At 37.8% G+C, this 227,935-nt stretch overlaps 1 protein-coding gene across 4 annotated transcripts; it reads right to left on the reverse strand.

Moving 5' to 3' along the window:
- Nucleotides 1-5,357: 5,357 nt before the first annotated feature.
- CSRNP3 (cysteine and serine rich nuclear protein 3) lies at nt 5,358-181,034 on the reverse strand. 4 transcript variants are annotated; one of them, XM_036884391.2, is made up of 8 exons: nt 180,840-181,034; nt 163,458-163,628; nt 140,656-140,744; nt 126,582-126,723; nt 71,333-71,503; nt 23,498-23,757; nt 11,993-12,289; nt 5,358-9,974 (listed from the first exon to the last, which is right to left on the reverse strand). In XM_036884391.2, the coding sequence occupies exons 5-8, from the start codon at nt 71,478-71,480 to the stop codon at nt 8,904-8,906; spliced, it is 1,776 nt and encodes a 591-aa protein (XP_036740286.2). In that variant the 5' UTR covers nt 71,481-71,503; nt 126,582-126,723; nt 140,656-140,744; nt 163,458-163,628; nt 180,840-181,034; the 3' UTR covers nt 5,358-8,903. The 4 variants fall into 4 exon arrangements, with proteins under 4 accessions (XP_036740286.2, XP_036740285.2, XP_036740287.2 ...); XM_036884390.2 differs by lacking the exon at nt 126,582-126,723; XM_036884392.2 differs by lacking the exons at nt 126,582-126,723; nt 140,656-140,744; nt 163,458-163,628; nt 180,840-181,034 and adding an exon at nt 87,680-87,976.
- Nucleotides 181,035-227,935: the final 46,901 nt, after the last annotated feature.

Here is a 227,935-nt window from a genome sequence, read left to right on the forward strand (position 1 = left end):
ATCTAGAAACTGTGTGACATACAACATGACATGTTGGTGTAAAGTGATTGTGTGTGTCAACTGTAGTTTGATTTTCTTCCCTTTCAGTCTTTCTAAGTGATTAGATTGAATATAGGCTTAATAAAATATCTATTGAAACTGTTGAAATTGAGTAAAAAGTAAGAACAGAAATCAAAAGATAAAACCAATCACAATGTGAAAAAAATGTTACAGTGAGTGGAGCTCACTGAGTTTTTAAATTACTTTTTTTTTTTGTCAGTAAAACAAATAAACACTCACAAACAACTTCCCTTGTGTAAAGGCCATTCCCATAGTCTGAATGGCCCAACACAGACTGAAAGATAACACCCAAGTCCTTTGGATTATTTGATCTACCATTACATTCAGCTCACTGGATTTAATCAGAATTTGTAAAATGTACCAAATTTCTATGGCAGCTGGAAAGTGGAGACACAGTTGGTGTCTAAGACTATGACCAGAGTAAAGATACTGCAAAAGGTGACATTTGTCTATGCAACCAATTATACATATATATTTTAAATGGGCAAAATGCATTTTTGACTAATGTCAAATGACCTTTTCCTATCAAATTGATATACCCTGTGACATTGAGGGATACACATTGAAATAACAAAGTGCCATTTTCTGCATTAACAGGCATTAACCAGTACATATGCATTAATAGTTCTATCTTAAGAGGCTATTACACCAGAAATGCAATGAACTAAAATAGAAGCAGGTCCACTTTACTAAGACACAATAAAGGCAGAGGTTCTTAGGAACAGAGTTGTCATCTACACATGTTAAATTTTTTAAAACTATTTCTGTACTGTAAATGTCTAGCATTTATTTTACATCAAACACTTTTGAAACATGTTTCACAAACTACGCCTCAGACTTATTTCCATAGACGTGTCGAGAGTCAATTAAAACATGGGCCAAATTATTCAACATTCTTTACATAAACGTTCTATAGATTTTTTTTTTTTTAAAGCAAAAAGGGTTATTTCCCCTTGTGTGATTTGTGGGGGGGCAACCACACCGATGTGGCTGTCATTTCACAAGAGCATCCGACCTGGGGAGGTAAGCAGCTGTACCTAGACTGAAGGAACCCTATGGAGAAAGGAAACCTGATCTCAGGAGTGCTCCTCCTCTTCGGGTTCGTTCTGACTCTGAGTTGGAAGCAACTCTGAGCAGACAGAAGATGCTCTGAAAGCCGCCTGGGGGGTGGGGGCGGGGAACGCGCCTGGGTCACGTGATACAGTCAGGAAGGGACCGTTTCCCACCCGGCTCCTCCCTTCAATTCAGGCCTTGTCAGGATGGCACATTTTAAATCGTTCCGCTGATCCCTGAGAAGGCAAGCAGCCATTGTTTGAATGACATGGGGACACAGGCTGGGATCCTATGCCGCATCCGACTCTCTGCAGCTCGTCACATCTTCCCCTAAAACAGTGGGAGAGTTGGGATTTCCCTTTGTCATTTTAGGGGAAAGAAGGAGCGATGAGAAGGTGCTTATTGAGACGCAAGAAGGTGAAATACTCACTTTTTATAATTGTCACTTCTCAGAAAATTGAATCGTTTAAAAGTCGGGTCACTTTGATCCTGGTTGATTTTTGTCACTGGGGATCTGAAACAGTCACTTTTCTTGACATCACAGCAATAGTAAAAACAAAGAACAATTACAGCCATATCTGTGCTGAACATTATCTCAAAACCTATCACTTCACTTCCAGAAACCTGATTTCTTAGGAGACCCATGCAATCATCACGTGTCATAGTCACCACAGGCAAGGCAACCCCGGCTTCCTCTGGCCTCCCACTTCCACGGCCCGGAGCGCCACAGCTGCCGCCAGGTGCCTAGCCCGTCAAGGCCGGCCGCGAGACTTCCCTATCGTGAGGAACACCTAGGAGCACTGCATCGTGCTGCCAAGGAAACTGCTTTCCCTAGCGATGCTAAGGATGGATGGGTGTCTGTCCCGTCGGGCATGACCGAGTCACAGTCCTCCCTGGAGGTAAACGGAGCGGCCAGATGCCCCCTGGAAACCTCTTCTAGCCTCAGGACCGTAAAATTTAAAGGACGCAGAATTTCAAACTTTCCACTATCCACACACAGTTGGCCATTGTGAGTATCCTTGAAAAGATTAAACTCTTCTAAGATACCCATTTGGCACGACTAGTGCCTAATGAATTAAGATGCAGACATTAACCCTTCCTTGGCAGTGGACCCTATTTGATTATGGTACATAGAACATAATATTGTCACCTACTAAAATGTTAAGACTATCAAGTGTAGATATTGTTTGGATATCATTAAATCATTCAAGGATAGACACTAAATTAAAAAGAAAAGAATGTCAGGCAATTTATTTCCTAGGTTGAGATATTTAGGCTTTCCCTCTTTAGGAGAATTCAGATTTGGGTTTTATTTCATTTCTTCCTTCACGTTTATGCTTAAATAAAATTTCAAAATGGTATATAGATCTTTGAATTTGTTTTAAAGGCGGGTGGTTTTCCTGTGGCTAAGGAGGAAAGCTTGGTGGACAACATAAAAAAGGAGGAACAAAACAAAACTGGGTAAATTATGCTATAAAGTTAGAAATTTGAATCTCATTTTTGATAGGTTCTTTTGTAGAGATAACAGCACAACCCTATTAGGAGGCCATACTACGGACCGGGGACTTCTGGTTTTACCGAGCACGGCAGTAAGACTTGATAAAGATCTCAGGGGGTAAAGCTCCCAAATAATTTTTAAAGAGACATTTTCTAAAACAATTTCTTTCCACCCATTAATAACTAATAACTGTTAAGATAGTTCCAAATCAGATAAAAACATTGGGAGAAGGCCAAAAGCAAAAGAAAGGAGTACCTAACAAAGAGGCTACTCCAAAATTATAACTCGATCAGGTCACATAATTAACTTAGATAAAGGCAAGGATAATTTCTACCATAAATTTGTCTTCCTCTAAATCCTAGTCAATATACATTATTTTTAAAATATTTAAATGGCCTCACACACTAAAATGAGTTACTGAACTGACTTGACTATCACCAGCGTAATGAGGAATACAAAGTGAATGACATCATTAGCATGTTTCATGCAAAGATGGTCCAAACTACATTCTATCATATTCTTATGAAACTTAATTTCTGCCAGAAATTTTTATGAGATGAAATAAAATGACACACTAGAGTTGGCTTTTCTTGAATTATAAGCAAACGTAAAGTAGTAAATAAAAGTCATTTACCCTGTCTAGTGATATACTTATCACAAGTGAAAGAAAACAGTCAATGTAACTTAAATTTTGAAACTATTTCATTTTCCGTGACTATGACAAGTCCCTGTAGTCACTAATATTCCAGGCTATATGTTAAGTAGATTGAAAATATTGCATATAAACAATGAACTAGTTTAGGCTTTGAATCTTGTCGTATATACACCTTCCTGCTTCCCATCGTTTTGTCTGAATCACCATTGTCAGGATACAGAACCCAAAGCATTACATTTACTATCCAGACAACACAAAGTTGGACTAACCCCAGGACTACTCGCCGGGTAAACCGCAGGTCATATCAACCTTTTGAGTTTGAATTTCTGGTAAGAAAGAAAATAAAAGCCCAGACACCTGCATTATTTCATTATTTCATGTAAACTATCAGGGTAGTTGAAGTAAAACTTACAAAAGTGACTTTGATAGGGTCACACTGAATATGCAGATTTGGCAGGTAAAATATTAAAGAGCTCTTTTATATCCATATTCATTGCTTTTGAAAATAGTCTGTCATTTTAATATAAAATGGGTTTTAATCTTAAAAATAGTTTCTTTAGCATGTTGTAGCTCTGTGTTATTTTTCAAAGCATCAGATGATTTTTAGAGAGTAAGATGTATTGATGTGGGTGATGGGCAGCAGATTTGGGCACCAACTGGTCGGTGAGAGTGTCCACATTGCATCTGCCCTTCTAGGTTTTGGGCTGCCATTGGTGCATTTAGTTTTTCTAAGTATAATAAAATTCTGGTTTTCCAGCTCTCCTGAAACTCTATGGTTCTGAGGAGACACCCACTAAATAGGCTTATATTCCATCCTCACCCCACCCCAACACTTGCATAATTTTACTGAGTTTTCAGATTGCTGATATTCAGTTAAATTAAGTCAATTACATTCTTTAATGCTACAGAAAACATCTGATCAGCAGTGCTATTTGTGCAAAGCTGTGGCTTAGGCATTTAAGTTACTTGAGCATAAGTTAGAGCAGCTCAGAAAGGATAATGCAATCAGTAGTTGCACATTTGTGTTAGAACTGAGAGTGATGAGGCTTTAAACTTTTGGTGTTGGCTGTGGTAAGGATACATAGATCCAGTTTCAAATAGTCAAATCGTGCCTTTGAAAGCACTAAGGAACTTCCCGTGTAAGGTTGGCATTTTGTAAACTGGACACAATAATGACACTCCTCTAAATTTTCTGTAAGAGTGTAAGGAGCAGACACCATTGTAAAGAGAAAGATTAAGTCGTGTTTGGAGTAATGGAAGGCTTCCTGGTGCCTTTGAAAAGGCAGTCTCCTGGTGACTTCTGAGAATGTCATTTTTTCACCTGCTAATGTGATGTTTTTAACCTCAGTTAAGCGAGGGGGCAGAATGACCTCTCTGTTTTCTATGGGCTGCAAGGAAATGCCTTTGGCACTTGGAACTAGGGTTTTGCTATTTTTGACCGGCTGTTTATAAATAGAAGTAAAAGTGATTGCGCTCCACATTGTTGTCTCAAAGGTTTCCTGAAACGTTTCCTGGGTTATGCATGAGTCAACCAGCCTTTGAAACTGTCTGTTAGGAGTTTGCTGGTGTAAATTTAGTAGCAGTTATATGGGTCTAACCAGCTGAAGAAACAATTAGCTGAAATCTCTTCTCCATTTGATTCAGTTCTTCTAGCTGAGTCCAGATTTAATTCATAAATTTCAGATATGGGGTGAGGGAAGAGGAGCATTTAGTGAGTTCCATTAACTTTGGAAAAAACACCCTTTTAATTGCAGTTTGCATATAATTAGACAAGAATTGATACCTTTTTTCTAATATCAATTTTATAAGATCATAAATTAAAAGGATTATAATGAATTGTTTCATGCCACACTTCAACATCATCATAATCCCGTAGAATTTGTAGTGTTTTTCTCCCTTCTTTTTACCACTTAAGACAGTTCCTCTAGCATAGTAGGTGTTCAACAAATAGTTGTTGAAAAAATTGATACTTCATAAATGCCAAAATATCAAGGCCAAAGGGTTGAAAACTTGTACAGCAATATCGAGAGTTTGATTAAAGAACCAGTGATATATCAACTTATAGGAACAAATCATGATATGTTTTCCTGTTTAATGATAACCAAACCAGAATTTTGCTTAGGAGTCATCTGAGTATAAAATTTTACAGAATATAAGTACTTATCATCTCTTAGATTCTTGATTAATTTCTGGCCAGTGTTTCTGTAACTCATAATTTTTTGGAGAGAAGGGGTATTGGGGGCCCTAAGTTTGTGAAGATTTTATCACTCTAATAAACATTATTTTCACATTTTATATGTGGCTGGTATACTGCGAAAAATATAGTTGCATCACAAAGAAAGGATTCGTTTTCAAAAAGTAACTATATTGTTAACTATATTGTTAAAAAAAAGATATGAGACAAATGGATTTTACTGATGTCTTCATAATCACTGATCAGGAGATGGGGGAAAAACTCAAGTAAATCTTGTGCATTGACTTCTTTCTCTCAGAGGAAACCTGGAATGATAAAAGGACTGCAAACTGCTCCAGCCACTTGACTTGGAAATCAATTTGAACTGGATTAGAACTGGGAATTAAGCCCAATAAAAGGTATAGGGCTGGTGGTAAAATAACAGGGACCCAAGCAGAGCAGCTTTGCCATTGACAGTGAGTGACTAAAAAGCTGTGTGTCATACAAGACTATAATTTTGTTAGATATACTATGGGGGCAATACAACAGCTGTGGGTCAGGTTATTGTGTCTTGGAATAAGGATCTTAAGTATCCCAACCAGATGCATCTAGTTTGATCCCCATTTTAAAAACCTTATAAAAACTGTAGTGCTTTCCTGGCATGTGGGCAGCTTTTGTGGACTAGAGGGCTATTTATGGGGGAAAAGAAAAAAAAAGGTCAGATAGAACACTGTGCTCTCTCAGTCTTTCTGGAAAAGGAAGTAAAAATGAAATGATCCTGCCATTTGTATTATCTGTAACTTCGACCCAATATTTTTCAAACTACAGCTTTAAAAAAAAGTATCCTCTTTCCTAGATCACATTTTTAGATTGTTAAGGCCCAACTAGCTTCCAGGGAGAAACATTCAGTACTCATTTTTGGCCATTGCCTAAAATTTGTCACTCTCCAGTGTGTGATATACATCAATTTTGTGTGTGTGTGTGTTTAGGGGCTGGGTTCTGTATAGGAAAATTTGGACTGAAAGCTGCCACGGATGGAAGGTTAATCCATCTGTGTAGCAGTGACTTCCAACCCCTACTGGACGGATGGGGTGGAAAGCTCTGGGGATTTTTTTGGTCTATTTTCTAGTATAAGCATCCTTTTGGACATCCTTTTGAAACTGCAAAACAGAGACCCAGCCAAACCAAAAAAAGTAGGCATCAACCTTCTTGTGAATGTAAAGCTGAATTAAATGAAATATCTATCCTTTTAGAACTTTGACTGACATTCCACCCTCCAACTCTGCCACAGCCGGAGTCCTCTCTCCCTTACTCTGCCGCACTCCGCATTCCGGTCCGGCAAACACGGGACTATGATTCCTTCACATGCTTGAACGAAGGAACAATAGCCTCTGCTCATTTTCTCTCTGGGCCAGTGCTCTTTAGATTGTATTGGTAAGGGGAAAAATTTGGAGATCAAATACTAAAAACTGTAACTTTGTAGATAACATGGGCTATACTAACAACATTTGAGCAACACCCCAATCTGATTAGCCCAAAGGGCTTATCATTCAAAAGGAACATTCCCATCCTCATTACTGCTCCCTCCAGAAGGACAATCGCAAAGCTCCTTTAATGTTAACATTCATAGTTATGAATTCGGTCCAGCGGTGGGGTAGAGACAGAGCAGGAACCAACTGCACAGTGAAACAGCTGCCAAGTAAACATGTTTTTCCCCAAATCAAGTTTTAGTAGAAACTCTTCCATTGGAGGACTTTCTCTAGATCAAGCATTTTTAAGTTCAATTAAATAGAAGAGTTTTTTAAGGAATAGAGATCTACACTATATTCATATCCATATCTCTAAATATCCAAGTCTAAAAGACATAAAAATAAAGTAGTGAATACAGTCACTGAATAGCAAAGGCATGTCAACATTTCAAAGAGGCAGAAAATGTGAAATGATATAACAATAGAAAGTCAAAAATATGAAACAGAGTTAGCATAGTCATATTGCATTGGAAAAAGGAAAAAAAGGCAGAGCACACTATCTAGTTACCTAATTTACAGGAAAATGGGATCGTAGAAGTCCTCCGAGCGCAGATAATCTAAAGGTGGGGAGTGCATGTTTTATTTCTATCTGTCCCCTTTAACAAGAGAACATGAGGTAATTAGAAAGTATTCAATGCATTCTGGACTGTTCTGCTAATTGTCCCAGGCAAGAGAAATCAAAATGCTTCTTGTGAGTAAGGCCTAGCTGAGTGTTTGGGAAGAGGCCCCCCCCTTAATCAGCTAGTCACTAAGTAGAAATCTCATCATACACTCATTTTGCAGAGATAGATTGATCACGCTGTAGAAAGGCTGGTTGCTGAGGATGTGTCTCTTCCACGTTTCCTCAGCCTCCTCTGCTTTAACTGAGTTAGGCCTTCAGAGTGGCAAAGGAGAATAGGTCATTTTTTTCTTCATAAAGTATCGTTGGATGACCCCTCTACATTAATTATATGAACCTTCTAATAGTTATAGTCTTAAAAAAATTTCTTTAAAATTTTTCATTTCAAAGAGTTCTCAGTCCCCAACCCTCACAAGGTACCATGAAGGGGCACTAAAGTGCATCTCGATGTAGGGGAGTAGAGTTTAAAGGTGCTGTCCCAGCTAAGAACCAAGATGATGCTGTTTAAAAATGAAAGGCTATTCCTTCCACCTCCATCTCTGGAGTCAACTGAGGGAGGGCAGTGAAATAGACCCTCACCAGAGGATTGTCCTAACTCTTAACTTTAGAGAAAACTGTGTAAGGACCTGCACATATAGACTCATTTATTTGTCCAAAATAGCAAAAATAGGCCTATTTCACCCTTAAGAAAGTATTTGCAAATCTGATCAGTCATGATCATAAAAACGCGAATGGATTCCAGATGCAATCCATGTGGGCATGCTCGGCGGTACTAACTATGCATCTTCAGCTTAAACGAACATGCTGCTGTTCATTTTCATCAAAACATGACTTCTAACTACCATAAATAAAATACACATGGAAAGGTTAAATCTTTTGCTTACAATAATTACTTTTACATTAAAAAGTCACCATCATCTTCAATTATTTATCGAAAATTAGGATTCTATTCTTATTATTTCCCAGTCTTAGTCAACAATCTTGCACAGGCCCGATAATCCAAAACTTGGAGCTCTGATCTACACAGCTTGGCAGGTTTCACACAGCTTGACAGGTAGGCAACTGTGAGATATGCTTTTTTAAAATTAGCATTTTTCTATCAAAACAGTCGGAAATCTTTTAAAATCCTCAGACACTGTATTTGTGCAATGCCACAGTCACGTAGCTAGAAAGGATAAAACAAAATACAGTCTGGAAGATTCACCACAGCCCAAATTCTCTTGGTCCTCAGTTTCTAACAACCATGAGCCCAGGAAATCCAATTAAATACAGTGCTTTAAATAGGAGAAGAGGTGGTCCGGAAATAACTTAAGCTACTAAACAGGGACACTCTCAACCACCGGTGATTTGATGCACTCTTCGTGCAGTCTGCTCTTTTCTGCAAGGCTCAAAGAATTTTCAGCAGGATGCTCTGAAATGCAACTGTCACCATTCAATGTAGAGACAAAGCCTTCCTGGGAGGGGCCTTTCAAATAGGAGTGAAATTCCACTTGAGGATGGTTGGACCTATGTTCCGGATACAAGCTACCGCAGGGCACACCGCTGTCACTCTCCGAAGAGGAGCAGCAGACAATGACAGAGGGGTTGGCAGCTGGGTAGTGGGCGGGGCCGTAGGCCTCCTCTGCTTGGCGGGCATAGTCAACAAATTGCTCCGGGGTCATGGTGTAAGGCACCAGCGAGAGGGCACCGTTTTTGACAGTATCTCTTTCGGAATAGGTCTCAGAGATCTGGTTAGGAGTTCCGGGAATGTGGCTATCTATTTGGTAATACAGAGTTGAAGAGTTGGCATAAAAAGAAGCATTTTTTGCATGGCCTTCGTGAACAGCGGTGCCATCGGAATAGCAAAGGACGGAGGGAAGAGGAACAACTTCCGCGTGGGTTCCCAGACCTTCCACGAAGCTGCCCCCTTTCTCATCGTCGTCGTCGTCGTCCTCCTCCTCCTCGTCCTCCTCCTCTTCCTCCTCCTCCTCTTCCTCCTCGTCTGACTCACTGGGTGCCAAGCTCTGAGTGCTGGAGTCAGTGACTCCACTGCAGAAGCTGCTCCCATCCTCCTCGTCCTCGTCCCCGTCCTCCCCGCGGCAATCGAATTCCTCAGCGGACTGCAGGTGCAGCACTGCGGCCTGGGGTTCCGTTTCAATCTCAAAATTGTCTGCAATCGAATATTCTACGGAGTGGGCGACAGGGCCCATGGAGCTACTGTGGGCGCCTATCTCCCCGTGGCAGCCATTCAGCGTGGGTATTTGCTGCTCTCGGTTTTTCTCCAGTTCCAGTTTCATTATTGTGTGCAAAAAATGAGTCCGGACACGGATAGGATTAAATTCGATCCTACCTGCTGTGTTGCTACATCGTTCTTTAGTGCAGCCACAGGGGAAGGACATCCGATCCACCTTGGAAGGAAGAACACAGATTAGCCCCGTGGAGCTCTGACAAACCAAATACGAATCCAGCACCTTCTGGGAACACCTGTGAATCTGTGACGACTTTATCCCACTTACGCCACAATAAATGGCAATCAAACTGAAAATGGAAACGAAAAGGGGAAGTGGAGGCTTAAAACAGAAGAGTTAACTCAATTTTAAATCCTGTTTTCAAAATAAGAATGAATTCTGGTTACAAGTGTTTTTTTTTTTTTTTTTTTTAGTTCATTAGCCCCTCCCATGATTTCTTTACTTCTTTCTCAATTTTTCCTTTTCCCCCTCCTCTCCATCCTATAATTTTGCTCCCATTTTGTTTCAATGCTTCTCTCCTTTCCCCAAGCTCCCTTTACTTCTGCTTCATGCTGCTCATCTACCCAGTTTTAAACAAACTTACTGCCCTCATCCTTACCTGCTAGTTTCCATCTAAATGATAGGATGTTCCCCATGCTAGCCATGTCCATCCCTCCCCACTCTTTTTTTGTTTTTGCTTATGATAAAATGAAGTTCTCTGCCTGAAGTATCCAGATTGACACTACTTGGTATCATGCAGGCTAAAAGTTCACTCTCATTGTTTTTCTTCTCATTCTTTTGGATTCTTGGTGCATGGTGCATGTCTGTGTCCTACAGGGCTGTGATGGGTGTGCATATTCATGACTGTGACTGGTGGACTCATGTACTGAAGTCCTGCCTCACCCCATCCCCTCCCCACTCCATCAGACTACCAGGTTCTTGAGGAATAGGGATGTTCATTTAATCAATATCACTGAATGATTCGAGTGATCGGATTTTATAGATGAAGTAATTGGGTTCAGCAAATGTCAGTGGACTGAGCTGTTCCCTTAAGAGGTAACTGGAATTCTGGGCAATTCAAGGATATAGTTGCTAAGTGTCTCATATTCCATCAGTCAACCTGTATGCAGACCAGAGCACAGGCACCAGGAAGAACTGCCCTGCTTGCCACCTTATTCACACACAGGGAATTTCCTGTGCAATAGAGGGGAATGCAGACTCAGCACAGTCATCTTGGTTCCAATAAAAAGTAGCAGCATGTCGGTGCCAGAATCTATAGCTGCTTTCTTATGAATCCATTTTCTGTTAATCTGCTTCAAGCAACTGCTTGGCTGATGAGAACTTTCCTCTCCCTTTGCCTGCCTGGTGGCTGTCCTTGGTGAAAAAGCCAAGTTTCTTCAAAATGAGGACACCTAACTAAGCATGGAGCACCCGTGAGATTATAGACAGATGGGGACCTGAGAATCAGCTAACCCAGGGTTTGGCAACTTGTTTTTGTAAAGAGCCAGAAAGTACATATTTTAGTCTTTGTGGGCCATACCATGTCTATGGCGACCACTCAGGCCTGCTGTGGAAGCATGAAAGCAGGCATGGGAAATGCCAAAAAAGACAAAAAAAAAATGGCTGCGCTTCAATAAAATCTTTTCTACAAAAGCCTATGAGTTAGTTTGTCAATCCTGATCTAGTCCAGCCCCTTCATTTTCCACGAGGAAACCGAGCCCCCCAAATTTCCCTGATGTGCTGCTTTTGCATAGCTGGGGAAAAGCAGAGCCCAGAGCAGAACTTGGTTTTCTTAAGTCCCAGTCTGCTAATTTCCCCACTAGTCCATTCCACCTCTGACCAATCATCATCTCATATCCCACAGGTGGATCAGAAAAGACACACTCAAGTGTTAGGGATGTCCTGATCTCCCTGAAGGCTTGTAAAAAGCCCAAATAAGCACATATAACAAATGAATCCAGGGGGAAATAACTGATGGACTCAGCTGCAGGTTGGGTCCTGCCTTTCACATCATATCTTACATGTCTAAGCACATTTTGTTCAACCACTCATGTCCTTCAGTTAGTATTTCTCTCTTCCTGAACCATGGGTTTTGCCTTGCCCCAAAGTGGGAAACTTCATTATAGGTGACACACCTGCCTCTTTAAGGGGTGGTGCGCAAATCTTGTCCTTGGTTTCCCTTAATTCCAAATCCTTACCTGACACTTAATGCCCGCGAGGCTGCAGGTACACGTTTCTGGATCACAGAACACTCGGCAGTCACAGCCACAGTCCTCCCTCGACAGGCGGATGGCTCGAAGCTCGTGCTTCTCCTCCACGTCGATCTTCTTCACGCCAGAGGCCCGCAGCAGCGCTCTCCGTTTTTTTGTTGGCAGCGGTTGTAGAAAGAAGTACTCGTCTACCTCGGTGTTGTCCAAGTCAATGTCATCGTCAGAAATGTCATCCACGGTAAGGGTGCTAGCCTCTTCAGATTCCACGGTGCCATTCTTCGTCATCTAGAAAAACAAAATGGCAAGTAAGAGACTTAGCGTGGGCAGGGCCTAGCATCCCTACTTTTACATGTAGTAAGAATGCAATGATTATACAACATTATGTACCCATAATCAATGAGTTGAGGGTCAAATGATTTCTTTTTGTTTTTCGCTTTAGAGAATCACAGGAAGGAAAATGAAGGCATCAAACGACAGGCTGTGGACTGGTACCAGAAGACTGTTCGTCGGAACTTAACCTGCTAACGTCAGGAGCGAGAGCTGGTAGGGTTCTCGGCCCTTGGGGTGTGGAGAAGACCAAAGGTTACAGACGCCCATCAGCGAAAGCTATCCTTAGATGCAGTTCACGATGATTAGCTATGATGTTGGAATGAGTGTGTCCTTGTTTGGAGGTGACAGCATCTTAGTGGAAGCCCTGGCCCCCTAACTCAGCAAACATGTTGCCCTTGAAATAACGACCCTGTCTTTTCGGATCAGCAAAGCCACGGACTAAGAAATCAAGTCATGCTGCTCTGAGCTACTGGGAATTCAAGCACGGTTACCCTTCGAAACATTCCAAGAGGAGGGCTTGATATGAAGTCATCAGTCAAGTCAGCATGCGAGCAGTAAGACAAGCAGCAGAGGGCAGTGCCGCGGGCGCTCGCCAGCCAGCCAGCAGCTGAACAATAAACTCGGCCTCAGAGGGCACGACGGGAACCGGTACCAAAGCAATACCTTCTGCATCATAGCCGTGTGGACAGCTGTGTCTCCTCAGCCTGTAACTATTCTGTTTCTATTTATATTTCTTTCTAAATTAATCTTATCCATCAGTAAACCCTGAGCCGGTATTTCCCTCCTTCCTGTTACACCACCTCATATTCAGTTTCCTTCATAAAAACAATTTCAGAAAGATATGTGTTCTCTGGATACAAGCGAGAAATGCATCCTGAGAAGCAGCACACACATGCAGAAACTCCGTAAGGGATTACCTGAGGAAGTGCTAAGTATATCCGAGGAAGGGTTAAATACAAAAGCTATTTTGATTCTCTAATTTTTAAATTTGTTACTACATAAATACAAATTAGTTGTAATTATCAGGCTTCGTGATCTTAACAGTTCAGTCATTACACAGTTAAAACACTGTGGTGACATCATACATCATTCTTTCATTCTCATAGGAAGAATTTGAACGCTTCAATAAGAATATTTATTATTGACCAAGTATCCCAAACCAGACAATGCTGAATAGGCAGCTGACCCCTGAACGTCACGGGTTGGAACTGCACAGGTTTACTTTCAAGCAGATTTGTTTCGATAAACATATTGGAAACATTTTTGGAGGTTTGTGACAATTTGAAAAAGCATCTTTTCTCTAGCTTATACTTTCCCGTAAGAATATGGTATATAATACGTATATAAAGTGCCCCTGACTCCCAAGTTGTTCAAGGATCAACTGTACTGAAAATCAAGCAGAAGACTGGCCTTTGTTCTCAGGTGGGGAAAACAACCTGAGTAGTACAGTACAGTAGTACAGTAGTAATTGTACATTATAGTAATTACTACAATACAGTAGTAATTGTATATTACATTATCAAGGGTTGCTGAAATTTATTTTCAAAAGCTAATACATTATGTTTTTTTAAAGTATTTCAGAGCTTAAATCTGTATTCTTGCAAAGATGGACATTCTCCTCTATTGGATTTTGTTTCGCAGAGGGGTCTGCAACATATTGCCTTTCCTTCCTTGTCCCTTCTTTATACCTGCGTTGGTTAAGCTGTTTTCATGGTTCTGTGATGTCCACTACTGGGATGTGACTGTTATTGTTGCTTCTGTCATCAATTTTTATTTGCTAAAAGAAGCATTCTTCTATCTGTAAAAATCTGATTTTCTAAGAAATTCAAGTGTGTAATTGCCTAACATACACTCAATCCTCTGTTGCACTAACAGCCAGGAAGAGTTTCCTTTCCCATTTTGTTCCTTCTGTGGCATTTAGATGTGTTTTTCATTAATTCTTGGTCTCCATGAACCTCATCAAGCCTTTAACCCCACAGCACACATAGAACATGCAGGATTTGGTTAGCATGACTCATTTCAATGTTTCTTTCCTACTTATTTTCCATGTTCTATATATTTATGCTCTCCTGTATAACTGGCAATGCCACAAAAACACCAAAAAATCCTCTATTTTATTTCAACAGGGCTTGATTAAAAAAAAAAAACAGTTGTTATCCTATCAATGAAAAATTTTAGGGCAAAGTGAATAACCAATTGGCATCTAAAAGTTTTTTAAAAACTGTATCTCAAAAAGACTACAGATGATGCTTATTCCAAATATAAATGCTTTCATTGGCCCACAAATTACCCAGATGACTGGACTCGTATAAGATCCCTTCCTGTCTCAGTCTATAAGCAGAGAGGAAAAAGTAAGTAAACAGCAGACCTTCAGAGAGTAGCTCCTCTGTTCTCCTGCCGTAGTCACCTTGGAGGTGATGAGTAATGACTTAACCCATTACTTATTTTATTTGATTTAATGATCTTTATCTTATTTAATTTTCATCCTGTATATGTGTACATTTGTTTACATTGTATTGGAAGGATTCAAGGTCAAGGACTGTGGGATGTGTGTGTGTATATTTGCTTGTTTTGTTCCAATGATGATACTTAAGATAGGAATTAGTTGTTGAGCCACTGTGTACACTTGTTCAGACTCATTCTACATAGTAAAGGACTATAATTTGTTTGTAAGGAGATAAAATTCAAACATCTTAATTTTGTTCAATCTTTTTTTTTTTTTTTTTTAGCATTCATGTAGTGGATGAGTTCCACCGTTAATTCCAAGGAGATGAAATGTGGGGTGAATTAAGTGCCTGAAAAAAACTAATTACATGCAGAATGAATATGGAAAGGTAAATACTGAAAAGGTGAACTGACTAAAATGTTAAAAACAAAGCAAGAATCCACAAAAATAAAAACATTTCCTTTCTGCAGTTGAAAGATGTTCTTAGTAATAAAATCTCCTAGTTATTACCAAGTTATTAATACATGTAAGAATGATGGTGGAAATAAGAATGTGGAAAATCAATTCCACAAACACTGATTACTGCCTTTTGTAATGATGACAATGATGTTGAGAACAACCCAAGCTCCCATATATTGAAACTAGTCACTGAGCTCCATATTTCATATTATCTCACCTAATTTGTACAGTAAATTAGGAACTATTTTATGAACTATTTTTTTTTATAGTTAAGAAAATTGGAGCCTTTAGAAGATAATTTGCTGAAATCTAGCTGCACAGTTAAGTAGTGATTGTACTGAGAATCAAATTCAGATCTGTTTGAGGTTTATTTGACCTCAACGTTCAAGTCAGGCTCACAGTCCAGTTTAGAGTAAAAATTCTTCAAGCAATAGTAGAAAACTAAATAGAAGGAACAACAACAAACAGGGATGGAGTTGCAGGCACACTTCCAGGAGCTGATCTCAGCGTTGTGGGGCACGAGGCAAAACAGCAGTAGAAACGTCCTTAATAATCGCTCATTCAGAGACAGAAAAACACAGAGAACAAGAACGCAGAGAAGAAGAAAACAGGAAGCAAGCTGATGCATTTCCTTTGGGGACCAATTCTGTGGGCATGGTGAGGTGGCCTTTCTAAAGGAGATGCAGCGCAAGTAGCTGGTCCAAGTGACAGCTACTGCTGAACTAATGTATTCCTCTTGATTTTTTCATCCAACTCATTTACCCTGGCTTGCATTTAATCAGCACCGTACGCTGCCTAATTTTGTAACAATACATTAGTTTTGGTGATTGGTTTCATGCATATCTCTCCCATAATAATGTAAACACACCGAGAATCTGTCTTGCTTGCCGCTGTATCCCCAGCACTTTGTTAATTAGCCCCATAGTAAGTGACTAATAAATATTTCTTGTATGCTGGATGAATGAATATTCTACACCACACTACACTGCCAACCACTAGACTAGGCATCAGGATGTACAGATGCATGACAGTTCTGCCATCTAAGGAGCTTCCAGTCTGCTGCGGAGATGACCATGCAATAAATATGATGCAGTGTGGCAAGTGCAAGAAAATGTACATACGAGTTATAGAAGTTGCTGGGAGGAGGAAGTAAGAAATAAAATGGGAGGGTAGCTACAAAGATTCAAAGCAGAATTATTTACTTCCTTTTCTGATTCCATAGTCTCTCCCAAGGAGAAAAACCTTCAAACCAGAAATCGGAGAACAGCTTTGCTAGGAAGGATTTCATGTAAAAAAGAGGTAGAAAGACAGTGAAAAAGCACTCAGCTGTTTCATGTAAGAATCCCCAGGTCCAGACAGCTTCTGCTTTTGAGCAGTGAAAAAGCTATGACTGGTCCGTCTACTGTCTGTGAAGAACTATGGGGAAAGGAATGAAAAGATGATCAAAATGGGAGTGAACTGTCAAGAAAAGAAGCTAATTCTAGTTAAAATTCTAGGGAGGGTTATTTAAACAGTTGGTTTCAGTACCTGTGAAGAAAGAAAGCAGGGAGTACTAGACTACTGTTTGGACTCCCCAAAGAGAGAAAGTCCGTTTGTCAAACTAAACTCCATGCAGAAGCTCAAGATATAAAATAGATAAAAGTGGGAATGAGGTGCACAGAGCCCTGACCCCATGGAACACATCTGGAAAACCATTAATCTAGGTCTTATGGGGCTTTAGGAAGGATGGAATGTGAGCCGCTGGGTACGAGTCCTGCCGGATATGTGAATTTTGAGTTATTGAACAGTGAAAACATCTCTAAGGGCAGTGATGCTCAGCTCCTTTGCAGCATCAGCGCAGCTGGGAGGGGGGAGGGGCACATACACCCCGATCAGCACCCGTGGCCTCTCTGGCAGTGAGTCTCCATGGAGGCCACGGTAAGATGGGGAGGGCAAAGCTCCCTCTTTTCTTTTGATTTATCACTACTTGGAGAAGATGTCCTGAATGTACCCTTCTCTTGTTAAGTTATGTTTTTTAAGTCATATCTTGGATGAAAATGAAAAGAAAGACTTATCACATCTGCTGATGATAAGGATTAGGTTTATTCAAATAAAAAAACCCACTTTATCGACCAACTCTGTGCCATGTCCAACACTAACAAGGATTCCTACCCTGGAGATGGTAAAAAGTGGTGATTTATATGACGATATAGGGCTGACTTATCTGCATTTGGCTTTTTGCTTGTTCTTTGTTATTGTTGTATTTTTTACTTACTACCAGCCTAACATGAACAAGCAAATTAATTAAGGTCCAAAAAGCTACCAGGCCTTTAGTGTATATATACCCATTGGTACCCACATCTTGGGAGAGGGCAATGTAACCTATTCCTGTCTACTTTATAGATCCCATCTGGAGTACAATGTCCAGATCAAATACCATATTTTGAGGGGAACATTAATAAACAGCATTATGTCCAAAGGAAGGTAACCACAGCAATAAGTGCCTGAAAACCACATCCTAGGAAGGTTAGTGAAAAGGACTAGGGGTGTTTAATCTTAAAGAACAGAAACACACACAGCCCATATAATCTACTGTCAACCATTTGCATGTCCACCTACACTGCTTTCAAACACTTGGTGTTTGGAGAAGAGGGATATGATTTATTCTGTGTACCCACAGGGCAAAATTAAGGTCAAAAAGTAGAATCAGATATTAGCAGATCAGTCAATGAAAAGAAGAGCTTTCTAACAGTTAAAGCTGTGTAAATTGAATAGGCTGTCTCAAAAAGCAGTGTGCTCTGGGTTTCCAGAGGTGCTCAGTAAGTGGCTGTGCAATTTGTATATCCAAATACATAGAGGATATGTATTTGATAGAAGGAGTTCCTGGGTCTGTGGTATGAGTTGGATAGAGGACCTAGACACTAAGGTCTGTGGCAAACTAAAGGAAAGCATTCACATCATTTTGATATTCAGTCAAATGTTACAGTGTAATTCTTTGGCTCATTAGCTGTTAATTGCAGGTGACAAATTAGAATCAATTTAATTTGGCCTCAAAGAACCAGGAATATTTGATTATTCTGTCAGCCTGTAAGAATTTCAACAACCTGAATTTACAGCGAGTACTTGGCTTATATATCTCTACAAAACTCACCAGAAGGGATGATAATACCAACATATAAGGCACGTAAACTTTTCACACATTCCTTTGTCCACCCTTCTGGTTTAGGCCAACAACCCAGGAAAGGCTAATTAGCTGAATGAACCTAACAGTGTGTCAGTAAATATTTAACAATTGGTTTCTGGAAAAAAAAAAAAAGAGGTCATAATTTGTTGTGTTTTTCAAGTCCCACGGTGAAAATACTCTCATCATGTCCTACTTCAAACTACTGTTGGGTGGGAGATATGCACAATGCACTTCAGCGTGCAACTTTTGCGAGCTGGCTTTAGCACACCACTGCATGTACCCCATTAAAAAAAAATCAGGACAGTCAGGTCAGCTGACATGTCTTAACTAGAAGATGATAGTTTATTGCTCTGAAAGAATGTAAAAGTTTGATGACAAGTCTTTGGTTACAAATTAAAATACCAGCAATGTTTTGAAAGAACATATTCTTAAATATATTGCACTTGCCCAGGTCTGAAGCCCCGACCGGCAGACTCCATTACTTTGGTCAGGTGTATTTTCTCTGAACTCATCAAAATAGGGTGTGCAGTGGACCTGGGAGGTATTTGGCAGGTATCAAGGTTCTGCATTTGGTGATGGAGCAAACCTCCATTTAGGGATGCTCTCTGGAAGCACTAAGAATGCTCTTGAGTAATCTCTACAGAGTCCCATAGAGAAGTTCTGGAGTTTAAACGACCATGACCAGCAGACTCTGACCCATCTAATAAAGAGCTGGAGTATAAGGAAGTAGTTTAATACATTCAAAAATTTGGAAACTATAGGTTTGAGGTAATAGCCTGTGTCAACCATCTCTCACAAACACCTAATCCCTTCTATCTCCTAGAACATTTAGGATCTTTACCTGGAGGTTTGTCAAGTCACGAGACTCTTGAAGGAATACAAGGGACACAGCCAGAGGAGAAGGTGCAGAATTATAATGCTACCTGGGTAAGTCACTAAATGAATGAAGCCCAGTCATAAATGTAAGATTTGGGGTGAAGAAGATTTAGATAGAGATTTTCAAAGATTGATCCTTAAAGGAAAAGCTATCATCTGGCGACTCTTCTTGTGGCAGGAGAGCAAACAGCGAACGAAGCATTGCTATGGAACACGTGATGAGAACACAGAAAATATACAACCTTGGAAAGCGATTGGAAATGGTAACAGAGTGGAGGTGGACCTTTGCTCTCAGAAAAGAGAGGAAGAGCAACCAAGGTTGAAAACACATTGAGAAAGAGCGGCCAGTCACAGTTGTGACATCTAAATTAAATTTCCTAGGTCAAGGTAGTAGGATCACTAAGAGATAAAGAGCTGGCCCACAGGCAACTGAATGCCACGGCTCTTGGAAACATCCACATGGCTGCCTAATGTATCTTACAGATACATGTGAAATGGGAATAAAGGCGAATGTAATTGTTCAGCAATGTGGTGCAGATGATGAAATCTAAGCACTTAATTTGGAAAAGAGTAGTGTTAGGATGACTGCGCCGATTACTGTGAGGAGTATGACATGTCTGAATGGGCTTGACAGAGAAAACGGGCTGTGCTCTGTAATTTAGAAATCCAAAGCTAGTTATTTTTTCTAGGAACATGCACTTTATTCAATCAGCTTTCACTATTAATTCCTTTCAGACACCAACACCACCAACGAAAAAGACACACTTGAACCCCCCGAATAGAGCCGGATCTGTCTACAAATCTAATTGCACATCTTATTTCTCAATATTGCTAACTCATGATTTTATTAAGAGGTGAATTACTAAATAAGAAGCAATTTTACAATGAAAAACTAAATTTCAATTCTTCTTTCATTTCCAAAATATTTACTATAAGGAAACATCAAGAAGTGTGTATGTGTCTGTGTTTTGTTATAATTGTTCACTCTGAAGGCCTCATTGGAGGGGGGCCGCTGTGTGAATGGGGTCTCTGGAACCCAGAAAGACACTCTGGAAAGAGAAACTTCTTACTGTTCTGGGGCTGTTGTTTCTCTAATAAGTAGGAGGGAAACTACCCTGTTCCAACTCGGATAAGTTTTCTGTTGTGGTTTCTCTGGTCTCCACAGCAAGGGCTTTGGAAAACGTTTATAAGGAGGGCTCTTGAAAGTGTTTGGCTTGTCAAGATGATACCTTTTCTCTCCTTACTCATTGCACAGTTCACTACTTCCAGGGGGCTACCTCTCAGCAAAACCCAAATGGCATCATTTGTCTTCCATAAACCTTGCTCGCCTCTTTGGACCTTTCTCTGTGCCTGTGACCCGGTCAAAATAGTGAAATCAATTTAGCTACATATATTTTGTTAGTCAGAGGTATTTTTTTCTCAAAACAATTATTATATTAAAAGTGAAATTTCAAGTATCAGGGAAATTTTTGTATAGCTTATGTTTTTGATAGCTAATTTTAGGTTTTAGATAGCTAAACCTTACACAAGCTTAGTCAATGACATTTTAAAAATCATAAAAGTTAATATCCTGGGAGAATTACAATTAAAATATATACATTCTCCTCCATGAATTATTTTCAGAAATTTTTTTAGCAAGCTGTTCCGCATTGCTGTGATCTTTTATTAGTTCCACATGACACGTTTCTGAGTTTCAGAATAGTTTCAGTACAGTGAGGCTAAGATCAGATCACCTTTGAATCCCATTATTTCTTTGCTTGGAATTGACTTGGAAGAGGTGATGAAATCCAAAAGGGGAAGCCTCAGGCATCAATGACAAACCAAGGTGCCAGTCCCTGGGACGGCTGCCTCTCCAACTTCCCACATTAAGCACAATTTTAAAAAATGAATCAATAAGATGCTCTTTTTGATTCTTATTTTCTTCTTCAAGAAGAAAGGTTGTTTTTTAAATAAAGTATGGAAAAGCTGAATATACATTGTAGAATAAGAATATACCACTGCCTGATACGGAGGAAGATTCCCAGAGGTGTGTGGTTCCCCCTAACATTCCTTACATGTACAATGTGCCTCAAAGTTCGCCACAGTCAATCTTTTGGTTCTCTGATAGAATTATAGTCTCCCAGCTTTTAAAAGCCACTGCACACAGTACCAAATCCCAGAAAGACAGGTACAGAGACTGTCTTTCCCAGTGTCTAGAGGAGATAATACATTTATTTTAGAATAGGAAGTAACAAGACAATACACCCAGTTTCTTATTCAGTAAGCCAGCTATTTAACATCTTTGTGCTTTTTTTTCTTCAGTTGTACACCTGAATTTACTTATCCCACCAGGCCTTTGTTAGGATTAAAGTGAATAATGTTTGTAAAATGCCTGGTAAATAAAACTCACTTAATGAATGGCAGCCATCGTTATTGTTCTGCCAATATTCGAGTTTGGAGAATGATTTCACTCTTGGGTAGGAGGTAGGGTTGGTTTGCAGTGGGCTGGAAAGGCAGAGGGTGGATTTCAGAAGCAAATCTGAGAATTATTAGAATAAGCTACATGCATAGCAATCATGGAAAACAATAATAGTGGCTTGTTACCAAAAATCCTAAGGGACTTTCAATGAAATCTGTCAAAAATACCACCAAGGGAATTATGAATGTACTCTAAGCTAGGTTGCTTAGCTTAATTTAAGCAACTGCCTTCTTGAACAACTGCAAAAAAGGCACGTGTATAAATTGCAGAATACACAAAAACAAAGTGTTTTGAAACATGTGTCATACCTCTGGTGATTGACTTTATGTTGGAAAATAAAGGTACAGGTAACCTGTCTATGGTTCTTTGCTTCAGCTTTTTAATGAGTGACCGTTTATATTAAGTACCTTATACTTCCTAAGGAAGATTTCTTTTTCATTAGATAATGATGGGGAGAGCATTTCCTATATATTGATGGGTTGATGGGGTAATACAATTATAAAGAAAGTTCCTGGTCAACCAAGAAGTTTTCTCAGCTATGTTTCTCTCCATTTTATCTCTAATGTGGCCCAATAACAGGTATGTCCACCTGGACACCTCCTTGACATCTTTTAATAACTCAAAGCCTCTCAAAATCAGTACACCTAAAATGATCTCATGATCTACTTTCAGACCAAACCTGCTCCTTTTCCTCCATTTCTTGTCACATCCCTGTCATAGAGAAAGGTACTGTCAAATACAACATACTCAGTTTTATAAGCCAGAAATTTAGGAGTCATTCTTGACGGCCCTCATCTTTTCTTTCCAAATTCAACCCATCATCAAGGACTGTTGATTTTATATCCTAAATTTCTCCCTCTGTCCATCTGTATGACTCTTACGATTAATCTAATCTAACCTACCATCATCTCTCTGTTGGACTATTGTCAATAACCTCAACTATTCTGAATTCACACGCCTCCCCAACACAGCCATCCCTACCCCAAAACTATTCTCACATGATATCATGAACCAGACCATATTATCCCACCATCCTAATGCCATACTTAAACCTCTTGGATGACTCCTGATGACCTTTGGATTTAGAGAGAGAGAGAAAATGCCCCAACATCATCTGCAAAGCCCTGCCTTCCATGTCACTCTACCCTTCCTGTCTCTGCTCCGGCCATCCTAGCCTTTGTGCACTCACTACGCTTGCTCCGGCCACAAGGCAGCTCCAGCTCTTCCTGTTGCCTGAACCACCCTGACCAACCCTTGTCCCCTGGTTATCTATTCAGATTTCAGCTCCGTCATCACTCACACAAGGAAACCTTCCTTGACCCCTGGACCACATCAATTCCCTGTGATACACCTTCATGGTTATGCGCCTGTTATACTCTCCTCCATAACACATAATGAACTGGTGATTGGATTTTGTCTATATGATTAATATTTTTCTTTCCTATTAATATATAATTTTTCCAGAGAGAAGTGACCACACTTATTTTTGATACCGTTAGTCCCAGCCCAAGCACAGGGTTCACAACCTCGCAATACTCGGTAACATTTACAGAGTGAATAAATAAATGATGTTTGGTAAGTTTCCCACACTGTGGGAAGAAATGAGAGTGTTTTGGCATTAAAACAACAAACAGAAAGTCCCAGCATGCTATGTGAAATGCCCAGTCTGATCTGTCAATATAAATATGAAAATGGTTAACCCAACCAAATCGAAGTAAGGGTACGGGGTTTTACAAAAAGTGAGTTTCTACTGTCTTTTACCTTTAGTTTTAGAGAATTCAGCTTCTCCTCCCTGAGGTGCTCTCTCAGCATCTCCCGGTGGAGCCTCTCCTGCTCCCTCGCGAATTCGCCCAGGGTGTACTGGCGCACGCTGCTGTGGCGGCTGGACATGCCCAGCGTGCTGCCCCCCTGACTGGGCACGCTCGTGAAACCTTGCCTCCGGGCGAAGTAGTACACGGTGACGCGACTGAAATGCACACTCTTCGTCCGCCGCCGCTTCTCTCTTTTGAGGATGGAGGAGGCTGCGGGAGAGAGGGACGAGTCAGTGACCGCCGAGGACAGCAGTTTTCAGCGGCGGTGAAGAGTGACAAGACATGCCGCTTGATGATCTGAGTCGACCCTGCTAGGCTGGGAGACACGGAACACGTTCTATCCAAAATGTCCTATCCCCGAGCTGGCACATATTTTTTATGTCCTTTCTTAAACTTCCTTCTAGCTATGGTGGGGCAGATTTTTAAGTCTCTCTGGATTTTTTAAAGTAGCGAATGCAAACTCCCAGGAAAGTTGCCAGCAGTCTAAGAATCGGTGGCAGAACTGACTTTCTCATTTTGCTTAACCTCTGAAGTTGGGTTTTAGGATTATCACATGAGCTTCATCGCGCTATAATCAGAAAAGACACAGACTACAAACCCTCACACTTTGGACTTTTGATAAGGAAGGTACCCAGCATGGAAAAACTGCCGATTTATAAGTTTTAGAAAATTCAAAAAAAAATAAAGCCATAAAAATTTACCAAAAAGGCTCTCGGGCACTACCTAGATATTCTTACAACCTAAATCCAACAAAGCTCTCACGTGGTAAGAAGCCCACTAAATAGCATTACAGACTGTGAGACTTTAATCCAAGTACGTGTTAAGATGACTGAAAATGTCATGAGATGCGTCAGAACTGTTATTATCAGTTATAGGGACCTCAAGAGGCACAGATCATCATGGAAGGTTGATATCTACATGGTGGTGGAGAGAAAGAGAGCCACCCATTGTAACCATGACCTTTTGGAGTTGGAAGACAGGCTAGACATCATCTAACCCAGTCCTTTTTATTTTATATTGAAGTGACCCAGGCTTGCAGAATTTGAGTGATTTCCTTCAACGTGGATAGTGGCAAAGCTAAATTTAAATCTAAAAGCTCCCAATCTGGTGCCATATTATATGACACTTCTCCATTAGGGAAGAGAAGGTACACTGAATCGAGGAGAAAGATACAGAATCATGCTGTTAGGGACTGAATTGTGCCCCCTGCTCCACCTCCCACGTATGCGGCAGTCCTGACCCTCAACCACCCAGAATGTAACCTTATTAGGGAACAGGGTCTTTACAGAGATGATGGAATTAAGGTGACATCATTAGGATGGGTCCTAGTCCAATGACAGGTACCCAATAAAAGGGGAAAATCTGGGCACAGACGTGCATAGAAGGATAATGTGAAGAGACGCAGGAGACGCCCGTGTGAAGACAGATATGGAAACTGACTTTGAAAATATGCAGCAGCCACAGGCCCAGGCAAGTCTGGGGCTACCCAAAGCTGGAAATACAAGTAAGGCTCCTTCCCCTACAGATCACAGAGAGAGCACGGCTCCCTTTGATGTCAATCTGCTAGCCTCTGGAACCGTGAGACCAGAAATTTCTGTTCCAAGCTGCTGAGGTGGTGGCACTTTGTCACAGTAGCCCTGGGAGACTAATATGTACACTCAAGTACAAGAACAGATGGAAGGAAACGATGCACAGAAGAAATCCTTGGATAGCAGAAAGTAATAGAACCTAACATTTCCAGAGTGCTTGCTAAGTCCTGTGACATGCAAAGAACTTTACACGAATCACTTCATTTTATGCTGACAGCTCCTTTGGTTGATATTACCCATACCTCCGTTTTAAGGAAACCAAGTCACCAAAGGTTAAGTAACATGGCCAAGGTCACGTAACCGGTGGTGAGGCTGGGATTCATCAGGCTTCCCATCACCACGTGACTGTGGGAGCTGAAGCCATTCTATGGGAGTCAGACAAGGCCGAGGAATTTGATATTTGGTGTCATCCTACTTCTGGTGTATGTCAGGGGCTGCTGCCTTCGAAGGTGATTTTAATTTGGAAGGCAGCACAAGCAATGAAGGGAAAGTGACTACAGTATCCCTTTGGATTTATGTAAGTATCTTCTTCCAGTGGGGTTCAAGTTCCTTTGCCTCATTTCCCCCACCACCAAAAAACTTCAAGACAAATGCAGAGGCCATGCTATGGTTATTTCCATCTCATGGGTTTATTTAGCCCATAAATATAAACCAAGCCTACTATGTGACAGGTAATTTATAGATGATTGGATACATCGCTGAAACGACCAGTTGGTGGTCCCTGCCTGCCTGGAACTTCCATTTCCGGGGGTGAGAAACTCAGTCAGAATGAGCGGACTCAGAAATCACAGAGTGAGAGAAATATGACATTTGGGCGAGAATCTAGCTTTTCCAGTTCTCCCTCCTCCCTGCTGTCTCGCCTCCCCAGAGGAGACCGCCGGAAAGCCAGTGCTTTCAAACGCATCCCTACCTTGCCCACTTACTAATGCAGAGTTCGCTGCCACATACTTGCGCTCCTGGCGGCAGAAACAATTTCCAACTTTGATTTATAAGCTCTGATCTGCTTCATAACTGTATGTTTAAGTCACCTCAAAACAGAGAAGAATTTGTAAAAGATCACTGTAGAAAGCAGAGTCCAACAATCTGCCAGGTAGCCTGCTACCCTGGCGACCTCCTCCGTCACCACCCTACGACGGGCTAGAGGCTTTGGTTTTTGGGTGATAACCTTCGACCTTTCTCACTCTTGGTATCATAAAATGACATCCTCACGACATTATCTCTCCAAGCCACACATGTGCAGATAAGAAAAACAAATTTTAACGTACACATTTAAAATTCTTATAAACACTGCCGATGATTGTATTACTTTTTTTTTAGACGAATCATGGTACTCTAGACAAATTTCCTTCTTAAAATTTTGTTTAACTCTTGTATCCGTATCTTTAGATTACAAGAATTCTTCAACCTTCTAAATGAATTTATTGTACCACTGTTTCCTAAAAAGCCAGATTACCCTTTCCTTAAGAGGCACAGTTTAGAGATGATTTTCTGAGGCTTCGAGAGCAAGGGCGCTTCACCTGGACTCTTGCATTGCTAACATTGTCAAAATGCACTGCAGCTGTTGGCTGCTTCTTGTCCACTAGGATTTATAACTCAAACCTGTACTTATTCTTGTTCTAGTATTTGCATATTATAAGCAGCACTGTAAAAACAACGATTGAAAAGCTTATGGAATATATTTAAAAGGAAGGCTTTGAAATACTGTAAGATCAGCCTTATGAGGGATATTTTAAGTATGGCTCTCCTGAACTTAGAAGCCACCCATTTCTCCCTTTTGATGATTGAATTGGAGCACTAGAATGTGCCTTTATGGGCTACCTACTGCCTCCTGGCCCTGATTTGACTAACATCACAAAATGAAGTCATAAAAAAAGAGTGTGCTCTTCAAGCTGGGGAAAAACAGACTAAATTCACGCAGCACCACTGCCGCAGGGAGTCCGAAACCTCCATGACACGTCCACCTAGTGATTTGTGCCCTCTGCAGAGTGATTGAACTTGTGTGTCTCTAGGGTGGTCAGTGTTCACTTTCTACTGGGAGGTCAAGAGCAAGAAAAAAGAGGGAGCCGAAGTGTCTTTCCTTACTGCTTTAACAAGAACCAGTCTGTTTCCACACAAGACACTAATTTTTCAGTGTCTTTTAGCTTCTTCTCTATTATCCCATTTACAGTTACCACCCTGGAGCAGAAGTGTCTGAGTGCAACCTTAATATTGCAACATTTGTTTATATATACTGCCCAGGACACAGCTCATGGAAACGCCATTCTGGGTAGCGCACCAGGATACCTTGGTGTTACTGTAAAATAATCACTACTATAGAGATAATACTGATCTCTATAAATCAAAGGGATAAATAGTGCAGAATAACTGCTATTAGTCATCTGCAGAAGCTATTCTTCCTAAAAAAATGCTTTAGAAATGAATGGAGAAGAGAATAGGGAAATTGACTAATTCACAATGCTGGAGTAAGAATGCAAGCAGATAAAATAAAATGATCTATGGCATAAATTATATAGGTCATGAGCAGAGCCAAAACTTAGAATTGGACAGTGTGTTTCTAGGGCTGTCCAGGTGAGCCAGGGCTCTGATAACACAGATATTCTGAATATTCTGACATATAGAAGAGATGATTATATCAAAGTATCAGAGTTGACTGACATCAGGCACTAAGAAAATTCAGCTGACTTTGTTCCATTTCCACACTTATAAATCAACCTGTTCATACAGATTAGAATATACCTTCAAGTGACCATCTAGTTCACTCATCTCTTACTGCAAATAATCAAATTTATTTCAGATTTACACTTCAGCCATTGTGAAGGTGGTTAGTATGCATCAGTCCTTCTGAGATTGCCTTCTCTGTGTGAACAGAGACCATCATGTATCTGGGTCTGTAAAATTTGAGACTAGATTCCAGACCACTGATTCCACCATAGTGGAGCCACTCTGGAGCTAATGCTGGAGGAAGAAACTGGTCACCCTCTCAAGGCACACGTTCTTCTTAGAGTCAGCAACTATCAGCAAAACCTTGGTGTAGCTGGACAGGCAGAAAGGAGTAAAAAGGCCTATATATTTTGGCAACAAATTTGGCATGTGGAGGTTGAACATTCATCGGCCAGTCTGATGTAAAACAAGGGGTGTAGTGTAGAAAATACTCATTTTACCATTTGGGTCTAAAGTCACTAGAACACTTCTCTCTCCTATCCACTATGCTCAAAAAGAAAATACCAGATGATTTTTAAGTCTGTATTTTGAGTTTATTTTTCCTTATTTGGTGGAAACTTAGTAGAGGAAGCAAAGTGAGATTGCTGACATTAACTCGTTATCATGGTAAATCCTGGGAAATAAAAAGTCATGTTTTTAAAACATATAGACCAAATTAATCAGGGACTCTCAAAGTGTGCATGCTGCCTCTTATCTTCTGAACAACAAATCTAGATCAAATCAGTTATAAAGTCAGAAAGTTGAGCTTACAAACAGAAAATCCAATTTCATTAGAAAATATTTCATATAGAATTAGCCTAATAGCTTAGATATTTAATCCATTTCCAATGGTTAAAGTTATTAAGATTTTTTCAAAAAACCCTTAATCTTTACTTGACTTCTGCAAATTTCCTGTGATCATATTTTCACCTCTTCTCCAGCTTGACATGAATGCCAAGGTTGGCCCTTCCTGATTAGGGTGTCGCCCACGTGGTCTCAAATCTTAACCACAAGTTAAAGGGTGGATGGGTTAGCAGACAAGAAATACATGAGTAGTTCCCTTGAAAATGAAGCCTAATTTGCTATCAAAAGCAGTCCTTTCTTGTTCTAATTGTCGCCTTTTATTCCTTTAAATTACATCATCAACTTCCTGAATATACTTGCTTCAGTCATGTCTTTTTAAAATTTTGCTCAAGGAAGGTATTTATGACAGTAGTAAATCATTCAGGTTGGAGAAACTCCGAAAGAATGATAGCAAGGAAATACCTTGGGGCATGGGTGAAGGAGAGGCAACATGAAAGTGAGGACTAATGAGAATATTTCTTCCAACCATGAATAAAATTCAAATTACCTTATGTATGAACGGCTATTACCTATGGCCAAATCAATGTTACATTATTTTATACCCAGTGTCTTATTTTATTCTCAATTATGAAGGGTATAAAACACACACAACCACAAACAAAAGAAAGAGAGTGCCCCAAACAATAGGCATAGACTATCCTGGGGTGTACCCAATATTCTGGAATTAAATGGCCTTGCATTTCCAAAAAAGGTCATTAGAATGGAGAGAGAGACAGTAAATGTAAGAAAATGTTGGAATCCACCCAAAAGACAGCAAAGGGGCCTTTTCTCTTCTTTTACTGCTGCCCTTATTACCATGAGAGTAGCATTCAAAGACAAAAATCGAGGGAAAGTAGGTCCCACTTACAGTTAGGCTCGTGATGCCAAGTCCAGGTTTGTATTTGGTTCCCTAGAGTGGGACTGATAGCCCTACACGCTTTCAAAACTGTAGCGCATCTCTCTCCCCAGTCCCGAAATGCTCCTCTTCCCCATCTCAAAACAACTGACTGACTTACGTACTAGTAAAGCAGCAAATAGACTGGACCATATAAAATATGATAAACATACATAAAAACCAGTCATCATTCTGATTTCAGTTCTTCTGTAGAGGAGGAATAGTTTTATAATTCATTGACAATATTAGAGAGTTTAACCATTTAGCCATAAGTACTTTCATTCTAGTATTAAGATGAAAATACCCACAGTTGGTTGCCATCAAGACTAATAAAATTTTCCATGCACTGCAGCTTCTGAGTGAAATAATTCACGATGAGACTCTTTTGTTTAAGTCACTAGTTTATAAAAATAAAACTAAACAAATAAAGCCCTCTCATATAAGACTGTGAAATAACAAGCATTCTATCAAGATATGTACAAACACTGCGTATGTATTTAAACAAACAAAATGTTAGCAAGAATATAAATAATATAAAAAGATGACCCTTGAGGCTGGATGACTAAAGCTTTGTTTTGGATCATGAACATGCACGGCACGTCGTCATGCATTCAGTCTGCCGGCTACGTCCGCACAAGCAGAGAGATGTGCACGGAGGGAGCAGCTCTCTTCTGAGTGTCTCCACATAGCTCCAGCCCAGGCTGCCCAGCACTCTGCAAGCTGGATTTGACATTCTAAGGGCGTCTTAATAGCATGATCATCTATTTGCAATTCTCAGCTTGAAAAGAAAAAAGGTTTACCACCCAGAATTTTGAAGTGAATTCAGAGAGCTGAATATAAAAATTAAGTGTCAACTCTGAGCCTTTCGGCTCTGATGTCATGAATAATTAAAATGATTAACTCACAAAGACTGATCATTTTTCAAAACTAGCTATTTTTCAATCACGCATTTCTATTTATTGTAGATGCCCCTACACTTACCCCCTAATTCTTGTGAGTAATCTTAAGGGAAAAAAAAGAGGAGGGAGTCATTTCTTCTCATATACTTGTAAGGACTCCAGGAATACAATACTGTATTTAAGGTTATGAAATTGAAATTGAATATCTGAAAGAGCAAAAATTAAAAAAGGAAATCATGTTCTCTTTTTCATATAATCTCAGTATACTATCGACCTAGCCCCAGCCCTCCTGCCCCTGATGTTAGATCGACGTTCCACTGCAAATGCGGTATGACTGCAGAATCCCCCCGCCATCAGCACAAAAAGCGATTCATTTTGGGGATGGAGAATTGTTAGACAAATTTAGATTGAACTATAGACTAAAATCGTACCAGTGAGGGATCTACTGATTTTCATTCTAATTTTCCTTTTTCATCAATTCATCCATCCAGTTTAGTAGAAGGCATCATGAATTTGGCGCTCCAATTCTACAGCTGACATGCTGTCTTCCTGCTGTTTCAATTTGGTCTTTACACGATGTATCACTTAAATAAAATGTATACATTAAAATCCTTGCCCAAGATCCTTGAAACGCAATGTCCTCGTAAGGTGTTTGGCTAAATCTAGGCCCTGCCTTCTGCTCAGTTCTGCCCAAAGCAGCCTGGAAGTTGGGGATTTTGTTTTTTCCATTTCCGCATAGCCATCTGACATTACTGCTAAGAACCATTTTAGAGTTTCAATGGTTATGAGCCCTTCTCTTCTTTCACACTATGTACATTTCTTTAGAGAACATTAAAATTTTAGATAACATTAAAATTTTCCAAGGAATCTTCAAGATTTCTACAGAGTCAATATTAACATTTACATATGGACCCTATATTATTGAGGTATTTATTTGTCTTCTCATTTTTAAAGGTGCTTCTTTACTGTAAACATATTGTACTGCTAATGAGAGGAAATATTATCGTGTCCTGATACCTGGAAAATGGTGCACTGATAAATATACACCCCAGTATAGTCTATACTATGCCTATTGTTTGGGACACTCTCTTTTGTTTGTGGTTATGTGTGTTTTATACCCTTCATAATTGAGAATAAAATAAGATACTGGGTATAAAATAATGTAACATTGATTTGGCCATAGGTAATAGTTTTTCATACCTAAGGCAATTTGAATTTTATTCATGGTTGGAAAGAAATCAATTTTAAACAAACCTGAATCCTAGTACTTGTTAAGATCCATTAAACAGATTACATTAATGAGCATCTACCTGCATTTCTCAGTTCCTCTCCTAATATTCTCAGAATTATGCATATCTACCTCAAAGGAATATTATCAAGAATAATTACCTTTGTAAAAGACTTAAAGAATCACAGATGGAAAGCATGACATATGCAGAGTACTATTGGTGGTGCTGTTGAACCAAATGAAAAGTGTGTTCCTTTATCAGTGAGAAAATAAATACCACCTACTTCCCAGCTTGTTTCCTTAATAGTTCATATGTGCAATTAAACACTCAAACTTCATGCTTAAAAACACATTTCACTGCTAGTAGAGTAACAGCTATTTCCAAAATACATAAACCTATACTCTCATTGTATTCAACTCTCAATATGATACCATCTGAAGACCATCCAGTCTCTTACTTGGAAAAAGGTAGTCGTTACTAAACATAAATAATCACAATCCTGGCTGCAGTCCAAGGTGTAAGCCCTTTCCTCTGCTGTCTCAGCAATTCTCCTGATGTCAAAGACACATTAAAATAAATGGGAACCATATGGCTACACAGCAGAATACCCGTGCTCTTGCAATTGAGAGGGCAATGCAATTCATTACCACCATCGGAGAAATATTTGGGGGGTATGGAATATCTCAATGCAAAACAAAACTGCATGAGGCAAGGCCATTTGATTAAAATTACATGCACACAATGACAGAAGGAGACATTCCCTCTTCTTTGACTCTAACTTCTTTTGCTGCTTTCTACACTTCCTCAATACCACTGTGAGCCGCTCCTGTTAGGATTATATGGCACTCGCCACCTACTCAATGACTTTCCCACACAGTACGTCATCTGGTCCAACAATACAGCCCCATCAAGACTAATATATCATGATAATCCATGTTGGAAAATCACGTAGCAACAAGAAGGAGCAAAACAAACCCAAATCCCCAAAAACAAGAGCAGCAAAACTCTTTTATGAACACTCTTTTTAAGTTCATTCTGGAGAGCAACACCAGGTCAAAGATTTCACACTTGAACTTTGAACTTTGCCAGGAAGGATAAAACCCAGAAGCATCATTTTATTTTTCATCCTTTAGCCTAAAAAGCTTTTACTGTACTTATTCCAATAAAAATACAAGTCACTGAAGAATATAAAAGGGAGAAATTCATCAGTGCTGTGTTATTGGCTCCATATGTCAAAAACTCTACATTAAAAATCAAGGTCAAGGGCTGCAGAGCTGGGATGAAGTCAGAGGGTGGAAGACAGCTGGGGGAAGGGCAGCTGGGACACTGAGGTACCTTCTGTTTCCTGGCCATCAGTGAGTGGTTTGGGAGGGTTATCAACATCACAAACAACAAGGAAGAAACTTTTAACTGTTCTTCTCTAAACATACACATTTTTTGGTTGAGCATATGCTTCAAGATTTAATAATCCCCTCATTGTCTATTTCAACACTTTGCAAAACTACAAGTAAAGCAATTGCTTAAACCCAATGTCTGACATAGAAATATCACCCAAAATCTACTAGAAAAGTAAAATTGAGACAACTCAAAGGTCAACTCCAGGAAGCTTTTCCTGGAAGCCCTAGGCTGAGGAGGTCTCTTCCTATTTGTTTCTAGATCGCTCCTGCCCTGGTACTGATGATCTGATGGCGTGTCTCTCCTCCACTGCTCCGTGAGCTGCACCTTACTCCCTGTGGGAGTACTCCCTTACTCCGTGGGGGCTGCACCTCACTCCCTGGGGACCCCTCAGCGCAGTGCACACTGCTGGGCACCTGGGACTCATTTGATGTTTTGTTTAACTACATTAGATGAGTGAATTACTGATGTCTGGGCTAAATGAGTATTTTCATTTCCTAAATATATTTTCCTTAATTTATATGGTACAGTGACACTTGACAGCTTTTCCCTGAAGCCCCGTGGCCCATAGACCTTCCTTCCTCACTTATTTCTAGTCACTTGATTTTCCTGGGGGTATTTGGCAATGAAAAACATTATGTATTTCTTTAAATTGAAGTAAAATTATGTATTAAAAGTCACATTGCCCTCATGACTTGAGGGCACACATAACTTTTGCATTAGAAACAATTTGAAATATACCATATTTTCCTTATCAGAGGATCCGACATAACCAACCTACCTTGGTACCATAGGAAACCTCTAAACAAACCAACAATAATGAGCTTGTAAACCCAACTCTAAAAACCAACTAGCTAGCAGAGAGAAGAGTTCCCTGAATATTATAAGATGATTTTGAAAGAGAAAAACCTGCTGATCAAATATCCCCAATCGGTACTGACCTCCAGCAGAAACGTGACTGAAATTCCTGCCTTTAGCAGTTCATGAGTGACAGATCTACAAAGCAATCCTCTCTCAGTGTTTAAACTGCCATCTTAGAGCAGTGACTGTCCTATAAAAATAAAATCATATTGCTCAAGATTTATTAATTTCCTATGAAACTACAACATACAAGCCTGTTCTAAAACAGACCGCATTTCTCTTTTTGGTGGTAATAATGATGAGACATAGGTAAAGGGCCTAGTTGATGACATTCTGAGACAAAGAGCAGACAGAAGCAAGAAGGATTTTAGATTTTTATTGCCCTCTAAAAGCAAGAAAGAATTAAAACAATGTGGGCTAGAATATAAGCTGAATGAGGGCAGAGATTTGTCTTGTCGTCAACGACTTTACCGTAAAGCTAAAAAGCTATCCTGTGACTGTTTCATGGATGGGGGGCAAAAGACATGAGATTTGTGGGTCAGAAACAAACTACTTTATTATTCACAGTACGGCAAGCAGCCTGAGTACCACGTTTCTGTTGTCACTCCTTATCCCCCAAACTCAGGAGCAACAAGAAAAAGCCACAGAGATGCTAATGCGCAGTAAGTTTGCATTGTACCACGAGCATCTGAGCTTCCGCCCACTGGTTTTCAGCAAGCAGAGGGCAAGTCTGTCGTGTATCCCAGCAGGGGACACAACCTCATCCCCTGAGATCGCTTACTACAAACACAACACTGAGAAAAGGCACAGATAAGAGGGGTCAGGGCAGGGCAGGGCATTCTTGGCAACCTCAGAAAGACATGTGGGAATGCAGAAACCCATGAAAGAATGTCTCCCAGTAGAACTGTTCTGTATTTTCTTCATTCTTATGTCCCAAGCACTGGGAATAGTATCTGCATACAGTACATATTCAAAAACATAGTTGTTTAATGAGCGGGTGGGAATTACTGATAAGTTTCTACTCTTATTAAACACCATTAACTCTTGCAAAACGAAAATTTCAGAAGTATGTGTTATCATAACTGTCTATCACTTAGTATATGACAGCAATACTCAAAACACATGAAGAAACAATCCTTCCCTGCAAAGAGTCTGTGAACTAAAGAGTTTGCTAAGGAATAGGAATGCTTAATGAAGTCTTTTTATCCCTGTGAAGTATAGCATTTTTCCTCTAGGTCTCTTCATAGCTCTTCATTCACAGATATTTCCCTCTGCAAAGGAGGGAATCAGTCTAAAGATCCCTGGAATGATTTTAGCAGCTCTCGAATACCCAGGAGTGGTATCAGTTTCACCTTTGCTACCACATCTACTGGGCACCTTGGGGAATATCTGCATATTCACAGGTAGCTTCTGGCTGCATACAAACAGTCCCAAAGGATCTAAGTTTGCCCTTTTCTATGCTACTCTTGTGATATATGGGTTATTTGTTATAAGAAATATTGTTTCCAAAGCCAAAGGCTGTATAAGGGAGAAGGGGAAGGTATAAAGAAGTTTCTTTTCCTTCTACATTTTAGAAGTTTATATTCCTTGGGATGGAAGAGAAACAAATGAGCAGAATAATGAGTATACTGAGTTATATAAAAGCAGGATTCAACCTCTTCTATCTTTAAAGAGCATCGCTTAATGATTTCTACATTTCTTTTCTCATCTGGAGCAAACTCAAATTCTGAACCTTAGCTCTCCCAGCATTCTGCATTAACCAGTTCCTCTGACCTCCCTCTCAGGGCCATATGGTTCTCCATGTCTCTAAGTCCAAGTGTTAAGTGACTTACATGAGCAAAATATTCATCTGTGACCCCTGTCAGAGACCAGTTCACTCATCCAAAGGGCTCTTGGACTTTAGGGTCAGAAAAAGGGAAAAAAGTGAGAAGCAGAATCAGTTTAAGGTAGATCCTTCCTTGGCCCCCCAAACTTTTGGCCTTTGATGGATCAGTAGGGATAACACACAACGTTTTTTGAATATGTGTACAATCTTGGGAGAGTTAAGGGACTGCTATTATTCCCAGATGATAAATAGATAGAATTACTTTCCTTCAACAGAAGAAGTCACCCCTTTTTCTTTAGTAAGACTCTAGAATTGAGAAAGACTGGAAGAAGCCATAGGTAAACTTTAGCAAAGAATTCTTTGGGGAAGGGAGATACAAGCCAAGGGGTACCCCAGGGCAGCTTAGGGGCATTGGGGAAAAATAAGGCAAGACTTGTTAAACATTGTTGTGGGGTAGTTTAAAATTGCACGAAATCTATTACTGCAGCAACAGAATTCCACGATTTATACATAAAATAAGGATATTGGTATGCATACCAATTTTAATGACGGAAGTGTGTGACCACTAAAGTTTGGAAAGCTGCTAATGCACAAGAGGTGAAACTATGTAAGAGACAAACTTGGATAATTATTGGATAATTTTGAAGTGTTGCTTCTATTAGTGAAGTTACATTTCTATGTTTACCAGGTGCCACAGACCTTTCTTAGTCCTTTGTTGGTATTCACCCACTGAATCCTCACATCAATCTGATCATGGTTTGAATAGGTAGAACTGTACCAATTTTATGAATTAAAGTAAGGTCCAGAGAGGTGAAGTAATTTACGAAAAGCTCCCAGCTGGTAGCAGAGCAGCCTGATTTGAATGCAGACGGTGTCAGTCCGTAGCTCAAGCTACTAATCTTGACAATATATAGTCTTCCCTTCTTAGTGCAGGAATAACGTCATATGCTTTCTTTTCCCTTCTTACACCCCATGGACACCTGCTCCTAGGACCCAGACAAAATCTAGAATTATGGCAACGATAATCCAGCTGCATTATTAGGAAAGCAGAAAAAGAGAAAGCAAGTCTCCTGTGTCTTAGAAGCAGCAGAGGTACTAAACTAAACCATTGGAAGTCTTTGCTGTTTTAGTACCAAACCGCTTGTGGTTAGGAGCTACACATCCTAACGACACAGCCGTTGGAGTCGGACATGCCAGTAGGTTCACTGACACCTTGGGTCAGTTTCTTGACCCCGGATTCCTTATCTGGAATCTCTCAGGGCTGCCATGAAGAAGTAGAGGGAATAAATGTGAGCTCTGGAGCCAAAGCATGTAGTTAAAATCCTGGGTCCGCCATCTACTTGCTGTGTGACCTTGGACAAATCACTTACTCTCTCTCTGCCTCATGTATATAAAATGATTTAATAATACCTACTGGATAGTGTTGCTACAGGGATTAAATAAATTAATATTTATAAATTAAACAAACAATACTTGGAATATAGCAAGTGCTATATAAGTGTTAAATAAAAATCAAGATTCAATAAATCATTCATATCATCTGAGTTCACATAAATCATTATGTAAAGCAGAGAATATCTGAAATAGATACAAACGTGTTAACTGTTTATGGACAGGGACTGGACCCATAAGACAAGGGCTTCACAATGAAACTGCTTTATTCTGTATTTTAAGTGTACAATATCCTGGACTTTAAATACTTTTCTTTGTTTTTGCATTCATTTTTTTGGTACATTTTGGGCATCAAGTATTTGACATATATATCTGGCAGATGACTTACATATACATATATATATATGGAATTATGCAAAGTTTTAATAACAGAATAGACTAAATGTACCCTTAAGGGGCATTTAGTCTAAGGAGGATATTTTAATCTTGATTTTTGTAGAAGAGAAAACGGAGGCTCAGAGTGGTTCTCAGCCGAGGTCGCAGGCGGTGACTGAGACCCAGATGCCACTCGGCCCGGCTTCCGGGTGGAGAATCAGCTCTGCCATTCTCCGTTTTGCTCTTTCCTTGCTGTGGGTGTGTGCCAACCCCTGTCTATACTTCTGAATTATAAGATTTAAGGGACACTTTTCTTTTTCCTTGACCCCTTTAAAAAATAAATTGATTTGTATTTATCCATCCATTCAGTCATGTCTTCACTCGCCTTTAGATCACTAAGATAGGAGGATAGAGTCAATTCTCATTACTTATGGATCCGTATTTGTGAATTTGCCTACTCACTACAACTTATTTGTAACCCCAGAATCAATACTCATGGCACTTTCATGGTCATTCATCAGCTGGCCCAGGGAAAGATTTGAGCTGCTTCCTGTTCCCAGCTGAGGCTGAACAAGGTGCCTGCCTGCCTTCTGGCGTTAGGACTCCTGGTGTAAATAAGCATCCTTTATGTGATATGTTTACAGTCATATTATTTGAGCTCTGGGGCTTTTTGTTGATTATTTTGCTGTTTAGAATGGTCCCAAAGCATAGTGCTGAAGCTCTGTCTCAAGTTCCTGCGTGCAGGAAGGCTGCGCTGTGTCTTACTGAGAAATACATGTATTAGATAAGCTTTGTGTGGGCATGAGTCACAGTGCCATTGGCCGTGAGTTTAATGTTAATCACTCAACAAAATATATTAAATAAGGTGTCTTTCAACAGAAACACACTAAACAAGGTATGTATTGATTGGTGGATGAAAAAGTTATGAACAGAGGTTCCCAGAAACCTAACTCTATATTTCTCCTCAGAGCAGTGGCTCAATATTTGCTAATTTAGTGTCACTGTAACTTCATAGAATATAACCACCATAAATAAAGAAAATCTCTGTTCATAGGCCATTTTTCTAAAAACTGATGGGTAAGCAAAGTTAATTAATTAAGAAGTGACAAAAAATGATATTCAAATGTTTAAAATATGTAAAAAGTGTTCAACCTCACCAATAGTCAAAGAAATATGAAAGCAATAACAAATGACAATTTTCTCCCATCTAATTATCAAATAGTACAAAATTATAATAATCTTAAATTGTGCAATAGTACAAAGACATGAGTAGTTTTATATACTACTGATGGACATACACATTTTTATAATACTTTCAGAAAACAATTTCTCAATGTATTCCAAGAACCTTAGAAAATCTTCATCTTTTTTGAGTAAAAATTATTCTGAATCAAGGAATCGACCTCAAGGATATAATAAGAAATTTAGGAAATTAAAGGCATGATTAAGTCATGAATAATAATGACAAATTGAAAACCATATAAATGTTCGACACTGTAGAAATGGTTGAATAAAATGAGGCTCCCTATATATGAAAGGATATTTTTGTAGCCAATAAAAATTCATAAGATTCTGCTAATGTTCTAGCAATTCTAGAAAATGCCTGGTATGATGTTCAGTGAAAAAAAAAAAGGCTGATTAAAAAAATGCTTAACAATATATAGCAACTATATAATAACACACAAAAGAAATAATAGGATGATACACCATAATGCTAATAAAATTGGTTGTCTCAGAGTGATGGGATTATATATTTTTTTACATCTGTTTTTTTGCACTATTTTGAATTCTCTAGCTTTCATACAATGAATATCACAAAAAGCAGAATACCGACAGATTTGTAAATTCTCCATTTTGTACTTTAAGAAACACTCATACCTTTCTGAACATAAACAATAAAATTTATCAAAACACTCATGAAGTGGCATTACTATGAGTCATCTTATACCCTAGCACTTACGATCATATGCTTCACATTGTCAAAATTCCATTAAACATAAGCACGAATACTACACAGAATTCCATAAAGTATGTTTAAGAGTATAAACCACCCCCCCATGGTTATGAATGTGTCATTCCTTGCCTGTCCTATCACGACCCCCTATAAGTACTAGTTCTGAGCCAATGAGAATGAGCCTAGAAATATATTAACACTCTGTCTCCACGTACAGTAGTATTTCTGCCAAATCTCCATATAAAGACCCATATAGTTCAAAGCAGCCTATCCTTGGTTCTGAACTCACATTCCATTTCCCTGTTAGAACTGAAGCTTTCCTAGCAAAAGCTCTCGTCTCAATTAGTCCTTCCCTCCTACTCAGGACTTGGTCTTGTTCCTGTCCAAGCTATTAATTATGGATGCATTCATAGTAACTCACTGAATAAACATATATTAAGCACCTATAATCCAGGAGATTTCTAAGTGGCTTCTGCATAAATTGCCAATCGGCTTACGTAAGAATTTATCACTGGCCACAGCTGGTAAGAAAAAGGAAGTACATTGATCCAGTGGAAGAGATTGTTTCTCTTAATGTTAGTGAGAATACAACTAGAACAGTGTCAGGTGTTCACATAGATTCTGGAAACTGGGTTACCACAAAGAACGGGTTTGTTTACCCGTGGGTCCACTACTCCCCATGCTGTGTTTAGATATGTGAGTCTGGGGGCAGAAGCAGGAGGGAGCTCAAGGGCTTTGCACAATGGAAGGAAGTGACTTGCAGCTCGCAGGGGGCAATTCCAGAGGGGAAGAGAGAATAAATATGGCGGGAGAAAGAGCAGAGCCAGGGAGATGGAGGAAGATTGCATGCTTCGTTATGCAATGATTACCCATGACCCTTGAATGGATTTTCAATTCTACAGAGTCATATAATATTGGTCTGTGATCCTGGTGAGCTGCACTGGACCATGTCCACAATAATTAGATGCCTACCACCATCTGATGCAAAATCTAGACCAGTGTACCCTGGAAGATGACTGGTTAGCCAGAGACAGGTAAGATTCCTCAAGGGAGGAACAACCTAAGACAGGCACAGTCGCAGGGGGGCCATCAGGTGAGAAATTGGGGATCAACAGAGGTGAGGCTTAGAACCTCACCCCCCCTGTTTTGAGAGAAATCTTCTGCATCCGTGGATGTTTTGTTGCCCTTGTCTAGCTTGGATTAATACTTAGTCTATAGGCACACACCTGATCATCTTCATTTGCCCTCTTACAGCACTAAACTATGTTTTCTACCTTTATCTTGCATCTACCTACCACTTCAGCATTCTATTAAAAAATAATAACAATAATAATAATAATAATAAGGGAGAAATGTGGGATTCACACACACAAAAAAAATCTAGACCAGTGTAGACTAGTCCTACCATTAGGTAAGACACTGTGTGGAGACAAGATAATATTGTTTCATATATAAATAAGATCAAGGATTCAAAATAGGTACTTGTCTTGAGTATATGAACATTCTGCCATGCCATGTTCCTACCTGCACCCAAATTACTCACTTGCCCTCTTTCTTTCTGCCAATTTCTGTTTTAAGCAGCTGATTATGCTAGGGAGGTAAGTCTCAGGTGTGCCTCTGAGGATGAGGGGAAGGCTTTGGAATTTAAAGTTTCCACTTAAAATTATTTCTTGTTCTGGGAGGAAAATAGAGGCAGGCTCTTGTCAACCAAGATGAATCAAATTGTTCCGTGTTGTGTCGGAGTGCATTTTTGATAGATAAAGAGAGATCAAGAGTTTCTCCGGTTCCACCTACTCTTCTCCACTATGATCACAATAAGCTTTTCAAACAGAAAGAACAACCTCACAGGCACCCCAGGGCCTTGCCGGGTCTGCCTACCGCTTTGGCAGCTCTCCCACGCATCAGATACGCTACCACGGGGCTTCTCGGTGTGAACGGTTATTCACAGGGGGAGAGCGACCAACTCCCTCTGCTGAGAGCACCAAGACAGGAGTTCAGACAGCTCCTCCCAGCTCAGCTCAAGGGCTGCGATGGCACTGATGGAGAACACACCAGACAGGATCAGAAGCCCTCGGGGCAGGCCAAGGTAAACACAGCGTTCCTTCCTAGACAAGATTCCTCTTCAGGCACACCTCGGAGATATTGCAAGCTTGTTCCAGACCCACATAGTAACACAAATATTGCAGAAAAGCAAGTCAAATGAAAGTTTAGGTTTCCCAGTGCATATGAAAGTGATATTTACACTATACTGTAGTCTATTAAGTGTGCAATAGCATTATGTCTAAAAAGTAATGTACATAACCTTAATTAAAAAATACTTTATTGCTAAGAAATGCTAGCCATCGTCTGAGATTTTGGCAAGTTGTAATCGTTTTGCTGGTGGAGGGTCTTGCCTTGATGGTGATGTCTGCTGGCCAGTTAGGGTGGTGGTCACTGAAGGTTGGGGTGGCTGCAGCAATTTCTTAAAAATGACAATGAAGCATGTGCATCAATTGATTCTTCCTTTCACAAACGATTTCTCTGTAGCATGTTATGCTGTTTGATGGCATTTTACCCACAGTCAAACTGTTTTCATAATTGGAGTTAATCCTCTCAACTCAGATCGTAAACTGCTTTATCAACTAAGTGTATGTAATATTTCAAATCCTTTGCCTTCATTCCAGCAATTTTCACAGCATCCTCACCAGGAGTAGATTCCATCTCAAGACACCACTTTCTTTGCTCATCCATAAGAAGCAACTCTTTATTCATTAAAGTTTTATCATGAGATTGCAGCAATTCAGTCTTATCTCCAGGAACCACTTCAAATTCTAGTTCTCTTGCTATTTCTACCCCACCTGCAATTATTTCCTCCACTGAACATCAAAATCAACTTCTTCCAAACTTCTTTTAGTAGTGATATTTTGACCCCTTTCCATGAATCATGATTCTTAGTAGCATCTAGAATGGTGAATCCCTTCCAGAAGGTTTTCAATTGACTTTGCCCAGATCCAATACAGGAATCACTATCTGTGGCGGTAATAGCCTTACAAAATATATTTTTTAGTCATAAGACTTGAAAGTCAAAATTCCTCCTTGATCCATGGGCTGCAAAATGGATGATGTGTTAGCAAGCAGGAAGTCATTAGTCTCCTTGTCCATCTCCATCAGAGCTCTTGGGTGATCGGGTGCATTGTCAATGAGCAGGAATATTTTGAGAGGCATCTTCTGTTCCGTGCAGTAGGTCTCAATGGTGGGCTTCAAATATATTCAGTAAACCATGCTGTAAATAGATGAGGTGTCATCAGGCTTTGTTATTCCACTGATAGAGCACAGGCTGAGTAGATTTAACATACTTCTTAAGGCCCTAGGATATTTTAGTATGGTGAATGAGCTCTGGCTTCAACTTAGAGCACCAGCTGCATTAGCATCTAGCAAGAGAGTCAGTCTGTACTTTGAAGCTCTGATGTCAGGCATTGACTTCTTCTTTTTGCTATAAAAATCTTAGATGGCACTTCTTCCAATATAAGGCTGTTTTGTCTACAATGAGAATCTGTTGTTTAGTGTAGCCGCCTTCATGAATGATCTGACCTAGACCTTCTGCATAACTTGCTGCAGCTTCTCCATCAGCACTTGCTGCTTCCCCTGCACTTTGATGTTATGGAGACGGCCTCTTTCCTTAAACTTCATGAACCAACCTCTGCTAGCTTCGCCCTCTTCGTCTGCAGCGTCCTCACCTCTCTCAGCCTTCACAGAATTGAAGAGAGTTAGGGCCTTGCTCTGGATTAGGGTTTGGCTTAAGGGAGTGTGGTAGCTGGTTCGGTCTTCTATCCAGACCACTCACACCTTCTCCACATCGGCAAGAAGGCTGTGTCACTTTGTCATCATTCACGTGCTCACCGGAGTAGCACTTTACGTTTGCCATCATATATGGGTGCAGTTTGTGGCGTCCCAGAACAATTACAGCAATAAAGACCACCGATCACAGACATCCTTAACAAACATGGTGATGATGAAAACGTCCGAAATACTGCAAGAATTACCAAAATGTGACAGAGACATGAGCTGGGCAAATGTTGAAAAAAATGGCACCAGTAGACTTGCTCGACACGGGCTTGCCACAAATCGTTAATGTGTAAAAAAGCACAATTATCTGTGAAGTGCAATAAAGTGAGGCACAATAAAGTGAGGTCGGCCTGTGTAGAAAAGAACACAGAAGCACATAAAATAGCAAGGCAGCCATACTGGTGCCAGTGACTTTCCTCCACAGGTTCCTAGTGTACTTTGCACCCACTAGGGAGCACTGACTGCACTTAACAGGCAGGTCTCGTCACACTGTAGTGAGCAAGGAGTGTGCTTCACTCCTCTTTATATTCACAGTGCTGGCACAAAGCCTAGTCTCTACTTACATGCCTTTTCCTCTTGGAAGGGCCACCCATCCATCATTCTCCATTTCCTTTCCCTTTATTATTTGTCAGAGTCTCTACCACTGCCCACTGTTATGTATTTGTTCAGTGTTCATCTTAACCAACAGGATATTAGAACAGGGCCTTTGCCATTCTTATTTACCGCCATATCCTCAGTGCCTAGAACACTGCAGAATAGGTGCTCAGTACACATTTTCCAACCAATAAATATTTTCAGAATGAATGGATTGCCTCAATACTGTAGCAGATGTAAGGAGCGCTGTGAAAACTCAATAAAGAAATCAATTTCGTCTAATGAAGGATCAGGAAAGGTTTTGTGGAGCAGGGCTTTGAAAGGATGAGTAGCACTTCAGGAGTTCTGAAAAGTACCCCCTCAATAGTGGTTGGTCACAGAGGAGGTTCTTTTTATAGTTCACTTGCTAGTTAAATGTAAGAGATATTTATTAGGCACCTACTGTGTGCCAGGCACTATTCTCAACACTGAGGATATGAACAAAGAAATAAGACACAAGACCCCACCTTCCCCACGAAATAGGTGAATAGCCTAGCATGGTTTTATGCTGAAATCTTGTGATCAGGAGCCTGGATTTTATCCTGGACTCACAGGGGAGTCTCAGAAAACCTGTGAGCTGTGGGATTGAAGTTATTACATGGAAAACAAAGAAAGGTATTACAATGTTGAAGAAAGCAAGACTAAGGAAGCTGCAATTCTCTGAAGAGATTACTCTTTCTGTAATTAAAAGGTAAGTATTTCTCATGCAGGTTCAGAGAAAGTCCTAGGAAAATAACAAGATCAAAATATTGCTGATGCCAGAATTTGAGGCTTCATGATAGACCATTACATTTTTTTCTTAAAGATAGAGACTCAAAATCTGCTGCTTCGGAAGGCTAATGTTCCCTTATCCTAGGTAGTTATAAGTGATTTAAGTGATAGAAACAGTAAGAGACAGTCCTGGCTGCTCGCCTTTGAACAATATTGTTGTATTATCAGTCTTTTGCAGTAGGGCATCCCGAGAATGGTATTAGCAGGTGACCATTGTGATAAATGCTTTACAGACACTAACCAGGGAAAATGGCACAATCCATGTCTGGTTCACTCAGGTGGTCTTTTTGCTAAGTTTTCAGTGATAGAAGCGCTTGCAGTAAGGATGACCTAAAAAATGTTCAAACGTTCCAGAATATACCAGAAAAGGGACAGAAACTAACATTTTCCCCATCTCCACCACAGTGCGAAGAGTTTTTCAGGTTTATTTCATTAATTCTTGACACAGCCCTACAAATGAGATAAAGCGTTTCTATTTTGTAGATGGGAAAGGGAGCTGGACATGTCATCCACGCTGTTTGAACTTGAGAGTGCAAAGTTCTGACACAAACAGTAGCAAAGGAAAGACGTGGGTACATCGCGGGGTATGCCATGATCACACTTACTGGAAATATCCCATGAAGAAATAGCCATGTGATTTAAGTCTCTTTCATGAATCAAAATGAAGTATTCTGGTGGAGAATTTATTAAAACATTAATGGTTTAGATTTGTTGATTTCTAGATTTAGAATTTAAAAATGTAAATGTTAAGTCTCCAAAGTCCTATTGCTGGGATAGACTGTCAATGAAGAGAGAACATTTGGTTTCTTTTTTTTCACTTTTTTTTTTTCTTAACAGAATGACAGATTTGTGACATTGAGAAGAAAATAAAAAGAACATTTTCACACTAAATTCAAAATTAATACTAAACAGTATTCTAAGCAATCATAAAATGCTTAATGGCTTCCTATTATTATTAGTGCAGAAATAGTCATATTTCATTATCATTTTTAGGCCTAGCCAGGCAGCATGGAAACTGGGAAAATACTAGAGCAGGTCCTGAATCGATGCTTTAAATGCCAATAGTATTTCAGTCCATCCCTTTGAAACAGGCTCATATATATTTTATTGCAAGGATGAACAATCGCTTTCTATAAAAGGCCAGATAGTAAACATTTTGGTTGTACAGGCCATTTGGTCTCTTGGACCTTTGCAACTCTGCCATCGTAGTGCAAAAGCAGCCGGAGGCAACACGCCACGCCATATGTACCAGGGTGATGGTGCTTGTGTTCCCAGGAAACTTTGCTCATGAAAAATGGTGTCAGGGAGTGTGGTCTGCAATGGCTGTAGCTTGCTGAACTCGGATTTGTAAACTAGTTTATTGCTGTAAAACTGTCATGTAAACACAATGATGTATTCCGATCGTCTAATTACTGATTTGTGTAACTTATCTGTTTCCCCTTCTGCCTCTTCTGCTCGACTGAGGTCCCTGGGGTCATGGAGGGCATCTTGCTTTTCCTTCCTATCCCTAAGCCATTAAGGACAGGAGAGCTGGGCAGGTACCAGGCACTCTTGTAAGGGCATGTATATAGCGGGTTACAGAATAGCCCTGGGATAAAGAAAAGACATGTGCCAGTGAAGCTGGATTTCCACAGGAGACTGGCAACTTACAAACTGGGCTTGTTCTCACCAGGGTAAACAGCTCCCACAAGTGAGAATATAAAGAATCCCTCACTGGCACCACTCATCTCTGTTGAGCATACACATGGGGTGCACAGCAAGCTGCTCCTCGGCAGAACCCCATCCCTGAACATACGCTGCCCACAGCCATAGTCAGTTGCCAGAAGTCGCAGCCACCAGCTGAAATTCTGAAAGCGTGTGATGCATGGCATAGTGGCTGTTTACCAGGAGCATGGGATTTATTTTATCATTTACATTTTAGACCCTCTTAGATGCCTCCTTGGAAGTTATCTGGTTCAGAAAATTGCAATACCCAGGCAATTACGATTAAGCTATAATGTTACATAACATTTAGCACAGGTAATAAATCTCTCATTTTGAACATAATGAAAGAGGTAAACGTATAATTGAAAACCCTGGCAGTAATAAGAAAATGCTGAACAAATAATTAGCTTCCCTGGGGCAGTCACATGCCCCTGTATGTCCTTGGTAGGCTGTTAATAAACGTTTGTGGAATGCATGAGCTGGTGGCCTTTGCTCCACCAGCTAGGAAGCGTTGAAGAGCCAACTTTGAACATGATGGACAGAAACCATTTTATGATATGACAAATAAAAAAGAATTTGTGATATTATTCCCACCAGAGAGATTAGCTGTGCACGGTCAAAGTCTCCTAAAATGGTGTTGAAATTCACAGTGAATGAGAAATACATCCAAGTATGGAGCACACACAAAATGTCTCCTTTTCTTTCATCTGCTGTCTGTGAAAAAAAGATGCAGCTCTGGAGCAGTTCTGGCAGGACAGAGAAGCTGTGGTGCCCACAGGATGGGACAAAGGTCAGTGACGCACTCCCTGGGGCATCCAAGACGTGTCTACCACCCACTGCAGTTAGTGCTGTTCAGGGGGTAACAGGAAAATATGGTGGATTCCAAAGTGATTAAGAAGAAGACACCACAAACAGGTAAAGGGTGGGAAAGGCAATAAAGCAGGGCGAATAACCTGGAGGAAAGGAAGTCAGATTTATGCACAGAAGAAATAAAAATCACAATTCTCTCACAATTCTAAATGCTGTCTTCGTAGCAAATGAAAAGACCATTTCAAAATAGATGTGCACGGTTTCAGGAGCAATACCTCAGTCACTAAGAACACTAGAATTTAATTTTTCAGACAGAAAAGGGGCTTTTTAAAATTTCTTCCAAAATCGAAGATCAGGCCCCTTAGGATGATGTACCCTATGTCCTATTTTAGCCTCCATGCAGAAATGGTAAGCTTTTGCATAGTCTGTTGAGAGTCTTTGAAAGAAAGCTTGTTTTAAATCACCAAATTCACCTGACTACAAAAGAAAACACTGCACCCTTTGCTCTAAGCAGTTGTGCACCGAACCACAGGCAATCATCGTGGATCCTTCAGGTCTGAGAGAAGCGGTGGTCTGCGGAATGCAGCTGAAGCAGCAGCCGTGAAGGAGGAGGGAAGCAGGGAGAGGCAGGGGGCGACGTGGAGGCGAACAAAAAGAAAAACTTGTAAAGGGAAGACGAGGGGGTGATGGAACGGGATTCATGCTAGGCCACTGCTTCAGGTTTTCACAAACACAGTGATCTGATGGTTGCAGAGTTTAATGTTTACTAGCTTGATTTCTGAACGGAACACCTCCAGAGAGAACCCCGTCTCCCTCTTGGTAGACTATTTCATGAGCGATCCTGCAGAGAGGAGGTATTACACCCCGCCTCTGATTGTGGCCTCTCTCCTGACTTGATCAGTAACCAAAAGGCCTTGGACCAGTACCGTACCTGAGATGCTTCAGCCACTTCACAGCAGTGGGGGATCGTACGTGCATTCCTCAATTCATAGCATTTTGGAGAAAAATCAAGGGAGCTTCACCTGTGTGAATGAGATGCCTGAACCAGGGAATGAGAAAACAGCTACTCCCAGTGGGATGGACGTGGGCGGGTTCCAGGGCTGGCGAACCCGCTGTTGGTGCGTATTATTTACGGAGGCGGGAGGAGACAACAGCACACGTGGCTGTCCTCTGTCCGTCCCTGGGGCCTGACGCGTGAGGGAGGCAGGAGTGCCTGGAGAACCTGCTGAGGGCCGCGGGAAGCAGAGCACAGACTGACCCTCTTGAGCGGGCCGAGTGTCGGAGACGACCTACAAAGACACCCTCAAGCCTGAGTGTGTATCAGAATCACTGAGGGACGGTACCGAGCTGAAAAATTTTAGCAAATGTCCCTTAGGATAAAAAAGCTCTGATCTGTAGTGTTTGCCAATTTCCATGGTGTATTTCAAGGCACCAGTATAGCATTACTGAACATGGATTAGGAGAAGAGGTGCTGAGAGACCCGTGCCGGGGGCTCCAGGACGCTACCGCCCGGAAGGCTGGTTAGAACACAGGTCGCTGGGCCTCCCCCAGGGTTTCTGGTTCGGCAGGTCCCACCTGATACCAGTGCTTCTCTCCTGGGGACCACACTCGGAGAACCGATGGTCTAGGAGGAGAAACTTGGGACCTCGTAAGTACAGAAAGAACTCGAGACACGGTGGCCTGCTGGTAAGCAAAGAGGACAAGAGAGGTAGAGAAGGGGGTGAAGGGCACAAAATGGTGCATCAGGAACAGAGCAGATCCGAAAGAAGAGGGTGTTTGAAGTTGGGGGTGGAGACATGACTCCCAGAAATGGTTTGTCATGTGAATCGACAACACAAGGATAGGAGCGGCCACCCAGAAGTCAACTGTAAGGCTTATTTATGAAGTGCTACCAGAGTGGGGTTGCTCGAACCATTTTGAGGCAGTTCCACTGAACAGGCTGAGGCTGAAAAACTGCTCCTTATCTTCAAGAACTCAAGAATGGCTCCGAGAGAACCTGTCTGTTCCAGCAGGCACCGAACGGCAGTAGCAACTTTGCCAGGCCATGTGCGGCAAGGCACAGGGGAGGGGAGGGGTCTACGGAAGAAAGTGTCCAAGCGGCCGGTCTCTATGCACTGGCTGTGGACTCGGGGGAAGTTGCACAACCGCCCCGATCACAGTTTTTTTCATCCATGAAAGAACAAGTCACACCCTGACCATGTCTCCAGGAGGATCAAATAAAGGCGTTTGTTCAATCATATTTACTAATAGGCAGGGCAGTATTTGTGAAAAGCAAGGTACAAGGTCACACGGCAAGAAGAAAAACAGTATTACTCACTGGACAGAATTTTCTTTTAGGCAGAAAGTATTTATGATAATAGAGCAGGGCACCGAAATCATGGTTTGCCTGGGGCTCAGTAATCTGTGCAATGTGAAGGGAGGAGAAGGGTCCCAGAGGAGAGAAGCCCAGTGCATTCTTTTAAGAGGTGGAAAAGGCTATTTCCAGCAGACTGTCACAAATCATTTCTCAGTAAATATAGGCTGGCTACTGCCTATCAAGGGCCCAGAATGAAAAGAATTCAGGAAAACTACCTGTGGCTTTATCAGAAAGAGCAGCCAGTACAAAAGGGCTTGCAGGTAAAATGGCAAAGGATTTCCAGTGATGGGGAGACAGACAAAGTAGCCCGGCAGGGACAACAAAGAGATCAAGGGAATGGAAGGAGAATGATTGCACCTACTTAGGAGAGGAGATGGGTGGGTTTGTGTCAACAGTAAACCTCTCTTCCAGCCGGGAGCAGAAGGAAAATATGGAGGGGGTACAGCAAGCCTGCTAAATGGTTCCCACAAGGTCTCGAGGTAGTCAGATACTGGGCAGGAAGAAGACTCACTCATGGAAGATCTGGGGTGACCAGCAAGGGCTAAAGATAGCAGTTAAATAGGAGGTCAAGGAGGTCAAAGGAAGCCACGAAGAAGTAATCTTTCCTAAAGCCGGAAAAAAGCAGAGTCAGAAAAAACAACAACACACACACATATCACCTAAGAAAGAAGGAAGCCTGCACGATGGTGGGAGAAGTAACACTAAGGAAAGGAAACTAGAGAATCTGCTCACTGGGTTCCTGGGGAGACGGGATGTCATTGAGGGATGGAAGACTAGAGGTGGGAGTGGTGATTTTCTCTGGTTTGGGACAAATATAAGTAAATCCTCCTGTTAAAAAGTGTGGGAGCATCAAGAGTTCTCACCTGTGGGAGATGGTCCACACTGCAGTGAAGCCACTTGGCCACTGGGGGCACGGAGGGCAGGGGCAGTTCAAGGCGGCAGAGCGGGAAGGCAGCCACCCAGGCCCTCTGGGCCGAAGTGCTTGGAGGGAGTCAGAGAAACTGCACCTTGTAGCACTGATGCAAAACAGGGCATTTTTAGATGTGCTCAGGTCTCAAATATGTTTTGGACAAGGAAATACTGAGTGTTAGCAATACATAGAAATTTTGAAGGGGAAAGAAGACCTAAAATATACCAGTCCACGTAGACTGTAATGACTAAGGTAATCATTACAAGCTTTTGAGTTAGTTCCTGGTCAGTTCAGCCTTCGGGGCTTTGCATTCTACCTTCTGCCGGGAGTATCTCTGGCCCAGATATGCACGTGGCTTCCTCCCTTAGCTACTTTGCGTCTCTGCTCAAGGTTAACCTTCTTAGAAAAGTCTGGGTTTGGGGAGAAGAAAGCGGGGTGTGTGAGTGTAGACTGGCATGGAGACTGGTAGCTCTTTCTCCAAAATCTTGACTTCTTCTCTAGTAATGTCATTTGAAGCTAGTCACCCAGACTTCATGACCATTAAGTGACTAGATTCTGACCAATAGGCATGAGTTAAAATAGTAGTATAGGCAACTTGCTTTTAAAAGAAGTGTTGTTTTCCACCATTTCTTTCTTACCCCCCTACCCACTGGCAGGAATGTAATACGGTGGCAGGAATCCAAAGAGCCAACCTTAGACACAAGATGGAAGTTGTGGGTTAAGTATGGCAGATCAACAGAACAGAAGCAATCTGGGTCCCTCAAACCAGGGGGCTGCCATATCAGCAGTGGGCGGATTATGATCAGACCCTTACATTTAGAGAGAAATTAGACATGTATTTTGTTTAAGCTACATAATTAGCTTAAGCATAAGCTGTATTCTATAATGTACCTAAGACTAATTTTGTTATTGCAGCCAAACTAATATATAGATACCAAATGAAAAGCTATTTAAATATGTGCTTCTCTTTCATATGTTGTTTTTAAGCACAAATTCTGACTTTTACAAAAATGTACAGGCCAGAACTAACCCATCAAGAGATCTATAAAGCCAAATGAGAATTAGGGAGGTTTAACTGGATAATAACATGGTGGAAAATAAAGATAATAAAAAAGGGAAATGGGCTGCTAGAATTTAAAATACTTACTTGCAAGAAAGAACTTTTTGAATTCAATTCAAGACATACTCTTTTCTGACTACCACAGTAACTTCAGGAATTATTTTTGAATGTGGAAAATATGGCAGAAATACAGGAAGATGACTATTAGGAAGGAAACATTTCAAAATAAAACAGACCAGCACAAAGAGGGAAGTTCTACCTGCCTTTTGAGATTTGTAAGAGAACACGTCAAAATGATCTGAAGAAAATTCTCTAGGTGGTAAAGATGAAGGCTCTGGAGAGCAAAGCAAACATTCCTGTCTGTAGAAACATTTAATAGCACACACAGGTAGAAATATCAAGTGGGAAGCCAAATAATAAGAGTCAAGGAGTACGTGAGGCCAGGCCATAGGGGAAGCAAGATGAGTGTGAGTGTGAGGTGTTTGTGTGTGTGTGTGCGTGTGCGTGTGCACCCAGGAGTGAAGACTAAGCTGTGGTGAGACTGTTTAAAACAGGATGTTTTGTGAGTGGTACAAATAAGAACAGAGAGAACAAATAAGAATGAGATCGTGTACTAAATTCTCTTTAGTATTTTCAATTGAATAAAAACAAAACGGCTCAAACCTCCCCTCATCTGTAAGGCCTTCTTGGTGTACATCCCTTTCAAACGGCAGTGTCTGCCTCTGTGCTGTTTCACACATTTTTCCATATTTCTACCGACTCATTTTTATCCTCTACTGAAAACTGTTTGCATCTTGATTTTCCCATCAGTGGTGAGACTGTTTAAAACAGGATGTTTTGTGAGTGGTACAAATAAGAACAGAGAGAACAAATAAGAATGAGATCGTGTACTAAATTCTCTTTAGTATTTTCAATTGAATAAAAACAAAACGGCTCAAACCTCCCCTCATCTGTAAGGCCTTCTTGGTGTACATCCCTTTCAAACGGCAGTGTCTGCCTCTGTGCTGTTTCACACATTTTTCCATATTTCTACCGACTCATTTTTATCCTCTACTGAAAACTGTTTGCATCTTGATTTTCCCATCAGTAAAACTAGGAATTCCTTAACAGCCAGGCCATGCTTTACTCCTCTGTATGTCCCATTCTTAGCATATCTAACGGAAGAGCATTTGAGTAAATGGTACCTGCTGGGAGGAAAGTAACATGAAAAGCCAGAGTTGGCATCAATGGTATTTTCAAAAAAAAAGGACTGAAGGAGGCTAGTGGAACACGAATAATAATATTTTGGTAGGATGTCTGCTGTAAAAGCAACCAGGAACAGCTGCGGTTGCGCAAGACTCAACATAACACCCAGGACTATAATGATACAAGACTGCTTACCAAGAACAAGTAGTTGTTTAGTCTGGCTTCTGATTTCTAGCTTTAGATGAATCCTAATGTGACCGTGCCCTGGGCTTCTTTTACGATGGGAGAGAAATGAAAATAATGTACAAGTGAAGTTACTGTGCGGGAGACATTTTTCTTCTAAAGTGTACATTTGAATAAAAGTAGACTAGAAAGAGGTGAGTTAAATAATTTACCATTTTATATGTATGGATATATAATATATGTGTATATATTACATAGAGATATGATCGCCTCTCTCTCACACACACGGAAGAGAAGATAAAATTGTGGGATGGTGAGCAAAGCTTGTGGCCATTTAATTCATAGGCAACATTGGCATTTTGGCTGCAGAAAGGAATTCTAATGTAATATCCTCCAGGAAACTCCTCTTATGAAGATATGTGAGCATCCACTGAAAGAGCGGGCACCTTACAAATGCCAAATGTAAGATATCAGCCATGGTATTTATGTCATGCCAATACTAACACTGTAATTCTACCCACTCCGGCCTGACATTACAGATTATAATGTAAATCAGTCTCAGTTTATCAAAGGTATGCTTACAATATTTCACGAATTCTATGGCAATACTTAAATAAAAGCTTTTCTGCTTTATTAACCTTCTAAACAATTCTTAAACAACATAAACATATATAAAGTGTTGATTTGAACAGAGTACTGTACTTGGTAGTGATAGAAACATCTATGAGATACTAACAAGGACCTTATGAACCTCACTGGACCATCCTTATTTCCAAATAAATCATATTTTAGCATCTGGAATGATGGTTTTTCAGTGTTTTCAAGACTGAGGCTCCCTTTTAATATCAATTACCATTTTCCACATTATCTTTTAAATGGGAAATACATGTAAATAAGCCACTTTAGACTTAATAATTATTTTAAGTGAATTCACTTAAACATAACAGCATCTGCATACATTTAAAAAAAAAGAAAATTAAGAATATTTATTTACTTTACAGAGAATGTTTCATTCTTTTCTTTTTCTTTTTTTGATCAGGAGATGATCAGATACCTTAGAAAATTTTTGGAAATTTAGGTAGTCATAAGCTACAGCTGAATCAAATTTATCAAAGACTATAAAAAATTAAAGAGCTTATATGCTTCATCCTAAAATTATAGAAAACCATGTAATAAGTAACTGTAAAGATGCCTTTAATTCTGCTTTTCAAAAATTTTGCAATTAAGTGTTTTTGCTCGCATGATATTTAAAACTCCTAAAAATAAGAGAAGGTTGCATTTCCTTTAGCTGCCCACTTTAGCTGCCCTGCATCTGAGAATTTTTCTTTAATTTCCATGCCTTAAAAAGAGTCTACTCTTCCACCAAAGTAAAAAGTTTAGCCTAATTAATAATAAATGAATGACTGCCCTTGTACGTTTGAAAGAATTCTTTAAACTCTTTTTCCTTGGAATTTCTAAGTCCCTCTGACTTAGGTGGTTGTACAAGCAATTCAGTATCTTTACCAGATTGAGCTAGTAGAGAAAAAACTAAGGTCAAAATGACCTATACTGGATAAATGTCAGTGAATAAAAACTGGGATATAAGGCAAGAATTCTGAGCCTCCAACTCGTCTCTTCTTGATAATGCTTTACATTGTGTGTGAAAACTTCACGATTGACTAAAAAAGACATGTTCTCTCTTGATATTTCTTCCACTTTCTTGATTTTGCCAGCAGCTATGAGGTACAGTGTTGGGGAAATAAATCACACATGGTTCTCAGCAACGTAACTCACCAAGAAGCACTGCTTGCTCCCTAGGCTCGTAATGAAATATTGTGTGGTAGCAAAAAGGGTCAAAATAATTACATAGTTGTGATTTTCAGATTGTGTGGATTTGACTCAAAAGGAATTTAGGTAAGAAAAAAAATAGCTTGTGAATTTTAATTTCCCAAGTCAATAAATGGAAAATTAGAACACAGGAGATTTTCCTATAACCATTCCCTCTCTCATCTAGTCTGTATTCTTCTAGGAACAATTTTAGGTGAAATTACAAATTAGAAGAGAGTTGGCTTTAGTTTTCTTTTTTGTTGCTTTTTTTCTTAATTTTGTTGTAGTTCTTCTATAATTCAGATACACAAAACATAACTGGGGCCCCACATACCTTCCCACAGAAACAATTCATGCCCCCTCGGGTGTGACTGACAGTTTTATAACTCTAAAGCCCTAATATTAACCATCGCCAAAGAAAGAGTGGGAAGGGTTGGGCTAAATGAAAAGGAATGTGCTCCTAACATGTTACAGTACTTTTGAACAATTTCCCAAACTCACACCACATAAATGACAACATTCATAAGGATAATCCAGCACAATCCGGGTATATACTTCATTTTTCAATCTCTAATACTTTATCACATCATTCTTTAAGCCCAACTCAAAATTCAGTTCTCCTAATAAACCCTTTATAATTAACTTCAGGGCACTCCCCATCTCTGTGCAGGCTATTATTTCTAGCACTCAGTAATCCTTCCACATACAATTTGCCCTATGTGGGTTGTAGACAGGGGAAAGAGGTGAATGGATAGCAAAGATTTCCTAGTGCTGGCTACAGAATTATAAGAAATGGTATAATCGGTGGGTCAACTTGTTTAGTTCCTGTTTCATATTCTTCATGCTGCTATTGTTCCTCAATAGCAAGGATGCCTATCTTTGTTAATTTCATAGAGTCCAATTAAATGACAGTACTATTTGGGGATTAGTAAATATTAGCTAATGTTGATGACAATAACAACTATTTTAATAAGATAATACACTTTAGTTTCTAAGAGGCAAAAAAAAAGACATTCATAGTTTTTCAAGCAACTGCTTGAAGACAGCAGAATGACCTGCCACCACTGTGTTGAAAAGTGGTGGGAAAAACGATGGAAAATTTTGTCAGTATTTTTTTTTGCGGTATGACCTATATACAAAGATTGTCAAGTACCACACATTAGGAGCTGTGTTTTTCTGACATTGTGACACGTTTTCACTTGTTTATCCTCTAACCAGTTTCTATATAAAATGTCTATCAAAGAATAGACATTGTAGCTACCTGATCAGAATTTGGGCTAGTCTGTGCCAATGGAAGAGAACGAAGCAGTCTGGGATTGAGCCTGAAATTCACACTCAAATTCTAACTAAGCTAATTGACCACAAATCAGATAAAAGCTCACAGCAAAAGAGGACTAGAAATAGTTGAAAAACATGAGAGAAGATCTGTTTTGAACACTTAAATGAGAAACACCTACCAATTATCATCTGAATTATTTTCCATTTCACTGAAATGAATGACATGTAACTATTTTTTCCCCAAATTCTTAGTTTTAAGCATTCAGGAATTAATATTTATGTAAATTAACAAAATACCATTTTATCAGTTAAGAAACACTCTGATTTTATACCAAGGGCATTCTAAAGAATAAAAGAGCAGAAATATTTAAAAACACAAAAATTTCTGAGTTTAAATATAATCATAGAGCTAACCTGCTGGTATCCTGGTAGACATTTACCTGGATCCCCACAAAAATCCATACATTTATGATAAATTTTCTTATATAAAGAATATGTAGCCCATGATTTACAAATAATTATCTCAGTACTCTTTACTGCAATTTCATTTAATTGATTCTCACCTAATTAATTGTTAATTGATTTTTGCCTAATTTTTGTATCCACTGCAATTGACAGATGAGTATAGTTTGGACATGAATATTGGTTGATGTTTTCATTAAGTAAATCAGAAAAAGGGAAGTAAAACATAAAAAACATGTTGAAATTTCACTTATTCATCAATGACATAATGACTTCCTTACTAGATAGGATAATAATTTTTGACTTCTAGAAAAATATTCATTTGGTTTCTTGGACTATGTGCAATGTAAAAGCTACAGAAATGACATAATTTTAATTTGCATTATTTGTATTTTCTCCATTGCTTTCTTAAATTCACACAATCTGCAAAACAATAAACCAATAGCCTGGATGTATGTGGTGTTTACCAATTTCTGTGGTATCAATATCCTCACCCCTGCTAATTAATATAATTTTATGTTAATATCATTTTTATGGAAATGACCCAAGGTACATAATAAAAATACAAGCAAAGGAGCTCTCTGACATGTATAAAACAAGATTTTTTGAATTTCACTGTTTTGTTGGTTTATAACTGGCATTTTCACTCACCATCTTAAATATCTGGAAAAATGAATGCAGGTCATATAATACTCTTATACATACTCCTTTACACATGCATAGTTCTATTATTCAGGAATTCGAAGTTAATTGATTTTGCTCCTCTCTACAAAATACAATTATGAAAACTGGAGAACTTGATTACCAAAAATAATCACAAAAATAATGTTTAAAAAGTGTGCATATGGCAAATAGCATTTATTTGTTTAGCTATTAATACCATCAATATTCTTACACTAATTAATATTAGTGATTATGTAGAATACTTTGGCAAGCTTCTTGTGCTTTTGTAAATATTACCAAGATAATAGAAAGGTGATTTTTATTAAAAGTGAGATAAAGGCAAGAGCAAATACATTAAATTATGTTTGTACTTTTCAGGTAATACAAATAAAAGCTGTACAATGAAGACTTTATTTAATTAAATCACTTGATAATGATTTCATTTTATACTTGGAAAATCAAATCACACCCACACAGATTTCCAGAAGTGTTAGAATCAGGTCTAGACTAGGAACTGCCTCTTGGAGAACAAAGAGGTTTCATTGCACAGGCTTTTAGAGGCTTCTATAGGAAGGTGTGACAGTTGTAACACTGGAGTGAGGCTGGCCAGGATTTGAATGTGGTTCCACCACTTACTAACAGTAGGACCCTGGAAAAGTCAGGGTCCTACCTTCTCTGAACTTCAGTTTCATCATCTATAAAATTAGGATTAAAGGTGATATCCATTTCCTAGGATTGCTGCAAGAATTAAATGTGTTAATGCAAGTAAAGTGTGGTAGTAAACATTTTTTAAAACCTCATATTTCTTTTATCACTTGAAAAGAAATCTTCCCTATGAGGCTTCAGTAGATTCTTTTAGCTGGAAACTTTGAGAGATGCTAAATGGAACAGCTGCAATGGGTTTTTTGATGCACATCCTTATGTATCACCCCCTTGCTTGTCTGCACTGTGCACCTGAGCCGAGCACAGGCCTCCACCCTGCAGCACTTTTTCTGCTTGCTACCCTTTTACTTTCCTGATCCCATTTTCTGTGTATTCTAAGTATATATATTTCTGCATTATCTTCTCTCTCCTCCTTTACTCCCTCCGTCTCTTTGACTTTCAAGTCTCAAGTTACTACCAATTTCTTCTAGTAAATTGTTCTTGATAAACGTTACAGAAAATATTCCAGAAATAACTGTGCCAATAGTTATTTCTCTGTCCTGGTATTTACACAAAAGTCACACTGTAGTGATGTTCTGATGGTGCCTAGAATTCAGGAGAATAAACCCAAAAGTCTTCAAACATTTGCTGTGAGTATTTCCCATAAATCTTGTCTTGAAGTTCACTCATAAAAGCTCTCACATGTTTCCATTAAGATGTCTACAAAGAGCTCTGCAAAAGGCTGATGTTAATGAGCTAAAAATAGATATTTTTAAAGCCTAATGTGGTCAATCAAAGGGAGGCAGCTGCCAAGACAGCCCTTCTCTGCAGATCAGAAGCACTGGCCGCAGGGAAGTGGGCCTGGCTGGGAGGTGCTAGCGTCACCCCTCAGTCACAGTCACCTCACAGTCGCGTCTTCCCTGCTTCTTTTAATCTGAAAAGAAAATACCACTCAGTAAAAGACCAAGCGGTTCAGCTGCAGAAACATCTCAGAGGACAAATTTCTGACTATTAGCCGTGCCATTTCAATACAAAGGTTTATGAAACCCCCACAGAAAGCTGTTTGCTCGAAAGAGTTAGGAAGGAAATACAGCTTATTCACCTTGAACTCAGCCCATGCAATATTCATCGAGTTTCTCTCATTTAAAATGGAATCTATGCGCCCTTTTATTAATTAGCAGTAAGACTTCACTGTATTTTCTGATTTGTTTACAAACTGTTGGAGGAGATGTTTTCAGAAGTCTGGGAAGTGGTTCTAGAATAAGAAAGATTGATCATGTTATTTGAAGCATAATGGTATAAAAGTACAGGATCCAGGCTCAGACTAATGTAAAGATCAAACGCTAGCCCCACTATTAGCTTTTGATTCTGGACAGCTACTTAAAATCAGATGCTTCATAGGTCATGCTAATGAAATTAAGTAAGAGAACATGCATAAAATTTAAGTGCAGTCTCTAGCATTGAATGCTTAATGAAAGTTTAATAAATGCCAGTTATGACTGCTTTGATTATTTTCCTGACTCCTTATGATTTTTTAGAATGAATGCTGGCAAGAATAGAGAGCACACTCCGGAAATTCTTATTTCCATAGCTGCTGTGACCGAATCTCATTGTGTCCCCTGCGTAATGTTTCAGTACATACAGCAGAAGTAGCAAACAGGTAGGTGGAAAATTGAATGTAGCCTCGAGAAGAATTTTATTGGATTAGACAGGCTTATTAGGATTACTATTACTATTAAATATAAAGCCTTCAGGAAGGCCCATACTCTAGATAATGCCCTCTTGTCATACATCTTGCTGCTTTCTCACAGTTACACGACTTACCTGAATCTGAAGATATTTGATTTTATATTCATAATCTAGAAATTTCCAAGACTTCTCTCCCACTCTACTAAATGCAACTGTCATATGTCTTTCCTCTGCAGACCTACTCATTGTAGGTAGCTTTCCAGAATAACTATTAATAAAATGTGTATTAGCCATTGGAAACATCATCAGCATCATAGATAATACCTTGTGTACATTTACTAAATCTCAAGTCAAATGTAAAGCACTTTGCCTGTATTCTCTCATTTAAGCCAACATCAACATTATAATGCAGGTACTGTTTTTTAATCAGTATTTATAGGTGACAACACCAAACATCAGAGCTATATTACTTGACACTGAGCAGACAAACTTTGATGAGAATCTAGGCAATCTCAGTCTAGACATCACACCTTAGCTGCTAGATAGGCTAGGCAGGCCCCGTACATGTGGATTTAACAGTCATCCCAAAGGGATACTAATGGTGGGAATTTCAGTCATATGGCAGAAGATACGTTAGGTTGGAAAAGCCTCCCAACATACACTACCTAAATGCTTGCACCTTCTGTTGACCAGTAAGGTTGACCTTACTAATATTAAAACACAATTAGCACATAAATAAGATAGATGTGGATATTTAGTTGGTAAACATATCAAATGACTATGAATTTTTTTAAATTCCAGGTGAATCATTCCTTCTAATTCTTCTTTCTTTTGTGGCTTTCTTTAGAGATTTTCAGTTAGCATACCCCTTTGTGGTAATCAGATGTTCTAGAATATTCATTTATACATTTCAGCTAAGGACAGCCTTGGAGATGATTTTTTAAATTCATTAAGTGCATGAATATTCTATTTATTTCTCCAATATTTCACTGTCACTGGACCAGCATATACAACTCCTTATTCTAACCATCACCACTTATTTGTACTCAGTCTTACATTATTAAACTGTCTTTTTTTACAGTTCTAATGTACTATACTTTTAGTGCATTATCTATTTAATCAAGATATCCCCAAACAAAACCAATTAAAAGAATTCACATGATTTTCATTTGTGTGTGTGGAATCTATAAGCTAAAAGCACCAAATGGAATATTCTATTGGATTCATAGATAGGAACACAATGGTACCTAAGCATAAATACTGAAAACACAAAGATGTCCTCAAATTTAACATAAATAACTCAAGCAAAAAGGACTATCAGAGGCATATTGGAGGCAAGAAAGAGTACTTGAATCTTACGCAAATTATAATACCTTGAAAATCAATCTACTCTCACACTTCCCAAATGAAGAAACAGGTTAAATGATTTAACCACCAGTCAGAGCTACTTGTAACAGAACTAAAACTAGATCGAGGCTCTTCTGCCTTTTCAGTTGTGGCTTTTTTAAACCCAGCAAACTGAAGGAATTTGCAGAAGGGTCCCATTCTCACAAATTCAACTGATGCAGTAGGGAAAGAAAAAATCATAGCAAACCTAAATATTTTTCTTGCACAGTAGCTTCCAAACACAAACAAGTACTTCACTGATGATCAACTATAAAAACAGTTTTCTGTTTTACACCATAGGAGGAGAAAAGGTCATGTGGGACTTACTGTATATATAGTGCAACAGGGTACAGTTCATTTCATAAACAAAAGAAGCAATTTCCAATGGTGATTTTTCTAAATGTCACTGTGCAGCCCAGAGCCTATCACCTGTGAAAGATGTGGCTCTCTACATTTTAGGATTCAGGCAATGAATGAGTGCAAAATGATTTCAGGAAAACATTTGATAATGTCACCTAGCTACCACTGTGGACAAGATAAAAGCTCTGGAGAAAAATACATCAAATTTAGTTCTACTTAATGACCAGATTTAGCCTGGAAGTTTCTAACATGTTACAGAGCCGTTCTGCCATTCCCTATTAGGAACACAATGGTAAACAAAACAGATACACATATGTAAAAAAATACTATGTCAGAGTTGCAAATTGTGGCATGTACTAGGAAGGAAAAGAAAAAGGCGGTAGAAAAAGAAAATAATGGGGGTGGTGGGGTGATCCATAGACTTTTATGCTAAGTGAAAGATATTAAAACTTGTTAAAAATTATAAACTATTTTGAATTTCCACACATAAAATGTACTTACTGCCCATATTTAATGGAAGGTAATACTTTGCCATATTTACTTCAGAGATTTACTTTTAGAGATTCCAATCCTCACACTGCTATGTATCATCCCATTGTATGAATATTTTTATTTCCACAAAATACAGTATTGTCTTGTGTGTTTTAATTATGTAAGTGCTGTCATCATAGAGTTTTGCAACCTGTGTATTTCATTCAACAGTATGTACATGTAAACCCAAACCCAACTATTTGGATCAATCTGTTATCCAATTTATCATTATAATCATAAACTACAGCTTATCCAATGCTCTGCCTATAACTGTTCATTTTTCTTTTAACTTTTCACTGCTAGGTGTCCTAGGTGATCTGACGTGCTGGCATTATGAGAGTTCCTATTTTAGCACATGCTTGCCAATATATGACATTGTCAAACTTTCAAATTTTGCCAATCTGATGATATCATATGTGTGTGATGGTGTCTTCCTTCAATTTTAATTTCCCTAAATACTAACAGAATTGAACATCTGTTCATAATTTTATCAGCCTTTTTTGGTGTATTATCTGTTCATATTCAATCACATTGCAATTTTTTAAATTGCACTGGCTCTTCCTTATTTTCGTAGGAGTTCCTTTCATATTTAAGGGCTAATTCCTTATCAGTTGAAGAATTGCAAATATTTTCTTCTAGTCTGTAGCCTGTCCTTTCTCCTACTGGAAGGCATCTTTGGTCATATAAACAAGTTTAATTTAATGTACTTAAATGTATTATATTTCTTGTGCTTTGTGCTTTTTGCATGATATCTGGCATAAAGATATTCTCATATTTTTTCTACAGGTTTTATAGTTTTGTCTTTTTTTTTTTTTTACCTTTAGGTATTTAGTTTGCTGGGATTTTATTTTCATGCATGGGATGAGGTAGGTATCTAATTTTATCTTTTTCAATGTGGCTAACCAGTTGTTAAATGGACATTTATTGGAAAAATCCCTCTTTTCCCAATTCATTTGCAACACCTCCTCTGGAACATACCAAGTTGTCATTTAAACATGGTTCTTTCTAAGCTCTCCATTTGTTCAATATACAATTTGTGAGCTAATTTTATGTGTTTTAACTATTATGGCATTTAAATATTGAGAACTTTTAGGATGGGCAGACCTGCCCCTTTCCTTATTCTTTTTCAAAAATTTACTTTATCATTTCTTTAGCCCTCAACCTTTCAAAGAAATTTTAGGCTAAGTTGGGTTTTCGTATTTTTAAAACATGTAAGATTTTAATTATATAAAAATGTAGCGAGCAGTAGTATATTTTCCTTAACTCTCCTTTCATCTTTCTGCTGGGTTATTTGAGAGTAACTCCAAGATATCTACCACTTTTCCTGTAAAAAAAAAATTGCACACCTATTTCTAAGAGATGAGGACTTTGGACCTGCACGCTGTGGGTGGGGGCGATCAGCGACAGCTACACTAAAGGGCTGATGTATAAGCTGAGACCTGAAATAGAGACTTAGTCATGGGAAGACTGTTCCAGGCAAGATCTTAGGGCAATAAAGACTTGTTATGTTCAAAGAACGGAGTCATAATCAGTGTGACTGGAGTTTGGAGATGGAAGGAAGACAAGAAAGGAGGCGGGAGAAGAGCCAAAGCTCAGTCATACGGGACTGTACAGGAGTTTACAGGCCCCAGTAATGACTATAACGGAAAGCAACACGAGGATTCACGTAGGAAAGTGATGCGGTCCCACACGCTCCTGCACAGAGAAGGGGCTGAGGCTCCAGCGGGAGAGGAGGCAGAGCAGCTGGAAGGCTCCCGCAGCCGGCGGGGAGAGAGAGGAAGGTCATGTGCACTCGGGCGGTGCAACACAAGTGAGATAAGTAGGCAGATTTGACACCTGTTTATATAGCACATGACTGTGGGCAGAAAGCCAGACAAGACAAAACCAGAATTAAAAAAAATCTAAACAGGCTGAAATAAAGAGTCAAATCTAAGGTACCATTTATTAAGGCTAAATGTGTCACTCTGATCTGAATTTAAACCAAATCAAACAGCAAAAGGAGCTGTGCTTCTATAATGTTAGTGATCTGACTTGGTAATGATTTTTTTTCCCTAGCTGATTCGAAGGATGGCGGAGGTGAAGGCCACTTGGGTTATAGTGTGTTATACGGTGACTGCATAAATAGCTGCGCAGCACCCAATTAAACGGTGATGCTTCTGCCTGGGAAAGCTATATATAAGCAGATGAAACCAGAAAGGTACATGTTAGGAATATATAATTAAACCGAGACCCTATTTAAAACACAGTTCACTATTACATGTATTCAGATATACTCACCAATAAGTCAAGATCCCGATATATCTCAGTGATACCCAACAAAATCATAAGTTACAGAGTTAGTTTGTAAATTGGTATTTTTTCCACTTATGTCCATGCCGTTATGACTTTCTACAATAGATGCTTTTTTGCTTTATATGATTTAGTACTCAAAAAAGAACTCTTTACAAAGCTAAGTCTTGTTTATCAAGTATTTAACAGTAATTGAACCTGCACCAGTCTAAGTATTGGGAAGAATACATGCTCAAGCTCTCTATATTTCCAGGACAGATAAGGTGTGAGTGCAAATAACTACAATGCAAAACAGAATATGGTACGTGTTGGAGAAGTGCTGAAGTGCAATTAGCGAGTGAGTTTCTACAGAAACTGCATGATATCCTGTTTACTTTTATATTTCCAGCTCCAGGACTAGTGCAGTGAATGGCAAATAGCAAAGGCTTAGCAAGCATCCATTTATTTATCTATGTATATAAATACTTATTAAGTGCTTATTAGACGCTAGACATACAAAGATCTAGTTCTTGCCTTTGACAAGCTTGCATTCATTCCTACAAAACTCATTTTGAGTGCCCTGCTTGAAGGCAGAAAATAAGGAAATGCAGATAAGGACAGACATGTAGTCAGGGTTCCTGGGGATGAGCAGGCGAGGAGATGTGCTGTATATAAGGTAGAAGGTGGGGTGACTGGAGGAGTCTGATAAACAGTGCTTTGAGATGGAAGACAAAAATCAACTATGGGCACCCAGTAGGATAGTTACGTGTAAATAATGAGCAGCTGAGTTTAAAAGCACACAGTTCTGTCATTTTCTGTAAAACTTCTTTAAAAATTTTCAGATGTTTTGAATATAAAGGGAATATGAAGTGAAGGTTATGGCAGGTAGGGAACGATTAAGAATCCTGTCCTCCAAATTGAAAAGAAAAACAGAGACTGAAATAATGGATAAAATGGTAAAGAGTGGAAAAATATGTAAAGATCAGGGGTGGGTACTATATTGGAGAAAAGGAGGAAAGGTTAAAAAAAGGTTAAAAAAAAAAAGAGTGGGTAGGGGGAGGAAGGACAGAAGGAAAAGGGATGGTGGTCTGAGTTTAGAAGACTGAAGTTTGATATTTCGGTGGGAGAGCAGTTCTACTTCGAAAATTATTCTAGGTGAGGCTGTGGACAAAAGCAGCTAAATGGACTGGAGGGGAAGGACATGAATGGAACAGAAGTAAAGACTCCAGGATAGAGGTGGTCAAGGAAATATGAGACTCATGGCTCAATGAGCCATCACATGGCTGCTGACATCATGGTTTGGTGGGAAATACCAGGATGGAAAGAAGATAGAAAACCATTGCCAAAGTTTTTGAATGATGAATGAAATACCGGGAGATCTGGGAAAAGATGAGGAGAATAAGAGATTTGGTAAAGTTACACAGGTAAATAAATGCTTGATATGAACTTTGCAGCAAGTATAGAACTTCATAGACATTAGGAGGCAGAGGAGAAGACATTTCAGCCTGAAGGATGGTCTAAAGTAAGGTCAGGGGAGGCAGCAATGGTTAACTTTTTTCTCATTCATCATACTCGATCTCTCAGATCTCTCACATGACATGATCTAAAAATAATACCATTATACCAGACAATGGGTTTTACAATACATCCAAGTATTTTCTAAGTGGACTACTAACTCATACCTATCTTTCTCCACTAGTAATGATCCAACCACTTAACTCCCATCTCTGCAATGAACTGAACTAAATATGTAGTGAGTCAACTGGTCCACATCTGGTGCTCAGATAGGGACATGACCTAGAATAGTAGATCTGCAACTGGTTCCAAGTTTGACCTCACAAGGCCATGCTAACTGGTGTTCTTTTCCAACATTAGGGGTGCAGAGAGTCTGGGGATCCCAATTTAATAGTAGCTTTTCAGAGGTGTCAGACCTGTGCCGTTTATCTTTTCCTACTTGGTCTCAGCTCTGAACATACTATTTTGATACTTGTTCTTAGAATCATATTATCACTGAGTAGAGAGGAATTTTTGAGGGTTGTGGGGTCTGATCTCCTGTTCAGTTGAAGACTTCCCCTAGAAGGTCTGTGTTCAGTTTCTGCCTGAGAACTCCTCTACTGTTCGAAATATCTTTGAGTCAGAAGTAGACTGCTGCATTAGTCTTTGCTAAAGTGAGTTCTCAAACTGATACCAGAATGTCAGGTAGATATGACCTGTCACTCTCTCTCCAGGTTGTATTCAGTACTCGTAGTCTTCCGACATGTCTGCAAGCACCCCCATAGAGCCTGTACCACAAGATATACTGTATTTAAAACTGAATCTAAATCTTCAGTGCATTTTAACTGCTTGGTAAAGAGAATAAGTATGTTTCAGGCATACTTCCAGTACAACGTTTCATGTCAAAATCTATTTTCTATTGATTCTTTATCTCTAATTTGGAAATGTGCAGTCAGTGAGAGGGAAATCTTTGGAGAAAGACTCTGGCTTGGGTGAACATCATAACATATTTATTCCCTGTGTATTCAGAAAGAAAAAGAGAGGGAAATAAGAAAGAAAGGAATGAAGGAGAGAGAGAAACAGATTACAGTCTCAGCTCTTGGGTAAATTATGAATACATAGCTGAATGTTAATTTTTACTTTTATAAAATGGGTACAATAATGGCTCCTAATCACACAATGATTTTTGGATTTCAAATGAACTCAAGAATGTGAAAGTGTTTTGAAAATTAGAAAGCCTTATCTTTATATAAGACATCCTCTACCTTTCATGTGTAATTTAGAATATCTATCTTTTTACCTCATGATACTTTTTCACTTTCTAAATATTGCACATTTATTTGCAGAAACATTCTGTTTCAGGAAAAATAATGTGTGCCTTTCAGGAGGAAGATGTTTCTTCACACGGCTTCTCATTGCTCGTGTGAAGTGCCAAGAACCTTGAGAGGGCAGAAGAAAATAATGCCTTTCTAGCTTCTCTGTAGCTCTCCTTTTGACAGCGCTCAAGTGCAGGCTGATTGGCTATACGGCCACAGGGACTTAATGAAGCAGAGTTCCGCAGCAACACAGAACCCAGCTGCTTGTATCTCAAGGGAAGTACAAGACATGACCTTGGTGGATCGCTGGTTAAGTACACGAGTTGCCTAGCAAAATTCCGAAGCCCAAGGAAAATGCATAATGCTTTCACTGATTAATATTTTCAAGCTTTTATTATTATAATGTGATGTGCTCCAAATTGAGTATCTTTACAGAAAGCTTAGGATAGCATGGAATTTTCTACTTCCATAGCTTCTAACACGTACCAGTCGTTACCAATTTCTTTATTTATATGGTAACAAAAATGTTATGTTACACAGTAGTGTGCATATAAAGCACTGTGTATATGGGATAGTTTTCATTTGAAAGATGAGATCATGATGAGATTTAAATAATCATATTTTTTAAAAACTCAGTGTGAACCTAAATTTGGCTTCCTAAAGCTACCCAAATTTGATAGTCATTTAAAAATCCTTCTTTACTCTCAGGTAATGATTTTTATTTTTGAAAATAGAAAAAGCTATTAAGGAACTAGGGCTCATCAATAAGAACACCTCCAAAAGTTTATGCTCATCAGTTCACACGCAGCTAAGACTACTGCAAATAAGTGCATATTTTCATCTAGATGAGAAAATAAATAACACATTTTATAAAAATTTATGCTTCGATTTTTGGACTAGAAAATCATCTGAAATGCATTTCGAGAAACAAGAAACCTTTTGAACTACTCCTCTCACGTTGATTAACATGTTCAGATCTTTGATACAATAAATATTTCAGGCAGAGTTTTCATCTTTTGATAGTTTGGTTTTTGTTTTTTCTGTCCTTTTGGTTTTTACTCTCACTTTCCTCCCTCTCCATAATACGAACGTGGTGAACTAAGCAAACTGCTACATGACAAGGGCACTTTTCTTTACATCATTCATTCAACTATCTTTGAAGAAATCTCTGCCAGGTTTTGTTTAATACAAAGTTAAATCAGCAATTTAGCAAACCAACCATTGCCAACTACCACTGACAATAAATGATAAGTGGATGCATTTCAGTAAGTCCTTGGATATCATCAAACATGTCAGTGTTTTGCAATGGGAAAGACAATTTCTGTTGGACGTAACTCATAGAAGTCTTCGCTCGTTAGCTGACGTACTGCTTAATTTAGCTGATCGTGCCACTTCAATCGGCTGTTTATATACATAAACACAATCTGGACTATAGTCATCATTTTAGTTTAAGTTTAAAACTTACTTGTTGTGGGATATATAATATATTAACAAAATACAAATGAATAAATATGAAAATTCGCTATCACTCTAATACCTCAACTAATCAAATAGTTTTCAGTGTTTAGGGCACCTTACCATTCTTTGCCCTCCTACATACATAGACTTTCCCTGATAACATAAGTAAAATGTTATGTTCTTCTTTTCTTAACATTATTTCTTAAACAGTTTACATATTGCAATCAAGTCTTCATAACTACCATGAAAATAAACAGATTGTGTAAGTTACTGTAACTTAATAGATCATTTCCCCACTCTCAGACATGTTACTTTCCTTTCCTTCAACTCCAACCCCCATTTTTTGGTACTACCATTAACCACCATCATTTTCATTTTTGCAGTTTCCCCTGGTTTTGATATTTCCCCCTTCAGATAAAGTATCTGAAGTACAGACTTACAGATATGAGTATTACTATAGCTCTTGTATTTCCAAAGCGCTTCTTAAATTTCACTGCCATCAATAGCAATGTATGTATCTATGGTTTACACTGTGACCTTCACCAGAACTTAGGTATTGGTATTTTTTATTGGTGAAAGGAAAACTAATTTCATGAGATGAAATTGCTGTGACTTCATACTAATGGGATCTCATTAGTATTTTTTAAATCTATATTGTTATTATTATTGTTGTTAAATACTTTAAAATATCTGCTAATCATATTTTCTACTACATGGATTGTCTCTGGGGTGATGTGTCTCTGTTTATCTAAAACAGTTGTATGTGTTTTTAATACTCTATCTAGAAAATAACCATATACCATATTAACTGCAAATATTTTTTTTCAAATATAGATTGTTTCATTTTTACTTTAGGCTTTTTTTTTTGGGAGCAGATAAATTTAATATTTTTATGTTATTAAATATGTTAAGTATTTTGCAACGGGACTTTTTCCTGTAACTTCAAAGCTCAGATAATGATCTTACCAAATGTCTAACAGATATGAAACTTCCCCCGTGATTTCACCTAAAAAAAGGCACTTATCTATTTAATCCATCTGGATTGTATTTTGGCATATGTTGTGAGATGTGTATCTAAATTATTTCTTTCTCAAATGCTAATTAAACACAACTATTTATTAAATGCTCCTTCCCTTTCCCATTGTTCTGTAATGCTTTTACTCTTAGATATAGTAAATTCTTATATATAATATGTTAAGATTTTCTGTACTTTCCTAGATCTAGCACAGTGCCAAAAATATGAAATTAAATCATTTTCTATAATGGTTTGATATCCAGAATGGTTTTTCAACAATTACAGCTTCTTTTTAAAAATATCCATTAGTTCTCATTAGTTTATTTTTCCAAATAGGTTATCATTCTGTCACCTTCTAAGAAAATCTAGTTGAGGATTTTGCTCATATTATACTCTTAAACTTATAAATTAATGATGAAAGCTTTATGTTCATAATAAAAAACCTCTCTCTTCACTAATTCAAGTAATCTTTTATAACAAAAAATAAACAACATTTTTAAGACATGTCCAATATTATATAATTAAAGGGCAGAATGTGATAATGGAAAAGGTGAAGACTATAGAATAGAATATATATATATATATGCAAATCCTGTGTGATCTTGGGCAAGATGCTTAGCTTCTCTGAGCCTTTTATTTCCTCTGTAAATTACAGGTAGTGGTATTTCCAGGATGGCTGTTAAGAATAGGGATAATGTATATATAAAGCTATTGACTTAGCATCTTTCCAATAATGTTAGCCATGATTATAATTTTTAATATAAACAGCTCAAGTGCTTAGTTTTTGACCTTTTTCTAAGTTCTTTCATGTGTATCATCTCACTTGCATCCTCACAACAGAAAATATCATGTTAGATGTTGATGCTGTTATTAATCACTATTAATAGTGATAGGTAACAAGTATCTTCTTTTGAATCAAAACACAAGCTCATTTCATATCATCATAATATATAAATACATTTGTAGATCACCTACATCACAGAATCACCTTGTCCCTGAATATCAATGATTTTTCTTCCATAATAATTGTAACTGCCCTTTCATTATATTTTCTATTAGTTTTGCTTGCTTAAAGGGACGCTAACCGTGGAGGTTAGCATATTTGTTTCGTGTTCAACAGTTTTATTGAGAGACTTATTACCTCTTAAAAAATACTGCTGATTCTTTTTGTTTGCTGGGTTGTCCCATTTCCAAAATAAATTCTATGTTATAGAATCATATTAATAAAATCAGCTACTCAATCGAAATATGGAAAACCTAAGACTAGGCACCTACCATGATATATTAAAATCTTCTGGTTAGAAACATACATTCAAGATCATTTAGCTAATACGAATACTAGCCAGTTTCCTTTAGCTTGTAGATTGTATTACCTTAAGAATTTTTCTTGTCAGTCCTTCAAATCTCATAGTACCTTGCCTGATAGGAAAAACTGATGTTACAATGTAGTAGAAAAAGGAACCAGAGAGAAATCATACTTCTCCTTTTATTTTTGGGGGGTTTTAAATATTATTCTAGAGGGTGAAGGACTAGCGGGATGAGTAAGAAAGAGGAATGAACTGCCTGCCCTTGCACACCTGAGAGTTTGGTCCTGCTCCTCTCACTGCATGGCTGCCTAAGCTCCTCCCCGTTGTAACCCTGGCCCTCCCCTCCCGAATATGTCCTTTTCTTTTTGGCCTCCCAGAATACTGTTTCAACTGCGGGAGGATAGATTTTTGTGCCTGGGCTTGTCTTTCCCAATCTATTCCCAGACTAGGATGCTTTCTTTGAACAGTAATCCTATAAAATGTCATTTTTTTTTCATTGACTCAGTTGGCTAACATTGTCAAATAATCCATTGCCGAAAGCAATGTTAATAAAGGAATCCACGATGTCTCAAAAATATTTCACTCTGACTTAATCACAGTTAGGTTTAGATCAATTATCCCTTGTAAAAAAACAAAAACTGTAATAAAGATTAAAATAAAAAAGGCAAGACTGTAGAACCAGACAAGTCAGCTTCAGGAATGGGCTCCGTACTCACGGGGAAAATGGCTAGAAGTGGATGGGTTGACGCTGTCCCCACTGTCGGCACTGTCACAGCTGGAAACGTCATCGTCTGATTCCCGCACAGAGGAGCAGGGTGAGGAGCCGTCCACTTCTTCAAACTTCCTCTTTAAAATCCCACTCATAGCTGCAGCGCAGTCCCACGTACCTGCAGCGGGAACAGGAGCAATGCAGCCGTGAAATAGTTGACCGCTGGGTGTGTAGCCAAGGTCTCTGGAGCCATTTCTATGTGTCTTTTTATACACGAGTTGAGCTTTCCCTTGAAAGGATCTCTAAGCAGTTCTTTAAAACGATTTTCAAATTAACAAAAATTAAATGTGAGCATCTGACCATTTGGTGACCAAAATGCTTCAGTGTTTTTTTTTTTTAGACAGAGTTTATTTTAATGTGATACCTCTCTTCCTTTCTGTGGGCCAACTGGGAAAATCTACCTGAGTGTGTGAAACTCTGTAATGAAAATGTCAGGGTCTCCCAAAGTCCTATTAAATAATGACTGCCTTCTATAAAGATTCTTCTAGAAGAAACACAGGTAAGTGTGCAAAAACTTCACACTCAAGTTTTAAAATGCAAGAAACCGAATTTAGCTGATCACAAAGAAGCGTATGAAATCAGTTCTAAATTTTCGATAGTTGCCGTCTCAATATTGCAATAGGGTAAAATGTGTCCACATGATACCTGGTTGCTGAAGCTGTGGACACTGTTCTGGACACCTCCAGGGCGCTTTACCTGGGGGACAGCATGAACTGAGTGGGAAGGGTGAGGTGGGGGTGAGCATGATTTCTCCTACCCCTCCCTCTGAACGGCTTTCCCCTCTCCTTGGGCTTCCCTTCCTCCACCTTCTGCATTTACCTTGGCGTACGCACAGTCCACTAAAGGGCATAAACCGTCCTGGCACTGTAAGAATATTTTGGGGGAATAACCTATATATAAATTAGCTTAGGTATATGTACCTGGTCTTACACTGCTAAAGTAGGTTAACTTAGCTGGAAGTATTACTAAGTCGATTCCATGCATCCCGTCTTCCCACCTCTTATATGTCAGCTGATTTTAACTCTCATTTGAGTTCTGGAAGCCATTCTCTACTTTTCCTGCCAGTGTAGGCGTTAGTCCTTTTGATCAGGAGGAAACAAGACCCTTGAAACTATTCTGATGTCCATTTACTTACATTATCTAGGTGTTGCCCTCTGATATCACCCTTTCTCTGGTGCAGCTCACAAAATAAGCAGTTCCCTCAGCAGAGACAGCTCTCCAAGGTCTAATTCAGTAGTTTTTCAAAGTGGGCTACCTGGATTAGGGGCATTAACATCACCTGGGAGGGACATTTTCAGAATGTCAATTCACAGGCCCACTCCAGATCTACTGAATCAGAAACTCCCAGGGCGGTGAGCCTAGTACTCTGCTTTGCAAAGCCCTCCAGGGGATCTGATGCATACCAAAATTGAGGTCCCTTGTTAATTTCTAGTCTGCCTCTAGCAGCTCCCTCCTGGGACTTTTCCTTCCTTGGGTGTGTCCACATACCAGCTCCAGAGTCACGTAAGCCAGCACTCGCTTCCTGGTCAAAAGCTCTTCTTTGCCATCCCTGGTAATGTCTAGCATGATTAAGTATAATACTGAATGTCTCACAAGTGTTTATCATTAATTTCAAATAACTCCACTCATCTAAGCTCGGACCAAGTAACTGGCATGTTTGTGCTTGACTGGGTGGAACAGAGGATACAAAAGGGAACAGAACATGTTACCTGCCCTTAAGGAGCAAGCATCCACCATGCTGGGCTCCATCCAATTGAGAATACTCCCAATTTCATGTTCTGCTCTCTTGTTTGACTATCCCTTGTCTTTTGCATGACTTATATTCACAATAGAGATAACTGACAGCAATAATAATGCATGGTCCACTCTTTTGAGAATAAAATCTCTATTGTGCACTGGTTTTTATCATTATTCAGATTAGCATATTATTTTCTCCATCTTAAAAGAGTGTGAAATGCATAAAATGTTCATGCTGAACAGAGCAGGGCAGGAGAAAGAAAGATATTTTAAGTAAAGTTCTCGAAGTAAAAGTAGGACAGGATATAAATTTTAAAATGGTTTGCTTCAAACAAGATGCAAAGTAATTCATGAGGGAGAGACTCCAAGACACAAAGTAATACAAGATGGGAACCCATGTTCAAAAAGTACATTGTATAATAAGACATTACAGAGGGAACTGCTAAATCCATGTCCTGAAGCTCCATTTCCCCATCCCACCACCTTCGCTCCACAGGGAAGGCAGATTTCTCGAGAATCAGGGACACTCAGTTGTGCCGTGGGGAATCATGTGCCAACATGGAGACGGGTGGTGCCTGTGTACTTCCGTTCCTTTCTCACTCCCACGAGAACAAGAGGGGACATTTTGGAGGGATGGTAAGGAAACTGAAGTCTCTTTTTCTCTTTGGAAAGTTATTATATTTAGGACTGGCAAAACTTGAAGCGACAGAGTTGAAGGTGGGGTGTAATTTGTCTACATCTCCGGGACTGAAAGAGCCTCAGCTAGACCCAGGTCGAAGGAAAGAAGGAACTGACCACTTAGGGGAGGACTTTTACCTAAGCTGGAAATTAAGAATTCAAATAATTACAGAGGGGGACCATATCCTTAATATATGCCCATGAAAATGGCTAAGTCCTAATCTCCTGTACAGCAACCAATCGTTAACACCTGTTTCGTTTTACCTCCTTTAAAGAAATGTTATATGTGCATAACAAGATGTCATAATGGATTATGAGGGCCAAATGACCCACTGCTGACCAGCATGTAACCCTTGTTCTCGACCTGATAGTGGAGTGGAAAAAGAAGCATGTGGTGTTCTTCTAGATCATGAGAAGGAAAAAATACAAGAATTTAGGCAGAAAGCCCTGTTAGCAAAGGAGTTGTGTATACTTGGTTCACTCGTATCCTATATTGGTTTCCTCGGAATTTGAGGGTGACAGTATGTGGGTAGGCAGATACGGATGTAAGTGAGTAGAATGAATGCCTGTCCTGCGGCTGCCAGAGCTCCTTAAATAGCCGCTTAGCATACATTTTTGTTCCTGAAGATGAGGCATAATTAAACTTGGTAGAGATGTAGCCAGTGATGAGGCGGTCAACACTTCAAACTGGCTTTATATAGCATAAGGGCCAGAGGACAGAAGACAAAGCTGGATGGGCATCAATTTATAAATACGAGAAGCTGAAAATCTAAGCCTTGGTAACAGCCATTTCAAACCAGCTCCTTTCTTCCAATTCCCGAAACACATGCTAGTCGAGAGCATGATCATTTCTCACTTGAACTAAGGCAAGAGCCTCCTAATTCTTCCGTCCTATCCACTACTGTTTGCTTTCCATGTGTTTTCTAGGTTGCAGGCAGAACGATAAATCTAAAATGCAAATCTCATCATGTCAGTCTACAGCTTAAAACTCTTAAGTGGCTTTGGATTGCCCTAGGATAAAGTTCAAAATCCTCAAAATAGCTTATAAAGTCCTTAACAATCTACTTTGGCTAACCTCTTCATCGTCATTCTGAGCCACTGGCCTTGTCAATATTTCAGCGCTAATAACTTTTCAGTTTCTCCAACCTGCCATTTCTCTCTGGCCTCTAGGCTTTTTGATAAACTGTTCCTTCTGATCTACCTTTTATTATTCCATGAGACTTACTGCCTTCTAAAGTTATATTATTTATTTACTTATGTATTTCTATGTTTAGTACTTACAGTTTTTATCCTCTGCTAAAAGATACAAGGACAGGGATCTTTGCTTCCCTTACTGGTGTTCCAAGGGTCTAGGACAGTGTCTTATGTATAAAAGGTGCTCAAAATTTGTTTATTGAATGAATAAACCCTTCTGTTTCCATACTTTATCAGCATCTATTTTCTAGGCTAGACAGAAAATACTATGAAGTACAGTTCATGTTTATCTCATTCACTGGTCTCTCTCTCCTAATTAACAAAATATATGGCATGTTTGATTGAATGAGAATCAAAATGAGAGATGAAGTGACCTCAAAACGTCATACAATATTTTGCTCTCAAGCAACCCAAAAGCCAACTCTTGCTAACTTAAGCACACAGACATCTGTTGGAAAAATACTGAACTAGTTCATGCATCCTAAGATAGAGCTGAAGTCTAAAACTGAAGAAATGCAATAGTAAGGATAGCTTCTAGGATTATGGCTGTAGAAATATTCCTTGATATTTTCTCTAAGAGTGCCACTGTTGTCAGGTTTAAGCCCAGCAACTTCTCTGTGTCTTGCAGTTCAGTTTTAGGTTCCAAGAGGTAGGCAACTTTTTATTCTCTCTTGGGTCAGACGTCAGCCCCTCTGATCATTCAACTACATGACCAGTAGGCAAGGAGCCACCCCTTTAGGTTCTATTCCAGAGAATCTCACACAGAGGCTGCAGTAAGTTCAACTGTATTTCAAAGCCTGTGTTCTCTCCTTGTCTAACACGGATTTATCTTATTTTTTTCATTTTTCATATAGCCCATGAAGTCACCACTTGGACGGCTTCCTCTTTCCCTGCACCCACTTGCCATTTCCATCACCGAATTTAATTAAGAACTACTTTATTTTGAAAAGTATAAATGTTTTCATCTCTCTCCTCAAAAATCCACTGATAAATTATACTAGATATTCTGTGATTACAAGTACAATAATTTTATTTAATGTATTTCTGGAAAAAATTGGAAGCCAGAGGATATAGTTGGAAGATAAATGGGAGACTTTGGCTAAGAATGACAAATCAAGAAATTGGATGAAAATGTACATTTTAATGCCTTTGGAAGACTGGCTGAAGCTAAATTTTGGGTAGCTTTTGGGATCTTGTTCAAATCACTTTCTTCTGGCAACATAAAAATTTCACAGCTTTCATAGGTAACTCATTGAGTTCTCACAATCCCATTTATATTCATCTAATGTTTAATCCTTTTTTCTTCTTACATCTGTCCCTATTTCCTAATGTTTTGCTATGTACTGTAAGGAAATGACCACAGAAAATATGCCTTCAGAATATCATCAATCCCCCAATTCTGAGGAGCAGGTTATCTGATTTGCAGAAGAACCAATTTGGGGTTGCCCAACTGAGCAAATAAAAACACAGGTTAAATTTGAAGTGTAGATTACAAAATAAGTGACATTTGTGATATACTTTAATGATTTGTTTATCTGAAATTCCAATTAAACTGGGCACTCCACATTTCTTCTGACAACCCTAACTGGCACCCTTGACTGTCAGTGAAGAAGTTGAATGACTGCGAAACCAACAAAAATATCTACAGAGGAAATGCCACCTACTAACTGGAGCTACCATACATGAATATATCTGTCTTTCACCAATCCTTCAGCCTGTGAAACCCAGTAAACGAGACATGTAAGGTCATGAGGGCAAATCAAGAATTCACTGAACAACTGAAGACAAGAGGAGGGGCTGAGTGGTGGTTAAGAGGTTAAGTGCAGCCTGGCTTGTCACTGACGCAGGAAGAAATGAATTCAAGAGGAAGTCATTCTGGCAGGGCAAGACTCTACTGCAAGGTCATTAACCAAGACCCTTCTGCCTCGGTGGTGTATTAGCTTGAAGTGTATTAGCTTGCTCCTCACCATGACACGGAAGGCATTCCTTCACGATCTGTCAAAGGACAAAATCATTTCTTTTTCATCCTCATCAGAGTCTTCTGGCAAGCACAGAAAGCTCAGAAACTACGAAAAGTTCTCTTTTAATGACTTTGATAAGGTCAGGTTGCTTGATTCATTCAGCAGTGGGTGCCAGGCCCAGGAAACACCAGTGTCAGGATTAAATTGCCTAGAAAAGCAGCTTATTCTTCTTTACTTTCACTCAGAATGGAAGGCAAGTTTGATGTGTTTGCTGGTCACTTCACCAAATTCAAATGATGAGATGAGAGGCATGGCAAACAGGTTGATGAAAATACTGGTGTGCGGCTCATCTGTGATAGCAGGTGGGAAAAGCTTAGCTAGTAAAGCAAGATCATTCACGATGTTACACTTCATTAACCAGATTGTCTACTGGGCCAGATAGAGGAGGAAGAGGACAGTTACTCAACTGATGGTATATAGGTTTTATTCCACGATTTTAGAAAGGAGAGCTTAGCTAAAAAGTATCATACTGTGTTATTTTTATTCTTCGGTGTGATATATTTGGCTGTCCAGATGTGTTCCTAACTATCAAGATATAATTTCAACTAAGTTAGTTTCTATCAAATCCTTTTCATCTCCAATTTTCTTAAAACCATGATTTAGAGTAATCTGTGATGTTCTGCACTAACCCTGACATTACCACTGCCCTTACCCTATTATGCTAATCAAACACTGACTAGAGGCTAAAGTCTGTTAAATAAGATAATCATTATTTTAAGAAGTTGGCATCAGATTTTAATGCCCTGAACACATCACACATTCTCAGAATGCTTATGCATTTCTCTAAAAATAAGGGATCTTTTCTCCCACAATATTAAGGCCATTTCTGCCTTACACCATTTGGCAAGAAATTAACATACTGCTGCCAAGAGGAGAGGGATTTGGCAATGATTTCACAAGGTAAAATCCTGCAAGGTGTTTCCATGGGGCACCACCAATGTGAAAAATGCCGCTGGTGTCTTGCCAATGTGAGAAGCGCAAGTTGGCCAAATGCACCTCGCTTGTCCAGGTGTCTGCTTAAGCCAAGAACCCTGGGAGCACTCCTGTCTAATGAATATTTTTGTTGGAGAAATGATTGTGGGGTTCCCCAATTATGTATGAGTTCCTTCTGCCAGAGTTGCCTGTGACCTTGGGTTAAACCTTGGTTTACTTTCTGTGCTGGGGATTTCAGCATGTTTACAACTTGATGATTTGCAGTTTGAACATCTCATGAAAAGAACGAATGCTTTTCTCAGAAAAGAATGCATATAAGCACAAATCCATGCCATCTATGTACGGACTCCTCAGTTAAGAACCTCTGCTCGGTGATTTACATCATTTCCTCAGCTTTGGTGATATCTGCAGCTTGGAGAAATGATTCATTGGGAACATTTTTGTTCAAATTGTCGAAGATGTTTGAGAATCACCTCCTGTTCCCTTTACCTCCAGGGTCATCTACTTGCTAGGGCAGGGTTCCTCTGGCTCCTTAGCTTCTGCCCAGTGTGTAAAAGGTCTACTGCCTCTCCTGGGACATTCCCTGCAGATTTTGAGGGTTGCTTTCTTCCATGCTCTCTTGGTGTCACATATCACTGTAAAACAACGATCCAAGACTAGCTCCTCTGTAACTCTGTGGCTTGGTGAATACTTGATTGGAATGGTTCTAGTTGACGTTGTTTTTCCCAAAACAGTGTCTCTCTTCCCATTTATAATAATACCAGTCAGTATTTAATGAGCACCTACTATGAGCCAGGTACTTTGTACCTACTGTCTGTAACTTTTTTTCCCCCAAACCCTGCAAAGTAGTTTTAACAAAGGAAACTGAGGTTTCAGACATATCGATTATTTTTCCAAGAGGCCTGACTCAAATTTCTTCAAGAAATATTCCCTGACCAGCACCACACTGAATTAAGAGATCTCTGCATTCACAGCACCGGTTGAGGCATTTGGCAGGACTTATCGCACTGGATCATAATCGCTGGTTTACCTGGTAATTTCTCACACTTGAGTGTAAGGTTCCTCTGGACTGAAGATGTACTCCCAGTGCCTGCTCAGTAAATGAATGGTCATCAGTTTGGAGTGCAGTCCTCGATCAGCTACTAACAAGTGGCCTAATTTTAAGTGAGCGGATCACCTCTCTGGACCTTTATTTCCATTTCTATCAAAATAAGAGGCCATCACTGTAAAAATAGACTCTGATGAATGAAGTCCCCACCACCTGGAAATGAATGATGAAAGCCATCACCTCCATCAAAGGCAGGTACCTCTGCTTTTCCGTACTGTCCTCCCTCAGTGTGTGTAAACTGCAATGGCTAAATTGGTATATGCCTTCCTGATAAAAGGATGGATAACTCCTCCACTTGCCAACTTCAAATGTTTTTTTTTATGACTTTGGCTGGGGGTACCCCAAGAAGCTTTGCACATTACCTGCCATTGGGATTTGTACCCATATCTGAAGGCCAAAATTAGTTTTTTATACTTCTTAACCCTAAACATAACTACCAACACAGAATAATAGGATATTTATGGACTGGGATACAAAAGTCCTTCCCTAAATTTAACTTTCAGGATGTTTTTAGTAAGCAAGGGCAGAGAACACCAAGGAAAAGCATGGTAAGGCTTCTAAAACTGTTCAAAACTGATCAAGTGCCTGTTGAAGGCCTATTTGTCCTACCCTGACAACGAAAATCCCAATGTAAAGTTTACTTTATGTATTTGCTATGAAGACTACCGAGGAGTACTTGGTCTAACTCCTTGGACAAGTAGCAAGACTTACCACATTAAGGGGAAAATAGACCACCCAGAGACAGAATTTATAATCATTACTGCACCACTGAAAGATAACATTTTTTCTTTCTTTAGCCATTAGGAAGTTTCTCTTTAGTCTTTCAGAAAGTGTCTGATGAAATAATAAGGCAGGCTAGCTAGTATAGAACGAAGGGCATTTAAAAGATATGACATCCTTTACTTTAGAAGAATTATCGAAATAGTCTGAAGGGAAAACAACTTTTAAACACATTTCCATCATAAAGTGCTCTGAAGTGGTCATCAGAATAAAATACAGACAAGCTTTAGGACTATTCCCATCCAAGCACTGGGATCCTGCCAGAGATATTGTGTAGAAAATAAAGGGGATTTAAAAAATTAGACTAAGTAGAAAAAAGTACTTCAGATGTTATTTAAAATGGATCACCACCTTAGGCAAGATATAGATTTTTCCTATCCAAGGCGGAGAGCAATAGTTATTCAACCTGCCGCTGACATTGCATTAAGCAGCAATTAGCAAAAATAATATGGAGTATACCATTAAATAACTGGCTTTTCAAGTCTCAGTGAAGGTTCTACTGGCATAATTAGATCTGGTTCACAAAAAAAACAAGTTACACCCAACTCGTATAATCTTTTAAAAGTTGGAAAGTTGTTTACAGAAGTCTCACCATTCAAACAAGTTTCACAAAAGTAGAGATCACGATATTCCTCCCCATTTACTTATCCAATACTCGCTACCAATGGTTACTTATCAAAAAACACTTCCTGGTATGCTACTAGTGTTCAAATCGTTATAAGTAAAAAAATGTGGATATATTTTCTAAATGTCTTCAGAAAAACCGTAGGACTAAAGAAACTGATACAAAACTTTTAGACATCATTCTGATACAGAAGAAGTTTAAAAGAGCAATAAGTCTGTGATAGAAAAATCGTTTCATGACTCAGACAACTTAGCACTTTTAAAGTTGCTGGGCACCACACCAGCTTTGGTTCAGCAAACATTACTTGGGCACCTCATATGTGCCTGTCTCCCTCTGTCGTTGAAAAGTCCATGGTCACTGGATGCGACAGGAGCTCAGGATGGAGCAGAGGGGAATAACCAGTGCCTTCACTGTACGAAGCCAATATGCAAATGGAAAAAAATCACAGAGCAAAGGTACAAAGATGAAACTTTTAAGTCATAAAGGATACAAAACAAGAACTCCAAAAAGCACATATTACTTTATCATATGTAAGGATTTTGTGAAGATGTGCTTCCAGTTGGAAAGATTCAGGATACCTGTGAAGACACACACAGTTTGTACCTTGCTGATTCACAGTGACTGCCTTCTCTACTGGCCCACCTGAACAGGGGATCAGCTGCTTAGTTCGACCTAGGTATGACCTCCAACAAACTCCTTGTGAGCTTCTATTTTTTCAAAACAAGTGTATTCCTCATCTGTTGAAATCTAAAATGTTTCATTACGTACCCCTCTATAGGCTTATGCTGAACTTGCCTTAGTAGCAGCAGGGAATCAATTCAATGGGTTGAAAAATAGTGATATTAGCTACCATTTATTGTTCTCTGTGTCACAGGCATGCATCATGCCATTTCATTTCATTCAGTTAACCCTTTGATATAGACATGATTATCCCCACTTTGCATATGAAGAAAGTGAGGCTTAAAGATTTCCAGGACCAGGTCCAAGGCCCATGGATTGAAAGTGAGGTCATTTCTTGGAAATGATACTAGGTTTGGGACTAGAACCTAAGATCCTAAATCACTATCCTATTCTGCCTTTTCATACTCCATGATAGAGCCCAAACTCACATACCCAATAAACTACATAATAAAAGCACTTACCTATCAAGAAAATAATATTTAAAATTTTCCTGTTTTTTAGTTGTTCATGAATTACCCTAAATTTTGTTTATTAAATAAAGCTTAACCAGTTGTATTAAAGTAATTCTCAGGCCTTTAAAAATGCTAATGGGCAAAAGAAGACCCCACTATGATTTCCCCTAATACTCTTACTAGCTCTCATTCTTACAGAGAGTCCTTTGACACTAAGTCCATGGAACCAACATTCCTTCAGATCCTCGAAGTTCTTCCAAGTGGAGGGGAACATCTATTAGCTGATATGGTCTTAGTTACTCTGCGTATCTTAACAGATACATCGTACAGGTGAGTTCTCAAAGAAATGCAGATCGGTGGCTCAGTTTTCTAACTTTTCTTACATGTGACGAGTGAATGTAGGGCGTGATCATGAGCATATATGCACACAGACATGCACACACATGCACACACGCAGGACTAAATGCATATCTAAAGGAGTATTTGGATTCATAAGCTTGCATGGAGAAAAAAAAGATTGTCCAGCTACGTGAAGGTGAAAGGTGGTGAATTGCAAAGCCTCAGAATTTGAGAATGAAATATACCACAACTCCTGAAATTGGCACAAATAGGTACTTGACACCAATGATAAGTCAAACCAAAAATTTGGTCTGTGCGTTTTATTTGGTACACGTGTTTGAGTTCTCATTTCCCTATTAGACAAAATAATTTCAAATTCCTGTAGATGGTCTAACATGACACATTTTCATCGTAGCAATAAGAACAATTTCTCATTTATTTGGAGTCCAAGCATGATTTTCAATAACCAGAATGTAAGAAAGTCTAAGATAAGTTTTGTTGATTTTCTATGTTCCTGTGTGTACTATACTGTATATTGTGTCAGAAGTGCAGGGATATTTCTCTCTCTCTGTGGCCTGCCAAAGTCTCAGTGATTTAGAACTGAATGTAAAACAAAGTGCCTAATGTTAATTTTTGAATTACTCTCGAGGGGAAATTATTAACTGTATTTAAAAAATACATATTAACATGATAAAAAAAGAACATTATAAAAAGCATATAAAATTATATACAAAAAGATAATAGCAACACCATTCGGTGTCGGGGCACAGTTTTATCTTTTGCAGTAAGTCAGTGCACTGGAAGGAACAATGATTCTTTTGCCCTGAAGAAAAGTCTAAACGAACTTCCACTCTGCTCAGGAAGGTAGAATGCTATGCACTACACTACATTTTGATTCCTTGAAAGCAAATGACATCTCTAAAAAGTGACTACTAAAGTTCTACCCTTTACTTATTTGGAAAATTGGTTTATTTAGTACAGATTATTTTCCAAATATTCTAGACAAAGAATTACTATAGCACTGCTAGGTATCTGATAATAGGGAATAAAAATAAGATCTTTAAAATCATTTCACAATTTTGTTATAGTTACACTTTTCAATAAAATCGATACAATTATATGTAAATTCCAGAATAGGTGATTTTAAAATACAATAATTTGTTTTGATTCTTAGGAAATATCAGGTTAAAATAAAGAAATGCAATTGTTTTTAATACTCAATTAACTTGAGCATTTTTCATCTATATGCTATAAGTAATTTTGTTCTTTCTACTTCATAGACAACAGAAGTTCAGGAGAAGCATTATTTATTGTAACAATTCGACTTAAAACCTACACGTGCGATTTTGAGATACAACAGTTATTTGTAGATTTTAGACTATGTTCCATACTGATAGACTGAGTATGACATATTTGGCCTAAAATCTTTTCCAAGCTTACAATATGGTCTGTACTTTCAAGTGATGACGAAGACAGACTGGTAGTCGGAAAACAGGAAATTAATTTTTGAAAAATCCTTAGATTCCTTTGAAGTCTGTTGTAACACCATTTCTTCATGTACACTAACTGCACTTTGGTGATTTGTTTTTACATTACTCTGTTTACTCTTTTACTTTCCAAATTTGATTTGAATTGCATTTACACAAATAAATTTGTCTATATACATTTAAATATTCAGACTATGAACTTTTATGTACATGCTGCTGAGATTTGTGTGGAAATAGTATGGCTCAAGCCAATGCAAAAAAAGACTTCAAAGTTTTGAGTGAATTTGCATGGAGACATAAATTATCCAGGATATTCAAAGCCATAAATTTGCTGCAGGACATATACAGCTCTCTCGTGGCTCACGGAAACACAACAATTCTCTTCATTTCACATTTGTCTACTATCACGTTTTCTCCAAGAATCTTCACATGCTCTCTTCACATGCTCTCTTCTTTGCCCTCACTGTTTTTATTTCTATATTCAGGATGTGTTAACTGGCAGCAGTTGCATTTACAAAATTAATAGTATTGGACTGCCTAAATTGATTTTAAACTGGGTTCTCTCCTGCCTCCTGAGCTCTGCCTAAAACACACTCTGATGTTAATAGATACGACCTATGGGCACAACCTAAGTTAAAAGTGAAATAAAAATTTTTGCTTTTCAGAATTGTTGGATTAAATATGGTTGACCTTAAGAAAAATTTTGAAATATATATATATATATATATATATATTAGATAGCTCTGTGTGTATAATACATTCTATTTTAGTTGTTATTATATATAATATAGTATAAAGCGTAATACATATACACATATCTGAAATACGTGTGCATATATATTTCATTATTTTATGTATAGGCATGTTAAAAAACAAAAGTCTACCAATATGTTGTTTGGAGCAGAGGACAGCATATCCCATTCAACAAAAGAAGGAAATGTATTTAAAATAAAACCCCTTAAGCTGCAGTCATTCTTGCAAGTTTTAAGAGTTTAGAAGAAAAGGGCAGATTTTGCATTTTAAAAAAATTCACAAAAACATGAATTCCTTCTTCTAAACTAATCTCAGGATCTTAAATAAATGTCATACTGTCCCCACAGAATGATAAAGGGTGAGAATCTGGCCCTGAATGACTACAACAGTGATTTCCCAAATATTTGGAATAACTGTCCTTCACTGATTTAAACGGCCATCCCCTTGCTTTGGACGGCCTTCCACCCACCGGCTCCTCATTTTTAAATAAAAGAAACTGTTGCCAAACTACCAAGTCTTAATCATTATGATACAATTAACTCCCTCTTTTCAGTGCTAAGTAATTGAGTTTATCTAGACATGGACTAGCCCTTTGAATGTAAGTTCCATGGATTCATTTTCAAATATTTTTATAAATATAGAAACACAAGGTACTTTCATGACTAAACATCACTTCACCTCATCTTTCTGACATATTTTCATACACATACAACCTGTAATGTAGACAGATGCACACTTGATACAAATTAAAATAACATTTTTTTCCCATCAACATCGTATTGATATTGCTGAGCTCAGATATTTAAAAATGTTAATGATATGGATAGACATCGTCTCTCTGATCATGCTGTTTTAATTAAGTTCATTTTAAATTAGGTTTTGGAAATAAAAAAGCGATGTGAACAATAAAAGTGAGTACACATTTGTTTGGTACATGTCAGACTTAAAACTATGATGTAATCACACATTTTACAAAAGTGTGCTATTTTAGTGTGTGGAAAAAGAAGACTTTGTCTTGCCTGTGACATTTATGAGAATCACTTTACAGTCAGAGTCAACTGAAAGCTAAAGTCACAGGAAGTTGAACATATTGAGTTCAAAATAGCACTCTCTAAAAAGTCCCAAAGATATTTAACAACAATTAGAAAAATTAAAGAAGCGTCTAAAGGATATATCCCCCAAATAATAAATTATTTCTCTGATGAGGGTGTTTAACAATAAAATATGGACTGAAGACTCTACAACTGAAACCCTCTCTTAAAATGAAATGAAAATGTTAACTTATTAAAACTGTCCTGGATGTCGTATGGAATATGAACAAAAGAATTCTAGTATTTAATTCCAGATACCTCACAAGATTTTTGCTTAAAACGTTGTAAGTCCTCATATTTCCCCTCTTTTAACCCAGATCTTTCTCTGCAATCAAAAACTTTTCAAAAATGGATTTAGAAGCCTAACCCCATTTTTTTCTCACATGAAATTATTCCATCAGAACAAAACACCCATGTTTCAGATTGAGAAAACAGTAAGATTTAACAAACTAGTTAGCTGAAAACCCAGAACACCCTGCCAGTTTCCACAATGAACTCAAATAGCCAATCCTCATCAGTGTCTTTCACAAATAAAATCAGGCGCATCATGAAATCTGTCACCATACCTGCGCGCGCTTTAAACGACTGGGGCACACACACTGTAGAATCTTCCCCCTGATAGACGAAGCACACTTCACCTAACTGCTGCAAAACACTGCTGCAGACGAGCCCAGTGCATTTTTTTTCAGGCAACTGATCCCGCTTTCCAGCAGCCCTGTGACCTCTGAACCAGCCTCTGCCCCCCACCCCCTTCTGCAGTCAAAGCCTCCGAGCTGGTCTCATTTGCATAAGGCTCGGGCAGCCCTCCAGCCGCCGAGGCGGAATGCTGGGTAAGGGATTGTGGAACCGCAGTCCTGCCAGAATACCTGAATCACTGGAGAGCTGGCATACGCGACGGGGAGTGGGCACAGATTTCACTGGGCTGTCACATCACGGCCCCCACCCCACCCCCATGTCCATTAATGCATAAGCGTCTTTAACTCTTTGTTTTAGAGTCTTTCTTCCCCGCCCCCCCCCCCCCACCCAAAGAAGCTGTCAGCAGCGACTATGGTAACCAGGGAAACCCAAATAGTCAAATACTTCATTTAAATACATGTGGGAGGCCAATTTAAAATTTTCATTAACTTCTCTTGTTTTTGAAACAGCTTTTTTTTTTGCATTGGAATACATATTGCACGCATCATCAGGGACACAGGGAATTTCTTTTTGTTGTGGCTCACACAGTATCTTGCATAAATTTATTTTAGTCACTATATAAATATATGAAGTCACTATAGTATTTCTATAAAATATTAAATGTGCCCTAGTGTCTTAAAGACGACTATCCTAAATGGTGTCCAAAAAATTAATTGTAAAGCAGGTAGGTCCCCGAAAACCTTTGAAACAGTACAGCAACCAAAATGTAGGGCAAAGTTACGCTATGTATTTAAATCTAAAGATCCGTGTAGCAATAATGCTTGTCTGTCTTTGGCAAAGATGTTCTGTGTTGTGCCATTATTTGCTAGAGTTATTTCTTCCCTGTCTTCCTACACACAGCAATCTATTTAAAACATAAACTCTATTGCTCATAAACCTAAGAAGTGGTTATTTTCTAGATACAGAAGGTCATGTGTGTACGTATTTTTATAAATACACATGAAGGCACATATTCTTCTTTTCTAAGTGGTGAGTCAATGGGAATATGCATCATCACATGATTAATCCATTCTTCTTTTTTAAAATTAAGCTAATTTGTTTCTCTCCATTAGTGAGTGAATACTATCTACAAAATAAAAGGTTTTACTCAATAATATTTTCTATCTTTCAAAAGAAATAAAACATGAAAAATAAAGGCATACATTAATGTAGATATATAGTACTATAGTTAAATATAAAATACATTGTGGTAATAGAAGTATGGCATTTCAGAATTTTCATATTAAAAAAAATTTTTATTTAAATATTTAAATATTCCAAACCTTCCTCTTGCAGTACACCAAAAAACATCAATAAATTCTGAATGATACCTCATCTAATTTATAAGACACGTAAACTATTACAATGTAGGATTTTTTAACACTGGAAAAACAAATTTGGATGTTTTTATGTGAAATATTTCTTAGCATTATTCTGCTTTATATTATTTCTGCTGATAAAGAAAGGTTAGAAATTATTGGATGAATTTTTTTCTTACCCATAAATTTTTAAATAGGATAAATAACTATTCCATTTACTATGGTCATAAACATTTCTCTCTCTCTCACATCTGACGACATCAACAATTTAATCGCAATGGGTCAATTCAAGTGCATCCTTCACATTACACACTGCAAATATCTTGCAAAGTTTTTGTTTAAGGCAGAACACATCAGCCTATCCTAATTTAAATCCCATCAAACACAAGGAAGTGTTGGAGTAATTTATAAAATCACTGACCTGTTCAAATAGCTGTCGTCTTAGTCCTTGCACTCTTTATTCATTAGAATCCAAAAGACACTGATGATCATTTTAGACTGTGTGTCAGCATCACCGAAGGCACTGCTCTTCCTGGTTCAGCGGAATCTGCTGAAATTTGCCAGCCCTGTGTTTTATTGCTGGTACCGTATGCTTTATTGTTCAGCCACAAGAGCTTCACTCTGCACAAAGACTCATTACCTACTGCTTGCTGCACGAATTCAGCCTTACTGAGGCTGCCTATATGTGATCACATGGGAGTTTTGTCTGAGAAAGCCAGGCATGCCACTGACTTCACTGTGTCTATGGATATTTTTATCAGCTAAGGTCTGCTAGGAGGAAGGAATAACAGATTATGAAGCCGCTTTAAGTCATTAATGCAGCACAACTTATGGAAATCCCCTTACAAGGTTGTTTTTTTTTTTTTAATTGTGGAAACCGTTTGAGCAGGCATTCAAAAGCAGCTAACTAGATTTTATTTTAATAAGAGGCTGAATAATAATTTAAGGAAGAGGAACTAGCAAAAAGCCGTTTCCTACCGTCTGCTTTCTGGAAGTACTTTTGTACAAATGTTATTAAAAAGCCTTGCTCAACTGAATGCTTTGACAGTATGTTTTAACCTTTAGATTGCTGGTGTTTCTTTCTTGGAGGAGATTATTTTCTAAAAGGATATGTGGCTGTTTCCCTCACAATCTTCTCAGTGAAAAGCTCAATCACTGAGAAATACTCTATATGAATAAAAATAGAGACATCCTAATTACTTTTGATAAAGTAGATAAGAGGGTGGGTCTCTTTATTGATGTACATAAATGAGGTAGATGATTAATTTATCTTCTCAAAAGATGACACATTCCCAGAACAGCTGACTTAAAAGAACAATGAAGATTTCAATGTAAAGATCTAAAGGACATGTGGTTCATATTAATTCTTTAAAAGTGCAGTGACTTATGTTAGACAGCTTACCTCAATAAAGCATATGGTTTACCTTATCTGATTTCAGTGTTAACAAGTAGTTTCAGAGCTGACTACTCAACATTTCCAGGAATTTTCTGCTGTATAGATATTGAATTAATATATACATACACATGGACATGTGTATATATGTGTATACATATGTTTGATACATATACCTATAAATACACATATATAGTCAGATTATTTTTCTAAACATATTTTTTAATTACCTAAAGTTATTTCTCAAAATTTGAAAATGGATTTTAGATTTTCAAATGGAAAAGCTATTTATTGGAATTTCATGAAAAAACTGACTTTTTATTTCTTTAATAATCTGTCTGAATTGGACTGGTAATTGAAAGCTTGTTGTTGCTTGCTAATGTCAGTGGAAATGTTTTGGCAAATACATGCAAAGTGCAACAAAGGGCACAGAGGAAATGAAGCACCATAAATGAAGATCAGAAAATACATTTTCTATATAGTTATATATGCAGTCCATTTTAATATTTAAAAATAATACAGTAATCTTAAAAATAATAAATATACATATATTTACTAAGACTTCCATTAGTAAGGAATTATTTTCTGGAAATAATTATAACTTAAATTTTTTCATGTCGATTGGAATTTTTAAAAATAATTTTAAGCCAGAGTGGGCAAGTGGGGCTAAACAGCCCAGTTTCTAAGTACAATGATTTAACCTCATTCTTTATAATATTTTTTTGTAGGTTCAGCATTGATTTAGAATGTTTCACGGCTTCAATAAATGCCTGTTGGTGGGTTTTTCTTAACAATGAAAAGATATTCAGATATGTTTTAAATGCCACCATTTTAATGTATTTGTTCCAAAATGCTCATGTTCATTTTTTCCTCTGCACACAAAAGCAATGCTAAAGCTACAAAACCTTGGGGCATTCAAAAAAAAAAAAAAAAAGGAAAACAGTGTTCCTGGCTTGTAGTGTACTTCTGGGTTTTTAAAGATATGTACATTCCTTATACTATCTTTGATGATGTCATCATGTTAATGTACAAGGAAATAAACAAAAGGCAGCCATTTTTCTCTTACTGCATCACTTCAAAAACAGTGAAATAAAATGGTTGCCAAATGGAAAGGAAGATTCAGCAGAATACTAAGTTACTTTCAAATTTGGGGGAGAGGGAGAGGGAGGGGTGAAATTGAAAATAAAAACCACATATATATGACATTTTATGAACATATGCAGAGAAATAATTTACAATAAGAAAACAACTATAAATAAATACAAGGAATATAGAAATAGCTACCAATTAAAACAAATTAAAACAATGAGTCTCCAATGGAAAGACTATAGCCCATAAACTTTATAAATTAAATGTAAGGGCCTATTAAATTCATTAAAATATTGAAAAAGATATTTAAAGGCAGACAACAGAGCTTGAAAGGTCTAGAAAGAGACAGAATGATCACGAATAGTAATAATTTTCCCAGGTCTACTATTTTCTTAAGTGACCTTGGAAAGGTTATTCTAGTATCTTACACCTTGATATTTAAGTCTGCAAAACAGGAACAGGGAAGTCTTTGGGAAGCATGTCACCGAAATCTATAGCAATATTTTTATTCTTCGATTCCCTAAATTGGCTTTCACCAAGCATTGTCAACTAACATGACTAAAATGAGAAGAAGTGATGTAAAATTCTAATGACTGTTTAAGGGAGTTTTTAAATGTATCATCCTCACAGCAGAGACAAACATGCAATAAGTAGGACTTTTGAAAACAAAAGGGGATTTTTTTCCACATGAAGGAAAAAAAATAAAAATAAATTTAGTAAGTAATTTGAAACAAATTTCATAAAATGGCAACAAATTGCAAAATATACCCATCCTTCCAATGAGAATTCTGGAACTCTCTGTTGGCAATATAACAAGAGAATTGTAGCAGAGTTTCTGATTCTTACATTATACAATGAACAATGGTGCCTCTGCTTATATAACAGTTTCATCAGCCAAGAATTGTTTAAATTTGAAATTGACAGAGAAACACAAGATCACAACTTAAAGAGGCAAATTCCATTCAAGATGAAAAGGACATTTTGATTTACTTTGTTATATTAACAGCTGTGAATTGAAAACAAGATATTTTAACTCTTACTATTGACTCTTACTAGCTTGGTTTTTCTTCAGTGACAAAGAGGCATCATAGAAGTATTTTGTTTGCTTCCCTTTGCTACAGAATAACCAAAGCTCATCAGAAATATTCCAAAATATTTTTAATCCACTCATGCAGTAATTTGGGCATAGACATACTAAATGGATGATCCCTTGAACATTCTACTACACGAAGGAAGATGGAGAAGATTTACTAATACCATCACCTGTGTTTCCTGGAACTGTATTAATTGGCATATATATCTGTACCTTCTGTTGGATTTACCCTTGATTGGACTGGATTTTCTTGCTACATTTCATCCTTGCTCACAACCCATTCAGAGAAGTTGATACATTGGCCACGTTAGCCTCAAAATCCAGTACTAATTCAATTCAACAAATATTTATTGAGAAGGTACCATGTACTAAGCTCCGAGACAGTTGCCAGGGATACAAAAAATGAAACACACACTGTTTACAAGATGATTATAGTATCTGTAGCTTAAAAAAAAAAGCTAAGCCTATTTTGAGAGAGTCTTAAAGTAGGGAGATGTTTTTTAAAGTTTCAATATCTCATAGACAACATAAATTTTATGTACAATCAATACAATTTATGTTCAATATTGTTTCCTAAAATCTGAAAAACATTATTGTAATTACAATCATTTGTCAAATATCAAATATAGATATATGATGGCTTCAAATTCTATGCTATCTGTATCAAGAGGTTGCATCTAATTTCCATTTATTCTATGCTGGTCTTAATGATTTGCTTAACCAATAGATTCTGGAGCCATGATGTATTGGAAATTCCAAGGCTAGGTCTAAGAAACCTTACAACTTCTATTTGAGCCTCTTGGAATACTTTCTCTGGGACACTTGAGCTGCTGTAAGAGGATTGACTACCCTATGCCTGTCACGGTGAAGCCACAGGTAAGCACTCTGGTCAACAGTCCTTACTAGGCTTAACAATCTAGCCATTTCTGATGGCTGACAAGTGTATAAAGCCATCTTGGACCCTCCAAACCTATCCACCCACCAGCTGGACACCATGATACGATCCTAGTTGTCACTATGTGAAGAATTGCTTAGTTGAGCTTTTCTCACATTTCTGCCCTAGAGAATTTGTAAGACATAATAAAATGGTTGCTGTTTTAAGCCACTAAGTGTTGTGGTAGTTTTGCAGCAGTTGAAAACTGGTACCTATTTACATGAATATGACAGAGACAACATAATAAACTTAAAGTACATGGAAGGACAGTCTGATATACATATTCAATGAAATTATTGAATTTCATTCAATGAAATGGATGTATTTAATGGGTGCATTAAAATCACATATAAACTGGGAGTCTGGAAAAAAAAAAAGAAGTGAAAAAATTCAGGGAGCATCTGGAGCAAATGAAGGTTGAGTCACCTGAGAGGATTGTGTACCAGGAATGGGGTTTCTGGAGTCACAGGAAAGAGATGGCAAAGCAGCCAGGAGAAAAGGGGATTCCCAATAGCAAAAGTTTGGGAAAAGCCCAGAAATAAGAGAAAGAGCTTTATTAACTATGATGAGATGAACTTTGAGGGAATGTTGGGGACAGAAGATGTAGGTATGTGGGGAGTTTGAAAGAGAAAAAGGAAGGTTCATACTACTTCTTGGAGTTCTCTGAATTTGAAGTGAGGAGATTTTTGCAACATGTAAGATGTTGAGAAGTCACCAAGGCATAAGCAAAGGGCAGTGGTCTAGGCAATGAATAAAGAAGACATCTTTGACAGTTGAGAAGTGGCTGGAGGGGTGGGGCACTGAGGCAGCCGCCTGAGGAAGAAATGATGGGAAGAAATGATGGGAGACCGAATTAAAGGTAATGACTGAAGAATGAGGAGAAAGAAATTCATCACAAAGAAGGAATTTAATGTTGGTTGGATAAACCAGTTTCTGATCTCATTTGTAGCCTTAAAATTAGTCAATGGTGCCATGGTTCAGTTACCAGTTACATATAATAAATAGAAAGTATTTAACCAGTTTTGTTAGACAAATTTAGTCATTTCCAGGTTTTTTTATTTGTATTGGTCTCAGCTCGTCAACTTTCAAGTACTGTGAAAAACTGTAGGATCAAATATTGTTAATGTTGATCAAAGATTGTTAATAGAGGCTACAAAAGACTGCAGAACAACAGGACCTTCCTTAACGTAAAGTACATGGAGGAGGATATTTATATACTTTTTTGTTGTCCGATTCCTAATTTAGAAAAAAAAGTGTAGAGAAAAAACAAATATGACCTATTTCTGCAAAGATTAAATAACAGGTAATTTTGGGTAATGTACACCAAGACTTAAACCACATATACACGCACACTCACACACCAGTACCTATCAAAGCCAACCAGCCTACTGCCTGTTGGAGTTTTATCCTTTTGCTTCTTCATTCTATCTAGATATTAGAATACCAAACTAGCAGGTATTAAGCTAAGGTGCCAGTGAATGGCCGCTTAGAATGATGCAGGTTAAATGGCAGGAAGAGCTCTATGATTGCTGTTATTGCATCTACAGTAAGTACATAAATCCTTGGAACATGGCTGTAAGAAGTCTTTATGCAAAGTGACCCAGAGAAGAAAGTATCCAGATTTCCCCCACCCTTCAGTCTCCTTATCAACACAAAGGCATTAGAATAGAGCATTTCTCAAGAGAAAAGGTAAATGAAGCAAACACCCTCTCTGAATTCACAAAGGATACATTTATTTCTTAATAATTAAAGTTAATTATAATGATTTCATCCTATGCTGAATTAGATGTCCAACCTAGGGCCCTAAATAGGGAGTCATATGCATATGCAAAATTAACATGAACTGAGGAAGTAAAAATAAGAAAAAAAAGAACATTAATAGGACTAGTGGCTTTTCCACGTCAATGGGAAGGTTGCACCATAACTAAAAGGGCTGCTTTTGGGGGCAAGGCACAAGAATATAAGAGTTTCCTCATCGACTCTACACAAGTAAAGAGTTTTGATTTCATCAACACAAGTCTACAAATAGTTGGCTTGAATCTACTTTGATCTGTGTAACAGAGACATACATTAACAGCTTTGACATATTCTTTACCTGAGTTCATTCATTCATTCATCCATTCTCATCCATGTATTCACTTATTCACTTTACATTCATAGAATACAATATGCTTAGCATCTGGTTGGTTCAGTGCTCTGACAGGTTAAAGAGATGAATAAGCCACTGTCTACAAACTAAGAGGCTTCCCATCTAAAGGTAAAGACAGATATAAAGAGATACCACATAATGGGATAAGTTCTATAACTGAAAAATATGTAAGAACATAAGGACGTGTGAGAATAATCCTGTATAAAAATAGCTAAGACCAAAGTGCTTTATTTTACATGTATTAATTAATTCCTATAACCATTGCCACATGCTCATGAGATGGCTACTTTTACCGTCTCCATTTCATAGATGAGACAGACTGGGTTAAACGACTCATGATTTGACAGTCAGTATCTAAATTCAGCTAGCATGGCTTTAAGGAAGTGTGGATTCTCTTGGGAGCATTGTACCTAAAGTAGTCGTTGTGGGCTTCACAGAAGAGGTGACATGGAAAATGAATCGGAAGAGATGGGTAGGAGTTCTTTTGTGGAAAAAGAGAAGCATATTCTAGGCAGAAGCAATAGGATACATACTGATTCTGAGGCAGAACCAACATATGTGTGAAGTCAACTAAAAATTTCACTGTGAATATGACTAGGTTATTTGATCTTGATGGGATTGTGCATTTACAATGCTGGGATGTTTGGGACTCACCTTAAAGTCAGTTTGTACTCATAGGGGGTGTTTAAGGGGCTTGATTACAACTGTATTGTGTTTGGTAACCATGGAGAATGAATTGGAGAGGGTCTGAAAGAAGGAAGACCAAATGATACTGTTGAAGTACCCAAGGAAAATGTCAGAAAGGTCTAACTAAAGACAGTGGCAGCCCTGGGGGTAGAGAGGAAAGAGACTGAGGAAGTAAATCAACAAACTCACTTAGGCTGGGAGCGAGGGAGAACCCTGAATCTAGGATTTTTAATTTGGCAGACAGCATGGATGCTGATACCATTAACCAAGGTTAGAAATAACTTGTGCAAGGAGCCATTCAACAGTAAACACTGAACGCTCACCATGCACCAGGCAATGGTCTAAGAATTTAAGGTTACCCAGATGCCATTTTGGCCTCTGAGATAAAATCTATCACTCAGAAATGTAATTCCCTCCATCACAGATAACTTTTAAGAATACAGAATTTCACTCAGTGGCCTGATTAAAGGTCAATAAAGAACAAAGAACAACTTTTTCACAATAAAACTTCAAATCTGGAATGCTGTCAGTTGAACTTAATTGTGGTGCTTACATAAGAAAACCATATAAAATTGTTCAATTCAGATTAAAATCATGATCTGGATCACCAAATCTACCTCCACACTTTATATCAATCATAAAATATGAAGAAATACAAGAAACAGATTTCTCCTTTAGGCAAATGTTTTAATGAGCTTAATCCCATAGCTTGCTATTAATGCTGGTGACTGGCTTCTCTGAAATGAGGCATGCATTTTCTTTCTTGTTCACATAGCCAGCTTTCTCTTTAGTATTCATTATTCATGTCTATTTTTATCAAAGAGCACTATTACATGAAATCATGATCCAGGCATGTTTGGATCTAATTTTGATCTATGGAGGGAAGGAGATTATATACCCTTATTATCCTGGTATATGATTGTTATGCACACGTGTGGTAACAGTATGTGTGCTCCTTCATAGCAGAAATCTTGTATTTCTAACCATGGTTAATGGTATCATCATCCATGTTGTCTATTTAGCTGTAGTGGTTAGGCTAAAAAAGGTATTATTTACATATGTGTTTTAGTTTATAACATCAACATACCATTGTAGAAAAGCAATTAGCCTTGTACACAACCGAGTAAACAGTTTTGATCACATTCTCAATAAAATCTACCTAGATTTTATTCTAAGAATGTTCTGCATCATAAGAATTTTTTATGTGAATAGCAAACCACGTGGCATTAAGAATGAAAAAGAATGAACACATCTTATTTGAATAGTATGAACTCCTGATAATTTTAACTCACAACCATGGATACTGCAGCAATTGCTACTCTTTAGAGGCCATAGCAAGACTTGGATCTTTGCCTCTTTAATTCCGGATGGTTATCTATGGAATATGCAGTTATAAGGTTGAGACAAAATTGGGCATAACATTGCTACTTATTTCCCAGCCAATCACAGTGAGATGATATTAATATTGTCTTCATATGTTTGTTACATTGTACTTACATGGTATTTCTTTGACATAGGAAGCCTATGACTACATTACTCCATTTCCCCATTACTCTGATTTACTATATTCAGCGGCTGCTGTACAATCAGATAGCAGCAATAAATTTTTGGTTTAATAGACTACAAAAAGAATAAAGCTTTTAAATACAAAGATCTTTCAAGAAACACACTTAAAATAATTAAAATCTGCAATCACCTAAGTGTACTTAATAAATATCTGTAGTGGAATATCAGACATCCATTAAAATCAGAATCATTATGGCTAATAAAAATATTCACAAAATAGTGAAAAAATGTACTAGAAATATAACAAATATGATTTCCCTTAATATGTATAGAAGAAGACTGGAGAGTATTAGAGGATTTAAGAGCTTGTGTGTTAGTATAAAACAATATATACACTGTAATCTCATATTTTACATATACAGAAGCATAAAATAATTGGAAAAATAGAATCAAAATAATAAAAAGTTACCTCTTGGACATTAGAGAATACATGATTTTAATTTTTTACCTTGACTTTTTCTGTTTTACAAGTGTTCTGTTTCCAGTTCCTAATACAATATAAAATTTAATAATACTGGAATTATGATATAGGAATTAATTTGTTAAATTAATTTAATAACTAAAAATGTGTTTAAAAATAAGAATATTATTCAAACAACTTCAAATGCTGTACATTGAAGCTTTTAAATATCCAGAAAATTGAACTGTTTCCTGGATTTGACATGTGATACCATCCATCCTACTAGGTTCCCTAAAGACTTAATTGCTTATAATCAATGAGCAGGTATCTTTCCACATTTTCTTCAAGCAACCATACACTGCTGTTTTTCTAAAGTAACTTTTGAGGTACTGACGAGGACATCCCCCTAACTACTCCCACTCTTTCTCCAAGTGGCAGTGGACCAAAAAGAGCAATTCCCGGTGGCCAATAAGGTGTCGGTGAGTAACACTACTTCTGAGTCAGCTGCTGAGCCCTATATTATGATAAATTATTTCACTTGCCTTGAGGAGAGAGATTGTACTTTCACAGGTTACAGCACTAGGGGGACATGATACCTGTTTAAACTAGAGAAAGAACTTGGAAATTAAAAAAAATAATTGTAGCTGGGAATTATGTAGTTCTAGTTGCAGTTTATCAGCAGAGAGAAGAAGTGGAAGGCCTGAGGTAAAATATCTAATTGGGAAAAGATTAGTGTCTTCATGCTAAGTCTTCCTTATGCTTGGAGGGGGCCTGCAGGGCCGACGTCCAGCCGTGGAACTCTTGCTTCCTTACGATCCCAGGGAGACGTGATATGCTGACTTCTGAACCTGAACGTATCATCGGTGGGTTTTGTTACACTTACTAATTGTATTCTGGGAAAGAACTAATTTTGACATAGTTGAAGAGTGTTTCCCAGGCAACAATCTGACGGGCAACCTTTAATCTGGAATGACTAATGAATCTTTGGCTAAATAGGACAGTCCAGAATGGAATCCCATTCTCAGTCCATAGCGCAATAATAACTGTGAGATGGTCCTCTGATTTCTTACACTTTTCTTCCCTTCATCAGATGAATTCTTGCTTTCTGTTTATGACTCAGCTCAGAAGTGCCTTCCTTGTAAAGCCTATCTCCACAGCCTTTGTACATGGGAAGAAAAAAAGTCTTTTCTTCCCATGTGCACATTAGTAGAGTCGAAAAATGAAAGCATCTTAAGTATGTTACTCCTTTTTACTATACTGTACATTTTATAACATCATACCACATTAATGTGTTTGTTTCTAGAAAGTACCAATAAACTGGGATCTCAAAGCATACCGTAAGCCTGTTATATTAGAGATGCTCAATGCTGTTCAAGAAGTTCTAGCAGAAGTGTTTTAGGATATAGACATAAGCTTTTAGATAAGTACCTTTAAAATGTTCAATAATGTGAGCAATATGCAGGTTGTTATTAAGAAGACAGAATTATTGTTTAATATTGGCTTCCAGTTTGTGTTTTGTGAGCTTGTCTAAATAAAAAACGGGTGAAAAGCTGGAAATATTGCACACACTTCCTTCCCCCACCCCCACAACAGAGTTATGAGAATTGGATCATACAGGGTATCTTGCAATTGTTCTCCTCCTGTAGCTGTCCCACAGCTGGTAACATATTTTCAGCCTTGTTAAAAATTTCTCCAACTGATAAAACTTCTTGGGACTTTTTCTCAAGTACCAATCATTATTCCTAGCTCCTTTGCCAACAATTTTTCTCCCTTCCCTCTTTTTCTTTCAAATACAGAAAAGATGTGCTTTAACTGCTCCCATATCCAAGAGCAGTCCCTATGATTTTTCACATACTTATTTATCTAACACAGTCTCTTTGAAACCGCAAGTAGATTTCTCTCAGAGTATAGACACATGCACATCAAGGGGTGCTCAGGCTTGCCTAATGGGCATTCACAAGCATTTTCACATTTTGGATCAACACATCTGCCAATACGTAAGCCATTTTAAGAATACTATTCCCATCAACAGAAGCTTTCTGTCCCTTATGGCATGTGTTAAATAAAACTATGCAAGTAGACTAAAATGTCTATTTGTTAATATTACATACAGAAGAGTTTTTTATTTATAGTCACTTAACATTAAGTTTGCTGAATTTTAATAGTCAATAACATAAATACTTATTGAGATACTGATTGATGAGAACTCCCTGGCCCCTCCCCACTTCCCCCACCATCAAACATACAATAGATGGACCAGAAAGAGAAAAGGCTTACAAAGTAGAAATTCTTTACTAAGTTTTTCTCTATCACAACTACCTATTCTTTCCTCTTGAGGCAAGGCACATACTGTGCTGTGAAAAACAGTAAGATTTTAGTTTAGTTGTGGAGAATTTCATAGGACAAAAGAGATTATAATGTGAGATGCACCACAACAATTGTATAAACACTGGCATTAAATTCATAGAAGAGAGAGTAAATGTAATTTTATAATATTTGCAGAAAGAATAAAACCCAAATGAATAGTCCACTTTTGGATTCAGTGAATCTACTGCCAAAACTGAAATGTCTTTTTAAGACTATCAGGAACACAGAGCAAATAGAAGAATTATTAGTGAATTGGAAAAATAAGAAATTATTCTTGCAAAGGAAGAAAAAAAGACCACCCAACCTTTCTCCCTATATGAGTCCAGATCTATATGGCCTTTTAGGGGGTTTGTGTTGCCTAACTTGAATTTATTTAACCTTTTGATGGATTTGAATTTTCTCCTGAGATATTTTTAACGTTTTCTTTCATCCTTAAGTAGCCATGCAAGGTAGAAAGATCACTTGTAACTTTATCCTGTTTTACTGACAGGAAAAGTAAGGCATAAATATTTCAAGTGGCCACTTTCTCAGCTTAGACTAATGCTCTTCTCACTCGAGTACTCTGTCTTTTTATTATTTAACTGCAGAAAAGTATTTGACAAGTAGTAGTCCTTAGTAACTAATGTAAGGAATTAAAGTATTTCCCTTTTATATGTTAGATCAACAGATAGTGCTTAAAGGGATGTTTCCTGGCCCTAATGCACTGTGTGAAAGTGGACAGCTATAACTAAATATAAAAATAATAGCATTTTTTTGTCTCCTGAATGTTTAAACTTCAATGAGCCAGATTACCTCCTGAACACTAGTGAAACAATCAGTGTAGAGATTAAAGACATATCACCAGCAGAGTAAATCTGCAAGCCACATACAAAACAGGGACAATGCCTGGTTCACCATACGGACCTGCATATAGATATCACATCACGTGGTTAACCAAATTCTGCATAGATATTTTGAGCTTTGCTTTTAAGTAGTACTTTATCACCTGATTACTATGTTGTTGTCCTCCCTGTCAAAAACAGTGATTTGAATCACTCAAGTTCATTTTGGTAGCAATGTTGCAAACTGGCAGCCAGGCTTCTGGTGGCTTGGGTAAACACTGTCAGAAGTGAGGATGCAGAGCCTAGACAGAACCACCTGGTGAGAACTAAGGGTCTTAAGGGGAGAGAGAAGACAACATAAATCTTGTGTTGGCTCTAGAGTAGATAGAAGAGGATGCAGGAAAAACAGATGGATGGATAAGGATTGTTCATGGGTGTGGCCAATGAAAAGCATGGTCAGTGTGACTGCTACCCAGGGATCATACCTACCTGATTCTCTTACCACGTGGGCCAGTACCATGAGTCATTTTCAAAATGGCCTTACAGAAGTCACCGAGCAATGCCCTCTGCCTCTAGGAGTATGTCTATACTATATAAAATGGACATTTTCATTTAAAGATAATTTTAGGAAAGAAATCAATTCATTTCATCTCTTAACAAGGGAGAAATTTCTAAGTGAGATAATAAGGGGTTTGTGAACTTTGTAAGTAACAGGAACTAACTGTTATCTTTTGTCCCTGGATGAAGGATAACTAAAGAATGGTCTGTTCGTTCTTAAAAGAGTATTACATACAGTATAATCCCATAATATGTGACACATAGGAAACATCACTGATGACCTAAAATGCAAATTAAAGATCTTCACTATTTGTTTTTATAGCTCTCTTAATTTTGTTGTATTTCCTTAAATTCAAATGTGTCAACCAAGCGGTGACAATAGAACCTGATTTTTCTCATTCGTACAACTATCAGTTCTAGTACGTATCCCTTTTCTTTACTCCTGGATGATTCTGGACACATTCCAAAGAATAGTCTGCTAAGAATTTATGTTTTGTTCATTTTTTAAGAAACTGTCAGCTTCCCAACATTTACCTTGGTCTAATGCATTTAAATAGTGTTCTGTTAGAGAGCCTAAAATATTAGTAAGGAGTATATTCAACTGGCAGCCGTATCCTGTTTCCCTAGTCTTTATCTGTAAGGAGTTAAGTACCATTTAGCAGCGTGATCTGAAAGGTACTCCTCCGTCAGAAGAGATGAACAGTTGACAGACTGTATTTTTACTGCTTTTTGTCTCACCTTCACAGACCTGGCATTATTTTTTTCTGGTGCCAGAGTGATTTATTGAAGAAAACAGCAAAGAACCAAATTCTGTATTGTGTTCAAAAATAATGCAATCAGAAAGAAGAAACTAAAACTTCCTTACTCCAATTCCCAGATGAACTGATCAACAGACAAAAATATTTTGCTTTTTTCTGTTTACACATTCTCTCTTTCTCTTTCTTCTTCCTCTCTCAACAGCTTCTGAGACATGACTTCACCGTAGGTTTGTGCCATACTGTAGGTGAGTAGGACAAATAGTAGATTAGAGGCTGTGGTGTGGGAGTATGAAAATGTGCCCAGATATTATCATGTTGCATGTATTGATATATTCTCTGTCTTTGGGCACTATAATGCTATCATCACTCATTTTAGAGTATTCCTTTCAGCAACCTATGCCTTACCAGAAGATTAATGATAAGGACGATCATGCCAAGATGAATCTCATCATAGGTGGTTACATATATAGCTCCCTTTGGAGATGCAAAGATTTACTGGGGGGACTAAAAGAACATTAGATAACTGAGCACTTGCAAAATTAATTTTCACATTCACAACAGATTGAATAATGGGCAAAATCACAGACACTTTCACATACGTGCTGTTGCTTTTCAAAAAAATTTGGTACTTATTCGAGATTATACCTGACATATAACATTGTCTAAGTATAAGGTGTACAATGTGTGGTGGTTTGATATTTTTATATATTGCAATATGCTTAGTACTATCATTCTGTTATTTTTTAAGAAAACAAGAGATCTGGTGACTTAGGGGGCTGGGTGAATAGATGTACAGTCATGTAAATAGACATGTATGTGTGTGTGCGTATACATAAGCCATCATAAAGTGAACCCCAGGGTGGTCATCTGGACTGCTTTTGTGTTTTCAGAGAGCTCTTCATTATCAATTACAAATTTAAATACTTACCAGATCCAGGCTGGCAATATATTTATATGAGCAGGTGTAAAACCATAGAAACTGTGACAAGTGCAGCCCATCAGTGAGCAGTGTACACCCAAAGGTGTTAAAATTCAAACTCTTGAAACTCACCATGTTGAGTTTTAAAATAACTGATGGTTGCCATATAGCCTACTCTATAAAAAATTTTCCCACTTACTTTTCAACTTTCCTTTTGCTTTTTATTTTCTTTTATATTGTTTATAGCTTCAAAAATCTATATTAATGCCTTATATTTGTATAGTATTTATTCTCAAACACTTTAGTGGTTTATAGAACTATTCAGGCTGGAAAAAGGAGGAAAAAAAGGCCAATTTTAATAAGAATATTAGCTCCCTTTGACTATATTGGGTCCATTTAGTGAACTGAAAATTAACTAAATAAGAAGCCAGCTTCCATTTTCTTCACACCTCTAAACATAGCTTCAAACTTTAATAAATGTGGGTCCAAACAGTGAAAGAATTAAATGCAAGGCCCTAAGGGCAGAGGTTTCTAGGAATGTGCTTATAATAGAGTTTCACCTGGAATTCAATTAAATATTTAGTGAGAGTGGGTGAAAGAAAGGCTCTGTGCTGGAAGCTGTGGGGGAGACAGAGATGAATACGACACAGGTTTAGTCCTGTAGGATGTCATGATCGATGGCAGCCAACGCATTTAACTCAGAGTGTGGGGTGCATGTGGTGGTGGGGGGGGCCTCCCTTCTCTCTCCTCTAGCTACAAACCTGTTTATATTTGTACAATCCTATTATCCCTTTCCTGTTTCATAGGATGAAGTATTTTTTTTTCCTGTTCAAGGCCAGTACCTCTATATGCTACCTTGATCCCATCTTCTTCCTCTCTTATCAAAGAATTATACTGTAAATCAGCAGTAATAATTTTTTTTTTCTGTAATAGACTAGAGAGTAAATATTTTAGACTTTTTGCGACATTGGTCTGTGTCACAATTACTCAACTGTTATTGTAATGCATTAGCAGCCATACATGACATGTAAACAAATGGATATGTTTGTGTTCCAATAAAACTTTATAGATGGACATGGAAATTTGAATTTTATGAAATTGTTATGTGCATGAAACGCTCTTATTTTTATTTTCTCAATCATTTAAAAATGTAAAACCATTCTTTCTGTGAGGGCATGTGAATAAAAAGGTAGTGGGCCAAATTTGACTCTCAGTCAGACTTTGCTGACCTCTGCTATAAATGATTATCATCCTTTCATATCTTTACCCTTCCTTTTTACTTTCTTTCCCTTAGCCTATTATCACACTAAGGGGGACATTAAAAATATTTAGCAAGGACTCTGGGCACTGACTAATGACTCTGTATTCTGACCAATCAAAATAGATGAACCGGCCAATCAGATCTGGTACCAGGCACAAACAACTAGAAGACAATCTTAGGGTATACAGGCTCAGTACCAACCCAGATCCCAGCTTCTCGTCTCATTTGAAAACCAAAACAAACAAAGCTGTTCTTGCACTGCCGTCCTGATATTGCTCCACTTCTCTCCTTTTTACACCCAATTACTTTTGAAAATTATTCTAGTATGTCATCTCTCATCCATTCCTCAATAAGGCATCTACTCCCATGATTCCTTTAAAACTGACCTCTCCCTTTCCCATTCCTATTTTTTTCAGTCCTTCTTAAATCCTCTGTTTCTGTCACTTGCATTAAATTCCCCTAGTTATCTTCCAACTCTCTTGACTTTTGATTCTAGATTGCCAGGGCAGGTCCTCTTCATCCAACCCTCTCTCATGCAACCGTTCCCATGGAGTATTCTACAGAGTTCTTGACCCACTGCTTCCTGTTCCCTGTTCTTTTTGACTTGACAGTCTGAACCATTCTCAGTGTTTGTTTTTTGCCTTTTTGAAGATGACTTTTTTTTTTTTTTTTTATTGAAGGGTAGTTGCCACACAGTATTACATTACATTAGTTTCAGGTGTATATCACAGTGATTCAACATTTATATACATGATAATTCTAGGTACCAGCTATCACCATACCAAGTTGTTACAATACTTTGACTATATTCCTTATGCTATACATTACATCCCGGTTACTTATTTATTTTACAATTGGAAGTGTGTTTATATGTATATATATATATATATATATATATATATATATTTCTTTTGTGAGGGCATCTCTCATATTTATTGATCAAATAGTTGTTAACAACAATAAATTTCTGTATAGGGGGGTCAATACTCAATGCACAATCATTAATCCACCCCAAGCCTAATTTTCGTCAGTCTCCAATCTTCTGATGCATAACGAACAAATTCTTACATGGAAAACAAATTCTTACATAGTGAATAAGTAACATGGTGAACAGTGCAAGGGCAGTCATCACAGAAGCTTTTGGTTTTGTTCATGCATTATGAACTATACACAGTCAGTTCAAATATGAATATTCATTTGATTTTTAAACTTGATTTATATGTGGATACCACATTTCTCTATTATTATTATTTTTAATAAAATGCTGAAGTGGTAGGTAGATACGAGATAAAGGTAGAAAACAGAGTTTAGTGTTGTAAGAGAGCAAATGTAGATGATCAGGTGTGTGCCTGTAGACTATGTGTTAATCCGAGCTAGACGAGGGCAATAAAACATCCACGTATGCAGAAGATTTCTCTCAGAACATGAGGGGGGAGGTTCTAAGCCTCACCTCTGCTGCTCCCCATTTTCTCACCAGATGGCCCCCTGCGACTGTGCCTGTCTTAGGTTGTTCCTCCCTTGAGGAATCTTACCCGTCTCTGGCTAACCAGTCATTGAAGATGACTTTCACGTCTACATCTCTGACCCTGACATCTCTCCAGACCTTCAGACTCACATTACCACTTGGATTTCCCTGAGACTTCTCAAAGTCAGAATGTCAAATAATGAACCTGTAGTCATTCCCACCAGACATCCTTCTCCTGCATCCTGTTTCTGAGCCCGCCAACACCACCTCTGTTCCTGAAGTCAAGGAGCATGAAATCATCTTCACGGCTTTCCTGCCCTCACTCCTGGTTCTACCTAATCAGCTACTAAGAATCACTGACGTTTCCTCCAAATGTCCCTTCATTCTGCCTTTTCTGTGGTGTCCTTACTATTGCTGTGTTAGTCCAGGTCTTCTTTGTTTACCTGGACTTTTGCACTAGTCCAGTCGCTGGTGTCCCTCATCACACTGCCACCAGACAGGCAATCTAAAACACATACGTAACTCCCCTGCGAAGCTCCTGAGTGACTTACTATCGGGGTACATAGCATGGTACCAAGACCCTCCACAACCTTGACTGTGCTTCTTGCCTCAGTCTTATCTTCTGTAAAATCTGATGTGGTTTATTTTATTCTCCAGTAATAGGAAATGGAACAGAAGTGCAATGATATACTCTCATGTCTTTGCACATGCTGTTCTTATCACCTAAAATATCTCCACTTTCCTTCATCTGGCTAATGACTATTTATCTTTAAGATTCAGCCTCTGAATTCATAAAATTGGCTTAAAAGCACTTCCTCACTGCTTCCATTTTATTTATTACACTGTATTGAAAGCACAACTTCTCTTTTCGGTAGCCATCCCCGCTTCACCATGGATGCTCAAGCAAGTCCTGGTCAGTCACCGCACTCCAGCTCCTACGCCACTGTCTGGTACGGAGGCCTCGCCGAGGAGCACTTGGCAAGCCGTGGGAGCCAGGCTGCCTGCGCTCTATGCCCACCTTCTTACTCGGTGGTTCTGGACTTATGTTTTCTAAGCCTCATCTTTAAAATGTAAACTCGATTCATTCTTGAAAAAATACTTATTGAACATATACTATGTTTCAGTCATTCTTCTAGCACAGAAAAAACCCCTCACCTAGCAGGAACATTCATCCTAGTGGAAGTAGGGGAAGGGGAATAAAAAAAGAACCACACAAAATGAAATATAAATAAAAACATAGTGGTAAGTGCACAAGGGATAGGGAGTGAGTGGGCTGCAGATTTTGAATAGAATGATGAAAGAAGGCCTCAGTGAGAAGTGATATTTGAGTAAAGAACTGAAGTAGGTGAGGAAGTGAGCTATGAGTGTACCTACAGTGAAGAGAATTCCAGAAAGAAACAGCAAATGCAAAGGATCTAGCATATTCCAGGAATAAGGAGGTGAGAGTGTTGGAGAAGAGTGAGCCTGGGAGAGAGTGAGGAGAAGACAAGAACAGCGGTGTGAAGGAGGTGGTCAGCGGCGGGAGGAGCAGCAGGCAGTGCCCTCATGTGCAGACCATTGCAGGAACTTGGACTTGAGGGTCTTGGGTAGAGGAGTGGATGATCCAAATAAGGTTAAAGATTAGTGTAGCGGCTGTATTGTAATACACTCTAGGATAGCGAAGTAGCATGAGGGACTAGTTAGGAGGCTGTTATTTTATGATAATCCCTATAAAAAATGATGGTGGCTGAACTGGGTGAAGGTGGTAAAACATGATTTCTTGTGAATGTATTTTCAAGTACAGTCGAAGGATTTACTGAATGTTGGGGGAGGGAAAAGAGAAAAGACAACCTTGATACCAAGGATTCTCACTTGTACTATGACAGGGAGTTGCCTACTATGGATTCAAGCGGACGTGTCAAGCAGGTAGTTCCAGCCATGTCTCTGTATCTTTCATTTGAGATGAAGTTTACAGGGAGGATTTTAAGCTAAAGATAAAAATTTCCATTGAACAAATAATATTTAAAGCCTCAGTCTGTAGAGAGAGGAGAGAGGCAATCTGAGGACTGGGTCATGTACACTCCATTGTTTGGTGGTGGGAAGTGAGGAAGAGCCTGCAAAGGAAACTGAGAAGAAGCTAACCAGCAAAAAAAAAAAAAAAAAAAAGAGGACCACCAAGAGAGTGTGGTTTCCTGGCAGGAAAGTAAAAAAAGTTAAAAAAAAAAATTAGGGCAGCATGCAGGAAGGAGTATCAACTCTCTCAAAACCATTGATGGGTCAAGTAACTGAAGACTAAGAATTGACAATTAGGCTTAGAAACACAGAGGGCACTGTGACCTTGACCAGCAGTTTGACAAAGCAGTAGAGGCAAAGCCTGACCACAGAGTGTAACTGGTTCTTTCAAGGAGTTTTGTTGAGTGGGTAGATAGAAATGGAGCAGTAGATGGACAGTGATATCAGAAAAAAAGAGGCTTTCACTTTCAAAAAATATATATATATATCTATATAGTTATATGCTGATAGAAATAATATAGTAGAGGGAGATACTAAAGGTATAGGAGATCAGGGTACCTGCTGAGCCCTATAATCGTGTGGGTAACAAGGAATGAGATCTGGTGCGTGAGCTGAGTGTCTGGCCTTGGGTAGGAATATAAACAGCTCATCCATAATGACAGATGAGAGGCAGAGACTTGGGGGAGAGCCTGTGAAAGTTCTCCTCTGTTTCTGATTCCTCAGGAAAATAGGAAACCAAATCATAAGCTAATCAAGAACACAGGGGGAGGTGTTGGAGTTTTTGTGGTATGGAGAAAGAGAGTGTCTTCCAGATAGGGAGGGACTGGGTGGACCTGGAAAATACGATAGGATTGGTGACTACCAAGAAGCCTCAATTGAAATTAATGGTTATGAATTTAAATAGAAATAAATCAGCATAGTTGTACATTTTCATGAGCCATGTTCCGCTGAAAATATGTGTAGAGTAGGCAGTGTTAGACCGAACCTGGGCTGTGGTCATGACAGGCACATCCTCTACAGCAGGAGGGATGGGCAAAGGGAGCTGAAGGTAAAGTGAAGGGTGCCATAACAGTGATGGACTATGGCATCCAGTCATTTGAGGAAGAAAGGAAGGTATGAGTGGAAACGCGGTGGATCAATGCACAGCAGGTCCCCGTGGGGTTGAAGAATTACAGGAACCAAATTACTAGAGAGAAGGAGCTAGAAAGATGGGAGGCAATCACTGGGGAATAAGTCCCTTGAGACCGAAATCATGGAAGGGTTGCAATGATTAGGTATGAAAAGTTGCGTGGTTTGTGCACAGAAGGAAAGTGAATAACACAATTTGGAGAAAGTAGTCATAAAACTACCATTGGAAGGATCATCTGCATGGACATGGATATAACCAAGAATTGTGAAAGTGTGATGTTAGGGAGAGTAAGCGAGACAAGAGCTAAAACCTTCAGCGGCGAAGGGGGTGATAAGGGGTCTGTAGGTGGCTGTCCAGGGAGGTAACATTAATTTGTATCTTTTAGGTTGCTGAGGATTAAAGAAGATATGAATATAAAGTCATTACCAGATGATTGGTGAGCTAAATAAATATCAGCTTTTATCAGCCTACTGTGTCCATAGCTGTCAACTATGTTGCTAACACCAAAGCACAATTCATCTTAATACCGAATGAGGAGCAGTTTTGCATTGGAGTGGGTGGTTTGTTTTCTCTCCAGATTACTGATCAAAATGGCTGCAGGGGTCTGAAGGGGGGTGCACAAGACTATTCTAGTATATGATACGCTTGTACTAACAAGAAACACCATAACAATGTGATTTACCTACTTGCAGAAAAATTAATATCTTTTCTCTTTTAATCAAATTTCCACTTGAGCCACCATGCCCAATGTGCTTACAAATGAAAGATGTGGGTCAGGGGAAGCAATTCGACATTTCCTGTCAGGACTGGCTCTCCCCAGCAATGACCCAGCAATGTGAGCTCTCCATATTTTGGAGGAAAGCATTCTTCATCAAGTCTTCATGAACCAAGTATACAGATAGCTCTCCGGTTGATTTATCAAAATGCCATGAGAATTAACAGTCTGGATTCTTCATTGAAAATAAACATGAATGCTTTTCACACTTTTGCTATTTATTGTATTTCTGTATTTCTTGGAAGCTCAAATGCTCTCTGAAGATTGCCTTCTATGTATCTGGCTCATTTGAGAACAGATTGATATTACAGCCTAAACTTGTATGGGGTTCTGAGCTGTTCTTTTTGGAATTATCTATATATTCCTGTTGTACTACCAGATTCAGAGTGGTTACCCACTATTTTATGCGAGAGCCATAGTTTGTAAGTCAGCACTAAGTGAATGTGATTTTGTCGTTGTTCTGAAATGCTGCCAGTTAGGTTCCTCTGGGAACACACCTTAGTTCTGCTCCCAGTTTTCTATTTTAGCAATGAACAGCTAGAATGAGAAAGGAATAGTTATTATCGAGATCTGCAGGGGCTTTTGAAACTGACTTCAGCATTGCCAGATACATATGAGAGTTTTTTAATGTGTAATTTCTCCACCTCCACTTGTGATTTAGCACTTAGGGACAACAGAGAAAGAGAAAGATGAGTAGCAGAGACACCAACAGCAGGAGGTCCCATTAGTAACTTGGGTGTTGGGAGAGACTAAAAGATTTTATGTGCATGTATAAGGCACTATGGAAATAAGGATACTTCATTTTCTCTTAGTGGGGATTTGTAAAATGTCTGTTTCAATACTATTTTACAGAGTTCCTATTGGGAGGGGCAAACTCCTAACAGTATGCCTATTCGAGGGCTCTGAATGGAGATGGAATGACTAGGGATATTCGTTTGCTCCAGCAAGTGTGAAACAGGAGTTTCAACACTCCCTGTGGGAATAACCTTGAAATTACATCTACAGCGCTGCTTTGGAATCAAAGAAAGATAGCATATGAAGGGGCTACAAAAACTGTCTATCTTTGGAAGCAGATGATAGGAAAAGGTAAGAGAAACAACCTTACCTCCAGAAAGAGAATCCAAAAGAGTAACTTTACAGGGAAAATACAGTAAGTCTTCAGGAAGTGAGGTGGAGAAAGCAAGACTATGGGATAAACCTAAAAAATGCAGAGAAACTGTGCTTGAGGAAAAGCTTCCATTTTATGAAACAGCTGTTCTTGTCAGAGCCCTGAACCCAGTACAGAACATCTGATAAGAAAACATTATTCAGCTAGAGAATGATGGCAGATTCCTAAGACATGGCCAGTAAACATGTGCTAGAGACCAAGGCAGAAAACAGGACAGCAACCAGGGGGAAGATTCAGAATAGACTGGACCAAATTTCTCCAGTGAAAATTTATCTACATTAGTCTAAACACAGAAACTTAAAAGAATTTGTGCCTTGACAGTGTTCTAGAAAACAAGGGTGGATGAATCTCCATTTCTACTCAGCAAATGAAGCCTACTTTGTTTCGTTCTGTTGTCAACAAGCACAATGTAAGCACATTTAGTTCACTTTTATGTGAAATGTAAAGCAAATAGAACAGCTAGAATTTATCTGTCCCAGGAAGACAATGACTCTTAGTCAATTCTAAACTGTAGGCACTTAATTGAGCACACATTCCCACTCTATTCAAAATAAATTGTCCACTCTGTTCCCCTTGATTTTCTTCCTCCCACAGGACATCATAATTCATCCACATGCTCACTGATATATTGAATTGCTCTTTAAATTAAGGTATTATCTACCTTAATATTCTACAAAACCAAAGTAAGAGTTTGCCCTTCTTTCAGTTGGCATCCATTTCTTTCTTTCTCTCTTTTCTGTTTTTGTTCATGCATCGCCAGTGATGTTTGAAAATTTGGTGGATTTTTATTAACGTCTTTGTTTTGCCCTCAAATCAACAATGTTCTTCATGGCCTGGGAAGACGTTTATTATTTTACAATAACTTGCATTCCTTGCCAAGGCTAGGGTTATTTAGCCAGATTTTAGAATATTCAAGGTCCTACACTTGTAATGGCAATTTAATTGCTAAAGGCTGTTGACATACTTCCCACTCTAAAATGTTATGATTCTTTAGTGAGAAGCCACAGACCACAGAGAAGCCATGGGCGGGACTGATTCCTTTTTCTCTCTGCATTTTTTCAAGTCATTTTGATGATTATCTCTAGATGTCAGCAGAAATGTGAAAGGACATATCATCTATACCATATGGGCTGCAGAAAGACTGAAGCTCCTTCCGACTGCTAACAATGCACCTTCATTGTACTCTAGCGCCTGTATGCCCTTGTAAGGGGTTTAACGGGTAAAAAAAAAAAATGGTTGCTATCTCCTGTCATGCTAGATTATCTCATTCCTCATCCCTTCAATCCTTCCCAATTTGAGTACTAGCAAAAAGATGCATCTTTCAGCAATTCTGTGAAAATTTAAATGGGATAACACAGAAGAAAAATGTAAAAGCTCATTGAGAACAGTAATGTTATATGTAATTGAGAGCTACCATATTTAAGCTTAAATTAAATTTAAATTAAGGCTTAAATTAAGAAGTAAGTAACTAGGGTCTATTTCTTAAGCAAAACAAAAAACTGACTCAACTCTAGTACTTTCTATGCTAGAGGCCAAGTTCTGTATCAGCCTAGTTTTGTAGGCAGACAGTTTGCTATTAACTCGGATTGACTATAGATGTAAACTTTCAGACTGGTCACTTAAGTTTAAGTATGTATTTATTACATTTATTTCCCTGACACTAAGCTCTCCCAATTAAATGAGTACATTTTAGTTGTGGATGTTGGAAAAGCTATCATATTTTCACACTGATAAAGTGACAACCATTTCTGGTCCTTACCAGATTTAATAGTGTCCTGAGATGTAGACTTCATAACAATGCTGTCTCTATTAGCACAGATTAAAAACAGAATCATCTTCACAATATGAAACAACAGCTCAAAATTATTCCTTCAAGACCTCTCTGACCATCTCAGTATAGCTAAGAGTAGATTAAGGAGCCAGCTTCAAAAATTCAAGAATTCAAATGTAGTTTCCCTTAAGTAAGCTATAAAAGTCCTTACTACTTAGAAAAGAACTCAGACATTACCTCAGTAAAATGTTTTTTTTTTTTAAGTTAAAAGGATAGGAAAGCTAGCAGTGGGAAAATATTTTAAAAGGCTAATTCCTTTTTTATTTAGACTGGAAAAGAAATTCCTAAAGGAGTCATTCTGAAAAATACCACAATACAGATTGTATTAATTTTTGACATAATTCTGGCTTCACCTTCTATTTAAGGGCTCTCCTGTCCACATCAGTCTTCACAGACATTTTGAGATGCCATAGTTAAATTTCTCACTCTAATATCTCTTAAAAAAAAACAGAAAGAGCTATGGGTAGGTTTTATGTGCTTGTGCATGTTTATGCTTCTCTTAATTTTTAGGATATAATGATTTCAAACAATTTAGACTCCCTTTGATTGAAAATAATAAATGTTATGACCTAGTGAAGCTCTTATATTTTATGTCACAACATTTAAAAAAGAAATCTTGTTTGCTCTCCTTGTGATAAGACAAAGACTTTGGGTTATAAGTAAATGAGGTGGAATAACATTATTTCCTACTTATCTAGTTATAAAATAAATATAGGGAATAGCTTGGATAATTCAAATTCAATTCACATTTATTTTCCCATGGGTCAGGCAATACTGTGTCATTTCATCCTCAGAGTATTTCAGAGGGGTGTTACTAATCCCATTTTATAACTGAGAATTGAAGTCGTTTTTAATGTTGGACTATTAGTGAGTGGCAGAAATGGGGCTCCAATCACATTTTGAAACCCCAAGGCTATGTTTTATCTAGGATACTTCAGGAAAAGCAAAATTCCATGATTAGTTAATTACCAGCACATATTTTGACAGAATTCTCACTTCACTACTTCTTAAGCAGGCTTTCTATATGAGCCTGAGTGCCGAAATAATATGGCAGTTTTTGAGGAAGTAATTAAGTAAACCAAAAAATCAGCTTGTGCAGGGGCAGGGTAGAACAGAAACTTTTGAACTCCACATCATACTTTTTAATGTATTTGCACATTTTACCATGAGCATGTATTATTTTCACAGTAAGAACAAAATAAATAAAAAGTTTAAATAATATGTCAGGAACAGACACTTCTCCAAAGAAAAAATTCAGATGGTCAACAGACACATGAAAAGATGCTCCACATCGTTAATCATCAGAGAAATGCAAGTCAAAACCACAATGAGATATCACCTCACACCAGTTAGGATGGCCACCATCCAAAAGACAAGCAACAACAGATGCTGGCAAGGATGCAGAGAAAGGGGAACCCTCCTACTCTGTTGGTGGGAATGTAAATTAGTTCAACCATTGTGGAAAGCAATATGGCGGTTCCTCAAAGAACTAAAAATAGAAATACCATTTGACCCAGGAATTCCACTCCTAGGAATTTACCCAAAGAATACAAGTTCTCAGATTCATAAAGACACATGCACCCCTATGTTTATTGCAGCACTATTTACAATAGCCAAGATATGGAAGCAACCTAAGTGTCCACCAGTAAATGAATGGATAAAGAAGATGTGGTACATATACACAATGGAATATTATTCAGCCATAAGAAGAAAACAAATCCTACCATTTTCAACAACATGGATGGAGCTAGAGGGTATTATGCTCAGTGAAATAAGCCAGGCGGAGAGAGACAAGTACCCAGTGATTTCACTCATATGTGGAGTATAACAACAAAGTAAAACTGAAGGAACAAAACAGCATCAGAATCACAGAACCCAAGAATGGATGAATGGTTACCAAAGGGAAAGGGGTTGGGGAGGGTGGGGGAGAAAGGAGGGGTAAGGGGATTAAGGGGTATTATGATTAGTGCACACAATATGGTGGGGGGACGGGGAAGGCATTATAGCACAGAGAAGACAAGTAGTGACTCTATAGATCTTACTATGCCAATGGACAGTGACTGTAATGGGGTATGTGGTGGAGACTTAATGGGGGGAATGTAGTAACCACAGTGTTATTCATGTGAAACCTGAGCATAAGATTGTATATCAATGATAACTTAGTAAAAAAAAAAAACAAAAAAACCACTTGAGGTTAGGCTGCCAGGCCAGGAACCCAGCAGATTGCAGTCGCAGTACCTATAGGTTTAGACAAATTCCTCTCTTCTTGAGTCCCCAAGGTTACCTGAGGTTCCTGGGTCTGCCTGGAAGTGACCTGCCTTACTCACCCATAGGCTGGAAACCTGTAAGCCAGGTACCAGGCTGATTTTTCCCAGAAGGCTTTGTAAGTATTGGCACTATAAAGTCAACCTTGGTTCCATAGAACTGATTCTATGCATCATTCTGAACTATGACATTCTGCTCAAAGCCTTGGTTATTTAACCAACATTTCCAATTATTTCCTGTTACAAGGGGAATAGATTCTTATTGAACTTATGAAAATGATTATATTGCCATGGAAATAAAAGTATTCAATGAAAAAAAATATATATATATCAGGTTTCAAAACAATATGTGTAATCTTTTGTCAGTTCTGTTAAATGGCATGCCACAAAACCATGTGAAATGTATATATGTACCCATTGTTAATAATAGGTGCCTCTGTCATTATTCTACGTGGTTTTAATGTGTTTCTTGATAGTTCATTTTCTGAACTCCTGGGTATAACTTTCTTTTTATTTCTTACCATTACCATTATTTTTATAGTCAAGAAAAAATATCTGCAGAAATAAAGACTTTCCATTTTGAAAATAATGACCTGCGCATATACTGTTATTTCTTGAATTTGGGTAACTTCTGGAACATTTCAGTAAGACCTAAAGGGAGAAATCATTGAGAAACTGGACATATTTTGAATTCTATGCAGGTACTTTAATAGTAAAAAAGAAATACCAACTGCCGATATACATATGAAAAAATGTTCAACCTCTCTAATAATCAGGGCAATGCAAATTAAAATGCTGAGACACCAATCTCACACACACACACACACACACACACACACACACACACACACCACATAACAGATTGGCCAATTTTAAGACTGATAACATCCAGTGCTGGCAAAGGGCTATGATAGCAGTCTTTTGCCTACGTCTTTGGGGAGATGGCTTTCTTGTTCAGTAATTGGACATTATCTGTCAAATTTTTTGAATGCCCGAACCTTTTGATTAGTAATTCTACACCTAGGAACGTGTTCTCTGGAAACAGACAGGTGCTTGTTGTGGCACTATTTATAATAGTGAACATTTGAAAAGAATTTCAAACGTTCTTCCATATGGAAATAGTTAAATGAGTAATGACACATTCATTATATGAGATGCTCTGTATTACTTCAATGTCAGATGTAAAAACGAGTGTATCAGTCTGTTACAAAGCAAAGAACACCAAGATAACATATTTTGCGGCACTCAGAAAAAGGCTTGAAAGGAGGAGGCGCGGTCCGCACTGAGGAGTAAATGGGAGAGAGAGAGAGAGTGGAAACTTTCGTTTTTCACTTAATATATTTATTACTTGAAGAAATTTTTACAATGCTTGTTAATATCCTTCCAGGTTTAAAAAAATTAGAACTTAATTAAATTAACTTAAATTCTGTACTTTTCTCTAAGTCAGTTGGAATTCCATCTTTGAAAAAAGCACAAGTAATCTGCTTTCTGCTGTGTAATATTTTCCAGTGTCTCAAATTACGGATGGGTTTTAATACTGTTAACTTCTCCTCTTTCCCACCTTCCCCCAGGTAATAAGGACAGGGACTGATAATAAAAGCAGTCTGGCTGGCTACACAGTTTGTTATTTGAGGAAAATTGACTGAACTCATTTAAATGTGCTTCTGTACTTCTTAAATGGCTACTAATTAAAAATAGTTTTTAAACCAAGGTAAAACTGCCAGAAAACAGTTTTGAATGTATGTGATAAAAACTGCTTAGAATGAATCTAATTCAAAGAAGACATGGCATAGGCTTCCGGGTAATATTTTCATGCATATGTACCAGTATTGAAAAAGACAGAGATTTGTGAACTAGCAGATTGAGGGGAAAGAACAGGGAATCAGATAGACTAGGTTGAGGCCAGGTCTTTCATTTAACCTACTTAACATCTCTGAGGCTCGGTTTCTTATCTATAAAATGGGACTAATTATAATATGTTACTACATAAATGTGAAACCCTACCACATTATTGTCATTCAGTATATACTATTTTTATTTTGGTTCAGTATTATACAGTATTGAGCAAATCACTCAAGGGACACTTATCTCTTTAAGATTAATAGTTCATTCTTCAATTCAAAAAGTAATAAATGCTAATTTTATTAAATTTAAGAAATACAGGTAAAAGAGAAAAAAAAACCAATACGCACTTCATCTAATTTGTTAATTAGAAAACTTTTATTAAGTACCTATTTAATGTGCCAGGACCTTGCCTAGGTACCGGGGTAGATAAGACAGATGTGGCCCCTGGTTAAGAATTAATAACCTAGAAAGAAGTGACAATAACCTCAGATACTTATACACATGCCTCCCACCTCCACTCTGACTCTTGCACTCCTTGAACTATTTATGATCATTCTGTTATTACACAGTTTCAAAGTACATTAAAATTTCTCCAATATGCTACTTTTCCCGCACTAGATCCTGTCTCTTCTTGTTTGCTCAAGGACACTGAGATGACAATTCTTTCCTTTTTCTATGTCATTAATTTTCATTTCCACTGCATCATTCTCATATAAATATGTTATTCTCTGTCCCATTAAAAAAGTAACAACCTTCCTCTGATAGCGTTTCCCCTCCAATTACTGACCCCTTTCTTTGCTCCCCTCAGTGGCAAAACTCCTTGAAATAATTATCTACACACACACTAACTCTTTCCCACTCACTCTCTCTTAAACCCCTCAGGTCGGGCTTTAATCCCACCAGACCACTAAAACTGCCCTCATCAAGGCCATCAGTGGTCTCCATGAAGTTAAATGCAATGGCCAATTCTCAATCTGTCTTGTACTTGATCCTTCAGAAGAAACAGACAACTAGTCTCTTCCTTCCATTGATGTACAGTCTTCATCTCTGACTCATGGTGCCACATCTTCTGGGTTCCCACCTACTCACTGATTGGTCCTTCTCAGTCTTCTTTGCGGTACACCTCTTCCCCCCTGACCTCTTAATTAAATTGGAGAGTCGGGTCTTAATTCTTCGCCCTCTTCTATATCCACATTTACTGCCTTTGTGGTCTCATGCTCTCTTATGGTTTTACATATCATCTATATTCTCAAGATTCCCAAACCTGTATATTCTGTCAAGACTCTTCTCCTGAATTGAGTATATAGATTGTTATATATACAGAACATATATATTCTATATGATATGCATACATGACACATATATTTAAAATAGACAAACATAACATCACATAATATTACATTAGTTGCTAACTGTCTATCTTCCTTCACTAAAAACTAAGCTCTTAGAGAGTAGGTATCTTGATCTCTTGTTAACTGATGTGTTCAAGACTCTAGATTAGCACCTTGCACATCATATATGTTTAATCAGTATTTACTGAATGATTGGAAACCACTGTGGAACAAAACCACATTTTACTGCAACTTCAAAATAAATCCTACTACTTTAATCAACTTCTGCCTTCATCATGGGAACATCAACACAATCCTGAAAAGGAAGAAAATAATTGAGTCCTAAGACTGAGAAGTCTCCACCCTACCCACACCTTTTCTTTTTAATAGAAAATAACAGCTTAGATAGAAAATAATATATTTGATCTTTTCAACCTGTCACTAAATGTAGATGTGGCAATAATCACATATCCAGTCTGAAATTCTGATTAAAATATAATTTAAATGCTTCCAAGCTCTATATAAGTCATTTCAACCAACTTTTATTTCTATTGTTACCAGCTAAGTATACTTTAAAGTTGCACACTTTTTGCTACAAGCATTTTCTTCTATTAACAAGAAAAAGCAGATCGATTAGATACAAATTCCACTAATAAAAGGGGTAACAAACATAAGAATCCAGGAAGCCTACAGAGACAAGAGCAGCTATAGCTCTGAACTCCAAGTAGATGTCTGGCATAGTTAAGGAAGATGGATGGGACAACCTGGTGTAGTCAAGGTAGAAGAAAATACCAAGGCCTCAAATTAAATGTGAGTCAATTGATGTTCCAGCCATATTAGGTGGCCAGATAAGTGTCACCCTCAGCCTGTTCTGGAGAAGACACAGCCACACAACATATTTCAGCTGTTGACAAGTGCCATTGTTTGATCTATTTTATAGAAGTATGAAAGTCTACTGTTGCTTACAGATTTTTGGTAAATTTCAAAAGAGTATTCAGATTTATTCCTGGTTATTCCATAAATACCTGTCACCAGAGATTTGAAAGAGTATGAATATTCCCAAATAATCCTGCCTATTCCAACATAAAAATCTATAGCTAAGAGAGAACTTTACAGATTAAAGACAGCAGTGTGAGAGGTGAGAGAGAAGCCTCCTCCTAAAACCACATATAATACAAAAATACACTTAATACAACTAATCCTGAAAGAGCAACAGGAAAGAAGGCTGCACCAGACTGCATACACCTAGAGAAAAGAATAGACCTCACAGAACAGGGTAATGTACCAAAGCACAGGACCCGGCGGGACACAAGCCCTTCCCCAACCCCAGTTCACTGGCGGGAGGAAGAGAAACAGAGTGGGGAGGGAGTGGAGGCCTGGGACTACTGAACACCTAGCCCTGGAGATCTGCTCTGGGAGCACAAACCTACATTGCATGGTGCTCTGGTGATTAGGGGGGTTGGAAAGCTAAGACAGGCAGAATATCAGGAAAGACTGAGATTCTAGCAGCTTGTGGAAAACAGGGATCCCTATCTGGCTGCTCTGGGACAAAATAAAGGCGGGCAGTCTGAGAGACTTCCTAACAGCTAGAGGGCTGCTAAAGGGGGCAAGGATTGTACAGAGCTTATTGCTCAGGAGAAAGGACAGGTAGACAAAATTGTCTGGGTGCACTCTGTCCAGCAGGTTGGGAACTTTCACGATCTTCAGGCGCTCCAGCCCCCTGCTGGCCACCCAGATCCAACACCACTCTGTGATATGTAGCCTGGTGTGCCTTCCTCATGGCCAACTGCACCTGGCTTGCAAACCAGCAAACCCAGCCCTGGCGTCAGACCAGCCAGAGGGAAGCCCCACCTACAGCAGCTACAAACACAAAGCATAGAGGCTTATTCCTATGTGCTTGGCCCACTGGTTCTGGCAGTGGAGACAGGCATAGTATCCGGAAAGCAGAAAACAGCTCTTTCCTCCTGGCAGGCACCAACACTGCTCTCCTGTGATCTCCAACATTGCTCCAGGGACTGAGCAGATCCAGAAAGTAGAGTTTCTGGGCACTAGAAGGCACCACATACAAATATGAAAAGTCAAAGGAGCCTGGTTCAAAGCAAAATCATACATACACCAGACAAAGAGTCAAATGAAACCGATCTCATGAATCTTCCTGAAAGAGATTTCAAAATAAAAATCATAAACATGCTCATGGAGGTACAGAAAAATATTCAAGATCTCAGGAATGAATTCCGGTCAGAGATCCCATCATTATGGAACACAGTATCAGAAATGAAACATTCAATGGAAGGTTTTAAAAGCAGATTAGATATGGTGGAGGGAAAATAAATGAAATAGAAATTAGAGAGGAGGAATACAAAGAAGCTGAGGCACAGAAAGAAATGGATCTCTAAGAATGAAAGAATAATGAGAGAACTGTGTGACCGACCAATCCAAACAGAACAATATTCGTATTATAGGGGTACCAGAAGAAGAAGAAGAAGAAGAGAGAAAAAGGGTTAGAAAGTGTCTTTGAGGAGGTAATTGCTGAAAACTTCCACAATCTGGGGAAGGAGATAGTCTCTCAGGCCATTGAGAGCCACAGATCTCCCAACACAAGGGACTAAAGGAAGACAACACCAAGACACATAGTAATTAAAGTGGCAAAGATCAAGGGTAAGGACAGACTATTAAAAGCAGCCAGAGAGAGAAATAAGATCCCATAAAAAGGAAAGCCTATCAGGCTATCATCAGACCTCTCAGCAGAAACCTTACAGGCCAGAAGGGAGTGACATGATGTATTTAATGCCATGAAGCAGAGGGCCTGGAACCAAGACTACTTTATCCAGCAAGATTATCATTTAAATTTGAAGGAGGGATTAAACAATTTCCAGATAAGCAAAAGCTGAGAGAATTTATCTCCCACAAACCATCTCTACAGTCTATTTTGGAGGGACTGCTATAGATGGAAGTGTTCCTAAGGTTTAATAGCTGTCACCAAAGGTAATAAAACCACAGTAAAGAAAGTAAAACAGTTAATTACTAAGCAAATGCAAAATTAAATCAACTACCCCGAAAGTCAGTCAAGGGATAGACAAAGAGTACAGAATATGATTCCTAGTATATAAAGAATGGAGGAGGAAGAAAAAGGAGGAGAAAAAAAGAACCTTTAGATTGTGTTTGTAATAGCACACTAAGTGAGTTAAGTCAGACTCTTAGATAGTAAGGAAGTTAACCTTGAACCTTTGGTAACCATGAATCTAAAGCCATGAATCTAAAGTTATTGCAATGGCAATAACTACATACCTATTGATAATCACCCTACATGTAAATGGTCTCAGTGCACCAATCAAAAGACATAGAGTCACTGAATGGATTAAAAAAAACAAGACCCATCTATATGTTGCCGAGAAGAGACTCAATTTAAACCCAAAGAAATACACAGACTAAAAGTGAAGGGATGGAAAAAGATATTTCATACAATTAATAGGGAGAAAAAAGCAGGAGTTGCAGTACTTGTATCAGACAAAATAGACTTCAAAACAAAGAAAGTCACAAGAGACAAAGAAGGATATTACATAATGATAAAGGAGTCAATCCAACAAGAAGATATAACCATTATAAATATCTATGCACCAACACAGGAGCACCTACATATGTGAAACAAATACTAACAGAATTAAAAGGGGAAATAGAATACAATGCATTCATTCTAGGAGACTTCAACACTCCACTCACTCCAAAGGACATATCAACCAGACAGAAAATAAGTAAGGAAACAGAGACATTGAACAACACATTAGAACAGATGGGCCTAACAGACATCTACAGAACTCGACACCCAAAAGCAGCAGAATACACATTCTTCTCAAGTGCACATGGAACATTTTCAAGAATATATCATATACTAGGCCACAAAAAGAGCCTTGGTAAATTCAAAAAGATTGAAATTGTACCAACCAGTTTGGAACATTTTCAAGAATATGTCATATACTAGGCCACAAAAAGAGCCTTGGTAAATTCAAAAAGATTGAAATTGTACCAACCAGCTTCTCAGACCACAAAGGTATGAAACTAGAAATTACGCAAAGAAAACAAAAAAATGCCACAAACAAATGGAGGCTTCACAACATGCTCCTAAATAACCAATGGATCAATGACCAAATAAAAACAGAGTTCAAGCAATATATGGAGACAAATGACAACAGTAATTCAACACCGCAAAAATCTGTGGGATGCAGTGAAGGCCATGCTAAGAGGGAAGTATATTGCAATACAGGCCTACTTCAGGAAAGAAGGACAATCCCATATGAACAGTCTAAACTCACAGTTAATGAAACTAGTAAAAGAAGAACAAATGAGGCCCAAAGCCAGTAGAATGAGGAACATAATAAAGATAAGATCATAAATAAATAAAAAAATTGAAAAGAATGAAACAATAGGAAGAATCAAGGGAAGCAGGAGCTGTTCTTGGAGAAAATAAGCAAAATAGATGAACCCCTAGCCAGACTTATCAAGAAAAAAAGAGAGTCTATACACATAAACAGAATCAGAAATGAGAAAGGAAAAATCACTATGGACACCACAGAAATACAAAGAATTATTAGAGAATACTATGAAAAATTATAGGCTAACTGGATAACCTAGAAGAAATGGACAATTTTCTAGAAAAATACAACCTCCCAAGGCTGACCCAGAAAGAAACTGAAAATCTGAACAGACCAATTACCAGCATGAAATTGAATTGGTTATCAAAAAACTACCTAAGAACAAAACTCCTGGACCAGATGGCTTCACCACTGGATTTTATCAAACATTTAGTGAAGACCTAATACCCATCCTCCTTAAAGTTTCCAAAAAGCAGAAGAAAAGGGAATACTTCCTATCTCATTCTATTAGGCCATCATCACTCTAATACCAAAACGAGGCAAAGACATGACAAAAAAAGAAAATTACAGACCAATATCCCTCATGAATATAAATGCAAAAATACTCAACAAATTATTAGCAAACCAAATTCAAAAATATATCAAAAAGATCATCCACCATAATCAAGTAGGATTTATTCCAGGGATGCAAGGATGGTACAATATTAGAAAATCCATCAACATCATCAACCACATCAACAAAAAGAAGGACAAAAACTACATGATCATTTCCGCAGATGCTGAAAAAGCACTTGACAAAATTCAACATCCATTCATGATAAAAACTCTCAACAAAATGGGTATAGAGGGCAAGTACCTCAACATAATAAAGGCCATATATGACAAACCCACAGCCAACATCATACTTAACAGCAAGAAGCTGAAAGCTTTTCACCTAAGATTGGGAACGAGACAAGGATGCACACTCTCTCCACTTTTATTCAACATAGTTCTGGAGGTGCTCACCACAGCAATTAGACAACACAAAGAAATAAAGAGCATCCAGATTGGTAAGGAGAAGTTAAACTGTCACTGTTTGCAGATGACATGATATTGTACATAAAAAACCCTTAAGAGTCCACTCTAAAACTACTAGATCTAATATCTGAATTCAGCAAAGTTGCAGGATACAAAATTAATACACAGAAATCTGTTGCATTCCTATACACTAATGATGAACTTGCAGAAAGAGAAATCAGAAAAACAATTCCATTCAAATTGCATCAAAAAGAATAAAATACCTAGGAATAAACCTAACCAAGGAAGTGAAAGACCTATACTCTGAAAACCACAAGATACTCATGAGAGAAATTAAAGAAGATACCAATAAATGGAAACACATCCCATGCTCATGGATAGGAAGAATTAATATTGTCAAAATGGCCATCCTGCCTAAAGCAATCTATAGATTCAATGCAATTTCTATCAAAATACCAACAGCATTCTTCAATGAACTAGAACAAATAGTTCTAAAATTCATATGGAACTACAAAAGACCCCGAATAGCCAAAGCAATCCTGAGAAGGAAGAATAAAGCTGGGGGGATTATGCTCCCCAACTTCAAGCTCTACTACAAAGCCACAGTAATCAAGACAATTTGGTACTGGCACAAGAACAGAACCACAGACCAGTAGAACAGACTAGAGAGCCAAGATATAAACCCAACCATATATGGTCAATTAATATACAATAAAGGAGCTATGAACATACAATGGGGAAATGACAGCCTCTTCAACAGCTGGTGTTGGCAAAACTGGACAGCTACATGCAAAAGAATGAAACTGGATTATTGTTTAACCCCATATCCAAAAGTAAACTTGAAATGAATTAAAGACCTGAATTTAAGTCATGAAACCATAAAACTCTTAGAAGACAACATAGGCAAAAATCTTCTGAATATGAACCATAGCAACTTCTTCCTGAACGCATCTCCTTCAGCAAGGGAAACAAAAGGAAAAATGAACACATGGGACTACATCAAACTAAAAAGCTTCTGTATGGCAAAGGACACCATCAACAGAACAAAAAAGCATCCTACAGTATGGGAGAATATATCTGTAAATGACATATCCGACAAGGGGTTAACATCCAAAATATATAAAGAACTCACAGGTCTCAACACCCAAAAAGCAAATAACCCATTAAAAAGTGAGTGGAGGATATGAAGAGACAATTCTCCAAAGAAGAAATTCAGATGACCAATAGACACATGAAAAGATGCTCCACATTGCTAATCATCAGAGAAATGCAAATTAAAACCACAATGAGATACCACCTCACACCAGTGAGGATGGCCAGCATCGAAAAGACTAAGAACAACAAATGCTGGTGAGTATGCAGAGAAAGGGGAACCCTCCTACACTGCTGGTGGGAATGTAAGCTAGTTCAGCCATTGTGGAAAGCAATTTGGAGGTTCCTCAAAAAACTAAAACTGAAAATACCATTTGACCTGGGAATCCCACTCCTTGGGATTTACCCAAAGAATACAAGTTCTCAGATTCAAAAAGACATATGCACCCTATGTTTATTGCAGCACTATTTACAATACCCAAGATATGGAAGCAACCTAAGTGTTCATCAACAGATGAATGGATAAAGAAGAGGTGGTACATATACACAATGGAATACTACTCAGCCATAAGAAAGAAACAAATCCTACCATTTACAACAACATGGATGGAGCTGAGGATATTATGCTCAATGAAATAAGCCAGACAGAGGAAGACAAGTGCCAAATGATTTCCCTCATTTGTGGAGTATAACAACAAAGTAAAATTGAAGGAACAAAATATCAGCAGACTCACAGACTCCAAGAAGGGATTAGTGGTTACCAAAGGGGAGGGGTGGGGGAGGGCAGGTGGGGAAGGAGGGAGAAGGGGATTGATGGGTATTATGGTTAGTGCACATAGTGTGGGGGGTCACAGGGAAGACAGTGTAGCACAGGGAAGGCAAATAATGAATCTGTGGCATCTTACTACACTGATGGACAGTGACTGCAATGGCGTATGGGTGTGGGACTTGATAATATGGGTAAATGTAGTAACCACATTGTTTTTTCATTTGAAAGCTTCACATGAAATAATACCTTAATAAAAAAAAAGAATATTACAATCATTTGCAATTAGAATATATAAGATAAATGTCCATTGACTTGACATTTCATACGAAAAGTCTTTAAATTCATTTTTAGGAATGATGCAGAGAGAACAATCATATATGTATTTAAAGATACAAGTCCAAGGATCACTATGAATAGTGGAAAAATGTAAACATCCTCACTGTTTAGAAATAGTGGATTTAATCATATAATTGAATAGACCCATATGGTGCAATATTAACCAGCTATTACAATTATCAGGTAATTGAATATTTGCATATGAGAAGAGGTTTATAATAGCTGAAATTGCATTATGGATTAAATCTTTTTAAACATTGTATGTTTATACATGTATATGCTTACATGTTATTTCATATATATGTGCATATATACAGATACTAGATCCTTCATTTATATACAATCACTGATGCTGACAGGATCAACACCAAATGGTAATAGTGAATTTTAAGAGATTCATGAGTCCTAGGAAATTACATGCAAAAATTTGCGTGTATAGGCTTTTTTTAAGAAACCTTTATCTAATTCTCCACAGCCTGGTTTCTCAACACTTTCATTTTTTCCATGCCATTCACTTACACAGAACAATCTGATCAGTGATATTCCACTTTAGCAAACTAATTTTCTAGAGGAGGGAGCAGAATGTCAGGAGTGTTAGGAAGAAGAATCAAAAGTTCTGGAAGGGAATGGGCAACTTGAAAAATAGTCTTTGAAAATTCTAATCACTGTTCCAAGGCTTTGATCACTGTGTTTAGGAACTGCCAGGAAGGACACTGCACTAGTGAACAGATTATCAACTTCTAGACTTGACCAAGGCGTTGGAGAAATCACTCAGCCACACAAAGTTTCAGTTTCTTCATTGGGTAGAAGGCAATTTTGCCCTCCACCTATGGTGACCGTGCTTTTATGACATTGTACAGACACTTTGACAACTATAAAATAAGTAGAAGTGAATAATTAACTCTATATACTCCATTACCTTGGCGAGTATCAGCATTTACCCTCAGCCTGGGGTGATGGGAGACTTGTGCCTTCAGTGAGTGCACCATGGAAAGGGTGGAGACACCTGCTCGGGTTATGAGCCGTGCACTTGGAACAGAAAGAACTTGGGAGGGTATGAGATCCAGAGTGGCAATGACAGCTCAGCAGCCACTGCAGTTACATTTGTTGTGGTCTCTATAGGCAGAGATGATCTAATTCATCTTTGTATCTCATGGTGTTGTAATACCTGGACTGGACACCCCACAGTCTCTAAGTGGGTGGAGAGAAAAATCTATGCTGTGAGATGGGCAGAGCAATTTGATAGGAGGTACCGCCCATTACACGATAGGCAGACCTCCAATTTCAGGTCATCCCGAAATAGCTAAAGACTGAGGAGAGAGGGCTCAGAGAAACCAGTGTCCTACAAGATAGGGCCTATAGCACTCACGAGTCACTAAAAGCCCAAAATCTAGAAGCTATGTGGGAAGCCAACGGGTAGAGAATAAGGCAAAAAGGCTTTTCCTTTAAAAACTTCTATAATCTTTAATATATAGTTTCACAATCTTTAATATTGTGAGTTTCACAATAAGCAAAAGAATCTGACAGTCCTTCCTCACAATCTAAAAATCCATTTGGTAGAAAGGATGTAATTACCTAGCAGGTAATGAGGCCAGAGGGAGAAAGAGGCAAGAAGTTCTAGGTAGGGACCAAGCTGTAATTTGAACTCTGAACAGTAAACTACCCCATTTAGATGGAGATTCAAGCATAAAAGATGTTGACTGTCTGATGGAATATAAAATAACCATTCCAAACCCAAGTAGTCAGGACAACACAAGATGTCACAGTGTGACATTTTCTTTGGAAAGGCATACTTTTCAGGGAAAATCCTGCCATATAAAAACATTTGATTTTTTAATTTATATGTGAAATGTTCCTGTGATGTTATTTCTAGATGCATAAATTACACAAATGATCCAGAAACTATGTTAAAGATAAATACAGATGAACTACCGAACTACCAACCACAGAAAATGAATTGTCTCTTCCGGGCAGGGCCAGGTAGCTGAGTGTTACTAGAATCCAGAGTTCGGGCTTTAGAGAGTTAGACGAAGTAAGCAATGCAGAACGCAGTCAGAATCCTGTGGGGACAGGTCAGCAGGGATTCCTGTGGAAGACAAAACCTGGTGCCCTAAAAACCAGAAAGGTCAATGAAGTGTCCTGTGGAATAGAGGGGAGGGTCTGCATGTGTCTCCAGGGCTTAGCGAGCAGGCTGCACAGTTAAGCATTCAGAAGAGATAAGGGAAAGAATGCTTGCCCAGCAGCAGAGCAAAGGACAAGATCGTAGGCATTAATCACATTTCCCAGAGAGTTAAGATAATTTAAATTTAAATGCAAAAATATAGACTTTCTAGGTATGGAGCAAAAGACTTCCAAGCAGAGGACAAGATAAACTTTATGAGCTTCGGTCCCAGAAAGAAGGATACCAGCTTACCCAATATTGTTTATACTAGTGGAAATGTTAAACACTGGGCTACACACTAAAATTAAAACACCACCAGCACATTGAATTTAACAATGAAGACAGGGAGTAATTTGCCAAGGCAAGCCACTGAAGCAAATGATATAAACAAGCTCAAGAGCCTATTCAGTGCATTTTAGAGCGGGGTGGGGGTGGGGGTGGGAGGGGTAGGGGGGAGAACAGGCGGGGTTGGGGAGAGGCTGTCTGGTTGCCTGCCAGCACCTTGCCTCGGGAAACAATGCCCTCCTCTCTCCAGGAACAGTGATAGGTTAGAGGTTTGGGCTGCAGAGCATTGTAATTTCATATTGGACTACAGGTCAATTACCCTTTGGGCTTATTGGCATATTACCAGCAGCTCAAGAGATCTCTCAAGTTCAAGGATTTGGCTTCATCTGTAGATTTATTCTGATTTCCAGCACCTCTTTAAGTCAAGAAAGTTAATTATTTTTTCTGGCTTAGTCACTAATAGACATTCTTAATCAAGAATCAGTATCACATTACAAACAAGAGCCCAGGTACATATTTAATTAATTTTTAAAACACTTGTCATTTTTACAATAACAAGAATACTGCAATTGTCTACTTCTGTCTCATATCTCTAGAAGGCAACCACTTGGAGTGTAATATAAATTTCCAGTAGTTCAAATAAGAAGGTCATATAAGGAAAACTGTGGAAGAGAAATTTAAGAATCATCATCAAAATGCATGTATTAAACATCTTGTACCTTAGCTGTGCAAGTCATACTGTAAATTACAGAATAGAAACAAAGCCTTTGTTCTCTTGGGGTTTTTAATCAAAGACATCTAGAAGGAGTTATATAAAAATGTTTAAAATATACAAACATTAAGGAAAAATAAATATTGAATAGGTGAGACATTTATATAATGTGGGTGATACATCAGCTTACTTAGGAATGAGGGAAAAGGTGGGTGTGTACATGACTAGGCAGAAAATCAAGTAGGTTAACTGGTTGAGTAGAGTGAAGGAAAGTGAATTCTTATCTATTCCTGCTTCTTTATCAGGGAGGTCTGTGGGACAAAGCACGAACCATAGGGGAAAAACTGTGTATTTCAGTTTTACTGAAATCATTTGGAGAAAATGTTTTATGTAACAAAACATCCTATTATAATAAATGTAAATATACCATGCAGTTGAATGTAAAGAGTTGCATGAATTTTAAAGGAAAAGGACAAGACTCAGAAAATTTAAGCCTGTCATGGCTGCTTAAACAGCACTTCACCTTCTCAACCCACCACCTATGGTACTTCTAGTCCATCATTATGACTAGTTCTTCACCAAATATGGGAAAAGACTTAAGTATGTTTTTGCTATTTGAGTATCTGCTAAGGTAAGGTATCTAGCAATGGTGACAGATGCTAGATCCTTCATAAATGAGAGATGTATCCCTAAAATAGTATTCAGAAATGTTTTGTCACTTTCCAGAAAATATGTCAAGACTCAATGCATAGAGAAGGCATTTCATTATTCTTTAATTCAGGGAGGGGGACACTTCAGTGGAAGCAAAGGAATTGAATATATATTTTTGTTTCTGGAGATGATTATGAAGAAAAAGAGAGAAATGTCAAGGGAAGATATGAAGAAGGAATGCCATGGGAAATGTCAATGATCCATTTCAAAAGCAGTTCCACAAAATGGCTCTTTAAAGCTCTATGCAAGTAATGAAAGACTAGACTCGAAGTGGGGGCACTGCGTGAGTGGTACAGGACACACAGATAACTACCTTTTGAAGAATATGGTAAAGCAGAGGCGGCTAACATAACCTTCAAAGAAACAAGAATACTAGGGGAAGGGATGAAGGTATCACTAGAAATTAGAATCCCAGAGTCCCAAAATGCCCTGTCCCACTTTTCTCCTTTGGTGTGGGGGGAAATAGCACCATTAGTGTCAGAGAGGTATATAATGGTAAGAAAAATAATAAAAGAAATTAAACAATACACCATGGGAGTCCCAAATAGGCAGAGCTTAATTAATTAGATTTCTCTCAGAAGTATTTGTATTTATAGACATTTCTATAGTACGGAATGAAAGGTTTTACCCCTTGAAGAAATTGTAGCCGCCAAGGACCTGCTGGGGGCACTGCTAGAGCACTGAGGCCTTGCAAACAAAGGTGACAATTAAGACTCTGTCTTCTTCTCTGATCCTCACAGTCTAGTTTGGCTTTCCTCTCTTTCCTCTCCGCTCCTCAAGAGCCCAGAGGGAAAGAGCCCTGTTGTTTCCTCGAGGCAGAAGCTCTTTCTTCTCTACTTAGGCTTCAAGGTGCCTGTGCACACGGTAGATAATAAATGCTTCCTGAATTGAACAAATCAAACAGAAGAATGGAAGGCAAGCAGCAGTTCTAGGTTATAAAGATAATTAAGGTGAGGGAAGGAAACTAAGATCAGTAAGAGAAGAGAATAGAAAGGGGAGGATGGAGAAAAGGAAAAGCAAGAGAAAGAAGTGAGGAAATGTTGGGGGGACATAGAAACGCAAGTCCTCACTGAGTGGTGTAGCATTTCTTTGAGATATCATAAATGGAATGCAAACAGAAATATTATGAGCTCCCTGACAATTGCCAATAATTCATACCAGATAAGCATAAAATTAGTAGTAATTGTTTCTCCCATTTAGGCTTATAATACTGAGAGGAAATACGAATTGATAAATAATTCTTTTAGCTGCTCATGACACAACATTGACATGAAAGAGCTGATAAATATCATTCTTTCCCTCTTGCTTTGTCCCTTTGCCAGAAACATGAAAAAGCAGCATGGAGTGGAATGTGCCAGTCCCGGTCACGTTTGTTATCCACCATTCTCCTCTATCCGTCTCTCCTGACATTTGAAGAAGGCGATTTATCTTCCGCCCTTGGCACCAGAGACAATAGCACTATGCAAAGAATAGAGATCTAGACTGCTGTGGGCAGATCTCTGGAGAGCGCATGGAGACGGAGAGGGGACAGGGGAGACAGTTTCCCCTCTGTGGTTGTTTTATGTATCCTGTTCCCGTTTCCCTTTGGGGACTACCATACATCTGATACAATACGGAAACAGTGGCTGTAACCCGGTGCAATACCTATGGTCTTAGAGTAGACTTTAATTAATGCATAGTATTTATTCATCTATTTAATTGAAACAATTTAAAATCTTCTCCTGTGACACAACATTTCATGTGGCCAAAGCCTGACACACTTGAAAGAATTATATACAGTGGATCATGATTAAACAGCACTTTCAGAAGGGTGAGCAGATTCTGCCAGAATCTGTGTCTGTACCAGTGTTTCTGTGGCACAGTCCGAGCGGCAACAGTCTTAGACACATTTCTGTTCACTGCATTGAATGCAACAGCTTGACCCATGTTTAACATTACCTCTAGAAATTCTTCGAGTAATTGCATAAAGGTGAGGTCAAAACACACCCAAAACACACAAGTCTGAAAGACATTTATTATCTATTTGTCAACCGTCAGAACCAAAGCTTCAAATGATGAAGCCCGGTTTTCCTGTGGTCATTAGACATTGGTTTGCTCATTGACAGGTGGAATCACGTAAAAACCAAATTTAGTGGAAGGGAGGTGGAAACTTTAGTCAGCTGACTGTTAGGGAAAAGGTAAAACACATACATGCACTTTGAAGAAGTCTGTTTAGCACGATTCATCATAAATAATAAACAAGAGTAATTGGAGATAAAATGAATCTGCCTTTGAAAAATTTGACGGTGCCTGTCCCAAACTAACATTAAAACAAATACAACAAAAGTCCTACCATTTGACAAGCAACTAGGACTTAGGCCATTTTGTACTTAAACTGACAAATGCTCAGAAAGGTTGTGTTGATGTCTTTGGTTCAGATTCAATTATGATGAATTTTGGAAGCATATTATTGGCACACAAATGTGCGCATACCCTGAGTTCAAAAGCAGATTGTCTCCTCCATCTCTGCTGCTAACCTAAGACAATCATTTCAAAACAAAACCAGAGATCTACGGATAAGTGAACCTCTGATTTCACACGCAAACTTTTGTGTGCATTTTTCTGAGGAAAGCACTCATATTTTCATGGGAAAAAAAACTTTCAAGTGTTACCAATTCTGGTGATGTCTAGAATGACTAAATATTCCATCAAATCCACTGCGTAAATATATATCATTCTGTCAGCTCCTCATGTGGGTTTTATAACATCAGCCTCACCACACTTAGTACAATGCCTTTCATCTAGTGGGTTCTCAGTATTTGTTTGCTATTGATAATGATGGCAATAGTCCAAGCCATGATCTCATTTTCCAGATGGTGATCCCCTCTTTATTTTCAAGTTCCTTTCTAGGCCAGCAAGGCAATTTTAATTCTCTCTCATCATGACTATAAACCTGTCATTGTGATCAGGTCAGACATAAAATTTTCCAAGGCTAGCCCTCAAATTCCTCCTCCTGCATGCAAGCTTGCTTCAATCTTGAGCCTATTTTGGTGACAGGAAGGTCATCTTGTATATCATCTGCCCATTTGTAGACCAAATTGTCTACAAGAACAGACCATCTAAATTTTGTCAAGTTTATTTTGCAACCCACTGCCCAGTTCATGGTTAAGGAAGAGATGACAAATTTTTCTTCCCAACAGTCAAAGGGATATGTGTTTTCTTTCCTTCCAAAACAGATTATTACAGAATTTTAAAATGTGAATCAGAAATAGAGGTATCTAAAACATTTAGAGTAGACCTGATCCACAGCATAAAACTTTTCATGAAGCTCCAAACATGTACCTGAATATTTAACTGTTTTTCTTCTTCCTAATAATTAGTTAGATTTTAACAATTTTACCTATATCTCTAGAAAAGAATTTCATTCATTTAAATAATATTAAGTAAGAAAAAGCTGGTAAACATAATCCAGTGAGTGTTTATAATTTGAAACATATTATATGCCATCATTCTTACTGTATAAATAGCCAAGTCAGCCTCAAGTATAAATATAGGAAAATGGTTTCTTATCTGATAATTTTTTGATAGAAGGTTTTAGTGTTTTGGATTCCACAGTTTACTTTTTATTATGTATCACATATGCTCGCTTTAATAATTTAAATGTTACAGGGATATGGGCTTTAAATACAAGAAACCCACCATAACCCCATAGCTTTCATCACCAGTTTGATATACACTAACAGTATAATAATGAATTATTATTTTAATAATATAAGATCATTATTCACAGAAAATTGAAAACATTTGGCCACTTTTTTTCACTTAATAATACTTATTTGATATCTTTCCATGTATATTAAAACTACCCCATTTTTTTTATTAAGGAGCTATATAATACTCTATTATATGGATTTACCATAAATGATTAAACTAATAAATTATTGACAGGCATTTGGAAGGCTTGATTTCCACCCTTTATCAATGTATTAGTGAAGGCAATTTTAATTCTCTCTCATCACTTTATGAGTGTTTCTGTAGAATAACCTCAGAGAGATGGAAGATTCTAAGGAATTAATGTTTTAGTAAATATTGCCAAAACCCCTCAAAAGCACTGAAAGTATTTACATGTCTACCAGTAGTATATAAGAGAATCTGCTCTACACACCTGTCAATGTTTTTAAAATCATGCAATAGCAAATTTTGGGGTTTGCAAACTCCTAAGACTTCAGGGCCAGACCGATAACAAAATATGTGAAATAGCACAGAGTAAGAAAATGGGAAGTAGTGGAAATTCAGCAAATGTAATTTTAAAAACCCAACTGTGATGACTAAGCAAAACGCACCCCAGTTCTCAGGCTGCCAGTTTTCAGTCCCTGTTTTAATGGAATACACATAGTTTTGATGCTTTAAAGTACAATTTCTCCTTTACTAGTGGAAGCAGTACAACCAATGAGATTAATTTCACTACATATGCCTTACTTTTACCTTATTTTCTTTCTTTATATTTTTTTGTTCAAATTTTACAGTTATGAGAGAATTTGTTTTCTCCTAGATTTAGGATTCACTGCATGTTGCATTGCTTTTCTCAACATAAATCTTCCATAATAGATACGTTGAAGACAATAAAAAATATTGTCTTATATTTTGCCCATTCATAAAACAACTTTTAACTCTTCCAATTAAAAAAATAAAATTAATTTAATATCTTTATTATTCACATACCGATAATAAAGGAAAAGAAACGGAAATGCACTACTTATTCTGAATATAAGCAATACTCTGTTAAGATTTATATTTAACCTGGTAAAACCTCCTTGAGAAGAAAAAAGAAATGCCATTATTTTAGCTTGACATAAGAAACAGAAGGGGAGAATTCTAGTTTCCTTTTGATAACAGTGGTTATCTCGTGGTCTGTGAGAAAGGGTGAAGGCCACAGAGAAAATTGGTTCTGTTCTCATTTTTCTAGTCCCACTGCATCAATAAACCTCTGGAAGTTTCAACATCAAGTACACGATGTAAGCATGAGGCAGCTTGGCCTCTTTTAGCACTTTGTTATGCCCCTTAACCCTAGGAGACTGTCAAAGAGAGATGGCTAAGTAAGGAATTCCCATTGCTGCAAGATGCATCGCAGAAGGGATTTCAAAGCAGAAAAGCTGCTCAATCAGTCTGAGATCAGGGTGATGATTAAGGACAATTTGAAAATGAGTCAGTCATGCCATTCTCATTGCACTTTTGTGGTTTTGACTGTTATTCATGCCATCTTTCTTTAGAGAACTAAACAAATGAAAATACCTAAAGATTAAACAAAGCATAAAATTACAGCCATTTTTTCAATACTTCCAATCTATATTTAACAAAAAGATGAAGCCACCACCTCTGGTGGATGTAAGAGAAATAGTTGCATGATATTGACAACTGGAAATTCAACCTGTGTTGAAGCCAATTCCTTAAATGTTTGTGTTCAAAATATTTTATCCTGTTTTGAAAAATCATTTGGGAGAATAAAAGAACTTCAATATCCAGGGGTTTTTTTTAGGTGTTCCGAAACAGGTTTCATCTGTTAGTTCTATTTTTTCTTAATAAATGAGGCCATATGAGCAGTATCTCATCCATATATTCATTTCTTTTTGATTTTTAAAGGTAATCAGGAGTGAGGTGAAAATAACATTGTTTCAAGAAATCTATGCCTTAGAGGAAAGAATTGTCCAAGAGTAATTCAAATTTTCAGGTTCTTATTTTTAGTTCGATGTTAAAAACCTAAAAAAAACAACTAAATCAGAAACAGCTCTGCTAAAAATAAAGGAGGGAGCAGGAAAACAGCTATAATATTTTATAAGAAAAGAAATCCAAGAGGGCCTCCTAATTCATCATGTTCATAAAAAATGTTTTTTAAACTAATTAGAAGAGAAAAATTCCTTTCTACCATCTGATGTTATATTTAGATGTATACTTTCAACTTTACCCTGAAAAGTTGTTTACACCATCCAAACACAGCTTATAAACATTTTATTCATTCTATAGCCATTTGTTTTTATACAAATCATAAAGATGACCTTTCTTTACATTTTCTTACAGTCTTTGTCTAGAATTATACATAACTGAAACTACAATTTGATTAAAATTAGGAGAGTCATTCCTTATATGATAATCAAACTCATTTGAATGGAATTCTCTCTGGTTTAGATTTCTGAGAATTCTGGTCCTTCTATCAGGTTAGTATTGGCAGCTATCCCAGTGTGCCTATAAATACTATATAAATTGGGCAGTTCCTTGTAAAAGGAGTTTTTAAAAGACTTTCAGGTTCTGAGCTTGTAGAATTGAGGTCGAGAACATACTCTACCCTGAAAATTTCATTTGCTTTGGAAATGTATACTCCTTTTTATAAGTCCTCACAGATCTTCTAGTCTATGACGACATTTCATTTTAGCTACCTTTGGGAAACTACAAGCACAGAGTTTAAATTTTATCTGTTAAAACACTGTATTTCTCATGATATAAAAACATTTGCAATCATGAAAGTTACTTTAGCATTAATTTCTTTCCTCTTTTCCTCTTATGAAACCAAGGGATGACTATAAAGTTCAGACACTAATTAATTATGTGTATTTGGGATTGCTAATAGTCTTTCATTGGAGGGCCTCACCATTGATTTATAATTACTTCTTTGCTGCACTTTATGATTGCATGCATACAGTATCTGTTTTTGGACTTCTGGTTCCATTCCATTGCTCTGGTTATTGTTTATTGTATGTGTCCTTGTTAGGCATTGATATACCTTAGACCGATATGAGTAATATGTAATTCTCCAGCTTAATCAGAGAAGAGGATTGGTGTCTTTGCCATCTATGTCATTAATAAAGTCTTAAGAGTGGTTTGCTTGATCGGGGAGAGCAGGGAAGACAGATGAGAAATAAACTAAGGGTGGATCTCTAGGGAGCACTGCCATCTAAGCAGGAGTCACACCAACAACCTTGGTGGGCATATTGCTTAGCCTCTATAGTGTCAACTGTTTTCAGTTGGCTGACTTCACTCACTTATGAGAAAGAAGAGCCTGCCAAAGGGGCCTTTCCAAGAGGGTCTGCAAGGCGTGAGGCCAGCCAGAAGGGAGGGTGCAGAAACAGCCCAGGGAGTGAAAGAAGAAAAGTGAAGGTAACGGTGTCAAATACCTGTGAGAGCGCTCGTCAAGATAAGGGCTTCAGGCCTTTAGAGAGAGCATGCTCTGTTAAATGGGGTTAGAAATCAGACCACATTGTGCCGAGGAATGGCTGAATCTTAGAAAGCGAAGATAATGAATGTAGACTGCAGCTTTAGAGAGTTTGAATGAGTCGGGGAGGAAAGAAATTGGATGGTAGTGGCAGTGAAATCTAGTGAAGAGAGAGGTCACTTCGTTTTTGTTTGTTGATTTACTCTTCTGGATAGAAGTTGGAAGTAGGTGTAGAGGATGAAGGAAAACAGCCAGCAAAGGAGAAAATGTTGAAGATAAAGGACAAAAAGGAAATAACTCATGGCAAAAGCCTTGGCATCAGCGATAGGGAATAAAATCAAACGTGTGCTTTGCCTTGAATAGTGGGACAGACTTCTGATCCTTTAAGACTGGAGGAAAGAAAGTAAGAATGTCAGCAGATGTAGCTGTTCGATGCTGACGAGAACTGCAAGATACACAAGTGGTTCCCACGCAGTGACCTCAATTTTCTTGTTAAAATAGCAGGTGCACTGAGGGTGAAGGGGGTGGATTGTATGGCTTGAGTGGAGTAATCAACTTTTGAAATAGTGGCTGACCAGTCAGACTAAAAGGATTAGTGAATGCTATTGAGGGGCTACCTCAGATGAGAAAACTATAAATCTGCAGAGTGGATAATTTGCTCCTGTAGGCCTCATGTGCGGAAGGAGGAATGTTGTCAGAAAAGAGTAGATTCACTGTAATTCAGATCCCAGGTTGCATGTATGATATAAGAAAGGACAGGCTGTAAAAATGTAGAGAGGAAGTTGCTGGTGTCCAAGCTAAAGTCCAAGCAAAACTTGGGAGAACATGCAGACATCCAAGTCTCACTGAATTCAAAGAAAAAGAAGTGAGAGGAAAAGGGTTTATTTCATTTGTAACCTAATATCACTCTTAACTTAATCTTATGTTTTTAACATATTTTTCCTTTTCCTTAATTTTCTCACTTATTTTATATTCACTCTTACTATTTCATACAGTGCATTTTAGGTACAAGGCCAAGTAGAAACAATTAAAAGGAACTAAACCCAGAAATGGTCAAACAGGTAAGTTTCACTTTAACAAGAGGGACTGGAATTTAGTGTCTCAGTTGAGTTTTAATTGAGAACAAGAAGCTGTAGGTGGTTAGGAGGCTTTGTGGTTAATATGCAGTAGATGTTTATTGAGATTGCAGAGGTCGGATTTTGATCAGTGGTTCTCATTCGGGGATTGCTTTGTCCCAAGGGGACATTTTCGGTTTTCACAACTGGAGGGGTGGGGTGCTACTGGCTTCAGGTAGCAGGCAGGCTGCTGACCATCCCATCACGCACAGGTAGCCCCACAACAGAGAATTATCTGATCCAAATAGCAGTAGTGCTGAGGTTGAGAAGCCTGGATTAAATATATTATTTATAAGAATGATGAAAGAATGAGAATGGCAGGAAATCATCTGGAGAACCATTGAAGAAAAGTGGGGAAGGAAGCACCCCCCAGAACACAGGCGTGCCAGGTGGTGCGGGATCAGAGGTGTGCACTGGTGCCTGGTGGTTTGTGAGAGGGTGGGAGAGTCAGTACTTGGGAGAGTTGATGGGGAACCAGATTTGTAGTACAAATTCGCGAATGACTCCTGGGTTTAGCTTTTGTTAAGCCAATGTAGGGAGGATGACATCAAGAGAATTTAAGGAAAAACATATGCTATTTTCTACTTGCTTTGGAAAAGTCACAATTCAGTGACCCTTAACTGAGAATTTCTAATTCTTTCTTTTGAAGTTTCCAGATGACGTAACAAAGGTTAATCCTGGTGTAGAAGGAATCCAGCTCTGGCGCAGGGACATTTCGTGAGAAGTCTTTGCTCTCCCCGTGGCCTGCCAGGAGCCCTCTGCCACTCTCTTCCGTCCTTTTGCTTGGCCCAAAACAGACAGCACCAGATGCCTCTTTTTGGTGAACCTCACAGTGGTGGTCATTCCTGCTCCCGCAACATGAGATATATAAACGCGCTCTGCTTCGGTCTGATTAAGAGAGACCCTCTAAGCAGTTTGACCTTTACTTTGTCCTTCTTTTAATGCTCCACTACAGGGGTATTTATTACATTTATTAAATTTATTTCCATCAGATGATATACTGTTTTTGATACCTGCCTTTTGGGAGATTGGAGGAATTACAATATTTAATAGGTTTTGAGGCCTCCTAATCCAACTTCTGTTTATTTGGATGGCTAGAGAGCCCTTTCATACTGACTTAGTAACAGTGAAAGAGAAAGGATTGAACTCCTTTTTCTGAATACCAGATTGGCTAAACCCTTCGATTTTATCCAGTAAAGTAAGACTGAGTAACTTTTAAGATAATGCCAACCTTTGTAATGGGTTCATCTATATTTTAGATGCGTTGCAAAAAATGGGCAGGGTCATCTGGGCTATAGACACCGTCAAGTTCTTAGCACCTGAGGTTTCATATCAAAATTCCAAGCAGACGACCATGAAAGAAGCCTGATGATCACAAATAGATTGATTTAATTTCCAAATCTCCATATCTCTTCTAATAAATCAAATGTACAAAGGAAGACATATGTCCTCTCAAAAATTAGTGTACTGTGTGAATGAGGTGGTATTTAAATAGTTTCTTTCTGTGTTTAATCCCAAAACTCAGGGCTTTCCTATAAATGTAAAAGTGATGATAAAACAAAAAATTATATAGAGCCTCCTAGCGCCATGTATCATCCATCTGTATTGTCATTGATACCCTTAACTACTTTCAGATTTTAATATTTATTCAATTAAAAAAATGGATTGATTTTCCCCCCATACCCAGATGAGCAGTTATTTGCCCTTACCCTTTTAGTAAGTGAATGGACTATTCCATTGTATGTTTCTTTATTGCAAACCTTTTGACAATATTTCATGTACATGTAGTAAGTCTGTTATCATTTAAAAAAATATGTCTTTTCTCTCTGAGGAAAGACACATACCAGTTATTTTACCTACATTAACACCATTTATCTTCACAAATGGTGATTTAGAAAACTTACCAGCAGGTGTTATATTTCACTGCACTTGTTTCAGTTGGTACTATGTGGGCAAAAGTGGTATCTACGTCTTTTGTGTAAATTATGCAGTACTGAGTCATTAGGCTTATTTAAAAGTTCCAACTCTCCTTACACTCTATATTCCCTTTCCTGTTTTCTTTTTTCTTCATAGCAATATCACCACCTAACATAATATGTAACTGTGTTTGTTACTGCTTACATATTTCTACTCTCCATATTGTAATCTCCACTTTAGGAAAGGATATTGGTGTATTTTATTCACTGCCGCTGTCCGCATGCACATAGTAGGCACTTGATAAATACCTGCTGAATGACTGTGGTTGTTACATAAATTAATTTAACCACTTGTCTAATGGCACAATTAAGCAAGAGGTGTTCTCATTGACTTTTCAAAAAAGAAGTTTACTATTTTTAATTACTTGACTTGCTTTAGCATCTTAAGGTATCACCTTTTTAAAAGCTTTTTGTGAGAAGCACAGTGCTGTGCAATCATTTCAAGCGGAGTCTGGACTCCCACTCCTTGCAAATCCTTTACTCATTCAGCTAATATTTGCATATGGATCCCTTAGAGGTTTATAGCATTCAAATCCTTTCAAACCCACACGCCTTTCTAGATCATTGCAGCAATGATTTAAGTCTCTGGTGAGCTTAATAAAGAAGTCAAATGTACTGAAACAAAAAGCCCAAGAAGGCTTTGCTCACTTTTGTTCTTTTCATAGGTGTTTGCATAACTCTTTTCTATAAGAATAAATGTGCAGGTGTGGCAAAAAAGAGACTTTTCCTTCTTAGAATCTCGTATTACTTACTTGTGCTGTACTTGACAGCTACTTTAATAAAAGGTCAGTTGTGTGTGAATTGTAATGAGCAACACTCCCACGGGTAAAAACTCTTAGTATTCCAGGCTAATAAAAGTCATAATGTAAAAATATGAATAATCACCAAATAATTCCCATTACACTTTAGAATTCATTGCATGCTCTTTTAAATCTAGCTTGTCTTTTTAATTATGCATTGCTTGCATTAATAATAAAATTAACTTCAGAGCAACATATTGGTTGGGCAATTCTTGAGAACAGGAAAATGAGGAAAAGATGTAGAGACTGAAGACAAACCTGATCAAGACAATCAAAATAAAACATCATCAATACTTTTTCATTTAAAGTTATGAACATTTGGTGTTGGATCCCACATTAAAAAGAAATCAGAAATCATCCACTTTCTCAAGCTATCCCATTAGAATGAACCATTTTAACCCACATTGTTATTCAAACTTCCAAATGAATATTTTATATTAGTTTATTATTACATTAAGCTGTTTAATAAGAGTAGGCTTATCTGGTTTTTCTTTTCCAGATGTAGACTATAAACAACTTAGAAAAGGTCCTCAAATGACCTTTTGCTCATTAATATTGTCATTTTATTGACACCACATTTTTCAACAAAAGCATAATTTCTTTGTACTTAGGGAGCGTCAGGGAATAATATTCAAAGAATATTGTAGGATTGCTAAATCAGCTGTCCTTTTAAATTATGTGTGTGTATGTATGCCAAAGTTTTAAGTTAAAGAAACTTAAAAATTGCAAAATAGGTATTCCTTAATAAATATATGCCTAACATTTATTTATTTTTATGTTAACAGTGGTACCCTTTAAAAAAGTGAAGCAAATTTTAATAACCAGTGGTTCTCTACTAAAATAGTGTTTTCTTTTAACCATCCCCAACTAAACTAAATAATACTTTTGCAGTATTATTCGAATTTTTAGAAATCTGAGGAAACATTGCTAAAAGTATGTATTTTACGTAAAAATATATTTCATTATTATCCAATTAAACATTAGCAATAATGACTTAGAACAGTTATATGGTTTTATCTCAGACCTGCAAAAACATGAAAATAATATCGAAAATAATAAAGTACGAACTACCGACCTTGAGACCTCATGGACTCCAGTATTTTCCTGAAGACTCTATGCCTCTGAAAACATCTTTTCAGGCTGTAGATATCTCCTTATTTTTTCCTTAAAAAGTAAAATGTTTCAAGTCAGTCAGAGAAAGATAAATGCCATGATTTCAACTTAGAATCTAAAGAGTAACAAACAAACAAAAAAGAAACAGATTCATAAATACTGACAACAGACTATTGGTTAAGGTAAGGGAAGGGGCTGGGGGAATGGGTGAAATAGGTGAAGGGGATAAAGAGGTACAATTATAAAATATATAAAATACATTAATCATAGGAATGGAAGTACAGCACAGAGAATTTAATCAATAATTGTTAAATGGTATGGTAGCAGGGGTAACTACACACTGGTGAGCATAAGTAATTATATAATTATCAAATCACTAGGTTGTCCATCTGAAACCAACATAATATTGTATATCAACTATATTCCCATAAAAAAAGAAAGAAAATGTTTCAGTGTGTTACATAAAGTTATACTTTCAAAGAGCAAAATTGATTACAAGGTATAAATATAATATAATAGAAAGGAAGATCAGTAAGAATATTAGAATGTAAATAAGGCATTAAGTATAGAACTGAATGATCATATGCATATAATTTAGTGCAGAAAAAATATCTAAGAAGAATGCAGTAAATTTCTAATCAATCAAAAAATATTATGAACAAGAAGTTAAAGGCATTCCATCTTATTAGGAGTATTACACTAGATTTAAATAACTTTCCAGCCTCCAAGGGGTACAAACCTTCAAGACACAAAAATTCGGGAAAACTAACCAAAATGTTGTAGCTAGATACTAGCTGATGAAAATTACAATGAATATTTGTTATGTTTTCTGATTCGCTTAAAGGAAACTATATAATTCTACATTTAACTCAAACATTTATATATTCAGGTTCTAAGATAGACTTTAAGAAAATAAGTTAAATGAAACATTCTCTAAACTAAACATGTTTTAAGTAAAGATCTTGTTTTTAAATTACAGTGCCATAATTCATAGTGATTAAAGCAATAGTTTTTTAAAGAGGTGGTGATATCCTCACAGTAATTACACAATTTTATTTTCCCAGACTAAAAGGTGTATAAGCACTTTTTCTAAAGAATTAATGAAATTTCCATTCTAATATGTCAAGGTAAATCATTATGCCCATATACAAATGTAAAAATTTTCCTAAAAAATGAGGTAGAAAAACGTATGAAGTGCGGTTCATTTATTGTGCTTCCACAATAGCCAGAAATGAACTATCGCTGATGGTAGCCAATAGCAATACTCTGTATAGAAATACTACAAATGCATTACTTGAGTGAAGAGCCTGAGCAAGCAATTTATGCTGATGTTGTTCCAACAAGCTTAAGACATCAAAAGTCTTTAAGAAAAAAAATTGTCCCAGGAACACTGTGTCTTCAGGAGCCTCTTTTTTCCTTTAAATTTTATCTACATGGATGTGCATGATAACATGGATTTAAAACAAACTAGACTATCTGTGGTACTCATAAGTAGCATAGTGTTATCAAATTATGGTTACAATTATAGCTAATGGAAGTCCACTTTCGTTCTGAGGAAGCCCAGTTTCAGCTGAATAACTTAAGAATTATTATTTTTGAAAGATCGATTCAAAATTCAATTTTAAGTATAATTTCAAATACCTTAAAACTCTTAAGATTATTTTACACTCAAATGATGATATCCTAAAGACCACTGAAGCAATAACTTACATTACCCATTGCACTTACTTGGAGGAATATTTCAGAATGTAACTTTTTCTGACGTCTCTGATAATTAAACTGGGTCTTTTATAGGTTTCATCCTCCTTGAATGTTTTTCCTAGAAACTGGGGTAGTTATATTTAACCACAAATCAGTCCCAGATGTCACTTGTCACTGTAAGGCCACACACAGGACTAGGGTCCAACTCAAGTAGTGGTATAATAGGCTATATTGGGACTTCCAACTCACGTCATGATACCCTTATAGACATAGGACTCTAGGAAAGTGACAGTTCTCACCCATTTTGTGTTCGACCACTGAGGTACCCAGAGGGCTTACAAAGGAAGAATAGCAGCTCCTAGATCTTTCTGAGGCACATTATCCAAAGATTATTCCTCTAAGTGGCCTGGCTCTCACAGTGAGTGCTGTTGAACTGTGGATCTTAGCACAGGTCTTGCAAATTCTCTTTCACTTGTGTGCACACACACTTCCTGACAGGCTCTCACACAGCTCACTTCCTAAGTCACTGCTACAGAACCAAGGGGCTAAACTAAAGCGGTTTCCAGCACCAACATCTGCACATGGTGTCCACACCATTATTGTTCCTCTGAACTGTGTTGAATATGACATTTTCTTCCAGAATTATTCTTCCTTTGTGACAGGCCCCCTTCCAGGAGCTTGACTGGCCTCAGCTAGGGTCAATCCTGTCCATCAGATTTATTTTTATATTCTTGACTTTCAAACAGGTCAGAGTTTGAGTCTTTAAACTCTGAGTCCCCTGGCCTCTGTCTAAATTATAGGTTAATTACAGCTATGTACATTTAGATCCCTAGATTTCGCAATACTTTTTCTTTTCTCAATAGACTACCTTCAATGTCTAAAGAAAGTCTTTTATTTATTTGGTTGTAAGATACAATTATGTTTTTAATTTCAATTTTTATAATTTAATTTAACTTCAGCTTAAGAGAGAAATTGAAGAGTCCTGTGCTAAGATCCACAGATCAACAGCACTCGCTGTAAGACCCAGTTGAATTAGAGGAATAGTTCTTGGATAATGTGCCTCAGAAAGATCTAGGAGCTGCTATTCTTCCTTTGTAAGCACTGTGGGGACCTCAGTGGCCGAACACAGGATGGGTGGGAACTGTCACTTTCCTAGAGTCCTGTGTCTATGAGGGTATCATGACGTGAGGTGGATCCCCCAATACAGCCTGTTCCACCACTACTTGAGTTGGACCCTGGTCCTGTGTGCGGCCTTACAGTGACAAGTGACATCTGGGACTGATTTGTGGTTAAATATAACTACCCCAGTTTCTAGGAAAAACATTCAAGGAGGATGAAATCTATAAAATACCCAGAATATGTACACTAATGGAAACCTAATACCACTTGCCCTGACAAATCATTTCTTATGCTCATCTGAAGAACCTCAGTTTCTGATTATAGTTCTATGAGAAAGAAAATTGACATAGACCTCACTTAGAAATGGGTACCTAACACTTATGGTTTATATCTAATTTTTTCTGATATCTCGGGTTCATTTAAGAAATTCCCTGAGACCCAGTATTTTGCTTTTAGAATATTGCAGCATGCACATCACTTCCCCTCATTCCAGGCTGCTTGGCTCGCTGGTGGCCCATGGACACCACTGCAGACCAGCCCACAAACCCCAGCAGCCATTTGGAGTAGCAAGGGTCAAGGCACTCTCCCACGTTTGTCAACATTTCCTCCAAAGGCCACCTTTAGTGGGTCAGGGAGGCATGACGCTCTTGTGGAGATGCTTTAATCAATAGCCATGCCAGACTTCACTGAGGTCACTGGGGGTCACATCGCAGTGGTAGCCTTGATGGAGCTGTAACATCAGCTTGTGTTATTTTTACCGACAATCCAGTGATTAGCTCTAAGGAAATATAACTTGTTTAAAACACTCTTATCTTGTTCCTGGTTTCTTAAAACACTTTCTTCCAAATGTTGAAGTTTTGAGAAGAAACTTGTTCCTCCCAGAATCACAGAATTTGAGACCCCCCCAAGTTGATCACTTCTGCATGTCTGGAAACCTGCCTCCTCTCAGGCTTCAGTACATCAAAAGGAAATACCGGTCTATGAACCTAAGCAAAGGAATGTAAATTTGCTGTACAGTGTTTTTAAGGTGATAATAAGACTTAAATTCAGCATGATAATTTAATGGCTTTTGCAATTGCATCTCAGAATGCACTGTTGCATAACTAATATGCCTCCCACTAGCAAAAGCATTATTCATTCTGAAGGACAGCTTCCTGATAGAAGCAAAGGGCCTGGGGCCAAGGAACGTAGCAAGAAAGACGATCTGTCTTGTAAAGTTTGACCCTACTTTTTTAAAGAGAATAAAACCCCGCTGACAGTCATATTGATTCTTGTAGAATCATTTCTTAAGTAACAATACCACTCCAATTTTGGACCTTGAAAAACATACTGAAACACAGTTAACAAAATATATGCAACCCTTAATTGATATTTACCAAACAACAAAAAAATGAATTCCCATTTCTTCCTAAAATGTGTTGAACTATAATAAAGCAGTATCACATGACCAAAAAGTTTCTAAAATGATGACAGTACTTTGTCATTCTATTTCAGTAAAATGGAAAAGAGTTATCAGAACGAATTGAATCGGTCCTAGTTAGGCTATTTATGTATCAGGTACTCGCCATGGGATTCTTCTGCTCTATCAGCTGTGCTCCAAAGTGTGCAAACAAGTCTTAAAATTATTCGGATGGATCTTCATTTAAAGGCATGGGAGAAGACATAACTATAATTACTGGGAATTTACAAGAATTATAAGACAATCAAGGCAAAAACTCGGGAAAATTTTAAAAACTTGAAGATAATTTCCCAGAAAAATCGGAAGTTAGCAAGACTGACCCAAGAAGTGGAAACTTAACTAGAGAGATTAAAAGGCATTGAAAAGGTGTTTCAGGCTCTCCCATTGAAAGGGCAGATAGGATCAGCAGGTGCAGGGCAACTTTAAGTAGCCTTTACAACAGAAGTCCTCAGATTGTTTCCATCATACACTTTGCCAGATAAAAACCCCAAAAACTTCTTGACTTCTACACATTTTTCTCTCATCCCACACATGTCCACACTTCCCCGCATACCTAGTTTACGGGCCCTTATTCAGCACGGCACTCTCTCTTGCACACACACTCACCTGGAAGGCCTTTCTCTCTCCTTCAGATCAATGTGACGGAAAAAAAAAATATCACCTGGTTAAATTTAGCTCTCTTCCTACTATTAACTCACCCCCTGTGTCTGAACAGATAGATGAATTTGACTAGAGAAAAATGTAGGATATTGCATTGTCGGTATAACTATTGATACATGACCACAGATTTCAAGTGGGTCCCCAGTAGCACCTGGCAATCTTAGCACATTTCCTTTATTTATTCAAGCTTCAATTCTCCACCACCAAAAGAAGTGCCTCTTCTTTCCAATGCTCCAACATTTCTTCTCATCTCCTTTCTCTCAGTTTAAGATAATGCTTCTAAGAATGCTGGAATAATTTATTCAGTTTCCTCCTCTTACCACTATGTCCTGTACATGCCTCATATTTGTACCCATACAGTCAGCCTTCCATCCTGTTACAGTGGAGAAACTGTTCTATATCCCACCTAAGTTGAGCCCTTCTCTTAAGTCTTAGATTCCATTTCCTCTCACCAATTTTAGGTCTTTGCTACTTTAATTTATCCCCTCTCTCTCTTGCAGCATCGTTTCCCCCCCACTTTACTGGGTTATTCATATCTTTATACAATAGATTATAATGTCTCCCAACTTAAAAAAAAATCCTTTTACTTCAGTTCCCCATCGCACTGTCACCTTATTTCTCTATGTCCACTTCTCTCTACTCCAGCTATAGCAACATCCCAAAAGAGGGCATTCTCCACTCCTCAGGTGTGACTCTGTCTTGAACTCCCCCGAAAGCAGGGCTTTGCTTTCACATCTCCCCTGAACCAGCACCTACCAAGCTCAGCAGTGACCCTGGATATTGCCGCACCCAATGGCGAATTGTCAGTCCTGCGTTGCCTTTCTGTCCCCAGTGAGTCTGACTCTGATAATCACTGTCCCTTTCTTGAAGAATTTCTTTATTTGGCCTCTGGGACACTATACACAGGGTAGGCTTGTCTCCTACCTCATTTGCTGCCCTTTCTTAACCTCCTTGCCTGATTTCTTCCATCCTCCTGACCTCTAAACCCTTGAGTGGACTGAGGTCCGAGGCTTCTTTCTCACTCAGGAGAGCAGATATAGTCTCCTGTCTTTAAACACCATCATTTATTTACGAACCCCGAATTTAGGTATCTAGCCTGAACTTCCTCCCTGAGCTTTAGGGTCTGAACCCCACTGCCCTTCTGCCCCACAGCTCCACTTGCATATCCAACAGGCTTGCAAAGTTAACATGTCAAAATAACAGTAATAATAAAATGAAAAGAAGGAAAGAGGATAGAGAGAGAAAGGAAGGAAGGAAGGAAGGAAGGAAACTTGATTCTTGTAGAATCATTTCTTAAGTAACAATACCACAAAGGGAGGGAGGGAAGGAAAGAAAGAAAAGAAAATAATTAATGCACCTCCTCCAAGCTTCCTTCTCCCACTCATCTTTCCCATTTCAGAAAACGGCATCACCATTTACCCAATGTTTCATATTAAAATCCTACCTCCAGGAATAGCTGACTCTAGGATTGGGGCACGGTAAATACAAGGTAAACTTGAAGGATCTTTAAAAAAAAAAAACTAAAAAAATTTAAAAATAAAAAAGCATCCTAAAACAAAGGTTAAGGGAAGGAAAAAAAACAGACATATGTGTGTCTAAAAGACCTAAGAACTGACATGAAACAACTTTGATGGTCAAAGTTGGAATTATTTAAGCAGTAAAAATGAACAATACTATCAGATTATAATCCAAGGAATAGAATGAATACCTATGAATCTATACTGATTTAAATAAATGACTGACTAAATGAATCAGAAAGAAGGAACAAATCGTCCTTACAAAATAAATCCAAACAATGTATAGAGAGACTCCCCACTCTTCCAAAAAAATGAAGCTTGGCCTCAACTTAAGTGTGAGTTGTATTTATTAAGTTGCTTCCAAAGAATAGATTATGGAAAAAGTAAAATAGTAATGTTAAGGGGGAGAGACCGGGCAGGTGCCATCTTAATCAAATAACTAATGTTAACATCACCAGTGATACATTATGCTGACATCATCTACTCTGTGATATGATTTGATAAGAAGAGCACCTCACTTCCATGATATTCTTCCCCCAGATCTGTAATCCCATTCTAATCATGAGAAAATACTAGAGAAAACTGAAATTGAGGAACAGTCTGACTGTGCTCTTCAAAAAGTCATAGTTGTGAGAAACAAGGAAAGACTGATAAACTATCATAGATCAGAGGAAACTAAAGTCCGTGTGATATCCTCGAGTATATCTGAGAAGAGTAAAGTTCATCCTTGGATAAGCTGTGAAGTCTGAAGTCACTAGTTTGATTAACAGTACTAGACCAATGTGAGTTTCTTAGTTTGGACTAGTGCACCGTGGTTATATAAGATGTTAACACCGGGAGAAGCTGAGCAAAGCGTTTATGGGAACTATGTGCCAATCTTTGCAATTTTTCCCATAAATCTAAAATTATTCCAAAATAAAAAGTTTAGCTAAAAAAGCCTAGGAGTTAGTCATGCTCCTCTCTTTCTAAACCCCACACCTAGACAAGCAGCACTATCTGTCAGCTCTGCCTTTAAGATGTATCCTGAATCTGACCACCTCTTGTCAAACCCCCACATCTCTCACTTCTCCTACCCAACAGTGACCTTTCAGCCAGTCTCTCCTCTGGGGACCCCCACTGCCCATTCAAACAAATGTCAAGCTCTTTGTTGACATCTTACATTTGCTCTTTTTTTCTCCAGAAGCCTCCTCCCACCCCAACTATTGCATGACCCATTCCCTCCCTTCATCAAGCCTCTGTCAAAATAGCATCTCCTTGGAGAGGTCTTTTATGAACACCTTTGAAGTAACCACCCCTATTCCTGTACCCTGACCCTGCTTTATTTTTCTTCACAGTCCATTCGTGACATCATATTATTCACTTCTTTGTTCCTTATCCTTCTTGACCACTAATGTAAACATCATGAAGGCAGGGACCATCTCTTGTTGAATGAGTCAATAAACACCTATTTCTTGGGACTTATGGAGAAACATGTATCGTATCAAAACTGGCAGCTTTGCTGCCTTTTTGAAAAAGCAATATGCCATATCCATTAAGTCAATGCTCCCATTCTTAGGAGTCTATTCCACTATTCCACAAAAAGTAAAGCACTAGCATGTAAGGATATTTTCAAAAGAACAGATATTACAGTCTTGCTCATAGTTGCCTAAAAATTAAGCTGAAACACATTTCCACTCATAGGGGAAAGTGACTAAATGAAAATAATCACACCTTGGAATATTTTGCAGCCATTAAAAAGAACAAAACAAAGCTATGACACCTTGGGGAATTTCCATGAAAAAAAATCAAGATGAAGAAAAAAATGTATATAATGTAATCCATTTTTAAAAATTTTGTAAGAATATGTGTATGTTTATCTATAATTACAGGATATTGAAAAAAATATGAAAGGTTATAAACTAGGTCAACAAGAGTTACCCACAGGAGAAGAGATGTTGATGAAGGGAAAGGGGAAGAGGAGGGAAAAGCCAAGCAAAATGAAAAGAAAGAAAAAGAGGGAGGGAGGGAAGTAAAGAAGGAAGGAGGGAAGAGATGAAAGAAAAGATGGATATTAAGTATCATCTATGATATTTGTGACTTCACAGAAAAGTTTCTGCAAAAAAGAGAATTATTCAGGAAAGTCAGTTCTGAAGCACAGAATGGTTCTGAGACATCATTGGGCCTACGATTTTTTCAAGCAGAAACCAACTTTTAAATATAGAATTGATTGCAGGCTCCTTAATCTCACAGAGAAAAGAGAATTGCTGCTCAAATTGATCAGATTCCCAGGAAATGCATAAATTCTTACAGATGGCCCAGGAACACTGCTAAGTTGAAGACAATGTTAGTCAGTGTACTTTCGTGCTCAGTTGCAGAAAATAGAGATCAAACCTAAAAAAAGAAAAAGCATTATCTACTGACAGGAGTTAAAGAGGAAGATCTTTACAGCATCTGTTCACTCCACTTTTAGTTAAGCAACCTACAGAATCCACCTGGTTGTGATGAGCATTTTCCCTCACTGAAGCCGCACAGTTACTGCCCTGCAGGGGAGAAACACTCAGGGAAGTCTTGAAGGGTCCTGGGGCTGCCTGATGACTTTCGTTCTATTAAAATAAATGAGGAACAAATTGCAGATTTCCTGTTATATAAGAATATGTCCTTACCGTCTCTGCCATGATAAAATGTAAGGAGCCTCATAAATATTCCCCTGTATAAAGTGCCCAGGACCCACGGAGTATTTAATAAATGTTTGCACACTTTCTCCACATTTCAGAAACATTGCATGCTTTGTGGCAGACAGGAAAGGGTATAAATAATTATGTAATTAGTCTGGCCCCAAATCTGTCTGCTTGTAGCTCCATGGAGCACACTGTGCCTGTGTCAGGTATAAAAGTGTGTTTAAAGAAAAGAAGGATCCATTCTGGATATTATATGAGGGCATTTTTCACCAAAGTCTATGTGATAAATAACTCTATAATACAATGATTTTACCAAAAGGTGAACACTGAATGAACCTTGAGTGAAGAGTTTTTAATACATGAGAAGAGAAATGCAGATAAAATGCAGTTCAACAAAGAAATGTTAGTGGCATAATAATGTAATAAAAAGTGCTCAGGCTCTGGAACACTGAACTACAGAGGTTGACATCTTTCTGTTTTCATTTCTCTTACCCTTGATTTGGGCAAACTACTGAACATCATCTTTTTTTTTCATCTGTTAAATGGGCATATGAACTCTGATTTTATATTTTGTAGGCAAGGCTAAGTAAGTTAAAACAACATGTGAGCCATAGTAGATCTTTCATATATCTGATGTGTTTAGTAACCAGAAAAAGAAATAGAAAGGACAGAATATGATAAGACATTTTAAAATTTGAAAACCAACTGACATGAGCTAGTTTCACCATTCACTTCTAAAGACTTTTACTGGGCAGTGCCGTTTTCAAAATAATTTTTCATTTTTATCTTCATGGTGATTAACTCTGGGGTCAAAATGAAATACTAACATAGTAATCATTATTATTGGTGGCCCAACATGATTTTTCTTTGTCCCATAGTCTTCTGGTAACATACTCCACATCTCCTTTCTTATTACCATGACAATGGGTCAATGAATGAGTTTGAGCCAATCGAAGGACCTCATCCCTTGGCCACAGTTGGCTGAGTGACGGACATGTGACCCTTGCTAGGATTATCAGTCCTAGTCCAGGTGACAAAACAGAGTCCATGCTAGGTGATCCCTCGGAAGGAATTTCATATGCTGAACTAGTTATAATGGTTTTGTATGATCTGAGATGCCAAACAAAACAGAAAACAAAGGAACTCAGAGATGAGCAACAGTAGGAAGATGCTGACACCTCCAGCTGGAGGCACAAAGGAGGGAGTGATGTCACTGGAGCTCAACACCTGGTGCTGCCCGCTGGGAGCTGGGTCTGTGCGGAGGCTGCTGCACGGGGTTGGGACCATAAAAGCAGAGCTATTAGGGCCATTACAGCAAGGGCTGGAACCTCGGTATTTCCAGGGGCCACCTGAGGCACGGAGGAGTGGGTGGGAATATTCTGGTTTGCATTTTCATTCTGCCCTCTATGGCCCCACCAATGGCTCTGGTTTGCTGAATCCATTGGAAGCCAGTAGGCAAAGCAGTGAGGTATGCAGTTTTCTGAGAATGGACAGAGACTGGGTCTAAGCATAAAAGGACACAAAGTTGACACCTAAGACAGTCTTCATGAAGACGAGGTATTTCACCATCTAAGCTGTTGGCACCAGGGGTGGAAATTACTGCTCCTTGCCTTTAAGTATCTAGTGTGAGGAAGATGTGTATGTCTACGTGCAGGCAGATACCTTCCCCAGATGATTAGAGAAACCTATATATAGTCCTGTATGCAGAAGCAAGACAGTAAGGCCCTCCCACAGCGAGAAGAGAGCCGAGTCATGGGGGCGGGAGGGGCTTGGAGGCTGTCATTGGAGCCCCAGTTCTATTTTTGCTTGATATAACCTCTCCCTTGTCTTTCTCGGTTACGTGACCTACACTATCTCTTTTTATCTTTAGGCTGGATTATGGAGCACTTTTTTCACCTGCAATAAAATGTTTTGACTAATATAACCACGACTGTTTACTGAATATTTTAAAGAGATGCTAGGACAAATGCCAAGTACTACAGGTAAAGGAAAGAAATTAAAGAATGGATATAGTTACATCTTACCAATCAGATAAATTAAGTGAATGTGGTTATGTTGACAGGGCTTGGTTGACCATAATACTGAATGAATTCTCTCTCCTTTATTTTATATAGGGAATTTAAATATCCCTCCCCTTCAAATAATTAATCTAAAAAGGTAATTTCTCCCAGCCTTTTAAAATAGAGGAGTCAGTTGATTTAGTCGATTCATGCCTGGCAATCAGACTACAAAAAGAATGCAGATCAATGCCAGATAGAGGCTATCACAACAAAAGTTGGCCACAAAGAAATAAAAAATGTATTTAAAATTAATCTTCAGCTACAATATATGGAATGTTAAACAGAGCAGTTTTGCCCTCTTATCCTACCTCAACTGAAGAAAGATTATTTTTTAGACTGAGTTCATAATTTACCCTTTTAACTATTTGCAAGAAAGGTAAAGGAAGCCCAATCAACCACTGTTATCTCTTCTTACTCAACACTAATGTTTTTAGCTTCTCATTTTTTCACATCAAGTAATATCTATTCTTCTCTTTTTAGTTCTCCCCAATTAAGTGGGAAATAGAAGTCAGTGGGTTTGCTATATGGGATAGAAATCCTTGGAATCCTAAAGGTGATGGAAGTTTTTATTCATTTGTTCTGACCGTTGATTGTTTGTTCAGACAACCGAGAATTGAGAGCCAGATCTTAATTGCGAATAAGTACTTTTCTTTGAAGAATGAACTTATAACCATAAAACCTCTTGAAATCTGTGTGCATTCAATGATGTGCCCTCTCCAGGTGAAAGTTTCCTGGACATCAGACTTAATTAATCCTCATTCTATACAATGTATCAGTTGGAAAGGATATTTCTCAGCATGGTTTCATGTCTATTAGTCTGGACTTCTCATCTAGCATGTATATTCTCTGAAACAGAAGCACACTTTTCCTCTGCCTGTACTCTGTAATACATCTTCACTGTAGTCATCAAAACTGTGTGCCCTATTAATTCTCTTAGGAATAGAACCTTAGTAGGCTCTTGAGATATGTGAAGAATTTATAACCTTTCAGTCATGGGAGATACTGAGGACAGGAACCTGAGAATTTCAACATTTAACAAAACTCATGTTAATGGAAATCAGCATGGATGGTTTAAATGTGACCAGAATCTCAATTTATATCACTTCCAATGGTATTGCATTTTATTCTAACTAATACTAATGTAGATGAAGACTGAAGATCCACTTGTATTGAATACAGGAAGTTTTTAAAAAACAAAACATTTATCTATTACATGTCATGGAAATAGACTGATGATTTCAATTTTCTTATAGATTTTATATCACACACCATAGTGCCCCAGTTAACAATACTGGCTGTAGAGTTGGAGCTGGTATTGATTCTAGCTCCAGCATTTACAAGCTACATGAATTTGGGCACATTACTCACCCTTTCTGCTTCTCAGTTTCCTCATTTGTAAGACAAGAATAATCCCATCACCCTCACTCCTCGCATGTTGTCACAAATGGCAGGATTTCATTCTTTTTTATGGCTGAATAATGCTCCACTATATATATATGCCACATTTTCTTTATCCATTCATTCATTCATCAGTGGACACTTAATGCTGTTTCCCTATTTACAATAAAGCTGCAGTGAACATGGGAGTACAGATTTTGAGACAGTGATTTCATTTCCTTTGGCTATTTACCCAGAAGTGGGATTGTTAAATCATATGGTTGTTCTAGTTTTAATTTTTTGAGACCATGACCTACTGTTTTCCACAGTGGCTGTACCAGTTTACATTCCCACCAACAGTGCAAAAGGGTGTCTTTTTCTCCACCTCCTTGACAACATTATCATCTCTTATCTTTTTGATAATAGCCATTCTAACAAGTCTGAGGTGATGTCTCATTTTGATTTGCATTGTAGTTCCCTGATGATTAGTAATATTAAGCACCTTTTATTGTTGTTGGCCATTTGTATGTCTTCTTTGGAAAAATTCTCTGATTCAAGTCCATTTTTTTTATTGGATTGCTTATTACTGAGTTGCATGAGTTCTTTATATCTTTTGGATATTAAGTCCTTATAATTTCCAAGTATCTCCTTCATTTCATAAGTTGCCTCTTCCTTTTGTTGACTGTTTCATTTTCTGGGCAGTAGTTTTTTAGTCTGATATAGTCCTGCTTGTTGATTTTTACTTTTGTTGCTTATGCTTTTAATGTCATATCCAAAAACTCATTGCTGAAACCAATGTCAAGGAGATTTTCTCCCTTTTTTTTTCCTCTAGGACTTTTACAGTTTCAAGTCTTACATTTAAGTCCATAATGCATTGCAAGCTAATTTTCATGAATGGCCTAAGATAGAGGTCTTGCTTCATTTTCTCTTTTTTTTCAGTACATAAATATCCAGTTTTTCTAACACCACTTATTGAACAGACTGTGCTTTCTGCACTGAGTATTTTTGGCTTCTCTGAAAAATATTAGTTGACTATACGTGCATAGGTTTATTTTGGGGTCTCCATTCTGTTCCACTAATATGCATCTGTTTTTAATGCCAGTGTCATACTGTTTTAATTACTATAACTTTGTAATATAATTTGAAATTAGTACATGTGAGGCCTCCAGCTTTGTTCTTTCTCAATGCAACATTTTTTAAATGGATTTTTAAATAACCTTGAACATTCATTAAGAATCCCTTAATGCACACACATTGCCAGACTAAATTGGATCTTCAGGTGAGATTTCATGTCTAAATAGAGACCAAGGCAACAAATAAATAGTTTTATAGTAGGAAAAATATTTTTCAACTCATTGTATTGATAAGTTGAAGAAAAAATAGGACTATCTTGATATATTCATGAGAAATTTGATGTAACTTTATATTCATTATTAATAAAAAACAATAGAAGGATAACTCTTTAATGTACAATAAAAGATATCTTATGGTCAAGTCAAAGGTGAAACCCTAGAAACATTTCCACTGAAAGAAAAAAATATATATATGCCTTTCCCAGTACCAAAAATAACCTTTTAGAACATATATTAAGTCTCATTCATATTAGGCATAAAGATATTTTAAAAACTTAGGGACTCAGAAAGGAAAATGCACTAAGAAGAAAAGAACACAACTCTACTGTGGTTTGTAAAATAACAGTGAAATGTGGAGAGATATCTGGCATTCCTGAAATGGAAAAGCAATGTTATAAAGATGTCAATCTGCCTTGCAGCCCAAATTAACCTACATATTTAATGTAATACCATTGACATAGGAGGAGTTTGTTTGGTAACTTGACAATATTCTTCTAAAATTCAAATAATCATATGAGAATAAAGTCTTTAAAGAGCATGGCAGTGCACTGTGTTTCTGTTCATAGTAATGGGCTAGGAAAAATTGGGAACTCCAACGTGAGACAATTAAATTTATGACAGTCATCATATAACACTGTTGTTGGTTTGGAGATGAACACCCTGATCATGAAACAGAAAGGAAACCACAGATACTGATCCTATTGTATGTAAGAAAGATAAGAACAGAATTTCCTATCAATAGGAAATACTACATTATTCAAGATATGATTCTAGGAAAATTTGAAAATTATCTTCCTGTTTTGCACACAATATGCCAACACAATTTTCAGATGGTCTAAAGATTTAAATATATAATAGAAATTTATGAAAGTTCTAGAAGATATTACTTGTATGCAATTAATCTTGTGAACAGAGGTCTTTCTAAGTATTTCCTAAAGGCCAATTCCATGATATATTTGACCACATATATATATATTCTATGGCAAACATAAACAGTTACAGACAGATGACAAAATAGGAAAGATATTATTGCATATGTGTTCATCACAGTCCTTAATATTATAAAACAAGGAAAGAAAAATCATCATAATAAAACAGAACCAAAACAGATAATTCATACACACGGCAAGCAAATAAATGTATAATCAGTTTCCTAATATTCAGAGAAATTTAAATTAAAATACCAGAATATCAATTTTTACCTACCAAATTAAATTATTACAGTAACAATCAATGTACATATGTATGTATGTACATATATATTTATATAGACATATATACACATTGATAGACACAGAGCAACAGAGACAAAGGCAGAGACAGAGAGGAAATACTTAGTTTGACAAGATATTGGGAAAATACGCATTCAGTTACTTAAAGTGGAATATAAATTTGCAAAACTTTCTGGAGGGCAATTAAAATGATACCCTTTGAACTGTGACTTCCATCTTTATAGATTTAGTCTAAGATTTATGTACAAGTATTCATAACAGCAGTAATTACATTAGTGAAAAATTCTAAAGCTATTGTAATGAATGAACACAAGTCTTGTTAAGCTAAAATACATGAAAATAAAATGAGAAATAAATATCCTGAAATACTGAGAAATACATTAATATAAAAAATTACCCATAATTCCACTGTCCAGAGAAAGCATCTTTTAAGGTTTTCTGAATTTCTATAGAAAATGTATGTTTCCCTTTTTTACTTCTGGATCTTACTACCTTCACACTTCATGCATAAGAGTTTATAAGTGGGATGAAACTAATACAATTTTGCAACTTCTTTATTAATGTGAATACATTTCCATGTCAACAGATAGATTTGTTCAACTGTTTTTATTGGCTAGTAATCCATTGTATGGGTTTTCCATGGATTACTTAACCAATTGTGTAATATATGGTTCTGTAAAATTTTTCACCATAATAAAAAATACTGCAAAGATTATCCTTAGAGCAAAAATTTTTTATACATTTAGATTTTTAAAGTAATAAATAAATGTTAGATATATTGATTCAAAATATCTCAGTGTTCTGATTAGAATATTGACTTCTGACTTAGTAATAGATTTAAAGGCCAGTAAAACTACACAGGGAACCTGGAGAGTGTTCTCATTTATAACAGCAGTGTTATGCACATAAACTGGAAACTTCATGAACACCTGATATGAAAACATTTTCTTCAGTGGGTCTGTACCTGTTTAAGGAAACCCTAATTCTATCCAACAATCTTAATTTCTATGCAATTAATTAGCCTATTTCAGTAAACTCAGGTTATGTCATAGCTGATAGAAATCATGTGATCAATTAAGTCATGTCGTTTTTAAAAAAAATCTCATGAACATGCCAATCAAATAAAACTTATTTAGGACCTAACGTTATGACAATTAAATACAATAATTTGTTTAAAACATCTAGCACAATGACTGGCAAATGACAAAATGTTCAGGGAAGTTTGCTATCATGATTATTACCGTTTAGCAGTGTGGGAGAAATAGAGGATGCAGCCCTTGCCATCAAGGAGCTTAAAATAATTGTAATTATAAATTCGACCATTTCCATATTCTAGCTGCAAAGCTTGTGAATGCTAAAAAAGAGCAGCTATTCTGTTGAAAATAACAATGTTTATTTAGGCTGTGTTTATCCTTTTTGGATTCCATTCATTTTTTAATCTTTCATCAAAATGTTTGTTTATCTCATACTGAGGGGAATTTTTAAATATATATACTTCTTTATTAGTGTCCATAAATTATTTGTCAAGTTATTCCCTAGATATTCTTTTGCAGCCTTTTTAGCTTTCTGTATACTATTTTTAAATCTAGGCCAAATGTATGATATTTAATATATGTCTCACATAGCTATGATCTTAGCATAGCATTTAATTTTAGTACTGATTAATGACCACCATAATTATCAGCCTAATCAGCAATTATTCTGGTATGTAAAAGGTCCTTAAAGTGTATGTGTTGTATCTGTGTATGTATGTATATCTGAAATATGTACTACTCTCACCAAGGCAAAATGATAGGTTGTCATAGTAACAGCAAACAGCAGACAGTCAAATCTGACATAACAAGAAGATAATAGACAACATCTTTGGGGAAACCATGAAATAGAACAGGCTATGTTAAAAAAAATTAACTACATGTAAAATTAATAAACATTCCTTCCAAACCAAGTTCCTCAAGGATGGAATGAAATACTCCAAACTCTGGCAATCTTAAGATTTAAATATATACATGTTCTAAAACATAGAAGTTGTAGGCGTTGGAGAAAATTCTAAGATAACTGTATTAAGTATTCTTTAATTGTGAATATTTTAAAGGTTTATTACTATGATCTAAAACTAAAGTATGTGCATTTTTTTCACCTTATAATATATTCACTAATATTGTCATTCAATGATGGAATAAAAATATATAGCATTACACACATTTCTGGCTTCCATAATGTTACAGTTAATAGGACCCACTATTGTATTTCAATCAGAAATATCTTATTAGAACTCTGGCTAGCAATCTTTATCAGCTTTTACAATGCTTTGGAAATTGTTCCAGTAGAGTGAGTTTGGGCTTTTTTGTTTGTTGAGTCATGCTAATTAAGACCTGCAGATATCCATTAAATATCTTAAGGTGATTTAATAGTTCATTATATAAATCAAGTTTCATAACCATTCATTCAAATTCCTAGAACTGTAAATTATATAAATCAATTTTTATTGCTGCTTCATTATTATATTTGTGAGACAAGGTAAAACAAATGCAACAAACTGAGTGTTTATTACAGTTTAAACATATTATAAATACTTTCCTACCTAAATATTAAGTACCATTAAAAGAAAATGCCTTTCTAGTTTTTATGTGTTGGCCTTCGGTTGAAAATCAAATATTTATATTTTATCATACTTATTATGATTGTTCTTTCTTCATTACATTTGAAAACCATACCTTTATCCCTGATCCAACTCTCAGAGGAATTCAGTAAATCTGAGACACTGAAGTGTGGTAGTTCATGCCAGTTCACTGCAGCTGAACATGTAAAGCATATGGGACAACAATTCTGTGGCCCCGACCTTCCCAGTTTATTCTCAAATTCCTCAGACAAAAAAGAAGTTACATTTTCAGAATACAAACATGTACTTTCAAGAGTGAAATAGTTAAATATCTCAGCCAATTTAGAAACAGCAACTGGCTCCTGGTTTTTTTTTTTTTTTTTTTTGCAGGATCAGGTTTAATTCTTTTTGCATTCACATGCACACAAATACACTTCCCTGGAGCTGTCAGAAAGCATCAGACTGCCTGATCTGCATATGAATTTTAAAATCTTTTGTGAACCACAAGGACGTTTGCTGCAGGCACTATGATTTCATCATCACCATCATAAACAAGTATAAAGCCACTCAACCCCTGCTATTCAAACCAAAGCTAAAAGATTATGGTACTTTGAAAATGGTTAGGAGAATTTTAATGGCCTAAATTCACTTGGATCCATTTTCCAAGTCACGGTATTTTGCAGTTGGGCAATCATCTATTTACTGCACAAGACTACTCCTCGCTGACACCAAAATAAGGATGTGATTCTAATCAAGAGGTTTATAAAATGCAGATACTTTATGAAATGTTTGTAAAACAAATTACATTGTCAGATGAAAATATTCTGATCACTAATGTGAAGATGGTGTCTTTAATATTGAATGGCAACTCTAATTCTTGGACTCTATGAAATATAACTATGTTATCAATTCTACATATAGACATCCTGAGTAAATAATAGATGTAGGAAACTGGAAGATTTTCTATGGTACATTTCAGATCTCCTGCTAAAAGGGCCTTAGTCTCTTTAATGAGATGAGAAACAATATCACTAATATCACCAGGAATTTATATTTAGTTCCTTATGGTAGCTAACAGAGTTCAAACCAGGAAGAGATGCTAACAGAGTTAAAATGACAGAGATGTATTCTTTTTCTAGATTCACTAGGATATCAATATACAAAATTTTGTTTGAAATTCGGTTCAAGTATTCTTTCAAGTTTAAAGCCAAATTTAAGTTTTTCAGGGTTTCAAACAAATAAGCAAATACAAAAGCTAATTCTGCACCTAGCCAGCAAAATGGAATATAATTACTCTATTCAGTCAGAAGCTGTGACTAAGTGAGTCTAATTGAAATGCAAGGTAAGTGGGTTTCTGAGGTCTTAAATTATTGAACAAGAAATGTAGGGTCCCAGAGTTCAAGGGATGGAAAGATATCATTATCTTTTTTTTTTCCAGGAAGTCCGGGATGCCCATTCAACTGACAAAAGCACAGTATACAAAGGCTTTGCTTTTAAAGTAAATGAAATGACCCTCTTTTTGTTAGCTGCTCTTGAAGATGCATACTGCATACTTCATCTCGCCTTTTTTTCTTGATAACATTTTTACATTATCACAAGTAGCATTATGTCACCAAAACAAACCAAATTTCCTTCATGTAAGTGGAAAACAACATGTTTGCTGTAAGGTATTTCCATCAATGTCAGTGATACACAGGGAAGTCTCAGCAGCCTGCTCTTTCACTTCCAGAAAGGGGAAGGGAGACTGTTCATTCACACTCAAACCGAATTCTCTGTCCACTATTTCTTTTACTCTCTGGATTTATTCATAAACTCATTACAGGCACTATATTACATCCCAGAGATATTAGCACTTTTACCAGAAATCAACTGGAAAAAAAAAAGGCAACAGAAAGATAAACTCATTCTATTTCTAAGAGAAGCTGGCACAAAGGATACAACCATGTCTTCCACTTGGTGACTGGGCGTCCCTACTGAGCGGTCAGTGATGGTCAGCCATCAGAGAATAACAGGGTCTAGTGGAAAGGCAGGCTCTAGGGCTCTACAGTGAAGTCCTCTGCCCCTAGCTTACATTTCCATTCTTGTCAGCTGACACTCTGGGCCTCAGTCTCCACATCTGTAACATCAGGGAGTCTGCCGAGATGTTCTTCAAGGTCCTGCTAGCTCTAATAGTCTTTGACTTCACAATGATGGTAGACTCTTGACTACTGTTTTTGTCTTATCCTGTTATATTCAGAGTACTGGATCCTCAAAAATAAAAAAAAATTAAAATGGGGTTTCTTCCTCAATTTGCCCAACTTTATGAGATTTTGTATTGGCGATCAGGCTAAGAATAGCCCAGAGTAACAGAGAATCCCCCGTCGGTCCTATCTTACGTCTATTCGCCCTTCCTCCTTTCCCCGACTGTTTATCCCAAATCACGGTTCTGAGCACACATTCAATTACAAGTTGTTCAATGATGCATATCATCATTTCCTTACAGAGGAGTACCAGCAAATGCTTCCCTCAAAACCCTTGAAAATTCCCAAAGTAAAGTACATTAAGAGCACAGCACAATCAAACTTTGAGCTGCTTCCTTGCCTAGCCTGATTTCTCTGGATGCAGTGGATGCCGCCTCCTCCACAGATCCTTGCACTGGTGATGAAACAGAGAAGTTATGACCAGATATCAAAAAGCTATCAAATACTTTATTTTATCAAAACAACACCATTCTGCACACAAACTTTTACCCTTCCAGGGAACTCTTCACAGACTGACCTATAACAAATGCCTAACCCTATAAGTTTTCTAACCCCTCCAAACTACCAGAACATCACTTTCATCTGAAAAGCATCTTGAGCCACAAATGTAAGACCTGATGGTGTTTAAATGGGCATTATAGGTACTTGGTGAGCTCGCAAGCTATGGAAATCAATATGCATCTTGCATAGAGAAGTCCTGCAATTGATTTTTCCAGGAGAGAGTCAATTTGTAACTTTAGGAGAGGCATACGCACCAGGGAAGTTTTAAGCAGGCTGCAAGTTAAAAAAAAAAAATTACGGGGGCATGGAAACCGCTGCACTGCACTATAGGAGGTATTGTCTCAAAGAAATAGGGTCTAGATTGATGACATTTTTCAGGACTTGGCTAAAGGGAAAAAAGTTTAAAAAACTTTGCAGCTCCTGCAGTGCTCTGGGGCTTGGGGAAGGAGAGCTCACCAAGGTACACAGCAAAGATATTTCACAGAGTGTTCCTGAGTGTTCTTGAATTTAAATGTGACTGTTGCTTTCCGAAGTATAAGGACATCCAGGGGCCTCATGCTCTCCAGTTTTTAACTATTGTCTGAAATCATAAAAAGGATGTATTGCATACTTGAAATCCATCAAGAGAGTGGATCTCAAGTGCTCTCACCACCACCACCACCACCACAAAAAAAAAAGTAACCATGTGGCATGATGGAAATGTTAGCTTGATTGTGATAGTCATTTCACAATGCTAATGTATATCAAAACATCATGCTATGTACCTTAAGTATATACAAGTTTTACTTGCAAAAAGAGTGTAAAAAATGCATAAAATTAATCCATTTACCCAACAAAGTCTAAGCATCATTTAATGTTCTATACCCTTCTAGGCACCCTGGGTGATAGCCAGGAAAGGTGTGTACCCTCCACGAGGCAAAAGGGACTTAGAGAAAGGTGTGACAAAGCTGTAGATTAATCTCAAACACAACTTATCCCCCCAGAATCCACTGATTAACAATAACCTTTCTATGTAACTAGAGAATCTTCTCAAAACAGCTATTATTTTCTCACTTCTCCCAACTATTTCTTGATCTCCTCCTTACTTTTTATATTTTGCATAAATTCAAAAAAATAAGTTCTACATTAGTCAGGAGATAAATAATACAAAGGCTAAACATTTGTACAAAGTTTTACTTATTTCTATTTTAAATGCTTCAAGCAATGATGAGGGAAAACTCATGAAAACCAAGCAAACTTTTGCTTTCTTGGGAGTGGATAGAAGACAGTTAAAAATGGAATTTCAGTGGGGCAGAGAGCCACATTGTATGAATTTTAGTGTGTATTTAAAAGGCTGTTTTGGTGAGTTAAAAATGCCCAAACACAAATGTCCCAGAAAAATAATGTTAGAAAAAAATGCTCTGGGGAAAAACGAACAACCCTGTCTTGTGTTTTGGATAATTTTTACCTTTGCTTATGGAATGCAGCTTTAAAAGGAAGTTTATACCCATCATCCTATGAGGGAAGCATGAAGTTATGGGGCTTTTACTGACGTCATTTTGTTTTGCTTTGCATGTTAACTCTTACTAAAAGTAAATTGGAGATCCCTCTTCCCCTAATGACTGAGGTTGAAGGGACACAGAAATGTTGGAAAAGATTCACCTGTTTCAAAATCTCCCCATATGCCTCTTTTACAAATAATGCAATTTGAAATGGCCAGAATTTTAAGTTAGGACATAACACACTAAGCAAAATGATGTGCTCACACAAAGGGCTTAGAAGAAGTATATACATGTAAAGGTGGCACTTACTGTCGTGTATGAACCTGGCCTTGAGTCTGAGATTGACCAGCATCCAAACAACAGAATCTCAAGACTTTCAAGTCTTTGATTTCAGAGCTGCCTTCTTTTAAAAACAAACATTGTTTCCTCACCTAGGAGGTGAATGTGTTGAACTTAGCCCCACAAGTATTCACAAGCAATATTAGAATTCAAAAGAGCTCTACTGATGAGATTTCCGAAGGAAGCCTCTATTTCACAGAGCTGAAGACACATAAGAAATCATTTTCAGTTGCTATCTGCTTGCTTATACCATCAAGTGGACTCATTTCTGCCTCTCATACTCACTCCACAGAGATGAACAGGAGTACGCTACTGAGACTTAATTACAGAAATGATACCATGTTTTGCAAATAAGCCTGGTATGTTTCAAAACCAGGCAGCAGATTTAAGTCAGTGGATAAAGATAAAACTCCAAGAATGGACCACAGAACACAATTAGTACAGACCTGAACCACAGCTTAGATACTCACCAGTGAAATGATTAGAAGTGGACTGAATGACACCATCAACACTGTCCGTACTGCCACAGCTAAAAACGTCATCGTCTGATTCCTGCACAGAGGAGTAGGGTGAGGAGCTGTCAATTTCTTGGAACTTCCTCTTTAAAATTCCGCTCATAGCTGCAGTGTAGGCACATGGACCTGTAACAGGAACGGGGGCAACACGGCAGTGAAGCATCTGACCGTGGATGGCATTGTCTAAGTCTCCAGATTGGTGTTTGGGGCTGTAATTTTTGGAAACTTATCTACCACATTATCACATTCATGCAGAAATTAGTCTCTCCATAATGCTCGAAAGCATTGAAAACAATTCTACCTTAATTCATTATTATTTGCATTCTCATTCTGACAACAGTATTCGATAAGAAAGTCAAAATTAAGAATGCGGCCTTGGAGCACTACAGAAGGAAATGGAGTTCCGTGTTGTGAAATGTCGAAGCAAGCATCAAATACATTTATTTGATTTGTTCTGGTAAATCATGTACTGTCATTGGGAGAGCCAGAGTTCAGAACGAACGAGATCACTCACTTGCCCGCTGTCATACCCGGAGCACACTGATTAGGGCATGTCTGCCTGGCTTGGGATTTCTTTTTTCTTAAGTACAAAGGCATCGACTTTCCTGGGGCTCTCTGTCCGTCAAAAATCAAATTGGTTGCTAGAAAAGGCTATACCTGCAGAATTTGGACGCCTTAGTCACGTTGCCAGGCGATTCAGCAGAGCAACAGGGAATACTTGAGACCTATGCCAAGGTGTTTAGCTGAATGGATTTTACACTGGAAAATCACAGTCCCTAAATCTTTTACTGGATAAAATATTAATTAAAGTTTCTTTGCTCTCTGTATCAACATGGTCGGCGGAAGCCATTCAGAGGTATCCTTATGCACTTTTAAAATCCTGTTAGTGTCAATGTAGGTGAGTCATTAAACCTCTGAGAATAATAACTTCTCCATAGCTCTAGAGTTAACCGTTAAGGTGATCAGCAATTGCAAACACAAATTCCTATAATGGCAAATAACCTCAATGAGTAAAGAGGGCCAGATGTAATAAAATCATAAAGGCACCTTGGTCTTCTCTTCTGTCTACTGTTATTTGCAGCAAAGGTATCAAGAAATACTTTTCTACCCTAAGGAAAATTATAGCCTAGGCCCAATAATATATGGTCTCACGCCAAGGGAACAGTCTGGATTAAGAACTGTGGTGAATGAGAGATGCATACCCAAGCCAAAGGGGGAACTTTCTGCTCAGGTCTAGGTCATTTCAGCTCCATGCTTTCCCAATCTGATCTACTCTAAAATCTGGCCAATGCCCCACTCACATTCAGAAGCAGTCCTTTCAAGGTTAGGTTTCACATTCCCCATCCCCCTTTCCCTTACTAAGTTTGTTTGTAAAATTTAAGGAGCTATTTTTAGATTACATTTGTAACTTTTTTTTCATTGACATATAATCTTACATTGGTTTCAAGTATACAACACAGTGGGTCAACAGTTACCCATATTATTAAATCCTCAAGCCCACTAGTGGGGTTATTATCTGTCAACATAGGAAGATGTTACAGAATCATTGGCTATATTCTCCATGCTGTAAAGCATCCCTGTGATCAACTTATATTATGATTGAAAATTTTGTGCTCCTTTATCCCTCAGTCTCCCCACCCACCCATTCCACCCCTCCCCATGGTAGCCACCAGTCACTTCTCAGTGTCTATGAGTCTACTGTTATTTTGTTCATTTTGCTTTGTTTTGTTTTTATATTCCACAAATAAATGAATTCATATGGTACCTGTCTTTCTCCTCCTGACTTATTTCATTTAGCATAATGCCCTCTGGGTCCATCCATGTTGTCACAAATGGCAGGATTTCTTTTTTATGGCTGAATAATATTCCATTGTGTATACATACCTCTTCTTCATCCATTCATCTACTGATGGACACTTACGTTGCTTCCATATTTGGCTATTTTAAATAAAGCAGCAATAAACAGAGGGGTGCGTATATCTTTTCAAATCACAGATTTTTTTTTCCTTCAGATAAATTCCTAAAAGTAGAATTATTCGGTCTTGTGGTATTTCTACTTTTAGTTTTTTGAAGAACCTCCATACCACTTTCCACAATGGTTGTACCAATTGACATTCTCACCAACAGTGTAGGAGGGTTCCCTTTTCTCCACATCCTCACCAACACTTGCTATTTCTTGTCTTTTGGATAGTGGCCATTCTGACTGCTATGAGGTGATATCTCATTATGGTTTTAATTTGCATTTCCCTGATGACTAGCAATATGGAGTATCTTTTCATGTTCCAGTTAACTACCTGTATTTCTTTGTTTGGAGAAATGTCTATTCAGGTCCTCTGTCCATTTCTTAATTAGGTTATTTGTTTCTTTGATGTTGAGGCATATGAGTTCTTTGTATATTTTTGGATGCTAACCCTTATCAGATAAATCATTTATGAACATATTCTCCCACACTGTAAGTTGCCTTTTTGTTCTGCTGATGGTGACTTTTGGTGTACAGAAGCTTTTTAGTTTGATGTAGTCCTTCTTGTTCATTTTTTGTTTCCCTTGCTCGAGGAGATGTGCCCAGGAAAAAATTGCTCATGCTTATGTTCAAGAAATTTTTACCTGTGTTTTCTTCTAAGAGTTTTATGGTTTATGTCTTACATTTAGGTCTTTGATCCATTTCAAGTTCACTTTTGTGTATGGAATTAGACAGTAATCCAGCTTCATCCTCTTGCATGTAGCTGTCCAGTTTCTCCAACACCAGTTATTAAAGAGACTGTCTTTTCCCCATTGTATATTCACAGCTCCTTTGTCATAAATTAATACACCATATATGTGTGGGTTTATTTTCTGGCTCTCTATCCTGTTCCATTAATCTAAGGGTTTGTTCTTGTGCTAATACCATACTGTTTGGATTACTATAGCTTTATAGTACACTTAGATTACATTGTAATTTAAAGCCCAACTTGGACTGGCTGTACAGGATAGACAAAAACTAGTCAGATCGTTAACTTGCAGGGGTTAACAAAGAAAGAATCAAAGTATTATCTTCCCCATTAGCCCAGCACAATACCTGAAATGCCTTGCTAAAGATACATCAGTTAGGGGAACAAACTATTTTACAACAGACACCTGCACAAATATACCACCAAGGAGTGGTGACATCTTAAGGCATCAGATCTCATCATGGGAATGCTATCAATGCCCTTGTGGTAGAAAGGAACAAGTCTAAGTAGAGTGACTTTCTTTAAAAAGTAGCAATCTTGGCACTGGCCACCCTTCTTGTGCCCCTCATTGACCTCATAGTGTCCCTCCCTCGGTTTTGGTAGTTACACTTCCCTGGGACTTCTTTGTTCAGGGTGTTCTGCTGACTTGCCTTTCTCTATTTCTGTATTTTCTGTTTCCTCATTTCCCCAGCTAGGATATGGAATTCACTTCTGACAGACCTGCCTCTATCTCATTGCATCCTGAAAGCCTCAACTCTGAGCACCAACTGACTCATTCTTTCAGTATATCTCAGTTCAGACTATTGAGAAAGGGAATCCAAGTGTCCTCATTGTGTCATTTATGCCATTCTACAGAAAAGAGATTTGTCTTCTGCCCTTTGTTTAAGGACCACTTATTATTTATTCAGTAAACATCTACTGAGCATCTATCATGTACCAGTGACTGGTTTAGATGCCTAAGAATGATAATGTAACAACACAGGAGACAAAAACTCCTTCCTCTAATGTTGCTCACTTTGTAGGTGTCATTGGGGAAGAGGTAGACAAATAACGAACAGAAAAGTAAATTAAACATAGGATGGAGATCAATGCTATGGAGAAACATAAGCAATAAGGGGTATAGCAACTACAAGTTTGGCTAATAGAGAATATTCCATTTTTAATTGATTGGTGAGCTAATGTCACAGTGAGGAAGTGGTGTAAAGACATGGAGGAGGTAAGGGAACCAGAGATTTTGACCCCTAGGGGAAGAGCAGTCCAGGCCAAAGGAATGCTGTGTGCCAAGGCCCTGGGCCAGGCACCATAGGTGATGCAGTAAAACAGGTATCAGGGGCTAAATTGTATAGAGCCTGTGAGGACTTTGGCTATTATGCTCCATGAGATGGAAGCCACTTAAGGGCTTACACAGTGGAGTGATAAAATCTGATTTACATTTTTTAAAGTGTACTCATTAGTTATTTCATAAGAAAATGGAGGGTCTATGGTACAGGAAAGGCAGATTTGACAAGAGAAGGGAGAGGTCTGGAATTAAGGAAGAGAGAGGACTAGCGACTCAGGTGAGAAGTTGGTCAGTAAACATGACGAGTCAGAGGGCTGGAGAGGTCAGTAGCTTCCTTTGCGGGAGAAGAATTTAGGAAGAGGTTAGAAGGGCAGGGAAGGTCAAAGTGCTTCCCAAAGCAATGTGGTTATTTAATCATACCTAGAACCCCTTGTTTCCAGACTTACCAATGATTTTATGACAGTGAAGACCATTTTACTTGATAGATTTCAAGTTAAGACCAATTCAGATACATTGTACCACTTTATGGTGTTGCTTTGGCAAATAAAATTCATAATGAGAAAGTAAGGGGGTCCCCTTATCATTGCAAAGGAATATGTCTTTTAGTTAGTAAGAAGAAGGAATATTTGGAGGGTGATCATTGTCAAGGATTTACTTATTTGTGAGAAAATGGAGACAAAGAGTTAATAACTATTTTACTCACCATCCGCTCTAAGGTTACTTATTCAAGATTTCTAAAAAGTCAGACACAAAACCATTACCAGCTTGAGCAGGGATTCCCAGACTCTGGCTCTGGACTGACCCTGTCAGGCAGTCTCCAGCTTCGAAAGTCACTTCGTGACCCAATGTAACCAGTATTTATTTGGTTGGAGAAATTATCTTCAAGTGACTTATGGAGGTTTTGGAAGAATTACAGAAAAAACTCAGAAAGACTGAGAGCTATTGATGAATGGAGAATGTTGATGTTCTCCAACTTTATTAGTTATGGGAAGCTATTTGGAAGTTCTGATGTTCTATGTCATGTGAAATGGATGTAAATAATTTGTGTGTATTTGGTCACACTCATACTTTCCATTCTTAGTGGCCCTGAAGAATCTTGAACAATGTCATTAAAGAGAGATTGAACTATATGATTAGATATCTGAATAAACCCAATGAAAGGGTGGGAAAAAATGTTCCAGTGCATAACAGACACTTGTTGGGGAAGAGCAAGAGAGAGTCATCCTATTATTTTTGTGTGTGTTTTCCAGTCTGATTCTGTTGCAGTGTGCTCTGACGGTAGTACTAAAATTGCAATGTTACAATTATTTCCATGGCAACAGACAGTGTTATCTTGCCGGAGAAGCTAAATTGTGAGAGAGATTAAGATACTAGCCCTTTCAGATGTCTGCAGTAATAAGTGGGAAGGGAGAACAGCTGAGGAAGAAGAGAGTTATTAGAAATGTCCTAGAACGGGTTTGTCCTATCTGCATAGTGAAGTGAAAGCAATAGTAAACATTAAGTCACCCTACAACACAGTCACTCTATAATGCTATTTTGAGAGTACGTGGCTGGAAGAAATTGTTAGCAAACAAAAATACAGATGATTGGATTTACATTTTCAATCACTGGAAAAGAGTATGATGTTCATTGGGTATTCCTTAGACATCAAAAATTTTAGATTTCAGAGTGTCCTGACAAGGTCATGTATTTCCTACATCCAAAAAATATGGAGCTTTCATAGGTTTTCTTGACCCATATAATAGGGGTACTGTATTATTACTGATCCTATATCCAATAATTCTTTTTAAGAAGTATATAAAATAACAATTTTCTCAACACTGTATCTTATATGAAAATAGTTAATGATTTGTATACCAATCAAATAGAATAATCGTATTTTGAATTAAAATATTCAAATGGACAGTTCAGTACTTTTATACAAACCCAGACTCTCAAAAGACAAGTGGTTATAAGTATTTAATAGGAGAAGAAAATTGTAAGTTATGAATTGCTCTGTTCAATTTATGATGTCATGAGAAATAACTGAGCTGAGACAGATCACTAAAAGAATGTAAGGGTAAAAATGTAAGTTGCCATTTTGAGATCAGAACTACTATGTCTGTTGGGTTCACAAACCTTTCTACAAATTAAAATTAATTTTCCAAAAACCAGTTTAGAGCTTATTTGGCTCTCTCCCAGGAACTTAAATATTTGTTATTAGGCAAATTTTACAGAATAAAGTATCCAATGGTTGATTTTACAATTTTACAATTATATGACACTAGATGCCCCAATATATATATAGTAAACCTCCACATTCATATGTATATTTTCATGTACCTTTTTTTTTTTTTGAGAGGGCATATCTTATATTTATTGATCAAATGGTTGTTAACAACAATAAAATTCTGTATAGGGGACTCAATGCACAATCATTAATCAACCCCAAGCCTAATTCTCAACAGTCTCCAATCTTCTAAAGTATAATGAACAAGTTCTTACATGGTGAACAGTGCAAGGGCAGACATCACAGAAACTTTCGGTTTTGATCACACATTATGAACCATAAACAATCAGGTCAAATATGAATATTCGTTTGATTTTTATACTTGATTTATATGTGGATCCCACATTTCTCCCTTTATTATTATTATTATTATTATTTTTAATAAAATGCTGAAGTGGTAGGTAGATGTAAGATAAAGGTAGAAAACTTAGTTTAGTGTTGTAAGATAGCAAATGTAGATGATCATTTTCATGTACCTTTTATTCTTGCCCCCACTGCAACAACACTGCTCATAGAGCCAGTACACAACCACGGGTCTCGGTTGATTACCAAGGTTAATTAACAAAAGCTAGAACAAGACAAGGACAGATTGTTGGAACTAGAGATGAATGCAGAATAAAGGTGAGTAAGAGTGAAGGTACACTGAACGGTCCTGGGAACATGGAGGGAACAGAGGAAATGGGAGAAAGAGTCTGAGAAGGATGGATGGAAATCCCAAAGGAGAATGAACAATTTAGCAATATGAGAGATCTGGATGTTGATTTTTATCAAGAATTTAGTTATGGAAGAGCAACAGGTAGAAGAAACCAGCCTGCGTTGTAGGGTCTATGGAGAAATGCTAGTTCCAAGGATGATGGAGTTTGGTGCATCTCCCTTTAGATTGAGAGGGAATGGGAAGAACTGCTTTAATCTGAACTTGTGGTGATACCTGGATCCCCCATTAAAAACATATGTTAATTTGAAATTTAAGATCTGAGAAGCTGCAGCTGGTAAAAGCTTAGGAAAATAAAGCAATCTGCATTTACTACTAATTTGCCTGCAGGTATAAGGAAACAGCAATACTGTATGGCACTAGGACTTTATTAAGCTAATCATTGAAATTTCCCAGGAAGACTTTTACAAAATAAAGAGTCCGAGGGACTGCCAGGAATCATGGTATGATGAAAAGAATGAAGCCAATTGGTTAAAAACCTGGTTTCATCATTTCCTAAATGGTTCTTCAGTGAGTTACTTAATTTCTCTGAACCAGTTTTCTCACCTATAAAATGGCACTAATGGTAACTGTTTAATGGTATGAGATGTGACCTGTAGGTGCTTTCCTAGTAATTAACTTCTGCATTCTCCATTGGTATGTATTATGTATTCCAGATGTCCTGCACTATAGCTAAAACAAAACAAAAACCACGCTCTAGAATCTTGGCTGAGCATGTACTTTAGCCAGATTAGTAAACAAAGGAGAACTTTGAGGTAGGAGGGACCTGACCAAATTATTTGCATTTGGAGGTGTTGAATGGCAAAAGCACAAAAACTCAAGAAAATGATACAGTTTTCTAATAAGGATGTTCTTGCAAAAGCCCACCTCAAACTCCAGGCAGGATGCAAGGGCTCCCTAAGAAGTCGCTTAACCACCGAGTCTTACCAACAGCAATCTGAAGAGACCTGTCAGGGTACGTTCCCTCCCTGGTCAAGAGACCATGTCTTACCAAAGGGCCACCTCACACTCCAGGAAGGAAGGTGAATTGATTAATTCTAAACATGCAATTTTGTAACCTAGATTTTCTCCACTTACAACAAGAAGATGTTCCCTGGATTCAATATTTTCCAAAACCATGTGCTTCTGTTTTGATTTTCATTTTTGTATTTAAGGCTACATAACCTTTCACTGAATAGCTAGCTATGCCATTATACTTAATTAAAACTCTAAAGGGAGCTGCTTGGTTTCATTTTAAATATTTATTATTACAAATCAAGTATAATTAACATTTTTCTCTCGTATGTCTTTCTGTATATTCCTGATTTTATCTTTAGGATGAATTCCTAGAAGTGGAAGCACTGAGCTTTCAATATGCATTGCTAAATTCCAGTTTATGCATCTTTAATAGTCTATTGGCATGTCATTTCACCACACCCTTGCCATTATGGGGCATTGCTTTTCTTTCATTTCTGTAAGTTTTTCAGATAGTCAAAAAGAATAAGAGCAAACACACACACAGTATTTGCTATGTCCCAGGTGCTGTTCTAGCATTTTATATATGTATTAAGCTGGATTCTATGGCGGCATTCCCCTTTCACCCGCCTCAGTGTGCATTCCTTGTATAAATCTGGGATTACAGATATGGTGATACACCACTCCTATGATTATGTTCACACTATATGGCAATGGGATTTTGCATATATAATTAAGAGCCCAGGTCAGAGACCAGATAGAGAGATTATCTAGGTGGACCTCACCTAATCACATGAGCCCTTTCAATCTAGAGGTCAGAAACAACAGAGAGATTCTCTGTGACTAATTTAAAGAGGGAAGGGGTCCTGTGCCAAAGAGTATGTGCAGCCTCCAAGAGTGAAAGAACTCCAGCTGCAGTAAGCAGGAAACAGGACTTTAGTCCTATAACCACAAGGAACCGAATTTTGCCAACAATGAGTTTGAAAGGAAATTGTCCCCCATGGTAAACAAACAAGAACTTGGCTGAGCTGACACCTTGGTTTTAGTCGTATGAGACCCTTGCTTAGTCACACTGTGAAGGACTTTCGACCTGTAATACTTACTATATTCCAATGAAAGATGGGCGTTGTTTGAGGCACTAAGTTTGGGGCAACTTGATACACAGCAATAGAAAATGAATACAACATGTATCATCTCATTTAATGTTTATCACACACATAAAAGGTAGGCATTATTATTAATACCACTTTCAGATTAAAAACTAAAGCACAGAGAATTAAAGTGACGAGGCCACGCTTGTAGAGCTAATTATTCAGAGGCAGCATTTGAACCCAGGCACTTCGACATTTGAAATCATACTTTTAATCATCACACTGTTCCTTGACTCTCGATGGTATCCTACTGCTTGAAATTGTTTTTCTTTGGATACTTGTGAATTAGAACTATTTTTCTCCATGTGCTTTCTTTATATTCTTAATGGTTGTGTGTGTTGTGTATAAGTTATTTAACATTGTTTTTCCTGGTAAAGTATAAATTTTGTGTTTGAACATTTTATTATAGCTATAAAGAGCATGCTTTGGTTTGTGATTTGGGATATTTTTACACTACCTTTGCAGAGAAATAGATCGTGAACCCTCTTTATATTCAGGTAACTTCATGGAGTTTAAATGAGAATTCTTTGAGTTTTTTTTTTTTCATACTGTCCATTTTGTTCTGTGTCTTTCTTTGTTAATAATTGCTTTTCTTTTAAATAAATACATCATAATAATCTTGTTGAGTCCTTACTTGGTGTTAGAAACTAAATCTGTGAATATGTTCTCTCATTTGCACTTAAACAATGACTGAATTTACATATTAGTATTATTTCCTTTTTATCATTGAGAAACATGAAGCTCAGAATGTAAGTAACATGCATTTTGGATGTACGACTCCTTTGTGACAGGAAATGTTTTTAAAAAGTACACATGCCACTTTGCAGAAGTTTAAAAACAAAACATGGAAGACAAAAGGAGAATAAAATTGAATAAATTACTCTTATTAAAAATGAGTATATAATTAGAGTAATTTTGGAAATTTTTAAAATATTGGAAATATTTTTATATTTAAAAAATATAAAAACATAGATGATGTTTTAGCCTAGATGTTACAGATTCTTCAAGAAGTTATAGATATATACCTGTCTGATTTTTAATCATTTTTGATTAGTGTAGCATATAGCAAAATGACCCACAAGATTTTAATGAGTGATGCTTTGTGTTGAAAAGACGGTCTATGATCAAATGAGTCTGGAAAATTCTAAATACCATATACCCTTTATGGAGAGTCTCACTGTGCATTAGTGTAGCAAAGGCTTTATAGGAATGGGTATTGTTTAAATTTTGTGCAGATTTTTCCAAACTTATTTAACCATAGACTTTGTTTCATGGAATATTCAGTTGCTCAGAACTTATGTAGCATTTGTTTTCACAATTATAGAAACACAGATAGGAAAACACTATCTCATACAATTTTAACTAGCTGATGTCTAATGATTTAATTGCAGTTAATATGGAAAAATAGAAGAACTACCCAATTAAGAAAATTTTATGGCTTTTTTAAAAACCCTTTAAAGAGGAATAAAACTTAGGAAGCCGTTAAAAATCCTGGGTATCATTTTGTTCCTTCCATTCTTGGTTTATATATAGAAAAGGATGACTAGCAATAACAACTAAAACTGCACACATTTCCTTATTATGAAAAGTGTTGTGCATAGGTCTATCAATCTTTACAATATCATCCAGGTTAATAACTGAATTCTACAGAAAGGGAAACAGGTTCAAATAGCTTAAGTAACTTGCCAAAATATACAGAGCTATGAAGTTGGCATGTCTGAGAGCTGAACTACAGTCTCTCTGACTGCAAAGTCCATTATGCATTCCATCAACTATTATGCTGTACTACCTAGAAAACAAATAGGTAAGCCAAAGTTATAATATCCCATTAGCTCAGAGTATGCATTTCTAGAAACAGACATGCTGACTGGCTGACCGGATCATCCATTCAAGGGGTATGTATGTATATACACAGTTTCCATATAAATGAGCATGTTTATGGTATATTAGTAATCAATCTTTCTCTTCAGACTCACAAACATCATATCAGGGCATGACATTCTTTTATGCTTTTTTTCAGTTCCACCTGGCTGCTGTGGACCGTGGGAGTCCAGCAGTAGTCCTTATGGGCTTACATTTACTTGAGACATATTACACCTCAGCAGAATGAGTGTATTAACTCTCACCATACAACCTGGGTTTCTTTGTAGTTGATTCATCTTGTCACTTGCCAAGTATTATGGCTTAGAATTGTTCACCAGATACATTATAAATGGCAGAAAATAGGCCTAGAGCAAAAAAAAAAATTGCTGAAAGAATTTTAACTTTAAAGTTGCTGAACAACTTTAACTCAAGAGAGTGGGGATTTATTGAATAAGAATATATGTATGAGAGCACTCAGAGGGGTAAAAGTGTACCTCTTATTTAACTTTTATATTACATGTTAATATAAAAGTTACTAATTTATAATTAATCCATTTATTTAATCTACGATGGCCTGTGTGTATCAGAATAGTAGTAGAATGAAAGAGTATAGCACAGAAATTCATGACTTGCAGAATAAATACAGATGACATCCCCTGTGAGACTAGGAGAGCGCAAATGGTGTTTGCACAAAAAAAGTCTGCAATACAAAATTCTGCATGGCTTAATGACATTAATGTAACATGAGAGCTGTGCACTGAAGAGCATTAACAGAGAGGCACATGAAAGGAAGGGACTCTCAGAATGTAATGGGTGTCTGTCATTGGGAAGGTTCAAGAAAAGGGTACAATGTCTACCTGACAAGATCATTCACTTATTTATTCTCTTGACAAACAATTTGGGGGCACATAACATGTACCAGCTTTATTAACAGGTGGTGGTGATACAGAGTCAAAGGAAACCCCTGCCACTGAGAATTATAACTGAGGTAGTTGAATAAAAGTTTGTAGAGAGGTCAAAGAAGTGACTATACTGACCATGCCAAGAAGCGATGGCAGGGGGAGGACAGGCCTGAAGTGGCCCCAGGCTGCTCTCAGCCCCGCCCCTGAGCTGTATGAAGATCTCTGCATACAGAAGTTTATGACGGAGCCTGCAACCTGAGTGCCACATTTGACACTCCTCCCGGTGGGCAGCCTGGGAGAGTCCTCTGAGGGCCCTGATTTAGATAACATAGTAAGCAGATGATCTACAATTTTCCTTAAGAGCTTTATGAGCTACGAGAAAGGAATTTTGGGAAAGCAAAACAAGATTTTTTTTTTTAATGGCTTTTGAAAACCTTTCCCAGAATCTTTCTCCCTTAATATGCTGACAACATCACCACGAGTATTACCCGGAAAATGATGGATGACAAATATTGATTTTTCCATGGCTAGTGTAACCTGGGACAGAAGAGGAAATCTTTGTAAATACATTCAAGAGTCCTGTTTAGGAAGTTATTTGTTTCATTTAACAAATATGTTGTTACATCCACAACATGACAGCAACTAACTGTCAACACTTGGTAGAAAACAAAACTAAAATGCATTTTTGACACTGACGACAAAGGCAAAAAGTCAAGTTAAGGATCAGACTCAAAAGATACCAAGGGCAGGTCTAAAGTGGAGAGTTCTGGGCCACACTAAAATTCCTATGTTGTGAAGCATTTGAGACCATTTGGCCATGCCGAGCCTTTTCACTTCTTTCAATGTCCTCTTAAACTCTGCTTTTCTTTCATCCAGTATTTAACGCAATATAGCCAATATTTAATACAAACACATAGTACTTGGCTGTGTTATTTTGCATAAGCAAATGCTCAGTTTCCCACTAAAAAATGGCTGTAAGAATCCCTCACTGTGCCTTACTTTCTTCATAAGCAAAATGAGATTATTCCAGGAAGGAATAGTCTCTACAGGCCAGTCTATGCTTCTAGGGTAATGGAAGACTAAAATAGTCAAAGGGAATACATGAAAATCAAACGAGGATTTCCCAAAGGACTTCATAGTCCATATTCTTTAAAGATATAAAAATTAGACATAATGACTAATCTTACCTGGCATTTGGTGATTTTTCTTTAAAATAGTATTATTAAAAATGTGCATGTTGAGTCAGGAGGATTGTTGTTGCATTGAAGGTAGTGTGTCAAGCTCTTAATCTGACGAAAGTACGAAGGCTTTGGAAATACATCACATGGCTACTATCTACCTTTTTGGCCATGACAGTGAAATGAATGGCAAAGTTGATCTTGTGTCAAGTGGTTTCCTTGCTAAAGTGTTATCCTTAGAATTAGCCTTGCTTTTATCAAGGTGATCCTAATCCTGAATTAAATGCCTGAGAAGTTATATTGAGTCTCTTCTCAGAGAATGCACATTCAACAGTTTTCAGGTCAAACTATTAAGTCTGTAATAACTACTGAGATCTAAATTATCTGAGAATCAGGTGCTCTGCCCACGTGATTCATTGAGATACATGGAACATCCAAACATGATCTTTGGTTTGATAATCAAATCCATTCTTTGCTCCTTGATTTACAATATGGTAATTCAAGAGTAATGCTGCTGCTTTGGACCAATCTCCTTTTTATACCTTTAAAAGCCATATATTATACTATAAAGTATTGAATATATGCTAAGTCAAAAAAGACTTCCGATCAATAGTTTTGAATTACTGATCTACCATAGTACAAATGTTAAAGCAGTTTTTCATTTGCTTGAATTACCTTAAGTATATAGCTTAACTACATAGTTGAGCATTGTGAAATCTTCCCCAAGCTATCTTACCCTGGTGGAATTTCCATTTCTTTTAAATCCCACCCTCCCGCTTCCGGCAATGCAGGGTTATTGGCCAAACTAATGTATTTCCATTATGCACTGGAGACAATCTATATAAAGTTATCTGCCTATATTATAGGGGAAGCTATTAATATTTCATTTCCTAAGACTATCTGGTGAGACTTAAGAGAACCATGTAAACTCACCTACAAATCGGGGAAACTACTTTTAGCAAATAAAGAAGCATGAAGCAGTAAAGAGACTCTCCTAACAAACTGTATTTTAACATGTTCCATACTTGAGTGTAAGCCTGTGCAATGCATTATTTTCAGGAACTTCACATACACTTGATAACTTTCATTGTTCCTGAAATGAAGAGTTGTTTTTATGTGCAGATAGCATAATTCATTTATGAGTCCCTCTGATTTGTTGTTTGCATACTCTTCATGTCATCGTATTTAGGCTGAAAGTGCTCCCACTGAAGTGCTTTGCTATGTTAATTGATAAAAACTAAATACTTCCTATTATTCTCTTTTTGAAAAATGTGCTGACATACCAAATTAATTTAACATACCCATTAACTAATGTATTGGCTAGATAATAGATATATTAAAACATGATTTAAGCATGTGGAACTTTATTTGCTACATTGCTAGCAATAAATCTAAAAGACTAGCATTAATGTTATGAAAATGAAGTATTACATGTCAAAAACATTTAGATGAATAGAAAAGGAGAAAAGAGGAATATCCTTTGAATTCTAATAAAATAATAGGAAGATACAACAGCTTTATGATTTTTCCTCTTGACATTTAGCTGAGAGAAAAAAATTTTATAATGAGAATGTTTTAATTTAAGAGACGGCCTAGGGTAGAATCCAACAATTACAATTTTTGCTTCCAAGCCTTTCAGAATGAATTTTTATTTCTAAATAAAAGGGCTCAAATTAAGCAAAAAGTACATATGTGTATTTACAATAATTCCTATTAAATTTCAAATGTTACCTTCGTATGAAAACAATTTTTAGGTTGTTGCAATGTGTAATTTTTTGTATATTAGATTAAGGTAAGGAAGTAACGGCATTAATCTAACATGGTCTGAACATTAAGTTAACAAAATTCTCAATCTGTCAAAATATGTATTTAATCCTCCTCTCTATCCATACATAGCCTGAACATACGTCTCAGTCTTTTCTTTTTATGATTAAAATGACTGATACATTTTTAAAAAAAGCATGTCTTCACTCACTGTCTTATTCAGGGTACTACTAATGCTACAACGTAAAAAGAAAAAGCAAACAGTATTATGCAAAAGGAGACAAAGTTTTATATAGTGCTCTGTATTAAAAATCTATATTTGAATCTTAAAAATGTTCACACCAAAGGAAAGACAAATGGTCTTGCTTTGCCATCTCTCACAGAGCAGCCTGGCAAGATTTTCATTTGCCGTGTTTCATCCTTCACTTGGACAGGAACCTCGTAACTGTTTTCTTTCATGCTTTTTTTCTCTCTTGCTTCCAAACTAGCCTATGCGCGCGCGCGCGCACACACACACACACACACACACACACACACACACACACACTTTTTTTTTCTGTAGTCTCTGCAGTAAACGCTACCATAGTCATTTCATGCAGCCGTCGGCCAGTGGGTGATAGAAAATGCTGATTGAAAAGGGTTTAGCTACTTCACATCCAAAATCCGTGAACCATTAAGGAAATTATAGAAAGCTGCAACGATATACTCTGGTTTTATTCAGAACCTTTCCCTTAGCGATTATTAAAAGGATGATATTTTTAGCCCAAGAAAGCAAAATGCATCTGCAGCAGCTGGTTTCCAAGGAAACAGAATAATTTAGAACCATGTGGAACTCTGCTCTCTAATTTTCATCAATTCTTCTTCAATCCTGGAGGTAACTTTACTCGTAACTTATAATTTCCAAAAAATATATAACTGCCTGACTTATTTTCTCTGCCACATTACAGGAGAATATCTTATCTAATATATCACCTTAAATTCCAACCTATGGGGGTGGATTAATTTGTACTGTCATTTTGTTTTAAAAACCAAAATCAGAAGAATCCATCCACACTTAGAAACATGGCAATATTTTAGTATCATATAATGATTTTTAAAGTCCAGAAATAGTTCAAATTCAGACTGCAAAAGAATATTGCTCGGGTCAATATAACACTTAAGTGTGTAAACATATTATTAGCTGCATATAGTTCATTTAAGAAATTAAGATAGTTCTCCATTCATCCACAGAATCTTTTCCCAATATTCAGTAGTTTTTCTCCACTTTTTAAATTTTGCAAGAACTGCTATGTTTTTGTGTGCCTTTCAAAGACAAAATCTGTCTCAAGCAAAAACAAAAAAAAAAGGCAAAAAAAATCTTTAGAAATTATATACATTCATTCCTATTAGTTTGTGATGCATTCAAAAGCAATATTTTTAAAATGTATGAACAAATCATTTGCATCACTGAAAGACTTTTATTTATTATTATAATCAACAAGTATTAATTGATTGTCAGTGTTCCCATCAGTAATAATCTTTCTTAAATGAAGCTTTATTTTAATGAGACTCCCACACCCTTAATTAACCTATATTTATGAATTAAAATAAATATAAAATTAAATGACTTGGAGTAAAATTATTTTTCTTATGTCTTTACTGGAAGTGTGTCATTTAGTCCATATTCAGAACTCTCCCCTGTTTTCCCTAAGGGAAAAATAAAGACACCATATAAGAGATGTGAGCAACTGGTAAAGTAAAATCTTAATTTTTGATCTGTTAAATAAATGATTATCTTTTGCATATTACCAATAGCATACATGCTGTTATGGAATTCTAGGTATATTTGACTGATAAATAAAATTACCAATAAATCTTGCCTATTAAGATGCTATCTTTCACAGTAATATTTAATCCTTTACAAACAGGTTTCTGAGCTTTTAAAATGAAAACAGCCCCATGCATGTTGATAAATACAGTTGTTTGTCATATAAGCTTACAATTTACTAAATTAAATGATACAACTCAATAGCATGAGATGGAGGAGTAAATTAAAGGACTTAAATGCACACAAATCATTCAGTTTAAATTAGCGCTACAAGAGTCTACCACGTGCAAAAATTATTTTCCCAAACCATGTATCGTATTGTAAATATTAAAAGACAACACATGAAATTTTATATTGTATATGCAGACAAAGCTCCATTTTCTCAGGACCTGTGGAATTTGCCTAGCTCTCCCTATCCTTGCTCTGATTCCCAGTAACATAAGCTTACATAAAAACAAACCCCCCAAAGCACACGATAACTCATTTTATCTATTAATTCGGTTCAATACCACTTCCTTAGAAAGTTATCCAAGATAACACATGCCTCTGGTGGTTTTTTCAGCTAAAGGAGAAAAGAACAGTTCATTGCAAAGCTTCCTAAGTAATAGAAGGGACACGCTTTTGGGAAATGCCTTCAGAATCATTTCCCTGTCATAAAATTGTCTCAGTAGGAATTGAGGAGCATTCTATTTGGAAGAAAAAGATGTTTTCCCCATTTATTTATTTATTTATTTATTTTTTGGTTCTTACCTGTAAATATGGTTTCTGGACTTCGGCTCCGTCAGAACAGACTGAGTTGTCGGCTCCTCCCTCGACTATCCATCAGCCAGCAGCTGACCAATCACAAAAGCCAGATCCTGGCATTCTCCGTTGGCTCATGCTCCCTGCTCCGCTTCTAGCCCTGCTTTCCTCCCACCCCCACTGTCTAGAGGACAAACCCTTGCAGCTGGGAGGGAGGGCGGGAGCGGAGGGAAGGAATATGGAGAGAGGAAAGGGAGAAAAAGATGAAAGCTATTTCAAAGAATAGCTCCAAATTATGGGAAATGTTTGCAGGTGAACTCAGCCTAAGTGAAATGTCTGGCTCTGCATTTAGGAAAGCAGGGCTAATCAGTGCCTCCCCATCTGAAATCAAAGCACAACAGTCATGGAAAAACCTAGGTAAATGGCTTATATTTTTAACTCCCACTGATTTTTCTCAGTGAAAAAAAAATGTATCTCCTCCTGGTACATTTTGATATGTAGATAGAGGAGGTTGAACCTGAACATCAACAGTATGCATATACAGTTTGCAAAGAGAGAAAATGAGTCAAGATCCTTTGCATTAATGTAGCATATTGTTTGCATTTCAACCTCTGTTTGGCACTGGTGCCATTTAAAACCAGTTTCAGAACCTAATCAGTATGAAAAAGATAATTCTTGCTGGAAATTAGAATAGTAAAATCTTGCAGTTATGCGGTTTGCAGTACTTCAGATTCCTTAAATGCTAGCATCAATTTGCCTTTGTGAATAACGGAGCTTGTGAAAGATTAAAAAGGGATCAGCCTCTTAGTTGTCACGTCTCTGAGTGACTAATTGTACTCCAGTTTTATTCACTAGCCTGGAGCAAAATCATTTCACTTCTGAACTAAGAAGCACAACACACACGAAAGGACAATTGAGGAAAACATTAAGTTAGAATTATACAAGACAACAGAGCAAAACCACATTAAAGGAGGCTAAGATGGAACTAACACATACTTCATTATTATATGCGGATTGAATTCCTAATTTTAAGCTTTAATACCAACCTGGCTTTTTATGACAAGAAGTGCTACTCATTGAACTTCCGCTAGAGGAAGGGGTCTGTTAAAGTTTCCTCGAGGAGACATAAATTTAAAATGGACGTTATCTCTATCTTCGCAGTATGGACTTTCTACCTGAGATACAGGCTTTGCTACTCAAGTCCTTAAATCTATAACGGCCTCACGGAAATCAGACCAAAGGGAGACAAAATAAATAAAAGGACGAGAAAGTCTTGATCTCTAAGAGTGACTGACCTGAGGGCGCATCACTGGAGGCCCAGGAGTAATTGCAGGAAGGGGTTCGGGAGTGTCGTCTGGTTAGGAGGGGCGGGGCTGGTAACGTGACCTGAAAAGGACTTGAGAGGGAAGCGCTCTGGTTTCCGCTTAGTCTGAACAGCTACTCGGACTCACCTTGAGGGACCCTGCTAGAGATAAGGGGGAGGCCAAACTGCCCTTTCCTCCTACCCCCACGCCCTCCACTGTGGAAATGCTTTCCAAGCCTCTGCGGACCCACTGCTCCGACTAGCTGGGGGCGTCGTGAGGGCGGCGTTTCTTAAAGCGGAAGCGTGGGGCCCTCTGCCCCGGAATCCTTGCTGGGAGGCTTCTTTAAAGGCAGGTCTGTGAGCCTCGGTCCGGACGCAAGGACTCGGCAGTTGGGGAGTTTGCTAGCACTTCTCTGGCCAGCTCTCCCCGGGGTTTTTTTTATGCCAGCTACGCTGTGGGTCAGCGACTCGGCAGACAAGGGTTCCTTAAACCCAAAGTGTGACCCACATTCTCCTGGTCATGTTGCAGGCAGGGGGTCTTTCGCAGCCCTCCTCCGTCACACAGGACAAGCAATATGAAGCAAGATGAGAAGGCCAGAAGATAGTTTTATTTAGCAAGGAGAAAGTACACTCTCCGAGACAGCAGGCAGCCCGAGAGGCCAGGACCAGCCCTGCTTATCTGGATTCTTGCTGGTTCAGTAGGAAGTGTGCACGGTGGGTTAACAGGTTCAGACCATGTCACTGCTCCGGCTCCGCACATGCTCTTGCTCATAGTGCAGACAGAAAATCCCACGGGAGCAGGGGGTGTTTCTAACAATCGTGTGATGGGCCAAGGTTGTTCTTGGCCATGTCTCGGTGTCCTTGGTGCAGGCGTCAACCTAGGGGCTTTCCTGGCTCTGCCTTACTGCTCGTTTTAGGAAAAAGAATGGATATAAACCCACCTAGAAGGTTTTTCTTTCTTCTTTTCTCCTGCTCATATCTTACTAACTGCCTGTTCTAACAGTTAGACTACGGCACTATTATCTCAGAGGAAGAACAAGAGAGGTTTGGGTGAAAAATAACAAATCTATTTTGGACATTTTGAAATTTTGTATATCCAGATAGAAATATTAAGTAGTCAGGTGAAATCGTGGGTAGGTCTGGGGGGTAGTCTAATCTGGACAGCATCTAGAGCGTGGGTTAAAGCAGTGAGGGTGATGGGTGCCCAAAGGGCAGAACTTCTCAAAATCATAGCTCAGGAAACTCCTTTCACAGAATTAAAAATGCAGACTAACAGACTCCATTCAACATCTACTGAGTCAGAATCTTTGGAGTGGGGCTTAAGAGGTTCCATTTTTAATAAATTTCCACCCAACTTTCCTTGTACACTGAAGTTTGAGAACCATCACTTTAGAAAAGGAAGTAGATTTGAGATAGATCAGTAGCATGAGAAAAGCGTCAGGATTAAGTCTTCCTGCCTATGATGAAAAATGCTGAGATATAAACAGTATGTAAGAAGAGGAGGGACCCCATTTTAAGGCTAAGATGACATTTGCCACTTTAAAAACCAGAGTTAGGAGGTAACATTTACAGTGATTAGCCAACAACTGACCCAATCGTAAGTAAAGCCAAGCAGTTCTAAATGGCATGTTCTCACTGCTTGAGGGAAACCAGTATCTTGGAGGAGAACAGGACCAATAAATTCCCTGTTAAGTTTATTTTACAGAATATCTAGAGGACTACAGATGAGGACACAATGTTTCTCACTGTAGACATCATGAGACCATGTCAAGCCTATGCTCCCTTGGCCCTTTACCCTATTCTTGAAATCCTTAAAAATCCAAATCCTTAACCTTTAAGTGCACCTCCTCTCTGAAGTTGCCCGCACCCCCTTCTGAGTGTGTACTATCTTATCAAATAAACTTTCCTGTTGCATTCTTATTGTTGCCTATTGCACTTCCTCTCTGAACTCTTTTTCATGCAAACTTAAAGAACTCACCGACCTCCACCTCTGATGGTAAATGTCTTTGTTACTTTGCTATTTCATTCAGTTTTCTAGTCTTAAGCACAAGTCTTCTCTCTGTGCGTTCTATTTCACACAAGTAGGGAAGGGCTACTGAGATCTCTGATGTGGGCTTGCAAGTTCCCATTGACTCAGCGAACCGGACCAAGCTGTGTCTGTGCGATCTTGCTCTTTACCAGCCTGAATGAACACTCCTTTCTTTGCCTTGGGAAGTTCTTAGAACATAGTCTCACTCCATCCAGGGCTCTGCAGCTCCCCCAGATTCTGGGGTGGTGGGGGCTTAGTTCCCACACTGTGCAGATTCAAGCAGACACCAGACACCAGGTGACCCTGGCTTCAGGAGTTGGCGAGGGATTTTCCCTATGCTGAGCAGGAGTTCAATGAACTTTCCTTTCTGCTCTCTGCTCTTCCTTGCTCTCTACTGCCTGCATGGCTGCTGCCATTCACTACTACTCTCACTTAAATGAATTCCTTCCTTAACTGCACTTGTCTGACCTGTTCACGACTGACCAGGTCATCTTTCTTGATCAGAGCCAAGGGCCCTCTCCCAAGTCGAGGGCTCATCTAGCGTGCAGGGAGATCTCTCCAGATTGGATTGCCCAACAACAGATTGATAATGAAACTGGGGATTACTTAAATTTAAAAACACAGCAAGTGGAATGAAGAAAACATTACTAGGGGGAACAGTTAGCAAAAAGTGGAGCCAAGAGAGCAGCGTAGTGAAAGGCGAAGGAGTAGAGGATTTAGGGAAGATGCCCTAGAGGCCATGGCAAGGTGAGCCCCTTGCTACATCAAGCGCCGTTCACGGAGGTCAGTTTACAATCCCCCAGAGCTAGTTATGATGTAGATTCTCAGACCTTGAATGACGGTCTTGTATTTTAACAAGATCCCCAGGTTAGTCGTATGCACATTTATGTTTTATTTTTTTTATTTTTTTAATTGAAATATGCTTGACATATAACACTGTGTAAATTAAGCTGTATGTGTTAATTTGATACATTTATATATGCAGTATGATTGCCATTGTAGTGGTAATTAGCACCTCTATTTGTGTTACATAATAATCATTTTAGTAGTTGGAATAATAACGAAGTTCTAGTCTCTCAACAAGTTTGATGATTGCAATATTGTTGTCTATATTCACTGCATTGTGTGTTCTGTCTCTAGGGATTATTTACTACTTGTAAGTTTGTACCCTTAAACAATGCTTATCCTGTCTCCCTGTGCCCATCCCCCTAAACATCATACTCTGTTTAAAAAGTCTGGCTTTTAAAAATTCCACATATAAGTGATAGCACTTTCTCTGACTTAAGTTTTAGAAGCACTTCTGTCATCCATTGAATTTGACTTAAAGTTCTTGATGAATGAAAGCATTTCAGCTCAGTGGCTGTAGTGGGAGGCAGACTGAAGTGGTTTTAAGAATGAATGGGAGATAAAGAAATGGAGATAAGTTCAGTGCTCTATGGGCACCCAGACCAAGAATCTTTTAGCACATCCATCACCAGGTGTCTCTTCAACTCAAAGAAGCTGAATATGAGCCGAGCATAAAGCGACCTTGCCTGGTGCGGCAGGCCTCTACCCCGCCCGCTCCCCCGACAGAAGGGATGGGAACAGAGGCTGAGAGCGATGGAGGACATGCCCTCCTAGGAGGAGTGGCGGTGGGACGTTTGCTCTCCTCCGGAACCCAGCAGCCTGTTGCCGGATGCAAAGGTAAGGGATCTCAGAGCAGTCTGGGTGACTTTAAAAGTCCTTCATGACAAGGAAATACTCAAAATATCTAAAGGTTGAATATCATTATTAAATCAATTTAAAAATTCTTTAAAAATATGGAAAATGAAGATAACCCACAAGAGTGAAAGAATTGCCAGCTTTTAAGAAAGTCTCAAAATGAGAGCAGGTTGGAATAGGAAAGAACTTCATTATTTTATGTATTAACTGGGCTGAAGGTCCTTCGATTTGAGCTGCAGCGGCCAGGTTTCAAGATAATACACATGAGTGATAAGGGAATAGATGAGGCCTGGCACAGACCAAATGATTAAATAAAAAATTTTCAAGCCTAATTGGTTAAAGAGACTATGTTAATAAAACCTATATTTTAAAAGTCAAGGACTTGCCAAGTGAACGGGATTGGACCGTCTTGACAAGTGTTAGTCCAGATGCATCCAAAATCATACAGTTCAGAAGGAAGGAGAACCTCAAGAGGTACAGAACTGTCAAAGGTAAAAGACCTTTAAATACGTTAGTGCAGCTGAAGGATGGCCGGACCCATGCCATGTCTCTGGTCTCACAGAGATATCAAGGGGTAGAAGATATATAGAGAATCATTTCTTCATTCCAGTCCTCACTGAGGAAGTCACTAAAGGATTCCTAAAGTGCCTTTTGAAACTGAGATTCAGAATTATCAAATCAAAAGTTGTGGAGTACTAAGACGACCCTTGAGCTAACTAATCACAAGAGTGAACAGATCACTGATCTATAGGAGTAAATAGATCACTAAGACTGATTGGCAACCACCCAGCTATTTGTAAGAACTCAAGGAAAACAGGTGCAACTGACCAAAGTATGTTACCTGTGCTGCAAGCTGCCCTGGGTCCAGGAGACGAGTAGAGCATCAGTGTGTCTTCAGTCCATGTGCAGAGACCAAAATAATCATCAAACAGCAAGAGATGCTCATTGATAGTTAATAAAATCACTTAGGGACCAACACAACTTAATAAGAATCTATTCATTAGTTGCTTGCAGAAAATTATCAACATACTTCTCAAAGTATTAATTAACAAATATTTTTTGAACCTTTTTATGTGAAACATACGGTTCTTGGTATTGAAATACTACAGTAAACAAGACCAAGTCCCTGATTTTATGGAGTTTCCATTCTAATGGAAGCAAATCATACCATATAGTGTATATGTAGTATAGTGTGTGTGTGTGCATGTGTGTGTGTGTGCGTGTGTGCATGTGCGTGTGTGTATGTGCGTGTATGTGCATGTGTGTGCATGTGTGTGCGTGTGATCTACATTATAGAGCTGGAGTGCTGACTTAGACAATGGGTAAAGACCAGATTAAACAGCAGATGTACTTCCTGCCCTGCAGATGCATCCCAGCAGGACACAGAACAAAGAGGAGGATCATGAACCGTGGCGATAACTAGAATAACTATGGGAGCAAAAGTGACAATGTATTTTTATGAGATAAAAATGTGCCTTATTATCTCTCTGCTAGAAACTGTCAAGAGTATAAATTTTTATGTGGGTAAGTGATAATTTCAAAAATTGTTTCTAACACTATCACAAATATGCCAAGTTGAATAGGATTGTGGAAGTGGTGTATCAAAAATAAAGTTTTCTTAGTGATGAGATGCTCTGATAAAAATAAAATTGATAACACAGTTTCCTCCAGGACTCATGCTGAAAACAGCTATAAATAAGCTTATTTTTACAACAATTAAATGATATTAATAAAATGTTCTCAAGGAACAGAAGATATGCCAGTGTTCTGATTCCACTTACATTTCCTGATGAGTGACATAATAAATAGAAAATAAACTACAGAAATCTTTACAGGTCAGCATGAATGAACAATAGAGTAGTGGGTGATTTTCATTAGGGGTTGATATGAAGTTATAATTTAAGAACAAATAATTTAAATTTAAAATATTAGGATGTTTGAACATCAGCTGTAACTCAGAAAGACTTTTAACAGTTTGGTTCCTAAAGACATTATTTCTCATTGTCAAAAATGCCCACAAACCTGTCTTCTTGAAGCCTAGTCAATGAGAAATTTTAAAAAAAGAAATGTGTATTTATTTTATGAAAAAGTGCAGAAGGTCTACCTTTGAAATGCCATATCACATATCAAGAAAGATGAACAATAACTAGAAAATAACTGGAAAAAAGCAAGTCGAGTGGTCACTGGAATTAGGGATTTCAAATGAGTTTGTGAGATTTAAGTAACTTGAAGTGGGTAAAACAAAAATGGAAATAGGATATAATCACGTCTTTAAAATATTGATAATTGTGGATAATGTAAATAGAAATGTCTTCACCTAATGGTAGGCATCCTGAGCACTTGAGAGAGAGAGCATTTCATGATCAATAAAAATAAGTAATTGCTTCTACTTCCTGTCCCCTGAAACATTCCACATCTTAATTGTCCATCACGGGTGGGAAATACAGTGATTTAGACTGACCTAGTGTCGAAATAATTTAAGGTTTATTTTTAAGATTTAAAAAACATGGAAAAATTTTATTTTATTTAATATTTAAATATGCACAGCAAAACACAGGAACTGGCAGATAATAAGTGTTCAATAAATGTGGAAAGTCATCCATCCATAGCAAGAGTGGGAGTGGAGTTGGGAGAAAATATGGAGGAAAAAAAGAAGAAAACAAAAGGGGAAGAGAATGAGCTGCACAAATCAGAACTGTACAGAGAAACTGATCTTGTCTTAACTCTAGCTGTCCTTTAGAATTATGTAGAATAAGAATTTTAAACTCTATGAGCAAGGCCAACTTCTGAAGCAAGGAGGTGAGATACAGATCCTGGAAATAAAAAAGTTCACAGCCTTGGGAACCCGACCTGAAACAGCTACTTTCTTTGGCTATTCATCTATCTAATGATCTCTGTCCTGAATATTCTGAGATGAATAAGAGTAGAGGAAAGCCACATAGTGCCAAACTCCTTAATAGGAAGCAATTTGGCAGGGGATAGTGAGAGGGAACCCAGTGAACACAGAAACACGCAGAGCATCTCTAAGATCCTTTTGGATTTTTTGGTTAGGTATCAGCGCCAAGAAGTTGAAAGGATGCTTGCGCTTACGGCTGGTGGAGACTACAGAGAAAGCCTTTTCTAACGTGTGAGTTGGCTCTCCCCCAAACATTACATTACCCTTGAATGGAAAATTGATCGCATGACATATGGTGATAACATCTGCCACCCACAGATAAAGCTGTGGTGCCATGTGGGTGGTAATGGAAGTTGTAATAGTGAGGGTGGAGAATTTAATGACAGTGTGCAACACTGAGGAAAGCAACAGCAATCTGAAAGAAAGGAACAATTTGTGTAAATCTTTACGATGGGTACTACAGGACCGTACATCCTGTTCTTCTGCAGTCAGCTCAGAGGCAATGATAGAAATGAAAGATGCTTTGTCATTTTATTACCTCCTAGTTGATCTCAGCCATAACCTCTAGGGAAGCATTTCTCCCGACAGTACTGTGGGTAGGCACTCTTATCAGTAAATATTTATGACAAATCATAGCGAGAAATCATAGCAATTCAGGGCTATTTTATATTAAAGACAAAATGAGCACAAACACATAGCTTCTAAGAACTTTTAAAAATATTATTTATATATGAATTTTAAGGAAGTAAAAGAAAAACAAGTAGCAACATAATTAATGTTTTATACATGAAATATTCAAGTTAATTTGCTTTGTCCTACTCATACGGTAAGAAAATAAATGGCATCTACAGCTGCACATTGCAAACAGAAAAGTTCTATTTGCAAACCGGGAAAAAGAAAAAGGATAATCTTGCCTTGCGTATACAACAGTGTGCCGTCTGGCAAGTTTCCTATGGAATACAGACACGAGATGGCAGCGGCAGTCCCCACAGACTTGGGCTAGTCAAAGTTCTTCAGGTGAATTTTCTCTTTCTCAAAATGGCCTTAAAAACTAAAAGCCCTAATACAATTTTTTCAAAGTGCCCTTGATTAGTTCAAAGGTAGTTCTACGTTTCCTTACATTTCAAAAAATAACTTTTGGTCATCCTTTTTCCTAAAGTAAAAGAGAGCAGCAGAAGGGGCAAACGGTGCTCAGTAGACCCTAAGTTGGCTCCTTATAGCAATCCATAGGTGATAACAATGGACTGCCTGGGCCAATTTTTTCATCCCGTTTAATATTTTTTAATCAAGTTGAAACCAAGCCACTTTAAATGAGTGCATTTCCTTACCACTCACACACACACATAATTCTTAAGGCTTTCCATTCTCCCAGTTTTTCTTCCTGTCTCTATTTGCAAGATTTTCTGATAAAGATCAGTTTTCAGTTGTAAACTTATTTACAGCAAAGGATTAAGAGTAAACTCTCAAGATTACAAAATGATAAAATTGAATAGAGTATGGTCTGTGATATTTTTTTCTCATCCAAATGTTTGAAGCAAATAGCAATTAATTGGTGGGAAGCATATATAGTTAGCTTTAAAATATCTCAGCATCCAACCTTTATTTTGTGGATTTTAGGAAAAATTCTTCTGAAGAAATATAAGATGAATAAAAATAAGTTAATATGTCTAAAGGTCTGTCAGATAAAATAAATGTACTGGAGAAATAGTAGGATAAACAGGAATAAAGGTTAGCTGTTGTCCAGCTCTGAAGATAAAAACACACCTTAAAATCATGACAAATCTACATGTCAAGTACCATTTTATGATTCAGGTACTGGGAAGACACAAGAGTATATATTTTTGATAACCTTCATGAGAAACAGTAGGGGACCCAAACTAGAAAACAAATTACTGTTTCGCACCTCAGATTTGCAGAATCAAAATCATGGAGTCTTTGGCTCCTGTATTTTCATAAGATAGAGTACATTATGTTTTTTAACTTATTAGAGATACTTTCAGATACAAATTTTAAAAGAATAAATAAAATAACTCCAATGTATCTATCACCCAGCTTCAACAATAGTCAACTCATGACTGTTTATTGTCTCATTCGTTCTACCTACCCACTTCTCAATTATATTAAAGGTCTGCTGTCAACCTAAATAAGGAGGTAAACTGAGGCAAGTTTGAGTTATCAGCAATAGCAGGGGAATTGCCACTCAGGATACACGTGCTGTATCAAGCTACAGGCTGGCTCTTTGAGGGTTTGGGCCGGGCTGTATTTCTGGGCAAGGAGTTCAAGGATGGGGAAATCGAGCTAGAATCCAAGCAGTAATTCATTGGCTTGAGGATGGGAGGAGATTCTCTGGCGGATGTTCACTGATCTGAAGGTAAGTCTTGGTCTTCTGTCAATCAGGCATTTATAGGAAGTCAGTCTCTCAGTTCTTAAGTTCTCTTCTTCTGAGAACTCATGCATGAGATTCTCTATTTCACATCTTCCGATTCCATTTTAGAGTGAAATTTTTTCACAATTCTTGAGTGTAGGGGAGGAAAAAAGATTTTCCTGCTACCCTCTGAGTTCTTGGCTGAGACCCCTTGTGGGTACAATTGCAGTATTTCCAGAATCTCTTGCCTGGCATTGGTGCATCTCTGTATCAATAGGTGTTTCCAATGGGTGGAGAGAAGTAGTCCATCTCCATATCAATAGGTGATTACAAGGGGGAGGAGGGCATATCTGGACCAGAGAGCTTGGGTGGGGGCCCTTTTTGCAGCCAGGTCGTGAGAGACTCAGGCGAGCAGAAGTGGACGACTGCTTGTAAGCAATAAATGGGTTTCTCCCACTTTATTTCTCCCTTTGACTGATTTCAAAGGTTATTTGCCCTGGGCTGGGAATATATTTTTCCCCCAGAGTTATACCCCTATAACAAAAGGAAAACAAACTATCCTTCATTTTCTGTCTAGAAGTTGAGTTGGTAGATATCTTACTGTAACCAGTTACTCCTGAGAATAGGTCAGTTCAGTTAAACAGTTATCTCTCATTTTAGGAGGTGGTGATGTAGGTGGTTATACAGCCTATAGTTAGGCTTACATGGTTTGAGCAATCAGGTATTGAATAAGAGGCATCTCTATGGAAACAAAAGAAAAACAAAAATTAATGACCAGGAGCCAACCATACCCCAGTCTGAGCCTAGAGGGCAGCCATTTGAGAAGGTCTAGATGTTTGGTTTGATGCATCATTTGCAGTTTGGGTGTCTCTGGTGAAATCATCAGATATTCTGGTGAATTTTCTGAGTGTCCATATAGCAATAGGCACGAAGGTTGTCTATACATGAAATCTAGGGGTGATTTCTCTCAAGTTTATATCAGTCATCCAATATCAGCTTGCAAGGATTTGGGAAAAGGGCAAGTTAGTTACTCCAAGTCAGAGAAAATTGGAAATGTTAGTTTGGGGAGTCATTGCCAGACATTTGGGGAAACTAAAAGAATTCAGGATCCAGTTCAATTTACAGGCAGATGACAAACGTCAAAGACAATGCACATGGTAGGCACAGAGATAGACATGAGCAGCCAGGGAAAGGGAACTTAAGGGGACTTGCCTATCGGCACCAGGCCAAGCTGGACCCAACCAGATCACAATGCAGGTGTAATAGAATAAAACCAAGAACCTCCAAAACCATACCTTATCATAATTTCATTAAAATAAAGTTGTGGTTTTGCCCCTGACACCCCCTCTGCTTTTCTGTGTGCATTTTGGGAAAAGATGTGCACCAATAGGAATGGGTATATAACTAGAATTGTCCATCAAATGACCTCACCCTGTCAATCAAAGAGGCACCTCCCAGCTAAGACATGACTAATAGACCCTCCCCTAAAAGATCGGGGCCAAACGCAACCTGCGACAATAGACTAGGATCTGATATCCACAAGGGTGTGAAATAGTTTTTGTTAAAACATATTTTTCTATCTATAATCACCCCCATCTCCATCAGAGATGATCACAGAAGTCTAATTCATTTGAAAAATAATTTAATTTCATTATATTTGGCCTGATTACTTACACAAGTGCAGCAAGGTTAGTGATGACCATACAAGCTCTTTTTAAGTCAGCTTCACCGAAACTTCTCATAAATAATCTCAGGTTGGAGAACGGAAGCCAAGCCAGAGCCTTGCCATCAGACTTCACCTTTAAGACCTACACATTTGGGTGAAGTAACCTTCCTTACTCACTTCTAAGGGTGCCAGGAACCCTGACAGCAAGAGACCAGGTGATTTTTCTGAAAAGGAGCTTAATTGTCTCAACCTTCGTTCCTTAAAATTGTCTGGTCATATCAGATTCTGTGCACATCCCTTTCAAATATGATTCAAACCTTGGTAACATAACCAGCATTTCCGGTTGTGTCCAGTTACAAGGAGAACAGATTCAAATTGAATTTATGCAAATAACTATTGCTATGAAAGTGAGAATACTCAATAAGAGTTTTCAGTTTTGCTGATTGCATCCTCATGCTGTTACTTAACATGTTCCTCTGGTACTTACAGATTTAGAGGTTCAATCACCTTCAGGCTTTCACTTCTAGGTTGTGTGTGTACTTCTGTCAGTACAAGGTTAGGTTCACTTTTTTGGTGTGATATTAGTTTTTCATAATCATAGCTTAGATCCATTGTTTTATTAGGAACTGAAAATTACTGACAATCTAATTCTACCATTCCTTATACATTTTGTAACTAGAATTGAGAGACTTAAACTTTCTCCAATTTTGATTCTGAGTTAAAGAGTTCATAAAAGCAAAGCAGGATAAATCTTATTTTTTCCCCTTTATTTACCACTTTACAAAATAATGAGATATAATAGGTTAAAGGTTATATGCATGTACAGTTTTACCAAAATTCAACAGATTTCCACTTTTTAAGAGGTTCTGCCACTTTGAATGATCACCTGAAGCCACATTTAGAGTGTTTTGCTGCAGCTTACCAACAGAGCATTTTGTCAAACTTAAATTTTTGTCAAACAGTCAGGTGATAAATGAAGTGCAGATTTTTGCATAATTTATATTACATGATTAGATCTAGCATATCATGGATATTTTCCTGAAAGAGGCTAGACACATGCGGGGACTGTAAGTAGAATGGGATGGGAGATGTCTTTGGTGTCTGCCATGGAGTTTGGTAGATATGTTCAAAGGTAGAAACTGAAAGAAGATAATTGTAAGAAATAACAAGAGATAAGCTTAGCAAAATCTAAAGATTAAAGTCCATCTCCTTTTAAATTAACCAAGGTTTTCTCCTCAGAGAGTAGAGTGCTCCTTAGGGAGAAAAATGCAGGGGAGTAGATCTTGTATTTGGGGGTGGAAGGGAATTTTTCCTAGTTGTAGGAACAAGGGAACAGAGGTGAAGGGATGCAGGACTGTTTCTGAATAGCTGAAGGTGTGTTTGGAGCCTTTCTGGACTCAGCAACATGGCTGGCTTGCAACTGGGCAAGTGGATATAAATAAGACTCAAGTCATTAGCAGTTTTCTGGAACTCTACCTGACACGGACCCCAAACTAACCTCTTGGCCCTCTTTCGACATTCTCATCTGACCCAAGAGCTGCAGAAAGAGACCTGCATCCCAACTCTAACTTCCGGGCCTCTCCTTAAAGTTACTCGAATAACTGATCATGTCTAGCATGGGCCTCAGTTCTAGACCCCTAACTTTTACCATTTCCTTCATTTCCACTAGGAAGGACCTGATACAACAAATCTGCCTGGAGTTGTATGAGAGGCAATATTTGTCATTTTTCTTTATTAATGTTTCTATTTGCATACCCTCTTCCAACCAAAACAAGATCTTGGATTAGAAATTCTGAGAGTTCCTCTGGAAAACCTGATTTTAAAAAGTTTTTTCTTCAGCCTGCCAAGGCACACATTTCACAAGCTTTCTAGATAATTGGGCCTGAGAAATAACTTTCTTGGCAAAGAGTAAATTGGTCTCAGGCCAATACTGGGTCTCTAGGAAAGATTGCTTAAAAAGGAAATTCCAAGATAGTTGTATTGTGGGAATGATCAGTGACCAAAAAGGCATGTTTCCCTTTTAAATGTCATTGCTGGCATTTAAAAAATATGTATTTTTCTGCAGATGAAAATACCGTTATGTCATGGTTTACTCCTGTTTTAAGCCTCAGACTCTCATATTATGGGTGGGAGGAAGAAAACCCTCCTCCATTTTCATGAGATCTTGCCCAGTGGACTCCATCCTCTACTTCAAATTCTGATGTGTGAAACAAACATTCCTAGCCAGACAGCTCCCTAGTTGCCGCACAGGGGCAGCTGCCGAACATAACACTATTGCAACTAGTGTTGACACCAGCCATTTGTGTTTGAAGAAATGTCTGATTTTTTGCTTCTTTCAGATGGTTTTGCACTCCTGTAGCAAGCAGGGGCTTTTATTATCCCCCTCATTTTAGGTGAGACTACATCCATTTTTGGGAACCCACCAACACAAATGTTAATGGTATGCAGATCTGGCCTTTCCTAAGATGGCAGCACGTCAGCCAAACTCATTTCCGGCGGAGGTTGCTAAGACAATTCACAAACCTTGCCAAATTTCATTAATGTGCTGAGTAGACCCGATGTTATCATATGGGTGCTTATCCGGAGCCAAATCTCTGTACATACATATTGATCATCTCTTTCTTGCATATTTTTCCTGACTACCGATTTCCATAAAAATGGAAATAGGAATCTCAACGTGTTTCCCTTATAACAATGTCCATCACAAGATCTTTATGTAATTTCTCATAAAAAAGTCAAATAACTTACCATTCTCAAGAAATAGTTCTCTGATTTAAGGCAAACTGTGGTTTCCCTGTTGGTCAGAGGTCCTCTGTTGTTATAGCTCATAAAATCGACTTCTGTGGAAAGTGAATTTCCTGTCAAAATCTGCAAACTAGATATTTCCACCTTGGTGTTTCACAAGCTGTGTACCTGTCCTGTCTATCACCTGCCATGGCTTTGTTTTGTGGAGTTTTAAGAGCATCCTAACTGTGTAAGTATGTGATTCTCCCTCATTTCCTTGCATTTACACATTTTACTTCTTTTGTGCTCTTCCATTAAAAAAGCTGGCAAAATTCCAATTAGCCATGTTCCGAAGACACTGTCTGGTCTGAAGCCTTTTGTGTCTCTCAGGGGGACTTGAGAGATTCCTTTTCCCTCCAACCCCACTGTCCTTTGGGCTGCCCTCCCTTACAGAAATGGTGTTATTGTGCAGTAATGGTTTGTTCCGTGCCCGACTCATGCACTGTGGGCATAGAGGACTCTCAAATAGTTCTTGAACTTGGCCCACTGAAAAAAAGGACTTTTCATAAAATATATACTCTATGCCTACATTCCAACACAGAAAAATAAAACCTCATCATAATAATAAAGTGCTTCCTTATAGGAATATTTTTGGTGTGGAATTATTTGCACATTCTTCTATATGAAGATGGACAGGCATCATCATAGTTATTATGGACTGAAAGTTTGTGACCCCCTGCCCCCAAATTCATAGGTTGAAATCCTAATCCCCAGTGTGGTGGTATTAGGAGGTCAGGCCTTTAGGAGGTGACTAGGTCATGAGGTTGGGGGCCTCATGAGTGGGACTAGAGACCACAGAGAGCTCCCCTTCTCCTCCTACCACGCGAGGACACAGGGGGGTGACAGCTGTCTCTGAATCAGGACACCGGCTCTCACCAGGTACTCAATCTGCTGTGTCTTGATCTTGGATTTCCCAGCTTCCAGAACGTAAGAAATAGTTTTGTGTAAAATCCACCCAGTCTCTAGTATTCTGTCACAGCAACCTAAATGGACTAAGAAAACATTTATGCTGCAGCATATACTAATCTTGAGGTAGTATTTCAAAAAGTACAGACTAAAAATATTATTGATACAAACACTGGACATTACAGATGGATGGGGTCAGCTAAAAATTCTACAACCAACTAGTAAGGTAATGAAAATAAGCTAAAAGTAATTATGATTTGAAAGTAATATAATAAATAACTTCAAATAAAAATCTGAGACAACTCACAACATACAACAAACTGTTCTTCATAAAAACTGAAGAAATTTCAAATATGTCTCTGTGTTTATGTGCAATAGGTTTGCAAACTTCCCAGGAGTTTTGAGGTAAATAGAGCTTCTGGAAGGTTAAAAATCACTGAATGGTTTCTCAAAGCTCTTAGGAAAAGGACAAGCATTCCTAGCATTGCCTTAATGGTCCTGCACAATTTGGCATCTAATACTCCACCGTTTTCACGCCATTTTCCTCCTGACTAGCGGTACCTCTGTGCATTGGATTTCCTTTAGTCCCTCCATATTCCTCCCGCCTCGTGGCCTTGCCCTCCGTCTATGAATGCTTTATTTGACCTCCAACCACTTTTCCATTACATTCACCAATTTAATGCCTACTTATACTTCAGAAAGAAAGCCAAATCTTTTACAGGGATGAGTTCTCTTACCCTGCCAGTTATATTATGTCCCTCATAATAGCTTTGTTGTAATATTTTATATTTTCACATCCAAGTCTGAATTACCTTTTTTATATATATATATTTGTGTGATGATTTAGCTAACATCTATCTCCCTAACTATACTGTAGTAAGCCCCATGAGGTCAGGGAAGTGTTTGATCTGCTCATCCTTTAATCCCCAGTATCTAGTACAATGTAATTAAAAGCGCAGGCTCGAATCTGGAGCCTTGATCCCAGCCTGGCTCTATCACGTAAACCTCTCTAAGGCTTTGCTGCTTCTTTTATGCAATGGGATTAGTAGTAATATGTTCTTTGTAGGGTTGTTTTCAGGTTTAAAGAAACCATCTGTATAACATGCATGCAAATATATTGAGTACAATGCATATAACAATTGGAAATAAATGCTAGATATTTTTTAAATAAACATTTTTTTTCCAAAACTTAAAAATAGTATTTTCTGGAAGAATACATAACAAAATACGATATAGATCCTTCAGTACACGTTAGTAGTGTGCTGATTTTACTTTATGAATATTTAATTTTAGGAACTCTTAGTAACTCAGGTCTGAGTTTGCAATCCAGTCCTTGGGTCTGTAAAAGGGAAAACCCATGGAAGTTTCTATCCTTCTTCCATCAGACAGAAGGAAACAGTTTGGCATGTCTCAGGCCTGGAGGGCAGAGACTTGTACCCATTGAGTTTCCATTGTTTAGCATTGTACCAGATGTGTAAAAAGCTGTTACAAAATATACCAAATAAATGACCCTAGTCTATGTCGATTTACATTTGGGTCCAACACCGAATATTCTATTCCAACCAGTTTATCTCAATTTATAGGAAATGGGAATTTGTTAAACAAGGGTAGGTGAGTGAGAGGACTTAATATATTGGCTACCTCAATAGACTTAAAATAAATCCTTTCTAAACTTTGAAACGATGGGAACAAAGTCTAAATGCTTATATTCTTTCTGTCAGAGTTCACAGGAGGGCAGAAAGTGCTAAGCCTCATGAACCAGATAAAATAAGCAGCAAATTGAATGTAAGGTATACATTAACTATAATACTGTAGTGTGAATAAAGATTTTATTTTTCCAGAAGTGAGAATAAATACACCTAATAGGAAGAATTTAATAACAGAAATGAGCACTTAATAATGCAAGTGGTATCTGGTGCATATTAAGCCCTCCATAAATGCCTCCTGAGTAAAGGAACAGAACGTGTTTATTTGACCTCTCTCTAAAATGTATAGGCCTTGCTGTTACCGCAGTGGCGAGCAGTGAAACAGCTGGAGCAGGCACCGCTCTGAATAGTAAAACAGCTGGAGCACCACAATTCGCCCCGTACCCAGGGTAAAAGCAGGCGTGTTTAGCACTAAAGCACAGATGAAAGTAGCCACCTACTAACTTCTGGAAACATCCAGACAAGCCTGCCTAGGGAAAAAAGAAAGAAAGAAAAGAAAGAAAATGTCTGGTATTAAAAGAGCCAGGCTTGCAAATAGAAATGAACCAATTCCCCCACCTAACTGGAGTTTTTTTCTTATTACTTTTATCATGTGGAGAAATTTTAAGAAAGAAAGAACTGAATTTTATGGTTATAGAATCATGTATATGTGCACATATATGCCAAGGACACATATTTGTTTCTATGCTGTCAAGAGCACTGGTGCTTTCTATCTGGTCATATGTCTGAGAAAGAAACCCTTTCCGATCAAGGTCATAAATACAAAGGATCTGTGTAGCATTCCTTGAAGGCAATAACCTCTTGGGGAGACAGTTAAAAGGTGCTGAGTGTGTGTGTACTAGCGGCAAGGGGTAGAAGTTTTCTTGCTTTATTCTTTCCCTTTCTGGGTAGGTACAAAGCTGTGAGGCTTGACCAGGCTAAACAATAAAAAGCTTTGTCACAGAGAAGCAACTTCTTCCCTATTTCTCCGCAGGCTACTCTGGAAAGGGTCGGGAGGAGGGTTGGCTGTCAGAGAACCACCCCAGGACTTTCCTTCAAAACCCAAGGAGTGTAATCCATAAACACGTGGATAATAGTCGCAGAAAGTAGAATGATTCATAACCCAACAGTACTTATTTCATGACAGCCTTAATGATTTCATTAGTTTGACAGGTAGGAAAGGCTTCAGAGAGGAAAGAAAAGAAACATCAGAGAAAGACAAAAATTGTAAGGATGTATAGTACTTGAACAGATCAAAAGCATTCTGATAAAAGCTGCATAGAAATAACGGCAGCAAACATGGCTTACTCATAATTATGTGGTTTAATAAAATATGTTAAAAAATTCTACAGAGTAAAACATGTATTATTTACTCATACACTCATCTCATGTGAGTAATCATGGATCATATTTCTGAGAAAGGGAAAGATCCCTTTAAATAAATAGAAAATAAGCTTTTGGTGCTTTTATGAACTAGGGGCTTTAAAAGCATGATCTCGTTTAATTACAATGACACTTCAAGGTAGATATCATGACCTTCTATTTATGGGTGGGAAAAAGAGAGCAGAGAAATGAAATAAATTGAACTAACTCAGTAAGGAATTTGAACACAGAAGCATCTGGCTCTCAAGAATGTATCACTGACATCTTTGAAAAACCTCTTAGCCTATGAGTCTCTTGCCAGTAAAAGACATACACACAATATTTTGCACACGAAACCCTGCCCAGTCCCATCTGCAGTCAGGTAAGAAACCTGCGTCACATCAGGCTTCCACAGCATGAATGTTCCCACCAAGCAAGTCATTTTTCTTCCTCAGAATTAAAAACGTAGTGGTCAACACACATTTTTATATTGAGTACTTGGATAAAGGTGGCTTGCTATCAGATTTTGTTTAAAGTCTGAACAATTACTTCAAATGGAAATGTTAGTGGTTGACATACAATTTGGTGATGTCATGCACGTTAATATAAAACATATGCTAAAAATACATTAAGGCTTACATTGTTTTCGACATATTAGGATCTCAAGCACATAGCATCAATGTTTGGTTATATGGAAATACCTAAGTAGTAATAGAATACTATTATGCCATTTAAGTGATATTGTATATAATGTATTTATTGACATGGAAAGCATTCATAATATTTTTAATACTTTTTTTCCTATTAAGAGGAATGTTTTATTAATCAAACATGCAGCCTGTGTAAATGACTGCCCCGGCCCAAGATCCATATAGAGGACGTGCATTTAGGGTTATTTTTCAGTGGGCACATCAGGGTCCCCAGTATTCTCCCTCCGGCCCCACATGCAGGGACGCTGGTAAATTGAATGCAGCTTTGGGATATGTATATGTGTATATGTACAAGTGCAATGTGATTTAACAGGAAAAAATTTAAAATAAGGGAAGAAAGATCGCATGGGGTGTGGGTGTCCTTAGGCCCTACTAAGGGCAAGAGACATGAAACCTGGCACATTGGATTGCTCTGGTCTCTGGGGTGGCCTGGTTCAGATACCAGCTTTATTACTGCTTATCTGCTAGGCAACCTGAGTGCAGCACCCATGCCTCCCAGCTTTCTTTCATCTTCTGTAAACAGGGAATGAAAATAAAAGCTACATCACTTAATTAAATGAGACGACATAATACGTCCTTTATGAGTCAACTTCTGGTGTGCATGTGTATGTGTGTGTATATAGAAAGAATTCCAGAGTAATATATCAAAATGCTTACAATTTTATTTCTGGAGATAAGGTCATGTCATATCATGTAGATTTTTCTCCTTTTGCTTATTCACATTTTAAAATATCTATATCATGCACTATATAAAACTACAGAATAGGTTAGTATTTAACATCACTGCTCACATATCAGAAGCATGGACATTAAAAACCAAAGATTGTTTTTATGACTTGGAATAATTTTCAACACACAGATATTCCAGCAGTTTAGGTTGGGGGGAAGTAAGAGTTCTTTGCAGGGAACAGAAGGCCCGTTTGCCACAAGTGTGTTCAGTTAGAAAAACATGAATCCTGATCAAGTGTGGAGTGACACCTAGTGAACCGTTTCTGCAGACAACTCCTGGGTCATCTCCTCTCGGGCTCCCTCTCCTGTTGCTTTTCTTCAAGGACACAGTCCTTCAATACCTGTTTTTCTACAGAGTGTTTTTGCAATATAGTGAAGGCAGAATTTGAGTCATGCATACTCATGTAAGAAATTCCTCATTTTGTGCGTATTGGCAAAAGGGAACTGCTTATTGTGCCACATAAATAAAACACACACTTTTCTCTGGAAAACAGCTGTAGAGCTTTAGATTTCAGATTATGATTCACCTGGCTTTTCATCTGTTAGTAGTTAGTGGGGTGACTCCATGTCTGGTAAGGCTTAGGACAGGCGGGACATTAGTGTCTACACTGAGTCAACAGGTCACAGGCCAGTTCTCCCCCCACCAACAAGCTTGGGTTTGGGGAAACAGACAACTATTCCTGGGGGTGGGGGGGGGTGCCCTTAGAAGCAAAACTGAGGCAGTAACTTAATTCTCGGGTTCCAGACAGATAAAAATAAAAAGACAGTGCTGAAGTTCAAGACCAAGACTAGACTAGCAGGACCTGTGACTTAATGCTAAACTGTAGATCACTGAGAAGCACCTATTACCTGAAATCAGGATTGGGCCTATAAAGCAGGATAGATAGTGGCCAAGTTGCCTTGGCAATGGGCAAAAATACTGTGGACAGAGCCTGATATTGTATGAAATAGATAGTCTTCTGTAGTGACCTTACATAATCTAGTCTAATTCCTCTCCATAATTATTTTAAAATCACCAGGATCCCATTTTCCCATTTGAAGACTTGCTCATGGATATAAATTATTGATATAAGTTTGGGATCCTGGCATTTCTGAGTTTGAAGAGAAACTTTGACATTACAAACACGCTTGGCCAACCATAAGCAGAAATTTAAGTGAGCATTGGATATTTAGTGGTATCATTCTTATGCTAAGAAAACCAAATTGAGATTCATTAGCTCCATCCAGTTCAGAGGGTAAAATAAGGGAAGAGAAGTGGTGGGAGTGTAAACAGCTGGAGTCACATAGCAAGTCTTGCTAGTCATTGTAAAGAACAATTTATGGTATATTATCATTATTACCCTAAAATATGAGGTTGTCTGGAGAAACTATAACCTGGAAATTCAGATTCTGGTCATAAATATCAAAGGAGTAGAATAAGTAGCTTTTACACTTGCACAACAACATAGTATATCAGCATACTCAAAAAATCTACGGCATTCTGGAGATCAAATAAAATTGCTCTACAGCAAATATAAGTATGCACCAGTGTGTACCCATTAAACTAGCGAGAGCAATCCATTGGCGACAGGTTAAGGTAAAAAGGTATGCTCATATATTTTAAGTGACATTTTGTAAATTGGTCCAAATTTTCTGTGGAGCTCTTTGTGACAAAGCTCTATAATGGTTTCTTTCCTTTGGCCTAGTAATTTCACTTTGGGGAATACACTCCTAGAAAATAATCTAGAAGCAAACAAGTCATTGGTTTCAAGATGTTCATACAAAGCTGTTTACGAAAAGGGAAATTTTGAAAATAACTCATATGTCCAACAATAAGTGATTGTCCAAGGAAACTCGTGTTTAATACCATGGGATTCGAGCTGGCCTGTTATACCATATGGACTGTTAATACAAGCCCATATTTATAGTAAACAATCAAGTGAAATAAGAGCAGGATTATTATATGAAACCTGATCAGAGTCATATAAATACATGCATGTGTGTGCATGAAGGGCCTTCAGAAGAGACTCTGAAATGAGGGGAGGGAGTGAATTCAGATTTATTGATATGCTGAGGACCAAGGTATTTTCATAATTCTCTCTTTTAATCACAGATCAACCTTGTGAGACAGATATAATTTATTCAATGTCCACTCAAGAAACTGAGCAGTTTGCCTTTGGTCGTGTAGCTGGGCAAGTAACAAAGCTAGAATTCAAACCCTGTCTGTGCTTCCAAAATTCATGCTTTTCCAACAGGTTGGAATCATTTCCTGAATTTCTCTAAATAAAAAACTAGTCTATCACATGGTCCTCCAAAATGGATTGATTGGTTGAATAATTTTGAAAATGTGCTAAAATATATCCTCCTAATGTTAATTGACAGAAATGCTTGAAGTATTTAAATAAATAAACCAGTTTAAATTTGTTTAAGGTAGTATTTCCCAATCCAGTAAATCCAGTGTTTGTGTGTGTATATTTTTATACCTGTAAATGAGTATACGTGGCAACTGCTAACAAACCAAAAAACTCAAGATCTGCAGAACACAGTTTGGGAAATACTGATTTAAAGTTTTGTGTTCACTAGACATTCTTTTGAAGCTAAGTATTAAAACTTATGAGTTTTAAAATTAAAGGTTACAGTATTAAGGTATTAAAATGTATAAAAATTATTCGTTTTGTAAGAAAGTTGTCAGAGGATGAAATGTAAACTAGGGAATTGCTAAGAGCTTAAATGTAAATAAATATGAGTATCCATGTTTTCTCTCTTCCTTAAGGTTATAAGTGGCAACTCTAAATATTGGCACAGAAAATTACAGTGGGATCACTGAGGTTAGTCTCCCTTGTAGGAGCAAGTTCATGGCAATTTGCCCTACTTATCCTGCAGATAAGGGTAATAAGAATACTGATATTTTGAAGGTCACAATATTAGCTACTCTGAAGATCAGGATTCTGAGTCCAGGATGTGGTACATTCTGGAAACAACATTGACCCAGCACTGTGGGCGTGATTGTGTTGGCAGATTTGAATATATGAATCCCGAGAGCTGTAATGCTGCGGGACCAAGTCTAGTTAGGAATGAAGTCCTCACCACTGAGTGTGAGTCACAGCACTAATGTTTTCTCCAAAAGCATCACTTCAAAGTCATTCCAGAGGACTCAGCCTCCCTCTCTGGGCCTGACCTTCATGTTCAAGAATTGCTTTGACAACCAGTCAGTTCTTAAACCACCAAGGGCATCACAAATAGGTGGCTGGGGTTTGTGGTTAACTCCATGATCCCAAACAGCTGCTCCAAACTCCGTAAATATTTGCATTGCAAATAAACATATCTAAGTAAAACTAGTGTTTTGGTTATGCAAAAATAACTTTAAGACAGGTTTCCAAGGGCTAGTTCCACTTCCGCAGGCCAGAGGTCAACCTCCCAAATAGAAATTCTGATGCCATCTCTGCAATGCTCTTACATCTTCTGGTAGGTAGCCTCTCTTGTGACCATGTCCCTGAGTATGTCTGGGGAGAGGTGCTTGGTTCCCTCAATGTTCTCATCTCCTCCACTGTTTACCTCTGAGCTTTCAAAGAATTGAAGAGTCTTTAATCTTAAAGACACAGGCCACTTTATCTGGGAGCCCTTCTACCCGATGGGGAAATTGACACCTGAACACAATCGTGAAGCCCATCAGTCCTCCTGCTTGGGATGCAGCTAACCAAGGCTTCAGGTTCCCTGTTCAGCAGTCAGCCTATCAATACGAGACTGAGACAGATCTCCTGGGAATTCAGCTGGGAAACTTAAAAAAGCAAAAAACAAAAAAGTGTCGCAGATGACCTGGGCTGAGAATCACTGACATAGACTCATCTTTATTAAACATTTGAAGAGTGCCTTGTGATGTTTTCTGTGACTTGAGTCCTCCTTGGTCTTTGCAGCCGTGCAGTCACCCTCAGAGCTCAGCCATTGCTGGTCTGGTTGATCCTGCCTGTCTTGCCTGGTTTGTGGAAGAAGGAGAAATGCATGCTGGGCCATTTGAACAAAAAGTGTCATCAGTGGCCAACACTTTAGCTGAGGAAATAGAAACTTCCTTCTTATAAGAATGGTTTGGTTGTTAATACCAAAGATCTATTGGAAGGTTCTTGAGCCTTTAGGGGAAGAGCACTTCAGGCAGAAAACAAGATGCAGTGCAATAATATAAATGCAGGGGAAGAGATTATTCACACTTTAAGTAAATAATTTTCTCTTTTTCTAAATTACAAGTAATCCTAAGGTGTTCTTCAAAATAATAATCTCATAGAAGTAATATAGAATATGCCAATTCCCTTGCATTAGCAAAACTCTAACTGAAATTCAGACATTATGGTTTTTTTTGCACAAAAAAGCTTGGATTTGTAAAACAAGTACAATGAACACAAATTAAACATTATTGCTCTATTTTCTTCTCAGATGTCGGACCACATCACCTCCATCAAACAAAGCCTGTTGCTACTTTCTGAACCACAGAATAAATACCTTGTCTCCATGATCAACAATATAAAACAGTTCTTAGATACTCCATCCCCACAGAGGACATGCTTATGTCTTTCCTGACGTAAGGAGCCATCGACATGAATGTCATCCCCACCTATGGCTGAAGAGCACGGACGTGTTTTCTAAGATCCAGGATGGGGAGGTGGATTTCTATATCAGTCTGTGAGAGTTTGGTCTAACCACATTTTGAAAATGTGTGGGTAGCTCACGTCCTAATTTTAGCCTGAAGATGTGTTTTACTTGACAGGCAGTGCCTTTTTTTTTCATACATCAGTTGCCAACATTCAAAAACTGGGATGTTTACATAAAAATCCATTTGGAGATTTTTTTGGAAAAAATTGGTAGAGCTGACCTAGCAGTAACTTAGCAGTAATTAGCTGGACCTGAGTCTTTACAACCCCTTTTAGGTAGGACTTGGTCTCTGAGAATCCCAGTCCGCAGGCAAGCACACTTCTCTCCCTGAGGCACCACCTGGCTCTAGGAGCACTGGAGACTGTAACCTGTGGCCTGAGAATTTTGTACATCCCTTCCAGTTATGAAATCCTATGATTCTCCTTTTCATAAAAGATAGTAAAAGATAGGATCAGGAGAGGATGAGAGGTGCACAGAAGGGATAGAATAGGATAAGGAGAGAGGGGGGCTCTCAGCTCCTCTGAGTGTGGATGAACAGACTTACTTCATTCAAAAACTTGATTCACAATGTAAGAGGGAGTGGAGGGTGAGAAAAACATGCAGACACTACAGTCATTTTTACCAGGTGATGTGGAGCTAAGAGAACTGGCAGGGCAGAAAAGTAGCTACTGAATTTCATTGCTGTTCTTTTAAAACTCAGTTTCCTTTCAGGTTATAAAAATCATTTGTGTTAATTTTAGAATAGTTGGAAAATTCAGAAATCTATAAAGCACTACCAGATTAATATCCATTCGACTCAAATCTACAGGGGGATCAAACATTTTATTTTGATTGATTATAACAAGCATTTACTGAGCGCCTATGTGTGAGTTAGGTACTCTAAGGGATACAAAAACAAACCAAAGAAATAATACTGAACTTTAGAAAGCACATCATGTATGAGGAAGAAATAATATAAGTCCACATGCCACCGATACAAAGCAAAAACAGACAACTGATAAAAAAAAACCAAATACAGTAATTTCAAGACCTGTAATTCAGAGAAGCCTGTCAATGAAGGAATATAAAGAATTTTATATTTTCCAATACAACGAAAAACATTTTCAACTTTTGAGTTATACCAAATAAAGCAATTCAAAAAATAGAGCATAAAAACAAAATGGAACTGTCAGTGTGGCGCATATACATGAATATACGTAATCAACATCATTCCAGACAAAAAAACATTATATTGCAAAAACAGGTAGAAAATGGAACCCATCCCTAATTACCGTTGTTGGAGAAGATATGAAGTTAAGATTTCACGGCTTACTCGCTGAACGTTATACTTTGACCCAGACTTCATGGGACCTTGTGCTGAAAATTATTACCATAATTTAAAACACCTCTGTTTGAAAGATTTCCATTCTCATACAGGTCATAAACCAACCAGAACATGATTTCAGTATGTTATAAATAATACTTGAGAGAAAAATTGTCATGTCCAGACATAAGTGGTAGAAGAAAAAAAAAAAAAACTTTCTCCTGATTTAATTTAAAAATGATAATGGTTCATTTTTCAAAGGATCTTAATCCTCAAAATGCTTTGCCATAGCATTTTTGTGTATGTGAAAATCTAATGATACCCTAGATAACAAGCTCCTAAATGAAATTACAAACAATGAGAGGCTACATATATTGTTTTCAAGTCTACAATGTTATTAAATTATCATTGCTTTGCAAATTAATACTTGCTTTCATTTTTGCAGTAAGTGACCACAGGGACCACAGGCTCAAAATGAATGTAAAACAGAAAATACAAATAACAAAAATCTGTGGCTATTTTTTCCCCTATGATCATTTACTCCTACATGAAAAATATGGCTTATAATAATAACAATAAAAGATTTCCCCCAGCTTTTTATAGTTTTAAGACTGGTATGCTTACCACAGGATCTTAATTTGTCTAGAAAATTGAGTGGTAACATCTGTCCGCTTTCCACCATATCCAGTGGAATATTGTCCGCTGGATAAAGTCTAGGGAATAAATGTGATCTTTTACACTTACTGCTGATTTATCAAATGTACAGTTGTCAACCTAATCTATGCCTTTGATGGATCAACATGTACATTATTAAGAGGAAAACACACACCTCTGAGCTGTATACTATTCTCTGCAGACCAAAAAATGTGGTTGCCATGGCAACTGCAAACCCTGGCGAGTCTGTCATGACCCAGTAGCAGTATAATGGGAAACATCTGCCAGGAAATCATGGACTCGCATGCGATCTTTGGGAGGAAGTATTTGTGAGAATTTGACCTTAAAAAGATTTCCTCAATCCTGATCTCAGGCTCCCCTAACGCAAATGATTAAAATGGTGCTGTTCTTGTCAACATCTGCAGCACAAAACAAAGGGAAACACACAGGAAAATGTAAGGTTTCATTCACTGCCAGTAATACAAATTAAGTCAATTATTCAATATGAAATTGTTTATAATAAACCCTTCCCCCACCAAAAAATAGGGCCAGTAATTTTCATTATTTGACCTCCACAGTGATCTCTAATTTAAGCATGCATCAGAATTACATGCAGGGCTTGTGAAAAAAAACAGATTGTTGGGTCCCATCCCCCAAATTTCTGATTTAGTAGGTTGGGGTGAGGTCTAAGAATTTGCATTTCTAAAGTTTCCAGATGAAGTTGTTAGTGCTGGCCCAGAATCTGCATTTTGAGAACCTTGAAGAACTCTAAAAGCTTGCTAGCAATAGAATCTTGACAGGAATAAGAAATACATCAGTTCTTATTACAAAGTTCACTTCAACGATATCAGCTGTAGTGGTTTCTAGACCTGGTTCCTGCATGGGAAATAACTTAAAAAATATAAAATTCCAGGTCTTACCCTTGAGATTTGGTTTTCGTTGGTCTTGGATAGAATCCAGGGGGTCTGGATATTTTGAACAAGCATCCTAAGTTAATTCTAATATTAGCCTTTTCCTCCACGGTGCTTGGGAATCGCTGACTGAGACAGGCTGTCACTTTGTGGTATATGTAGGAAGCACCTGTGAAGCCCTTCTTAAAACTCTGACCACTGCCCCAGCTACACTGATGCAGGAGGTGTGAAGGGCACCCAGGAACTGGAATTTTATCAAGTACCACCAGGACTTGGTGGAGGTGACCACAAACATCAGTCTTCAAAGTGAGTGTCTTGCCTGAGGGATTCAGCCCTGGGCAAGTTCACTACGGACTCAATGAGACCCAGAAATGACAATGAATAAAAGGGTTTATACCTGGCTTTATGCTCCTGGGCGACAGGTTGAGGTCTAGAATAATGTCTGTACCCAACAGTCTGCAGGGCTGTAATCCTCCTTCATCTCTGCCTCCAACCAGAGAACTGGGCAGAGCTCTTTATACAGTGACTCAGTCAATAAGAGCTTATAGCCTACGGGTGTGGAAGCATTAGCCCAGCAGTAGGCCAGTTACATCATCAAGTAGTTTAGGGTCAGGTAAGGATCCTGGCCATAGGAATTTCCATTTTCCCCACAATGAGTTAAGACATCTGTTGAAGATAGGGTAAAAAAACATAGAATTCCATTTTTCAAAAATTTTTAAATCTTGATCTGAAAACTAAGATAGGAATTAAGTTTTGCTCACACTCTGGCCTTCCTGGTGATCCCACTGTTAGGGGCAGTCATGGATCACCCACTGTGGGAGGGAAAGGGGGCCTTTAACATGGAGGAAGGGTTGACGGCAGCTCTCTCCCATTCAAGTATTAATACATCATGGGAGCAGTTCCCTGTGACTCATTTAGGTGGACTTAGGGATTTTTTCCCCTAGTTTTCATGGACCTAAGCCTTCAGAAAATGGACTAGTAGCTTTAAAAGAATTGTAACTGACTGAAGCCATTACAAAGTGAGCCATTGAGAAATGGCACAGCTGATACACTTCCAACTCTTAACAGCAAACTGCTTCCCAACAAAATTAAGAGGACTAATTAGCTAAGATCCAAGAAGCTCATCAGTAAAAGAAAATAATTCTTTTCTGAAAGAAATACAGGCTGTGGAAAGAGCATTTGAAAATGAATATTTTCATCACTATGTAATTTTGTTGTTAAAAATCTGCATACTTAAAAATATGGTAACCGAATTTTCTACCTTGATTAAAAATTTGCAAAAGGCTTTTGGTGGGCTTTCAACCATTGTTTAAAGATATAATGAACACTTGATTGATTCATAAGAAAAAATGGTGGACTTCAGGGAAGATTAAAATTTACTTGAATTTCAGCAAAGATCTCAAGTAAACAAAATAGAAAAATGAGTGCAATGATTTGGTAAACAAAATTGAAAACAGATGTTTTTTACCATTTGGCTCTATATCTTTTTTTTTTGTCAGCTAAGATGGGCTGATAAACCCAAGTATTTAGGTAAACTCAACTTAGATGTACAAATTTCTACATTATGAAGTGTTCGGATGAATTATTTTACAAATAATGAAGCATGTTAAATATTCATTTTATCCCCTATAACATAATGCATGTTATTTATTTTTAAAGAAAAAGCATGATCCTTTTTAAATTATAATAGTTATTAAAATAATGTTTTTGTTACATTCAGGTCAGAGCAGTAGTCAAGGTGACGGCCAAGGCTGGAGTCTTCTCTGAGCCTCCTATTTTAAGCTTTTGTGCTTGTTGGTGCAACTCATTGCCTTGCACTTGTGGAACTGAGGGTGGCTCATCCTTTAAAGGCCAACAGGAAAATGGTTCCCTTAGACTTGACCTCCTTTTAAAGGAATCGTCTTGATTAGATCATATCCAGGAAAGATGATTTTCATTTTTAGGAACTCAAAGTCAAGTAATTAGTAGCCTAATTGCTGGAGTGCTGAGCCATCAAAGCCACTGGTCCTCACTCAAGAGCAGGGCATTGTGTAGGATGTGTACACCAGGAGGCGGAAATATTGGAGAACATCTTAGAATTCTGCCTTCTGCAGCAGGCCTGGATACAATCTTCAGACACCGGGTTTTTGGAGAGAAATATCGATTTATTCACACATTCTTTGGTTTCTATTCAATATTATTCTTTCAACTATGCACTGTGTTCAAGTGATTGTTTCTTGTTTATCATTCAATTTAGGATATAAATTATTATTTATACTCGTTATTTATAACCCAGTTTAGGATAACCTTGGTCTATAAGAGTTTAAATTAATTTTTCAATCAAAAACAAGTGTCACACTTCTTGACAGAGAGGCTTTAATGAAAATTAAGTCATAAAACTGCTGGTTTTTGAATGGTCTAAGCAAGACTTTCCTGCTGGCTGCCTAGTATAATGGGCTCAAGTCTGACGTGAGCATCTGGGGGTCAGAAGTTTCCGTGATACCCCTTTAGTGAAACCCATTCCCTCTGCCTCCAGCAGCTGGTGATTACTGCTCTGCTTCTTGTCATTATGTAATTTTGCCTTTTATAGAATTTTAGATAAATGGGATCATACAGTAGATAGACTGTCTATGACCTCCTTCACGTCGCCTAAGGATGATGAGATTCATCTATGTTGTTGCATGTATCAGGAGTTCATTTTCCTTACTGAGTAGTATTCCATCCCATGGATACAAAATGATTTGTTTATCCATTCACCATTTGGTGGGAATCTGAGTTATTTTCTGTCTGGGGCTGGGAATACAGCTTCAACAAATGTTCACATATAGGTAAAAATATTTAGTGATGGAATTGTTGGACTACATGGTGAGTGTATATTTAACCTCATAAGAAATCTCTAAACTGCTTACCAAAGTGACTGTTCCATTTTGCACACCCAAATATAATATGACAGTGTATGAGAGTTGCCTCATTATCCTCACCTACACTTCATATTATCAGTCCTTTTAGAAATTCTAGGTTTAAATGGACTATCTTGCTATTTGTTTGTTTTGTGTCAGAAGCATCTTTTCTTCTGTTCTTCTTTTCCATAGAATATTTTTATGATTTTATTTCCATTATTTGCTAATTAGCAATACATCATTATTTTATATTTAAGATATTGCTTAGGATAAAATATACCTCTTAAATGGTATATAATTTTATGAGTAATATTATACCACTTCATATTTTGTATAAAATATTAGTTTATTTCCATTTCTTTCTTTGGGTTATTTTTGTAAAATATTTTACTTCTGCGTAGGCTTAAACCTTTCAATGTGTATTATTTTTGAAATATTATTTTGTACTGTTTTTGCAAAGGCAGTTGATGAACTTTGAAACAATTTAAAAATGAGAAAACATTTTTTGTATTTACCCAGGTTAATTAACACTCTTACTTTTGTGAAGATTCAGATTTCCCTCTGATACAATGTTCCTTCCGTTTGATGAACTCCCTTCACATTCCTTGTAGTGAAGTTCTGCTGGTGACAAATTCTCTAAGCTTTTGTTTGTTTAAAAAGGTTTTTATTTTACCTTTATTTTTTTGAAAAATATTTTTCACTGGATATGGAATTCTAGAATGAGAGACATTCTTTTTTAAGAATTTAAAGATATTGTTCTATTGTGATTCTGACTAGTTTGCCACTATTCTTTTCTTGTCCTTTGTATTCAGTCTGTCTTTTTCCTCTGGCTGTTTTCAAGATTTTCTTTCTATGACAAGGTTTTCAGGAATTTGGTTCTGATATGCCTTGATATGCACTTCTTTACTGGTATTCTGCTGAGGGTTATTAGCTTCTTTGAACTTTGATTTATAAGTTTTATTAAACTTAGGACATTTTAGGTAATACATCCTCAAATATTTTTTTCTGTCCCTCCCACCACCTTCTGGGACACCAATTAGACATAAATTTGGCCAACTGATGTTGTCCCACAGGTCACTGATGCTTTGTTTCTCTTTTTCTTCCTTTTTTTCAATCTTTATGCTCCCTTTCCCTGTGATTGGAGCTAAAGCCAGCCAGTCCTTGCACACTGTTTACACTTGATAGTTTTGATTTGGCTGCTTCTGCCAATCATGTTGACAGAAGAGAATATAAAACTTCTCGTGGAAAAGTGGATAATAAAGTCTGTTCGCTGAAAAAAAATGGGATTGAGAGAGAGAGAGAGAAATCATGCTCTCTGAACTCTTATTTTTCCATCATCCTGGATGCAGTTCCTTTCTGAAGCTTTACAAATTTTTGTCCTTGGAGTGACAAGCTCAATTCTTGTCCATATTTTTGTTCTTAGATTCTGAGAAATGCCTACTTTCTTTATAATAAATCATCCTTATCTTGCTTAAGCCTGCTAAATTTAGTTTTCAACAACAATCCTAAAAAAGTGACATTTTTTTTGTTTCAGCAGTGGAAAACTTTTTTTCAAAATGAATTGTATATAGAACCCCAAAATGCAAAGAAGCAAAAATGGAAGTGCCGTTTCCCAGGTGTGGGAGGACTCTGCAGGGCTTCAATCACAGGCATTCCTTCCCCTCTACGGTGGCACCTGCTCACTTCCGCACAGCCCTAGGGCTCCCTGCAGCAGTTTGACAGCCATTGCCCTCAGAGGTCATTCTGGCTACTCACCGTTTTCTGTACATACTTTTTGCCTCCTCATATATGTGTTTTGGCCTATGCTGTTCCTTGGCTCTGGAATGTTCTTTTTCTTAACCTTTTCTTCGTGCTTTAGCCATTCCTCGGTGTCTGCGTTGCTTATAGAGCCAAGCATTTTGGAAGCCTTCTTTAATCATTTTTGTAAAGAGAAAGTGAGAAGCCAAAATGTAATATTGTTTAAATAAGTTGTTTGTCTTTCTTTAACTTCTTTAAAAATGTTTGAAAAACAATTATCTAATTCCTCCAAGAGAAATGAACCAAAACAATCCCAGACAGATAGATGTTGTCTAATCTTTGTCATTTTTTTCTCCAAAAAAGGAAACAATTACATGCTTATTTAAACATTTGAAGGGACAACTTACAGAGAACAATGTTGTTTTTGTAAATATACAAGTTTTATTTGTATATTTATGCTCTGAATACTTTTCATGAAGTCTTTATTCCATTACTTTGATAAGGGAAGAGGAATGGAACTAATATTGAATAAATAGTGCATACCAGCCAATTCATTAGTCTTAATCTTCAAAACTCTTTATGATATGATGCAGTCAGCTTTCCAAATTTTCACAGTTGTTAAGTTGTGAGGTCAGGATTCAACTGATTGTACTTATTAAATGAGATGAATGATGAGTAAATATAATCCAACTGGTTAGAATGTTTATGTTTATTGTTTCTTGAAATGCAAAGTTTTTATATTTCCATAATCTGTTATGTTCAAAGAACAAAAGTGACTCAGGCTAGGGTTCTCTGTTAGAAGAAATGAAAAAAAATACTGATTTATAGTAAGAACTACTTCCTCCTAAAGGATGTTTAATAAATCACCCACATCTAGTATAAATCATTTAATACCAACACAGCTCTTCAAGCAAGAGCAGGATATAACAGCAATTCTGTGGCTGTTGGGTAACATGTATCTGAGTTTCCACCTGTGGCCATCTCCTTTCTTCTGTCAATCAGTATGAGAAATATTATAATAGATGGCATAGTATCCTGTATGACAATGGTTAGAGAGATGGTGTATGCAATCACATAGACACGTGCATGATAAAATATCTGTAGACTTAACATACATAACATAGCATAACTGCTGAGTGATAAGTCCATGTATTCAAAATAGTAATAACTGAAATAATACAAATGCCCCATCTTTTATAAAACCATATTTTAATATTTTAATAATGACCTTTGCATTGTTCCACTATCAACAGCAAACACTGAAGCTTTCCAAATCCCTTAATACATCAACTTCCCAATGTGGATGTCTCTTTCAAACACGGTTGTCAAATATTAAAGAGTAAGAATACATTATTATTATTATCTCTAGTAATACCAGATGTGGAATGATGCATTGGGAAATATAATAGATATAGTCCTTTCTTCAAGAATTTATAATCTAAAATCTTCAATTTGAGAAGACAAATATATGAGAAATGGGCTGAGATCCAAGATAATTTCACCATTCCATGAACATACATTAATGTACTAACTTATTCAAAAGCTCAGCTTTTAAATGTAAGTTGTTTAGTTTTTACTATATTAAGTACTTACAGGAAAAGAATCTACAAATGAACTTTAAGAAGCCCATAAACAACTAAAATTGCTTGCAAAATATTTTGGGGGAGAGAGGAACATGCACATTTTGCTGGACAGAAGGTTTATGGCTTTTATATTCTTAATAAGTCTATAATTCCCCTCAAGTTTTATAACCATCAATATAAAAGGTCAATTTGAGCACTATTTTGTTGTTAAAGAAAATTATTGCTGTTTGATTTGCTGACATAACAAAGGTTTGCTGAAATGAAATGTAATGATATGGATTTAGATCTAGCTCTCTGTTTAGGATGATGTTATTCAGAATTCAGCAGCTGTCTCACAGTTAATCTTCAGCAATCTGATAAAAACCAGGAGACACTTGCTCAACTGGCCCGGGCCAGAAAGGAATGAAAAATATGTAAAAAGTGAGACATAAACATGTAGCACACCACAGAGTAGTGGAAGTGATGTAAAACCAGAAAGTACAATGCTCTCCTAAAGGTTTTCAAATTCACTGAATTTCTTTTCATATCACAGGGCTGAGGAAAACAGCAGTTGGTGAGCCCTGAGGGCTGAAGCATCAGAGTCAGGTAAAGGCACTACTAATAGTACACGCTTCACATGGTTTTAGTGAATATGCAGAGTAAATTCATCTCATTCTGCCAACATTTTGATTGAGTAAGTAAGTGTGGAACTGTCAAATCGTACTGATTCTGGTCTGGGTATGCCCACCACTTCAACACCGGTTCAGCTTGCCTCAAGTTTGCTAAGAATAAATACGGTCCACAAACGAAAAAACTTTTCTTCTACCCTATAATGTGGAGGGTATGAGGGCCTCGAATTAAACTGACAAACGACAGCTCAGCAAAAGAAAAAAAATGGATTTAATTACGTATGTACACATGGGACCTCCCGAAGAAACGTGACCCAAGGAGGCGTTCGGAACTGGAGCTGACGTACCATATTCTTCGGGAATCGGGAGGGGCAGAGCGGCCCTTTGGGGAGTGCAAATGACCTCTTAGAAGGGGATCGAAAGGGCACTCATGGAAAAACAAATGACATTTTGAAAGATAGATGAACGTCTAGGAGAACAGATGGGAGACACGACAGCTTTGTAGCGATGTCTGGGTGTGGGGACTTCTGGTCTCCAAGGAGAGGTCAGCGCTGCTCCTTGGGAGGGGATTTATGGCAGTTGGGTTCTTTGGGGAGGCTCTGCTTTTAGGCAGAGAAGGGATTTCAGGAACTCAAATGCCTTGGGCACAAAATAATTTTTATGGCACAAGTGGCTTATTTTGGACTCCTTCAGGATGAAGCAACATGCTATGAATATATGAAAAATATAAAAAGGACTGCTTCTGTGGTGGAAAGTCAACATCTGGGGCTTCTTAGATCATCAGTACTAGACGTTTACTGAAGTTCATATTTCTGTTAAGTGTAGTGAGTCAGAACCACGTGTCAACAATTTAATCGGCTTAGAGAACAACACCTTTCTAAAAAAAAAACACTTCTGAGACACTAAATCACAGATCACAGACAGGTGAGCTGAAATAAAACAGTTATAGTAAATCAGTGGCTTATCTTCTCTTTAAAGATCAGAGATATTAAGATGTTTTTCTGAACTCACATGACTTTATCACCAACAGTGATTTATAGTTTTGTTTTAATTATTATTATTGCCAGAAAGCTGAATCTGAGCACAGTAATCTGGATTCTGACAGGTTAAGTAGTTTTCCCCAAGAGCGCACACTTAAAAAAAAAGTGTTTGTCCTATTTTCTCCGTCCATCCAACACACCATAGATGTCCCAGAGCAAACCGCTCTCATCTCCGGCAAACACGCTCCCCCTTGCTGCCCGCGTCCTTGCTCATCCTCCCAGGACCTCCGTCTTCCCCCCTCCACTGTCCTCCCCTTTGCAGGGGGGTGGGATGAGGTGGGCAGTTGTTTACTTTCCAGAAGAATTTCTGGTACCCGTTGCCTTATTAACTGATAGAAACCTTGAGTTTCTCAGAGCCATCTACTCATACCAGTACTTTCAACGTACCAGCATGAAACCTGATTACAAAAATTAAAATCTTGTTTAAACATAAGGATTTTTCAAAGTGTGCATGTGTGTTTTATGTCCGGCTACGAAATTTGGTATTTCGTGCTGCGCATTATGGTACCAAACCATTTTCTCAAGTCACCCCGCTGAACAGAAAGTCAGATGTGATCTGTGCTTACCACGGAGGGAGCCTGTATAATACCCGTTGTCTCATTTTAGGCCACAAGACAGTGATATGATTCTCTTAAAACGCAGACTCACAGTGTATCCGCGGAGGAGCGCGATGTCGAGGCTTCTCTTTCCTTCGGATTCCTTCTTCCGCTTGGCTCGCCGCTACCCAGCGCAGTCGGAAATCCATGGCATTATTTACTGGCTGGGATGATCTTCTCTCCCCAGCATCATCCGAATAAAAGGGTTTTGTGTACCTGAAGCAAAACATCTCAATTGCCCTCCCAGGGAATTACAATTTTAGGGCTCAAGGTGGCCTTGACAACAAGAGTTACTAATATTTAAACCTATTTACATTTTATTCCAACGGTGCCTGTGTTTTTGCTGTTGTATTACCTTGTCTGCTTGGTTTGTTTTAAACCCAGACATTTACACAGTTGATATAATTTCCATCCCTAACTAAAAAAATAACTGCAATAACTTGCATTTGCCATTATACCTATTCAAAGACTTTTCCCCTTTGTCCCCACTCCAGCTGTAGGCTGAACGTCAGGGTATCTCAGGTGGCATCCCTTCTCTCTGTCCCCAGCCTGTGCCTATTTACTCTCTTGTGGTAAGAAATACTTTCTTGGTGTGTTCTGTTGGGCCGAAGAGGCAGGAGACTGTTCTTCTAGATTTATCATGGTGACCACTTGGTAATGTATATAAATGTTGAATCACTATGTCATACAACTGAAATTAACATATTATATATCAACTGCATTACAATTTAAATAAAGTTTTTGCTGCACCTATTGAGATGATTATATATAAAAAAAAATTGCTCCAAGTGGCAAGGCTTGTTAGGCAAAGCAGGCCCTGGCCTCACTGGTTTGCAGATTAATTAAACAGTTTGACCTAACCAATCATAAAGGAATCTAGGATAGTGAAGGATTTCTGATGAACCTTTAACCTAACATTAATTATTTAGATGCCCTAGTGAAGACTCTTGAATAATTTACAGGAACCATTGGAGACACGTGTATGAATTATAACAATATTTGAATGTCCATGGGAGCTTTTATAGGGCTGATAAAACTCAAATTGCAAAGGGCAGAGGAACATATGGATTACAGTAAACTCCAGCTACAATTCCACAAGCATGTATATTATTACCGGTGCACAGTGGTTGTTCTGTCAGAGTACTTCTGTGGCTTTCCACACAGAGTACCATGGAGTGATTAATGTGGATCAACACAGAGATGACCTGTTTCCTCCAGTCTTGCATTTTGTAATAGCACATTACTTTATGTAGAGGAGGTCTTCGAATACTATATTATCATCGAATATTGAAGATCAGCTCTTCCAAAATATTATTACAATAATAAACTATAACCAAATTTTTAATACTATCAATTAGAGATAATCAGGTAAGAAAAATATCTGAAATAAGTAAATATTTCCCATTTCTATTATACTACCATTTTGCTACCTTTCATTTTTAATGGAAAAAAAACTTCAAACTTGGCTATTCAGACGTTTCACTGAGAGCTGGGTGTATAGTTGTTGAATCCCCTCAGAGAGCTAGCAGCCTCAGGGCAACATTCTAAAAGCTATAAAAACTTTCACTTAATACTAATTGCAAACATATTTCCATTTAAATATCTTCACTTACTTATTTCTTTTTGGTCTTTCATGCAGTAGAGTCAGTAAGGCCAGTGTTAGACAAAGATCTTTCCCTAAAATGGGGGAAGGAGGTTGTATGCTGGAAAACATTTTTTAATTCCCTTTGAAACAGGGAAAATTACGTGCAGCAATGTAATTGGAGGGGAGAGAGAAAGACTGAGAGAGAACATTTCAGCCACTAGAGAACAGGACAGTTTGGCTGAAAGAGGAAAATTAATTCATTATTATTTATAGGTTAATTGACTTTGCCACTTTGGTTTCTTGAAACATAGTGCAAGCAAGTGCGATTGCAAAGCATCTACCGATAGGAGCAGTATGCTGGAGTTTGTAAGCTTTCGCTGGTGAATTTATAGCTGGAGCTCACCGACAAAGATGACCAGGCCTGACCAGACATATGCACTCAATACCCAGGAATACTGACATTTAAAAAAGAGAGTCTCTTGCAATAATGATGGTGAAATTTTCTGTTTCCACTTAAGCAGTTTTAACAATTTTCCAAGGACATATGAATTTTGGCGCTTCCAAAAAGAACAGTCATTTAAAAAAAAATCCTTCTTTCTGAAGGCTGAATTTTCATCCCATCATCTCTCAACCTTTTTTGTACAAAGTCAGAACCGAAATGTCCCCCGAGAGAGTTTGGTTTGCTCATTTGTATTGCTTTGTTTTCACTCATAAGGAGAGAAAGATTAATCTCTCCATATTATTTTAAACAGAAGTGTTCATGATTAGTATTTTAAATGTGAGAGTGTAGACACCCAGTTGGCACAACTCTGAGTCTTTACTCATTTGTATTTTCCTTTTATTTAAATCTTGAGTCACAGTTGTAAGTGCCTGAAGTGAGGCTACCAGTTTTTGGCACATCCAATTTACTGTTCTGACGCTTGGGCCGTGGATGAATTTGAGCCTCCCATCTGATCACCATGGCCTCAAAAACTCTCAGTCGCTTTCCATCTGAGTGAGAAAGAGGAGGAGCCTGGAAATGGTCCTTTAACCCTGTGGCCTCCCCAGGCACCCGGCGACTTCCCAGTTCCCCCACCAAGCTGGCTCCCTGCACCCTCGCCCTCCCTAAAACACATGCCACCTTCAGAGAGAACCTTCCCTGTGGCCTTCTTAGAACTCCTGATGGCCTCAGCCTTTTTCCTCTCTTCCCTTCCTAGCTCTTCCAGCCTCCCTTCCTTCCCTTTGGAGTCTTTCCCAGATCTCCTCTGAACTTGTGCCATTTTTCTTTAGAGTCTGTGGATCCCACCTGTCCTGCCTTCCTCTCTTCCACCAACCTATTACTGGGGGGCCCCCCACTCACTCTATTCATATGTCCCAGTGACCAAGGTGATGAAAGATGATAAAATTCTAATCTTGAAAGACATGTACAGCAGACTCATCAGACAAGCATGGTCCCTGCCTTTGGAATGGAAAAGTCCAGGTAAGATCAACTAGAGAATATTAGAAGCTTTGCATTTTACTACCTTCTCTTCCTTTACCCACAGCCTCCAAATGGCTGTTAGGAGGTCATATCCTCATTCCTGTTTTCACATATTTTTTTGCTAGAGGGGGGAAGAAAGGGACAGGAAGGCAGTTAGGGATTTGGGAATTAAGTATAACTTACCTGATGGTCCCATTCTCCATCTGATGCAACTCCAGAGGACAGGTCTCCAGCCCTAGATTGTTCGGGGAGCATGTTTTGCATTGATGATTGGAAGAGCTACCACTGTATATTTGGAGCAGGAATTGAACCTTCCCCACAGGACTCTGCCTACTCATTCTCTGAGCAGCTGAGTGGGCAGCATCTGTGTACCCAGGTGATTGCCCAGTGCCGACAAGGTCTCAGACTCTGAAGTCTGGGCTCATTGCCAATTTACATGTGTGAATGTACATCTTGCCACCTTTCATTACTGAGTTTGGCATGAGAGATAAGTGACAACAGGAGACCTGAGTCACCCTTTTGGGTTGAGTGAAAGTGTGGTCTGAAAAAGAATTGTAGAGTGAGACAAAGTATAAACCATATAAAAAGTGCTGATGTCTGTGGGGGCGAAATAGGGACTGAGGCTGACAGACCCATGGGGCCACAGCAATAAGGCAGGCTGGGGAGGGATGTGTTTCTGTGTTATTAGTAGTTGTTATTCCAAAGATTAAGTACTCAACACAGTAATAACCTCAAAGCACCCAGGTATACATACAGCTATCAGTTTTTAACTGTTCTCTGTAGCCCAGTGGGACATACATTTTGTAGCAAGCAAGAGTCAGCAATACATTATCAACCAAATTGTACACTCTCTAAATCAGGTGTGTTTCATCATAGGGGACACTTTAAATTTATGTCTTATGAGATATTTTAAGCATGTTGAAAGTATAGTGAAAGACATCCAAGAAAAAAAGCAGTCCTGGGTTTTTAAAAGATGGTATAAAAATTTTAAAATAATACTATTCAATAAGTTATAGAAATAATATTGTGTAACCTTTTGTTCTTCACTTCTCTCAGGGTTCCATGATTGGACCCTTCCATCAAAAATCAACAAAAGATACATTATTGAAAGATAAACATACCTATATTTTATTAAACCATGTATATGTTCATTAACTCTTATATGTATCTTGAAACAAACTATGGTCAATTTATAAACTATACTTTATAACTAGAAAATCTTTATTGAATGCTCAAAATTGTTCAGTGCTACCGAATCTCTTCATGATTCTTAAAATGCGCCTTTCACTTTCTTTTATGTTAAACCTTTGCTACTGAGAATTATGTTTATGGTCCCCTCTCTCTCCTTCAAGCTCAGGGGGTGTAGTGGTGTTTTTAATGAGTTCATACAAAAATATTTCTCAGAAAATAAGTTTAGCTGGCTTTAAACCTATTGTATCCATAAGAGACTGTAATATGAAGGTGGAGAGAGAAGCTATTATATTTCTTAAAAGTTTTAAGTTCTATAGGTTTCATGCCTGAAGTGAGACAAATGATGAAACAAGGTAATTCACCCATAAATGACTTGGGTTCCTTACTTTGGCCTCTAATGCATTTCAAAAACCCAATGATGGTCTTACTTAAGATATCTGTTTGAACGTAATAAAATCTTCAGAGTAGTCCAAGCAAACAAGAATAAAAGGATGTAGGAGATTATTGAAAAGATATTCCACAGAATCCAAAGAAATGAGGAAGAAGGAGGCCTTAGAAAGAACAGAAGGCATTCCCAGCTCCACCACTAAATTGTTCAACTTCCAAGTCCCAGTCTCTGTGTCTTCAGTAAGAGAGAGAGTCTGATTGATCTGGCTGGATCTTCATTCTTGGTCACAGCCACTGTGACTAGAAGATAAGGTCACAAAATGAAAGAATGGGTGCTGACTGCCCATGCTATGGGATCTGGTGGGAGTCTCGAGAGAAAGATGTCAAGGCTGCGTAGACTGCCAAAAGGCCCAAGGTGCCCTAGCCCATTCAGAAAGGCTATATGGCTGTACAGAAAGTCATTCATTCAACTTTGCAACAACATTAATAAACACATGCTATATGCCTGGCTCTATTCTCTACATAGGGGTGTGGCAAAACACCCAGGCACCTTCCCTAATTTTGACACAGATTGATTATTCTCGAGCAACTGACATTAAAGGCTTCCAAGGAGACCAAGATACATTGCTGGGTCTATTGTTAGTAACTATCGCAAAGGTAACCAACCTGGATTCCTAGACATTCTCCTAAGACAAAGACAAAAACACAAGTTTTAATTAGCAACAAAGCATTCTGTGACAAGGTATCATGTCATGGGACACCTGAATAACTGGTTTTGGTGACAAGACTTCTTCAGTATCCTCACCCCATTTTTTACTAGATCCAGATTCATATCAAATTCAATACTGGCACAAAGTTTATAGCACACTGGGCATTTGACAGGCCTTACCCCCTTACTGCTTGATTGACTTGATTGCTTTATTATTTTAGTGATTAATACCATTAGAATTACAAATGGTCCTCAAGTTTTCAGTTTCAGATAATTATTCCAAATGACATAAATCATTCCCAAGACTAAAAAGTTATGCAAAATTGTGCAGGCAGGGTTTAAAACTGACCTGGTCTACCAGATTGTTACATATGCCAACTTTCTCCAATGTCTGTTTCTCCAAAATCTCACAGAACACTTCAAGTTAGCCTTGTTTTAAGAACACTGTTTTCCTTATTTCTTTTCCCTATTTCTTTACAGCTGCAGTTTTAGAGATCTGTTTTTTTTTCTTCCTGAGGTTCTGATTTTTCCAGGCTGGGGTTGTGTAGACTAGCCATGTCTCTTCATTAATGCAGGGACCAGCAACTGAACGCCAGATCATTTCACTGTGCCTGGATTCCTGATGCACAGAAACAGCAAGATAATAAACCTATGTTTATTCCTATGTATTGATTGGGCCACCCCATTTGTGGTTATCTGTTATTCAGCAATTGAAAAACAATATGCTATAAGAACAATATTTGAACAATATTTCATGGAGATGACAAGAGAATACTTTGTTGGTTTTTAAAATAACTGACTTGAAGCACTTTAGGAAATTCTATATATGATTTATATATTGACTACAGAGGAGGTTTTGGTATATTTCCAGATCTTTCTAAGTAACGGCTCCTGATTAAGCTTCTGTTGGTGGATTTTTGGGTTCTCTTGGCAGGCTCCACAGTAAGTATCGTCCCAAACTGTCTATTCTGGAACATCTGTTTCTTGTTTCAAGGAGGACTTAGCAGTGATGTCGTCCTAATTTTGCTCAAAGTGTGGTCTCTATAGTCTTTAACAGCTGACTTCTGAGGAAGGGTTTGTTTCCTGCTGGTTTGCATTGGAAAATGCTGACTGGTGACTTTATACGTTAACCAAGAATAGCTGTACAAATGTTGTAATTTTGTGGTACTAATTAGAACACTTTGTATCAGATTTACTTTGGGGACTGTTTTCTTGGCCTAATTATTCTCTGCTGGGATTAGGATTTGTTGTGTACAGTAACAGGAGGACATTCTCTTTGCAGAAACAGTAATTTATTGCATGATTTTGGAGTTGATAATAAGTATCCAACACTCGTGAATGTTTGACACTTCCTGTGTTACTTTACGAACCCTGGCCGCAGTAGTTCAGGAAGATTATAGTCTTACTACTTTAAAGACCTTCTCAAGCACTTATAGTAACAATGAAAAACTATTTAAAACTCTGTATTGATGTGAACACTTGAATTGATGTGAATACTTGAACACTTTCTCATTCTGTTTTATGTGAATCTCTGAAATGCTTTCCTTTCACCATTTATTTAGTTTCATAATTTATTCATGCTGGCTTATTGAACTATTAGGTCCTCTATGTTCAAGAAGAAATATTAATATATATGTTTCACAAACTTTTTTCTTGAGGTTGTACATTCAAATGGAAAACATTGTTTTTCCAAGATTGTTTCCAAAATGTATATTTGCTTCTGTTTTTATATCCAAAAATGATGAACAATAGTGGAGAATGTATTTGCAAGGCTAGCTCTCCGACGTCAAAAAGGAAACACAAAAATCCTGTCGCTTCTTAACGGAAGCAGCGCCCTCTGGTGGATAAGATTGCAATAATGTAAACTAATTTTTTAATACACATTTTCATTGAAGTGAAATTCACATAAACACTTTAAATTGTGTAATTCAGTGGCATATAGTGTATTCATAGTGTTGTACAACCGTGATCTCTCTCTAGTTTCAAAACTTTTTAATCACTCCATAAAAACACCCCATAACCATTAAGTAATCACTTTCTATTCTACCTTCCCTTTTACCCTGGTAAACTCTAGTCTGCTTTCGGTCTCTATGGACTTGCTTATTCTGGATATATCACATAAAAGGAATCATACGCTATATGATATTTTGTGTCTGGCTTCTTTCATTTAGCATAATGCTTTGCATGTATCAGTACTTCATTCCTTTTTATTGCTGAATAATATTCCATTGCATATATATACCACAACTTGTTTAATCATTCAATGATAGGAATTTGGGTTGCTTCCACTTTTTTGCTGTTATGAGAAATCCTGTTATAAACATTTGTGTACACGTTTCTGTGTGGGTATATGTTTTCATTTCTCCTGGGTATATACCTAGGAGTGAAATTGTTGGGATATATGGTAATTGTGTGTTTAACTTTTTGAGGAGCCACCAAAAAAAGGCCAACCAGGACACATCAGAGCATGGTTTCCTAAAATACTGGCATGTTTTACAAGAGGATGCTCGTTAGTGTAGGAAAATAATGGTGTTAGTTGTAAATCTACTCATACTTCCTTCTAAGAGTGCCAATTCTTTATAGGAAGACTTTCTAGAGTTGAACATGGCTAATAATCCATCTTTCCCCATAAAGACTGGCTTCAGAATTGCCCAGAAAGATTGACTGTAAGATTTATCAATTAAAAATATGTATGATGTATTTATGTGTATCCAGATGTGTGTTTTCCCCTAGTGAATTTTATCTTCTAAGTAAGTTTTTCTCCTTTTCTTGACTTTTTTCCACCATGAAAATCATGAGGCTTTTCATTTTAAATAAGAATTCAGATACCAATTACATCCACAATGGGAAAAAACATTGCTCACCTTCAAATTTGAAATTTATAAATCCATAGTAATGCTGAGCTTTTGCATATTAAGACTCAAAGTTCAGAGAGTTGAACAAAGTACAGAATTTGAATAGGAAGAATAGTATATAAAGGGAGTTCCTGCCTCACAGGCAAAGAAACACCTTCCCGTTGCCGGCCAGTGGAGTGAAGGAAGAGAAAAACGTAAGAGAAAGGGATCAGACATGAGTGACGTGATTCTCCCTCTCACCTTGTAGGTGAAACTAATATTGGGGTGGTGATGGTGGACCACACCACTAAAAGATAGGTTTAAAGAACTTCCAGGCAGAGTGCACATTCTGCACTGTTCAGGACAAAGCCCAAGAAAGTCGCAAGATGCTTAGGGATGCCCCCCACTTGGCACAGCCTTTGTGCAACTTGCTGCTGTCATGTAGGCACAGAAAGAGTCCGAGAGAGAGGCTACCATGTCATATGGTCTGCTTCTAGTGTGTAAGAGGATCCAGAATTTCTTTGGAGCTCTGGTGTGAGGCGGCTAGAAAACAGGGTATGAAAGAGGCCAAAACACTAGTGGTTCAAAGACATCTGGAGACAACATGTGGAAAAGAGGGAATTTGAATCAAAAGACCACAGAGCCTCTGTTCATGTGAAACCCACTCATGGCCAGCAAAGGATTCCTGTTCATAGCAAAGCAAATAAATGTCAGGTAGAAATAATGGATCTCTGTAGTCAAAGCCTCATTTGATACTGCTGTTTGGATTCTGTTTGGGATCTTCTCCTTAATTAATGAGTTAAATGAAATCTTTGACATGTATTCAGTTTTTAACAGGCATGGTTTTAGGTGGTTTTGGGGGGAATTATCATTTTACAGAAGGCAATGAGTGTCACCCTCAAATGCTAATACTGAAGAAAAATCTTAAAACCCTATATATAGTGAAAATATCCTTCATAATTGAAAACAAAAGACATTTTTGGGCAAATTAAACTTGAGAAATTCAATAAGAGCAGAGCCATAGTAAAGGAAAAATGATCCATAACTAAGCAAGGAAATGCAAGTAGGAATAAAGAGAATAAATAGTTTGGGAAATCTGAGTATTGAGTGTAACAATAATGTCATCCAGAATTTAGAATATATGTAAAATGAAAATATATGACAATAATGGCACTAAAGATGAGAGGGGATAAATGGAATAAAAGTGTCCTCATGTCCTAGCAAATATACAGAAACTGATTACAGGACTAATATATTTTAGAATTTAATAAATCACAGAAACATGTGGCAATTGCTGGGATAACTACAAACAATGTAGGAACAGAATGTATAAAACAGAATAATACAAATAATGTGTCCAAACGGAGTCATAAATTTAAATCCAAATGGGGAGAAAGAAAGAGAATCAGGCAAAGATTGTCAGAACTGGGTACAAAACAAAACTCATCTGTATTCAATATTGAATATGAGGCTATTAAAAACAATGAAAAAAAAAAATACTGTGTAACCACCATCCAAGAGAAAGCCATTGTAGTATAGTAATATCAGACAAAATGAACTTAAGGTGATTATTACCAGAAATTAAGGGGCCCATTTCATAATGATGAAAGTGTCAATTTACTATGAAAATGAAGCAATTATATATTTTAGGCTCTTAATAAACATCAAATAAACAAATAAAAAAAAACGTGTAGTAAAATTAACAGGACTAAAAGGAGAAATAATGTAATAATCATACTGGGACATTTTTATACACTCCTCTTGGTGATAGAAAAAAACAGACAAAAGAAATCAATAAAGATGCATTTTGAATGACATGATTAACAAACTTGATTAAACATATATAAAACATCGCCATCTAACCACTGAATAATACACTTTTTCAACTATATATGAAAGTTGTTATATCTGATAGATACTGAACTACAAAACAGAATGTTAATCCTAATTATTTTCAGAATAAATCCAATTTGGTCATTTGCATTATCAAAACTTGAAAAATAATAAAAAGCACAAAATAAGGTGAGAGAAGTAAGATCAACTGTATCTGTACATAAAATAAAAATGAGATTAAGATAGACTAACAGAAAATGTCAGTATGGTTTTCTTAAAAAATCTAGGTATATACATATATATATATAAAAGAATCAAACACAGACATCTTTAAAATAAAGAGATGGGAAAATGAGAAAATATCACTGTGAAATGTCAGCAAAAAACGGGCAGTGTGTCCTTATTACTAGGACCAGATTAAAGAGACTGATACATCTGATTTCACTGCTCATTCTACTGCTTAACAGCAATCAGTCACTCCCTGTTACCAACAGAATAAATTCTAGACTCTTCAGCTTGACTCTCAAGGTTCGCCCCAGGCTACAGCCTTCCTTGCGATGGCTACTTCGATCTGTGATCTCTCAGTTCCTGTTACAAAGTGAATATGTAGTAGACACTCAAGTATTTCAGTTGAAAGAAATAAACCATTATCCATGCAATCATTGTTACATTTACTTGCATAATGTACTCATTGGCTTTCCATAGGCACTTTTTTCTTTAAAAAAAAAATGAGAGGCAAAGTCTTCACACCGCATCTCGCATATTGACAGCTAAGCAACATTTCTTGCCCTCAGTCCTCTTGCTTCCCTCTTCCCGTACTCCTGTTGGACATATTGACAGCAAAGACTTCTTTTCAGAGGATGATTTATGAAGCATCCCCTCCCTTTTATAATACCCCCCTCGTTTTCTATTTCCCCGTTATCTTCCCGCTCCTACCTTCTTTTCATCCTTTGTAATCCCTTCTCTCTCTTCTTCTCTTCTCCTTTCTCTTTGTAAATTCATCTGCTTATACGGAATTCAGGAAAACGTGCTCCTGAGAG

This window comes from Manis pentadactyla, chromosome 8, assembly GCF_030020395.1.
Source record: "Manis pentadactyla isolate mManPen7 chromosome 8, mManPen7.hap1, whole genome shotgun sequence".
NCBI lineage: Eukaryota > Metazoa > Chordata > Mammalia > Pholidota > Manidae > Manis > Manis pentadactyla.

Coding starts and splice junctions, on each gene's coding strand:
- CSRNP3 (XM_036884390.2), bottom strand. Junction 23,758..71,332: donor CACTTCTAGCCATTTTCCCC/GTGAGTACGGAG, acceptor TCTCTCCCGCAG/CCTCCTCCATCCTCAAAAGA. Junction 12,290..23,497: donor TGAATTCTCTAAAACTAAAG/GTAAAAGACAGT, acceptor TTGTTTTTCTAG/ATGACGAAGAATGGCACCGT.